The 280,231-nt window shown below is 48.0% G+C and overlaps 10 protein-coding genes, 1 long non-coding RNA gene and 1 pseudogene across 42 annotated transcripts; 6 read left to right on the top strand and 6 right to left on the bottom strand.

Annotated features, from left to right (window-relative positions):
• Positions 1-5,398: 5,398 nt before the first annotated feature.
• On the bottom strand, positions 5,399-30,582 carry DESI1 (desumoylating isopeptidase 1). Of its 9 annotated transcripts, none has more exons than XR_007413736.1 (9): positions 30,245-30,469; positions 20,068-20,185; positions 18,935-19,038; positions 17,634-17,655; positions 16,209-16,278; positions 13,629-13,738; positions 12,824-12,946; positions 7,355-7,526; positions 5,399-5,602 (listed from the first exon to the last, which is right to left on the bottom strand). XR_007413736.1 is itself a non-coding variant. In XM_049115796.1 (9 exons), the coding sequence occupies exons 1-9, from the start codon at positions 30,330-30,332 to the stop codon at positions 10,796-10,798; spliced, it is 840 nt and encodes a 279-aa protein (XP_048971753.1). In that variant the 5' UTR covers positions 30,333-30,469; the 3' UTR covers positions 8,341-10,795. The 9 variants fall into 9 exon arrangements, 8 of the variants coding, with proteins under 8 accessions (XP_048971756.1, XP_048971757.1, XP_048971753.1 ...); XM_049115796.1 differs by lacking the exons at positions 5,399-5,602; positions 7,355-7,526 and adding exons at positions 8,341-10,889; positions 11,853-11,963; XM_049115799.1 differs by lacking the exon at positions 7,355-7,526.
• A 125-nt stretch (positions 30,583-30,707) lies between these two features.
• Positions 30,708-53,451, top strand: XRCC6 (X-ray repair cross complementing 6). 2 transcript variants are annotated; one of them, XM_025458458.3, is made up of 13 exons: positions 30,708-30,847; positions 31,484-31,574; positions 33,599-33,711; positions 34,477-34,615; positions 34,878-35,132; positions 36,469-36,652; positions 41,116-41,302; positions 43,318-43,486; positions 44,399-44,560; positions 46,898-47,027; positions 47,472-47,572; positions 52,265-52,378; positions 53,025-53,451. In XM_025458458.3, the coding sequence occupies exons 2-13, from the start codon at positions 31,499-31,501 to the stop codon at positions 53,219-53,221; spliced, it is 1,827 nt and encodes a 608-aa protein (XP_025314243.1). In that variant the 5' UTR covers positions 30,708-30,847; positions 31,484-31,498; the 3' UTR covers positions 53,222-53,451. The 2 variants fall into 2 exon arrangements, with proteins under 2 accessions (XP_025314243.1, XP_025314244.1); XM_025458459.3 differs by having other exon boundaries at positions 30,843-30,972.
• Positions 53,452-60,185: 6,734 nt separating this feature from the next.
• On the bottom strand, positions 60,186-68,679 carry SNU13 (small nuclear ribonucleoprotein 13). 2 transcript variants are annotated; one of them, XM_025458456.3, is made up of 3 exons: positions 68,526-68,679; positions 62,246-62,366; positions 60,186-61,404 (listed from the first exon to the last, which is right to left on the bottom strand). In XM_025458456.3, exons 1-3 carry the CDS (start codon positions 68,526-68,528, stop codon positions 61,142-61,144), a joined length of 387 nt encoding a protein of 128 aa, XP_025314241.1. In that variant the 5' UTR covers positions 68,529-68,679; the 3' UTR covers positions 60,186-61,141. The 2 variants fall into 2 exon arrangements, with proteins under 2 accessions (XP_025314241.1, XP_025314237.1); XM_025458452.3 differs by lacking the exon at positions 68,526-68,679 and adding an exon at positions 63,832-63,988.
• A 4,708-nt stretch (positions 68,680-73,387) lies between these two features.
• On the top strand, positions 73,388-80,253 carry LOC112666969 (uncharacterized). Of its 2 annotated transcripts, XM_049115794.1 has the most exons (3): positions 73,388-73,670; positions 75,221-76,882; positions 76,997-80,253. In XM_049115794.1, exons 1-3 carry the CDS (start codon positions 73,455-73,457, stop codon positions 80,141-80,143), a joined length of 5,025 nt encoding a protein of 1,674 aa, XP_048971751.1. In that variant the 5' UTR covers positions 73,388-73,454; the 3' UTR covers positions 80,144-80,253. The 2 variants fall into 2 exon arrangements, with proteins under 2 accessions (XP_048971751.1, XP_025314222.1); XM_025458437.3 differs by having other exon boundaries at positions 75,221-80,253.
• Positions 80,254-85,109: 4,856 nt separating this feature from the next.
• Positions 85,110-158,259, top strand: MEI1 (meiotic double-stranded break formation protein 1). 14 transcript variants are annotated; one of them, XM_025458336.2, is made up of 31 exons: positions 85,111-85,345; positions 88,103-88,226; positions 89,028-89,078; positions 90,871-90,944; positions 92,811-92,916; positions 93,440-93,643; positions 94,345-94,475; positions 98,678-98,792; positions 99,579-99,695; positions 101,036-101,135; positions 101,258-101,392; positions 105,385-105,499; positions 106,354-106,445; positions 107,183-107,324; positions 109,693-109,804; positions 112,609-112,669; positions 113,892-113,989; positions 116,535-116,703; positions 122,991-123,138; positions 132,218-132,493; positions 138,159-138,324; positions 139,413-139,517; positions 141,662-141,772; positions 142,090-142,250; positions 145,398-145,479; positions 145,668-145,843; positions 154,926-155,007; positions 155,454-155,560; positions 156,883-157,014; positions 157,201-157,310; positions 158,082-158,259. In XM_025458336.2, the coding sequence occupies exons 1-31, from the start codon at positions 85,172-85,174 to the stop codon at positions 158,125-158,127; spliced, it is 3,822 nt and encodes a 1,273-aa protein (XP_025314121.1). In that variant the 5' UTR covers positions 85,111-85,171; the 3' UTR covers positions 158,128-158,259. The 14 variants fall into 14 exon arrangements, 13 of the variants coding, with proteins under 13 accessions (XP_025314139.1, XP_025314134.1, XP_025314109.1 ...); XM_025458318.2 differs by having other exon boundaries at positions 155,406-155,560; XM_025458354.2 differs by lacking the exon at positions 156,883-157,014 and having other exon boundaries at positions 85,110-85,345.
• On the top strand, positions 127,809-128,537 carry LOC112674612 (chromobox protein homolog 3-like; annotated as a pseudogene).
• Positions 154,887-159,186, bottom strand: LOC118349988 (uncharacterized). Its single transcript, XR_004802834.2, has 2 exons — positions 158,983-159,186; positions 154,887-158,440 (listed from the first exon to the last, which is right to left on the bottom strand). It is a non-coding gene; the product is annotated as an uncharacterized LOC118349988 (long non-coding RNA).
• A 45-nt stretch (positions 159,187-159,231) lies between these two features.
• CCDC134 (coiled-coil domain containing 134) lies at positions 159,232-177,374 on the top strand. Of its 2 annotated transcripts, none has more exons than XM_025458428.3 (7): positions 159,232-159,390; positions 161,149-161,267; positions 162,121-162,242; positions 162,458-162,542; positions 164,670-164,851; positions 165,145-165,216; positions 173,052-177,374. In XM_025458428.3, exons 2-7 carry the CDS (start codon positions 161,165-161,167, stop codon positions 173,175-173,177), a joined length of 690 nt encoding a protein of 229 aa, XP_025314213.1. In that variant the 5' UTR covers positions 159,232-159,390; positions 161,149-161,164; the 3' UTR covers positions 173,178-177,374. The 2 variants fall into 2 exon arrangements, with proteins under 2 accessions (XP_025314213.1, XP_048971748.1); XM_049115791.1 differs by having other exon boundaries at positions 164,598-164,851.
• Positions 177,375-178,303: 929 nt separating this feature from the next.
• SREBF2 (sterol regulatory element binding transcription factor 2) lies at positions 178,304-240,603 on the top strand. The gene is made up of 19 exons (XM_025458411.3): positions 178,304-178,562; positions 204,461-204,880; positions 205,895-206,076; positions 206,919-207,065; positions 208,524-208,745; positions 210,398-210,512; positions 210,734-210,915; positions 213,177-213,369; positions 214,007-214,188; positions 216,962-217,238; positions 219,813-219,982; positions 227,599-227,767; positions 229,251-229,368; positions 230,179-230,288; positions 231,845-231,977; positions 234,510-234,678; positions 236,817-237,002; positions 238,235-238,346; positions 238,832-240,603. Exons 1-19 carry the CDS (start codon positions 178,475-178,477, stop codon positions 239,050-239,052), a joined length of 3,396 nt encoding a protein of 1,131 aa, XP_025314196.1. The 5' UTR covers positions 178,304-178,474; the 3' UTR covers positions 239,053-240,603.
• Positions 240,604-242,793: 2,190 nt separating this feature from the next.
• SHISA8 (shisa family member 8) lies at positions 242,794-248,926 on the bottom strand. Its single transcript, XM_025471217.3, has 6 exons — positions 248,491-248,926; positions 247,926-248,258; positions 247,276-247,777; positions 244,627-244,757; positions 243,709-243,852; positions 242,794-243,443 (listed from the first exon to the last, which is right to left on the bottom strand). Exons 1-6 carry the CDS (start codon positions 248,924-248,926, stop codon positions 243,040-243,042), a joined length of 1,950 nt encoding a protein of 649 aa, XP_025327002.3. The 3' UTR covers positions 242,794-243,039.
• A 5,887-nt stretch (positions 248,927-254,813) lies between these two features.
• Positions 254,814-264,547, bottom strand: TNFRSF13C (TNF receptor superfamily member 13C). Its single transcript, XM_049115786.1, has 3 exons — positions 258,352-264,547; positions 257,765-258,007; positions 254,814-257,435 (listed from the first exon to the last, which is right to left on the bottom strand). The coding sequence occupies exons 1-3, from the start codon at positions 258,701-258,703 to the stop codon at positions 257,254-257,256; spliced, it is 777 nt and encodes a 258-aa protein (XP_048971743.1). The 5' UTR covers positions 258,704-264,547; the 3' UTR covers positions 254,814-257,253.
• A 1,669-nt stretch (positions 264,548-266,216) lies between these two features.
• On the bottom strand, positions 266,217-278,570 carry CENPM (centromere protein M). 7 transcript variants are annotated; one of them, XM_049115787.1, is made up of 6 exons: positions 278,411-278,567; positions 277,826-277,905; positions 276,027-276,134; positions 272,654-272,733; positions 271,206-271,297; positions 266,217-266,918 (listed from the first exon to the last, which is right to left on the bottom strand). In XM_049115787.1, exons 1-6 carry the CDS (start codon positions 278,465-278,467, stop codon positions 266,778-266,780), a joined length of 558 nt encoding a protein of 185 aa, XP_048971744.1. In that variant the 5' UTR covers positions 278,468-278,567; the 3' UTR covers positions 266,217-266,777. The 7 variants fall into 7 exon arrangements, with proteins under 7 accessions (XP_048971744.1, XP_025314027.1, XP_025314050.1 ...); XM_025458242.3 differs by having other exon boundaries at positions 276,027-276,119; XM_025458265.2 differs by lacking the exon at positions 278,411-278,567 and adding an exon at positions 278,063-278,133 and having other exon boundaries at positions 276,027-276,119.
• Positions 278,571-280,231: the final 1,661 nt, after the last annotated feature.

Below are 280,231 nucleotides of genomic sequence, written 5' to 3'. Positions count from 1 at the left end.
AAAAACAGGAGAGCACCAAAATAAATAGCAAAATAGGGCAGCCCGGGTAGCTCAGCGGTTTAGCGCCACCTTCAGCCCAAGGTGTGACCTTGGAGACCTGGGATCGAGTCCCACGTCAGGCTTCCTGCATGGAGCCTGTTTTTCCCTCTGCCTCTCTCTCTCTCTCTCTCTCTCTGTCTCTCATGAATAAATAAATAAAATCTTTAAAAAAATGTAAATAAAAATAAATAGCAAAATAAATGGCATTTTAATTTTTTCTTTTTTTAACTTAATATTTTTTTTAAATATATTTTTTTAAGTTTTTATTTATTTATGATAGTCACAGAGAGAGAAAGAGAGGCAGAGACACAGGCAGAGAGAAGCAGGCAGAGAGAAGCAGGCTCCATGCACCGGGAGCCCGATGTGGGAATCGATCCCGGGTCTCCAGGATCGCGCCCTGGGCCAAAGGCAGGCGCCAAACCGCTGCGCCACCCAGGGATCCCCTTAATATTTTTGAAAGTCAAAATTAATGCAAAAAAATCCACAATGAGCAAAACATCAGATAAAATTTAGAGCGCCTGGGTGGCAGTTAATTGAGCATCTGACTCTTGGTTTCCACTCAGGTTATGATCTCAGAGCTGTGAAATAGAGCCCTGTGCTGGATACCACACTCAGCACAGAGCTTGCTTGAGATTCTCTCTCTCTCTCTCTCTTTCCCTCCCACTTGCTCTCTCTCTCTCTCTCTCAAATAAATATTTTTTTTTAAGATTTTATTTATTCAGACAGAGACACAGGCAGAGGGAGAAGCAGGCTCCATGCAGGGAGCCCGACTTGGGACTCAATCTCTGGACTCCAGGATCACGCCCTGAGCCGAAGACAGAGGCTCAATCACTGAGCCACCCAGGTGTCCCATCAAATAAATAAATCTTAAAAAAAAAAAAAAAAAAAAGGATCAGTAATTGTGCCCTGCTGAGGAGCCATTGTCAAGCTGGGCAAAAGAAAAAAATCTTGGCTGCTGTGGACTGTGGGCCACCGGGGTCGGTGAAGGATCTCAAGATGGCTGGGCGAAAACTTGCTCTAAAAACCATTGACTGGGTAGCTTTTGGGGAGATCACACCCCGAAACCAGAAGGCCATTGCCAACTCCCTGAAATCCTGGAATGAGATGCTTACCTCCAGGTTGGCTACTCTTCCTGAGAAACCACCTGCTATCGACTGGGCTTACTACAAGGCCAATGTGGCAAAGGCTGGCTTGGTAGATGACTTTGAGAAGAAGTTTAATGCCCTGAAGGTTCCTGTGCCAGAGGATTAATACACTGTCCAGGTGGATGCTGAGGAAAAAGACGATGTGAAAAGCTGTGCTGAGTTTTTGTCCCTCTCAAAGGCCAGGATTGAAGAATATGAAAAAGAGCTGGAGAAGATGAAGAACATGATTCCATTTGATCAGGTGACCATTGAGGACCTGAATGAAGTCTTCCCAGAAACCAAATTAGACAAGAAGAAGTATCCCTATTGGCCTCACAAGCCAATTGAAAATTTATAAACTTGAGTTGAGGAGAAAGCAGCCCCGGCCCTCATATTATAAACATTGGACATTAAAAATAATGATACGGTAAAAACAAAAAAACAAAAAAACAAAAAAAAAAAGAAAAGAAAAAAATCTTTTTTTTCCAGGCCCTGTACCAGAGTTTGGTTCATTGATTAAACAAATGCATTGTGCTACACACTGTTCTGGGTTCCCGGAAAAAAACAAGGGCCTTGCCCTCAAGAAGCTTTTGTTTTCTGTTGGATACAGACAGCAAACAGAATCATCTCCGTGGGAAGGAAAACCCAACTTGTTCTCCTGTTCCTCCTCCTTCTGCTCCATCTGGATCTGGTCCCTGGGGCTCTGAGCACAGGCTGGACCTGAGACCCTCCCAGGACCCAGGAGTGTAGAGCCTGTGGGTGGGGGCTGGAATTGCGTAGATTAATTTCTCATATCTCATGGCCAATACCTGTTTCATTGCCCAAGAATTCCTAGGAACTGATTAATTCCAGATACCCGGGCCCCAGCCCTGCTGCTGGGATCCAGAAGCCATAGGATGGGGTTCACAGAGGCAGGACAGGTTTTTGTCTCCTGTGGATTGGGTCCACGGCAATAGCACACCCGTGCCTTAGATCTGTAGTGAACTCATTTCCTTACAAATACCTTTCAAGAGTCTCTTCCTGACTTCTTACCTCAACCATTTCGTTCATAAGGCCACAGAAACCCAGAGAGGGGGAGTGAGCTGCCCAAGGCACAGACCCAGGAGGACCTGAGGGAGGAGCCCTGGTGGCCACCAGTGTGTCCCTTTGAGAGGCTCATCCCTGGCAACTGTGCTCTGATGGGGCCCTGGGAGCCCCCAGGGAGAGGGAGGAGTAAAACTGGGGGTACTGGGGCTTGAAAGACTGGCCAGAGGGCATTACAAGAGCACCAAACAAAGCCAGGCCTGAAGACAGGGGGCCTGAGACCATCGCATGGAAGGATCCTGCTCAGGAAGGAAGGCTCTGACTCTTTGGAGCCGGGCATTTGACTGAGGCTTGGAGGTCAGTGGCTTTCATATTTGGTTTGGACACTGTGGCTCCTGCCCTGGGTGTTTCACTTACTTTTACCAAGAACCCTTTGAGGTGAGTACCCTTATAGGAATTTCTAGATGTCAGTACTGACCCCAGAGAGATGAAGTTGGCTTTCCAGGATCGCGGAATGGTCAGGTTTCACATTCACTTCTGCTCCTCTAAAGCTCATGGTTTTCCCTGCCCCCTTGGTGGAAGGCCAACTGTCATCATATGCTAAGTGAATATTGGTGGGGTGTTGACTCTCTTTTTCCCTACATGGAGTGTGACTTTTTGAGGGTGACAGGCCCAGCCTGAGGGGCAGTCATGCTGTAGTGTGTATATAGTCAAACCAACAGCTCCTGGGCTGCCTCTTCCCAGTGAGGTGACCTAGGTTAGGTCCCTCCCTTAGCCTGTTCCTCATTTATAAATGGGGTCCCCACTGCCAGCCTCTCCCGGGCTGTCAGGAAGATGTGGGGTGCAGGAGAGGAGATGTGCTAACACAGGCTTTGCAAAGAACAGTCGGGGCTGGTTTGCTGATTCTAATTCCCTCTGGGTTCAGGGGCAGTGGGAGGCTGGGGAGACTGGATGTTGGCTTTTTTTTCTCCCGGCTTCAAAATGTCTGCAGGGCTTACATTGTTTTCACAATAAACAAGTCCATGGAATTTAAACAGGTGGAAGGACGCATGCTCAGAGGTGTTTGTGGAGGGGGTGGGAACTGTTGCTGGGTTGGCACAGGCCCCCTTGGGACAGAAGCCAGTGGGGACAGGGATGACAGGGCCCCACCTGGAGGTGGGGGCAGGACCGGCCCCCCCCCCCCCACCACCAGGGGTTAGTGATCTCTGTGGATCAGAGCCCAGCCCCAGGACTGAGAACTTGGGTGATTCACTCCTCACCTCTGGAGCCAGAGGTGGGGAGAGGAGTCCAGCCAGGAGGAGTTGTAGAGATTGTCTGATCCCTAGTCTTCATTCTATAGATGAAGAAGCTGAGGCCCAGGGACACCTGGGTGGCTCAGTGGTTGAGCATCTGCCTTTGGCGCAGGTAGTGATCCTGGGGTCGTGGGATGGAGTCCCACATCTGGCTCCCCGCAGGGAGTCTGCTTCTCCCTCTGCCTGTGTCTCTGCCTCTTTCTGGATCTCTCATGAATAAATAAAATCTTAAAAAAAAAAAAAAAAAAAAAAGGAGCTGAGGCCCAAAGAGGGGGAGGCTTTGATCAGGGTTCTATGAGTCAGAGGCTCAATCCAGGTAGGTCTGCATGCAAGTCCAGGGGTTCTTGTGACCCACCCTTGCTTTCCATGTTGGCTCCACGGGAGATGCTGGCACTGGGCCAGGTCCTGTGTTGGATGCTGGGCACTCAGGTGATCACAACCAGGCCCTGCCCTGGATGGTGCCCCAGTTGGTGGGAGTGTGCCAGGAAGCACCCACAGGAGGAAGGGTGTACTGTGGTGTGGGGAGAAGTCAGGAAGGGCTTGTGGAGGAAATGCTGGAGCAGGGCCTTTAGCTCTGAGGACTCGTCCAGCAAACAGTAACAGGAGCTAGAGGTAGAAATGGCTTGCAGTGATAGGGGCCCTCACTCGCAGCAGGGTATAGGGTTGGAGACGTCCAGGGACAAGCTTAAGAAGGACTTTGATAGGGGTGCCTGGGTGGCTCAGCTGGTTAAACATCGACTCTTCATTTTGGCTCAAGTCATGATCTTAGGGTTGTGAGATCCAGCCCCGCGTGCCTGGAGCTCTGTGCTGGGCATGGAGCCTGCTTGAGATTCTCTTCCTCCTCTCCCTCCATCCCACTGTCTCTCTCCAAAAAAAAGGGGGGGGGGGTGTAAGGGAGTGGCACCTGGGTGGCTCAGTCCATTGAGTGTCTGCCTTCTGCTTGGGTCGTGATCCCGGGGTCCTGGGATGAGTCCCCAGTCAGGCTCCCTGCTCAGTGGGGAGCTTGCTTCTCCCCTCTCACTGCCCCTCTCCCTACTTATGCTCTGTCAAGTACCTAAAATCTTTAAAAAACTTTTTTTATAAAAAAGGGAGGGCTTTGATAAGTGTGAGAGCAACTGCCCTGTGGCTATGGGGGGCCGCGGAAGGGTGGAGGTGTGGGTGGGGGGAGCAAGCCCTGCTCCTGGGACCCTGGGTAGGAGACAAGTGAAGGTTGGTGGTTGTCTGGGCCGCGCGTGCGTGCACAGCGCCACCTGGTGTCCGCCTCTCTCCCTGCGGCACCACCCTGCCGGGCTGCCTCCAGCGGAGGGAATTGGAGCAGAGATCTCTGCGGGGGACTCTGAGCAATCAGGAACCCTTCAGACCAGGACCAGTCCCACAACCCCTGCCCCCTACCAAAGCAGCCAGGCTCCGTGGTCAACTGCTCACATTCAGTGATGTGCCAGGTCCCTCTTGAGTTCTTTGCTGCCCTCTCAGGCCAGAGCCCCCATGAGCTTGAGGAGACATGGGTCTCATGGTCCAGCCTGCCAGCCTGGGAGGGCCTCCTCCTCCAACCACCATCCCACTCCAGAGCAGGTCCGGCCTCCACGCATACATCTGTGATGAGCGGCCTATTCCTACCTCTTGGTTCCTTCAAGCTTTGGGGAACTTTGCTGGAATGTTCTCAGAGCTTCTTCTATCCAATACCACCAGGCACCATTGTTCCCTCTTCAGTGGTTCTCCTTCCATCTTTCTGGGCCTTACAGATCTTCACTACAGGCTGAGAGAACAAAGGCAGGTACCACACAGCATGTCTAGCAGCTGTGTCTTCAAATCCACAGAAACATTGCAGAGATGTGCACAAAACCCAGTATCTCTTAGGACGATGGAATTTCAGATGACTTTTTCTTTTTTTTTTTAATTTTTATTTATTTATGATAGTCACAGAGAGAGAGAGAGAGAGAGGCAGAGACATAGGCAGAGGGAGAAGCAGGCTCCATGCACCGGGAGCCCGACGTGGGATTCGATCCCGGGTCTCCAGGATTGTGTCCTCGGCCAAAGGCAGGTGCCAAACCGCTGCGCCACCCAGGGATCCCTCAGATGACTTTTTCCTCTCATCTTTGGACTTTCATTGATTGCTTACATTTTCTAAATATATATAATATTGTAACAAAAAAAAATCAGTTTGGAAAAAAACAAATTAAGATATTTAAGCAGGAAAAAAAAGATATATTTTTAAAAAATTTTTTTATTTATTTATGATAGTCACAGAGAGAGAGAGAGAGGCAGAGACATAGGCAGAGGGAGAAGCAGGCTCCATGCACCTGGACCCCGATGTGGGATTCGATCCCAGGTCTCCAGGATCGCGCCCTGGGCCAAAGGCAGGCGCCAAACCGCTGCGCCACCCAGGGATCCCAAAAAAAAGATATTTAAGCAGGGATGCCTGGGTGGCTCAGTGGTTTGGGCCTGCCTTTGGCCCAGGGCGTGTTCCTGGGGTCCCAGGATCAAGTCCTGCATCGGGCTCCCTGCATGGAGCCTGCTTCTCCCTCTGCCTGTGTCTCTGCTTCTCTCTTTCTGTGTCTCTCATGAATAAATAAATAAAATATTTTTAAGAATCAAGATATTTAAGCACACCCCGGATCAAAGCTGGAGTAGCTCAGTAAAAGCTCGCAGATGCAGGGCAAGAGGCAGACAGTGAGTGGCTCTGCAGTCACCACAGCTCTGGCCTTCCCTGCTTCCCAGGGGCTGTCCGTTCCTCCCTGCACCCTGAATACCTGGGCAACAGGTTGCTTCTTCCCAGCTCCGGGTACTTAGCAGGTACTCAAAACACCTTGCCTCTTAACTGACTACTCCACTCCCCCTCCACCCCACCGCCCACCCCCTGCAATCCCTGGTTTTCTGCGGCTCCTCTTGCCCCACCCCACCCCAGTCTGTTCTCAACATAGCAAACCCATGTTCTCAACATAGCAAACCCACCTACAAGGCCCTCCACCTTCCCCACTTCCATCACCCCTCGGCTCTTATGCTCGAGCCACTCTGGTGTCTGTTCAGTCCTTCTAGTGTTCTTTTCACCCGCTGCTCCCTCCGCCCGGAATGTTCTCTCAGATCTAATCTTTGTCCTTTAGGCCTCAGATTAAACTTCACTTTGCCACATGACTTCCCCAACCTCCTAACATATTCCCCATTCACACACAACGCCACCACCAGGTTTTATTTCCTCCCTAGCACTATGCCACCTGAGATTATCAAACTTCTCCACCCTCTGTTTCCTCACATCCCCAAAATAGAACCCCTGCCAGGCAGGGGCCTTGTTGGTCCTGCTCACCACTGCATCTCTAACACAGAGCCCAGGGGTACTTTCCATACAATAGGCTCCCAGGTAAACCTTTGGGGGGATGGATGAACCCTCTCAATTGACTTGCCAGGAGTCACAAAGTCTAAAGGTAAAACCACTTGCCAGTTTCTCCACAAGCAGGTAGTACACATCTGCATCATGGTGTAAACGGTCCTCAGCAGAGAGGAATGGTCAGGGCCTCTGCACGGAGTTGGCTCACAGGGACACAGGAACCAATTACCCCATTTTACAGATAAGGACACTAACAAACTGGCTCCCAAGTGGCACAGTTAGGACTTAAACCCAGGCACTGTTTTTTTTTTTTTTTTTTTTTTTTTTTTTTTTTTTTTTTTTTAAGATTTTATTTATTTAGGGGCAGCCCCGATGGTGCAGCAATTTGGCGCCGCCTGCAGCCTGGGGTGTGATCCTGGAGACCCCGGATCCTGGGCTGAAGGCAGCACTAAACCGCTGAGCCACCTGGGCTGCCCAAACCCAGGCACTCTTAAGGACTCCTGCCTCTGAACATGCCAGCTTTGAGGGGGAAAATGTCAGCCAAATCCACCTACCCTCTGTGTCCTCTGGAGAGACAGCACTGTATTCTTCAGCTAGCATGCTGGAAAGACACAGCGCCTCAACAGTGAGGTCTCACGGGTGCGGTGGTGAGAACATGGTCTAGATTCAAGGGCTCAGCCATTTGCCACCTGGACAACTTTTTTTCTCTGCGTCTGTCTTCCCCATCTGTAACATGAGACCAATATCTACATCTCAAGCCCATTGCATGTGACAGCACCTAGAATGGGCTCAGCCCGTAGAAATTGCTCACTCAAAGTAGGTCAAGTGAATCTACAGACACCTGCAGTCACGCTGCTGTCTGGTTGTACCAGGGGACACTCAGAGAGCTGCCTACCCACCCCCACATGTGTTTAAGGAGCTCATGGTAACAAGGTGGGGAGAGAGCCTTGGAGCCATGAACCCAGCCTATAGCCAAACTGAAAGCAGAAGTAAACACTTCTTGGTGTGGCCAGAGTCCTCTGGGGGAAGATCTCAGAAGTTGGGGCCAGCAGATGCAGCTCTGAGTCTTACTTTACCACCAGCCACAAGGTGACATTGGGCAAGTAATATTCTCTCTGGGCCTTTTCCCTATTTTTGTAACCCAATGGTGAAAGTCATACGTTCATCCCTGTTATTGTCACTTCTTTTTTTTTTTTAAGATTTTTATTTATTTATTTATGATACACACACACACACACACACAGAGAGAGAGAGAGAGAGAGAGAGAGAGAGGGAGGGAGAGACACAGGAGGAAGGAGAAGCAGGCTTCATGCGGAAGCCCGACGTGGGACTCGATCCCAGGTCTCCAGGATCACGCCCCAGGCTGCAGGCGGCGCTAAACCGCTGCGCCACCGGGGCTGCCCTGTTATTGTCACTTCTTAACCATAAGGCTTACAAACAAGCAAAGGCAGCATATCCAGATTCAGCAAAGTTAAGCTCAGAGGGAGACAGAAGCCTGGCTATGTTGGACGCATACCCAGACCTTCAAGCACGACGCAAATGCAGCAGGCAGAATGAGTTTATTGCATTAGAAAAAACACCAAAGAAAACCAGCAAACACATCCGTACTAGACACAGTTATTAGTTTGACTTCAAGGGTAAAAAGGAAATCTCAAAGGTATAGCTTTATTTTGGGGAGGGGGGTGATGGTCTCATCCCTCCACCTTCTCTGTCCCTTTAAACCAATGGACCTCCCTGAAGGTGTCCAGTGTAGGATATGATTACACACGGCTCATTTCTCACTCTGCTTGCCTCACACACCTGTGTGGAGCTAGCTGGTCACAATGAGCATGCTTCTGGGGTTCTGGGATTGACCGAGAAGTATGAGGACGGGGTTGGGGGTCATAGCCTCATCCCAGGCTTCCAAAATGAGTGCTGGGGGCTTGGGTGGGGAGAGTGAGCTTGCCTTCCTGGAGGCACTCTGAGTAGACAGCTGGCTGGCCCCTCCATCTCTCCCCACAATCCTTAGGGCACAGGCATTGGCACAAATGGCTGCTGGGCATGGAGTGGGGGGGCTTTCAATGTACCGAGTGACTTAGTTTCTTAGGGTAGCCAGTTTGGCTAACTTCTACTGGGTCTGGAGTGACTGCTATTAGGAATGCAGCCAGTTGAGCCTGGGTATGGGGAAGAAGGGAGAAGCAGCCTGTGATGCCCAGTGCCCTCTGGAGAGAGCTGAGTTCTGAGGAGAGAGGCCTGGAGCAGGAGCCTGGAAAAGAGGCCCGGGCAAGGCAAGCTGGAGAAGGACAGAAATTGGGTGGGAGGCAGGGAGAAGGCTGCCCAACAAGAGAAACCAATGAGCTGCCCTCCAAGAGAAACCTAGCCTGAAACCCATCCTCCTTGAGCCCAATTCTGCACATGGGTCTACATTAAAGAGTCCCTGCTGGTTTCTGGTCTCCAAAATGTCGCTTGACATCACAGCTGGTTACCGTGGAGGTGCCCCTGGTCAGGTCACAGGCAAACACTAAGGCAGAAAACCATCTTTTCCTCTAGCCAAGACCCCAATGGTGCCAACTGCTATGACTAATGGCAGAGACAGGAGGAGATGAGGCCAGAGATGAGCAGCAGCTTTTTGAAGAGCAAAGGCACCTGCTATGGGCCAGACCCCAGAAAAGAGAACATAATTCAAGTCTGAGAAGTGGCAGGAGCTGTGGCAAGGAGGGGCGCACAGATGCCAGGGCTGGGATTCAGACACCTGGCAGTTCTAAGTCCCTTCCCCAACATTCACTCCCCTAAAAACTAACTTAAGGGAGGCATGTGAAGAAAAGGAATCTGAAAGCCTCTCCAGATAAGAAATCTCCAGACTGTCCCTCCCTATAAGCTCCTGGCAGCAACTCATGAGGAAAATGGCCAGTCAGGCTCTCAACAGTGAATCCTTGAAGTCAGAATGACAATGGAAATAACATGTGACTTCAAAACACATTGAGGATAATGTAAAAAAAAAAAAAAAAAATCTATCGAAAATAACTTGAAATTTTCTTGCCACCTTGATTCTGCATTATTATTCTTTCTATGTCAGGGATATTTTTCTAGAGCAGGGAGTCCTTTCCCCTTGGTCCCTAGCCAAATATTGCATATTGGTTGGGGGGTGGGGTGGGAGGTACAGTGACTGCAAATAACCTACATTATTACTTGTAGACATGAAGCTTGGGTCTCTGCCGTTCCAGCCCAAACCTTCAGTAACTATCAGGTGAGCTATGCTGAGGAAGAGCAGCCTGTAGGCAGCAAGGCAGGTGCTCCAAAATTGATGTCAGAGGATTGGCAATCAGTAGGTGGAAGGAAGAATGGCTTTATCCTGTATTCTCTGGCCTGACACTTGCTGTCATTCTCCCTTGATCCTGAGGCTTCCGGTTGCTCCAGCCCTGGTCCCGTGGCCTTGCTTGGGGTAGGGAGGGAAGGTGAGAGAGGTTGCAGCTACAGAGTTCACTTAGGTTGGTTAGTCATCCTGAAACTGGTCCCAGGTGCACCACCAAATCCTTTGGTTCATTTAAAAACCAGACAGTAACTGCTTCCGGGATGTTGCAACTGCCACTTCACAGAGGTTGTAAAACTCACCTGGGTCCCACAGGTGGTAACAACCTGGGTAGAGCATGGGCATTCTCTGCAAAGAGGTGCTAGGTTGGGGCTCCCCCAAACTGTGCCTCTTGCCTTCTGCTTAAACAAACCCCCTCCCTTTCTCCAGTGTGGAGGACGCTCAGGAAGCAGCGTCAAAAGTGAACTCACAGACAAGACAGCCTTAATAAATTAGTATAATACTATTAGAAGGGATGGCATTTTGTTCTGTATCTTAGCAGCATTGTCCTACATGCAGCCTGATGATCTCCTTCCCTGGGAAATTTAAAAAGCCGTCCCCTGGTTGTTAGCTCTGATGTAAAATTATAAAATAGAAATCTGGTAGGGTTTGTTTTGTTTAAAAAGGAAAAGCCCCTGATGAGGCAGGGCGGTCCCATGCAGTCCTGTTAACTCTGGCCATTGGGTCGGCCTATGGGGCTCCCTCCATGAGGCTGGATCTGGATGGGGTCCAGGAAGGGCCGCAGAGCCTGTCCGAAGGGCCTGTGGAGAAAAGAGACCCAGGGCTGGGGTGGGCTGGGTGCAGACAGTCACAACTGTGCCCACAGGGGTGGTGGTGCCACACCAGGAAGGACACCATGGCCTCATTCAGTTTTCTCACCTACCCCGCACACGACGGTCATCAAGGGGCTCTCACGACAACCTGCTCTGTCCTTTTACCCCTGGGGCCCCCTCCTCGGTAGATGCTGCCATTTTACTACCTTCGCCAGATTCTGGTTAGCCATGGCTTAAACAGGCTAGCAATGCACAGGGAACTAGAGCTTTCTGGCCTTTCAGTACCTGAATCTTTAATTTTCACAGTATAAGATAAAAATAAGTTTTGAGGAAGGAAGCTGAGGCAAAGGAATGAGGATATGAAAATGGTATCTTCTAGGGAGTGCAGGGGATATTCGGGAAATCAACAATTGCAGGTTGCCAGAAGCCGTTAATGCCACTTTCTAAAGCCCCCTCTCCCCTGTTTGTGCTCAGAGTAGCTTAGCTGGAAAGAACACTGTAAATACTGGAGTCTTAGAGACTTTCCAGAATTCCTAGAACCTTAAATCAGGGTGCCCACAACACATCTCAGTTACTGGCTTTCTTTTTTTTTTTTTTTTTCAGTGGATATTGCCATTTTTGGAAATCCTGTCTAGGTTCAAAGGCAATGAAGGATTCTCAAGCATAAACAGATGAAATCAGGATACATTAGCCCTTATTCAGACAAGTCCTGGAACTCCACCCATCAAACAATAACAACCAGAACATTCTTCAACTACTTCTATTTGTTTAGGGCACCATAACCTAGATCGTTTAGTGAGGCTGTGGTGTTCAACACGCCCACCAGGAAACAGGCAGACAAGGCCAGGGCCAGGAGCTAGGGCTCTCCCCACCAGCTGGACATGGCAGTCCCATTTCCTCTGCAAGTTTTTCGCAAGTGGGGTTCCTACCCACGTGTGATAAACAGCTCACCTTGCCAAGCCTGCTAAACCTGCCAGGATCTTCGTTGGACAGGGCCCCAGTTCAGGAGAAACCGAGTCAGAGTTAGCAGACAGATACGGTCCTGGAGTGGGTAGGGGCTGCCTGAACATAATCAACAGCAAAGGAAGGGAAGGGTGTGACGGGTTTGGGTGCGTGTGTCCTTTTAGGCAACACTGCCTGGATGATGCCCCACAAAGCTCAGACTACATCAGGGTGGGAGGGGCTAGAGCATGTTCCTGAAGAAAACATCAACTGAGGGCCGACTGTGCACTACAAGATATGAAGGCCAGTAGGAAGTTGTCTTTAAGGACATGAAAGGGCCCATGGTGCAGGGGAAGAAAGACCAACAAATGACATTTACAGCATAAACCACCCTACTAAATCTCTGATCTATCCTCTGCTTGTCTATTTGCATTTTAGGGAACCTGGGTGGCTCAGTCAGTTAAGTGTCTGCCTTTGGCTCAGGTTATGATCCTGAAGCCTGGGATGGAGTCCCATATTGGGCTCCCTCCTCAGCAGGGAGCCAGCTTCTCCGTCTCCCTTTGCCCCTGTTCTCTCTCTCTAATAAAGAAAGAAAATCTTAAAAAAAAAAAAAAAAAAAAGTGGCATTTTATGCAACTGTTTCTGGGAAGCAGTGGCTTGCTTCATGAACAAGGTGAAAGGCAGATGCCAGGATCTGTACCAATGCTGGAGCCAGTGACAAGTGGGTTTCTAAGTTCTGTGGTTGCACTCAGGCTGGGGTAGAGCTGGCCTAAGTTCAAGGATGGTGAAGGCCACACAGGCAAGCACCAATGACTGGAGGGAAGGGTGGGCCCTCTATGTTGGCTGGTGCCATCCTGATAGGGCCCACTTGTAGTGGGAGGACTCTGAAGAGAGCAGGGAAGGGCAGAGGTGGGTCAGCCAAGTGGTGCTGACCATGATCAGGGATCCGAGGGGCAGGGTCAGAGGCTGACGCCACTTACGTGGATAGAATTTCAGAGGGAAGGTCAGTGATGTAAGAAGGGATCTTGCGCCCAGTCAGGAACTGTGCCACTTCGTTGGTGAAGGTGTTACAGTTGTTTTCAAAGATGTTGTAGGCCTCTCTCCTATACATTGTGGAAAAGGTATGGGGAACATGTCAGAGGGGCAGTGAACCATATGTGGGATAAGTCAAACCCAGTAATGGCGTGGTGAGCACAGCTGAGTACGAGGGCTAGCATTTTCCTTCTCTCTTACACTCCAAAAGGACTGCTGGATTTGCCACTCTGGACCGTAAGACACCGATTTTGTAAGGGAAGGATGGAATCAAAATATATGGCTCCTTTGCGGTCTCAGGAAAATCTTTACATTCACAGAAGCAGAGCTTGAGGGTTAGAGTTGAACACTACTATGACTGTCTAAAGCTTCTCAAAAAGAAGAGAAAACCCGCTCAAGTTCACATATCACCCCGACTCCTCAGCAAACCCCGTTTTTGATTTTTCAGGACAAGACATGTGCCCAGTATGGGTTTAGAGCAGCAGCTGCTGATTTTAAGCAGGAGGAATAAAGAGCCCTTCCTTCCCTCAGAGTTTCGGCAGAAGCTATGCTGGGACGGACTATCTGCCTTGGAACGATGCTGAGCTCTTTCCGTGGCAGGGCTGCCTTTTCTCCATATCTATTTAACAAATACTGGGCCAGACTTTGTGTGTGCTGAGTGCTCTAGGGGATGTGACCTGGTGGCTGCCCTCTGGGGCCAATCATCTAGTGGGGGGACAGACACAACTAACCACCACCCATGTCTCCACTCACCGGAACAGAGACTCCCCCAGGGAGGACAGGTACTCCTGAAAGAGTTCTTCTGTGACTTCTGTGCTCCCCACATCAACCACAGAGTCTGGGGGCCCAAGCAATGTCCCTCCCTAAAAGAGCCAACCCAAAGAAAATCATTAAGTCACCATCTCCACTGAATTTTTTCATGTGGCTTCCCATGGAAGACCACAAACGCTCTGCTCCAACGTTTATCTTTCAGAGCACCCAGGGGAGATGAGAGGGCTAGTTCCTATTTGTATCAAGGCTGCAATGGCTTAGAGCTTCCTGTTAACTCTCCATTGCCACATGCTGGCGGCATGGCTAAAAAAGCTGGGCTACTTGTTTCTGGTAGGGCCCTGGGAAGCTGAGTCTCTGGCTGGTCAGACCCCTGAAGCTGTTTACTCATCCGGTTGATAAAAAACATAGAAATCCAGAACCTGAAGTCTCCCTTTGTCCACAATGTGGCTGATCCCAAGGGCACAACAGGATAACCAGAAATGGTTAGTGCTCAACAGGCCAGCTTTCTATGCCTGTATTTAAGTGGATGTAGCCAGTTTTTCCTTGTGACACACTTGATGTTCCTTCTAAGACTGGGAAAATGTGAAGGACTCCGAGAAATCTGGCAGGCTGGCAAATACTTCCATAATTCAGTTCTATTTTGATCTGTGAGTCTAATCTAACAATGGTGATAGGGTTCCCCAGGCAAGGACTTAATGGCCCATGAAAGGCCTATAGAAACCCTCGAGTTAACAGACTGCCATAGCAGATCAAAGGAGAGACTGAGGCCAAGGGGGAACCAGCCAAGGGTGAAGCAACAGATCACTGGGGAGGACAGAGCTGGGAATGAGCTGGGGGATAAGGGAGAGCACTCCTTGAGCAGAGCTCCCTGAAAAGATCAATCATTCATGCAATAATTATTGAGCACCTACTGTGTGCCTAACATTGTTCTAGGCACTGGGGAAAGCATGGTGAGCAGGATAATTAAGATCGTCCAAGAATAGTGGGCTCAGAATTACAAGAGACTGGAAGGTCACTAGTCGACCCCCTATTATTCACCCACAACAAACATGCATTGAGACTATGTGCTAGGCCTTATGCTAGACACTGGGGTATGATATGGACAAAATAGATGAGATCCTTGCCCTTGTGAAGCTTATAGTCTAGCGGGGATGGCAGACAAAAAAATCTCATAAACCAATGCATAATTATGAGTTGCAATGAGGGTCTTGCTGGAAAAGTTCAGAATGACATCAGTACGTATGACAGGGGACCTTTCTGGTCTGAGGGGTCTGGGAAGACTTGCCTGAGAAATTGACACTGAGCTCAATCTGAAGGATGGAGAGGCAGAACCAGGTCAAGGATCAGGGAGGTGGACTGAAGTGAGAGGGTAGGTTTCAATGTCCACGGAATGTTCTAGGAAGGAGAAGGGGGTGGGAGTGGGGAAAGGCAAAACCTGAAAAAAGGTCAGAGAGGGAGACTGAGACCAGATCAGATGGGGCCCGGGGGCCAGGCTGAGCTTGCTGGGTTTTATTCCAAGAGCAGTGGGGAAGAGTTCTGACTGAAGCAGGGGAATGCCATGGTCAGTTTTTCATTTTGAAAAAGATCACTTCGGGGGCAGCCCGGGTGGCTTAGCGGTTTAGCACAGCCTTTAGCCCAGGACGTGATCCTGGAGACCTGGGATCGAGGCCCACGTCAGGCTCCCTGCATGGAGCCTGCTTCTCCCTCTGCCTGTGTCTCTGCCTCTCTCTATCTCTCATGAATAAATAAATAAAATCTTAAAAAAATAAAAAAAAAAAAGAAAAAGAAAAAGATCACTTCGCCTCCCTGTGCAGAGTTCTGACTAAGGAGGAATGATGTATTGCTGCAGTCCACTTGAGATGTGAGGGTGGCATGGATGGAAATATGGGAAGAGATAGAAAAAGACTGATTTAAGGTTCATTTACAAGGCAGAATTGACTGGGCTTCATGAAGGATTTACCAGAAAAGGTAGGGAACCAGTGAGAGGAAGAAACCAAGAATGACTTTCCATTTATGAGTATCAAAATGAGTGCATGGCTTGGTCTCTGGTTGAACACCTCCTGTGAAAACTCTGATAGCTCAGAGACCAATTTTTTGGAAAGGTGCATGAACTTTGGAGACAGAGTCTTGACTTTTAGCATTGGTGCCACTTACTGGCCCTATAACTTGAGGCAACTCACTTTACCTCTCAGAACGCTCCTCCTTTGGCTGAACATTGGCTGAGTTCATTCTATGAGCTAGGCTCGGAGCTGGTGATAGGGCAGAGAGCAAGACATAGTCTCAGCTCAAAAGGAGCTTCCACATGGCTCCCTACAGAGACTCAGGAACAGCTGATCTACTGTATCACAGACAGTGTGACCCAGAGGGACCCACAAATGCTGAGGGAACACAGAAGAGGCTTGGGAAGGGTGTTCTTGAGTTGAGTTTAAAGTAGTTATGAGGAACTATGCCATAGGTTGACATCCACTGGGATAGAAGCCAGACATACAGAGTGGTAGCAAAGTTCCTGGTCTATGGGAACCCCAGGAACCTTGGGGAAGGGTGTGGGGGGAAGTCACTCACTGGGGGACAGCTGGAGATACCACCACTGCCGAAGTAGAACTCATCCTTGTGCACCACTATGGAGGTGTGCCTGCAATGCAGAGAAGAGATAGGAGAAGTCAGAACTCTTAAAACTGGTCTGAGAAAAAGCAAATACCACCTTGCAAAGAGAGTAATTTCTACCCAAAGATAGGGCTTACAAGGTCAATAACTTATATAACTAACCAAAGGCATAAATATCATAGATTCAGTTTCTCAACTTTGGCACCATTAACATTTGGGGCTGGAGAATTCTTGGCTGGGGGGCTGTCCTGTGTATTCTAGGCAGTTTAGCAGGATCGTGCCCCCCTACATCCCCATACCCACCTCTTCAGTTGTGACAACCAGACACTATTGAATGTCCCTGGGGGCAGAACTGTCCTCCTTGAGCTTTAGGTCATGTCAGCAGAGAGGGGAGGCCCTAGAATCACTCTGATACTGACAAATCTATAGTAGAATAAAGCTCTGTAGACCAAGGTGTGTTCCCAGGCTTTTAAAACTAACAGGAGCAGTCAACCTGGACTATGCTGAGGGCAAGAACAGATGATAAGCAAAAGTGCTCATATTACTTGGTTTGAGTCAAACAAAGCAAAGGATCATTCTGGTCATCCCAGATGTCAGCAGGCTCTAGGAGTCCAGAAGGAATACTGACCTATGGTTTCCTCATTAATGGAACTGAGAGCTCAGCCACCATCTTGTCTGACAGGGATGGATCCAGGACAGAGAGACCAAAGTAGATGTGTGTTTGATTGATTGATTGATTGATTGATTGATTGATGTGTTTTAAGACAGTCATGTGGGACCCTTGAGACTTCTGTAGTTAGAAAGCTTGGTTAGGGGTGGGCATGACATCATTCTGCCTTTCTTTAGGGCAGGTTTTATCAACCTCAGCACTAGTGCCATTCTTTGTTATGAAGGGCTGTCCTGCGCATGGTTAGGATGCTTATAGCAGCATCTCTGGCCACCACCCACCCATCAAAAATCTCTCTAGACACTGCCAAATGTCCCTGGGGTGGGAGGTCAGGGCACAAAACTCCTGGTTGAGAACCACTGCTTTAGAACTTGTAAGTTTTGGGCAGCCCCGGTGGCGCAGTGGTTTAGCGCCGCCTGCAGCCTGGGGCGTGGTCCTGGAGACCCGGGATCGAGTCCCACGTCAGGTTCTCTGTGTGGTGCCTGCTTCTCCCTCTGCCTGTGTCTCTGCCTCTCTCTCTCATTCTCTCTCTCTCTGTCTCTATGAATAAATAAAATAAAATCTTTAAAAAAAAATAAAAAAAAAAGAACTTGTAAGTTTTATGATACAGAGAGCTGGGTTTTAAGCTGGAAGCCACAGTCTGGAACCTGAAGTGCACAGGTACAGCTTTGTTTCATAAACCAGCCAATCAACATAAGGAGTCCCACCCAACTTACCAGATGCCTTCCAGTTGTTTCCCTGTGGAGAAAAGAAGAGATTTAGCCACTTGGAACCAGACTAAATGGCCTCCCCGCATGAGTAAATTCAGAACATGGCTTAAACCCAGAGTAACCTGGGATGGGGGCACAGTTGGTTAAGCATCTGACTCTTGGTTTCAGCTCAGGTCATGATCTCAGGGTCATGGGATTGAGGTCTTCGCTCAGCTTGGGGTCTGCTTAACATTCTCTCTCCCTTTGCCCTTCCCCCCTGTTTGGACTTTCCCTGAAATAATCTTAAAAAAAAAAAAAAAAAAAAAGTAACTCATCATAAACCTCTTGGGGCACTTTCTAGGAATGCAATTCTCCTCCAATAAGGTCCTTAGATCCTGATACAGGTATGTTGTGCTGTGTTAAGAAAGTTGAAAAGTGATCAGCATCCATCAGAATGCAAGATAAAAAAACACTGGTATGGATGTACCCCAATTTTATGTCTGCTTTTCTTTCCCCTTCAGGGTCAATTTAACTTTGCCTTTTTAATTTGTCTCATATATACAGATAACAGTAGAACAATGGTATAAAAAAGCTATCATCTACTTCTTCATTGAGCATAGGTGAGATCCTTCAGGAAATGACAAAGCAAAACCTAACAACTGTCATCCACCTGAATAGTCAATGCAAATGTATTCTATACCTCCATATGGGTGGAAATGGTATTAGGTATGGAAATGAAAATAGGAAAATATGAAGAGATCACTGTCTTGCCTTTAAGAAGCCCAAAGTCAAATGGAAAGAGAGACATACATCGCTTCTTGGCCTTTTGGCTAAGATCAAGTGAAAGACACACATAGCTAAGTAAAATACAATGTTGATAGGCTCTAATCATAGAGTGGTAGAAAATTACACAGTGGTAAAAATAAGATGCTTACTATGATAAAGATAAGGAACTACCTTTACAAGCTGCAATTCAACCAGGGAACAAGTACAGGCAGGAATGGACGTTTCTGCTAGAAGGAATAGTATGTCCGAACACACAGGTGGGATAAAGAAAGGTTAGAGAAAAGAGTACAGTGATGGTGATACTCTCGGAGGAAAAGCGGCCAGCAGGTGCCCTGGCAAAAATAGGGTCAGCTTGGACAGAAGGCTGCCCTAAACTCTGGGGGCCTTCTTGGTTGCTAGATGGTAGAGTGCCTTGATCAGAGCCACGTTTTTTTTTTTATTTTTTATTTTTTTTATTTTTTTCAGAGCCACGTTTTTAAAAGACACCTATGTCTTTTAAAAGAGAACTGTAGGGATCCCTGGGTGGCTCAGTGGTTTCGCACCTGCCTTTGGCCCAGGGCGCGATCCTGGAGTCCCGGGATCGAGTCCCGCGTCGGGCTCCCGGCATGGAGCCTGTTTCTCCCTCTGCCTGTGTCTCTGCCTCTCTCTCTCTATCATAAATAAATAAAAATAAATCTTTAAAAAAAAATAAAATAAAAGAGAACTGTAGGGGAGCCTGGATGGCTCAGTTAGTTAAGTGTCTGCCTTTGGGTTCAGGTCATGATCCCAGAGTCCCAGGATCGAGCCCTGCTCCCTGTTGGGCTCCCTGTTCAGCAAGGAGTCTGCTTCTCCCTCTGCCCCTCACCCTATTCTCATGCTCTCACTCTCTCACAATAAATAAAATCTTAGAAAAGAGAGAGAGAGAGAGAGAGAGAGGGAAGAGAGGGAACTGTAGGTGAAGAGGAACGGGAGGGCGGACAATAGAGACAGCAGACTGAGTGAGGTCTGTGCAGTAGTCAATGGGAGATACTATATGCCAGTGCTAAGGATGACGAGGAAGGGCAGTGAAAGATGTGAGAACGTTATCAGACATTACTCACTTGCCTTTGCTTATAACTTCATGTTAACAATTACTAATTGCTAAACGTTGCTTTCAGTATCTGCCTGGTGACTTTCTAAAGGATGAAATTCTAAGTACCGCGTGAAAGAGAGAGGATATGCTTCCTTTGCATAAACCACTCTAGTTATTCTGTAATTTACCTAGGACATAAATGGAATGAGTATCTTGCTCCTTTAAGAAAACTTTTTAAATGAGATAACATTTAACCTAATTCTTTTTTTGGAAGAGACAAAAGAGACCATGGCCCCTCCATGACGACCCACTGATGGCTGCTTACAGTGTCATCAGAGGCAGCTAAAAATATGACAAATTCAGACCCTCATTTCTCCTCTTGCTAGCAGCAGATCCTGGGCAAGTTTACTCAACCTCTCTGAACTTCAGTTTTTTCAATAGAGACTTGTGACCACAAACAATAATGTATATAAAGCATCACAGTGTGGGGGCAACCTGGCTGGCTCAGTCAGTGGAGCTTGAGACTCTTGATCTCAGGGTTGTGAGTTTGAGCCCCCACTGGGTATAAAGCTTACTTAAAAAATAAAAATAGGGGGATCCCTGGGTGGCGCAGTGGTTTGGCACCTGCCTTTGGCCCAGGGCGCGATCCTGGAGACCCGGGATCGAGTCCCACGTCGGGCTCCCGGTGCATGGAGCCTGCTTCTCCCTCTGCCTGTGTCTCTGCCTCTCTCTCTCTGTGTGACTATCATAAATAATAAATAAAAATTTTAAAAAAATAAAAATAAAAATAAAAATAAAAATAGGGCAGCCCCGGTGGCTCAGCAGTTTAGCGCCACCTTCAGTCCCGAGCGTGATCCTGGAGTCCTGGGATCGAGTCCCATGTCGGGCTCCCTGCATGAAACCTGCTTCTCGCTGCCTGTGTCTCTGCCTCTCTCTGTGTCTCTCATGAATAAATAAATAAAATCTTAAAAAAAAATAAAGGGGCACCTGGGGGGCTCAGCCAGTTAAGTGTCCAACTTTTTTTTTAAGATTTTATTTATTTATTCATGAGAGACATAGAGAGGCAGAGACACAGGCAGAGGGAGAAGCAGGCTCCATGCAGGGAGCCTGATGTGGGACTTGATACTGGGCCTCCAGGATCACGCCGTGGGCTGAAGGTGGCACTAAACCCTGACCACCCAGGCTGCCCAAGTGTCCAACTCTTAACTTCAGCTCAGGTCATGATCTCAGGGTCTTGAGATCGAGCCCTGCATTGGGCTCTGTGCTCAGTGGGGAGTCTGCTTAAGATTCTCTCTCCCTGGGGATCTCTGGGTGGCTCAGCGGTTTAGAGCCTTCCTCTGGCCCAGGACATGATCCTGGGGTCCAGGGATCGAGTCCCACATCGGGCTCCCTGCATGGAGCCTGCTTCTTCTCCCTCTGCCTGTCTCTGCCTCTCTCTCTCTGTGTCTCTCATGAATAAATAAATAAAATATTAAAAAAAAAAGATTCTCTCTCCCTCTACTCCTCTTCCCCTCTTCCAAAAGTAAGATAAAATAAAGCATCACAGTGTGTGGTACCCAGAAGTTTGATAAATGGAAACTATATTAGGTATAATGGCCTTGGGGAAAAGGGTATAAAGACCTCCAAAAGATAAATTTTACCTCAGGATTGGTGGTAAGATCTAAGAAGAGATTTCAGTACCTAGGGAATTAATATGAAATACTGTGTCTATTTTACATATAAATGTTTCAACTCTGTGTTTGTGTTGCTAGGCTAAATGAAATAACAAGGAAAATAAAATGTAGCTGAGTTCTGTCCTCCAGTTAGGAGACAGGTGTGCTTTTCACTAAAAGACTTGCTACTTTGACTGACAAGGTCACAAATGGACAGAGGGGTTCTGGACTGGGGTTTCTGGGGTAGCCCCCAAAAGACTATGGGGCAGGCTCTGCCCTCATCCAAAATGAGTGGAAATTCCACAGAAGTAGATAAGAAGAAACACACTGGATGCTGAAGGGGAATGGTAACCCATTTAGGACAAGCATCTTCAAATGTGGATCGAGCAGACTTACATCCTTTCTTAATCTGAACTCTCCTTCACAGTTATCCTATTCTCACAACATCCTCGTGTAGTAGAGTAGGGCAAATGTTTGTATTTATTAACATCATTTTACAAACAGGTAAATAAAGATGCGTGGTTGGTCCGGCATAGAAGCAAGAAAGAAAAACACAATATGACGATGTATTTGTTGGAGCAGCTCAAGTAGAAACAGCCTGTTTTGGGGAGGAAAAGAACAAGGGCCTCCATAGGGCCGACAGGGATTGGAAAGTAGAACTAAACTGATTAAAAAAAATTTTTTTGCCATACTGAGGTAGCAGTAGGTTGAGTAGGAGGTGGTGATTTGAGATTGAATTAGGTCACAAGGCCATGTGGGAACATGAATTAGGCTTAGCACACTACAGAAGCAGATTATTTTCCCACTAGGATTTCCTCAGCAGGCCAGAGAGTGGGTGGGTCAGATGCCTGCTTGTCTCCAAGCTTGTTAGCACATCTAATGCATTGATTTCAAGGCCTCTGAAGTATGTGCATGAAAACAAATGGAAGACATGGATATCAGTCCTGTTTTCATCATGAGTAACAAAGAATGTGGAGTGAGGTCTGCACTGGTCACCATTCCACTGACTATAAGAGTTAAGTTAGTATATAAAAAAAAAAAAACCAGGAGGGCAGCCCCGGTGGCTCAGCAGTTTGGCACCGCCTTCAGCCCAGGATGTGATCCTGGAGATCCGGGATCGAGTCCCGCATCAGGCTCCCTGCATGGAGCCTGCTTCTCCCTCTGCCTGTGTCTCTGCCTCTCTTTCTGTCTCTTACGAATAAAAAAAAAAAAAAAAAAAAAGGCCAGGGATCCCTGGGTGGCTCAGCAGTTTAGAGCCTGTCTTCGGCTCAGGGCGTGATCCTGGAGACCCAGGATCGAGTCCCATGTCAGGTTCCCTGCGTGGAGCCTGCTTTCTCCCTCTGCCTGTGTCTCTGCGTCTCTCTCTCTCTCTCTCTGTGTCTCTCATGAATAAAAAAAATAAAATCTAAAAAAAAAAAAAAAAAAAAAAAGCCAAGGAGAAAAATTCACCATCCACCTCCTCATCAATTAACATGGACGGAGCACACAGACATCCACGCTGGCTGTAAGACATGCTCCAGATAAGCATCTGGAATACTGCCTGTGTTCAACAGATGTCTACTTGGTGATGGGCCAGCGGGGTCCTCTGCACAAGTAGCAGTCAAACATAACCCTAGTTCACCTCCCAAATTTCTCCAGTGATAGTGTTTTCATTTATTTTAATTCCGGTATAGTTAATATACAGTGTTATTGATAGTGTATTTATTTTTAAGATTTTATTTTATTTTTTTAAAGATTTTATTTATTTATTCATGAGAGACAGAGAGAGAGGCAGAGACACAGGCAGAGAGAGAAGCAGGCTCCATGCAGGGAGTCTGATGCAGGACTCGATCCTGGGACTCCAGGACCACCGCCTGGGCCAAAGGCATTAAACCGCTGAGCCATCCAGGGATCCCTTAAGATTTTATTTTTAAGTAATCTCTACACTGAACATGGGGTTTGAACTCACAACCCCGACATCAAGAGTCCCATGCTCCACCTACTGAGCCAGGCAGGTACTCCTTGATAGTGGTTTCAAATGGCAATGTTTCTTTTTATTAAAACATTTTTAAAGTTTATATTTTTATAATCTCTATACCCAATGTGGGGGCTCTAACTCAGAATCCTGAGAAAAAAATCCCATGCTCCCCTGACTGAGCCAGCCAGGCACTCCTAATTGGCAGTGTTTTAATCTTCTGATTGGCTCAGCATCTTCCAGATTATATGAAGGGGTTAATGTTAACTTAAAAAAATCAGCTTGCTCTTCTCTGGGCCACTGGATAAATATTGAATCTAGGTGGGAAAAAGGTAAAAGGAAACATTTGTATAACATAAGTGGGCCTCTGTGCCAATATTGTAAAGAATTAAAAAAAAATGCCTAATTGGCAGGAGGGTTTTCCCTTCCTTCAGGCAGAGAAAGGTTATCACAAAATCAAATGTAGTACATTGTGAAAAACTGAGAGGGTATTTTAATCTTCAAAAAAGGTACATTTAGGGTAGCCCCAGTGGTGCAGCGGTTTAGCGCCGCCTGCAGCCCGGGGTGTGATCCTGGAGACCCAGGATTGAGTCCCAAGTCAGGCTTTCTGCATGGAGCCTGCTTCTCCCTCTGCCTGTGTCTCTGCCTCTCTCTTCACTCTCTCTGAATGAATAAATAAATAAATCTTTTTTAAAAAAAAAAAGGTACAAAAAATGGACAAAAGGGATCCCTGGGTGGCGCAGCGGTTTGGCGCCTGCCTTTGGCCCAGGGCGCGATCCTGGAGACCTGGGATCGAGTCCCACGTCGGGCTCCCGGTGCATGGAGCCTGCTTCTCCCTCTGCCTGTGTCTCTGCGCCTCTCTCTCTCTCTCTGTGACTATCATAAATAAATAAAAATTAAAAAAAAAATGGACAAAAAAAAAAGGTACATTTAAAACTACTTGATATTCTTTTTTTTTTTTTTTTTACTACTTGATATTCTAATGCTGGAATTCCTTTGAGCCACTACAGGATTCTTTCCCAGTATAAAAATAACTGACTTGTGAGTTCTTTTCTTCAGTACTGAGAGGGTTCCCTTTTGATCACTGTTTGATGTCATTAGGCCTTGTAGCAATGCTCTGAGGTAGGTCTGCAACTCTCCACCATTCAGCCAGGCTGTATTTACTGAACGCCAATCACTGTGTTAGACTGGATAAATCTAGAGTTCTTGCTCAGTGGAGCTTCCAGTCCAGTTCTAGGGGTATGTACATTGACGAGAAAATAAGCAATTATAGGGGCGTCTGGGTGGCTCAGTTGGTTAAGCATCTAACTCTTGATTTCAGCTTAGGTCGTGATCTCGGGAACATGACCTGGAGCTCTTACGTCCAGCTCTGTGCTGAGCATGGAGCCTGCTTAAGATTCCTTCTCCCCTTCTCCCTCTGCCACTCCTGCCCTGCTTGCAGGTGTTCTCTCTTAAGAAAAGAAATGAAAAGAAGAGAAAAGAAATTATAGACCAGAATGATGAATGCTATTAAATGAAGTACAGGATGTCATGAGCACATACTAGGGACACATGACCAAGATTTGTGGGGTAAGGGTCAGGGAAGGTTTCCTGGAGGAAGTGACATGTTAGTTGAGACCTCGAGGATGAGCAGAAGTTAGCCAAGCCAAACAAAAGTATTCTGGGGAGAGGGCACAGCCTTTGAAAAGCCAAAAGTTGAAAAAGAGCTAAATGGGTTTTTACATCCTGTTGAGGAGTACAGCCCTTTTCCACCAGGATTTTGCAAAAGCATTAAGCCCTCATGCCCTAAGGTATCTATTGGCAGAATTGAGAAAACAGTTACTCAAATCATTTTCCCTAGAGCTTAATTCTCTTATGGAATCCAGTGGAGAAAGGCTCCTGCTGATTTTGTTGAGCATGTGGAGACAGGTGAGGGTGGAGAGAAAAGCAGAAGGATCACAAAAGGGCCTTGTAAATGCATCAGTTTTCATTTTGCCAGAATGAAATTTCAGGATTACTAAATTAATTCATTAGATAGATATAAAGTAGTTTACACAGTGAACAATAAATATCTAAAACAAAATAGATGGCATTAAAAGTTTAAAAACTCCTTCAGATTCAAATAAATTCTATGTAATCTTCAAGTCTGAGTTCAAGTCTCAATTGTTCCTACAATTGATATTTATTGTGGGGCTTCTGGCTGGCTCAGTTAGTAGAACATGCAACTCAATCTCAGAGTCATGAGTTCAAGCCCCACATTGGGTGTAGAACTTTTTTTTTTTTTTTTTAAGATTTTTATTTATTCATGAGAGGCACGCAGAGAGAGGTAGAGACATAGGAAAAGGGAGGAGAAGCAGGCTCTATGGAGAGAGCCCAATGTGGGACTTGATCCTGGAACTCTGGGATCACACCCTGAGCCAAAGGCAGATGTTCAACTGCTGAGACACCCTAGAACTTACTTAAAAAAAAATATTATTGAGCCTGCTTCTTCTCCCTCTGCCTGTGTCTCTGCCTTTCTCTCTCACTCTGTATCTCTCATGAGTAAATAAAACAAAATCTTAAAAAAAAAAAAATATATATATATATATATATAATTGACTACCTGTACTCTGACTGGCCACTGGGGACATACAGAGAAAGGAGACAGAGTCCCTGCCTTCCAAGCAGCTCAAGGTTCTTGAAGTCTCTCTGACACATCCAGCCCACCATGGCCTCCCTCTTCTTTCAAAATCTAAAATAACTGTTTTACCACTTGCTCATTCTGCCATCTTAGTTATAATCTCTTTTATGCTGTTCTCTAATGTTGCATGTGTATGGTTGTTATTTTTAGTCAAATAAACTGGAGGACAGAGTTCATGGTTTGTTTGTTTTTAAAGATTTTTAATGTATTCATTTGCGAGACAGAGTGTGTGTGTAAGAGAGGGCATGAGCTGGGGGGAGGGTCAAAAGGAGGGAGAAGCAGACTCCCCATTGAGCATGGAACCCAACATGGGGCTCAAACCCAAGACGCCAGGATTATGACTTGAGCAGAAGGCAAATGCTTAACCAACTGAGCCACTCAGGTGCCCCTCAGAATTCATGTTTTTTATTTCATTACTATTTGTATTATAGAATTAAGCAATGAACTGAGTATAGAGTAAAATCTCAAATATTCATTAGATTGCATTCTGCCAAAAAATAAATATCTATGTTCTATATCCTATGTCTTTATTTTTTTTTTTTTTAAGATTTTATTTATTTATTCATGATAGTCACAGAGAGAGAGAGAGAGGCAGAGACACAGGCAGAGGGAGAAGCAGGCTCCATGCACCGGGAGCCCGATGTGGGATTCGATCCCGGGTCTCCAGGATCGCGCCCTGGGCCAAAGGCAGGCGCCAAACCGCTGCGCCACCCAGGGATCCCTATCCTATGTCTTTAAACCTGAGAACAATTTTGGTAGGCTTGTTAAAAAAAAAAAAAAAAAAAAAAGTAATCCTGCAGGGGCGGGGGGGGGGGGTATGTAATCCTGGGATACATCGATGAACACAAAACTTTAGAAAACAATCAACAAGTATAAAGTAACTCTTACCACAATTTAAAAAAGAAAAAAACACCTCTGCATTTCTATTACTTTAGTACAGAAAAAGGTCATGAAACTTAGAGAACGGCCAAAATTATTAAAAGGAGGAACTTAAAGGACAATTATAATAACTAATTATCTTAGGCAAATGGTAGATTATGAAAAAGAGGTGTAATCAGCTGTCTATTAGAACGCTAAGGATAAATCTGGGACCATTTGTATGGTGATTAAAGGACACTGGACCAGAAATACCTTTATGGAAAGCAATTCTAGGAGACTGACACTGGACAGCATAAAACCGTGAGTCTACACTGTTTGGGGGAGAAGAGAATTATACTGGGCTTTTTCTAGTCCCGTCATGACTGTAATAGAGCTACATGGGGGCCTATTTTTTTCTTTTGTTAAAAGATTTTATTTATTTATTCATGTGGGGGGGGGGCAGAGACACAGGCAGAGGGAGAAGCAGGCTCCATGCAGGGAGCCCAACCTGGGACTCGATTCCGGGTCTTCAGGATCAGGCCATGGGCTGAAGGTGGTGCTAAACCGCTGAGCCACCTGGGCTGGGCTGCCCCACATGGGGTCTTAGAATGAGGAACTGTCATAACAAGAATAAGAAGATACAACTGATGAATTACCCTAGTTTGGGAAAATCAAGGCTCTAAGGAATGATCATAAATCTATGATTTATGGCACATACACATTGAACCCAGATCTTCTTCTCATCCAGATTTGAAACATTTGGCCAAAGATGCCTTTACAAACTTGAAAAATTATAAAGGGACACCTTCTACAGCAGATGTGGCATAACAAAATGATTGACAACATGAGTTCTGGGAGTCAGGCTGCCTGTGTTTTTAACCCAGCCCTGCCACTTACCAGCTGTGTGAGCTGGACAAATTTCTTAACACCTTATATCTCAGGTTCCTTAAATGAAAAATGGAATAACAGGACCTACCTCAGAAAATTGTGGTGAGGATTATAACACACATGAAGTACTCAGAAAAAAAGGGCCTGGCACATGGTAAATTCTCAATAAATGCTAGCTATTAATATGCTTCTGGAAGTTAGAGCAAAAATCAAGAATCAAATGGAGTTTTTAAAGGTTTGAATATATTTAGGAATGGGAAATCAATATAGGGCTACCCAGAACTGGGAAATACCCAACTTGAAGACTGGTAATGTCTGGACAGGATGAACCAGTAAGGCGATGTCCATTTTCCACAAGTTTTCAACTCTAGAAAGTAGTGACTATTAGCTTTGACAATCCTTGCATTACTTTTGCAAAAGGCATAAAAAGCAATATGGGAAAAAAGGGATAGAGAAGAGAGAATTAGATTTGCAGGCAAGGTGATGTTCTCAGAAATGCCGTTGTGGTCAGATGTGCCAAATTGGTGAAGTTCCCATTTTTGGCTGAGGTGCTTTTAGGATTTTACATCTTTTTTTAAAAAGAGGGAGGAGGCAGGTCCAGCCACTCCACCTTCAGTTATGGCACTGTTCCCTTCACCCATGATATTCCACAAGGGCCTTCTTTCAGTTCCAGGATAAGGCCAAGCTCTATCCTACCTCAGGGTCTTGGTAGATTGATCCCCCTTATGCTTAGAACACTATAACTTCCTTACCACCCTCCTTGTGACACCTTCTTCATCCTTAAATTCCCAACTTAAGTCACACTGCTTCTGATACCCTTATTTAAAGTTAGGTTTCTCTTATTACTTTTTATTTCAGCACCCTGATTGCTTCTTGCACAGCCTAGCACTTATCACGATTATTATTTGAAATAATTTATATAATTCTTTTCTTTGCCTATTTTTAATATTTTCCCCAGGAACCAGCTCCATGATGGTAGTGAACATCTTCGCTCAATATATTGTCCTCAGTTAAGCTTAACACATGGACTAGCACATAGTAGGCACTCAAAAAAACAACCTGTCGATTGAATCATGAAGCAGTGAGCCCTAAGGGCAATTGTGGCTATGATCAAACTAACCAAATAATGGCTCCGTTCCAAGAAGTTTAGTTAGAACTTGACTGATGTAATCTGTGTAGTGTTAGTCACCTTCCTCGGTGACTTTGTAAGTTTTACTTTCAGCTTTACCTTACTCATTTTAACAACTGGATGATCTAGGCCCAAACTTCTAGCCAACAATAGATTGGCTACATAACAATTATCTGAAGAGCTTATTAAAAATACAGATTTTTTGGATCAAAACCCCAGGAGACTCTTATTTACTACTTGTGTGATGAGGCTCTGGAATCTGTATAATTAAAATGTTCTTATTTTGAATAGATAACATATGGGTAGTACAGCATTCAAAAGGTACAAACGAGTTTATAGTGAGTCTCCCCTCTATTCCTGCCCTCTGGCATCAAGTTTTCCTTTCTGTAAGTTACCACTGTTTCAATTTCTTAACTATTCTTCTAGATAATTATCTGCCTACATGAGCATGTATACATCCTTTGCTTCAAACACACCTTAATATTTAAAGAACTGCTCCAACTTTGTTTTCTCTATTTCCATCGAACAAAACTCGTTGAAAGTTATCTATATTTTTAACAAGCATCCCAGGTGATTCTGATGTGAAGCCAATATGAGCAACCATTCACTGGCCCAGGGTTAAGAGATTTAAGTTTAATCGACTATGATACATCAGAAACTCAAAAACACTGAAAAGGTGCCTTCCAAAGTAGCCTTGCTTACTTGACTTCTGCCCTCTTGTCTTACCGAGATGAACTAAAACATTCTCTACGGCGCCCATAAAAGCCAGGAAAAACTAGCCATTCAAACGGATGTTGCCAAAGCTGTTCACTTTCTCAATTCCTGGAATCTTTTCCTGCCCAATACCACCTGAAATAAATCACAAACTCGGCAATTTCTATGTTAGGTGAGACATTTTGGTACTTGGGTTATAACGAGGTTTGATGTGCAGTGAATGAGGGCTGGTTTTCTCTCCCGGCAGTTAAGTAGTTTCACGGAGCACCACCACCGATCTACTTCCTTTACTAATCCTTACTGACACAACAGTATCCGATCCTCCTCTCAAATTGCTTTCTAACCATCTGGGCAAAAGCAATGAACTTAGAGCCCGTGGGGAAGACCGCATGGTCAGGGCAGAAGTTGATGAATCCTGGGGTTCCTGCTCCAGCGGACCTGGCTTCACCTCCACCTGGGAGCAGTGCCTGGGCCCCCGTGCGGCTCTGGCTTCCTATTCCCGTCCACCCCGGGGACTGCAAAAGAGTTTCCTTTTCGCACCGAGGGAAGGCTCTCCAAGGGCCACCCGGGGAATCTCCTCCGCAGTGTCCCTTTCACCACGCGGGGCACCGCGCGGCAGGCAACCTCCCCTCCCCTACGCTGCGCGGAGGAAGGAGTGTAAAGAGCTCCCCGCGGACGGCAGGGGAGCCTCCGGGATGCAGCGCCGGTTCACCCTACCGCGCGGAGTGGCCAGCGGGAGGGCGTGACTCCTCCATCCCTTCCTCCTGGATTCAGAACGTCAAGTCGGTAGAGTGGGGCTCCAGGCGCCCGAGCCCCCGACCTCTCCCTTCTCCCCTCGGGCTCTCCTCCATCCTCCGGGCCCCGCGTCTCTCCCGGAGCCGTGGTCCAGGCCTCCCTACCTCTGCCGGGCGTCCCGGCACCCTCTCGCCCGCCCCCAGCCCCCTCACCCAGCATGATGGGGCTGAGCCGCCGGGCCAGGCCCTTGGACAGGTCGTACACGTAGAGCTTCACCGGATAGAGATTCGGCGGCTCCATCGGGACCCGTGGCGGCGGCGGCCACGAAGTCCCTCACAGGCACCCGGCAGCGGCTTGGACCTTCCCGTACCCGACGGGGGTGGGGAGCGGAGGGAGCGGGGAGGGGGACCGAGCCCAGGCCCGGCCTGAGGGGCGGGGGAGAGGCGGCCCTGCGCTGCACGCGCCCCCGCACCCGCCACGGGCAACGACTACTGTGAGGTGACAGAGCGGGGACGGGCAGGGTCCGCGCGGAAGAGAGGGCGGGGGCGGGGACGCACTCTTGCGCATGTGCCTACCGTCCCGGCGGGCGGCGAGGGGCGGGGTTTCGCGGGAGGGGGCGGGGCTTTCGCGGACCGGGTCGGGTTAGTAAGAGACCGTGGAGGAAAGCGAGCGGCGGGAGTGGGCGTGTCAGCTTGAGGAGGAACGTGCGCACTGTGCGTGATGACGTAAAGGACGCTGATTGGGAGCGAGCGCTGGAGCCTGTGCGTGCGCGGCGCCCCGCCTCCGTCCAAATTGATCTCTTCCTTGTGCCTCAGGTAGGCAGGTTCGGGCTGTTTGGTGTGCCCCTTGCTTTCCGGTCGGGGCTGGCCTCCGCCTGCTTCGCTCACTGACTCTTGCGCGTCCCTCCAAGGCTCCCCGGGGGGCAGCGTCAGCACAAGGGGTGCGGACCCGCGGGGTAGACATAGTTTCTGGTCCCCGTTCCCTCCTCCGTGGGAGGCGGCCTTTGGCCTTGAGGCCAGCCTCTGTGTGAGACCCCGCGGGGCGTCGCTGGCGGAGGAGTGGGGGAAAGTTCTGGGGCGGGATGAGCGGTACAGTGGGTCCGCTAGAGGACTGAGTACCCTGGAGCAGGAATCCCGTGGGTTCAGAGGGTGCCGGAGGCCGGACGGGACCTCCAGGTGTGGGCTGCCTCGGAATCCCAGTCCGAGGGCCATCACCGGCCCTGAAGCGGCCCTAACTAGGGGGTAGCCGAGGGGAGGCTGCCGCTACAGTGATGCCCGTGACCGTATACTAATGCGTCGTAATTACGACGAGCTATGGAGGCAGTAAGATCCAGCATCCACATTCCTCACGAGTGACCTCCAGACTTAAGGGAGGATTTCAAAGGAGTCTAGGCGTCGATATTTTTTAGGTTTGAATTTGCTTCTCACTGATCATAACTTTCTTTCATTTAGTGAGCAATAAACAATATGTCAGGCTGGGAGTCGTATTACAAAAACGAGGGCGATGAAGAAGGAGAGCAAGAAGACGGCCTTGAAGCCGGTGGTAAGTTACATTGACGGATGCTGTTCTGTGTTAAGGACTTTCCCTCTCTCTGCTGCCCAATGGCTTACTTACTCTTCTCTCTTCAGAGAATCTCAAATGCTATTCTCCCTTTGAACTTTGCAGCGCTACCCGAGGCTCTTTTATTTAAGTCCTGGGTAAGAACATTTTAAGTGTTTTTACTAAAAGTGAGAAACATAGGAGATACGTAACATAAAAGGGAAAATTTATTGAAATCTATATAATCTACCAGCCTAGGGCAGCCCGTTTGGCGCAGCAGTTTAGCGCCGCCTGCAGCCTGGGTGTGATCCTGGAGACCCGGGGTCGAGTCCCACGTCGGGCTCCCTGCATGGAGCCTGCTTCTCCCTCTGCCTGTGTCTCTGCCTCTCTCTCTCTCTCTCTCTCTGTGTCTCTATGAATAAATAAATAAAATCCTTAAAAAAAAATAATAATCTACTAGCCTAATACAGCCATTACCATCATTTTGGCATTTTGCATTTTTCCTTTACAGATCTTTCATTCTGATATTTCTTAACTATGTATGTCTGTTTTTCTTTGGTTCTGATTTTTTTATAGTTAATCATAGTGAATATATATCTTTTCATTTTAATTTACAACAGTTTTCTTCCAAAAATATATTTTTTTAAGATTTTATTTGAGAGAGAGCATGAGCAGTGGGGAGGAGGCAGAGGGAGCAAGAGAAGTAGACTCCCCACTGAGTAGGGAGCCCAACTCGGGGTTCAATTCCAGGACCCTGAGGTCATGACTTGAGCAGAAGGCAGATGCTTAATTGAGCCACCCAGGTACCCCTCAAAAAAGAATTTTAAACATACATGCATAATTTTGTGTTCTGCCTTTTTTCCTTAATGTATTATAGATATATTTTCCCTTGTAACTACATTTATGTTGTCTTTATAACTCATTTTAAGGTAGTGTAATTTATTCAGTCTACCTGCCATTGGACATTTTAGTTATTTTCAATTTCTTACTTTAATGAACAACATTGTGGGAAATTTTGCATAAGGCGTTTCCCATATCTAATGTTCCTTTTAGATTGCTAAGAGGTAGAATTCACTGGGTCAAGATAGAATTTTTGTTTAGGGCTCTTGACCTATAATCGCTGTATTGTTTTACAGATGGGTAATTACATTTATTGTATTAGAAAGCAGTGTGAAAAAAAAGGGAGATAAACCAGACATTTTAGTGTTTTTATAAAAAACTCAGCATGACCTATGATGACAGAAAGGAAAAAAGAATACCTGAATCTGATGAAGCCTCTGTACGTCCTCAGTCGGAAAGAACAGGATTATGTCCGTCTACACCAAAAGAATGCAGTCAGTAAAATCCAGATGCTGAAAAACTGTACATAAATAACCCAACATTCTGATTCTTCAATGAATAAGATATAAGACAAAGATGGAGGGGGTATCTATAGATTAAGAGGCTTCAAACACTTTTTGTTTTTTTAGGTAGGCTCCATGACCAATGTGGAGCCCAACTTGGGGCTTGAACTCATGACCTTGAATTTCTTTTCTTTTTTTTTTTGTTTTAATTCATTTATGATAGTCACACAGAGAGAGAGAGAGAGGCAGAGACATAGGCAGAGGGAGAAGCAGGCTCCATGCACCGGGAGCCCGATGTGGGATTCGATCCCCGGTCTCCAGGATCGCGCCCTGGGCCAAAGGCAGGCGCCAAACTGCTGCGCCACCCAGGGATACCGAACTCATGACCTTGAAATCAAGACCTGAGCTGAGATCAAGAGTCAGATGCTTAACTGACTATGCCATCCAGGCGCCCCCAAAGATACATATTTTTTTAAGTCAAAACTAGTGTTTAGGAATGTTCACTTGAATGATAAAACTATAAATAAGGAAATGATTATTAAAAATCAGGATAGTGGTTATTCTTGGGAAGAGGGGTGGGCGTTATAACTGGCATGGTTTTTATCTATTTGTTTTATATGAATAATAAACATGATAAATATGAACTCAAGGGCAAACATTTTCTTCTGTTTTTTTCCCCCATAGGAGAATATACATATTCAGGAAGAGATAGTTTGATTTTTTTGGTTGATGGTTCTAGGGCCATGTTTGAATCTCAGGGTGAAGTTGAACTGACTCCTTTTGACATGAGCATCCAGGTAAGACCACCTGGATAGTAGGGTGGGAGGTATCATCATGGTTGCTTTATTTCTCAGCTTTGCAGATTCAGAAACTTGATGTTGTCAGTGGCCCCCAGAATTAAGTAGATCACAGGACTGAGCAGCTCTTCTGAGACACTGATTTACCAGATGCTGACAATACTTTAAATGGGTAGACAGGATTTTCCTGGAATACTGACATCTTTAATTGTGTAATTAAGCAAATTTTATTCCAAAACATACAGAAAAAAAAAAAAGGTGCTGTTAGCAGTTATGGACTTATTGTTGGGTCACATCTCCTTATTGTTTGCTTAAACATTTCACTTATGTAATTACATATGTTTCTTGGTATCAGGCTACTTGGGGGAAGATCAAATGGCCTGTCTGAACTCGGTCAATTAAGTACATGACATGAAGGGGACACAAATCCAGGTTTTCTGATTCTAGTACTGGGCTGTTTTTCCCTCTTATAGCAGGATGTCCTTCCTGAGTAATGTGTTTTTAATTCCCTGATTTCTTATGACAAGAACTACTTATACTTCCATTATACACTTAACTCACTCTGCCTTTTATTATATTATAGTATATATGCCCGTCCCTCTCACTGATTCCTGACTTTCCTCAAGGTAGGGGTCGTGTCTTAATCTGATGCCATGTACAAATTCAGCAAATATATTAAGGTTCTACTATGTGCCAGGCACTTACGGAATTTAAGTTTAGTGGTAAGTTAAATATTAATTGAATTTTTATTTTGATTTTTGTTAGTGTATCCAGAGTGTGTATACCAATAAGATCATAAGCAGTAATCAAGATCTCTTGGCAGTGGTGTTCTATGGTACTGAGAAGGATAAAAATTCAGTGAATTTCAAAAATATTTACGTCTTACAGGAGTTGGATAATCCAGGTCAGTAGTAGTTTAAGATCCGCTTTTCCCTTACATTGGAAGGTCACGACCCTGAACAAAGAGGGATGTGGGAAAGGAAGTAGATGACCTCTTGACTAAGTGTATGCTTTCCTGCACAAGGGGGTTCTTCCTGGGATGTGGACCTTATGGGTTAAACACCTCTGGGGTAGAACGGGACCCTAGGCTCTTCTGTTAGCCTTATAAAAGAAGCACTGATGCAGTTCTGATTTTTCTGCCCATTTGACTTCCTGTCTCTGACCAGGTGCTAAACGAGTGCTTGAGCTTGACCAGTTTAAGGGGGAGCGCGGGAAAAAACATTTCCAAGACCTAATTGGCCATGGATCTGACTACTCACTGAGTGAGGTGCTGTGGGTCTGTGCCAACCTCTTTAGCGATGTCCAGGTTAAGATGAGCCATAAGAGGATCATGCTGTTCACCAATGAAGATGACCCCCATGGCAATGACAGTGCCAAAGCTAGCAGGGCCAGGACCAAAGCTGGGGATCTCCGTGACACAGGTTGGCATTTTCCCTGTTCTTTTACATGGGCGCTGAATCTTATTGCTTCTTTCTTTTTATTTTATTTTTTAAAGATTTTATTTATTCACGAGATAATTAGAAAGGCAGGTTCCCTGCAGGGAGCCTGATGCAGGACTCAATCCCAGGACCCTGGGATCATGACCTGAGCCGAAGGCAGATGCTCAACCACTGAGCCACCCCGGTGTCCCTTATTGCTTCTTTATAGTCAAACATTTGCTTTTCTCCATTCAGAATGAAATGAAAGAATAAAATGAAGCTGGGGCAGACACCTGTGTTATATTCCTAATGAAAATGATGAGGCCATTCACTTTCTTTCTTTTTTTATATTTATTTATTTATTTTAGAGGGAGAGCAAGAGCGTGCGTGTATACTAGTAGAGGGAGGGGCAGAGGGAAAGAATCCCAAACTGACTGCGCTGAGCACAGAGCCCAACTTGGGGCTCAATCCCACGACCCTGAGATCATAATCCGAGCTGAAATCAAGAGCCCGATGCCTAACCACCTGAGCCACCCAGATGCCTCAATGCCATTCACTTTCTACAGGGCTCTACTAGAGTGAGCTTTTCTTGACTTTTTATGCTACCATGTATGGTGGTGGTTTGAATAAGTTGTCAGGGCATCTGGCTGGCTCAGGAGGTAGAGCAGCTTTTGATCTCGGGGTTGGGAGCTAGAGCCCCGCATTGGGTATGAAACCTATTTAAAAAGAAAATAAAAATATTGAATAAGTTGTCATTATAGCATCTGATTCCTTTAGTGATTCTATAAGTCCTGAAACTACATTTTATTTTATTTTTATTTTTTTAAAAGATTTTATTTATTCATGAGAGACAGAGAGAGAGAGAGAGGCAGAGATACAGGCAGAGGGAGAAGCAGGCTCCATGCAGGGACCCCGATGTGGGACTTGATCCCGGGACTCCAGGATCACGCCCTGGGCCGAAGGCGGCGCTAAACCGCTGAGCCACCCAGGGATCCCCTGAAACTACATTTTAAAAATATTTATTTATTTGAGAGAGAAGGAGAGAACAAGCAAGAGAGCACACAGGCAGGGGAAGTGGCAGAGGGAGAGGGAGAGGAGCGGAACAAGCAGACTCCCCACCAAGCAGGAAGCCCAATGGAGGGTTCAATCCCAGGACCCTGGAATCATGACCTGAGCCGAAGGCAGACAGACATTTAACCGACTGATCTACCCAGACTCCCTTATAAGTCCTGAAAATGTTAATAGTCCATCTAGTTCTTTGCATATTTGGGTTTAACCAAAAAAACCTCTTGCTTGCTGAAAATTGTTTTCCCTCAACTTTTGTCCATCCTTGCCCCAGGTATCTTCTTGGACTTGATGCACTTGAAGAAACGTGGGGGTTTTGACATATCCTTGTTCTACCGAGATATCATCAGCATAGCAGAGGATGAGGACCTAGGGGTTCACTTTGAGGAATCGAGCAAGCTAGAAGACCTGTTGAGGAAGGTTCGTGCCAAGGAGACCCGGAAGCGTGTCCTCTGCAGGTGTGCTGTGAACTTGGGCCAGCCGCCCATGATCCCCTACCTAATCATAAGCACTGCACTGCATGGACCTCCTTGGCTACTTACCTCTGGGCGGTGCCCCACTATGTGTGGCTAAAAACTTGCTTTATTTCAGGATAGCACAAACTATTTGGTTCTCTTGTATGCTAGTTCTTCAGAGTAACACGGCACTCCACTTCCTTGGGATAAACAGTTGTGGCCTGCTGCTGTCCTCAGATGCAGTCACTAGTATATCATCTGCTTGCTTCTCTGTAAATTGTGGTTAACAGTAATACCTGATAAAGTGCTAGTGATTGTCACTGTTGTTGAGTTATTGTGATTTCTTGTAAACTTGAGACCAACAGGATCCAGATTGTTAAATTGCCTTCTTTTAGAGAGCTTTGCCTTTAGAATCCTAAGAGCTCTCCCCCCAATTCCCCCTTGTTGCTTTCTAAAGATTCACATCAGACTTTCATTTTAGACTAGTTTCAGCATAAGGGAACATGACCATTGGTAGCTTTTGACCAGTTTTTAAGAGAATTACTGACAATTCTACTAGAAAATTCATGAAATGGTTTTAGGGAAACCACAAACCAGCCCATTGCTATGGCTGTAGTTTGGCTCTCCTTTCCCCCTTAGGATTGATTTCTCTTTCCTTGCACAAGCATCCTGGCATCTCTTCTCCCTTCCTGAAATAATGGAGTATTGTTATTACAATTTGGAAATCTAGCACACATTTTGGTGGGGATGACGGAAAGAGTAAAATAGTGGTTAAATGTAGGTCCTGGAGTCCGATTGACTTGGACTGTAGTCGTGGTCCTTTTGTGCAACCCTGGGCAAGTTATATAACTTCTCTAGACCTCAGTAAAGTGGGAACAAAAACTGTACCACCTCATAGGATGGCTTATTTAATCAATATTAAATAAGATAACCCAGGCATAGTGCAGGGCACATGGTAAATATTTACAAATGTTAGGTGTCAGTTTTATTCTGTGGAAGAGGTGTTTTTTTTTTTTTTTTTGGAAGAGTTGTTATAGGATAATTGATATAAATAATAAATTGGAACTGTTTGAGAATGAATAATGCCTTAGGCCTAGAAAATGATTAATGTTCTCACTATAATCAAATAATGGAATTATTTTATTGCATGGTTATTGTGTGCCAGGCACTGTCCTAAGTTCTTTGTTAACACACAAACTTATTTAATCTTTTTTATTTTTATTTATTTTTAAAGATTTTATTTATTTATTCATAGAGACACAGAGAAAGAGAGAGAGAGAGAGAGAGAGAGAGAGGCAGAGACACAGGCAGAGGGAGAAGCAGGCCCCATGCAGAGAGCCCAACGTGGGACTCGATCCAGGGTCTCCAGGATCACACCCTGGGCTGCAGGCGGTGCTAAACCGCTGAGCCATCGGGGCTGCCCTGTAACTTTATTTTAACTTAGAGTTATGATATTTTCAGGATCGAAAGATAATGTAGTTCATAAATATGAAATTTAAGATTGGTAGGGAGGCTGATGGATTTGCTATTTTTGGTTAGAAATAGAACCAAGGTCATTTGAAGCCTGAGTCCAGAGTAGACCACATTGACCAGTGCTTTTTTTTCCCAGTATACTAAAATTTAGAGGACACAACGATTTTTAAAAATTACTTTTGAAGGTTGTACATTTTTAAAAATGTGTTACATTTATCGTCAGTTCTCTTTCAGCAGCCTTTAGACAACCGAGTCTAACAAGCCAGAATAGGCTTAAACTAGGAAATCACTAAATGGTGGGTGTTCGTGGTAATGCCCGTCTGTGGGTACATACTCCATTACCAAATTGTTGTTATTATTTTTTAAGATTTTACTTATTTATTCATGAGACAGAGAGAGAGAGAGAGGCAGAGAAACAAGCAGAGGGAGAAGCAGGCTCCCCGCAAGGAGCCCGATGTGGGACTCCATCCCGGATCCCGGAACCATGCCTTCAGCTGAAGGCAGATGCTCAACTACTGAGCCACCCAGGCGTCCCTCCATTACCAAATTAATCTGAAGGTATATTAGAGACATGAGAGACATACAGAGAGAGACAGAGATGTAGGCAGAGGGAGAAGCAGGCTCCATGCAGGAAGCCCAATGTAGGACTCGATCCCAGGACTGCGGGATCATGCCCTGGGCCAAAGGCAGATGCTCAACTACTGATCCACCCAGGCATTCCTTTTTTTAAAAATATGGTAAATATATTTGCACATTTCATTATTATAGGACATGTTTTCAAGAGGTCTTATTGCTGCATATGATGTTGGTATAAATACCCCGGAACAATATGTCCTAATGGAAAAATCCATCAGCTCTGAATCAGACATATCTGACTTTGAACAATTTTTTTTTTAATGATTTTATTCATCTATCTGACAGAGGGAGCACACAAGTAGGGGGTAGTGGCAGAGGAAGAGGGAGTAGCAGACTCCCCACTGAGCAGGGAGCCTGATGTGGGGCTTGATCCCAGAACCCTGAGATCATGACCCGAGCCTAAGGCAGCAGCTTATCTGACTGAGCCACACAGCCCCCCTCCTCCCTTTTTTAAAAAAATATTTTATTTATTCATGAGAGACACAGAGAGAGGCTGAGACATAGGTAGAGGGAGAAGCAGGCTGCATGCAGGAAGCCTGATGTGGGACTTGATCCTGGGACTCTGGGATCACGTCCTGAGCTGCAGGCAGATGCTCAACTGCTGAGCCACCCAGGCATCCTGAGGCACCCCTTTTTAAAGATTGATTGATTTGGCACGAGTGAGAGGGGTTGAGGGAGAGAGAATCTCAAGCAGACTCCCTGCCGAGTTTGGAGCCCAGTGTGGGACTTGATCTCACAACCCCGAAATCACAGCATGAGCTGAAACAAAGAGTCATACGCTCAACTAATTGTACCACCCAAGTGCCCCTGAACACTGGTTGTCTGTCCTTGGGAAAGTTAGATGACTTCTCTGAGTGTTTTCATCTGTGAAAATGACAGTAATAAGGTTTTGGGGTAGTAAACAACAGAAAATGACTCTTGACTAATTTCATATATTCAAACAAAATTCTGATCAAGGTAGTTTAGGAACCAAGGTGGCACTGGGAATCCAGATAGCAAGAACTAATGACAGTGTCTTTAGAACTGCTATCAGAAAGTATCCCCCATGACAAGGTCCTTCATCACTGCTTGTGACCTAGAGTCTTCTGAGATTATGTCTGATGGCTTAAGCCTAGGCCAGATATGTCCACCACTGACCAGAGGAGGGTACAGCACCTTGATTGACATTCTCTCAAAACTGCAGTGGGGGAAGGGCTTTCATTGTTAAAAGAAGGGAGAAGGGATACTAGACAAGCAGAAGCAACAGATCGTATAGTATTACAGGGTTATTATGATTAAATGAGAAAATAGCTATAAAGTGATACAGTGCTGGGTGGGCTCAATTAAAACCATCGTTATTTATTTATTTACTTACTTATTTTTAGAGAGAACATCCAGTCATGCTCTTCAGAGCTGGGGGCAAGGGGCACAGGGAGGTGGAGAGAGAATCTTAAGCAGGATCCATGCCAGTGCAGAGCCTGACTTGGGACTTGATCTCATGACTCTGAGATCATGACCTTAGCTGAAATCAAGAGTCAGATGTTTTGGGCTTTTGTTTTGTTTTGTTTTAAAATATTTTATTTTATTTTTTATTTTTTTAAAGATTTTATTCATTCATGAGAGACACAGAGAGATAGAGAGAGAGGCAGAGACACAGGCAGAGGGAGAAGCAGGCATCTTACAGAGAGCCTGACGTGAGACTCGATCCAGGGTCTCCAGGATCACGCCCTGGGCTGCAGGCGGCGCCAAACCGCTGTGCCACCGGGGCTGCCCTAAAATATTTTATTTATTAATGAGAGACACAGGGAAAGGCAGAGACAGAGGTAGAGGGAGAAGCAGGCTCCCTGTGGGGAGTCCCATGTGGGCCTCAATCCAAGGACTCAGATCACAACCTGAGCCAAGGGCAGATGCTCAACCACTGAGCCACCCAGGTGCCCCCAAACAATCATTATTTTTATTTCAGTACACTCTTTATCATTATTTTAAGTAGTTATATATTCTGAAACTAATTTTTGTGGTATAGACTCTGAAGATAATATTGTAGCAAACTACTGTATTATTAAAACACGTTTGGGCAGCCCGGGTGGCTCGGCGGTTTAGCGCCACCTTCGGCCCAGGATGTGATCCTGGAGACCCAGGATCGAGTCCTGCGTTGGGCTACCTGCATGGAGTCTGCTTATCCCTCTGCCTGTGTCTCTGCCTCTCTCATTGTGTTTCTCACGAATAAATAAATAAAATCTTTAAAAAAAATGTTATATTTATATTCTAAGAATTTGGATTATTGGAGAGAATAAGACAAGGCTTAGATACCACAAAAGAATTTTAGCTAGGAAAGCAAAATCTTTCAGTCCATGGTTTTTTATTTTAATCCCCTCCAGGTTGAAGCTTAAGCTCAGCAAAGATACTGCGCTCACTGTCGGCATTTATAATATGGTCCAGAAGGCTGTCAGACCTGCTCCGGTGAGGCTTTATCGGGAGACCAATGAACCAGTGAAATCCAAAACCCGGACATTTAATGTAAATACGGGCAGTTTGCTTCTGCCTAGTGACACCAAGAGATCTCAGGTAAGCCTGCCTTCTTATTGAATTTTGTCTCATTGAAGAATTAACAAGGAGGGAGACACTGATCAGCCTAACCAGTTAAATATCTTTCTGTGCTCATCTTTGTAGCTAAGCTGTTAAAACACAAAGCCATTACTCTTTGGAGCTCTGGCATCTAGATCTTTTATTTTATTTATTTATTTTTAAGATTTTAATTTTAAGTAATCTCTACAGGCAACATAGGGCTTGAATTTGCAATCCCGAGATTAAGAGTTGCAAGCTCCTCCACCAGCTGAGCCAGCCAGGCACCCAAGCATCTAGATCATTGATACCTCGACAGCTAGAAAGTTAGAACCAATGTTTAAAAGAGATGTCAGTGGAAACTTTAGCTCTTGACCACTCTCTGTTCTGCTCTAACAGTTGAATTCCTTACTTGGGCACAGTAGCAGAAAAAGCTTCATAGTTAAATAGGGAGATGAGCTAGGGAAAGTATGTTAGGTGTGCAGTGCACTTTTTCTGGGGAGAGTTTCCTCCTTCCAATCAAATTTTTCCTGTGCTTTGAAATGATACACATGTGCCTTTCTTAATCTGAAGGACAGACTGAAAATGCAGAACATTGTCTTCTCTCACCTTTGTTCAATCGATGGAAGGATTAGATGTCTAAAATTAAAATCAAATGAGTCATCCTTTTTAATTATGCAAAATGTGGGAGAAAATCTGAGATTTTTTTGCATAAGTTCAGGACCCAGAAGGATCAACTAAGTGACTAAATATTATTTTGATTCAACCCATGAGAAATGTTTTGGAGCACAAATCTCGAGCCAGAGTGTTCTGTCCTACTTTCTTTCTTTTTTTTTTTTTTTTTTTTTTTTTAATTTATTCATGATAGTCACACAGAGAGAGAGAGGCAGAGACACAGGCAGAGGGAGAAGCAGGCTCCATGCACCGGGAGCCCGACGTGGGACTTGATCCCGGGTCCCCAGGATTGCGCCCTGGGCCAAAGGCAGGCGCCAAACCGCTGCACCACCCAGGGATCCCCTGTCCTACTTTCTGAAGGAGAAGACAAGAAATTTCCTCTTCCATTTTGGAAGTAACTAGTTATCCATGTTGGTTTATTCATAGGCAGTAGCTCTTCTGGTCATGGAATTTCTTTCTTGAGCCAGTGTGCCTACAAAAAAACTCGAGGGCTCTGTTTTGTTCATTAACCTCAAATTTGACTCTGTTGCTAAGTTCTGTTACTAGTCATGTATCTCTTTTTTTTTTTCAAAGGTTTTTTATTTATTCATGAGAGACAGAGACACACATACACACACACACACACACACACACACACACACACACAGAGGCAGAGATACAGGCAGAGGGAGAAGCAGGCTCCATACAGGGACCCCAATGTAGGACTCAATCCCGGGTCTCCAGGATCATGCCCTGGGCTGAAGGCGGTGCTAAACCGCTGAGCCACCTGGGCTGCCCACTAGTCGTATATCTACAGCCACAGTACAAAATTAAAGTTTGGAGGGAATACTTAATATGTGTGTTTGTGTGTGTGTCTGTCTCTCACACTCAGACCCACCGTGGTGCCTTATATAGGTCCTCTTGATAAATAGGCATGGTTTGAGCATCTTTTGTGGGTCAGAGATGACGCTGAGGGTTCAGTATTTGTTAACTGAGAGAAGGAGTCAATGCCTGAAGAGCATAACCTTCAGCACCAGAGAGATGGTCGTTTAAAGCCCAATTCGATCGTATAACCTAGGAGCAAGTTTCCAACCATGAAGCCTCAGTTACTCATCCATAAGATGGTTTTTAACACCTACCACCTAGGACTGACACAGACGATAGATTGGATAATGAATATAAGATTCCTGGCTGGCACTTAGTAAATGTTAATTCCCTATGGTAGGTAGGAGGCAGATGCCCTTGGTGAGACATCTACCTGTTCCTTAGAAGAAAGCTGATTCTAACCTGCTAGTGTCATGTGGCCATCATTTTGCATCTCCATGTTGCCTGTGTATGTGGCCCTTGTGTTCCCTTTCCTTCAGAACTATGGGAATCGTCAGATTGTACTAGAGAAAGAGGAAACAGAAGAGCTGAAACGCTTTGATGAACCAGGTTTGATTCTCATCGGTTTCAAGCCCTTGATAATGCTGAAGAAGCACCATTACCTGAGGCCCTCCCTGTTTGTGTACCCTGAAGAGTCCTTGGTGAATGGTACGTTATAGACTGAGGGTAAATAAATGAGTAACAGAAGGTAGTTCTGCTTGGAAACTGGATAGGATGTAACAAGAGAGTTTTTTTTTTTTTTTTTTTTAAGATTTAATTTATTTACCCATGAGAGACACAGGGAGAGAGAGAGAGAGACACGCAGAGACATAGGCAGAGGGAGAAGCAGGCTCCATGCAGGGAGCCCGATGCAGACTCGATCCCGGGACTCCAGGACCACACCCTGGGCTGAAGGCAGGTGCTAAACTGCTGAGCTACCCAGGGATCCCTGCAAGGGGGTATTTTGAAAGTGTTTCATGCTCAGATAAGTTTTGGAAATTTGGGACTACACAAAATTAAAAAGATTTCTTTACGACCTCTAATACACTGTTATATGTTGTGAGTATCCAGGAGGGGCTAAGGAATTAGTATTTTTAAAACTCCTATGGAGTTCTTTCTTTGAGGCATCAGATAGAGTTAAAAAGGAAAAAAAAAAAAAAAAAAAAAAAAACCCAGTTTCTTCCCTAGTGTTGGCAATTAAAGGTGGTATGAACTAGGTCATTGTGTTTGTGCTGTCCAGACCTATATTCCTCTGTGCTATAGCTCATGAACCCCTGGATTTGACCTGGTTGGCTTTTCTTAGTAACTGGGGCTTATATCATTAGTCTGAAGATAGTAAAAGGGAACTAATGTTAATAATTCACACTCTGAAATGGAGTATTTGAGGCATCTAATCTCATTGCTGTCCCTACTCTTTCTTTCTGTCTGCTGCCCCCACTTCCCTTCACACCTTACCTATTGAAGTATCATAAGCCCTTTTAAGAAAATGGAAGAGAAATTGTTGGCTTTTAACATGCGCTAAGAGGGAAAAAAGGAAGAGATACCTTTAGGATACAGATCCCTGGGACATTTGTTTTCCAGGGAGCTCAACCCTGTTTATTGCTCTGCTCACCAAGTGTCTGGAGAAGGAGGTCATGGCAGTGTGCAGATACACCCCCCGTCGGAACATCCCTCCTTATTTTGTGGCCTTGTTGCCACAAGAAGAGGAGCTAGATGACCAGAAAATTCAAGTGACACCCCCAGGTATGTGAAAGATATTTTCAGTGCTCCTGAACCTTGCTCAGACTTTGGAATCCCTTATAGGGTCCCAACTCAGAGCTGCTGAACCAGAGTCTCCAAGAATGGGGCCTGGGAAAGGTGTATTTTTAGGGGATCCCTGGGTGGCGCAGTGGTTTGGCACCTGCCTTTGACCCAGGGCGCGATCCTGGAGACCAGGGATCGAATCCCACATCGGGCTCCCGGTGCATGGAGCCCGCTTCTCCCTCTGCCTGTGTCTCTGCCTCTCTCTCTCTCTCTCTCTCTCTCTCTCTGTGACTATCATAAATAAATAAAAATTTAAAAAAAATTTAGGGATCCCTGGGTGGCGCAGTGGTTTGGCGCCTGTCTTTGGCCCAGGGCGCGATCCTAGAGACCTGGGATCGAATCCCACATCGGGCTCCCGGTGCGTGGAGCCTGCTTCTCCCTCTGCCTGTGTCTCTGCCTCTCTGTCTCTCTCTCTGTCTCTGTGACTATCATAAATAAATAAAAAAATTAAAAAAAATTTTTTTTTAAATTAAAAAAAAAAGAAAGGTGTATTTTTAGAGTTTCACAGGTGGATTTAATGCAGAGCCAGGTAAAGCTGCCAAATATGGTTGTGCAGTGCATAGTGTGCACAACTGTACGAGGCATCTCTGCATCCACAGTTGAGAACTGGCTGCATAGAGACTGTTTGCAGTCTTTGTTATTGACAAAGTTTCTTTCTTTCTTTATTATTATTTTTTTAAAGATTTTATTTATTTATGCATGAGAGACACACAGAGGCAGAGATACAGGCAGAGGGAGAAACAGGCTCCATGCAGGGAGTCTGATGCAGGACTTGATTCTGGGACTCCAGGATTACGCCCTCAGCCAAAGGCAGGAGCTAAACTGCTGAGCCACCCAAGAATCCCATGACAAAGTCTTTGGCTCAACTGCTGACACCTTTTTACTAAAAGCCATTGTTTGCCACCTTTGCAATGTTTAATGTTTGGTTTGTCCTCTGCATACACCAAGGCAATGAGGTTTAGTGGAAAGACCATAGCTTTTGAGGTCAGACTTGATTTATTCTTATGTGTGGGAAAGTGTACTTTCTTTAGTCTCAGGCCCATCTCTGCCACTTGTTACCTGGCTGACTTGGGCAAATAATTTAATCTTTCTGTTTCTATTCCTTATCTGCAAAGATGAGAATTCTGGAACACTTTTCAGGTTGTTTCCCATATGAAATAAGTTAATAAATGTATAAGTGCCTAGTACAAAGTAGCCAAAAGATGGTAGGTAGTCTTCTTCTTGAGCCATGCTAATAAACAACTATAAAGTAACTCTGTGGAAAAAAAGCTTTTTTTTTTTTTTTTTTAAAGATTTTATTTATTCATGAGAGACACACAGAGAGAGGCAGAGACACAGGCAGAGGGAGAAGCAGGCTCCCTACTGGGAGCCCGATGTGGGACTTGATCCCAAGACCCTAGGATCACAACCTGAGCCGAAGGCAGATGCTCAACCACTGAGCCACCCAGGAATCCCAACTCTTTGAAAATGTTATTTTTGTAACCCTGGTCATTAGAATGCTGAGGAATAGCTTTATATGTCGGTTAGTGAGTTCTTGTCTCTCAGCTCCAAGCTCCTCCTGTTCTGCTCTGTTCTGCTGAGGTGGACACTCTCCAAACCCAGTGTCCTCCTTCGCCATCTGACTCTGTCAGGCTCTGTCAGTGATGGGTGCTAGAGGTAAAGCATAAGGCAGAGGCCAGCAAAGGGACCTGCTCCTTCCTTTTGCTCAGTGCCGTTGGCATTGCCAGCAACAGCCTTTCACCTGGCAGCGACAGTTGGTTCCAGTCTAGATTTTTAAGACTCTTTGAGCCTGACAGAAACTGGAACACAGATCAGCCTGATGACCCTTCCACTTTCCTTTTAGCATGTGTGTGTGTGTGTGGTGGTCGGGTGACGAGGGGAGAGACTGAAGCTCAAAGGGCCAGATGGAGCTGGGACTCAGCCCTCCCGGGAGGGGGCACTACCCAACTGGCTCTGGGCATGTAAGAAGGCCGGAGCCTGGAACCGACTGCCACTGGCAGGTGAAGAGCCCTAGTGAATGCCAGCAGGGGCAGGGACAGGAGGGCATGGCAAGGAGTAGCCTGCCTCCCTCTCCACTCTGCAGGCTCCAGAGGGAGTCAGTTAGGCTGACAGTAACAGGAATCAGCTGATAAAGGAGAAGTTGGGTTGTCAGCCCCACAGTCCCAGCCCCAGCTTCACAGGACACAGAAGGCGAATCTGGAGTTGAGACAAATGACAATTCTATAACTGAAACCTTTTGTGAAGTCAAATCTCAGAAAACTCATCTCCCTTCTTCAGGCTTTCAGCTTGTCTTCTTACCCTATGCTGATGATAAACGCAAGGTGCCCTTTACTGAAAAAGTCATGGCAAACCCAGAGCAGATAGACAAGATGAAGGCTATTGTTCAGAAGCTCCGATTCAATTACAGGTGAGTAGTGGGTCCATCTCAGGCTTTCTTTTGGAACCGTCTCCTGAAGTGAGAGGATTGTCTTACTCCCAGGCCGCTGCTATGTAGGGGAAGAAAGTGTTCAGGTTCTTTCTCTCCCCATGTCCCACCTCCTCTGTCTTGTTTTTGTACTTCCATGGCCCCTCTTCCTCTGTGTCTCTCTATGCCCACTGTTGCTCATAACAGACAGATGGGCAGGTGTTGTTTGCCTTTTAAACTAGTCCTTGGATTCCCAATAAATTGAAAATTGGAGAGAGGAAAGTTGATTAAAGAGGGAAGATTCCCTGCTGTTTGATTTGGGCTGTTTTCTCAGCTGACCCTGGGCCTGTGCTGCCTCCGTCGGGTTTATTTAATAATTTTATTCATTTGTTTTTTTTTTTTTTTCAATGTTTCAGTGTACTTATGCTATTATTCTTGTTTTACTAGAAGTGACAGCTTTGAGAACCCAGTGCTACAGCAACACTTCAGGAACCTGGAGGTGCTGGCTTTGGATTTGATGGAACCCGAGCAGGCGGAGGATCTGACACGTAAGACAGCTATGGTGGGGCTCAGTGGTTCTTTCCACGGAGCTTTTCCTAATGGTTTCCCTCTGGACTGAGAGGTGGATGCATTTTCTAGCACCCTCTAAAGACTCAGCCTTGTCCTTCCAGCCGTATCTGAGAGATTTTCTAGACCAGCATAGGCTGCCTCTGAACAGATTTGGCTGGTTCTTTTTGTTTATGAGATTTTATTTATTATTTGAGAGAGAGAGAATGAGTGAGCAAGAGAGAGAGCTTGAGCTGGGGAAGAGGGAGAAGGAGAGGGAGAAGCAGGCTCCATGCTGAGCATGGCTTGATCCCGGGACCCCAGAATCATGGCCTGAGCCAAAAGCAGATGCTTAACTGACTAAGCCACCCAGGTTCCCCAAGATTTGGCTGGTTCTGTAATGAGAAGAGAGGAAAGTGCCAGACTTCTGAGACCTGCCTTTGAACGAGGCCACTTTGTGACTAGATATCGGTAAAAGTAAAAAACAAAAACAAAAACGGAAACAAATCTGTAATGTTTATTGAGCACTCACTTTATGCCAGGCACTGTTGTCCTGTGTATTGTTGACTCCGTTAATTCTGGTAACTATGAGAGAGGTGCTGCTGTTGTCCTTATTTTCTAGAGAAGGGAGGGACTTGCTGAGGCACGAAGTAGTGAGCGACGAATCTAGGTTTAGAATCCACGGAGTCTGGCCTGGAGCCCTTGCTCTGTGCCACTGTGCTTACTGTCTCTCCATCAGACTTTATGTGCTCTGCCTGAGAAGATCCTCCTTGTTACCCAGCGTCAGGAAGATTGGCCTGGCCTCCTCGGTTGAGCTCTGAGCTCGCTGCCAGTCCCTTTCTTGATTGTAATTCTCTTACATATTTCACAAGAGGACATGCAGAGTTTACTGATGTCAGTAAATGGCCAGTGGGAAACAGATGGGGTTTGATGAAGGCTCTTGACAGACATTGAAAGAATCCAAACAATTAATGTAACCTGCTTAGCTTCCCAGGTATTAATGATCTCTTTTATGCTAAACCAAATAGCCCCAGCACGAGAGCTATGAGAGCCAGTGCACCCGTGCTGTGGCATAACCATTAGCCAGATCTGTCAGGAGGGCATTGCTGGGGTTAAGTGGCCCATCTCTCCGGATGGCCTTTTTTTTTTTTTTTTTTTAAGATTTTTATTTATTTATTCATGAGAGACACAGAGAAAGAGAGAGGCAGAGACACAGGCAGAGGGAGGAGCAGGCTCCATGCAGCCCAATGTGGGACTCAATCCCAGATCTCCAGGATCATGCCCTGGGCTGAAGGCGGTGCTAAACTGTTGAGCCATCCAGGGAACCCCGAGCACTACCATTTTTAGAGGAGAAAAAGGGAAGCAGTCCCAGCAAAGGAGTCCCCTGTAGGGTCAATGGAGGCCCAGGAGAAAAATCAAAATTGCATGGCGTCATGAAGCCAAACGGAGAAAGTGAGAAAACAGTCGCTTCAGTGAGTTATTAAGAGAAAACCATTATCATTGTGTCAGAGGGAAGCAGATACACATCGGATTAGAAGTGAATGAAATGGGCAGCCCGGTGGTTTATCACCTGCCTTTGACCCAGGGTGTGCCTGGAGTCCCGGGATCGAGTCCCACATGGGGCTTCCTGCATGGAGCCTGTTTCTCCCTCTGCCTGTGTCTCTGCCTCTCTCTCTCTCTCTCTCTCAAGAATAAATAAATAAAATCTTAAAAAAAAAAAAAAAAGAAGTGAATGAAGAATATAAAAGAGCAAAGAGTCAAAGCTGTGTGATGTCTGAGTGGTAGGAGACCCGGGTCCTAGAGCAGATGTCCACCAATCACGGCAGCTGCAGTTCCGACCAGAGCCTAGCAGAAAGGACAGAGCTGGGGACACAGGCTCGGGAGTCACGGACATGAGGGGACGCTGAAGGCGGTGGCAGCAGACAGAAAGAAGGGGCTGAGGAGATACAGGAAAAACCAGAGTAGCCAGAAGTTTTTTGAAAATAGGCAGGAAGAGAAAACACAGCTTGCAGTAAAATTACAGGACAGGAGCCAGGATGCAAGAGGCTGAGGCCCTGGTAAGGAACAGAGAGGATGCCATAGAACAAAAGGGAACAACTGTGTCCAGGCAATTCCTGAGTATCAGGGCCGAGATGTGGTTAGTATCTCCTAAGAACGTATCACAGTCCCCATCTTACCTATAAAGAAACTGAGTTTCAGGCAGATCCACGAGATCCCAAGGATACTCAAGTTAGTACTCGGCAGAGCTGGGAATCAAATCTGTATCAGCTGTTCCAAAGCCTGTGTCCATCGCTGCAGTGCTGGAGACCAGGCAACTGACTTCCTGATAAAGGCCATTGGGGGTTGTGGCGTGGAGGGGGGTGCAGCCCGGGTGGCTCAGCCGTTTAGCGCCACCTTCAGCCCAGGGCGTGATCCTGGAGATCTGGGATCAAGTCCCACATTGGGCTCCCTGAACGGAGCCTGCTTTTCCCTTTGCCTGTGTCTCTGCCTCTCTCTCTCTCTGTGTCTCTCATGAATAAATAAATTAATTAAATATTTTAAAAAATGGGAGCACTCTAGGTGACCTTGGGCCCCAGCTTTCTGTCACTTTACTTCTTACTAGGTGGCCTCCTCAGGCTACACCAGTGGTTCTGAGTGCCTGGACCAGCAGCACTGGCATCACCTGGAGACTTGTCAGAAATGCCAACTTTGAGCTCTTTCCCAAGCAGACTAAACCTGAAACTCAGGTTGGGACCCAGCAATCTGTGCTTTATAAGAGGCCTTCCAGGTGATTTTGAGACATGCTACTACCTCTAGCACACTGGTCCTCAACTTTGGCCGTATGACAGAATCATCTGGGGGACTTAAAAAAATCTGGCTGTTTAGGCCTCATGCACAGACCAATTAAATCAGAATCTCTAGGGTAGGGTTTGGACATCAGTATTTTTTTAAAAGTCCTAGCTGAAAAACAAAAACAAAAACAAAAACAAAAAAAAAATAATAAAAAATTAAAAAAAAAAAAAAAGAATGAATGAATGAATGAATGTCCTAGCTGGTTCCCAGGTTGAAAACCAGAGTTCTTGCAGACACTCGTGTAGACTAGGACATGGGGCTTCTGACTAAGCAGGAGCCCAGTTGGGCTGTAACTTTGTGCCAGGAGCTCCCATCAGTACTCTGCAAACATGGCAACTTGAGGAGGCGATGAGACCCCTCTCATCATGCCTGCCCTGACACAGCTCACATCAGAAGCTCTACAAACCATACATTGGTAAGGTAACAATAAAGAAAACAAAAATACTGTTTTTCCTGCAGAGATCTCTTTTTTTCCCATTGTATTGGTCTTGGGGAATGCTCTTGCCATCCCAACTGGACCCCAATGCCCCTGGCCTCCCCTGCACCTCACATTCCATCTATCAGTTCTGCTGCTTCTCAGGTTTGTGGTCTCTTCTCCCCACCCAACTTTGGCCATCTGTCTCCCCTTCCTTCAGTTCATACTCTACACACAGCTCGGGGTGATCTTTCTAAAATGTAAATGGGATCATGTTGTTCCCCTGCTCATAGCCCTTCAGAGTTTCTCCACTGTTCTCAGGATGTCTAAAGTCCTGGGTGCGCATTCGAGGCTTCCCTGACCTTACCATGACTGCCTTTCCAGCCTCCTTGCTGGTCCTGCCCTCCTGATACTGCTTTGAAGCTGTATGTCACCTGCTATTTCTTACCTCTACCTTCTCCTGCTTGGACCAGCATTTGCCTGAAGAAGAACACTCAGCTTTCCAGATTCGGCTGTGGAAAGTCTTTCCTGACTCCTACATTCCAATGTGCCTTGTTCAGTCCTTTCCTTTATGGCATTGCCTCCTACTGCATTTATGGTTTTTTTTATTTATTTATTTATTTATTTATTTATGAATGATAGTCACAGAGAGAGAGAGAGAGAGAGGCAGAGACACAGGCAGAGGGAGAAACAGGCTCCATGCACCGGGAGCCCGATGTGGGATTCGATCCTGGGTCTCCAGGATCGCGCCCTGGGCCAAAGGCAGGCGCTAAACCACTGCGCCACCCAGGGATCCCTGCATTTATGCTTTTACTCCCTCTTTACCCTGACCAGACTATAAGCCCACTGGGGGCATGGACTCTTGTTTGGAACCCCAGGCTCTAGCCTAGTTCTTTTTTTTTTTTTTTTTTAAGATTTATTCATGAGAGACATAGAGAGGCAGAGACACAGGCAGAGCGAGAAGCAGGCTCCATGCAGGGAGCCCAACGTGGGACTCAATCCTGGGTCTCCAGGATCCTGCCCTGGGCTGAAGGCGTCGCTAAACCGCACTGGGGCCGCGCTCTAGCCCTGTTCTTGAACTCTATCACTCCTAGCTATTTGACCTTGGGCAAGTCATGTAACCTCTTGGCTTTCTTCTGTAAAACAGGGAGAAGAATTTACCTACCCTCTAGAGGATTAGATTTTAAAAAATAAAGTTTAAAGCCTTTAGAAAGGTGCCTGGCTGTAGTAAGTGCTCATCAAATGCAATTGTTCGAAGGTACTTGATCAATATTAGAGAGGCTTCATTGAATGCTTTCACCGGGTCAGCTGCCTCCTCCTAGACCCTCCCCTGGCTTCCCTAACTGTAGCAGTTAGGAGCTTTCTCCTCTTGTCCACATAGACTTGGAACTGGGCAGGAAGTCAGGACTTGTGGCTCACCTGGCCACTCTTGTGTTTTGTTTTCTAGTGCCTAAGATTGAAGCAATAGATAAAAGACTGGGCTCCTTGGTGAATGAGTTTAAGGAGCTTGTCTACCCACCAGATTACAGTCCTGAAGGAAAAGCTCCCAAGCGGAGACAAGGTAAGGAGCTGGGTTATTTTTTATATTGTTTATCTGACTCAGTCTGTACTTTGATCACGTGGCATGGTGCCTTAGTACCTTACCCAGTGCTCTGTAAATGCTATTGGGAGGGAGGGAGGAAGGACGGACGGATGGACTGTCGGACCTAACCAGAGTGAGCACCACTTTTGGGTAAACTGATGGCACTTACACTACTTTGAACTCTCTTCTAGGTGTGGCGCAGTTTTGACTTTATGCTTCAGTGAAGCTGCCTTATTAAAACACCTTCCAGGGGCATCTGAGTGGCATAGTCAGTCAACTGTCCAACTTTTGGTTTCAGCTCAGGTCTGATCTCAGGGTCATGGGATCAAGCCCCATGTTGGGCTCAGTGCAGAGTTTGCTTTGCTTAGGACTCTCTCTTCCTCTCCCTCTGCCCCACCCCATGTGCGTGCTCACTCACTCAAATAAGTAAATCTTAAAAAACAACAAAAAAAAAACAGAACAAACAAAAAAGCAAAAACCCCCCTCCCATGGTGTTCTAGGTAGGCATCATAGCTTTATGGAACATGGTTAACTGGAGCTCAGATCACAGGAGGGCGCCTGTGTAGTGTAACCGGGATGCCACTGTTAGTATTTCCAATCGCTCCCTCTTGATCTTCCCCCCCAGATGATGAAGGTCTTGGAAGCAAAAGGCCCAAGATGGAGTTATCTGAAGAGGAGCTGAGGGCCCATGTCAACAAGGGCACGCTGGGTAAGCTCACTGTGCCCATGCTGAAGGAAGCCTGCAGGGTGTGTGGGCTGAAAGGTGGGTTGAAGAAGCAGGAGCTGCTGGACATACTCACTAAGCACTTCCAGAAGAACTGACCAGCCAGCCAGCCACCCTTCTGCACTACAGCCAGGCTGCCTAGTTTTGTTCTCATCAAGTTAAAATATGTTTCTCCTGAACCAGGAAGAGTCTGCCTGATAAAAGCCAAGGACCTTACACTTATGGACCTTACATGTAGTGGAGACTTTCTGTTGCCATGGAGACCGCATAGTCCTCCCACTTTGCTGTGCTTTACTGTCTGAATAAAGATCCCTAACTTTGTACTATACACTGTTCTTTAGTGTGAAAGAGAAAGATGTGTCTGCCTCACATCCAGAGATCACTTGCCACTGGCTATCAGCTTAATTTTCTCTCCCATTAGGAGCACATCATCATCATAATGGAAACATATCCGTGGAGGCAGCAGAGTGTAACAATTAAGGACAGGTGAACATACTTCAGAAATGACAAGCTCTAGCAATAGTCTTCCCATCTTCTGGCCTCCTACCTATTGGAGGCAGATCTTTAAGATCTCTTTCACTGCATCTTTAAGGCAGATCTAAAGATCAGATTTCAGAGACCATAAGAAGGTAACATTTCTAAAAAAAAAAAAAAAAAAGAATGTAACATTTCTAATCCTGGTACCATTTGCTTCATAAGTAAATAGCCCCCTTCATGCTGCATTTGTCTTAATGTGACATTCAGGTATATGAAGATACGTACATTTTCTGTTGCCCTGAGAATTTGGGTTCCAGCATAAGTGAAATGAGTTGTTCCTCCTATTTTTCAGGGGAGCTATATATAGTAAGATGAGGAGAGCTCCTAGTATTAGGAAAGGGGGAAGAGGAGCAGGGTGTCTTTCTCTTTGTGTGTGTCCCTCCCCCTACAACGCCATCCATCTTCTATCCTCTCTGTACCTTTCCTGCTCTTTCTGTTGCTACTGCTTTTGAAGAATTATCCTGAGAGAAGGAAGGAAAACATCTGGAAGAGTTTTGCATCCACCAAGGATGGCTAGAGATTCAGAATTTGTAGGGTGTGTGTCTTTTAGGATGAGAATAAGCATCTCATGAGACATAGGAAGACTCAAATTATTCTTGTAAGATTTTCAGTTTTGGGGATCCCTGGGTGGCGCAGCGGTTTGACGCCTGCCTTTGGCCCAGGGCGCGATCCTGGAGACCCGGGATCGAATCCCACGTCGGGCTCCCGGTGCATGGAGCCTGCTTCTCCCTCTGCCTGTGTCTGCCTCTCTCTCACTGTGTGCCTATCATAAAAAAAAAAAAAAAAGATTTTCAGTTTTGGATTCTTTGTACTCTGAGCATTACAAGGTTTTTTTTGTTTTGTTTTTACTTGGAAAGTAGATGCTATGTTCTTGTTTGACTTTCTTTCCTTCTCTGGGGGAGAGGGAAATTAATTCTCCACTTAGATGCTTTTGAGGCTACAGGAAGATAATGCAAAGCCATTTAATACAGTAAGTGCTCATTCTTGTTGAGAAATTAGACCATGCCTCTTAAATGCAGCATGCTTGGAAACCCTAGGCTCTAGAGAATATTACTAATACTACAAAGATAGATGCAAATCAGGCTAGTCACAAGTAGGAGAGTAAGAATGAGTACCACTACTAGGCCTTTGTTTTAAACCCTGGATTTCCTGGCGAGTGAGTTCCAGGCTTTTCTATGCACTCCTGAGGGACTTTACCCAAGTCCAGGCTCCTTTTCCTGGGTTATCTTTACAAAGTGAAGAGAATGAAAGAGCTCAAGGTAGTGTGAATGATGTTAGAAAAATAACCATTAAAAAAAAAAAAGGGATCCCTGGGTGGCACAGCGGTTTGGCGCCTGCCTTTGGCCCAGGGCGCAATCCTGGAGACCCGGGATCGAATCCCACATCGGGCTCCCAGTGCATGGAGCCTGCTTCTCCCTCTGCCTGTGTCTCTGCCTCTCTCTCTCTCTCTCTGTGTGTGACTATCATAAATAAATAAAAAAATTAAAAAAAAAAAACCATCTGAGGTCTGTGATACGTAGCAGTTGTACGATCTCTGTGAATTAATGACACTTGTCTTCTCTGCTTGTTGATCCTCCAGGAGGGAAGAAATGTCCAAACGTAATTTGGTTGGGCTTTTGTAAACTCTTAAGTCAAATTTAGTAAATGTGCATCTTGAGCAATTTACCTAGCCTTTCAAGCCACAGTTTTCTCATATTTATAACAAGAGTGATAACGTGGAATAGTGAAAATGAGAAAATATGTAACACGGTGCTGAGGAGGTAAGTAGTAGCTCTGAGCCGGTTAACCCCTCTGGCTGCAAACAGGTTTCAGTCTGCTGGGGGAGTGGCAGGGGGTGGCTTGGGAGGGGGCAGTGAACTGGCATATGCGTGCCACCAGCAGGAAGGAGGGGGCGAGTCCTTGCTGAGCGGCCCCCTGGGCAGGTGGAGCAGCAGCTGGCTGCAGCTGGGGAGCACCAAGCAAACACATTCGCATATGGATGTATACCTCCAGACCAGATGCAGAGGAAACACCTGGTTATGTCTTGTTTTATTTTTTTATTTTTAAAAATTATTTATTTATTCATAAAGACAGAGAGAGAGAGGGAGAGAGGCAGAGACACAGGCAGAGGGAGAAGCAGGCACCATACAGAGAGCCTGACGTGGGACTCTATCCGGGGTCTCCAGGATCACGCCCTGGTATGTCTGGTTTTAAAGTCTTATTAAAATATTAGAAGAAGGGGCGCCTGGGTGGCTCAGTGGTTGAGCCTCTGCCTTTGGCTCAGGTCCTGGGATCAAGTCCCACATAGGGCTCCCTGTGTGGAGCCTGCTTCTCCCTCTGCCTATGTCTCTGCCTATTTCTGTGTCTCTCATGAATAAATAAAATCTTTATATATATATATATATATATATATATATATATATATATATATATATATATATATAAAGAAAAGCAAAAAAATAAAAAAATAAAAAAAATAAAAATAAATTTAAAAAAGGGGATCCCTGGGTGGCGCAGTGGTTTAGCGCCTGCCTTTGGCCCAGGGCGCGATCCTGGAGACCTGGGATTGAGTCCCACGTCGGGCTCCCAGTGCATGGAGCCTGCTTCTCCCTCTGCCTATGTCTCTGCCTCTCTCTCTCTCTCACTGTGTGCCTATCATAAATAAATTTTAAAAAAAAATTAAAAAAAAAAAAAACAGAAAGCAAAGTAGGATGACCACGACCTCTGAGAGAGATTAATCATCCACTTCCTCTCCCTCATCTAGAAATTCCAACCTCAAATCCATATGGGGGAAAACACACACCTGCTATACTTAGCTGGATGACTATCCAGCCTTTCTGGGTTTGTGCCCGAACTGTCCCTGAATGTGTAATAATCCTTATTGTAACTGACTGCATCAGTATGAAGGTCAGTCCTACGTGGGATACACTTCTGGCCACTCGGAAACAGCTGGGAACATTTCCCTTTTGGGCCCTGCCAGCACCTCCAGTGTTGTCATGACCCTAGTTTTGACATGTCCATATTTATTGCTGTGTTGACCTGAGAGCCTCACGCCCTCGATGTCACCACCAATCCCCACAACCTTATTGTCTGTTGCTATGTAACAAATCAGCCCAAAACTGTCGGCTTAAAAACAACGAACGCTTATTGTCTCTCACAGTTTCTGTGTAGGGAGCTTGGGAGTGGATAAGCTGGCTTGAAGTCAGTCATGAAGTTGTATTCAAGATGTTGGCCAGGCCTGCAGTCATCTGAAAGCTTGACTGAGGCTGGAGGATCCACTTACAAGAAGGCTGATTAATTTTAATTTTCTCTATCTTGTTTTGACATTTGGGATGAGGGGTGCTTATAGGCCTGGGGAGAGACTGCCCCTCGCAGGGCTAGCTAGTTCCTGAACATAGTTAACCTACTTGCCAGCATGCCTCTCTCATGTGAGCCAAACAGCTTACCAACCTTGCTGCTGCCCTAAATCATCCCAAGGCCAGCAACACAGCAACTGGAAACCACTCATAGCCCAAAGCCCACTGGAATTGTTGACTGGCCACCTCTGCCCTGCCTTGCCTTTGCCACAGAAACCCCGATACCAGCTGTGCCCTAAACTTTCCCCTTGCTCTTGCTCTACCTCCTGGCCAAATCCTGGGTGCTTCCCCTGTGGCCCTGTGTGGTGACGCATGCCTCCTTCTCTTGGAAAATGTGAGTAGTAAATTCTTCCAATGGCATCAACCTCTCCTCTCCTTGAATTTATTACAGTCCTCTCTGTATATTAAGATCCTGTGAGTATAGATGAGACAGAGGCTCATTGCCATGGCTGGCAGTTAGCGCTAGCTGTTGGGTAGACACCTTCGGACCTCTTCACAGGTTGCCTAAAGGACTTCATAACACAGCTGTGACTTCCCTCATATCCAGTGATCCAAAGACATGAAGGTAGAAGATATAATGTCTTACGGAGCCTTGGAAGTCACACATCTTTGCGCCGTGTTGGTCATGCAGTCTGGTTCCGAGTTGGTGAGGGCTGTGACTGCACAGGGCATGAATTCCAGGTCAGGTTCCCTGGGGGCCATCTTGGAGGCTGGCTGCTGTAGCACATCATGGAAAATACTGACTTGCTTTCTTTTTCTTCCTTCAGAAGAGAACAAGCAATACTACCCACCCACCCCTGGCTTCCTCCTATAAGCAGAAATGTCTGCCAAAGCCAGAGACACATGCCTGATTTTTCAACATGTAACTTAGCTGACATTGAGAGGGAAGTGGGGTGATACTAAGTGTCTAGAACAAGCTCCTCTTCCTTCCCTATCACAGTTTGGAAAATGCATTGTTCAGTACTTAACATACTACAAATGACCTTTAGCAAGATCATTATTGTTAAGTGTAAAAACATCCCCTAATCATGGGTCCTTTCAGCAAACTTTAGATTCTAAAACAGAAGTTCTGGGCAGCCCGGGTGGCTCAGCGGTTTAGTGTCACCTTCGGCCCAGGGAGTGATCCTGGAGACCCAGGATCGAGTCCCACATCGGCACCCTGCATGGACCCTGCTTCTCCCTCTGTGTCTCTGCTTCTCTCTCTCTGTCTCTCATGAATAAATAAATAAAATCTTAAAAAAATAAAACAAGTTCTTAACCAGTGTTTGAGATCAGAGGACCCTTTCAAACCCGATGAAAGCTATTGGATTCTCTCCAGAATGTTTATATGCAAAATTCGGTAACCACCTTCATAAATGGCTAGTTGGAAATTACTAAATGTCCCTCTTGCCTACATGTTTCTAGGCTTTAGGAATTACTCATTCCACACTTCTGCAGCATCTGTTAGGGCACTGCCACAGGTGCTAGGGCATCACATAAATTCCTGCTCTCTAATGAGGGCAATAATTGGAAAATCACCTCTGATATTAGTTAAGGACAAGTTAAAAATCAAGCGTCACAGCACTAGGGGAAAGAGGCGAGATGAGGTGGTTTGTACCTCAGGCCCTATAGAGGGATGCTTGAATTAAGACGAACATGAAGAGAAAGCCACCAGAGCAATAAAGGAACACCAGATACCAGAAGAAAGTAGGTTCACAATGTCCGAGAAACCAAATGTGAAACACTGAGCCAAGTCAGGACATAGTGGAAAGGCAGAAGGCCACTAGGAGTAGGGGCAAAAGGCAAGGGTCAGTTTTTTCAGAGGATGATAGATGGACACCCAGCTCTTCGAATGCTCAGTGTACCTGTGGCAACTGGACTAACACTCCAGAGTAAACTGGGCCTTAGGGATGAAGATCCCAGGAGTCCCTGCCCCAACCCACTCCTTAGGGCTCTAGTGGAGATGGCCATTTCCAACAAGGTGGAGGTCGGAATTCTTGATCTTCGTGCACCTCCCAAATTATTTGTCTTTTAAAAGTATTATTATAGGGACACCTGGGGGGCTCAGTGTTTGAGCGTCTGCCTTTGCCTCAGGTCGTGATCCTGGGGTCCTGAGATCGAGTCCCACATGGGGCTCTGTGCATGGAGCCTGCTTTTCCCTCTGCCTGGGTCTCTGCCTCTCTCATGAATAAACAAAATCTTAAAAAAAAGTATGATTATAAATGTACATACACAACAAAAGACAATAAGCATCTCAAACTCTACCACCCACAAATATAAGTGATTTTCTGTTTTCTCTCTGTGTGACTATCATAAATAAATAAAAATTAAAAAAAAAAAATACCCCAAGCGGGAGAGAGAGAGGGAGAGAGAGGCAGAGACATAGGCAGAGGGAGAAGCAGGCTCCATGCACCGGGAGCCCGACATGGGATTCGATCCCGGGTCTCCAGGATCGCGCCCTGGGCCAAAGGCAGGCGCTAAACCACTGCGCCACCCAGGGATCCCCCCGCTTGGGGTATTTATAAACACTGGCATGACCTGGGGCAATGACTAGCCCAGGAGGCACAGAACAGGCCTTAGCAAGACAGGGTGGTTTCCTGCATATGCTCCCAAGCTGGCAAAAGGACTAAGTAAAATCCTCACTCATCTGCCTATTATGGTATCCAGTTCTCCTTACTTCACAAGAAAACCTCCCTTGCTGAGGTACAAGTATCTCGCAGTGCTTACCCTAACAGAAGAGGCAGGTGAGGTGGCAGTGGCTTCAGTCATCACTTCCCCTCACCCCCAACTCTCTAGCACATGCCAAAGGCTACTGGGAGCCCTAGTTCTGTAAGTTCTCAACTAGGGGTGACTTCACCACCAGGAACATCTGGCAATGTCAGGGGTAAGAGATTGCTACCAACATCTAATGGGTAAAGGCCAGAGAGGCTGCTAAACATTCTACAGCGTGCAGGGCAGCCCCCTATGGTAAAGGATTATCCAGCCCAAAACCACATCTGTAGTGCTATGGCTGAGGAACCCTTTGTAGCACGAGAGCATCTAAATGATCGTGTCTGTATAAGACACTCTGAGCAACTAGAAATCACCTGAGGTAATGGCTTTTCCACACCTGGGTAAAAAGATTGAGAAGCTACAGCCATTCTAATAATGCTAAGCAATTCTTCATTCAGTTTTTAGCTGGATATGTATCAAGAATCACATTTTCTTTAAATTGGAATATGAATATATTTCTTTATTAGAATGCTCACAAGAATGACACACTAGCACTGTCCTTCTGATATGATAAAGAATACATACATCTGACCCACATTCTGGCAGGAAACAGGCATAAGGGCTCTCAGAGCTGGTACCAAGTGTCCATTGAAGACAACTCCATTCACCAGAGAGGATGTTTCCTTGATTCCAATGTCTCTGCTGTAGCTTCCAGTCAGGGTTCTGTGACTTGCTCAGACTTCATTCCAGCGTCAGTGGACCCTCTTTTTTTTCGTAGCCACTTCTCAACTCCTTACATCAGCTGCCCCATGTCTAACTCACCCAGGCAGCCTCTGGAATTTTGCAGCACATCTCTTTGGTATGCTGCTGCCCTGCCACCCTCAGGGGCATGGTTGGGATTTGGGGGAAAGGGGAACATCACATTACCAAAGCAAACAGCAGGAGCATATTGGCAAATGACACTTGGACACACATCTAACAACCTCAAAGAATACATGCTTTCTCCCCTAATGATCCATAATCCCCTAGAGACCAAACACATATGGAATGATTCTGTACTCCAGGCACAAAGGATACAAAGTGAATGGTGTTTACATCCACCATGTCCTACATGCAACAGGAAGTGAGCTCAAACCAGATCTCTAACGAGGCTCTTCCCTGCATCTGAATGGTGTCACCACTCTGTTTCTGCCTGTTCTCAGCATTAGTTCATTTTTCAAAAGGGAGGATAGGATGGTAGAGAGAGAATAGAATGGGAGACAGAGGTGGGGTGGGGGATTAATATACAGAGAACCACCTGTAAAACAAAAATAATACAAAAATGCAAAACCCGGATTTAGTACTAGAATATAACAAGAGAAGGTAGCTGGAGAAACTACATGCGAACAGACGATATGATACACAACCCCAGGGGGAGGACTGGACTCAGTGAGGAGTGGGACAGAGGCCAGTGGTTTACACTAAGAGCCTTTCAATGGACTGCTGAATGGACTGGATCTGCTGCTTCAGCTGCGAGCCTTCTTTGATGGTGACAGAACAGGCAATGACAGGCCTGGACACCCCACAGGCCCGCCCGAGGGCCTGCTTGGAGCGCACAAACACGTAGGGCACGTTCTTATCTTCACACAGCAGCGGAAGGTGCAGGATGATTTCCAGAGGCTCAGCGTCTGCAGCCATCACGATGAACTCAGAGATGCCTCTGTTGAGGGTTTTGGTGGCTGAGGAGAGAAGCACAGGAAGCCAGTAAGTGATGGGGCGGTTTGGGCATGGAAGCTACAACAAAGCAATTTCCAAGGGAAAGAAACACAGGTGCAAGAAAACTGGGCAAAACTCCTCAGATACAAGCATTTTCTGTGTCCTACAGTGGCCTTGGGAAGTGACAACGGATTCAATCGTCGGCCCTCCTCCATGCCTTTCTCAAACCCTACATCAAACCCACCAGTTCCGTCAAAACACATCCTGAAACAGACCACTTCTTTCCTCTCCTCTGCTACCACTTGTCCAAGTCACCACTACCTCTTGCCCAATCGACAGGAACAGCTTTCACACATGCTCTGCCAGCACGAAGCTCTGCAGTAGAGCACTTCTCAAACTCTGTGATCATGGAAGGATCAGGGTTCGACCCACCCCAATTTGTCATGAGCAACACTTCTGGAAAGCTCACATCCTACCCAACTCACCAAGGAAAATCAGCACCCCACAGCACTGCTGAAACACTTACTCCTGACTGCTCACCTCTGTGGCCCAGTGCTAGTCCACTGACCACATTCATGTTAACACTGGAGTAAGGATGACAGCACAGACTCTGCAGCCACAGTGCCCAAGTTCAAATCCTGACTCTTATTCTCATTAGAAGGTAAATGCTGCAAAATGTTATCAACTGGTGGATCTAAACTAATTCTTAGTCCATTAACCTGTTAGCATCTGCTGCCAAAATGCTGCTCCTACATCCTTCCACAGGTTCCAATCCAGAGTATCCAGCCCGCTTTCCAAATGGGAAGTTGAAGCCAGAGACCGTGCCTTTATCACTCTACCTGACGCACTCTCCGGCTGCCTTACCTTCGTTGGCTCCTTTCCGAAGCTGCTTGTAGTTACATGACTGCTGAACAAGGTCCAGTAGTTTCTTGGTGAGGTGGGCATCTGCAAGGGGGTAGGCCTTTGGATTTACATCAGCCTCAGTCTGTGAGGTGGGAAGTGGGGCAGGGGTGGGAGAGTCATTAAAGCATCAGTAAAACTGAACCCAAACATGTTTCAGATCAGTCACTTCAATCAAATAACTAATTAATTAATTAATTAAAACACTTCAATTAACAACTGAGACAGAGACAATGATCAGCTTAAACATTTTTTAGCAATTACCTAGTTCAGTGATGGACACTAAAGCTTACATACTTTTATTTGCCTCTCCTTTGCTTGGTAATATTATAGCAAATGGATTATAAAAGTAAGCTCTCATGGCTTGGTATCCACTTGAGTCATACAGATTTGCTCAATCAAAATTAAGGTATAATTTTTAGAAATGTAGCACATTTTCTCTCTCTATTCCCCATTCAATATTCAAATCTTCCACTCTCCTCAGTAAGAATCCTGGTTTCCAAACTTCATTTTCTCATTTATCTGACCCGAAAATACATACAAAATGGCTGGTACCAACAAAATGGTTGGTACCTCTACCAACAGGCTCACCAAGGTCAACATTTTTTTGTTCTTAGAATATATCTAAGGCCATCTAGTCAGAGTATTATATTCAAGTTATTAAAGTCAATTTCCCCCCTGTGGTTATCAATTTGATATACAATTAAGGTTCCTTTGTATTCAGCTTGCTTAAAAAAACTAAGATTTTACTTTTCAAATATATAAAACACCTACATGTTTCCAAAGTCAAAGCTATGTTAGTCAACTAAGTATTCTGAAAACTGGTAAACAGTAAAACATTTGTCCCGCCTTTCCTACACAGATGTATCACTAGGTAACAAAGAGATGACAACTTTCTCTTGCATCATTATTCTATCTAATGGAATGATTCAATCAAATCTCACCATCCCAGCAGCCCACATTAATTAATTAATCCAGACATCAGCTACCAATATCACAAGATGCCATGTGATCCTCACCCCTCTTTAAGAACAAAACATCTATGTTCAAGTAGTCTTGGGGGTAAAACAAAAGGATAGAAATCTGATCAAGCCTTTGATTCTAATATTAGATATTTAATGTTATGGGGAATTATTAAATTTGGGGGTATTATAATGGCATTGCAGTTGCTAAAAACCCTAAATTTCACAGATACTTTAATACCTATAAATAAAATGCTACATCACTGGCTTTGCTTCAAAATCACCCATGTACGGAATGAACTGGATAGGCGCTGCTTTATACCACCACCCTTCCTCCTCATCCCGACCTCTCGAGTTCAACCATTTTCATTAATTTCTCATTTGTTTTCCCTATGATTCTTTTTATAAATAAACTTGTTTGTCTATAAAATTCGGGCGCACCCCACGTTCTCATCGTGAGCACTGAGCGGTCCGCTGCGGCGGCCCGATGTAACCCTGGTTTTGGAGGCTGGACCGCGCGGCACGCGGCACGCGGCACCGCAGTCCTAGGCGGAGACCCGAGGGTGACGGCCTGGTGGGAACACTCACCATCACGCCTGCCTCGGTGGTCTCCTGCCCGGTACCGCAAGGACACAGAAATGACCCACCGGCAGGGAAGCAGGAAGTGACCCGGGGTGACGTCAGCGGAAATGACATCAAGAGAGACTGCACCAAAACGCCTGGTCCTTAAAACACTGCGGCGGTCCCAGTGAGGGCTAGAGTTCCCCCAAGTGGGGAAAAGGTCTCTTCATTATTGGTCCGCTGTTCTCCATACATTCTAGAATCAACTTCTCAGGGACCACAAAAATCGGCTGGGATAATCTGATTTGTAGATTGATATAATCTCAATTCCAGTAAAAGACCTTTAGGGGGCGCCCAGGTGGCTCAGCGGTTTAGCACCGCCTTCTGCCCAGGGAGTGATCCTGGGGTCCTTGGATCGAGTCCCATGTCGGGCTCCCTGCATGGAGCCTGCTTCTCCCTCTGCCTCTCTCTCTCTCATGAATAATTAAAAAAAAAAAAAAAAAAAGACCCTCAGGATGCAGAATCTGTCAATCACTGAAATATATATACGTAGCTTAGACTTTCAATACGGCTTTACAATTTTTCCAAAAGGCTTAATATCTTTTAGATTTGCTCCTAGATGGGATCCCTGGGTGGCGCAGCGGGTTGGCGCCTGCCTTTGGCCCAGGGCGCGATCCTGGAGACCCGGGATCGAATCCCACATCGGGCTCCCGGTGCATGGAGCCTGCTTCTCCCTCTGCCTATGTCTCTGCCTCTCTCTCTCTGTGTGACTATCATAAATAAATAAGAAAATTAAAAAAAAAAAAAAAAAAGATTTGCTCCTAGATTTCAGGCTAAGAAAATTCAGTATTTCCTACTGTATTAAGAACTTCTTCTTTGTTAAACAAATTGGTGTGGAATTTTATCAGTTTTTTTTGTGCTGACTCAGATGAAAAAAACTTTTTTCCTTTAATTTTTCTGATGTTAAACCACTTTTGCATTCCTGAGATAAAAATCAACTTAAATAGGTTTTATTTTTATATCTATTAGCAAATGGACATAAGGTTTTTTGTGTGTGTAGGGGGGATGTTAAAAATGTTCTAAATTCCATAGCAGTGATTGCAAAACTGTAAATATATGAAAAACCACTGAACTATATATACTTCAAACAGGTGATGAACTTTTTATAGTACATAAGTGATCTCAAAGGTATTTTCAAAACCAGATATGTTTTTTTTCATGAAAAAACTTTCTTTGCTCTTCAGTTTTATTTCTACTTAAATTGATTTTGATACTTTTTTTTCAGGCATTTTAACATTTTATAGAAACTGTTCATCTCAGTTTCTATATTTATAGTGATCAAACTTCGTAATACCCTTAATATCTGCAGATTATGCCTCCATGTTTGTTACTCCTATTTATACCTCTTCTGCTTATTTTCTTGATTAATCTCACTGGAGGGGACTTCACAAAGAAAATCTTCTGTCTACCCTACAACAGTTGCATCTGTTTGCTATTTCATTAATTTCTGCTTTTGTTTGGTGTTTTGTCCTTTTATTCTTTTCCTTTTTATAGTTCCTTTCCCTCCAACATAAGCATTTTAAGGTCCAGGTAATACTTTATAGCTGTATCCTACGTACTCTGGAGTATGGTACTCTCATTATTGATTAGTTCTGTTTTCAGATTTACAACATAATTTTTTTTCTTTAAGATTTTATTTACTTATTCATGATAGACACACACAGAGAGAGGCAGAGACACAGACAGAGGGAGAAGCAGGCTCCGTGCCATGAGCCTGACGTGGGACTCGATTGTGCCCTGGGCCAAAGGCAGGTGCTAAACCATTGCGCCACCCAGGAATCCCAGATTTCCAACATAATTTTATTCACTAGATTCACTATGACCACCAGGTCAAGTTTATTGATGGTAGTGTTCAAATCCTCTATTTCCAAACTGATGTTCGGGCTTCATTGTCTACCATTTATATATTTAAATGCTATATAATTGCATATTTGTCTATTTCTTCTTGTAATTATGTCACTTTTATTTTATTCATGCCTTATTTTTTTAGCACTGTTTATCTTCATGGATGCCGTTCACCTTAAAACCTATTTTTTTGATGTTTAGAGAGGCTACACACCTTTTAACTTGGTGTACATTTACCATTCTTCTTAATGTCTTAACTGGAGCACTTTCCATATTTATAAAGTACTGATATGTTAGATTCGAATCCTTCTTTTGTGCCCTCTGTTTGTTTAAAGATTCTATTTATTCATGAGAGACACAGAGAGGCAGAGACCTAGGCAGAAGGAGAACAGGCAGGCTCCATGCAGGAGCCGGATGTGGGACTTCATCTCAGACACTGGGATCAAGTCCTGAGCCAAAGGCAGACGCTCAACCACTGAGCCACCTGGGCGTTCCTATGCCTTCTATTTGTTCCAACTGATGTTTCTTTTTCTTTCTTTACTTCCTTTGGGTTTATTATTTTTTCATTCTACTATCCCCTTTACCAGCTTGGGGTTATAAGTCTTTATTCTTTTGGTGGCCACCAGAGAGATTTCAAGACATGTCCTTGACTTATCAAAATCTTATGTACATCAACAATAAAGGACCTAACAACACTTTATTTCCAATCACTCCTAAAAATATGCTTTTGGGGGATCCCTGGGTGGCGCAGCGGTTTGGCGCCTGCCTTTGGCCCAGGGCGCGATCCTGGAGACCCAGGATCGAATCCCACGTCGGGCTCCCGGTGCATGGAGCCTGCTTCTCCCTCTGCCTGTGTCTCTGCCTCTCTCTCTCTCTGTAACTATCATAAATAAATTAAAAAAAATTAAAAAAAAATATGCTTTTGGTCAGGTATTTCCAATGCAGTTCCAACAACCCATCTCTGGAATTTAGGATTCTCAACTCTCAACAAAATATCAAAAAGGGAAGACTTCAGGAGCCGGAAAAGTTATCAGAGGCCTCACCTTATGTTTTAATTACAATCAATAATAAAAGGTCTGCTCATGAATAGTAACTGAAATTTGCTTAGTGCATATTTATCCACCTTTAATTTTTTCAAGGGTTATTTAAATGAGTGAATGAATGAAATCATATTCCTAGCTAATTTTTTTTAAAGATTTTATTTATTTATTTATGAGAGACACACAGAGAGAGAGAAAGAGAGGCAGACACATAGGCAGTGGGAGAAGCAGGCTCCATGCAGGGACCCCGATGCAGGACTCGATCTCGGTCTCCAGGATCATGCCCTGGGCCGAAGGCAGCGCTCAATCGCTGAGCCACCCAGGGATCCCACTAGCTAATTTTCATCCCTAGCTTGATCTATTTGGTCTCCCTGTACACCAGAAAGCTAAAAAAACAAATAAACAAACAAACAAACAAACAAAACAAAAAAACACCCCACAAGGTTTTGATTTAACAATAAATACTGTGTGCTCATTAACACCATACCAAGTATTAGGTGTTTAACATGCATTATCTCATTTAATCAAAACAAAAATTTTAAAAATTATTAGAGGGAGAGAGAGAGAGAGAGAGAGAGCTCACGCAGGGGGAGGGGCAGGTAGAGAAAGAACGAGAATCCCAAGCGGACACTACCCTGAGCGTGGAGCCAGATGCCATGCCCAACCCAGGGCCCTGAGATCATACCCAAGAGAAAAATTAAGAGTCGGATGCTCAAACCACTGAGCAACCCAAGCACCCCTGTATTATCTCATTTAATTCAACTCTCACAACATCCTCATGCATCTTATCCCCACTTTAACAGTTGAGAGAAATTTAAGTTCAACTTGAGACCACCTTCCTCCAAAACTTTTCGTGGAATTGTGTAAGATGAGCTGGTTTAGAAGCTTCAAGTTCTAGGCTCAGCCATACACTAGCTTCAAAATAGGAAGGAAATCCTTCTTCCGCTGGAAGGATTAAACCTCACTATGTTAAGTGGAAGCTCTTTGCAAACTCTTCCTTCTTACCAAGTACTAAACAAAACTAGGTACCAAGCTACAGGAGTTGATTAAAGGCTGGAAACCACCGACAGCTTAGAGAAGTTGCACGTGGTGCTACCGATTTTCAGGACCTCTGATTTCTCAGACCACCGCCTCGCAGAAGCCTTTCGTCAACCCTAGGCCGGGGTCTGGAGTCACTCCACATTTCCCACAGCCCACAAACGCCAAAGGCTCCTTTAAGTCCCTGGCACGTGTAACTCGCGGCGGGCACTACAGGCGCAGACCCACGGAGATCCAAATCTCCCTCTCCCAAACATCAACAAAAGGGGGAAGTTAGGGTAGATTGACTGAACCCAGGGTTCCACACCATCCTCTAGCGATCTCCCCCCCACCCCCCAAAAAAATAAAAGAAGATGGAACCAAGTTTTCTCATCCAACTTTCTCCTCTCTCCCACGTGGGTTGGTCTCCTTCTCCCACGCTAGGCCAGGACTCCTCCACCCCACCCCCTGACACTTTCGGCCATGTGCACAGAGTGCCGTAAAGTACCCCCGACCACGGCAGTTGGGGCCCTAAGGCTTCCCAAGTTAGAACCTCGAGCGGGGCTCCTGGGGTGCCGCGGCTGCCCGAGCTCTCACTCGGGGCGCGGCAGCTGGGAGTTCTCGGCCGCCGGAGGTCTAACCCCAGGGGGCGGGGGGCATAGACAGCGTACGTTCCGTTCTAAGCCCCGGCAGGCTAGTGCATGGCCTGAACCCGGAGGCTCCCGCTTCCCAGCCCCGGCGCCAGGCGCAGGGACTCACCATCTCTGCGATTCCGCGGTCCCGCCACCCTTCAGGGAGCGCCGGCAACGTCAGAACGGGAGCGCGCGCGCCGCGGCCGGGAAGTCGCGCCGGACGAGTGGAAATGGCCGCGTGCGGCAGGAAGCGGAAGTAACGTCACGAGAAGCCGGCGGATCTCGAGCTCTAAAGGCGCCTGCGAGATCGCGTAGGTTTTGGGAGAGGAATCGCAATTTGCTATTTTTGTTGTCATTATATTATAAATCTTTGGCGGTATCATCATTCCATTGCCTGTTTATCTTTGAGCACGTTATTGTGCTTTCAGAAATCGTCTTTTTGACCCTGCACTGGCGAGGGAATGGCATGGAGATAATGATGGGTAATCCTAAATGTTTTTCTTCATATTTAGATATCCTTTTCGGGATCCCTGGGTGGCGCAGCGATTTGGCGCCTGTCTTTGGCCCGGGGCGCGATCCTGGAGACCCGGGATCGAGTCCCACGTCGGGCTCCCTGCATGGAGCCTGCTTCTCCCTCTGCCTGTGTCTCTGCCTCTCTCTCTCTCTCCCCCACCCCCGTGTGTGACTATCATTAAAAAAAAAAGATATCCTTTTCTTTTTTTTTTTTAAGATTTTATTTACCTGTTTATTTATTTGAGAGAGATAGCTCTAGCAGGAGCGAGAGGACGGAGCAGACTCCCTGCTGAGCCAGAGCCCAGGAGCCCCTTGGGCTCTCTCCCAAGATGCGGGGGATCATGATCTGAACAGAAGGCAGATGCTTAAACCAACTGAGCCATCCAGGCGCCCTCTTATTTATCTATCCTTGCTACAATACTGGTGGGAAACGTAGAGTCCACCGGAAACAATCCATTGAGTAGGGAATTCAGGAAGAAGAGCAGGTTTGCGGGTGAGGGTTGAGTTTCTGTCAGCTTGAGTTTGGATATGTCGAAGAACACATTTTCTTCTGCCCAGCATACTGCTCTTTTCTTTATGCTGCTCCAAATCTCCATTATTTAAAGGCAGACTCATGCCTCACCACCTTCAAGAAGTCCTTCCTGATCCTTAGGGCCCTTACTCATTTCTCTCCAACATGATGCACATCTTGGGACCATTTGAATCTAACCCAAACTAGATCATTACAGGCTAGTTCTAGTTAATTATTTTGGAAACCTAGAGGTAGAGACCTAGCAGGACCCTTAGGAATCATGCAGCAATTTCTTCATGTTACAGATACTAAGGACCAGAGAAGGGAAGCTGCTTGCCCACAGTCATACAGTGAGGCAGTGGCTGAACCAGAACTAGACCTTGGGTTCTTGTCCAATCCCACGACTGGGATTTTGGCTATTGGCTTGGGTTACTTCGGCCAAATCTGGCTGCTATGCCTAGACCAGTTGCAGTATGGGGCAACAGGATGGGTTTGAACTGGCTCCAGGATGGAACATATATTACATAAAAAATTGCTCCACCAAACTTCACCTCATGCGAATCTTATACAATTTGTCAAAGAACAAAATTTGTCTCCAAGTTAAGAAATGCCCATAGATGGTTCTTGTGTAAGAGTAGAACCTGTAGTTTGGATTCTGTTGCTCACTTTTCAGATTCTGTTTATGTTTCCATATTAATGGGACATGTCAGCCACCATTGTTGGGGGAATTAAAAAAAATTATTTATTCATGAGAGACACACACAGCGAGGCAGAGACACAGGCAGAGGGAGAAGCAGGCTCCACGCAGGGAGCCCGACGTGGAACTCAGTCCTGGGTCTCCAGGATAATGCCCTGGGCTGAAGGCGGCGCTAAACCACTGAGCCACAGGGGCTGCCCCCATTGTTGGGGAATTAAACATAATTCCAATTTATAGTCCTAGATGTGACCTTATTTGCTTTTTAAATATCCTTTATAACAATTTCCATTTGTTAATCTGGCCTACCTGGCACCTAGGACCATCATATCTCAGGTCTCCTCAGTAAAGACTGATCAGGACTTGATTTTTTAAAAAGGTTTTATTTATTTATTTGAGAGAGAGTGTGTGAGAGAGAGCATGAGGAGAAAGAGAGGGAGAAGCGGACTCCGTGCTTAGCATGGAGCCAGACACGGGGCTCGATTCCAGGACCCTGGGATCATGACCTGAGCGAAAGGCAGACTTAACCAACTGAGCCACCCAGGCATCCCTGATGTTTTTATTACTGTAATGAGACAGTACATCATTACTGTAATGGCTCAATTTCCAAATTCCCTTAAAGCTAGGTCACCCTTTGTGTTTTGTTGTTTCCCTTGCTATAAGTTGTGTTGACATATGCTCAAGATCAGTCTGTCTTAGAAATTTGTCTTTTACCACACTTTTGTGCTTAAAATCCTAAATCCTTGCCATAGCTTACCAGTTCCCTCTCCACCAGTCCCCACCTGCATCCCCATGAAAACAGCTTTGCCTACCTTCTTTTTCTACCCTGATTTCTCCAACCCCATCCATCACCCTTCGTTGAGAGTAATGTGCTCCACTGTTTTGCTTAGCTAACTCCTGTTCATCATGTCTTCAGTGAAGCCTCCCTGATCACCTAGACCAGGTAACTGTCCCCACTGGATAGACCCACAGCTCTGTGCACTTGCCTGTATACCACTTGCCAACCTTGCCCTTATTTGGTATCCACCTTTTCAACCACACTTAGAGCTCTATGAGAGCAGGTCTTGTAGATTCCTTGGGTACTCTGGATACCTATCTTCTGGCACTATGACTGGCCCAAGGGTAGTGGGCATGCAGCCAAAAAGGAATTTGGGAAAAACTCTGTCATGAAGCCCATAGATTCCAGGGGAGTTGGTTGTGAGAGCAGAACCAGCCCTACAGTCTCACTCCACTGTCAATGCCCTCCAGCCAAGGATTAGCAGGAACACATCTTATAGTCTTATTACTTACTGCACCAAGGGAGAATGTACATGAGGAATGATAAGCCTTCTCAATAAGAGGATGTTAGAAAGTATTTACTGTAGGATTTGGGTTGTATTAGGTGATTTTAGGGAGTGTCTAAGGGATTGTGAGATTTGCTCTGGATTAGATGCCACCAGAGAGTGCGAATAATTCTGTGATGGTCACCATTTTTTAAAAAAAGATTTATTTATTTTAGAGAGAGCGAGCACACAAGCAGGGGTGGGGCAGAGGGAGAAGAAGAGAATATCAAACAGACTCCTTACTTAATGTGGAGCCCAATGCAGGGCTTGATCTCTTGACCCTGAGATCATGACCTGACTCAAAATCAAGAGTTGGCCACTTAACTGACTAAGACACCCAGGAACCCCTAAGATGATTAGGCGTCTTAATAATCTTATCTATAAGGTAGAAGGAATGAAGTGGGGCTAGGGCAGCCCGGGTGGCTCAGTGGTTTAGCGCTGCCTTCAGCCCAGGACGTGATCCTGGAGACCTGGGATCGAGTCCCACATTGGGCTCCCTGCATGGAGCCTGCTTCTCCTTCTGCCCATGTCTCTGCCTCTCTCTCTCTGTGTGTCTCTCATGAATAAATAAATAAAATCTTTTTTTTCTTAAAGTGGGGCTAAAGCTGTAATTGGTAAAGAAATATTGTCACTCATATTAGCCAGGATAAGAGGAATTTGGTGATTTTTGTGGTTTCAATAATGTTTGTGTTTTTGTCTGTGTTCAAATGTGATTAAAGAATGATCTTGTTTTTGTCTTGATTATCACAGAGTGGTTTTGTCTGATGTTGATAACCCATGAAATCATTTATGTTGAACAGGTGAATACCAAGGGTCAGCTCCTAGGAACACCAAATCTTGACTGATAGAAATGGGCCAGTTCCTAGCTGTCATGGGCTGCTTTTCTTTTTCTTTTTCTCACCATCTTTCTATTCCCACCTTGGATCTCTGTTATTGACATTAAGAGCCCTGGTAGAGAAAGCCCAATTGGCCAAGCTTAGGTCACACACCTGCATTCCTTGATTGTCCTGGATCTATGGGAGAGTATCAGGTATAAGCTGGGGTGACATTCAGCCAGGATACATCATGTGACATATTAAGTTCTTAAAATAGAGAAATACATCCCAGCTGGTTGGTAAGTAGGTGATGCCCCTCTCCTGGAATGCTCAGGAATACATACAATGCAGTTATTAAAGGGTTAAGGCCTGGGCACCTGGGTAACTCAGTGGTTGAGTGTCTGCCTTCAGTTAAGGGTGTGATCCAGTCCCGCATCAGGCTCCCTTTGAGAGGCCTGCTTCTCCTTTTGCCTGTGTCTCTGCCTCTTTCTCTCATGAATAAATAAATAAAATCTTAAAAAATATAAAAGGTTAAGGCCTGGCCCTTCTAATTAGGCTGATGTTCCTTCCTGCTCCACTGTTCAATATTTTGAATATAAACTTTGGGTGAAAGACAATCTTCAGGGTAGCATTTATTCCTCTACTATCACTGATCCTGAGATGGGAAAGGTAATCCCCAATAGAAAACCAGAATAAAAAAAAAAACAAAAAACAAAAAACAAAAAACCCAGAATACTTTGAGCAAAGAGGAAGGAATGCTGGGTGGTCAAATGAGAATACACATGTCCAATACAGTGTTCATTATTAAATGTTTGGTATTGGATGGACAGATGGACACATGGATGAAAATACCTAATAGGAAGAAAGAAATCATGCAGATGACAAGTTACATCACCCCATCACACATGGGGGGAATGTAATCTCTTCACTCTGGAGGACAGGATATCTAAAACAAATTCTTCTTCCTCTTAATTTCTTTTTGGCAGTTCCCCAATGCGGTTCTTGCCTGCACTGAGGGCATGTTAACCAGCTCTGGTGCTGGGTTCAGGAGCTGGACCTGAGGCTGTGGCTCCTTTGTGAGGTAGCCTCAGTGACAGGGGTACTATGAGGCAGGGGCTACCTCACCCCAAACGGGCTGAGTCAGGCATACCAGTCCTGCCCTCCAACTCAACTAACACCACCTGCTCACCTAAGCTTCGTCATGTTGCTGCCACTGCTGGGAGCCTGTGTTGTGGTGGGGCCATTCCAGGGCCCTGAGTGGGAGCCTGTGCTGGGCCTGCTCTCTGAGGATCACAGCTGTAGGGACCCTCGGTGTTGTGGCAACCTGCTGGTGCTCTGCCTCTTTCTGATCTGGCAGGTCCAGCATTATTGGCAGCAGATCACCAGGACCCATCCCAGCATGAAGAAGGTCATCAAGGTGAGGGGATCCCACACACCTCCTTCCCTCAGCACCATGATGGTCTCATTCACTTATTACAAGGACCCTGTTCTAAGCCCTATGTACCAGAGATGAATCACATGGGGGAACTTAAGACTGGTCAGGGAAAGCATCACCAGGCCCCAGATCCATCTGTCACCCTGGTCTCTCTCCCTCACTCCACACATTCAATCCATCTACAAGTACTATGGGCTCTATTTGCAAACCATATCTCATCTGATCACTTCTCAAAACTTCATCACAGCCACCTCGGCAAAGCCTTGCTCATATCTCACCTACACTGTAGCACTGCTTTCTGCCTGGTTCCTGTGGCCTCTCTCATCCAAGCACAGACAATATTCCACTTGGCTAACAGAATGACCTTCTTTCTTTCTCTTTCTTCTTTAAAATTTTAATCCAAGGATGATACACATACACAGATTATATGTGTATAGATCAATGAATTTTTACAAACTTAATACATCCATGTGCAGCACCCAGATTAAGAAATACCACTACTGCAGGCCAGAAGCTTGCAGTCAGAACTATGCTGATTCCTAATAACCTAGGCTAATTTTGCCTGTATGAAATCATATGGTAGGTATTCTTTTGCACCTGGCTTAACATTATACTTGTGAGCAAGAACTAACATTTAAAAATAGATCATAGCCCTTTGCCCTTCAAAATCCTGCAATGGCTCTTACCAATATATATTCCCTGTCAAACTCAGAATAAAATTCAAACTCCTAAGCATAAATCCAAGGCCCAGCATGATCTGTCCTACATTCCTCTCTGACCTCATCTCCTAGCACTCTTCATCACCTGTTCCATTCTTGGCATAGGGACTCCCTTTTTTTTTTTTTTTTAAAGATTTTATTTGTTTGTGAGATACACACAGAGAGAGGCAGAGACATAGGCAGAAGGAGCAGCAGGCTCCCTGACAGGAGCCCAATGTGGGTGGGACTTGATCCCAGGATCCCAAGATCATGACCTGAGCTGAAGGCAGATGCTCAACCACTGAGCCACCCAGATGCCCTGGCATAGGGACTCCTTAATGTTCTTATGCATGACCTTGTTCTGACCTCTGGGCCTTTGCACTAACATTTCCTCTGCCTTCAGTGCTCTTTCTTCAGATGTCACTTGGTTGCCTATTGTTTCATTCAGGTCTCCAGTCAAATGTCACCTCCTCTGAGAGGCTTCTGTGACCAGCCTGTCTAAAGGAGTTAACTAACTTCATACCCACTCTATTTTTATTTCCATCAGAATAATACCTAACATGTTGTATACTTGATTATTGTATCTTCCATGTCTGGAAGATAGCTCCTGACAAGGACTTTGTCTTGGTTCATGCTGGTAACCCCAGCATCAAGAATAGTGCCTGGCCTGGAGTAAACTCTTTGTCTTTCTTGATTGAATGCCCTAAGGGAAGTGATTCCCTCTTTTCTGAGCCCTAGCATCCTCATCTGGATATTGGATTATAATTCTAATCTGTGAGCATTAGATGAGACAATGTGTGACCAAGGATTTTGCTTCTCCATTCTTAACAACAGGTGCCACTGCAGAAGTGGGCAGTGCCCTCCACGAGACATGACACTTGTTTCAGGATGACCCGTGAATTCTTCAGCCTTAGTGATTTCAGTGGCCTGGATGCTCATGTCCAACAATGGGCACAAAAGAAGAGACATGAATACAGGAGGAGCCTCCAGGAATCATGGAACCAATACCTGCTCTCTTGGCAGCACCCACGTCAGGGTTCATCTTGGGATTTCTGCACCCCCTTTGAGCCTTTCTTTTGCACCACATCCTTTTCAAGCACCTGTATGCTCTCTCAGGACAGTTCTTGGGAAGCATGGCAGGTACCCTGGTGTCTCAGTGATGAGCAGACTCACCTGATTTGCAAGCCACTATCCTCACCCTTGGACAGGTACCAAAGGATGGAGCAGCTGCTGGTCCACTCCCAGGAAGAATTGATGCCACTGGAATCTGTTGTCAGCATGAGGTCTCACCTCAAACCTATGATTTTAGCCACCTCTCTCTCAAGCCTCCCTTCGTCTCAGAGGCTGCAGTTCTCCTCCAGAGACTTCTTGCCTGATCCTTCCAACCAACAAGTGGGAATGTCCACCTGGAAGTCCTGGGGCTGCTCACAAAAAACCTGGGTACCAGAGAGGGAGAACCACATGCTAGTCAGAGAGGCTCTAGAGTGGGGAAGCCAGACAGAGAGTAGTGGGGAAGATACTTGGGAGATTCAAGCAACTGTGGGGCAACTCCCAATGAACTTTGAGATGGAGGATGATGCAGAAACTAAGGTCCTGGAGTGGAGAAGCCAGAGACTAGTAATAAGTAAAACTGATGGAGATATCCTGACACTAGGGTCAAAGAACCAGGACCAGATGGGAATTGAGAATAGAGCCAAAATTCAGGAACTAGGAAATAGAAATGAGAGGGAGGCTGAAGGTGAGAATCCTGAAACCCAGGCACATATAGTAGAAAAACAGAAACAGTTAAGATGTAAAACTGATGCAGAGACTCAAACGCTAGAGTGGAGGAACCAGGATAAGAGTAGAAATGATGATGCTGTAGAGATCCAGGCATTTGAGAACAAGAAAGAGGCCAGAGAAGAGAATGAAGGAGAGACCCAGGCCCAAGGATTGGGGAAGCAGGACCAGACTGGAAGTGAGGATGGTGAGGAAAACCAGGTGCCCGGCTGGGGAAAACAAGACAAGATTAGAGATGATACTGGTATAGGAATTCAGGCACAGGAGTGGACAAACAAGGTCCATGTTGGAGGTGAGAATGATATGCAAACCCAGGTATCTAGGAGGGAGAACCTGGCAGAAGTAAAACAAGAAGAAGGTGTGGAGACCCAGGCCCTGGGGTGGGAAAAACAGGAATCCATTGGAAGTGAGAATGTTATAGGGATCCTGACCCCAGGGTGGGGAAAGCAGGATCAGGGTGGAAGTGAGAAAGCTGGGAGGATCCAAGCATCTAGGGAAGAGATCTGGAAACAACTAAGACATGAACTTTTAGTGGGTTGGAGAAACCAAGGCCTGAGAAAGGGGGAGGTTACTGGGGAAACCCAGTTATCTAGAGGGAAGAACCTCAGGGAGATAAGACAGGAGGACTGGGTAGTGATCCATACAGCATGGTGGGGAGACGAGAGACCGGTAGCAAGTGAAATTGACAGATGCAAGATATCATATTGGGGGAATCAGGTTCAGATTGGAGGCAAAATGGACAGAGAATGTGAGATATCACGTTGGGGGAATCAAGATCAGATTGGAGGCGAAATGGACCGGGAACGCAAGATACCATGTTGGGAGAATCAGGATCAGATTGGAGGCAAAATGGACAGAGAATGTGAGATATCACGTTGGGGGAATCAAGATCAGATTGGAGGCGAAATGGACCGGGAACGCGAGATACCATGTTGGGAGAATCAGGATCAGATTGGAGGCAAAATGGACAGAGAATGTGAGATATCACGTTGGGGGAATCAAGATCAGATTGGAGGCAAAATGGACCGGGAATGCGAGATATCATGTTGGGAGAATCAGGATCAGATTGGAGGCAAAATGGACAGAGAATGTGAGATACTATGTTGGGGGAATCAGGATCAGATTGGAGGCGAACTTAGAGCAGAAACTCAGGCACCTGAGAAAAGAGACCAGAGAAAAGGTGGAGATGAGGACGATACCAATACACTAGCTCCTGAGGAAGAGAGTCAGGGACAATTAAGATGTGAAACTCACATAGACACCCATCCACCAGAGAGGAGGAACCAGGAACAGTTTGAAGATGAGAATAGTATAGACATTCAGGCACTAGAAAAGAGAAATAGAAGGGTTAAAGATGAAGACGGTAAAGAGATCCAGGAACTTGGAGAAGAAAACCAGGGGCAGTTAAGCAGTAAACATAATGCCAAGATTCACACACCCATGTGGGAAAATCAGGAATACATTAGAGGCAAGGATGGTGCAAACACCCAGGCATCTGAGGCGGAAAACGGGGGAGAATTGACAAGTAAAATTGATGGACAAACTTATTCAGCAGAATGGAAGAAAGAGGGGCAGGTTGGAGATGAAAATGGTGCAGAAATTCAGGTTCCAGAGAAGACAAGTCAGAGAGAAGCTGGAGGTGAGGATTATACAGACGCCTGGGAACCTAGAGAAGAAAACCAGAGCCAGTTAAAAGGTGTTATTGATAGAAAGACCCATTTATCAGAGTGGAAGAACCAGGAGCAGCCAGGAGGTGAGAATAGAACAGAAATTCAGGCTGGAAGTGAGGATGCTGTAGAGAACCAGAGGTCTGAGAGAGATAACCAAGGACGGTTAGCTAGGGAAACTAGAGAGAGCCACTCATCAGGAAGGAGCAATGGGGAGCAGACTGGAGGAAAGAAGGAGGAAAATCAGACATTGGGGAAAAGAAGCCAGAGAGAGGCTGGAAGTGAGGATAATGGAAAGGTCCAGGGACTTAGGGGAGGGCCCCAGAGACTAATAACAACCAAAATTGATGAAACGAGCTGTTCATCAGAGTGGAAGAACCTGGAGCAGGTGGGAAGTGAGCATGGTGCAGAGACTGAAATACAAGGGAAGAGAAACCCAAGAGGGACCACAGGTGGTGATGGTACAGAGACCCAGGCTCCGGGGGGAGATTACCAGGGACAGGTAAGAAGTAAAGTTGATGGAGAGATCCGGATACAAGGGCCAGGGAACCAGAACAAGGATGGAGATGAGGATGCTGCAGAAATCCAGGGTGTACGGAGCCAGAGAAAGTGCAGAGCTGAGGCGGCGGCGGGAGGTCCTCATATTCCAAGGGGAGGAAACGAAGAGCAGGTCAGAGAAAAAGATGCTGCTAAAGGTAGTCTCCTAGTTGACTCTTTGGAGGGTGAGGGGTCTCCAGCCATCACTGGCTCCGGGCATGAGGCCATGGCACAAGAACCACCAGACACCTCTGCTCTCTGTCCTGAGATGAAGCCTCTCCCCAGTTGGAGTCAACTCTCCCTGCAAGCCAGTGGGGAGGGAAAGCATTTGGTCAGCCAGAGCATGGCCTCTGCCAAGAAGCATAGAGCGGGGGTCAGTCTAGCCTTCCAGCAGGCCTCACCTGAACCCTGGAGAAGCCAAAAACAGGATAAAAGGGTGGTGGATCCAGGGAAGACTGCTGGCCTGACTCAGCAACTCCAGAACTTACAATCTGGAGAATTTCTGGCTGCACCCCTGGGCCTGCCCTCCGCCTGCTCCTCTGTCTTATGTGGCCGAGCCCCTCAAGCTGCCACAGCTCTAGCGGGTGCTCCCACTGTCCTCACTGTCCCGCCCAAGGGGCCAATCCTCAAAAAGAGTCAACAGCTCCTCCTGGAGTCCCTCATGCGATGGAAGATAGTACACCTGAAGTGGGGCTTCCCCCAGAGGATCCTGGAGTCCCATTTGCTCTTTAACTTGTTAGAACCGTGCCCACTACCCCTTGCTGGCGTGAGGCTCCCTGGATTATACACAGCCCGTGAGCTCCAACAGCAGCAGGAAAGACATTTTGAGGCCCAGGGCTTCAGGCCAGGTCTTAAGTCAACTGAGAGATCCCAGAGAGTTCAGCTCCCAGAAAGAAAAAGCCCAAAACTTCCCACCCAGGACACAGCTCTGGAGAAATGTGGGTCACACCAGTGTAAGTCCATGGGCATTTCCATCCATTCTGAAAAGCCTGGGAGAGTCAGGCCACCAGGAGGCACTAGAGAACCACTAGATGTCCAGGAAGAGGTTCCTCCTAGAGCCAAGGCTGCTGCCGCTCCCAGGAGGAGCTCTAGGCCTGCAGCACAGTCTAGGAGCTGGTGTGGCCCAGAGCTGCCCAGTGAGAACAGCAGAGACAGGAAAATGGTCGGGCCAGGAGCCTCCCAGATGGTAGAGATGGCTCCCTGCAGAGGGAGGACCTCATACCCCAGGACGGGCCATGACCACTGGAGGAAGGAGCGCATATCCCAGGAGGCCCCTAAGCCCCCCAGTCTCAAATGTCAGTGGCCTACACATGGGAGAAGAGGAAGCCTGGAGGCTGCCAGGAGCAGCCAGGCTGGGCAACAGCCTTCCTCCTGTTTCACAAACACCTCCAGCTTCAAAGATAGTCTCCACTCTGCTGCAGCAAGGTTGAGTATGACCCTTCTAAACAAGGTATCCTGCTCCTCACACCTGGCCAAGCCTCGGCACTCAGCTCCCAACTTGAGCCTGAGGGATCCTGATCCTACCCTGCTTCCCAAATTGGGTGACCAACATACACGGGATGGCAGCAGTGGAGTCCATATTTCTCTGAAGAGAGACCTTCAGCCACCAGGTCACTACTGTGCCGAGGCCACTCTTCCTAAGACAGAGAGTTTCCGGGGTCAAGGGGAACCTGAGAACCTAAATGGAGCTCCACAGAATGCATCGATCCCCCAGAAGTTTGGTTTTGTGAAGCACTGGAGATGTTTTCTGCTCCAGCATGGCTTTAGAAAGTAGGCCACAGGCCCAAGGTCCTCAGAACACATAAGAGAAGGCACAAGAATGGTCTGCTCACCCTAAAAGCTTCTAATAAAATAGATTATTTGGGCCCAGTTGGGGTTCTCATATTTCTGGCATATATTTTCTGAGTGTCCCCTTTTGGAGGTTGAGATATTTTGTGGGTGGGGTAGAAGCTATTCTACGGTATTGAAGGTTTTGGGAATGTGGGTCAACCCAATGTCATCATCTCCTTAACATGTTCCTTTCCCTAGCCCCCCACAGTAGGTTTACTGAGGTTTCTATCATGGATCTGTCTTGCCCTGGTCCAAGATAATTCTGATTGAAGTAGGGATACTCAAATTGAGCCTCAGCTGCTTGTGAGGAGGGGTGGCGATCTGCACTTAGACACTGTCTTTTAGTCACAAGGAAAGGAACTGATCACGGGGCATCTTCCCACCTGGAACTCTGCTGCCCATGAACATACTTCATGGAAAAAGCATCCCTCCTACCACTTCTCAAGCACTGTCAACCATTATTACTTGTTGTCTTGCCTGTCCCACCAGGGAGACATCCTGGACCCAATTATTTGTTTTAATCAAGCCTGAAACTTTTGAGCCAAAAGACATTATGTCTTATGACATTCCCATAGGCAGCTTCAGCATGTGGAGGTAGATTCACAGAGTCCAGATCAGTGAGTGCTGGAATTGGGAATTTTTTTTTTTTTTTTTTTTTTTTTTTTTTTTTTTATTGGTGTTCAATTTACTAACATACAGAATAATACCCAGTGCCCGTCACCCATTCACTCCCACCCCCCGCCCTCCTCCCCTTCTACCACCCCTAGTTCGTTTCCCAGAGTTAGCAGTCTTTACGTTCTGTCTCCCTTTCTGATATTTCCCACACATTTCTTCTCCCTTCCCTTATATTCCCTTTCACTATTATTTATATTCCCCAAATGAATGAGAACATATAATGTTTGTCCTTCTCCGACTGACTTACTTCACTCAGCTGGAATTGGGAATTTAATTCAGGTTTTCTCCCTCCCTCTCCTCCATCCTCCCTTCCTCCTTTCCTTTCTCCTTTCTTTTCTTCCCTTTTATTTAACTTTCCTATTAACTCATTGTAAAACCCATACATGCTCATCATAGAGAGTTTAGAAAATTCAGAAAAGGAAAAGTAATCCATAATCCTATTACCTAGTTACTGCTTTGATGTTTTTCTTGCTATGCATTGCTGCCTGCAAAGGTGTTTCCATAGCAATTAATGCCTACGTCTACTACAGCATTTATACTGTGATAGGTAGGCTCTAAGAAGACTTCCTTTTTTTTTTAAATTTTTATTTATTTATTCATGAGAGACACAGAGGCAGAGACACAGGCAGAGGGAGAAGCAGGCCTCCATGTAGGGAGCTAGATGCGGGACTCGATCACGGGTCTCCAGGATCACGCCCTGGGCTGAAGGCGGTGCTAAACTGCTGGGCCACCAGGGCTGCCCTCTAAGAAGACTTCCAATGCTCCCTACCTCCCAGCATTCATGCCCTTGTATATTCTCTCCTTGCCTGTAGATTGGATCTAGTGCCTGGTTTCTGACAGCTAGGATACAGCAGACATGATGGAATGTCACTTCTGAGAATAGGTTAGAAAGTCTGTAACTCCATCTTGGTCATTTCTCTAGTTCCTTTGCTTGCTTCCTGAGGGAAGCCATCCTCCATGTTGTTAACTGCCCCAATGGAAAAGCATATATGGCAAGGAATTGAGGCCACCGGAAAATAGTTGTCAAGAAAGTGAGGTCCTGGGATCCCTGGGTGGCGCAGCGGTTTGGCGCCTGCCTTTGGCCCAGGGCGCGACCCTGGAGACCCGGGATCAAATCCCACGTCGGGCTCCCGGTGCATGGAGCCTGCTTCTCCCTCTGCCTGTGTCTCTGCCTCTCTCTCTCTCTCTCTCTGTGTGACTATCATAAATAAATAAAAATTTTAAAAAAAAGAAAGTGAGGTCCTCACTTAGCCTTTGAAGAGATGAATCCTGCCACCAATTACATGAGTGAGCTTGGAAGCAGATCCTTCAGCCTTAGTGAGTCTCGAGATAACCAAAACCTTGTGAGAGACTTTGAACCAGGGTCACTTAGATAAGCTGTGTCCAGATTCCTGGTGCACAGAAACTATGAGATAATCAATGTTTGTTGTTTTAAGCTGCTAAGTTTGGGGGGCATATTAGTTTTCTATGGCTACTATAACAAGTTACCATAAACCTGATGGCCTAAAACAACTTCTGGAGGCCAGAAGTATGAAATCAAGATGTCAGAAGGCCCTCCAAAGGTTCTAGAGGACAATTCATTACTGGTTCTTTTCAGCTTCTGGGAATTGCAGGTGTTTGTTGGCTTGTGGCACCATCACTCCACTCGCCTCCGTGGTCACGTTGCTTCTTTCTTTTAATCTGTGTGTCTCTTCTTAAGACACTTGTCATTGGATTTAGGGTCCCCTGTATACTCCAGGATGATTTCCCCTCAAGATTCTGAATCACAGCTGCAAAGATCCTTTTCAAAATAAGGTAACATGGACAAATCCTGGGGATTGGGATATTTTATACGTCTGCTTTGGCTGCTACAACAAAATACTATGGACTGGGTGGTTTAAATAACAGAAATTTATTTTCTCACAGTTATGGAGACTAGAAGCCCAAGATCAAGGTTCTGGTTGATTCAGTTTCTGGTAAGAACTTTCTTCCTGGCTTGCAGATGGTTGCCTTCACACTGTCTTCACATGGCTTTTCCTTGGTGCATGTATATGGAAATTGAAGTGAGAGATCTTTCTTTCTCTCTCTCTCTTTAAAAAATTTTATTTGACACAGAGAGAACACAAGCAGGGGTAGTATCAGGCAGAGGGAGAGGGAGAAGCAGACTCCCCACTGAACAAGGATCCCGACGTGGGGTTCAATCCCAGGACCCTAGGATCATGACCTGAGCTAAAGGCAGAAGCTTAAATGAATAAGTGCCCCCCTTTTAAAAAATATTTTTAAAGTAATCTCTACACCCAATATGGGGGTCAAGCTCATAACCCTGAGATCAAAAGTCACATGCTCTACTGACTTAGCTAGCTGGGTGCCCCTCTCCCTCTTCTTATAAGACCACCAGTCATATGGGACTAGAACTCCACCCTTATGACCTCTTAACTTTAAATATCTTTTAAAGGCCCTCTCTCCAAATATAGTCACATTAGACGTTAGGGTTTCAACATTTGAATTTTGGAGGGCACAATCCATAGCAGACATGGAGACATATTTTTGAAGGTCACCATTCAACTTATCTCATGGGGTCATTTGTTACCCAGCAATAGATAACTAATACAAACATACTCTATTGCAATAATTTGCTCATCTGTCTCCTCGACTGAACTTGAGGACAAGAATGGTCTCTTGCTCATTTTTAAAAATTTATTTATTCATGAGAGACACACAGGGAGAGATAAAGACACAGGCAGAGGGAGACGCAGGCTTCTCTCAGGGAGCCTGATGTGGGACTCAATCCTAGCCTCCGGGATTACACCCTGAGTCTAAGGCAGATGCCCAACCACTGAGCCACCCAGGAGTCCCTCCTGCTCACTTTTGAATCCTCTAACTCCTAGCACAGTTCCTGGCTCAAAACTTTGTCAAAAAGGATACGTACTTTTTAAGAATATACAGGATAGGGGGATCCCTGGGTGGCTCAGCAGTTTGGCGCCTGCCTTTGGCCCAGGGCGTGATCCTGGAGTCCCGGGATTGAGTCCCGCGTTGGGCTCCTGGCATGGAGCCTGCTTCTCCCTCTGCCTGTGTCTCTGCCTCTCTCTCTTTCTCTGTGTCTATCATAAATAAATAAATAAATAAATAAATAAATAAATAAATAAATCTTAAAAAAAAGAATATACAGAATAATATTTAATGATATGGAAGATGTACATATGTTTTTCTTTTGGGAGAAGCAGTTTACAAACTTTTGTATGTTACTGTTGTAAAAATCTATAGACTAAAAGAAAATATATCAAAATATAATTTTTTCTCATTGCCTTCGTTGACTATGTATTACTGCTATAATGTACTTAAGATGTGTTGAATAAATGTTTTTTGCTTGTTTATTTCACATACTTGTATACATAATTCCGCATCTTTTGTGCACAGTTTTAATAAGAACTTGTCCGTGTTAGTACCTATTTATCTCAAACATTACTTCATAATGCTACACTGCGCAATAAACCATTGTTTTCTGAACTATTTTGCCATGGAAATAATTTTTTGTACTGTCATACTGCTTCTGAATGTAGAAAACACCTCCTGAACTTACCCCCATCACCATTAGCCATTTGCTGGACACTCTGGTGCTAAATAAGTCCTTGTAGATTGATAGACTTTTACAGCTAATATGTCTAACAGTGGACAATCTTTTCTTCTGCAGTGTTCCTTGCTGCTCACAAAGCTTCAAGTGCCCTGCAGCCCTCTGTGAGAGGATATCTAATGGGAAACGTCTTAGACTCTTCGAGGAAGGGGTCACGTAAATTTAAAATAATACTAACAGCTTTTAGATCCTTGAGATCGTTTAATTTTTTGATAGTCGAGTTCCTTCCTTTCTTTCCTTTCTCAAGCTTAATGATAGCTCCTTTATAAATATTTTTCAACCTACAGAATGGTGAAGGCGAACTCCTGCGGACTCAACTGACTGAGCCACCCAGGCGCCCCCCCTAAAGATTTTATTTATTTATTTGAGATAGATCAAGTGCGAGAACGCATGAGGGGGAAGGGGCAGAAGAAGAGGGAGCAGCAAGCTCCCCACGGGGCAGGGAGCACCCCTGAGGACTCCTTCAGCAAACTGCCTTGTCCTGAGCAGACACCCGCCAGTCCTCGCCGGCGCCCTTCAGACGCCCTCGTGGGCGGCTGCTTGCAGGACCTTGTAGCACTCGGGTTGCGCAGGCGCATTACCTCGCTTTTCCGGCGCGCGGCGGAGGGCGGTCTCTCCAGTGCGCTTGCGCACACGCTGCGCGGGAAACGGTGCTGGTGCCGTGGCTGTGGAGTTCCCGGGGAAGACATGGCTGTGAGGGACGCGGCCCGAGGCCCTCCCGGGCCCGGGAGGGACGAGGAGACGGCGGCGCTGCTCTTCGAAAGGGCTCATTACCGGCATGACCCGTGCTGGCTGCTGCCCGTGCCCCCGCGCCTCTGTCTGGCCTGCATGCTGGAGCTGCTGCCGGAGCCCTGCGTATCGGTGCGAATGGGGCCCCGGTATTTCCCCCCACCAAACTGGGCCTTCCCTCCCCAGACCAACTCCCTCGAACCAGACGCACCTTTTCTAAACCGGGCCCACTCGCTTCGTTAAATCTACCCCTTGAACGGGCCTGCTCCCTCGCCAGGACACAGCTGCCGCCTTTGCGACTCCACCTCAGCCTCGGTTTACCCCGCAGGCCGCCCCGCCCTGAGCAGAGTAGCCCTTTGCAGACTGGCCTCTGCGCCTGGCTCTGTGCCTCAGCTAGGCCTATTCGTGCCCACCCCAAGCCCCCACCCCTCCGGGACTCGCTGGCACGCATGCCCTCCTCCCCTTCCCTTCTCTATGGCTGCCCTGCCATTTCTCCAGGATTTAGCCTTGGCTCGGCCCATGGCCGGGTACTCGCGCGGCGGGGGAGGCCCCTCATTCCCTTCAGACTTCTGAGGGTATAAGTGTGGGGGAGGGGTCTCTGCCTTGGACTCTGCGATGGCAGAGATGACACGTGAAGTTAAAGCCAGGCAGTGTGGGGTGAAGAGGGACAGACCTTTCTGATAAGCAGAGCTGGCTGGAAAATGGGATGCCTTTTTTCCTCACTGCCTACCCACCTTTGTAATGAACTTCGTGTCCGTGGAGGCATCCAAGAAAAGTGCGGGAGATCTCTTTCCTCTCAGATTCGTGGGAAGGGAATTCCCGCCTTGGAGGGAGAGGGAATGGGCTAGATCAATGGTTCTCAAGTTTTTTTATTCTCAGGGTGCCTTTACACTTGTAAAATGTGTTGAGGATCCCAAAGAGCTTCTTTTATGTGGGTCGTATCCACTGATGTTTACTGTATTAGAAGTGAAAACAATTTCAAAATACTACTTTAAGAATAGTAGTAAGTCGATTACATATTAGCATAATTGGTTTTATTGTGGCGAAATACTCATGATGTAAAATCTACCATTATAAGCGTACAGTTCTGTGGCAGAAGTAATTTAAATAAGAATAATGATATTTTCCAAAACCAAAAAGATGGGGAAAGGAATGGCTTTGTTTTACATTTTTGGCAAGTCTCTTTAATGTCTAACTTAAGATAGCTGGTCTGCATTTCATCGGTTGTATACTGCTTGTGTAATCTTTGGAAAATTTCACTGTACACTTGTGAAAGAAAAAGAGTGAAAATAACAAACCGCATCTTTAGTATTATATGAAAGTGATTTTGATCTTTTGTATTCTCTGTAAGGATTTTGGGCACCGTCAGGGGTTCCCAGGCTATGCTCTGAGAACTGCCGGCTAGCTGACTATACTTGAGATTTCACTCAGGCCAGAAGTTCTGAGGCTGCCCTTCTTGGATAGTGAGTCAGAGATAAAGAAAGAAGATTGATGTGGGGGAGAAAATGAGAAGGCTAAAAATTACTGGGAATTTAGTAAATAGACATATTTGTGGTCAACTGCTGCTGGGATAGGGAGGGAAATTGGGAAAAGGTTTTTTAGAGGAGGAAGCATGTGAATTAGGCTTGAGAAAATGAGTGATATTTAATATTTAGACCAGAGGAGATGGGGGAGCTTATGCCAGGAAGTAAGTATTAGCAAGGATGGGTTTGGGGAAGTAATCAGAGTGTTAGAATGGAAGTTGAGGGAAGTGAGATTGAAAAACCAGGTTAAGATGAGTTCCTCCAAGAGTTTGAATCCAAGCTAAAGAGCTTGGACTTAATCTGATGGGTGACAGTGAGTCATCGAAATTTTTTGAGTAACTCATTTAGATCACTAGCTTAATGTATTATGTGTGGGAGGAACTGGTGAAGGAATACATGAGATTTGCAATCACACAGGTTACAGGCAACAGGAGATGTACCTTCATCTTTTATTGAATGCACTTTTTTTTTTAGCTTCAGCTCTCCCCAGTTGAAAGGGTGATGTAGTTAGTTGTACCCATGTTCCTGCTCTATCCTTGGTGCATTCCCCCTCCCCTGCCCTTTTTTAAATCAAACTTTTGCTACTGTCTTGAGCACTTTACACAGCTACTACCCAGTTCCCTGTACTGGGAAGTAAATTGACTGTGAAGACTTATGTCCATATTGAATGGAAGGACGCACTTCTCTACTGACCTCTTTTTTTTTTTTTTTAAAGATTTATTTATTTATTCATGATAGACATAGAGAGAGAGAGAGAGAGGCAGAGTCACAGGCAGAGGGAGAGGCAGGCTCCATGCCGGGAGCCCAACGCGGACCGGATCCCGATCCCGGGACTCCAGGATTGCGCCCCGGGCCAAAGGCAGGCGCCAAACTGCTGAGCCACCCAGGGATCCCCTCTACTGACCTCTTTGAGGCTCATGCAGGGTTTCCAGAATTACTCTCCTGGACTGTTGAAGTGGAAAGGGTACTAACCTTGGACAAGAGCTGGTTGGAGACAGATTTGAGTCCTTAGGAATGTCTCTGGGCCTCTGTTTTCTCATCTGTAAAGTAGTGACAATAATACCTATTTTTGCCAACTTGTTAGGTTTAAATGAGCTAGCAGACAAAAGAGTGATTTGTGAATAGTAAAGTGCTCTGTAAATATAGGGTAGTAGAAATCTTAGCTCATGTATAATCCTCTGTATAAATACATGGATTCCTGAGTGTAAATGATGCCCTTTCCTATACTCTCTTCAGGGATTATGACCTTACCATAGTTTAGATGAACCTTCCAAAATCATCTTGTAATTATGTTTAGAGATTATTTGTTTGGGTTCAGAATGGCTGAGACTTGCTTGCTACTGAATATTTTTTCATCTGCCTCAAGTTGGTGCGTAAGAAGCATGTGCTGTCCTGCTTCCAAGATGCTCTCTTGAGGCATGCCTCCCTGGTCATGCCGCTGGTGGCTCGGGACCAGAGAATCTGTATCCACTTCATAAGCATGCTTTTTGGTAAGATTAAAGGGGAAACTTGTCATTAATTTTGCATGGATAGCATGTACATTTGGGTTTGGAGAAATGGTCTTGGTCTTTAGGTTTTTTGCCATGCAGCAGTTTAACTTATTAGTAAATTGTTTTGTCATAATGATGAAGAAATGATCCCATTTCTAAGACACATGATGCATTGTATGGTAACTGGCTTTACTACACCCAAGAGGTTAGTAAAAGTGTGAATATGAATATGGGAAATGTGCTATCTTTCAAAGAGTCCACTCTGGTCTTTGAACAGGATCAGAAGATCCAGACTAGACTCCCTTGTCCTGGTGTGACCCTGATTGAATTACTTCCCCTTTCCTGTGCCTGAGATGGATTAAAAGGTCCCTTCTTTTAATACAATTATAATGTCCTGTGGAAAGAGCCCTTTCAGGGAGGAAGAGGAGCTAACTCATATTAGGTACTTTACTGTGCTAGAGGCTTTTCAGGCTTTTATCTGCCAAGACAGTCCTTTAAGGGGGAGAGGATGATCCCCAAGGCTAAGAGAAGTCATAGCTAACAACTGGCAGAACTGGAATTTTACCCCAGGTCTATTAGAGACTCCAGAGCACTCAGTTTTTATGCTGCGCCACATTGACTGTTTTTATCCTTTTAAAGCCAGAGTGCTCTGGTCACTGAAAGTCTAGGTGTTTGGTGTTGAGGATAGCATTTATCTGGGACATTGCTTAAAGCTGCTATTAGTCTAGAATTTACAGCGTGCCTTTGTGGATTTCTCTTTTAACTATGAACCATCCCCCTCTCTCTTGTCTTGGCTCCAAGAGCTATTATGCAATGTGGAAGATGGGAGTGTTACAGACCTCTGTATTGAAGGTAAGGTGAAACTCTGTTTACCTAGCATTTGAAGCTGGGGATGTTAGCCTGAATTGCAGCTCTAGTTGTTTGAGACCTTGATGAAATAAATGTCTCATTTTAGAAACAGATCAAGAAGACTCACTTGTCAATTACTAAGTATGCACTTCTTTCTCAGGCACCTATTCTGTACCATGTACGGTATCAGACACTAGGAATGCATAGATAGGTAAGACATGGTTCCTGCCCTCTAAGAGTTTACAGTCCGGGGGAGAGATTGGGTGGCAAATAATGAGAACTGATAAACACTGTTAGAAAGGCATGTATAAACTCTGTTTTCATTCCATCTACATTGGTTGGTTGGAAGTTGTCTGCACATAGGTGATGGTAAAAAAGCTGTGGAACTGTGTCAGTTTACTTATAAAGGGCCCAAGGAGTGGAGTGCCTGATCTTGGGGTTGTGAATTCTAGCATCATGTTGGGTATAGAGATTACTAAAATAAATCAATAAACTTTAAAGGGCTCAAGGAGAAAGAAGACAAGAGCATTGGGATAGGAGGATTCTTGCAGAAAGAGCAAGAATTGTGTCAGAGTCTATTCAGGAATCAGAAACCACACAAGTTATTTCAATGGGAAAAAACTTTAAAGAATAGTTAACTGGCTAACTGGAGGCAAAAAGAGAACACCAAGTTTTCACAGAGGTAGCAATTTCAGAAAGCAGCTCCCACCCTTAGACCTGGGGAAACAAAAGGAGGTTGGAATTATTAAAACATAAATTTTCTCTGAGGAGAAGTTGCTGCTTGGCTGCCTCTCCATCCATGACCATCCAACCACACAGCAGCTGTAACAGATCATAAACAGGTCATAAACTGTATATACTTCTGACCGTCTCTCAGTCTAAATAATGTGGACAAACAAATGTACCGCTTGAAGTTCTGACTACTGGCAGGAATGGGGAGATTTCCCTTCGCCATTTAGCCACTTTTGAGTGGGGCTATAATCCTAAAGCCATCCACCTCTGGATGGTGCCAGTGTAACTTGGACACCTTCATCAGACCCCAATAACTTTACTGAGGTGGTAGGTACTTGGTAGAGACTGCAAAGCCAGAGAGAAAGCAGGACTTGCTTCTTTCCCACTGTTTCCTGCTTGCCTTCTTCATGTTTCTATCATTTTAGAGTACTTCTTTACCTGGGAAGTGGCAGTCTTCCTGCAGCAACAGCTGAATCTAATTTGTAGCTTTTCCCAGACTTGCAGAGCCAGCCTCTTTACCGCTCCTCAAACATACCAGCAGAAGCATCACAAATGATTGTATACAAGGATGAGTTTGGGGTTGAGAGATAATATAGGCAATTATTGGCATGGGAACTCACCCATAATTCTGTTTTCTAGTATATGAAGGAGCAAATTGTGAGGAGGAAAAAAAAGTAGAGATAATATAAAATTTTCAACCTTAGTTTCCCAGTAGACTTACCCAAGTAGCTTTATTTTTTTTCCTTTTTCTTTTTCCAAGTAGCTTTAAAAATGTCTAAATGCTTAGGCTTTTTCTCTAGAGATTCTGATTTGATTGGTCTAGAGTGGGAGTTGAGCATTAGTATTTTTTTTTAACTTCCTAGGTGATTCTGATGTGCAGCCTAATTGTGAACCACTGATATAAAACAATGAAGAAGCCAGAAATCCTTTGGTTTGGATATGTACACAATTGAGATAGAAAAGACTACACCACAAGAAAATGGCTTTGAGTAGAAGGGCTATGAAAGGTGAAATATGGGCCAGGGGTTGTCTTCTGATTAGTAATGCTACTGTGTCTGCTCAGTTCTTATCCAGCTTACAACTCAGCTGAAGTTAGAACAGACCATCTGTTGCCTGCTGGATGAGTGCCACAAAGAGGTCAGTAAATAGTTGTGGGTTCTTGAGTACCCCTCAGAATCTTCAGATATCAGAGCTGGGCCCACCCCTCTTTGGATGGATAGGTGGGGAGATTGAAATACAGAGAGAGAAAGGGACCTGCCTGAGTGAGGTCACTGAGTCAGTGGCAGAGCCAGAGGTAGGGCCTGGGTTTTCTGATGCTACTCCATTACTTTTATAGCTTCCCTCCTTCCTCCTTCAACCTTCCAAATGCTACCTCTGTGTGCTGACATAAACATAATCATCCCATGGCTATTTTATTTTTTTTATTTAAAATTTTTAAATTTTATTTATTCATGAGAGACACAGAGAGAGGCAGAGACACAGGCAGAGGGAGAAGCAGGCTCTATGCAGGGAGACTGACATGGGACTCGATCCCAGGTCTCCAGGATCATGCCCTGGGCTGAAGGTGGCACTAAACCGCTGAGCCACCCAGGCTGCCCCTCCATGGCTATTTTCTATACTCTTGTAAGTACAACACAGATTTCCCTGATCAGTTTATCAAGGAAATCTGTTTACTATGTCTTGGCTTGGTATTTTTTTTTGGCTGGAGTTGTATACAATATTTTATACTGAATTCATTTGCTTTTATCAGCATCTAAGGTGAGCACTGAGTAGTTAACCTGCCTTCTTCAAGATAGTCAAAAACACAAATTCAACAAGCAACTTGCATTGTGTTTAAGATTTAGGAATAAGGGATCCCTGGGTGGCGCAGCGGTTTGGGCCTGCCTTTGGCCCACGTTGGGCTCCCGGTGCATGGAGCCTGCTTCTCCCTCTGCCTGTGTCTCTGCCTCTCTCTCTCTCTCTCTCTCTCTCTCTCTGTGACTATCATAAATAAATAAAAATTTATTAAAAAAAAAGATTTAGGAATAATATCAGAATCACTTTTTATTTTTTATTTTTTTGCAAAAGGAAGACAGATGCTCATCTAACCCCAAGAACAACATGTAATTATAAATTATACTGGGATCTCTGGGTGGCTCAGCAGTTTGGTGCCTGCCTTTGGCCCAGGGCATGATCCTGGAGTCCCGGGATCAAGTCCTGAGTCGGGCTCCCGGCATGGAGCCTGCTTCTCCCTCCTCCTGTGTCTCTGCCTTTCTCTCTCTGTGTCTATCATGAATAAATTTAAAAAAATTATACTAAATTATAATTTCATTATTATTACTCTCCATATGATTATACACCAGATTGAATTCATAATTATATACAATTATATGTATATCCATACTTGTCATTATGATGATACCACTTAACCCTTTAGAGCACTTTCTATATGCAAGGCATTGTTAGGTGGTTTACTTGCAGTATCTCATTTAGTCCTAACAACCCTATGAAGTTGATACTATTATTATTTCCCACCAGGGGAGTTAAGAGTCTTACTTAAGATGCTATAGCTAGTCACTAGAACAGGAGAAAAACATACTATCAACTCTCCCTGTAAACCATCAAGCATAGGGCCTGGCAAATAGAGTGTTCAATAATAGCTATGATAATGATAATACTTTTTTTTTCTGTACTGAGCCAGAATTTTGTCTTTATGATGTTCCCAACTTTCACCCTGCAATTTCAGGCTCTGTAGAAGACAAAATATGCTAATTTTAGTTCAGTTTAACAGTCATGTACTGAGCGAGGTACTGAGCACTCTGAGGGGAATTGGACTCAGCCCCTTTCCTGGAGGTCTTCCCAGTCCAATAGGGGAGATAGACACTTAGTTAAAGGGGCTGATTACTGATTGCGTTGAGAGACGTATACAGTATAGGCTTTGGTGTGGATAGAGGAAGATGCATTTCGGTGGGGGAATCTGTCCTGATCCTAATTTATAGAATGGAGTGTGTTCACTTTCTATAGCTGTGTAACATGCCCTCCATGCGAGGCAGCCTGGCCACCCTGACCCTTCTCGGCAAGTTGGTGGATGCCGTCCCTCTCCTGGCAGACAAGCTTGTAATGGAGCACAGTGAGTGACCTCTGGGGAAAAGCTGCCACTACCCTTTACCTGCTTTGATCACACTTGTATCTGGGTGATCCATTCACTATACACACCTGGGAAGTCATTACTTTCCTTTTTTAGGCTTTAGTTTTCCTGTCTGCAAGATGTGCTCTATGTTGGCCAACTTGAAAAAAGTATTTCTTGACTCTGATCTTGAGCTATTTTTGTTCATTATGTTAACTCAAACTAATTAAGTACCTACTTCTGAACTCTCCTTTGGGTGAAAGAAGGAATTAATTCTGGAATATAAAAGTACTTTTTTTCTATCAGTAAAATGCAAATGAATATCTCACAGAGTATTTACCCAAGGGTAAATCACTTAACTTCTCTAAGTCTTGGTTTTCCCTTTTGATTAAGTGCCCAGAAATCATTTATTATGGGGGATTATAAGGGATTATCATTACTACCCCACTGGGTACAATGGTTTGGAGTTTTATATAGCGGTTGACATTGTGAGGTTTCCATGGCCCCTTGGTTGTTTTCTGGACAGGTGATCTGATGGAGCATCTGTTGAGAGGTTTAGTGTATCCCAATGAAGGGGTGCAAGCTTCTGTCTGTTACCTCTATGGGAAGCTATACTCCTCACCAGTGGCAGCTGAGATGCTTTTGGGCCATTTCCGGGAGAAGCTGTGTCCTCTCTTCCTTTCCACCCTGGATGGTGCCCAGACAAAGGAGCTACAGATCAACTGTTTGGGTAAGACATAGGACCAGAGAGAAAAGAGAGAAAGCTTTTGAGATTTTGCTTCAAGACTTGTTAGCTCTCGGGGATCCCTGGGTGGCGCAGCGGTTTGGCGCCTGCCTTTGGCCCAGGGCGCGATCCTGGAGACCCGGGATCGAATCCCACATCAGGCTCCCGGTGCATGGAGCCTGCTTCTCCCTCTGCCTGTGTCTCTGCCTCTCTCTCTCTCTGTGACTATCATAAATAAATTAAAAAATTAAAAAAAAAAAGACTTGTTAGCTCTCTAGTGGTGGAGAAATTTGCTGCTTTGTAAGGTAGAAGTCATGGGTTTGGGAGATAAGATGCACAAACTGTGACAGATGCCTAGAGTTGGTGTGACATCTTAAGAATGTTGCCTTTGGGTGTGTGGGTGGCTCAGTTGGTTAACCATCTGCTTTCTGCTCAGTTCATGATCTCAGGATCCTAGATTGGGCCTCATTGGCTTCCTGCTCAGCAGGGAGTCAGCTTCTTCCTCTCCCTCTGCCCCTGCTTTGTGCTCTCTCAAATAAGTAAGTAAGTAAAATCTTACACACACACACACACACACACACACACACACTCAGGGATGTTTAAGGAGACATGAAGAAGTTTCCAGGGAATGTATTAGGGGCAACCTTGGGTATACTCTTGTGCCTATACTCCTTTTGCCTCACCTCCTGACCCTTTTGTTTTCCTAGGTTTGCTGAGGCAGTTGCTGAAGTATGATCTCTTTGTGTCTCTAATCATGAACAAGTCTGCACTGGCAGAAAGTACGGAGGGTGTTGAGGGGACACCAGGAAAGACCTCATTGCCTTTGGTGCTCAAAAAGGTGATTGTCTTGTGATTCCTGGTCTCTAGATTCAATAACAAGGGAGCCCAAATGGTTCCTGGACCTTGTATCACTCCTACCTAAGATTTCCAAGGTATTTTCTTACTGGTCCAAACAATGTGCTATTAGAGTACTGAAAATAGAGTTGACCCAAGGGGTCAATGCAGGGCTTGGGGCACTGACCCTGGTGCAGTTGAAAATCTGCATATAATTTTAAACTCCTCCAAAATGTAACTACTAATAGCACCCTGTTGACCAGAATCCTTACTGATAACATAAGCGGTCAGTTAACACAAATTTTGTATATTATATGTATTATATACTGTATTCTTTTTTTTTTTTTTAAGATTTTATTTATTTGGGACGCCTGGGTGGCTCAGCAGTTGGGCGCCTGCCTTCGGCTCAGATCCTGATCCCAGGCTGTTGGATCGAGTCCCATATCAGGCTCCATGCAGGGAGCCGGATGTGGGACTCCATCCCTGGTCTCCAGGATCATGCCCTGGACTGAAGGTGGCGCTAAACTGTTAAGGCACCCGGGCTGCCCTATATAGTGTATTCTTAAAGTAAGCTAGAGGAAAGTGTTATTAAGATAGTCATAAGGAGTAGAAAATATTTATAGTTCTGTACTATATTTATTGAAAAAAAATCCATGTGTAAGTGGACTTATGCAGTTCAGACCCATACTGCTCAGGGGTCAACTGTAGGTTTTATTTCAGTTGTGAATCCTCAGATACACATCTTAATGTCTAGGCTGGCTAATAATGCAGAATACAGGCAGTGACAGAAACAATGCTGTCTCAGTTGTTTTAGGGATAAAACTCAAGCTTCTTAGCTTGGTACCTAGAGCCCTCTTTCTCTGGATCCTGCTTACCCCTTCAGCCTTATTAGCCTATCTCTTCCACCCCACAACACAGTGCTCCAGCCATATGTAACTTCTCACTGGCCTTGCGTGTACTAGGACAGCCTGTTTCTGTGCCTGTGTGGGTGTTCTTCCCCTTTGCCTTTAAAGCCTTTTCTCCTCTCCTTTGTCTCTTGATCCTTCAAGGTCTATAGGGTTCCCTGTCCTCTTGGTTCCTTTAGGTAGAAAGTGCCTTATGTCACAGTGCTTACTTCACCATATTATGGTTGATCTATTTAGAGTTTCTTTAGGACAAGACCTGAGTCTGGCTGGATCTCTCTGCAGTGTTCAGCACAGGGCTTGGCAGAACTATTTATCCTCATCTGATATTGGGGATATCATTGATTGACCAGATTGTGGCACTTCTTCTGTAGGAAAGAGGAGGAACCCTGATCAGAAGTGGGAAAGGGAGAGTTGGGGATATGATAAGGTAGGTATTAAAAAGCCAGTGTAAACCGCTCCTCCTTGTTTCCTTGGGATGCCTCTAGAAATACCCATGCAGGGCCTGTGAACTCTGAAGAGCAAGTCCTGTGTATCTGAGCCAGAAAACCTCATATGGGTTCTTTTCTGTGCTCATTTTGTTGCTGCCATCCTGGAGTCCATGGTAACATCTAATTAGAACATTTGATCCCAGGCTCAGCAGGGCACAAGGTCTTGTGTCCTCACAGTGCACCAAGGCAGCATAATGGTGGCAGGGACAGAGATTAGAGAGCACTTTCCTAGGGGGACATGACTTTATAGAGATAGGAGTCTTGGTTTAGGGGTCCTAGCCTCCATTCATATATGGAGACTGTTCTCTTGACAATTTTGGATGGTCAATGTATTATTTTACAACAGCAACCAGCAAGATTGGGGCTAGGGTTAGATGAGGGAGGCACTTGCCTTTGGTGCAAAATATAAGGGAATGCTAAAAAACTCAGCAATCAAGATAGCTAGTATTTTAATACAATTTTTTGAAAAAAATCAAAGTTAATGCAAAAAATTCAGAATGAACAAAATACCAAAATATGTATCCCTTTACCTCTATTCTGGCATTTTTGTCAGAGTCTAATGTTATTCCTTCCTGCCTTTGGCTGATAATCAACTTATTCTTCCAAAATTCAGGTCCCTGGGAATATAATGTCAATGTTTGTGGCTCTGCTATTGCAGTGTTGATTCATTCATTTAGTCAGATATACACTGAGCACTAATGTTATATGTCAGTCACTATGTTAAGCACTGGGAATATCATGGTATGTAAACAGATGAGTTCCATGTCTTTGCACAGTCTAGTGGGAAAGGCAGGTAATGAACGAGTAAGTGAGCAAGCAAAGTAATTCTTGTTTTGCTACAAAGGAAATAGGAGATGAGATAGTGAGGAAGGCCAGCTACAGGTTGGGTGGTCAGGCAGAGCCTCTCTGAAGGGTTGATGCTTGAGCTGACACTTGAAGAATTAAAGTAAGCCAGTGGTTAGTTATACCTCAGAGGGATAGTTGATACGTTCTAAAAGCAGATGGAGACCAATGGGATGGATGGTGGGTATGATGTGAAGGGGCAGGAGATGAGTCTAGAGGGAATATCATGCAGGTCCTGATGGGTCATGGTAAATAATTAGGACTTTTTTAAAGATAAGTTTTCATAATTTTGTTTTTAATGGAAAAGTAGAATTGGAGTGTTTCTTTCTCAACACAATGAGGAGTATGTACTTTTAACCAGAATCATTGTTTTGCTTAAGGATTGAATATCATTTTTGTAAGAGACATTTTTTTCACATTTTAGCAGCTCTGAAATTGAGAGACATTTTATCATCAACGGTGTGTCATAGTTTAATTATAGCTCTTTTTCCCTAGTGGCATATAAAATAATGGTTTGCCTTACATCAATAGCATCTTGAAATACATGTCATTTTCTATATAAAAGAGAACACATTAAAGATTAAGATTATCTAGAAACTCCTTTACATATTAACAGAAGACTAGTCAATTATGTGTCCATTTTTAAGTCTAAGATGACTGAGATGGTTTAAGTTTGCAGTGCTCAGATGCATTTCTATCAGATATGATTGGGACTTAGTCCTTTTCCTCTGAAACTTTAAAACCAGGAACACACTCTTTTGTCTCATGATATATATTTACTCGCCGTTTTCCCACAGGAGGCTAGTTTCTCCTACACTTAAAGTCTTCGGTTGCAGTTAACCCTTTCCTTGATTTCTGAGAGTGTTATGGGACTCCTAATAGGTAAGGTGTCCAGTAGGAGTTTAGATGTTATCCAGGGTACAATGGAAATTCATTGAAATATTTTGAGTAGAGGAGTAACCTGATCTAAAACCCCACTGTAAGAAGACTCCTAGATTTGGACGTGGCTGACCTGGGTTTCTGCCTTAGCTTTGCCACTCATTAGCTGTGTGGCCTGCAGTAAGTGACTTAACCTCCTTGAGCTTTAATTCCTTCCTCTGTGTGTTGAGTCTCCAAGACCACCCCTTGGTTCAGTGATTCTTTAGGAGGACTCACAGGTTTAGTAGATAGTTATATTCATGGCTAGTATTTATTACAGTGAAAGATACAGAACAAAATCGGCAGAGGGAAAGTTCAAGGGAAAACAAGGCACAAGATTCTGAATCCTCTCTTAGTGGAGTCAAACAAGGATGCACTTTATTCCTCCAGCAATGAATTGTGGCAACATATGAAATGGTGCCTGGCAGGGAAGCCCATTAGAGTCTCAGTGCCCCAGATTTTTATTGGGGGCTGACTGGTCATGTCAGAACCTTCTGGCTAACACATTCCAAAGTTCCAGACTCCCAGAAAGATGACAGGTATTCAGCATAGACACCATTGTTTGTGCAAATAGTTTAGTCACAGAGAGTCACTCCCATTGGTTCTAGTAGTGGCAGGAGCCCTCCTGAAACCCAACATCTGAAACCCAGTCAGTGGCCAACTTTATAGACGGGGCTTTCTAAGGATAACAGCCTCATGCCTGCATTTTTAGTTATTTTTAGCACAGTCTGTAAAGGGGACTCATAGTAGAACCTTCCCTTCTTATCAGGTTTGTTGCAAGCATCAAAACCAGATGAGGGCTGTGAAAGTACTTTTGTCAATGAAAGCCCAAACCCTTCTTGGTGATGGTTTTAGTGTTCTTTGATGTCGTTGTGTTCTTTTGTTGTTTCCCACCTGCTGTTCTTTATAGAGACCCCTTTCCATGATCCATAAGTGCTCTCCCTGAGCACCAGCCTTGTGCCTTATGCTGGATAGTGCAGGAGGCACTCAGACTGCCGCCTTCTACCCATCAGTGCTGTGACTGTGGCACTTTTTGTTGCCTGTTTCTCCAGCTTCTCCTCTCTAGAGATGAGACTCTGCAGGTGGCCAGTGCCCACTGTATAACTGCGGTGCTTGTCCACTCCCCAGTGAAGCATGCCCCGGCCTTCATCCATGCTGACATTCCAGGTAGGGAGCTCCTTTTAATCTTTTCCTCTGAGGACCCCAGAGTTCTGACTGGAGACCCTGGAGTCACAGCAGCAACAATCATATTGGGGTCCTTTGATAATGTGTACTGGAGAGATGGGTTGATGGCAGGCTCAGTTGTATAGGACAGAGTCTGGGACTTCCAGACTCATAGGCCTCATCAAGTGAATCTTTTTGCTACAGCTCTCTTAGATGACCATGAGCAATCTGTTACTGATAGGGATAACACCTAGTATGGAGTGATAGAAAGACCTGTGGACCAGGAAGACAAAGGGAACTAATGTTTCTCATGACTTGTTATGACCAGGAAATATACCCTAAGGTGCCCTGTCAGCATTGCCACATTTAGGTCCTCAACTTGGCTGTTTTATGGATAAGGAAATTGAGGATCAGAGAAGGAAAATAACTGGTGTAAATTTACAAGGCTAGTCACTGGCAGAGAAGGGATATGCAGTCAGCCTCTCTGGCTCTAAAAACCTCTCTCTGCATCCTGGAATTAAGAGACCTGGGTTCCAGTCTCACCTCTACCACTAGCAATACCTTTTTCTGGGTCTCAATTTCTTCAACTGTTAAAAAGATGAGGTTAGACCATACCCCGAGGTTATTTTCCAGGTTTATCTGTGAATTCATGATCACATCTCATGGAGAGGGTGCGTAAAGAGATGAAGTAAAGGTGTGAGATGCTGAATAAATCCAAGACTCTAGCTTTAGTGAAGAGATCATAGTCATACAACTGTAATTTATTGTTTTCTCCCCTCTCCTGGCCAGAGTTCCTCTTTGAGCACCTGTCCTCTTCCAGTGAAGTGCTTGTCTGGTCTAGCTACAACTGCCTGATACTCCTGGCAGAAGAGCCACTCTTCTTTTCCAAGTGCCACACAGTGTATGGTTGGTAGTGGGAATCCTACACTAGCTCTGGGTAGGGTGGTGGTCAACCTTTTATTTATTTTTTTTCTTTTTAAGTAGGCCACATGCCCAACATGGAGCTCAATGTGGGACTTGAACTCATGACCCTGAGATCAAGACCTGAGCTGAGATCAAGAGTCAGATACTTAATTGACCAAGCCACCCACACACCCCTAGGATGGTCAGTACTTTGAAGCTGGGCATCAGTAGGAATGATGGGGAACTAGCCTGCACCTTGGAGAGGAGTACTGGGTCTGGTCATTTCCATCAGCCCAAACTCATCAGTTTCCATATGCAAGCAGTGATATCCAGACAGCTCCCTTCACTGATTAGCAGACATATGTATGTTTGGCAAGAGAAAGGTATACCTATTAGCCCCTGAATGAATTCCTGCTGTACCTTAAGAACAATTTTACTGGCCTTGGACTCGGGCTTTTCCTGTCCCCCAGATATGTGTCTGTCTAGTTAGTCCCTAAGTTTAGCTGATTCATTCTTTCATAGTTTCTTTTTTTTTAAGATTTTATTTATTTATGACACACACATGAAGAAAGAGAGAGGCAGAGACACAGGTAGGGAGGAGCAGGCTCCATGCAGGGAGCCTGACGCTGGACTCGATCCTGGATCTCCAAGATCACGCCCTGGGCTGAAGGCGACGCTAAACCGCTGAGCCCCCTGGGGCTGCCCTCTTTCATGGTTTCTTGAAACTGTCCCATCCTCTTCATTCCTGGTGATACTTTTTTGGTTTGGGACTTTTTATATCATGTCTGGATTTTTAGACTGGGCACATTCAATCATTCATTTTATATTCTGTGTTCCTGTTCTGTGTCAGGCACCAGGATGGGACCACATTTATAAGTAGTCCCTGTCCTCTAGAAGGGGAGAGAGATACAAATGAACCAACTGGAGCTCTGCTAGATTGAGGTATAGGAGGTGTGGGAGCTCAGCGGAGGTCCATAGCTCTACGTGAGTGGATTAGGAAAGGCTTCCTAGGAGTGGAGCTCTGACCTGATTCTTTGAGAAGAAATAGGAGTGTGACTAATGGGAAAGGCACAACTCTGTCAGTAGGCATTTACTAAATACCTTGAGTTCAAGGGCCTGTGCTATGGCTTATGCTGGGTTTCAGGGAGACAGAGATGAATCAGATAAGTGCCTGCCCTCAAAGATCTCACAGTCCTATCCCATCAGTTTGATCTTGTCAGGGCTCCTCCATGAGGGGCCACCAGCAAATGTACGCTGTCCAGAGCCTCTCACTTTTCCTGGGCAGGCAGTGAAGGAACTACCAAGCACTGATCCCTGGCCTCTGCCATGTCATTTTGAGATAGGGATCGAGTCAGTGGTGAGGAGTCTACAGGGAAGCCTGAAGATGAACAACACAGAGCTACATAAGCAGGGCCTGCTGCTTTTTGCTGAAATCCTGACTCGGTGAGCAAAGTGATGGGGTGTCAGGCCTGTAGGGGCCAGACTGGAGATGGAAAGAAGTATTTATTCCTGGTGGCATCAGTGATAGATATTCACTTATTTGTTATTAATTTATCATTTCTCAGGCAGCCAGAGGAGATCAAGCTGTTCACAAGCTCAGCCATATGTAGAGATGCTGGCCGTGCTCTCCAAGAAGCAGTAAGAAGCCCTGTGTTGGAGGTGGCTGCTGAGGCATTGAAGGCCATTTCTGCCTTTCTAAGGTGAGAGATCTAGGCAGGCTGAACTTTCTACCTTTGTATGCCCCATGGGTTAGGCCAAGCCAGGGGATACTTGTCCTTTAGGTCAGGGAAATTTTCTTGAATTTCTTCTTTCCAGTATGCTATTTACTCTGTTTTCTCTTTCTGGAACTGCCATTCAAATGTTGAACCTGGATTGGTCCTCTAATTGTCTTTCTTTTCTGACAGCTCTTCATCTTTTTGTCATTATACACTAGTTTCTGGGAAATTTTCTTGACTTTATCTTTCAACCCTCTTATTGTATGTTTTATTTTTGATTTCATATATTTTTAAAAGATTTTATTTATTTATTTGACAGAGAGATAGAGAGCACAAGCAGGGGGAGTGGGAGAGGGAGGAGTAGTCTCCTGGCTGATCACAGAGCCCAATGCAGGGCTCAGTCCCAGGACACGGGGATCATGACCTGAGCCAAAGGCAGACACTCAACCAACTGAGCCACCCAGGCACTCCTGCTTTTATATTTTTAGTTTGGAAGAGTTCTTTCCAATTCTCTGCATGATTTAAAAAAAAAATTTTAAATATTATATATATATTTTAAAGTAAGCTTTACGCTCAATGTGGGGCTGGAACTCATGACCCTGAGATCAAGAATTGCTTGTTCCACTCACCAGCCATGTGCTCCATCTGCATATTTTTTTTAAGATTTATTTATTTATTTATTCATGATAGACACAGAGATTGAGAGAGAGGCAGAGACACAGGAGGAGGGAGAAGCGGGCTCCATGCGAGGAGCCCGACGTGGGACTTGATCCTGGGACCCCAGGATCGCACCCTGGGCCAAAGGCAGGTGCCAAACCGCTGAGCCACCCAGGGATCCCCCCATCTGCATATTTTTAAATAGCATTTTACTCTATTCATTTCATGGATATAATTAAAAAAAAATCTCAGTCTTTTGTTTTAGTTCAGACTTTCCCATTTTCTTCCTACAAATTGTTCTTTCTGCCCAAAATGCTCTTCCCTAAAATCTTTGCATGACTGACTTCTTCCCATCATTCAGGTTGCATTCAGAGCATGATTCCCTAACCTACCCATTAGGTTGTTATAACACCTACCAGACACTTGATAGTTCTTGCTAATTCATTTGTTTTGTGTCTCTTTCCACTTTAATATAATCTCCAAGAGGTCAGGGACCCTGTCAGTTTGTTCACTACTATATACCTTACTCCTGAAAGCATTTGAATGAAGGATATCAAAATGAATGGTAAGACTAAGAGATCCTAAGGTCTTTACTCATTTTGATTTTAGTTTGGGTAATTATCCCCCTACATCTAGATAATATGTTTATATAATGCTGTTTCTTCATTTGTCAATTTAGGACATTATTAATTGAGTCACCAGTAAGAAAGGCCAAGACTGAGATCATATTATTTTGTCTTCTCTACATTTCCTTGGCATTTTTGCTAGTTAATATTTTGTCTTGAAATCTTTAGATCGTATACTTAAATCTTGTTTTTCTTGTTCCCTCAACTCGAAGCAGTATCTTTTGACTCTCTGCTTGGTTAGCTGAGTTTATGAGCATCCAAGCTTTTCCTTTTTCCTCTCTACCTTCTGCTTTTCAGGGTCAGTCAGCTGTACTTTTCAATTTTACATGGTAAACGTTATTAATATTTATAGTCTCTTCTGTAACCATATTTAAATCTTCTTGATTTGACACTAGGTTGGTTCTAAAAATGGAAACAAAAAATGACATTTACATTACAATGACTTCAGTCTATTTCTTTTCCACCTCTGTCCTTTCCTGGATTTGAGTCTCTAAATCTGGGGCATGAATCCAAGTGAGGGTGAGGTGAGTAAACTAACAGTAACAAAGGCACAGAGTAAGAGCAGTTCAATTAGAGGTGCCCATGTAGAACTGGAAGTCTCCCAGGAGATCAGTGTTATGGGGGGACTGGTGGCACCTTTCAGGCAGGAGGTGAGTGGTGTTTGAGCTGTGCTAAGAGGGATGAGCGAGATTTAGGTTTGTGGAAGGACAATATGCATGGGAAAGGTTAGGGGATTACTTAGGGTATAGTAACCAGTCTGGCCAGAAGGTTATGTGAAGGTGAGTAATACATGAAGAAGCTGGGAAAGCTGGTTGGGTCAGAATTGTAGAGAGTGCTGAATAGGGGGCTAGTTCTTAATCCTTGGATGATTTTACTTTTCATGTCAATTTCCCAGAATGTGTATTGAGATGGTCCTTCTGAGGTGGAGTGGTTCACTGAGTCTCTGGGAAGCACCACTGGAAGAGGGAATGAGGAATGAGAACTGCTGAAAAGAATTTAAAGATAGTGGAATCAGGGCTTGGCAATCAATATGGATAGAAACTTAGAGCTTCTAGAAATGAAGAAGGAAAGGAAAATCAAGCCTTAACTATCAGGATGCCTGCTGGCTCAGTGGTTGAGCATCTGTGTTCAGCTCAGGTTCTGATCCCAGGGTCCTGGGATCGAGTCCCACATTGGGCTCCCCACAGGGAGTCTGCTTCTCCCTCTGCCTCTGTCTCTGCCTCTCTCTCTGTGTCTCTCACAAACAAGTAAATAAATTATTTTTTAGAAAAGCCTTAACTATCAACAGTAAACTGAAGGCCTGTTAGAAGGCCCAACAAATTACTCTTAGTGTTCAAAAAAGGCGTGGTGATGAGAGTTGACATAGATTTCTCCTTTGTTACTGCACTGGGTTGAATAGCGTCCCTCTAAAATTCAGGCCCACCCATAACCTGTGAATGTGACCTTATTTGGAAATAGGGTGTTTGTAGATATAATTGAATTAAAATGAAGTCATATAATCTGGGCTCCTAAATCCAAAGACTGGTGCCCTTATAAGGAGAGGGGGATTTGGACATATAGTAACACACACACACACACACACACACACACACACACACACAGGGAAAGGTTGCCATGTGAAGAAGAGGCAGAAAGTGGAATGATGCAGCTATGAGGCAAGGAATGACAGGGATTGCTGGCAGCCACCAGTAGCTAAGGGGCAAGGCAGGATTCTTCCCTAGAGTCATTAGAGGGAGCCAACCTTGATTTTAGATTTCTAGCCCCCAGAAATATGTGAGGAAATTTTTCTGTTGTTTTAAGCCATGCAGTTTTGATGATTTGTTACAGTACCCCTAGGAAACAAATACAGCTACTTTATACCCTGTCAAGTAGTCATTCATTCATTTAACATCTTTTACAATTTATCATTAGTTTATAATGCATCTAGCTCTGTTTAAGTAAAATGAAAAGACAGAGTTGGTCTCTGGCCTCTTGGAGCTCACAATTAGACTAGTCTATGACTCTTGCCTCCCTGAATCAATGGAATATAAAAGTTCAAATGGACCCTATGTCTTACTTTCCATATTTACCCCACACTCACAATGATTGAATCTCCAAAGCTAGTTTCTAGTCTTTGCTTATAATTTCTAAGAATGGGGAGCTCACCCTGCCTAGATTTTTTTTTTTTTTACCTTTATAGAGTTTGACTCTTAGAAAGTAGATTGTGGTTTTCCTTACCACGGTAACAGAGAGCAAATTTGGTCTCTCTTCCCCATGAGAGCGTATTACTAATTTGAGGACAGTGGCCATATATATCTCTTGAGGCACCTTCAGTTCTAGATAGTACTTCGTTTTGAGAAAGCCCTCTGTCTCCTTAATAACAGCAATAATAGTCAACACTGTCATTTAAAAGGGCTATCTATTAAGCATCATGCTAAGTGGTTGGCATACATTATCAAATTTAATCCTTAAAAGAACTTAATGAAGAAAGTACTATTACCTCTCATTTAGTAGGTGAAGAAACTGAGGATTAGGGAGGATGAGGAATGTGCACAAAGTCATGCAGCTAGACAAGTGTTGGAGCAAGGATTTTTATCAGATCAGATCCTGAACCTGTATTTTGATCCATCACATTGTCCCTCATTGCTTAAGAACCTGAGGGTGTCTTGGAATACCCTTATCTTACCCTAAGCTTGCTGGTCTCTCTGGCTGCAGGAAGGACCATCAGAGTACTCCACCTGTGCAATACAGGGAACTGCGAGCCTTGCTTGAAGCCATGCTGAGTCGCTGTGCAGATTTTTCCCAGACCCCGCTGAGCAGGAGGCCCCTGGTCAGTACACTGTATGCAGCCTGTCTCTTCTGGAGATCATGTTAAGAAGATAATTGCTTTACCTTTATATGCTTCTTTATAGCTCTTTCTCATGCACACATATCTATAATGAGATGTTATTTTTTCCCCCTTAATGGCAGAGCTGTGAAGCTTAATAATTGCTGTCTTTGTCTTTGCAGATTTGGAAACTGAAGCCACAGGGTTAACTAATTTTTCTCTAAGGTCCAAAACTAGCAAGTATCTGATTTGGATAGTAAATCCCAAATAGTACAACCCAGTAAGTTGTACCCAAACCTACTATATTATACCATTTTGTCTTTTATATCATCCAAGCAGTTAATGGTAAACATGCTCACAAAATTATTTAAGGCTGGAGTCACTAGGAGCTTAGAAAGAATCTGACCAATGTGCAATGTGTTGGCTTTTAATGGTCCATGGATTTAAAATATCAGAAAGATATGGGTAATATGGATGTTTGTTATGTCTTTCAGAATTAACTTTGGAAACGAAGTTTATCACACCTGATAGGGTGGGATTTTCATGTGTTTTGGAAGCAACTAACATGGGCATTAGAGCCAGTTAGGCTAATGTCCACCAGCCTGTGACAGCTTTCTGCATATAATAGAACAAGAGCAGTCCTGTGGTTCACCGGGAGACAGATGATTAATGTTCCCCCAGAGCTGTTAGATGACTAAATCTGCAAGGATATATATAACCAGGATCCCCTGGAAAGTGTTATGTGTGTGGGAATGCCAGGCTCCAGTGAGAGGAAGAAGCCTGTGGTCCTCCAAGCACAAATTGGGACACAGAGTAGGTACTTGGCTAATAGGTGCCCTGTCTCCTTCTCACTTCAGGGCCATGTCTCCAGTAGAGATTCTGGGAAGGCCATTCTTCGAAGGGGAAAATTCCTCCTGAGCACCCTGGAGGGGTTTAGAAATGCCTGCAGGTGAGGGGCCCTCTGTGTTCTGAGGCAGTATTATGGAGGGTGAAGGTGGAAGAGAATCAGACTAAGGATGAAGTTTGCTTGATTTTTGGTGCTTTGTTGCATAGTGAGAATGCTTTGGCTGGGACAGAGGTTGGGGATGTGTGTGTGTAAGGGTATGGAGAGGAGGTTTGAGGAGGAGGAGATAGAGTAGGAGGTTTCTAAAGATTCCCTCCTGGTGAAGTTTTTGTTACTCTACATTGAGGATGTGTCTCATTCAGCTTTGTTCCTCTTTCCAAATAATGTGTCAAGCCTGTGGCTAGACAGTGGGAGTAGAAAGATAAGGTCAGATTGACTCCTGCCCACAAGGAGCTCACAGTCTCTTGGGAAAGAGGCAGTTTTGTGGATATATATGGAGAATTCATTAGGTTTTCACAGATCTGGGGAGGACATTCCTGGGAGAGGGAGCAGCATCTGTAAAGGTAAAGAGATGTGAAATAGCAAGTAGCATGGTATGTTCAGGGAAGTACATGTAGTAGAGTAGAAGAGTCATGTATTATGGGAGAGGAGGTGGGGAGCACGAAGCTGGAGCAGTAGCTAAGGACCAAGTCCTCCATGATTGAGGCCTCTCGAGTTGTCTCCAGATCTGCTGATGGGGATATTTTCCCTGAACCCTGAGCTCAGGTGTCCCTCTGGGAGGATGCTTCTAACCTTTATGTTGTATAGGTAGTAGTGGATATACTCACATATTGATTTCTTAGGTTGGCTGTGGAATTCCAGAGTGAGCCTTCAGCCCAGGAGAATCCATTCACAGCTCCCAGTGCCGAGAAGGAAGACACTTTGGAGGCCTTCTCAGAATTTCTTCTTAGTGCCTGTGACTCCCTTTGTATCCCCATGGTGATGGTGAGTTCCCTTGAGCCACAGATAGCATGAATTTTGAGGAGGAGAAGAGTATGATACTGAGCCAGGCTGAGACAGACAGCAAGTACTCATCTAGATCTTCTGAAGGTCTCAGAACAACAATACTGTTGTTTAGGCATTTTTCCTTTGGTTTTGGAAACAAAGTGTAGCAGCACCTGGCGGGCTCAGTCAGTGGAGTGTGTGACTCTTGGCTTTGGGATGTGGGTTTTTTTTTTTTTTTTTTTAAAGATTTATTTATTTATTCATGATAGACATAGAGAGAGAGAAAGAGGCAGAGACACAGGAGGAGGGAGAAGCAGGCTCCATGCACCGGGAGCCTGACGTGGGACTCGATCCCGGGTCTCCAGGATCGCGCCCTGGGCCAAAGGCAGGCGCCAAACCGCTGCGCCACCCAGGGATCCCCGGGATGTGGGTTTGAGCCCCATGTTGGGTGTAGAAATTACTTAAAATTTTTTTAAATTAAAAAAAAATTTGTTTTAATCTTAAAAAAACCCTCAAAACCCAAAAAACTCCAAAGTGTGTTCTTCTTTTACATTAATACATGCCTCTTAATAAAAAATAGAAAGCAGTAATAGTAAAATAATAAATAGTGTTTATGGGGTGATAAGTGCTTCGTATTCATTACCTAATTTGATCATCCTAGTGATTATATGAGATGGGTACTATAATTATCCCAATTTAAAGATGAGCTTGTCATGTTCCAATAGTTGTAAAGCAAGTGGACAACAATACTGAAATTTGAACCAGTGTGTCCTTATGATTAGTAAAGAACAGTGGTGATTCAAGTTTCACTAAGGAACACATGTATTCTGTAAAATGAGATTGGCCACTCTAAAGAGAGACCTGATCCAAAAGCGCTTTGTTTGGAGCTGACTTGAGATGGAGGTGGTAGGAAAAGCTGGGTCCAGAGCAGCTGACTGCTTGGTTGACTTTAGGTAATAAGTCTTGTCCTCTTTGAGGTTTGGACATCCTGTGATTCTGCAGTGCCTTTTAGTCAGGGTACCTCCAAACACCTACCGGAAATAGTAGGTAGCAGCAGGGAGTTTCAGTAGCGGAACTCTGGTTCTGGGGGCAGAGACCTCTTGGAAGAAGCCTTTAAGCCAGCCTACCAGAGTCTTCAGGTGGGTAACCATCAGGAGCTATAGGCTAGATGCATGCTCTGATTGGCACTCACTAAGCAGTAACACTTAAGTGTTTCACGATGGTTTCCTCATCTGTTCTGCCTTCTTTCTATGAAGTGTTAGTCAGACCTAGAACTAGATGATAGAATTATTTTATTATTCTTTCTACTTTTCTGTATTTTATACATTTTCTTTCTTTCTTTCTTTCTTTCTTTCTTTCTTTCTTTCTTTCTTTCTTTCTCTCTCTCTCTCTCTCTCTCTTTCTTTCTTTCTTTCTCTCTCTCTCTCTCTCTCTCTCTCTCTCTCTCTCTCTCTCAGATTTCATCTACTTATTCATGAGAAACACAGAGAGAGAAAGGGGGTGGGCAATGACACAGGCAGAGAGAGAAGCAGGCCCCATGCAGGGAGCCTGATGTGGGACTTGAACCTGGGACCCCAGGACCATGCCCTAGGCCGAAGGCATGTGCCAAACCACTTAGCCACCCAGGTGTCCCTTTATTACCTTTCTAAATAAAAACCTTTTTGTTGTTGTTTAAAAACCAAAGGAAAGGTATCTTTAAGAACCACATCCTTGAGACTCTAGCTTTTACATGTAGGGAACTGAGACACTGAGAGGGGAGGGTAACTGACCCATGGGAACAGTGACTTTGCAGAGCTTGACTGGAACCCAAGTTTGTTTACTCTTAATCAATCCAGAGCTCTGTCTGCTACATCAAGCTGCCTAATGACTAGTGTTTAGAGATCATATGAAAAAAAAGTGAAGATAGTTTGTAAACCATATGACTATTACTAATGGCAATGGTCTTAGAAACTTGAGTGTCAGGGAGGGGTGCCTGGCTGGCTCAGTCGGTAGAGCATGACTCTTGATCATGAGCCTACTTTAAAAAAAAAAAAAAAAAGAAAGAAACTTGAGTGTTACTCTGCATTATAGTTTAGAAGGTACTTTTTACAATCAGATATCATTTGTTTCTGGGATATAGGTCTTGTTATTCCTGTTTTATTCTTTTTGGTGCAGAAGCCCAGAGGTAATGCGTCTTATACAACTTATTAAATGGTGGATATAAGCCTTGGATGCAGGCTTGTGACTTCAGGTTCCCTAGCTTTTCTTGTGCCCTTCAAGTGAAAGGGGTTAGTCTACTATTGCTAGATTTCATGCCAGTTTTGCTGATACTTTCTTCTTCAGAGACTCAGTCCTGGTGTGCTGTGTTCTTCCTTCTGGTTCTTTGCAGAGACACTCAGAACAGGCCACCCATCCAAACCTGATGGAAGTTTTCCTCTCGATTCTACACAGCCTCTTTATCATCGTCCCTCACATGAAGGAGAAGTTCTCCAAGAAGCTCGGTAGGCAGCAGGCAAGTGTGAAAGTCAGGAGGGAGGCAGGTGCTCAGAATATTCAAAGAAAGCCCACTTCCTGTGGGCAGGAGGTTTATGTAATCACTCAGAGTCCATATCCATATTCTGCTTAGTGTTGGGTGGAAGGGAATACCATCCAACAATCAAAGGTACTTAAAGTAACTTCTCAAATTTACTGATACTTCTCTGAGAATGTCAAGGAGTTCTACCTCAAAGCCCACAGCACACGTCTTTCCATATTGCTCTCCATACTTCATACTCAGACCTCACAAGATGTTTAGCATCTCTGACTTCTGACTGCTGAATGTCAGAAGTACCCCCAGTCATCTTGACACCTGAAAATTTTCCCCACATACTTCCAGATGCCTTGGTAAGGGGTGGCACTCCATGTGAAAGCTGCTGTCTATCTGTATGCTGAACTGCCTTCTTAAAATTGAACCCCTGTGGCTCTCAACTACCTTAGCCATCTCCAGGCCTTCTTGCATCTATTTATTTTCTTCTCTTACTAGTCCTTTTTTCCTCCGAAGCATAAACCTTCCTTTCTCACTTTTCCCGTAGTCACCTTGTAAATACTTCAATCTGCAGAATAAGCCCAGGAGTGAGAGTCAGAGTCTGCTTTATTTTCCTTAGAAAGTAGTAGTGATGGTGAGAATGGGAAGGGGAAAAGAGCCAAAAACAGTAAGGGAGGAGAGAGAAAGGTAATAATAATTAATAACTAATAACTAACATTTATTATACTCTTACTATTGTCAGATACTGTCTTCTTTGTTTCTTTTTTTTAAGAAACAGACTTTTTTATTTTTTATTTTTTTTTAAAGATTTTATTTATTCATGACAGAGAGAAAGGCAGAGACACAGGCAGAGGGAGAAACAGGCTCCATGCAGGGAGTCCGATGTGGGACTCGATCCTGAGACTCCAGGATCACACCCAGGCCTAGGCAGCGCTAAACCGCTGAGCCACCGGGGCTGCCCAGAAACAGACTTTTTTAGAAAGATTTTATTTATTTATTCATGAGAGACACACAGAGAGAAGGAGGCAGAGACACAGGCAGAGGGAGAAGCAGGCCCCATGCAGGGAGCCCAATGTAGGACTCAGTCCTGGGACTCCAGGATCACACTCTGGCCCGAAGGCAGACACTCAACTGCTGAGCCACCCAGGCACCCCAAGATATTGTTTTCTTAAAAAAAAGATTTATTTATTTTAGAGAAAGAGCACATGGGAGCAGGGGGAGGGAGAGGGAGACAAGCAGACTTCTGACTGAGCAGGGTGGCCTACACAGGGCTTGATCCCAGGACCCTGAGATAATGACCTGAGCTAAAATCAAGAGTCAGATGCTCTGGGGATCCCTGGGTAGCTCAGCGGTTTAGCACCTGCCTTTGGCCCAGGGCGTGATCCTGGAGTCCCAGGATCGAGTCCCACATTGGGCTCCCTGCATAGAGCCTGCTTCTCCCTCTGCCTGTGTCTCTGCCTCTCTCTCTCTCTCTCATGAATAAATAAATAAAAATTAAAAAAAAAAGTCAGATGCTCAACCGACTGAGCCACCCAGGCACCCCAGGTAGATACTGCTTTAAGTGCTTTACATGTATGAACTCATTTATAAAACCCTTAGAAGTATGTACTATGATTATTTTCTTAGAAGGAGAGACATAGAGGGAGAGGCAGATATATAAGCAGAGGGAGAAGCAGGCTCCCTGCAGGGAGCCTGATGCAGGACCCAATCCCAGGACCCTGAGATCATGACCTGAGCTGAAGGCAGATGCTCAACCACTGAGCCACCCATGTGCTCCAGAGCTTTGAGTCTTAGATAAGATTGGTAGAGTCAGATTTCTGTTTTAGAAAGATCATTTGTGGATCAGTGTGGACCATGAGTTAGAGGGAGGCAAGATTGGAGAAAACAGTTCAATCTCTTGCATTAACTCAGTCTGGTGATAGGAACTAAGGCAGTGTTAGGGGATGTGCACCAGTTGACTGTGGGGTAGGAGGGAGAGGGAACAGCTCAGGGTAATGCCTTGGGTTATAACTGCCATCTAGGTGGGTCATGGTGATTTTTATTGAGAGGAAGATCGCTAGAAGAGAATTTGATTTGGGAAGGTAGTAGAGGATGTGATCAGTATGAGCCAGGATGAGCGTGTCCTAAGTCTGGTTTAAACTGCTCTCAGTGATTGAATGTCTGCCTTTGACTCAGGTCATGATCCTGGGGCCCTGGGATTGAGTCCTGCATCAGGCTCCCTGCATGGAGCCTGCTTTTCCTTCTGCCTATGTCTCTGCCTCTCTCTGTGTATCTCTCATGAATAAAGATATAAAATCTTAAAAAATAAATCTATCGGGGATCCCTGGGTGGCGCTGCGGTTTGGCGCCTGCCTTTGGCCCAGGGCACGATCCTGGAGACCCGGTATCGAATCCCACATCGGACTCCTGGTGCATGGAGCCTACTTCTCCCTCTGCCTATGTCTCTGCCTCTCTCTCTCTCTCTCTCTCTCTCTCTCTGTGACTATCATAAATAAATAAAAATTTAAAAAAATAAATCTATCAAAAAACAACAACAGCTGGGCAGCCCTGGTGGCCCAGCAGTTTAGCACCGCCTTCGACCCAGGGTGTGATCTTGGAGACCAGGAATCGAGTCCCGCGTCGGGCTCCCTGCATGGATCCTGCTTCTCCCTCTGCCTGTGTCTCTGCCTCTCTCTGTGTGTCTCTCATTGATAAATAAAATCTAAAAAACAAAAACAAAACAAAACAAAAAACAACAAACAAGCAAACAGTTACTCTCTGCTTTCTTCCCACTTCTCCCAAGCTTCCTCATCGTTCATACGACTAACCCTGGAACTGAAGGCCAGGTTCTGCAGCAGTCTGAGGTATGTATGGTCTCAGGCAAAATTAGTGCCAACCAGCCAGTGTCCTTGATTGGACAAGTAGAAATTTCTGACTGGTGTGGTTTTTTCATGGGGGGATTGACACAGTGTCAGAATTGCTCAGCAGCTGGTGGTATGAGCTAGACGGGCTTCTACAACTTTTATTTAATCTGGTTCTGTTGAGACACTCATTCCATGTGATATTTGGATGGGCATCTGTTACATCAAAGCTGGAAAGCCTCTTAGAGATCATTTGTCTAACCCCAGTCGTTGTACAAATGGGGAAATGGAAGCCCTCAGAAGGTAATGAAAGAAGAGACCAGAGAGAGAGAGAGAGAGTCATGTTCTAGATACTGTTAGCTGAGCATTTCCAGAGGAGAAGCTCTCTTGTTCAAGGTAGAGACTTCTGGAATGCCTGGGTGGCTCAGTGGCTGAGTATCTGCCTTTGGCTCAGGGCATCGTCCCAGGATTGAGTCCTGCATCAGGCTTCCCTCAGAGAGCCTGCTTCTCCCTCTGCCTGTGCTCTATCTCTGTGTCTCTCATGAATAAATAAATAAAATCTTAAAAAAGTGAAAACAAAACAAAACAAACAAACAAACAAAAAAAAACCCCAGAGACTTCAGTCTCTGTCTTGTTACATTTTCTAGAGTAACCTTTTCTTCCTTCCCATTTATGGTTTTCTACCTGTCTCTGCGTTTACTTGACAGAGTCCATTTGTTACTGCCTACAGCCTGCAAGGTGACCATAATGCACTAAGTCTCCTTGCATATCTCTGAATAAAACACCAACCTTCAGGAGGGAATACAAACACAGGGATCTGTCTGGATTCAAAGAACTACCTGTTTGGACAGGTAGTTCTTGACTACTTGTCTTGATTCAATAGCTTCGTTTTAAACTAGTATTCCCAAGCCCTTTCCTGGCTTAGCAGCACTCATTTTTTGTTAGTATGGTTTGTTAAGTTGGAGTTCAGTAGCCCTCCTTGATTTATTTTTTCAGTTAAATTTTAGTGAATGCTTGTGTGTCTAAGTTACAGCTGTGGCAGCAGGTTCCATATTTATTATTCACAGCTACCTCCAGAACTCTTCTTCTAGGGCCACAGATGGCTAGAATTTCACTGGGCTCTGGCACAAGGCAGTGGTGCCCCGGTATATGGCAGGGATAATGCTGTCCCAGCCAAAGTTGCAACATCCTCTCTCCTGTTCTCTCTTCCCCTCCACCCTCTAAGGCACTCAGCCCTAAATCAAGTATGTTCCAGCTTCCTCTATTACATGATCCTCAACCTCCTCTCAGCTCCAGAGAAGACAGAACCACTTTCCAAAGAAGGTAAGACGCTGCAGCCTGACCATTCATCAGGTCAGTGGTGATCTTTTACAGTCTGGATGCCTTTGTTGATTAGCTGGGTAGTGAGTCAATATCACAATAATTATGTCCTCTTTGCTAGAAGCTGCCCAGAGGAACCATGAAGTCATGGAATGGTGGGACTGTAGGTTAACACCTAGGGAGATGAGATAATAGAGTCAGAAAACAATAAGAACCTGAGGTTGCTGGATCCTTAGACTCAAAAGGTTGAGAAAGACCCCAAAGCTTATCAAGCCTAGTTCCTCATCCTGGCCATCTCCTCTGTAACTTCCCTTACACCAGACTTTTCGCTCTCTGCTTGTTACCTCCAGAGACTTCTCAAAATACTTTGAATGGCCTGTTCCACTTCTTTGTTTCTTCATTCAAAAAGTATTTCTTGAGCATCTTCTGTGTGCCAGGTGCTGGTTAAAGAATTTCAAAGTTCTGACCTTATGGGATGACAGAGGTAGACAGTAAACACACAGATACAATGCTATGAAAAAAATAAAACTGGACAAAGGGATAGAGGGTGATGGAGGGAGAAGATGCAGGTTAGATAGGTGGTTAGGGAAGGCCTCTGTGAGTACGTAACATGTTAGCAGAGGTCTGAGTAAGTTAAAAGAGGTATCTTCAGAGTCTAGAGGGGGAACAGCAGATGTAGGGCTGAGAGCTGAAGTTTTTCCCTCTATCGAATATTCACTGAACTTCTGCTATGCCAGGAAGGCCTCAGGGCTGCTGTGGACACAGTGATAATTATGACGTGTTCTCTGCCCTAAAGAGTTCGTCTATCCTAGACCTCTTTTGGTATAACATAAAATAATTTAATCATTGTTCTGTTCATTCATTCATTCATTCATTCATTCAGCAAAGATGATACCTTCTTTGTAGTGCTGACCATGTTTCCTCTTTTTTACATTTATGAAGATGTGTCATGTCTCCCTACTTCCTAAACCTCTCTTCCTCTTTCTTTTTTTCCTGACGCTGTGTAGAGAGAGACAGAAGCCTAGGTGAATATTTTCATTCCTTCCAACATGGCTTGGCTCCTAGTTCCCACACTATAGCATCCACTCCTCTCTGCGTGGTGTCCTGCTCTCTGCCTGTTCAGGTGTGGTCTGGCCTGCAGAGAGGCGAGCACAACTACTTCTGCCATGGTTGCTGCCTAAGATATCGTTGGCAGCCACTGCATAGCACCTCTTGTGCTCACCTTGCTAGCCTCACTGCTGCTGACAGCGCCCTCTCTTTTGGAAACAGGACACATATTTGCCACATATCTGCCTTGTCAGATCTGAGTGCCAGGAAGAACAGCAGACCTTACTTACATTGCAGCCTGCTTCTTTCTTTTATATATCAGGAGAACGGGTGTGTGGATATATGAAACTCAAGAATATTAGTTTCATTTTGACGATAATGATCATAGTGTGCTTTGGTGGAGAAATCACCTAAACTTAGAATTAGGAGATCTGACCTGGCTCTGCTATTAGATTGCTGTGTGACATTCTCCATCCTCACCCTCCAGTTGGCCGTAAGTCCACTGTACTGGTAGGACAGATTTCACTTGACCTCTCACTTGGCTTCCTGCTTTTGGTCTTTCATCCTCCAACCGATCTCCATCCACTGGTGGAAAGATCTATCCAAAAACCAAGTCTTATCATCCTAACACCCTGGACTTCAGCTGTGGTCCCCAAACATCAGTCTGTGGGGCACTGTGATGAAGTGATGAAGTGATGATCATTGCTTCACAGTGATGAAGATTCCTCTGATCTGTGGTGAAATGTGGAAAATAAGGGTAATATAGTGAATTTTCTATAAAGTTGACTTTATTGAAAGTTTAAACTCTGAAGTCTTTTCCTTTCTTCTGAAACAGAGGTTTCATAGGAAATGTATTCTTAGGATAAAATCTAAATTCTTCACTCAGCATTCAAGCTACAAATAATATCACATAGTTCTGCAACTCCTGAGACTCCATATCTATTCATCACTGGTTCCGTCAGCCTGAACTCCTTGCTGCGTCCTAAATATGTCCTCTTATGCCTCTGGGCCTTTCAGCACCTTGCTTCCTGTGCCCAGGATTCTCTGTTCTCACTTTTTTTTGCCTGTTTTCTGCTTACCGTTCACAGTCCCCTCCTTTTGGAGCTTGTCCTCCAAACCCCAGGTGATACAAGTCACACCCTCCTCCATGCTTGAACAGGGTACTTGCTCACATGTCCTATAACCGTCTCATTATGTCTTTTCTCAGCCACCAGCTCCTGGAGATAGGGCCTATGTGTCACAGCCTGGCCTAGAGGAGCCACTCAGGGAACATTTGTCAGTGAATGAATGAAGGATTGTATCCATGTTCTTTCACATGTTACCTTTCATCCCTCCTGGCAGACTGAAGGCTGCATAAAGGAAGCAGAAACTCTGATTTCCCTTTATCTTGCATGTACCCTGCTACCCTTTGCAGTACTCTTCATATAGTAGATACTTATATGCTGATTATCTGCTTTCCTGTGTTGTCTGTGTGGCTTTCTCTTGCTTCTTTCTTCCCCAGAACTCTCTGTGGTATCCACGTTCCTACAACATGGGCTGCCCCACATAAGCAGCAGGAACCCTGAAAGCCTTGCCTTCTTATCAGATCGCCAGTATATGGAGAAAACTGCTCGCCAGAGACAGTACTGCATCTTGCTCCTCTTCTACTTGGCCTACATCCACGAGGATAGGTCAGTGTTCCATGCCAGTGGCTGGCAATGCATCCTAGGACTCTCATCTGTAGCCCAATTTAGTTCAATAAATATTCACAGAGACATCTGCTCCAAACCTGGTGCTGAGCACTGGGGACACGGATAAGTGAGAAATGGGTTGTATTCCTGAGCGGCTCACATGTTGGAGGAGGGTTAAGGCAGCTGGGTAATCAGGGTGTTGAAAGCAGAGGCCTAGAATGGTAATGAAGTTTTTTTAGTATGCTTAAAAGGTATTGTTTGTGCATAGAAAAAAAATTAGTGGTTTACTTTGGTTTTAAGAATTACTAAATAGGGCAGCTGGGTGACTCAGTTGGTTAAGAGTCTGCCTTCAGCTCTGGTCATGATCCCAGAGTCCTGGGATCAAGCCCCGTGGGCTCCCTGCTCAGTGGGGAACCTGCTTCTCCTACTTGTGTCCCTCCCCTCCCTGGTGCTTGTGCACATGCTTTCTCTGTCTCTCAATTAAAATATTTAAAAAGAATTACTACACAGGGGTGGCTTAATCAGTTGTCTGCCTTCGACTCAGGTCCTGATTCTGGGGTCCTGGGATCAGGCCCCATGTTGAGCTCCCTGCTCAGCGGGGAGTCTGTTTCTCCCCCATACTCCTAGCTCATGCACTCTCTCTCTCTTTCTCCAATAAATAAATAAAATCTTAAAAAAAAAAAGAATTACTATACAGTTTAAGGGGCTCCTGGGTGGTACATTCTGACTCTTGGTTTTGGCTCAGGTCATGATCTCAGGGTCCTGAAATTGAGCCCCACCTCGGTCCCTGCTCTGGGCATTAAGCCTGCTTAAGATTTTCTTTCTCCCTCTCCCTTTGCTCCTCCCCCTCCTTAAAAAAAAATTACTGTACAATTTATCAAAATTTTAAAATCAAAGCTTAAAAAATTTTTTTGAGCTAGAATTCCTATAACATAAAATTAATATTAAAGTTAACAGTTCAGTGGCATTTAGTATATTCACAGCATTATGCAACCACCACCTCTCTCTAGTTCCAAAACATTTCCATCACTCCAGAGTAAAATCTCATACCTATTAAGCATTCACTCCTTGTTCCTCCTTCTGCTTAGCTTCTAGGAACAACAATCTATGATCTATCTCTATGGATTTACCTATTCTGAATATTTCTTATAGATGGATTATACATAGATGGATGACTTTTTGTGTCTGGCTTTTTCCACTTAGCATAATATATTTGAGACTCATTCAGTTAGCATAATATTTGTAGCACATATCAGTACTTCATTCTTTTGCATGTAGCTTATGTAGATTTGCAGCATCATATGTTACAAAGGCTATTCTTTCCTGCACTGAATTGTCTTGGCACCCTCATTGAAAATCACTTGACCCATGTGATTCTTTTTTTTAATTGAGATATAATTGACATATAACATTAATTTCAAGTGTACAACATAATGATTTCGATATTTGTATATATTGCAAAATGATCACAGTAAGTTCAGTTAGCATCCATCACCATGTGTAGTTGCAAATTTTTTTTCTGGTGTTGAGAAGTTTTAAGATTTGTTATCTTAGCAACTTATTTATTTATTTATTTATTTATTTATTTATTTATTTATTTATAGATTTTATTTATTTGAGAAAGAGAGAGAAAGCACAAGCAGGGGGTAGGAAGGAGGGGAAAGGAAGGGCAGGGAGGAGCCAAGGGAGAGAGAGGTGAGGGAGGAGGAGGGGGAGAGGGAGAGGGAGAGGCAGACTCCCTGCTGAGCAGGGAGCTTTGTGCAGGCTTGATCCCAGATGACCCAAGCCAAAGGCAGATGGTTAACCGCCTGAGCCACCCAGGTGCCCAGCAACTTTCAAATATACAGTGCAGTATTATCAACTGTAGTCACCATGCTGTGCATTACATCCCCAAGGTCTCTTTATTTTATAACAGGAAGTTTGTACCCTTCACCCATTTTGCCTACTCTCAACTCTCATCACTAACAGCCACAACAGCCACCAATCTGTTCTTTGTATCTATGAGTTCAGTTTTTTTTTTAAGATACCAAATATAAGTAAGATCATACAGTTATTTTTTTCTCCCTTTCACTTATTTCACTTAGCCTAATGTCCCAAGGTCAATCCATGTTGTTTTAAATGGCAGGATTCCCTTTTTTTAATGGTTGAATAGTATTCCATTTTGAGTGTGTATGTAGGACATTTTCTTAATCTACTCATCCACCAGTGGACACTTAGGTTTTTTTCCATGGCCCGTAGTAAATGGTGCTGCAGTGAAAATGGGGGTGTAGATATCTTCCTGAGTTCAGATAAATACCCAAAAGTAAAATTGCTGGATCATATGATAGACTATTTTTAATTTTTTGAGGTGACTCCATTCTCTTTTCCATAGTGACTCCACCAATTTTACGTTCCCACCAGCAGTGCTCACGTATTCCCTTTTCTCCACATCCTTGCTAACACTTGTTTTTTGTTTCTTTGATAATTGCCATTTAACAGATATTAAGTGATACCTCATTGCGGTTTTGATTTACGTTTCCTTGCTGATTAGTGATGTTGAGCATCTTTTCATGTACCTGTTTGTCACCTGCATGTCTTCTTTGGAAAAATGTCTATTTAGATCCTCTGCCCATTTTTACATTGGACTTATTTTTAATTTTTTTTACTATTAAGTTGTATGAGTCCTTTATGTGTTTGAATATTATATTTTATCAGATATTATGATTTGCAGAGATTTTTCTCCCATTGAATAGATTGCCTTTTCATTTTGTTGTTCCTTTGCTTTGCAGAAGCTTTTTAGCTTGAAATTGTCCTATTTGGGGCACCTGGGTGGCTCAGCTTGGGTCATTATCCCAGGGTCTTGGGGTCGAGCCCTATGTCAGGCTCCCTGCTCAGTGGGGAGTCTGCTTCTCCCTCTCCCTCTGCCCCTTACCCCCACTCATGTTCTCTCTCACTCACTCTGCTCTCTCTCTCTCAAATAAATGAATAAATAAATCTTAAAAAAATGCAATAGTCCCATTTATTTTTGCTTTCAGTATAGGATCCAAAAAAAATCATCCCAAAGACTGATGTCAAGCAGCTTACTGTCTGTGTTTTCTTTTAGAAGTTTTATGGTTGCAGGTCTTACATTCATGTCTTTAATTCACATTGAGTCAATTTTTGTGTATGGTATAAGAGATTGGACCACTTTTTTTTTTTCCATGTGGCGTGCAATTTTCTTAATACCATTTATTGAAGAGACTGTGCTTTCCCCATTGTATATTCTTGGCTCCTTTGTTGTAAATTAATTGACTGTATATGCATGGGATTATTTCTGGGCTGTATGTTTATCCCATTGGTCTATGTGTCTGTTTTATGCCAATAACATACTCTTTTGATTACTGACCATGTGATTCTTAGAATGTTTTTCTTAAAAATCATGTAAATATTCTAGTAAAATAGTTGGGTATAAAGTTAAAATAAAGCACATTTCTTTTTTAAAAAATATTTTATTTATTTATTCATGAGAGACACAGAGAGAGAGAGGCAGAGACACAGGCAGAGGGAGAAGCAGACTCTATGCAGGGAGCCTGACATGGGACTCCATCCTGGGTCTCCACAATCAGGCCCTGGGCTGAAGGTGGCGCTAAACTGCTGAGCCACCTGGGCTGTCCATAATGTACGTTTCCATACACCTGCTAGAGTTAACTACTGTTATGTACCCTGTGTGAACTTGTCTGTGTATCAGCAAACAAACATATGCTTCTTTTTTTCCAATATACAGAATGGGATATTATATAAGGTCTTCAACTTGTCTTTTAATCTAGCAATTTATCTTGGAGATCTTTTCATATTAGTGTTTGTATTAATAGATCTACCTCATACTTTTAGTAGCTGTATAATATTTATATTATACCTATCATTTATTTTATTTTTATTTCTTAAATAAGCATTTTATTTTGGAGTAATTATAGATTTATAGGAAAGTTGCAAAGAATAGAGAATTCTTCACTAATTTTCTCCTAATGTTAACACGACTATGGTACTAAGACATCAACTTTGGTACACTGGCATTTTCCCCATTTTTTTTATTGTGGTAAAATACACAAACATAAAATTTATATCTTAACCATTATTAGTGTACTGTTCAGGAGTACTAAGTACATTAATATTGTTGTGCTACCATCACCACTATTCATCTCCAGAATTCTTTTCATCTTGCAAAACTAAAATTCTGTACCGGTTAGATAACTCTACATTTCTCCTTCCCAGCCAACAGCAACCACTATTCTACTTTCTGTTCCAATGATTTTCACTATTCTAAGCGCTTCATATAAGTAGAATCATGCCATATATATATCTTTTTGTGACTGGCTTATTTCATTTAACATAGTGTCCTCAAGATTCATCCATGCTATAACATGTTAGAATTTCCTTCCTTTTTATGCTAAATAATGCTCCACTGTATGTATATACCACATTTTGCTTATAGATTTGTCCGACAGACACGTGGACAGCTTCCACCTTTTGGCTATTGTAAATAATACTGCTGTGAACATGGGTATACAAATACCTCTTTGAGACCCTGTTTTCAATTCTGGGTATATATGCAGATTGTTGGATCATCTGGTAGTTCTATTTTTAATTTTTTGAGGAAACGGCATGCTCTTTTTCACAGCAGCTGTACTGTTTTACATTCCTGCTAATGCTGTACAAGGGTTCCAATTTCTTTTCTTTTTTAAAAAAAAGATTTTATTTATTTATTCATAGGCACAGAGAGAGGGGCAGAGACACAGACAGAGGGAGAAGCAGGCTCTATGCAGGGAGCCCGATGTGGGACTCGATCCCGGGTCTCCAGGATCACACCCCAGGCTGCAGGCAGTGCCAAACTGTTGCGCCACCAGGGCTGCCTGGGTTCCAATTTCTCTACATACTCACCAATGCTTGTTATCTTCTGCTTTTTAACAGTGGCCATCCTAATGGGTGTGAGGTTATTATCTCATATTTTGATTTGTATTTCTCTAGTGATTAGTGATGTTAAATACCTTTCCCTATACTTATTGGACATTTATATGTCTTCTTTGGAGAAATATCTGTTCAAGTCCTTTGCCCATTTTTGAATCACCAAGTTTTGTTGTTACTGAGTTTTAGGAGTCCTCTATTATTCTGAATATTAATCCCTTATTAGATACATGATTTGCAAATATTTTCTCCCATTCTCTGAGCTGCCTTTTCACTCTGTTGATGGCATTTTTTGATACCCAGAGGTTGAAAACTATCAATTTGTCTATTTTTTTGTGGTTGTTGTCTATGCCTTTCGTGTCATATCCAAGAAAATCATTGCCAAATCTGGTGTTGCAAAGCTCTTGCTTTATGTTTTCTTCTAAGAGTTGTATAGTTTTAGGCCTGGACCCATTTGGGGAATATTTTTCTTTAAATATTTTATTTATTTATTCATGAAAGACACACAGAGAGGCAGAGACAGGCAGAGGAAGAAGCAGGCTAACCATGGGGAGCCTGATGCAGGATTCGATCCCAGGACCCTGGTATCATGCCCTGAACTGAAGGCAGACACTCAACCACTGAGCAACCCAGGCATCCCGGGGAATATTTTTTATATCATGTTAGGTGAGGGTACAGTGTCTTTCTTTTGCATGTCCAGTTTTGCCAGGACCATTTGTTGAAAAGCTTGTCTTTTCCCCCATTGAGTGGTTTTGGCATTCTTGTTGAATTTCGCTAGTTTTTCCTCTACTGTTCCTTTTCTGTTCCAGGACATTATGGTTATTTCGTATTACCCATTTTAAAATGTTTAATTTTTTTAGAACTTAATTCAATAGGTAGTGAAGTGATGGTGGAAAATTCAAAAGGTATAATAGGGTATATGCCTCTTATATTTCACCAAAAAAAGTCAGTCTCCTTCTCACCCCCATTTCCCTTGCACATACAAGCATAGATGTATCCCTTTCCCAGAAAGTAGCCCATTGAACACATCAATGTTTAATGATAAAGAGTAATGGATTGGTGGCCAAAAAGGACTCCTAAACCCCAGAAGTAGCATTCTTCTCTTTAACAGTGCTAGGCCAGTCAGCAGACCCTTCACCTCCTAGTTACTAGTGTGGAGTCTCTGGCCCCTAACAAGGCCTTGTGCAAAGCATAGAACCATGTGCTGTGTGTGTATGACAATGTTTTGTAAGTATATGTAGCATGCTCTGTGCAAAGGTGTCATTGGGTTGTGGACATGCTGGGGCAGAGGACAGAAGGCAGCAGGAAGATGTGGCAAGGCAGGACAGCCATTTCTGTCTTTTTCACTCACTCTCCTTGGTTGACAGGTTTGTCTCAGAGGCAGAATTATTTGTGGCTGTGCAAAGCTTCCTCCTGTCTCTGCAGGACCAGGGTGAGCGCCCTCCACTGGTGGTCTTCAGAGCCTCCATCTATCTGGTTTCACTCTGTCAGGACAAAGACAGAGCACTAGATGAGGTATGCACCAAAATGGTTGGGACTCTTCCTCCTCCCCCTATATCCTTTATATCATGGGTCCTTGAGAGACCATGGTGGCACATATATAGAGAGAGATAGGAAGAGAGGGAGAAGGAGTCTTGGTGGAATGGGGAGGGAGTGGGGGCTGACCTGTTCAGAGCCTATGTAATTTAGCTAATTCTCTCAATAGTCCTGAGAGGAAGATTATTATTTCCATTTTTTACAGGTAAGAAAATCAAGACTTGGGTTAAAGTAACTTTCTCTAGATCACACAATTAATTGATGGGGGAGCCAGGACTCCAATTCAGACTTGACCAACTCCCAAGGTTCTTTTCTTAGAAGCACCACCTCTGGTTTGAAAAGGAAGAGAAAAGTGTGAGGTATATATTTCTATAAACAGTTTATCAAAGTGGGTGATCAGGTGATCTTGGAGCACTTTGTTAGTGGTTGTTTTCTCTTTCCAGATTCTTTATAAATTCTTATGGATCAAGGACTATATCTGATTCATCACTAAGTCTTTTGCCTCTTTCATTGAATATTGCTTCTACTCCTCAGATATGGAACTTCAGCCTCAACCTAAAGATACTCTTTCTTCACTGACTGAATTTTTCCTCTTTTTAAAAGGTTTTCAAAAATTTTATTTAACCTCTACACCCATCCTGGGGCTCAAACATGACCCTGAGGTCAAGAGTCACACACTCCTCCATCTGAGCCAACCAGGCATCCCATAATTCTGCCTCTTTTTGATTACTGTTGAGGCAAAAATGATGTAACTAGACCTGGTTTAATTTGAATGGAAGCAGAAAGTTGTAGTTGAAGTGCATGAGTTTTCAATAAAGTAGACCTAGATATAAATATCCGATTATATCTTTTTTTGTGACATTTAAAGCCATTGGTGATCATTGCCTACTATTAATTCATTAGGGGTTGCAAAATAATACTATCTTAATTCTGTAATTTAGTCTTTGTTTATTAACTGGGATAGTTGCATAAAAAGAAGCTTCCTTTATCAACTATTCAGTTACTCAGAATGGTAGATTGTATAGGAAGCATAGGTTGAATATTTGAGTCTTTCCTTTTAATTACAGTGTTTTACAAAAAAGGAATTGGTTGTCTAGAATTCCCTAAGGGGAGCAAAGAGATTTATTTTTAGTGTCATTATGAACTCATGGATTTAAAAATATTTGGCATGTTTCAATCTACTGTAGTTATTATCCTTTTGTTATCCTATCTTCAGTCAGTGGGAGCCATTCAGGGTAGCTCCTGAGTCCTTGACATAACCCTCATAGTCTTTGGCAGAATTTGGGTTTTCTACTCTGATAAGATGCCCTAAGCTTATATATGCTTTCTGCTCTCCCATTTGCTTTTGAACCTACCCGTTAGGCTTTCACCCCTACCACATCTGTCACCAGTAACAGATACTTGACTAAAGCCAGTAACCAATATTTAGTCATTACCTTACTTGACTTGTCAACAATGTTTCTTTCTTTTCTTTTCTTTTCTTTTCTTTTCTTTTCTTTTCTTTTCTTTTCTTTTCTTTTCTTTTCTTTTCTTTTCTTTCTTTTCTTTTCTTTTCTTTTTTCTTTTCTTTTCTTTCTTTTCTTTTCTTTTTTCTTTTTTGAAACATTGCCTTTATTTGGCATCTAGAATGCTGTGTACTCCTGATTTTCCTCCGACCTCTCTGGCAGTTATATCTTAGTGTTTTTTGCTGATTTTCTCTTATCATCGGGACCTCTAAGTGTTGTAGTGCCCCAGGGCTCAGTCTTTGATGCTCTGCTTTTCTCTCTAAATTTATTTCTTTGCTAATCTCATATAGTCCCATGGTTTGATTCATGGCTGAATTAAAAAAGATGACTCTGACTGCTAGGACAATAGACCAAAAGGGTACAAGGTGGAAGTGTAGAAACCAGTTAGGAGGCTACAGCAATAATCTGGACAAGAGATAGTAGAGGAGGTGATGAAGAGCATTATCTTCTGGATAGATTTTAAAACTAGAGCCAAGAGAATCTCTTTTTTTTTTTTAATTTTTATTTATTTATGATAGTCACAGAGAGAGAGAGAGAGAGAGAGAGAGGCAGAGACATAGGCAGAGGGAGAAGCAGGCTCCATGCACCGGGAGCCCGACATGGGATTCGATCCCGGGTCTCCAGGATCACGCCCCGGGCCAAAGGCAGGCGCTAAACCACTGCGCCACCCAGGGATCCCCAAGAGAATCTCTTGATGGATCAGTGTGAACTATAAGAATAAGAGAATAAAAGGACATATATTTTAAAGATTTTATTTATTCTTGAGAGACACCGGGAGGGAGAGAGAGAGAGGCAGAGACACAGGCAGAGGGAGAAGCAGGCTTCATGCAGGGAGCCTGACCTGGGATTCAATACCAGGTCTCCAGGATCAGGCCCTGGGCTGAAGGCGGCGCTAAACCGCTGAGCCACCCAAGCTCGCCTAAAAGGATATTTCCAAAGATTTTTTGGTTCTGATGGAGGCTGAAGAATTGTATTGAAATAGTAGAGAGAATGAGCTGGAAAGATAGCGGAGTGGTGGTAAAGTGGGATACTTGAGTTAGGATTATTGAGGAACATCAGTTCTTGGTAATGGTAGGACCTAGGGGCATGACTGCCTGAGGCAAATAGAAGTGATTAGAAAGGAGAAGAGAATTTAGAGGCCATGTTTCAAGAACTAGGGAGATGGGAGCAAAAATAGCCTCAGCTTGAGAGATTGTAGGCAAAACAGGTTTCTGGAAGAGGATCAAAGCAACAGGGTGAAGGTTCGGAACATTCAAAGAAGAGGCAGAGAACAAGGAATTTGCTGATAACTGTGAGTGACTTCTAGAGGGCACTGTGAAAGGGTTTTGGGAGCTAGGAATGAGTGGGAGATGGGAACAGAAGAGGGCATGTTTTGAGCCATATGGGATCATCTAGAAGTTCCGGACTTTCTGAGGTGATTAATGTAAATGGGAGAAAAGGATAGGATTGGAATAGTCCTGACCGTTTCAAGACTAATAATAATGGTAAGATTGGATTTGGGAGGCTTCTCTACATATCTACAAGTGGTGGTGTGGAAACTAAAGAAGCCCATGGAGCTCCAGGCTTTCCCTCTAGGGTTGAATCCATAAATGATATATAACATTATTTTGCATGCTTAAAAATTATATATAAATATATAAATGATAATACATCATCACAGCTTGATTTTTTAACCAATTTTACTTTTTTGTCTTTATGTATTATTCATTCAGGATTTTTTATTGTAGTAAAACACACAAACAAGATTTATCATCTTATCGATTTTTAGCGTATAGTTCAGTGGCATTAAGAACATTAATATTGGGTAACTACTACCACCATTCATGTCCAGAACTCTTTTCATCCTGCAAAACTGAAACTCTATACCCATTAAATAATAACTCCCCAATGTGGATTGACCACTTGACAGGTGCCATGTGGGCTCTTGTCAGGATTAGGGTGAATCAAACATGTTCCCTACCCTCAAGGAGCATCAATTTGGCAGGAGAGACCAAAAGATTCTCTATAGGAAGGCAGTAACAGCAATGAGTGCTTTCCTGGAGCTGGAGGACTGGTCAAGAGGTATGAAAACACACAGAGAAAGATATTGTATCTGATTACGGCATCAGGAGAGGCTTCATTGAGGAGAGAATTAAGATACAGAAGTAGGAAGTTTTCTATTCTATCCCTTCAAGGGAGAAAGTCTAGTCTAGTCTAATCTAGTATGCCTTAGATAAGTCATATAAGAGACAGAGTGGAGAGAAGCTGGAAAGGTAGATTTAAGTCTTTAACATGCTCAAAAATAAATTTAAGAAAACAATTCCAAGGTGCTTGGGTGGTTCAGATGGTTAGGCATCTGCCTTAGCTCTGATCCTAGGGTTCTAGGATCAAGCTCCACATCAGGCTCCCTGCTCTCTGGGGAGTCTGCTTCTCCCTTTCCTTCTGCCCACTCCAGTTCCCCCTCGTGCTCTCTCTCTCTGTTACTCTCTCGGTCTCCCCTCTCCTTTCAAATAAATAAAACCTTAAAAAAAGAAAACAATTCCATTTGTAATAGCATCAAGAAATAAAATACATTAGAATAAATTTAACAGAAGAAGTACATTTCTGATCATTGAACATTATAAAACATCATTAAAAGAAATTAAAGAAGACCTAAACAAATAGAAAGACATCCTATGTTCATGAGTCAGAAGACCATAACCAGTTAAAAGATAAAAAAAAAAAATCCTAGGATATAATGTACAACATACTGACTATAGTTAACAATTCTATTTTACATATTTGGGAATCACTGGGAGAGTAGAGCTTAAATGTTTTAATCACAAGGAAAAATATTTTGTAACTGTGTGAGGTGATGGATGTTAGCCATACGTGTGATCATTTCACAATATATATATTTATCAAATCATTACATCATATATGTTAAACTTACAGAATGTTATATAGCAGCTATATCTCAATAAAACTGGGGAAAAAAGAAGACTTAATAGTGTTCAAATGGCAATAATCCTCAAATTGGTCTGTAGATTGAACATAATCCCAATCAAAATCCCAGTTGCCCCTCCCTCCCTCCCCTCCCTCGCTTCCTCCCTCCCTCCCTCCCTCCTTCCCTCTCTCCTTCCCTCTCTCCTTCCCTCTCTCCCTTCTTGAAATGGACAAGCTGATCCTAAAATTCATATGGAAATGCAAGGAACCCAAAGTAACCAAACAGTCTTGAAAAAGAATAAAGTTGGAGGACTCACACTTTTTTATTTCAAACTTACTACAAAACTGGAGTAATCAAGGGAGATTCTGTAGATGTAAGAAGAGCTGCTTGGAGGTGGTAAATAATAGCTCTTCAAGTCTGCAATAAAAAATGGCCTCCAGTAAGAGTACATTGCAAAAAATGGAAAAGAAACAGAATGAAAGAGTAACAAAGTAGAAGAAGCAGAGCCTGAAGAGTTTGTGGTGGAAACAGTACTGGACAATAATGCAATGAATGAGAAGGTAGAGTATTTCCTCATGTGGAAGGGATTTACAGATGCTGACAGTACCTGGAAATTAGAAGAAAATTTAAATTGTCCAGAATTAATTGAAACATTTCTCAATTCTCAAAAAGCTGGTAAAGAAAAAGATGGTACAGAAAGAAAATCTGAGAGTGAATCTGATGATAGCAAATCAGAGAAGAAAAGATGCTGCTGATAAACTAAGAGGCTTTGCCGGAGGTCTTGATCTGAATGAATAATCTGCTAGACAGCAGGGGGAGAATTCATGGTTCTCATGAAATGGAAAGATTCAGATGAGGCAGACATGGTGCTGGCAAAAGAGGCAAATATGAAGTATTCTTAAATTGTAATTGCTTTTTTTGAAGAGAGACTAACTTGGCATTCTTGGCCGGAAAGTGAAGTTCCATAATTGTTATATTGCCTTTTATATATATATATATATATATATATATATATATATATATATATATATATATATATATAATTTATATGTACATGTATATATATGTGTATATATATGTGGGTCTTGTTTTTTTATTAGTGTGAAGAAATAACATTCTAATGAAAAACCAGTTAGATAGGTTGGTTTTGAAGTAGTATTGGGGGAGTTGTTAGGGTTCTTTTGCATCTATAGCACTAGTTACACTGAACAAATAAGTTTCCTGTAGTTGCTTCCTTTATCAGAAAAGAATATTTGCGAGGCACCTGGGTGGCTCAGTGGTTGAGCGTCTGCCTTTGGCTCAGGGCATGAGTCCTGGGATCGAGTCTTACATCGGGCTCCCTGCAGGGAGCCTGCTTCTCCCTCTGCCTGTGTCTCTGCCTCTCTCTCTGTCTTTCATGAATAAATAGATAAAATTAAAAAAAAAAAAAGAATATTTGAGACTATGGTATATTATTTCCCTGCATTCAAGAACACCTTTTCTAAGTGTTGGGGGAAATCTTCATAGTTGTTACTGAATCAGAATTTGTGTTTACTTCCCATATGCCTAAGGACAGTTCTGGGCTTTTTGTTTACTTGGGTTTTTTTGTGTGTGTATACATTAAATTACATGCTTAAATAGTTTCCTTCTCTCTCTCTCTCTCTCTCTCTCTCTCTCTCCCTCCCCTTCCTTTCTTCCTTCCAGTCTCTTTCTCTGGCTTTCTTTCATTCTTTCACATTTACCAAAACAAAAAGAACATTTCATAAACATGGATAAGCCCATGTTTCTGGAATGCCATCATTTTCAGCAAACTAAGAAATAAATCACTTAAAGTTAAATTGAAATTTTTCCTGAAACCTTAACCTTTCAAATTTTGTAGTTAATTGGGCAATTTAAATATAATGTAAACAATTTAAATTGGACAATTTAAAAGCAGCCGTATCAGAATCCATATCTGTATCTATAGTTATGTGAATGCAACTTTATTTGTAAAACCCCTGGGAGGAAAATTTTATCACAACCTCCCCACTCAGATAAGAAAACTAGACAAGTCCTGGTGTGTTTTAATTAGGTGAGCAAAACTTAGTTAAATGGACATTTAACGGTTCCTTTTAGTAAAGCATTCCTTTTCAAGAAGTTGAAATCCCTGTGCTGTTTTGTCTAAAAGGTCATGATTCATGGAATATCTAAGACTTCTTTTTTTTTTTTTTTTAAAGATTTTATTTATTTATTCATGAGAGACACAGAGAGAGACAGGCGAGACACAGGCAGAGGGAGAAGTAGGCTCCATGCAGGAAGCCCAATGTAGGACCCTCCAGGATCACGCCCTGAGTCAAAGGCAGGTGCTCAACCGCTGAGCCACCCAGACATCCCAATATCTAAGATTTCATTCATGGAAACATAATCATAATTAGATTGTTAGAGATATTGGCAGTTTAGGATCTGCTGGAATAAATGAGTGAACAAACTGCTGTAATCTAAATTCCTGACCTGTATGTTTTTTCTTTACCCCAGCTCATTCATTGCCTGTAGGCTCAATTTTCTCAGTATTTCGGTTACTGGTTCAGCAGAAGCTAGGAAAAACAATAACTTTGTAGTAATCAGAATGTTTTCCAACTATATATATATATATTTAACATTTTTAACATTTATTGAGAATTCTTGCCCAAATCTGTCCATATCCTAATGGTTACAAACTTTCTAACTCTACTACTCCTTCCAGTACATTAGAGGGGGAAAAATTTTTCATAATCTCCGAATCCACAACAATAAAACAATGTTGGAAACTGCCATAAGAACACAAGTGAAAAAAAAGTCTTTTCTAAGAACCACAGGACTATAAATTTAAGAAGGACACAAAAAATTCTAAGTGAATCAAACTTATCAAATTATATATATTAAATGTATGGCTTTTTTAAAAAAAATGTTACTCATACTTCATTTGAGTGGTTTTAAAAAAGAATCCCCAACTATATATTGTTTATTGTGAATCCTGGTAAATAGTGATCAGTAGTTTTCCCTTAAAAAATACTAGAATAATCAAGACTGGGTTTCTGACATAAGGATAGTCATCTAGATCAATGGAATAGAATTGGCATTCCAAAAATAAACCCACATATTTTTTTTATAAGGATGCCAAGACAATTCAGTGGGAGAACAGTCTTTGTAACAAATAGTGCTAGGACAACTGGATGTCCACATGCAAAAGAATGAAGTTGGACCTTTATCTCCTAGTATACCTAAAAATTATTATTATTTTAAAATATTTTTATTTATTCATGAGAGACAGAGAGAGGCAGAGACAGGCAGAGAGAGAAGCAGGCTCCCTATGGAGAGCCCGATGCAGGACTCAATCTCAGGACCCCAGGATCATGGCCCAAGCCAGTCAGACTGTCAATCACTGGGCCACCCAGGCGTCCCAGCGTACACAAAAATTAATTCAAAATGGATCAGACCTGGGCAGCCTGGGTGGCTCAGTGGTTTAGCGCCGCCTTCAGCCCAGGGCCTGATCCTGGAGACCCAGAATCGAGTCCCACGTCGGGCTCCCTGCATGGAGCCTACTTCTCCCTCTGCCTGTGTCTCTGCCTCTCTTTCTGTCTGTGTCTCTCATGAATAAATAAATAAAAACAAAAATCTAAAAAAAAAAATGGATCAGACCTAAATGAAACAGCCCGAACTATAAAACTCTTAGAATAGCATATTAAGGACTAAGCTTTGCTATATGTGCAATGGGAAGAGATGGGTTTTTGAGGGTTAATAAATGATTCAACACATATGCCCTTACCGCCTCTGTGCCAGGTCCTATGCCCGGTGCACAGATTAATCTGCATCAGTCTGTTCCCTCAAGCAGCTCAAGTCTAGTATGGGAGGTAGACACCTACACTGATAATTACAGCACACCGTGGTAAGTATCATTATAGAGCTGGGTTTCTCAGCCTTGGTGCTATTAACATTTTGCACAACATAATTCTTTTCTGTGGGAGGCTGTCCTGTGCATTGTGGGATATTCAGCGGCATCCCTGCTCTCTCCCACTAGATGCCAGTAGCACTCCCTAAATCAAGAAAATAAAAAATGTCTGTAGACATTTCTAAAAATCTCCTGTGGAACAAAATCACTCTAATTTGAGAACCACTGTTACAAGGTAAGCACAATGAGTTTTCTTCTCACCAGAGGGCACTGGATGAGCCACTGAAGAGGTCCTAGAGTACTGAGATGCCAAATACATTTTTCCCACTTACATCTTGGCTATGTTTGTTGGGCTCTTTGGGTCCTCTGCAAGATTTATTTAATTTCTTTCTCTCTCTCTTTCTTTCTTGCTTTCTTTCTTTCTTCGTTCTTTCTTTCTTTCGTGTCTTTCTTTCTTTCTCTCTTCTCGCTCTCTCTCTCCTCTCTCTCTCTCTTTCTTTCTTTCCTTCCTTCCTTCCTTCCTTCCTTTCCTTCCTTCCTTCCTTCCTTCCTTCCTTCCTTCCTTCTTTCCTTTCCTTTCATTTCCTTTCCTTTCCTTTCCTTTCCTTTCCTTTCCTTTCCTTTCCTTTCCTTTCCTTTCCTTTCCTTTCCTTTTCTTTCTTTTTTCTTTTCTTTTCTTTTCTTTTTTTCTTTTCTTTTCTTTTCTTTTCTTTCTTTTCTTTTCTTCTTTCTTTTCTTTCTGCTCTCTCTCTCTCTCTCTAGGCTGTGGTCAGTGCCATCAGAAAATTTTTAGAGGACATCCCAGACCTACACCTGGTTTACACTCACCATCCCCTCCTGCTCAAGTTCTTCCTGTCGTATCCTGCGCTGATGAGTAGGTTTGGGCACCGTGTCCTGGAACTTTGGTTCTCCTGGGAAGAGAGCAGCTATGAGGAGCTGGATGATGTCCCCTCTGCTGGGCAGTCACCACTTCCTGCCAGCTTAGCAGCCCTATTCCACATGCTCAGAAGCAGCCCCAGCATCCTGCTCATTTTGCTAGTAGGTGACCTCTTCCTCCTTTCTGCATTCACAGGTGGTGGGGCCCTCTCTGGGAGTTGGTTTACTGAGGTCAGAGGCAACTACAGTTGCTTCTGCCTGCTTCCAGATTTATTGCTGTTTCCATGTGAATGGGAGGTCCTTTTGGCTGGCAGGTGCCTGGTTTCTATAAATCCATACTCAGAATTTTCTAAGTCTGATGGAGGGCTGCTTACTGAGAGATCTGTCCCTCTGTATTTCTCAGGAGATAGAACTATGAAATGCTGACCTCAGTCACCATTCCCTCTCACCTCCCTGTCTTTTTTCAAGCAGATTCTACTAACAAGGATTAAATATCAGAGGAGATCCTTGGGGCATGGAGATGGCTGATTGTAGAGGATCCAGGCCTCTTTTTTTGCTATAACTCACAGGATAATGTTATGTATGCAGTGCACTCCCTTGGGCAAATCCAGAATTGTCAGAAATTCTAGCACTTTTTTTTATGAATTAAGACATTCCTATAATTTCTATCAGGTATATCAGATAAATCAGCTGCCTGTTGTCTGGAGTTTCTAATATGCTAGCTTTAGTGGTATCTTTTCTTCATCCACTCAAGAAACTGAATTAATGAAAGTGACATTATTTTATTACAGAAGTAACTGCTGTAATTTATTTATTTTAAAAAGAAAATCATTTGCACCATTTGACACTTTGTATTTAGTGAGTGACTACTAGTGGCAGGTGTCAGACTGACCACAGAACAGCAGCATAGGAGACACTTGGTTTAAAACCACTGCTTTCGGGCAGCCCCTGTGGCGCAGCGGTTTAGCGCTGCCTGCAGCCTGGGGTGTGATCCTGGAGACCTGTTATCGAGTCCCACGTGGGGCTCCCTGCGTGGAGCCTGCTTCTCCCTCTGCCTGTGTCTCTGCCTCTCTGTCTCTATGAATAAATAAAATCTTAAAAAAAAACAAAACAAAAAACCACTGCTTTCAATGCCAGCTCACCAACTTTGCCCTTTCCTGGACGATGTTCTTAATCATCAACAAACATGGTTTCTTAGAGTGTTTTCTTTCTTTCTTTCTTTCTTTCTTTCTTTCTTTCTTTCTTTCTTTCTTTCTTTCTTTCTTTCTTTCTTTCTTTCCTTTTCTTTTCTTTTCTTTCTTTCTTTCTTTCTTTTCTTTCTTTCGTGATAGACATAGAGAGAGAGGCAGAGACACAGGAGGAGGGAGAAGCAGGCTCCATGTCGAGAGCCCGACGTGGGACTCAATCCTGGAACTCCAGGATGGCGCCCTGGGCCAAAGGCAGGTGCCAAACCGCTGAGCCACCCAGGGATCCCCCCCCACTTTTTAAAAAGATTTATTTATTTATTTATTTATTTATTTATTTATGATAAACAGAGAGTCTTAGAGTGTTTTCTATTGGACTATTAGAGTGACTGTGGTAGAAATAACACCTTCATGTTGTATACCTCACTTCCTTAGGTACGTACTAATGTCCATATTCACAAATGCATGCATACACATCCCCCTCAAACTTAAATCTTCACCTTCCACCCTGGATACCTGTCATCTTGTGAGGTCATGTGTGTTGGCTTGATAGGGGCTGCATTCAGGCTTTGACTCAAATTCTTTCTCGGAGGAGCAAGGAAGGAGAAACAATGGGTTAAAAATAAATAATCAGTTTATAGAGGAGGAAGGCAAGATGGGTGCCAGGGAAAGTAGCAATGGACAAAGTGAGATACTGGATTTTCTTTGCCAGATGAAGCATTCATGGTTGGTTTCTCATACACAGTAGGTACTTATAAATATTTGCTGACCCTTTGAATTAGGGTTCTAGACAAAGTCTCAAAAAAAAGCAGATCTTCTGAAATATTTTTTTTCTTTTTAAACAAATGAAGAAATAGGTTTAGGAAAATTTTCCATAGGTCACAAAAGTTGAGATTAAAACCCAGATTTTGACTCCCTGTCTAATGTTCTTCCCAGTAAATTGAGCTAATTCTGAGAACAAGAGAGAAATAAACCCTGATCCAGTGTCCTATATAACAGGAGAGCTGTCTATTTGAGCAGGGAGGGTATAGGGAGGAACTGGAACTACAACCTACCTTATGGGCCAGGGAGGGAATCAGACACAACAAACCAAACATACCTGTCATAACAGTGTGGCAATAAAAGTAAGGCAGAGTGCTTGGGTGGCAGGGAGGTTAGAAGGGTGTAATTTCTGTCATATATTGCAAAAGATTTGATAAGTGAAAGTGTTGGGGGAGAATCCTGCTAGGCCAGCACGGCAAGCATCCAAGTGCTTACTGCGATTCAGGGACAGTGAATGAGTGGTCTGGTGTGATTTTGGAGCATGGAGGGTATGTCACCATGAGTTGAGATTGGAGAAAGATAGGAATGAGCAGGTTTTTAGAAGCCCTGAGTTTAGTTGTTCACTTTTTCTCTTATCATGTATTTATTTGGTTTTTATTATTAGGCCCTAGATATTGAGATACAAAGATAATTCAGATATGGTTGGTCCTTGCCGTTGAGGAAATCACAGATGCTTGTTTCATCTGTAACCTTGTAGAGACTTCTAAAGCATCACTGGAAGGAGAAAATCAAAGAATGGTGAGACTAGAAAAAAAAATCTCAGATCATGACCGTGGACTGTGGGAGTGGTAGGCAAGTCTAAGTCCCTATAGACTTACTCCTGGTTATTCTGGTTATCTTCTACTCGGACCCAGACTCTCACTGGTCCTTGCCCTCCTAACCCTTTCCATGTTTTTGTCCTTCTCTTTACAGTCAAATTCCTAGAAGTAGTTTTCTAGCTCTCAAAATTGTCATTTTTTTTATTCCCTCACTTATTGGCATTTGCCTCCATTGACACTTGAACCATTCTTACCAAGATCAACAGCAATGTTCTTGTGACTACTTACAGTGGACTTTTTCTCATCTTAACATGACCTGTTATTTTTTTTACAATTGTCCACTTTTTATTGGCACATTCTTGGTTTTGGCAATACAAACTCCCTTAATTTTTCTTTTACCTTTCTTGGTGCTTCTCTCAGTCTCTTACGGTTTTCTTTCTGGCTAGTGCTTGAAAGTTGATTGTTCCTCAAAGTTTTTTTCCTAGGCTCTCTTTTTATTCAGTTTCTTCTTTCTAGGCTGTGTCAATAATTCTCATGGATTTGGTTGCCTCCTGCTATATGCTGATGACTTAAATCTCTTTCTCCGTGACTTTTCTCCTTAGCTCCAGCTCCATAAAGCTAACTATTAGACATTTCTGTCTAAAACGGAGCTCATTATCTTCCTCCCCTAAGTTTTCTTTTTCAATCTGGGTTTTTCTAGGGTTAAGATCCCTCTCTGGTTGAAGACTTATCTTAGGTTACTAGCTTTAAGGAACATAAGTACTTAAAAAGGCCAAATAGAAAATGAATCTCGAGAGACCAAATCCTCAGATAGACCCTGTGTCAGGGAAGCTGAGCAGGTGCCCCACCCTTTGTTGTGGTGACTCAGTTTTTGTCCTTGAATGTGAACCACACACCACCCCTCCTTCGTGGGCAGAGAAGGAGCCTTGTACTTTGCTGGCCTAGAGTTCAACAGGAAGGATCTATCCTTAGGGCTGGATCCGATGTAGAGACCCAGGAAGATGAAGACTTTTCTGAGCTTTGGTTTCCTTGTGTATAAAGTAGAGATAACATGTGGATAAATATATGGGAATAATATGTGGAAAGATTACGTAGGGACACTCTTTCTATTCTATACACCATAGGATATCATTCGCTGATCATTGACTAACTCTGAATCAGAGAATGTTGATCTCAGAGCAGCTTATTGAATTGTTCAAGGTCATGTAACTTACAAGGGTCATGACTGTGATTGGAGCCTAAAGTTAATGAGATTTTCACTAAATTGGATCCTGGAAACATCAGTGGTGAAAAAGAATAGCAAGGAACAACTTTGCTGTCTGTTTATATATATAATTCTTACCATTTCTCTCCAGCTTCTAGCCACAGGAGGGGAAGAGTCTAAAAATATATGTTGGTACCAATTTCTGTTTTTGACATGGGTAATTAACAGCTGAAAACAAAGGTGTTAATTGCCACTCTTATCAATGGGTGGTCTTTCATGTAGGTTGTTTAAATATGAAAAACGGTAATGTCACAGAAGCTGTTTGTTCCCTCCTTGGCCACATCACCCTAGTTGATCCAACCCCAGAAAATTCTGGACAGCTCTGAACAGGAGCTGGGCCATGTTCCACCCAGAGCTTTCCCCACTGACCCACACAGTGGGGTGCAACTCATCCCCCCCCCCCCCCGCCCCTGCATTTACCATAGCCACCAAAGGCTGAGTAGCTGTCTTTCTTTTGGACTATTAAAATTTAACTCAGGATTCTGCGGGACCAGGTCTCTGGTTAGAAAGCCAAGTGCTGGTGATGAAGCAGGATCAGGAAATTGGTTTGACCTTGGGCAAATCATGCTTCCTCTGGGCTTCAGCCTCATACCCTGTAAAGTAAAAGGGTTGATGTAAATGAACCAGTAGTCTCTCTAGCCCTCCTGTTCTGTGATCCTTTCCTTCCAGAGATGCTTTCTGAGTCCCTGCAAGGTGACAAAGATGAAGCCAATCTTATCAGTATTTTTCATTAACTCATAGTGTAGTAGAATTTACAGTGCCACTGCTGTCTTAATAGGCAGACCATTTAATTTGCCTTTTTACTCATTTGAAAAATTAGGGTGACATCTACCTGGAAGAGTTATTAGGAAGATACAGATAATGTATCAGCAAACATACAGCTACAATTTGAATACATTACAGTGCCTGATTGAGCAGTTGCTGTTGATTTATAGTTGTTACTCTGGCAGCTATGGACATTTGTGAAGAGCCAAGCCCTGATGCCCATGTGTCACTCAGTGATCAGCACATCTGGAGTTGTCTAGCTGGGTGCCCTGTAGCCATGTCTCTATGTGTCAGCTGTCCTCCCTGGAAAGGGAGTCTGTGTGTGACCTTGGATTCATAGCACTCAGCATGTTAACCTGTCCAAAGGAATTGGCTTGTTTGAGCTGGTAGGTGCCGGAGCTATCAGTAGGATAGTCTCTGGTGTGACTTCTGACTGGCTTTGCCTTTAACATATACTCATTAAAATAACTCTGAGAGCAAATAAAAAATGATGTCCTTTCCTACTTTCTGAACCCAAGGCCTTTACAGCTTGGGGCAGAAATAGCCAGATGCCATGGAAGAGAAGGGGCCTGACCTGGTCTTCGCTTCCCTTCCTGTGCCCTGAATCTGTCCTAACCTATCCTTTTCCTGCCTTGTGACATCACCACCTCCCTCTCTTTTCCTCCCTTAAGGCACATTCAGGTCCTCTGTCCTGAAAAAACCTCTTCTTGACCCTAAAACTTATATTTGTCAGAGAAAGGCATCCTGGAAAGTAGAAAGATATTTGGACTTGGAGGTAGGAGATTCAAATCTTAGCTGTGCCACTTACTGGGTTATGTGACCTTTGGCACACCACATAATCTCTCTGAGGCTGTTTCTTCCTATTTAGGATGGACCTGTTCAGCAGATTAATACATAACAGGTGTCAAGTAAGGGAGCACTCCCTTCCCCATGTTTTATGACACCATCATCCTGGGTCCTTCCCCAGTCTCTGTCTTCTTCACTGTCCCAACTATGATATTCTCTGAGGTCTGGCTTCCTTTTCTCCTGCTCAGGATCTCATCTATTCCAGCTCAGTGGACACAGCCCACAAGGTACTAATTGTCCTAAGAATGTTTTTGAGGAGGAATGAGGATGTTGAAGTGGGTGGTCTCATCCGAGGCCACTTCCTGCTGATCCTACAGCATCTTTTGGTGGAACATGGGGCCTCTCCCTCAGAAGGTCAGTCTGCAGCTATGGGGGGCATGTTTTGACCTGAAACTCAGGAGTGGGCATCTCTGCCCTGATGAAGTCTGCTCTAGGAGAAAGAATCAGAGTTTTCTTTGCAAAATAAAAGGCCAGTGTGGCATCAAGCTAAACTTTACCTCCTTCCTCTCATCAAAGAGTGAGCACTCAGCATATTTGGTGTGTGTGTGTATGTGTGTGTGTGTTACATATGTTTATGTTTAATGTCTCTGTTTAGCATAGGTGGGTGTGTTCAGTGTATGCATGCATGTCCCCACCCTGCATGGCATGTGCTTACAGCTGTTTGTCACAAGAATGGTAACCTTCAGTTGAGAAGAAGAAAGAGGGAAATAAGGGGGAGGCCAGGAAGGCAGCAGCAGCGCACAGGAGTGGATCTGAAATGTGTTAGAAGCTGCCAGTGAGATACAGAAGGATAGTTTCTAAATCTGGAATGGGACTCCTTAGAGTCAAAGAAGTTTGATGTTTGGTACAGTAAAAAGACACTGAAAAGGTTGGCATTGGGTTCTCTTTTCCTATTTTTAAAAAGTTGAATTTTAAAATTTCCAAGCAATTAAGAGGAAGTGGGAGGAGAACTGTGGTTCACTTGATCTAGTCCTGACTGAGGATGGAAGTTTGGAGGTAGATTTAAGGGTGTCTGGAGGAGGTGAGTCCTTCCATTTCAGGAAAGGATAATTCCTGTCTAACCGATAATAATGTATAAAAGCCATGAGATTTCGTGGAAACAAAATTGAAAAAATGTGGACGTTGAACTCAGATTTAGGTTCAAGTCCTGGCCCTGCTACTAACTGGCTGTGGGAGCTTGGAGAAGTAACTCAGCCTTTCAGCCTGTTTTCTTAACTACAAAATAGAAATAATCCCTATTTCACAAGGGGGATTGAGATATCAAATTTCTGGTACCCAACCCAGAGTTGCCACTCAATATGTCAGTTGCCCCTGTGCCCTAAGAAGAAGGCAGGAAGTAGGAGTGAATCCCGACAAATATTTACAAAGGGGTAGGGTATCTGTCCAACCTTGGGGTGATCTGAGTATCAGGTGTCCTGATCAGCCCTCCTTGTTCCTCACAGCCTCAGGGAACCTGCCATTGCTACTGAGCCTCCTTTCTTTAGTGCAGCTGAAGAACATGTCAGAGCAAGAACTGGACAGCATGGCCATGAAGCTTCTTCACCAAGGTGCTTGGGCTTGGGACAGGGCTTAAGGGCCCAGGGCTGGGCATGCTCCTTTATTCCATCATTCAGCCCTTTGGAAGAAGCTAGTGGGTCACTGTTCCTGTGGGTTTCTTGCTATGGGACATTTTAGATCTTTCTCTAGTTGTACTATGGGACTATTTGGGAAATGAAACAAAAACAAAAACAGAACATTGTGTGACAGATACACCTCTAGAGTCAGAAATGCGTGGGTTTATTCTCAGTCACTAGCTATGCAATCTTGGGCAATCACCTAGCTTTAGGTTCCTTACAAGTTAAATAGTAGTAATTAGCTGATTTAGGGTTGAAATAAGGGGTAACTAGATGTGGAATGCTCACAATGCTTGGCATGCAAGAGACCTCCAGTGGAACTCTTTGTGTAGACTCACTTTTCCTGGCACAAGGTCAGTTCTCCACCTCACTCCACAACTGACTCAGAATCTAATGATCTACTTTACAGTTCTCTAGACCTCTTCCACCCATACCAAACCACATTGGGACCTTTCACTACTGATTAGTGTAGTTGCCCTTCATAGGCAGCATTTTTTTAAAGATTTTACTTACTTATTCATAAGAGACAGAGAGAGAGAGGCAGAGACACAGGCAGAGGGAGAAGCAGGCTCCATGCAGGGAGCCTGATGTGGGACTCGATCCTGGGTCTCCAGGATCACCCTGGAGCTGAAGGCAGCGCTAAACCACTGAGCCACCCGGGTTGCCCCAATAGGCAGCATTCTTAGGAAGATTTATTGAGGAAATACTGAAATCAATAGGAAAAATGGTGTGTGTTCAGTACTGCGGACTGTCAGGTGTCGTGGCCACAGATGAGGATGGTTTCTCCTCACTTGGAGCCCAGGCCTCCTCATGAGATCAGTGTCAAGCTTAAAAAGGGCCTTCAGGCCTGGCCTGGTGTTGGACCCAGCCTATCTGTCAGATAAAGGATAACACTCAGCTGGGAAGGAAGATTGCCTGTGACAAAAATCAAACTGCTGTCAAAAGGGCCTCTGGAGGGGGAAATGATGATCTGAAATATACATGTGAAATGTAATATACATTTACTTATAATCCTTGAGTCTTTTATTTGAGAGCATTGTAGGTGGAGGACAGGGGTAGGAGGGGGGCTGCTTGTCTAGTTGACCACAAGCCAGTTAGGAGTCAAGTATGATTTGGCTGCCAACACAGTGAGTGGAGACTTGGATAGATTTCGTATTGGGGATGGTGGGCAGGGGAGCAGAGAGTATTGAATCTTAGGAGGAAAGGCATGTGTTCTATAGATATCTACAGTGTAGAAACTACTCTGAGGAGGGCTAGGGGAGCCTGAAGAGGCATCTAGTCTTGCCTTGAGAGGTTACAGAGGGCTTATGGAAGAGATAAACTTTGAGTTGAATCTCAATTGCTGAATAGGAGTTAAAGATTTGGTCAGATGAGGGTGATGTGAGAGAGAGAATATGGCACGTTAAGGGAACTGCACACTGACGGTGATGGAGTCCCCTGGGAGGGTGGTGAGTACCCATTGCTGGAAGATTTCAGAGGCTGGATCTTCTCTTGCTCAAGTGGCAGGTTAGCCTGGATAACCTCTGCAGACTCTCCAACCTGGAGTCTTTGCCAGCAGGAATGCTGTTACAGGATGCCTGTAGGTCACCTCAACTTGAGTAGTCTGTTTTTTTTTTTTTTTTAAAGATTTTATTTATTCATGAGAGACAGAGAGAGAGAGAGAGAGAGAGGCAGACAGAGACACAGGGAGAAGGAGAAGCAGGCTCCCTTCAGGGATCTTGATGTGGGATCCCATCCCAGGTCTCCAGGATCATGCCCTGGGCCTAAGGCAGGCACTCAACCGCTGAGCCACCCAGGGATCCCCTGTGTAGTCTGTTCTAAGTACAGCTGAGGGCTGCTTGCCTGAAGTTTTTTTAGATGAGAGTGTGAACATACCTTCAGGTTTGTCTGTGTTTGTTTCTTTCCATTGGCTGTATTACCAGGGACACTTAGTTTGTGCTTGGTCCCCAAGACTGACAGATTGACATCTGACATTAGCCAGCAGAAGGATAGGTTAAAGATAACCTATGAGAATTGTGAGTGCTGGTAAGCATTTAAAACATAGAGTGCTACATGAGGGGTGCCTGGGGCTCTTGCAGTGAGCAAGCTGTGTGGGAAATGCAGCCCTGCTGATGTGGATATCCTGCAGCCCTCCTTCAACTTCCTGTATTGGAGCCTTCATCAGACTACACCGAGCAGTCAGAAAAGAGGTGCTGGGGCCCCAGCTGAGACAACGAAGAGAAAAGGGTGTTGGGTAGTGTCTGTAGCCATTGCTGCCCTTAGTTTCTTCCTCTTATAAAAATATATAAGGGGAGGATATAGCTGGGCCAGATGGTCATAAGGTCCCTCTGGTTCTGATAACCTGTGGTTTGAGAATGAAGTTGGAACCCTTAAAGCCTCAAACTGATCTGTTTGTTTATTCACTATGTGTGCATGAAGTTCCCCTCAGGTGCTAATCATGAGGCTGGCACTGAGCCGGGGCTCCTGCATAACCTCTGTGGCCCTTGCTTCACCAAACCATCTACAGCTGCTGCAGTACTCCTTAGCAGTACCGCCCTGATTGAACTTCTGGAGAAGACTCTGGCACTCACCTGGACCAAGGTAGACTCTCCCAGGACTGAACTCCTTTGCTCCGCCTGGCTGCTCACTGCCTCTTTCTCTGCTCAGCAGCACTATGCCAGTCTGCAGGTTAGTCACTAACTCCTGTGGCTTTGGGGCATGGGGTAGCATACAAGGGAGTGACAAAGTTCCTGAGTTCTGGTTCTAGCTCTGTGGCTTATTAGCTGAGTAACCTTCATAAGGTATTTGATCTCTGAACTTCAGTTTCCTTGCCTATGGAATGGGGAAGAAAACATCCAGGGTTGTTGTCAGGTTGGTTTACATTAATTTACCATATATGGATAACCTACATGCCAGTCTGTGTTCTAAGCACAGAGAAATAAGAAATACACCATGTACCCCACACTTGGGAAACTTGTAGTCTCTAAGCAAAGCCTTGAAAGGTAAGTAAGACTGTACCAGGCAAAGATAGTGGGGAAAAGATGTTCCAAGTAAAGAGGAATATTTGAGCAATGACATGAAACTACAAAAATTTAGGACATAGTGTACATACTTGGAGACTGGTGAGGTGCTGTGTGATTAGAATGTACAGAGTGGATGGTCAGATTGGACAGGAAGACAGAAGCCAGCCTATGATCTTGTGCTGGGTGGTAAGCTGTTTAATGCCACATATGTAAGCTGTCGTTTTGATTGTTGGGGAAGGGAACAGTGGACATAGCCACAGAGCACCTCCTTTCTTCTCAGTCCCTCCCCACCCCCTTGTGTAGGACCTTGTCATCATAGAGCCCTGCAGGAGGTCGTCTGTGGGCTGCTCCACATTCAGGTGTCTCCTTCCTCAGCCTGACTGCACCTTGTGGATAGAAACCATCTTCTAGCCTTTGAGGTATCTTTGCCCTGTGCCCAACTCTGTGCCATTCTAGGGCCAGGCACATGCTTCTTTGTGTAGAAGTGAAGTCATTTTTAAAGTTTGGCCTCTAAAAAAAACCAACCAACCAACAAAAAGTTTGGCCTCTAAGATGGCATCAGGCTGTGGCAAATCTAAACTATAGTAAGTCTTCTGGTCGTTGACCATGCATCAGTTTGGGATAGGAACCTTTTCTGCTTTTCTGTATGAGGCTGTTGGGCCCACCTGTACCGCTGTAGTTACCTGTCTGGATGGAAGCCTGCACTGTGTCCCTGGCTCTGCCCTGGTCCTCAGCTTACACCCAGCCAATTACCTACTAACCACCTCCACTCTAAGTCCTCCCCACTCCCTTAGCTCAGGCCTGATAGTTCATCCTCACCACTAATGTGGCCTATTCAGTCTCCTGGCTCCTCCCCTTTCCCTAGCTCCACATCTCTTGTCCCTGTAGCCAGTCTCTGCATTCTCCACATGGCCGCTGAGACCCTGCTTACCTGGCCCTTCTGCAGCCTTACTTTCTGCCATTCTATCCTCCTTCTCTGTCCTCTGACCAACTGTTAGCTCTTATCCAGATCAGCACTACTCTTTCACAGCTCCATACTGTTGATGGTTTGGTTTTGATCAATTGATTTTTAAGATTTTTTAAAGATTTTATTTAATTTATTTTATTTTTTTTAAAGATTTATTTATTTATTTATTTATTTATTTATTTATTTATTTATTTATTTATGATAGACACACTGAGAGAGAGAGAGAGAGAGAGGCAGAGACACAGGCAGAGAGAGAAGCAGGCTCCATGCCGGGAGCCCGACAAAGATTTTATTTATTTACTCATGAGAGAGACAAAGAGAGAGGAGCAGAGACACAGGCAGAGGGAGAAGCAGGCTCCACACAGGGAGCCCAATGTGGGACTCAGTCCCAGTTCTCCAGGATCACGCCCTGGACTGAAGGCAGCACTAAACTGCTGAGCCACCTGGGCTGCCCTGATTTTTAATTTAATTGTCCTCTTAAAAGTTGTTTTATTTATGAGATTGAGAAAGAGGGGAGGGAAGGGGAGGGGGAAGAGGAGGGGGATAAGTAGCCTGGCTGAGTGTGGAGCCTGACTTGGGGCTCAATCTCAGGACCCTGAGATCATGACCTGAAGCCAATAGTCAGACGCTTAACCATTTGAGCCTCCCAGGCACCTCTAATGGCCTTTTTTTTTTTTTTTTAAGATTTTATTTATTTATTCATGAGACACAGAGAGAAAGGCAGAGACATAGGCAGAGGGAGAAGCATGCTCCCTGCGGGGAGGGAGCCCAATGTGGGACTTGATCCTGGGACTCTGGGACCACACCCTGAGCTGAAGGCAGACACTCAACCACTGAGCCACTCATGCATCCCTATTTTTTTTTAAAGATTTATTTATTTATTCATTCAGAGAGAGCGAGAGAGAGGCAGAGACACAGGCAGAGGGAGAAGTAGGCTCCATGCAGGAAGCCCGACGTGGGACTCGATCCCGGGTCTCCAGGATCACACCCTGGGCTGCAGACGGTGCTAAACTGCTGCGCCACCGGGGCTGCCCGATGCATCCCTATTTTTAAGACAGTTTTAGGTGTGCTGAAAAGTTGAGCAGATAGCACAGAGAGTTAGTTCCCAAATAACTCCCACACAGTTTCCTCTATTAACATCTTATATTAGTATGTTATCTCAATACCTTTGTACAAGTTGGTTCTTCCGCCTAGAACCTGCTGATTTCACTAGCCAACAAGCATTATTGAGGAACTGCTTTGTGTCAGACTGTGATAGATCCAGTAGAGAAGTAATTCCTGCCTTGAAGCAGCATGTGTTCTCTGGGTAAGGAGAGCAGAGCAGACTTGGCTTTGAACGTATCCCCTCAGTTTGGACATTGCTTTGGCTTTAAAGAGCACATTCACTAATGCTGATCCTCAGCTCTTCTTCACAGTAGTTCTGGAGGGAGTGAAAGCAGGTGGCCTTGTTCCCATTTCATACAGAAAGGCTGGGAGACGGGCAGTGATTTCCCCTTGACCACATGGCTAGCTAGTGGCAGAGCCAGGGTTTTGATTCTGTCTGACTCTAGATCTAAATTAGTTGGATGCTGGGCTGAGGTGGAGACTCAACCACAGATGAGGCCAGTGAGGCTCCCTAGTGAGACAGTGGGGGATATTTGGGAAAAGAAAGGTTTTCTATGTACAGGTTAATTTGCCTCCTCACACTCCTGAATCTAGGACTGGTGGGCTCACAAGACTGTGTTGTCCTCTCTGTCCCTCTGAATGTAGTGGGTATGTATGGGTACCTGGGAGATACTGGGACAGCTTATTTTCTGCTCAAGCTGCCAGACTGTGGGAGCTATCCCCTTACCCCCGTCCTACCAGGTTCACCAGACACTGTCCGTGGATCTGGACCAAGTATTGAAGGTCCTCAGCTTCCCAAAGAAAAAGGCTGCGCTGCTCTCAGGTATGGCCTCAGGGGCCGCTAGCAGGAAAAGAAGAGCTTTTCCCTTTGGCTGTGAGATGGGGCTATCCCCCACCAGACCAGCCTATGGTCACCCCATTGTTATCTCCACTTTCTTCCCCCTGTGATAAAGCTAGGTGGGACGTGGGGAAGGGGGCAGAGACTGGGTGTAAGGGATTTCTTGCTTTCAGCTGCCATCTTATGCTTCCTGCGGACAGCCCTGCAACAAAGCTTTTCCTCTGCCTTTGTGACCCTGGTGCCCTCAGAGGCCCAGCCACCACTGGCCCCTGAGAACACTGTCTTAGCTCCACTGGGAACATCACAAGTATTGTCCCTGGTCATTGGACTGCAGAACCTCTTGGTGCAGGTAAGGTGCTTGCTGAGTGGGAGCCTGTTGGTGGAGCCTGCTTTATCCAGAACAATAGGAAGAGATGGCTACCTGTCAAGAACCTGGTATTTCCTCCAGGATTGGAGGGTGGATTAATTGGGACCTTTAAAGTTACAGTGATAGAAATGAAACTCAAAATGGCTCATAACTGAGAAGGTCAGGGGTTAGCACTGGCTTCAGGCCCAGCTAGATCCCAGAGGCTCAGACAGTGTTATCAGAACTCTGTCTCCAGTCTTGGTTCTGCATTCATCTCAGCTTTGTTCTCATGGGATGGTAGGATAACCAACAAAAGCACCTGGCTTATATCTTTCCAGGAGCAAGAGACTTTCTCTTGCCCAACAGTACCTAGAACTGAGTCTCATTAGCCTGGCTCGGGTAATGTGCTGTTCGCTGTGGCTGGGCCATGGGATGCTTTGGTTGACCTGGCTTGGACAGCGCCCTCTCCCAGAGGATGGGACATATGGTGAGCTTTCCATAACTCAGTGTAGACTGAACATGAAAGAAGGATGGTTCTCCAAAAGAAAACTGTTCACAGAAAAAGGAAGGGTGAATTTCATGTAAGCCAAGACAGTAGATGTTTACCCCAAAGGGTTTTATGTTTCACAGCTTAGAGGACTTTTGGAGTTCATTGTTTATCCAGCCATCAAATACTGTGAAGAGTGGTGAGGGCATGGAAATATGTCAGGTGCCTGCCTTTGACGAGTGAACATTTGGGGAGGGGCTGCCAGAGAAATAAAAGGTGATAACACTGTGATCAGTTTTGGGGTAAAGGGACACACTGCACTGTGGGAGTTCAGAGTAACTAATGGGCTAGTGTAGGGTTAGTGCAGAGCTGTCAGAGGTTTCCTGGAGGAGGTGCTTGAGCTGGGCTAGAAAGACCAAGTGACTTGTCTTACCTCCCCAAGGGCAGAGGGGGCATCAGAAATGGGATTGATCTTGATGGCAACACTATTTTGTTCTCTGGTATGGACTTATTTGCTGTCCCTGGTCTCATAACCTGTCTCTCATCCTTGATTCTCCAGGACTTTCTTCTTTTTTTAAAGAGCTTATTGTGTATTATTTTCAAATATGAGCTGGTTGCTATGGGGTGACTGAAGCCCTAGATGTTATTCTGTTATACTTGGACTCTCTTTTCTTGCCCTTTGGAGCTTGTCCAAGGAGACAGATCTGGTATGATTTGATAGCAAGTCATTCATCGGCCAAGAGGAGGGAGGTGAGAGGAGCCAGCAAATGAATGAGAGGAGTTATAGAAACTTCCTGGGGGTGAGGTGAAGGCCTTGATTTGAGTATAATCTATTTGGTGTCAAGATAATTACTGTGCATATAGAATATGGCTGTTGATTGTGGGAGATTATGTTTAAGTATTGATCCCTACTGGGCCTGTGCACAGTATGGAAAAAGTTGGAGATGTAAAGGAGATAGAGGACGCTCCAGGAGTGGCTCTGTGCTGACTCTGTGGTTGCTGAGACTTGTCCTGCCAGCACATCTATGCACAAGGCTCTATACCTTTAGCTCTCTCTGTTGTACGTTTCCATTTTCATACCAGTCTTCACTGGTATGAAAGAAGTTCCTTCTTAAAGGAAGGAACTGTGTTTGACTAATCTTTGCGTTTTATTCCCCTTGTGGGTTCAAAACCAGATGAGAAATCAGGAATCAGATGAGAACCAAAACATTGGCTTTATTTCTCGTAAACACTGTAGTAGAATGTAGCTGGGACTTCAGGTCATATGGGCTTTTTAGGCCTGGAATTTTTCATATAGAGCAAAGGTAAAAGAATTTTATAGTGGAACATTCACACACCCACCACCTAGATTCCACTATTAACATTGTAGTATCTTTATATCTCTCCAAAAAGAGAGAGAGAGAGAGAGAGAGAGAGAGAGAGAGAGAGTGTGTGTGTGTATATATATATATATATATATATAATTTTTTCCCCCAAAGAGAGCTTTTATAAGTGTTAAAGGGGGCACCCCGGGTGGCTCAGTGGTTTAGCGCTGCCTTCAGCCCAGGGCCTGATCCTGGAGACCTGAGATCGAGTCCCACGTCAGGCTCCCTGCATGGAGCCTGCTTCTCCCTCTGCGTGTGTCTCTGCCTTTCTCTCTGTCTCTCTGTCTCTCTCTCTCTCTCATAAATAAATAAAAAAATCTTAAAAAAAAGAGTGTTAAAAGGTTTAAACCACTCTCTTTTCTCCCAGGCCAGATCAGAAGCCCATAGGCAAGGATATTATGTTTACTTTATGGACACTTTGCCACCTAGCCGTGATCTTAAGAGTTTAAGTTTAGGGACGCCTGGGTGGCTTAGCAGTTGAGTGCCTGCCTGTCTTTGGCTCTGGGTATGATCCCAGAGTCCCGGGAGCCTGCTTCTCCCTCTGCCTCTGTCTCTGCTTCTCTCTCTCTTTGTGTCTTTCACGAATAAATAAATAAAATCTTAAAAAAAAAAAGTTTAAGTTTATGGGAGCATGACCTTTAATACCTTGATCCTGTTCTGATGGCACAGTAAATGTTAAGCTAGCATTTTACCTGTTAGATAAATCTCTCCTTGGGTGAAGAGGAGCCAGTTAAATGTGGGAGCAAGGAGAAATGCTTTTTCTCCAATGTTTTTAACAGGCTGAGGTTACTATTTTAACATTCAGAAGTAAGAGAAAAATGACTCTCTTATACTCAATATCCAGCATAAACCCTGGCACCAAATTAGCATTCAGTGTTTGTTGAATGAATGAATGAATGAATGAAGACACAGAAATGAATATAATATGGTTCTAGCTGAAGTACACAGATTATAGGAAGCACTAATGATTACAATTAATGCCAAAATGACCTATTATTTGAATCAAGAAAGTCTATAGGAGAGGTTGCATTTGAACCAATCCTTGAATGATTGAAGCACTTTCCTTAAACCAGTAGCCTAAACACTAAAGGGTCAGTGACTTCCTGTACCACCATTACTATTACCTCCCCTGCCCGAGCCTAGGGGTCACCAGGCCTGGGACACTCTTCTGTGCCCCTGGCAGTTTTTTTTAATCATGCTAAAATATTACATAACAAAATTAACCATTTTAAAAATCATTTTAAGGTATAGTTCTGTGGTAGTAAATATATTTATGTTGTTATACAAACACTACCACCTTCTATCTCCAAAACCTTTTCATCTTGTCATACTAAAACTCTGTCCATATCAAACCATAACTTCCTATTGCCCCCTCTCCCCATCACTTGATAACCACTGTTCTGCTTTCTCTGTTTGGCTCTTTTGACTATTCTAGGTAGCTCATTTAAGTAGAATAATATACTATTTATCTCTAGAAGTTTTTTGCTATCTTCACCAGTCCTTGGAAAGAGGAATCAACTTGAATAACTCATGAATTCCTCATGAAGAGGCTCCTGGGTCTTTGCCTGAGTTTCTCAGCCTCACAGTCACTGTCCCTGATGAACAGGACCAAGTAGCCCCTTCCTCCCTTCTCTCAATGACACACTCCTGAGAAATTCCCTGGCCTTCTGCTTTCAGCCATAATGACCTTTCTATCACTGCCCTTAACCCAAGGAAGTATATGGAAGAGCCATTTTGTTTCTCTGTCCTTCCCCCAGGACTGGAGCTAAGCCTCCTTCAGACCCTTCCATAGGTTTGCTGTTTAAAAATAGTTCTGTATTTGTTCAGTCATTTATACATTCAGCAAACATTATTCCATAGTAATCCAAGAATAGAGGAGGTCTGTCTGTCCTCCCCTCTTTCTCTCCCCCACCCCCACTTCTGAGCTCCAGAATGGTTTATTCAACCCTGTAATGAGGATCGCATTTATCATATTTTATTATATGATCAGTGATTTGCATTTCTGTCTTCTTCCATAAAACTGTAAATTTTTTTTAGGCAAAAACTTCTGCTTGCAGGGGTCAGAGGAGGCCTCACAGAGAAGGTGACATTTGAATTCAGCCTAAAACAATGTCTAGGAAGAGGTAGAGGGAAGGGCATTCTGGGCGGGGAAGACAGAATGAGTAAAAGTACATGATATAGAAGTGTGCAGTGGGGAATGGGGGCAACGAGAAGTAGATGACAGTGAAGAGCTGGGCAGGGGCCATGCTAGTCAGTAACTTATATACCAGGCCAAGAAGTGCTGAGAGAAGCCACCAAGGGCTTCTATCAGACTGATCATTGGCAACCTCAGTAGGGAAGAGGGAGGAAAAAGCCTGAGGCAGGGGGGACTGTGGAGCAAGAGGTTGTTGCAGTGACCCAAGTAAATGAGTGAGGCCCATTTCACACCCACTGGGATGGATAGCTAATCAAATAATATCAAATTTTGGTGAGAATGTAGAGTAAGTGAAACTCTCATACATTGTTGGTGGGAATACAAAATGATGCAGCTACTTTGGCAAACAACCAGGAAGTACTTCAAAAAACTAAACACGGAGTTTCCATATGACCCAACAATTCTACTCCCAGGTATATGCCCAAGAAAATGGAAAGCATTTGTCTACACAAAAGCTTGTGTAGACAAACAGATGTTCATAGTAGTACTATTCATAATAGTTCCAAAGTACAAACAACCCTAATGTTCACCAGCTGATGAATGAATAAATTGTATGTACACACACTTGAATACTGTGTGGCCATAAAATGTAATGAAGCAGTCACATGCTACAACATGGATGAATCTTGAGCCTCCATTTCTCTATCTAAAATAAAAGGAGTCTTTCAGTGTTAAATGATTTGGGCCTATGAGAACTGCTTTAATTCCCCCAGGAATGGAGCATAGCAGGGAAGTGTTGGTTGCAGTGAGGATGGAGACGGTGTCCAGAGTTCATTATGCTGGGTCACAGAGGGGAAAGAAGGGAGGTTAGTAGCAGCAGTGGAAAGGTCTGAAGAAGGGCTGTGGTCACTGGCATGATTTACATTGGAGTAGGGCGAAGCCAGGGCAAACTTCCCTTCTGCTTAGTTCTTAGAGGAGCCACCAGGATTGTAAATCTCTGAATGTCTCCAGAATAGAAATATAGTAGGCTTGTTTTGGGTTTTTTGGAGATGGAGACCATGGCCAGGAGGTGGAGCTTGCCTTTTCTCGTGGGGCAGGACTGTGTAACTGGATTCCAGTCCAGTTGCTACATTCCTGTGGAAACCTGGGGAAGGGTAAGTGTGGGCCTGGGCAGGGAAGAGGCAGTTTTTCCTTGTGCTCAGACTTGGCTTTGTGATCGGGGTGGGAGTGGAATGTTGTTACTAATTTGGAAATCAGTGAGCTAATTAGTTTTACAAGACGTGAGGTTTTGATCTCAAGGATCATTCTTATAAGAGCAGAGGTTCATGTCAGGTTAAGGTTCTAGGAGAGTAGGAGGTGGGGAGGGGACATCTACTGAGTGCCTACTCTGTGTAAGCACTTGGCACATGTCATTTATTCACCACAACTCCTCTGTAAGGTAGAAATTACATCTTAGTTTTTTTTTTAAAAGATTTTATTTATTCATGACAGAGAGAGAGAGAGAGAGAGAGAGAGGCAGAGACACAGGCAGAGGGAGAAGCAGGCTCCATGCAGGGAGCCTGATGTGGGACTCGATCCTGGGTCTCCAGGATCACACCCTGGGCTGAAGGTGGTGCTAAACTGTTGGGCCACCGGGGATGCCCTTTTTCTTTCTTTCTTTTTTTTTTTTAAAGTAGGCTCCAGTGCAGAGTCCAATGCAGGGCTCGAACTCACAGCCCTGAGATCAAGACCTTGCATGCTAACCGACTGAGCCAACCAGGTGCCCCTGATCTCAGTTTTATAGACAAGGAAACAGAGTCCCAGAGATAGTAAGTAACATGTCAAAGGTCACACACTTTTAGGTCAGAATTCAAACCTAAGTCTCTTTGGCTACAAAATCCATGTTCTTTCAGTGTTCCAAGATGCGCATCTTGTGAACAGGTGCCATTGTTACCTGAGTGGTAGTACCTAGCTTTCCTAATGCCCAATGGCCTTGGCTCTTCATCCACCTTTCAGCTGGCCCTCGTTGGGTATATAAGGTAATATGGACACTGGGTCAGAGAGTGACACTCAGGCCACAGCTCTTCACCAGATGGGGAAGCCAAAGGCAGTGGCTGGGTATTATACCAAGTGGTCTTGGGTATTTGGGAAGAGGCTGGAAATTCCCACTGGTTAAGAGTTAATTTTAGATTGGAGAAGGAGAAAGGGCACAAAGCCTAGGGTTTTCTAGACCTGCCACCTATTGATATGTACAGGTGTCCTCAGATCAAGTATTTTTTTTTCCCTCTGGCTCTCATTTTCTCAGCTATAAAATGAGGTGAGTAGATTAGCTCAAACATTTGAATATGTGCCTTGGAGGCCTTAGGGGTTCTGTGGAGAAAACCCAGGGGTTGTTAAAGAGGGGAGTGTTCTGTTGTGCATTTTATGAGGCTGCTCTCACCCTTTATTGTTTACTCTGTGTCAAGCACTGGCTGAATAGTCTATACCCATTCTCATCCAACCCTGTCAGCAACTCAGTAATTTTTTCTTATCCCCAGTCAGCAAGGATAAGTGACCTTAGCCAGAGTCACCTAGAGTAAGTGATTAATAAGCAAGGATGCAAGCCCAAGTCTGTCCCATATTCTTTTTTCTTTCTTTCTTTTTAAAAGATTTTCTTTGAGAGAGAGAATGAGAGCATGGGCAGGGCATGTGGCAGAGAGAGAGAGGGACAAACAGATTCCCTGCTACTGCTGAGCAGGAAGCCCAACTCAGGGGCTCAATCCCAGGACCCTGAGATCATGACCCAAGCCAAAGTCAGATGCCTAACCAACTGAGCCACCCACATGCTCCTGTCCCCTATTCTTAACCACCACATTGCTGCCTTCCAAAGAACAGTGTGAAGACAGCATAGCCTCTTTGGGGGTTAGTTTTTGCATTTTAAAAAATGCAAATGTTTTTGAGATGTAACTTACATGCAACAAAATTTACTGGTTTTAAGTGTACAATTAAATGAGCTTTTACAGTTTTGTAAACACTACCACAATCATGGTATTGAACATTTCCATCACTCCAGAAAGTTCCCTTGTGCTCCTTTTAGTCCATCTCTTCTCCCTATCCCTGTCCCTCATAAACACTGATCAGCTTTCTGTCACTATAGTTTTGCCGTTTCTAGAATTTATATAAATAAAATACAAAATGTGGTCTTGTGTGTCTAGCTTCTGTCACTTAGCTTAATGCTTTTGAGGCTCATTCACATTGTCATGTGTGTCAGTACTTCATTTCTTTTCATTGGTGAGTAGTCATCCATTATATGGCTATACCACAACTGTTTATCCATTCACCTATTGATTTGGGACTTCTAAATTTTTGGCTATTATGCATAAAGTTCTTAAACTGAATTATAAGTCTTTGTGTGGACATATGGCTTCATTTCTCGTGGGTACATATCTAGGAGTGAAATTGCTGGGTCAAATGACATACTCACTTTCTAATGTGTGTAACAAGTTACCACAAATGTAATGGCTTAGCCCCACACTGTGTATTATCCCACAGTTCTCTACTCAGACTCAGAAGTCTGGGTGGGTTTGACCAAATTCTTTATTCAGGGTTTCACAAGGCTGAAATCAAGGTGGTGGCCAGGCTGGGTGCTTATCTGGAGGAAAGATCCACTTCTTGGGACGCCGGGGTGGCTCAGTGGTTGAGCATCTGCAATCGGCTCAGGGCATGATCCTGGAGTCCTGCACTGGGCTCTCTGCATGGAGCTTGCTTCTCCCTCTGCCTGTGTCTCTGCCTTTCATTGTGTCTCTCATGAATAAATAAATAAAATCTTAAAAAATCCACTTCTTCCTCAGCGGCCTCTTCCAGGTTCTTGAGGTTGCCCACATTCTTCCTTACCCAGCCCCTCTATCTTCAAACCACCAATGATGCATGCTGAGTCCTTCTCACACCTTCAGGTTCTCTGGTTCTGTCACCAGACAGACAAAACTGTTTTTCAAGGGTTGGTGTAACTAGATTGAGCCCAAACAATCTTCCTTTTGCCATATTCCGTAGCATAATCACAGGAGTAAAATCTGGGGGCAAAGGTCAGGAGACTGACTTGTCTTAAAATTCTGCCTACCACATAAGGTAAGTATATGTTTACTTTATAAGAAACCATCCAACTGTTTTTCCAAAATGACTGCACCATTCTACTTTCCCACCAGAAGTTGAGAGTTCCAGTTGCTTCAGATTCTGGCCAACATGGTATTGTCAGTCTTTTTAACTATTTGTGGGTTTTTGTGGTGTCTCATGGTAGTTTTCATTTGGATTTCCCTAATGCCTGATGATAATGAGATCTTTTGGTATCCTTATTAGAGCATAAAATTTTGTTTGATGTAAGGTTCTGCTTGAAAAAAAGGTTGAAAGAGGGGTGCCTGGGTGGCTCAGTCTGTCATTTGCCTTCAGCTCAGGTCATGATCCCAAGGTCCTGGGATGGAGCTCTGTGTCAGGCTCTCTGCTCAGTGGGGAGCCTGTTTCTTCCTCTTCCTCTGCTTGTGTTCTCTGTGTCAAATAAATAAAATCTTAAAAAAAAAAAAAGGTTGAAACCTACTGGCTTAGATAAACTGAGGTTCTTACAGAGTGTAATCTGTGAATCTCTTAGTGGGGCTCAGGGCTTAACCACTTTTCTGAAACCGTGAAACAGTCTCTCTTTTCTTTTTTTAAAGATTTTATTTATTTATTTGAGAAAGAGAGCAGGAGTGGGGGCGTGTACAGAGGGAGAGGGAGAAGCAGACTCCTCGCTGATCAGGGAGCCCAAAGTGGGGCTCGACATGGGGCTCTATCCCAGAACCCTGAGATCATGACCTGAGCCAACAGCAGCAGCTTAAGCAACTGAGCCACCCAGGTGCCTCTCCTTTTCTGAAACAGTCTCTTGAATGTAGATAAATGTAGGTAAATCGTCAGTATAAGCACTATGCTCCATGTGTGGTTTAGAGATGAAAGCAACAAACATTTCTTGATTATCTACAGGGTTACAATCCCAAATCTGAAATTCTGAAATCCAAATTATTCTGAAAACCAAATGATTTTTTCTTGGTTGGTATCAAAACTCATTGGTAGCAAAACTTAACACGAATGGGTTTTATTTGTTTATTTTTTTTACAGAAGGACCCTCTTTTGTCTTATGCCTGTGTTGGCTGCCTGGAAGCCTTGCTTGACTACCTGCATGCCCGGAGCCCAGACATTGGTAGAAGCCCTCCCCATTCTCTGATGTTCCCATAGGGCTGGCCAGCCCCTGCCACCTTTCTGTCTCAGACTCCCAACCTCTGGTTTTTGATTTACATTCATTTTGTTTAATTCTTTTCACAACATGCAAGGGCATTGCAATGCCCATTATATGGATGAGGACACTATGGTCCAAAGAGGTCAAGTAACCTGCCCAACCAAAATCACAAAAGCTCCAAAGTTGCAGAACCCTTCCCACAATAGTGGGATATGTGGTCTCCCTAAGCCATGCAGCATAGGTGGATAGAAGCCCAGGGAAAAAAGAAACTTCCAGTGGCCAGTTTGTCCAATGCCCTGCCTCTAGCTGAGCAGCCCCTTTTTAAGCCAATAAAAGAAATTCCTCTTCATCAATGTTCCAAGGCCTATGGAAAAGCAGTAACAACCCAGGGCGACTGATGTTTCCTATAGCATTTCATGTGGTCTCCCAGCCCTGGAATCGGTTTTTGCTGTTTACCCTCCTGGATGCTGGAGAGAGTTCCTTCCTCAGACCTGAAATCTTGAGGCTCATGACCCTGGTAAGTACAGAATGGATAGTCCTGTGGGGTGAAGAATGTCATTAGCTGGGTGTTTTTGAAGAGTCCAGGTAGAAGGGTAGAAAGTAGAGGGGCTGGGTGGGCCTTTACCTTACAAGAGGCCTGCTCAGAGAATTTCCTGTAAACACCCACATCTTTTCACCCCAAAAGACCCAAATACTCTAATTCATTCACACATGAAACATTGGCCAGGGCCTGCTGCCACATCTAGATCCTATGTTAGGGACCAAAGAGGTCACTGAGCCAAATGCTCTGGCTTTTAAGGGTCCCTCAGTCTAGAGAAGGATATAGATAAGGAAACTAATAGTTAAAACAAGACAGTATTAGTGGCACAGAAGATATGCTAAGTGCTTGGAATGCAGTAAGTGCCTATTGAATAAACAACAAAGTGAGCCTGTGAATGATAGTGAAGTGGATCAATGAATAAATCAGTATTTGGTATGGGAACACAGAGAAGAGTACAGTTGACCATTGAATACTATGGGGGTTAGGGGTGCTGACCCCCTCACAGTTGGAAATCTGCATGTTAGCTTTTGACTCCCCCTCCCCATACTAACTACTAATAGCCCACTGTTGACTGGAAGCCTTACCGATAACATAAACACGTATTTCACATGTTCTATGTACTAAATACTGTATTCTTACAATAAAGGAAGCTAGAAAAAATGTTAAAATCATAAAGGGAAACTACTTTTACAGTACTGTACTATATTTACCCCAAATAAATATACAGGTCTGTGTATAAGCAGACCTGTGCAGTTCACTCCTGTGTTGTTCAAAGGTCAACTGTAATAGCTTCTGCCAGAGCCAGAAGGGAGAGGTGAATAAGGATGTAGTAAGCACTAAGTTAATGCCTGTATTTCTTTAATGAAATGAAAGAACATTCAACAGGAAGGTAACATTTTAGCTGAGACTTGAAGGATTAATAGGCCAAGAAGAAAAATATTCCAGATAGTGGAAGTGAAAGCAGGGACACGAGCACATGGTGGTATATTTGGGTAACCACATGTATTCTATTTTGGCCATGAGTGTGAGGTGACAGGCCAGGGAGTGAGGGGAAGAGTACTGAAGGGGTCAGCAGGACCAACTCTCAGGGTTTCACAGTCTGCCTCATTTACCCCACTCTTCTATGATACAACCCCACCACCTCTGCCCACTGACCCTGAGCTCCTGAAGGCAGGGTTCTCTGGGCTTCAGATCTATGCCCTCAGCCCAGTGCCAAACACAGCAGAGGCACAGGAAATGTCAGTGAATGAAGGAGATACCAAATCTCTGTGTGTTTGGGGCTTTTCTCCCTGGCCTAGTTTGTGCGGTTCCAGAGCAGCAGTGTCCTCTCTCACGAGGAGGTGGATCATGTTCTGCAAGGCGCAGCTTTGACTGACCTCTCCACCCTGTCGAACACCACACTTCAGGCTCTGCATAGCTTCTTCCTGCAGGTGGGTGGGAAGGGAATGCTGTATAGCCACCATAAGGCTAGATCCACTCACCACCATCTTCACTATGGAGAATGGGCGCTCTAGCCACAGCGGCCAATGGGAAGCCAGGAATGCAGAGGGTAGAGGGTAGAGAGGGTCTGTATGGAGTGGCCACTGAGGCCTGTATTCCCTGCCACCTTCTCTCAGGTCCAGAGCATGGGCCTCCTGGCTGATCACAGCATGGCTCAGACCTTGCAGACCTCGTTGGAGGGCCTTACCCCCAGCACCTCCTCCGCCCAGCCGCCCCTGGACATGCTGTATCCTTTCTTGCATCTGGGAGCCTTGGTCTGGGCAAGGTCACCCAGGCTATGGGAGGCTGTGGCATCATGCTTCAGAGGGGTGACACTCTCTGTAGCCTTGTCCTTTAAAGTATATGTGTTAATGAGGATAATTAATAGTGATAGCAAGGACAATGACTTACTGTTTTAAATTCCCACCAAGGACCAGACACATTACATGCACTGTGTCTAATCCTCACAGAAGGTAGAGGTGTTAGCATAGCTGTAACTTAGACCAGAGAGGTTAAATGACATGCCCAGAATCACACAGTGATAGCATTAAGATGTGACCCCTGTTTGTCTCCAAAGCCACATCACCAAACTCAGGAAGGAGCCAGTCTTTCCCCAAGAGTTTTAGAGAAAGTAGTCCAAACCCAGTTCATACTGGTGCTTCCCTCAGCCTAATGGTGCATGTATGCACGCGCTTGATGACTGACCTGTCCCCGAGAAAGACTGGGGCTGTGGGCAGTGGCTAGAGGCCCTCTGGGGTGGTTGTGGTGCTCCAGACACCAGTGGAGCTGGTGGGTGTTGTGTGGTCGTGCTTCCTCCGCACCCCCACTGGCTACCTCCTTGTCCCTCCTCCTTCCCCTGTGCCTGAAACGGTTCTGTTAAATAGCAACTACCTACCCAGGTGTTGAGGTCCCAGTGTTAGAATCCAGCCCACAATTCTGAAGAATTCTGGGCTCTGGAAGTGTGGTTCTCCCATGGTTGGCTCTACCTTTCTGCTGTTCTCCTCTCATGTTCTGCCAGTTACCTGGGAGGAGTGGCTGTATCCCTGTCCCACATCAGAGACTGACCCTCATGACTCGAAGGCCCAGAAACAGAGAGAAGAGAAAATCAGAGCAGAATTATTGGGCAAATGGATGACAATTGTAGCCATTTACTCCATTGTTGACATGGAATAAGGAAATAAAATGATACACTCGCATGTCTCTGTTGGCTCTGTAAAAACATTTCAGTCTCAACTTCTCTGGACTCCCTGGAGCTGGTAACTCTGCCAGTCAGATAGTGGATTGCTTCAGAAAGGAATGTGTCCTGGTAACATGTAAGAAGCACCAGCCGGTTGCCTCAGCTGTACTCAGAAAATACCCGGCCGGCCATCCACGGGGCTAGAAGTGCGAGAAAGGCTAAGTGTTCGCTACCTGCTACTGCTACCCGTGCGATCCAAGTGCCCTAGAGGCACTCTACCTGCTGCCTCACCTCATGTGAAGGTGGAGAGAGGTGCAATGCCCAGGTAAGGAGGCTGAGCAGGGCAAATCTGCCTCGCTAGCCGAGCCCCCACTGTTCCCTGGCTGAAGCAGGCCCCTCGTGTTTCCCTGGGCTCTCCCCAGCACTTGTATTTCTATGTCCACGTGTGCGGTTCTTTTACTGTCGGCTCTCCACACCTGTGCCTGCTTCCTGCTCCCAGCTCAGCCCACCGCGCCTCTGCCTCCCGGTCCCCCACCCCCACCCCCTCTGGGTGCCGGGAACTGGGCAGCCCACCCTTACTCCTGGGGTCTGGCTGTACCGACCCTGCACAAAACTGAACTCCGGCCTAATGAACGGATAGGGAGGCCCCCGAGACTGGGTTTAGAAGCTGGTGGGACTGGAGCAGAGGCGCCAACTTCGCACTGCAGGGTTCTTAGAAAAACAACAGCGAGTCGTGACCCACCGAACCGATCCGGTCAATTTCGGCTTAACACTGTCAGCTGATGGAAAGTTTCGGTCAGGGCCCCAGTCCGCTGACGCGCCCTTTGAGTCGGGCCCAGACCCCACGCAGACTTCACTTCCTCCAACCTGAAGGAGACGCGGCGGCCAGCCCGAGCGCCCGGCACGGGGTGGGCGGGACACGACTCCCCTTCGCTGCGCTCGGCCCGCGGGGGGCGGGGCCGGAAGTGAGGTCAGCGGGGCGGCGGTCGCGGCCCGCGCTCATTGGCCGGCAGCGGCGCTCGGAGGTTCCTGCGCTACCGCTGGCGCCTAGTGTGAGGTCCCGCGCCTTTGCTACTCGCCCCGCGGGTCGTGGAGCGGGGCTGCTCGCCGAAGTCCTGCCCGCGCGCCCCTTCCCGCAGCGCCCGGCCAGGTAGGTGGGGGCAGGGGTCGGGGGAGGGCGGGCTCCCGGTGGGGGGTGGGGAGGCAGGAACCAGGGGCCCTGAACCTGCTGCTGGGTTAGGGGGATGAGACTCGGGGCTCCGAACACTTCTTGTTGGAAGGACTCGTTCTCTCCCCTGGGGAGACCCAAAGGGCTCGGGGCAGCAAGCCGGGTCCGCGAGCCCGCGTGGCCGGCTCAGATCCCACCGTCGCCATATCCACCCTCACAGAATGGGTTCGGAGTAGGTACCCAGCACCCAACCAGGAGGAGCGCTGGGAGCGCACGGGGCGGGATTGAGAGGCAGGGCGAGCGGGAGTAACTAGAAAAAGCAGAATCCGCCTCCACGAAGTCCGCTTTTTCGGTTTTCCTTCCCAACTTCTTTTCCCTTTCAGTCATTACCGGCTGTCTAATACCCCCAGGCTTCAAGTTCTGCCCTAGCCCAGGTCTGGTTCCCTGAGTTTAGAGCTTCACGTGGAAGGCAGGTGGTCCTGGGTGCACTTGGGCTACTCCTTCCCATTTTTAAGGCTTCAGTTGTCTCCTCTTCGTAGGATGGCTCCGAGGCGGTTCTCTGAATGATCTCTGCAGGCTCTGTCAATAACAGCATCTTTCCCCTGGAGCAGGTGTCCTGATAGAACAGTGGCAGCTTTGAGGTAGCCTGTGTACATTTAGAATCTTGGTTTAGCCTGCGGATAGCTGAGTTCTTTGGGCAGTCACCTCACTTTTTTTGTGCCTTGGTTTCCACATTGGTAAAATTGTGCCGCTCTCATCTCAGTGGGAGGCCTCCTCTGACCACGGTTTCATATTGCATCCCACCAACTCCTTCATCCTTCTCTGCTTATTTTACAAGTTTATTGATTGTTTCCCCTACTACAGACAAAAGTACCACGAATGCAGTGATTTTGTTTGTATTAGACACTGCTGTATTCCCAGCTCTAAATGAGTGTGGTACTCAGAAAATAATTAGGGAATGGTGCTCCAGTAGGAACAGGTGTTGTGGTGCCCGTGGTTCCATAGTGAATGAGTGGCAGCCTTCTTACCCAAGCCTGTGCTGCCTCCTTTCCTGCCCTACATCCCTTCTTCTGTTCTTTTTTTCTTAAAGATTTTATTTTTAAATAACCTCTACACCCAGTGTGGGGCTCGAACTTACAACCTCAAGATCAAGAGTTGCATGCTCCACTGAGTGAGCCAAGCAGGTGCCTCATTTCTTTTGTTCTGATGATAAAAGTCAGAGAGGGAGGGAAACTGCAAGTTTCATATGTCCCCTGACTGCCTGGGCTTCCTTAACCAGATAATTTCTTGGGATCCAGCATGGGATGTGTTGAAAGGAAATAATGACCAGCCCCTCTTTCCCCAGGCTAATACTCACCCAGTCCTTTCTCCCTACAGCAAGGAGATGACTTTCTTATCTCTGTTTTACAGGTGGAAAAGCTGAGGCTCAGAGGCTGAGCAATTTGCCTGAGGGCCCACAGTCAGAGGCAGAGCTCCAGCCCACAGTTCTAGACACTGACTCCTGTGCCTTAAGCATCCCTAAATTACCAATATTACCTGTTTCATCCTTTCTACCATCCCACAGTGTTTGTGTGTCTGTTGGTCACAGGCCCTGGGCCGAGACTGGTACTCCAGGGCTTCCCAAAACTGAATTTGTGGTATTTGGAGGCCATGTTATGTCAGGAAGTTGCCATTCACTTGCATTCTGTGTTTTATATAACCAAGCTCTGGATCTCACCTCTCTCTGGGTTACTTTCCTAGCTCTAGGATCTTACCTATGGATCTTCTTCAGTTCCTGGCCTTCTTCTTCATCCTGCTATTGTCTGGGACAGGAGTCACAGGCGCCCTGAAAACCTCCCTGGACCCTAGTCTGGAAATCTGTATCCTTTGGGATGGCAAGGGGGTTAATGAGCTGTTTCTAAGGAGATCTATAAACAGTCTTTCTGTACCCACAACCCCTTGGATTCCAGGGTTGGAGCAGACGCAGCCTAAGGGGACAGGGGAGAAAAAGTGAGGTTCTCTAACCAAACTTTGATCAAGTCAATTCTCTTCTGATCCTCAGGTTCCGCATATGTTAAATGGAGAAGGCAAGGCAACCCCCACAGGGGCTCTGAGGATTGTGCATGTGTTTTGCATGTTGTGGGTAAGACTCAGGCCCTGGTATACTAGGCTCCCTACTTTGGCCAGGCTTTGGGGACACAGAGAAGAGTCAGGACCAGTCAGTCCCTGTCTTTGAGGAATTCACAGGCCTTACGCTGGACTCTGTAATCAGCACTAATGAACCATGGACAGGAAGGAGAGGCATGTAGATACACGGTGCTTTGGCTTTGGAACTGGGTCTTAAAAGAACAGAAACTCATGGAGAAAGGGGTGGTGGCATTCCAGGCAAAGTGTACATTATAAGCAGAGGAGTGGAGGTTCTGGGAATAGTGAATGGTTGTAAAAGGTGGCAGGAAGACCATGGGAGGGGAGGACAGGAGCCAGTTCCTAAGGGATGTGTTCAGGGTGTTGGATATAGAATCTTGTGTGAAATGGACAAACGATACATTGCAGGATATCTGTGCCTCTCAGTTTGTTTCTTCCCTGGAGGTGGGAGGAGGGGGAGTGTCTCAGCTATGGGCATCTATGGCCCTTGCAGATACTTGCTGGTTGGGAATGGGCCCTCTGGACTGGGACCAGTGGATTATCCAGGCAGGAGTATGGGTGTAAGCCCCTTAACTTAATGCTATTCAGACAAGAAGATGTTTGAGGTGAAACGACGAGAACAGCTGTTGGCACTGAAAAACCTGGCACAGCTAAACGATGTTCACCAGCAGTACAAGATTCTTGATGTCATGCTCAAGGGGCTCTTTAAGGTGCGTAGGGGCTCTTTAAGGTGCGTGTGGGCACGGGGTAGCTCATGGCAGGCCTAGTCTTTGTTCTGGGCACTGATGATGGGTAGGAGTTCCCTAAGGGGATGGTGTTCAATGAGGGGGAACTATATGCACAAGATTTGAAATAGGGTTTAAATAAATAGGGCCATCTGTGAAGCGTTCTGCAAAGCCGCTCAGCCTAGGTGGGGTTCCCTCAGGTGCTGGAGGACTCACGGACAGTGCTCATTGCTGCAGATGTGCTCCCAGATGGGCCCTTCCCCCAGGACGAGAAACTGAAGGATGGTATGGTCTTCCCAATCCTACCCTTTCCTCCTCCCCACTACCTTAATCTTCTACAGCTGCTTCTTCCCTCCTATTCTTCTCACTTTTTTTCTCTGGAAGTATCCTCTTACAACACCTTGTCCCATATTTCTCCAGGCATTTCTAGGCTTCAGAGCCAGTTTTCTGGGCCCCTGATGTGGGTATATTCCTTTGTCCTGTACTGTGCTTGGGGCATGAGAAACAGAGAAGCCTCTGCCCATGACCCCACCTCAGGGATTCTTGCCTTTTCTACCATCCTGACCCTTGTAGAGAAGGCAAGGGTTGTTCCTATTTATAGGAGAAAAAGCAGTTCTGTTGAAGAGACTGGCCAGTGTGGGCAGTTAAGAGTGCTCTTTACTACTGTTTTAAAGCCCCAATTCCCTTAAATCCTTTTTGAGACACTGGGAAGAACAGATAAGATAATGTTCTGTGTCCTCTTATCTCCTCTTCCAAGAATTGTTCTCCTGTGGTAATTCCCCCCCCCCCCCCATTAAGTGGTTATATTCTAACAATAAAACTGGTTAGATTATACTGTCTGGGAAAAGATGGAAATAGCACTTAAATGTCAAATGGTGGGGACTTTACAAACATCACCTCAAATCTCTGCTCTCAGAGGAAGGCACCATTGCCTCCATTTTCTAGATAAAAGAGGACAAGTAGTTTGCTCTTGCAAACCTGTAAACCAAGCTAACTCCTGAGCTCTTTGAGGTTCAAGATTGTTCTGAAGCCCAGAGGTTCCCACTCCACTTGTCTTGGACCCAACCTGGCATCTACTTATCTCTCTGTGTGGCCTGGCCAGTGCTGGTGAGGGCTGCCTGGGCTTTATCTGCAGTGGTGGCTCAAACAGGGACTTATAGCAGGGCTGGGTATGTAGTTATAGCCTAGGTTGTGGGGGGACCTGCTGCCATGATGGACATACTAACTTAGTCTGAACTGATCTGTTGATGAGAAGAAGGACATTAATGGGAAAATTGGTGAAATTCAGATAAGGTCTAATAATTAATATCGATGTTAATTTCTTTGTTTGGATAGTTGTACAATAGTTATATTAGATGAAGACATTAGGGGAAGCCAAGTGAAGGAATTTTATAATATATGATGGAAGCCTAAAATTATTTTAATATAAGTTTGTTTTTTTTTTTAAGGTTTTATTTATTTATTCATGATAGAGAGGGAGAGGCAGAGACACAGGCAGAGGGAGAAGTAGGCTCCATGCCCGGAGCCCTTCACGGAACTCAATCCCGGGACTCCAGGATCATGCCCTGGGCCAAAGGCAGGTGCTGAACCGCCTAGCCACCCAGGGATCCCCTAATATAAGAACTTAAGTAGTTAAAACATAATAAAATTGGGAGGTGCCTGGGTGGCTCAGTTTGGTTAAGCATTTGCCTTTGGCTCAGGTTATGATACTAGGTCCTGAAATCTAGCCCCACATTGGGCTCCCTTCTCAGTGGGAAGTCTGCTTCTCCTTTCTCTCTGACACTGCCCTGCTTGCGTGCCCACGTGCTCTCTCTCTTTCTCTCTCAAATAAATAAATAAAATCTTTAAAATAAAATAAAACTGGAAAGCGATTTAAAAAACCGCCAAAACCCTAATGTGTTCCCTGGTTGTCCTAATAGTCATGACCCCTCACACATACTACAGTTGTGTTAACTGTGGGGCCTGGCTCTGGATATTTAAAGGCCAAGTTGGGGAAATAAGATCCAGCCAAGCCTCATGTGACGCATGTGTCTTCATGTGCAGAATGGCACCCGTCTCTCTGGTCCCCACAACAAATGAGATACAGGGGGAAGAGCATGGCCTTTGGAGTCAGACCTGGGTTTGCAGCCCAGATTTGCCACTCACCAGCCATCTGAGCCTCATTTTCTGTCTGTAAAATGGGAACAGCAGCCTTATCTCCCTCAAGGTGGCTTTGAGGATTCATTGATCTGGTGGACCTACAGCCATTAGCACACACTATACACGTGGTCAGCACCTGTGGATAGTGGGCACAGTTCCCTTGTCTGATTAGTAGGCTTAGTGGGCTTCTACTCTCTGTAGGGTGGCTGGGGCTGGCCAGATGGGCAACAGAAGGGCATCTGCCCAGGCCACTCATCAGGATCCTCTTGCCAGCTTTCTCCCAAGTAGTGGAGAACACAGCCTTCTTCGGTGATGTGGTGCTGCGCTTCCCGAGGATTGTGCACCACTACTTTGACCACAATTCCAACTGGAACCTCCTTATCCGCTGGGGCATCAGCTTCTGCAACCAGTCGGGCGTGTTTGACCAGGGGCCCCACTCGCCCATCCTTAGCCTGGTAAGGACTAGGGCAGAGGAGGTTCAGGAGCCCTCTGCCTGGTGGTGTACTGTGAACCTTGAATCTGCCTTCATTTGGGCCTGAATGTCAGCCCTTGGTTGTGCTTTCTGTGATAAGCCTCAGGGCGCCTTGAGATGCTATCTCAGGGAGTTCTGTGGTGACCTGGGTCCCTAGGGGTCATCACCTTTTTCACATCTGCCTAAGCGTTGGGCCTGGGTCCCACCATGGAGGGAGTGGCTGTGGGTAAGGAGTCAGGAGAAGGCAGAGGATGACTAATTTTTCTTCATCCATAGATGGCCCAGGAGCTGGGGATCAGTGAGAAAGACTCTGACTTCCAGAACCCATTTAAAGTAGACCGCCCAGAGGTAAGCTCTTGGGGCCTATGGCCATGTGTGGTCTGCCTCTGCCAGGTCATGGGAAGCCAGGTCATATAGGGGCTGGAGCATGAGGGCTTTCAACTTGGAGCCAGACATACTTGGGGTTGAATCCATATTCCATCACTTGCTCATTGGTGTCTTTGAGTAAGCCCTGTCTTCGTTTCAGGCTCTCTGTCTTTTCATGGTATATGGACCCCAGCTGTAGGGGAGGCAGTCAGAGGCTGCAAACACACCCATCCCGATGTATAATAGGCATCCAACATCAAGTGGATGCTGGGGAGATCAGGCCATGCTTCTCTGCCCTTGAGCTTCTGAGCACTCAGCCAGGCTTCTGTCTCACATTCCTGCATATGCTTTCATCCAGAGGTGGGCTCTGAGGGCTGAAGCTGCAGGGTAGGATGACAGATGGGGACACATACAGTAGAGGGGAGAAGGGAATCAGGTAGAGGGGCAGGAAAGGCTGGAGGACTGGACTTGTCAAATCACAGGCTCTCAACTCTGGTGTAGGGAGATGTGTCAGGGTCTTCGAGGGACCTAGGATTTTAGCCTGCTACTGTTCCATGGATGCTGAGAGGTCAGAGACATCAGAGTTTATTATAGCAAAAACAGTATCCAGACTGTTGGCCTGGTCATATGGGTTCCCCTTGTTCCCCAAGTCACCCGTGCAGATGCTATGCATGCAGTGGGTTTGTGTGAATCTGAAAAATACCAAGCTTGAAATATTTATAGCCTTTATAGTGAATAGAAGCAAACTTACTCTTAGAGGGGCAGTTGTCATGTCATCCTTCCCAGTTTTCTGCAAGCTTTCCTGACAAATGGCCCAGATACAGAGTGATCGGGGCTTTTCTTTCTTGGTGTACCCAGTGAGAACATGGAGGGATATTCAGGGCTCTTGTTGATTGCCTCCCCCACAGTGTCCCCCATCCCTCCCCACACCCTCTCCCCAGCCCTCTTAGCTTAACTTAAATTTCCACATGAATGTGCTATTCAGTCTCATTGATCTGATAGGTAGAGGCTAGGACCAAATATGTTCAGTTTGTTTCATACTGCCATTAGATTAAAGCTTCCATAATAGGACTCTGAGCAACAGAATGAAGCCAGCCTGCAGTGTTGAGCTCAACCCTCTAGTGTTGCAGATTCAGCTAGCTGTGATAAGTCGTGGGTGGGCCAGTAGGTCTTAAGTTAGACAACCAGAATGTGCTCTAAGGCCAGTCAGTTACTCGTTACCGTCCACACATCCTTGATGTCATTGTCAGTAGTTACAGGGAGCAATAAATGGACCCAAAGCAGCCCTTATCCCCAGCAAAAGGACATTTCTTTTTTTTTTTTTTTCTATTTAGAGAGAGAGTATGCACATTCATGTGTTAGTGGACAGGGTGGGAGGGCAGAGGAGGAGAGAGAGCAAGAGAATCTTAAGCCGGCTCCATGCCCAGCATGGAGCCTGACATTGGGGCTCAGGGCTCCATTTCATACCCCTGGGTTTGAGAGATCATGACCTGAGCCGAAATCAAGAGTCTGATGCTTAATCAACTGAGCCACCAGGCACCCCAGTAAAGAGACATTTCATGGCCCACTGCTTCCCACATACTACTACTTGATTTGAATCATCGTTATATTATTGACCTGAGCCCTGAGGGCAATATCACTATGGAGTTGCAGCCTCAGTTGCCCTACTTGGCATAATGGAAGGGCACTCAGGCATCAGGAGAAGCAGATGGATTTTTATCTATCAGATTAAAACAGGTTGTACTGCCATCTATGTCTGCACAGGGTCATTTTGGGAACTGCTTTTGATGGCATTGGGCACATTAAAATAGTTCACTACTGACCATATCCATAAGAGTTTTCCTATCACAAGGTTGAGAGTAACATACCCAACAGCTGATCAGATTGTCAGCTGCAGCTGCCACTTGGCTTGGGCAGACTCTAGAATTATTTGCCAAATGGCAGGGCTAGATCTAAGAGACCAAGAGGATTAATTGTTCCTTCCCCAGATGCTAAGATTATTGCTACAGAATCAGTGTGCCACATCCCAGTACCCACAATTCCACTTTTTCTCTAATTGTCCCCTACTCTCACCTGGACTTTCTTTCCTCCAGAAGGGTCAGATATGAATGGGACAAGAGCATTTTTACAAAACATTCAAAGACACATATTTTCCTGGGGAGATCAGGCCATGCTTCTCTGCATGGGCCTGATCCATCATGGGCCACATGGGCCACTGTAGGGGTACTAGAGGGAGCATACCCAACCAAGTGGTTATTATCCTAACGATCTCAGGTCATACCATTCCAACCAGGGACTCTAGGTGGTCAAGTCAGAAATACAGAGTCCTCTGCTTTGCTCCTGTCCCTGGTGGAAGGTATGTCGCCAGTCTAGTACAATGATGCATTTAGGTGGCAATGCTAGTTAACTGGGCATTATAGTCTTGATCAGTGTTTTGATTCTGGTTGGTCTCATCAGGGAATGGGCCTTATGACAGGCATCTAAACAAGTGATCTGGATTATTAAATTATCAACCACTATTTGTTTTCATAGTTTGTGGCCTCAAAGAGGAATGGTTGTCTTTGATCTGCCCATCCATAGTCTTCTGAGTGGCAGGCCATTAGCATAATGACAGTCAGTAGAAATATGATGTGCATGATATTAGGAATATTATCTAGGCAAGGCTGGTGGCTTCTAATTCTGATCATTATCTGACTGGCCTTGTTGCAGTCAGTCTTCCAGCATTGTCACTGGGGCTGCTGCTGCCAATAGACAAGAGTGTCTAGGGTTCCCAAGAGCACCCCCAGGTTTGATGAGGAATGAGTGTATAGTTCTGCTCATGGCTGTAATTTAGGATACAATGCAAAATCAGGAGAGGGAAAAAGGCTCATAGGGTGAATTTTGAGGGAAACCAGGCATAAGCCTCCAAGAGTCCTCTCCCAATAGAGTTCTTCAGGACATACTTCATTCCCTCAGCAACAAGATGTGACATGTGAGAAGCTGTCTGTCAGGGAGGTTCATTAAAGACTCGGTTCCTAGGGTTTTTATCAGGAGCTGGTCACTTAAGCGCCTACAGCCCAGTGCATACCAGAATTCCAGACAACCAGGGGAAAAGCACGTGTTCAGCATAAACCACATTGTTGGCAAAGTTTAGGCTCAGTGAGTCACTCATCACTTAAGGTGGTGAGAGTGAGAGCCCTCCCAAAATCCAAGTTTCCAGATACCAGCCAAGATCCAACTTTAGAAGCAGGCCTTTCAAAGGATAGCAGTCAGACTGGCTATTTAACTCTTCTGGACAGTGCCATTAGCTCTTAATTTAGGTGAACAATTAGTGGATCAGGCATCAGTATTTAGTGGAACCTCTGAATCAAGGCCCCCTTTGAACCAGAGGCTTTGCTTCAGGCAGTAGAATGGGAGATGTGGGTTTTCCTACTAGGGTTGCTGTCACCCTGTCATGTAACATCCCTCGAGGTTGCTTGCTTCCATTGCAACCCTGATAAATGGCCAGTGTAAGAGCAGTCAGAGCATATCCAGCAAGAATATGCAGGGACACTCAAGGCCGTGGCCAATTGCCTTTTTCAGTGAGGGGCACCCACAGGGATGCTTTATTGCTGCGACACTGGCTCTCCTTGCCTTGTAGATCAGGAATGCCTCTGACACAGGAGGAGGGTGAGAGCATGCACCAGAGAGAATGGATATAGGATAGATTTAGTTTGGCTCTGTCCCAGTGTGCTCTGCTTGGAAATTACCATAGCAGTAACATGCTTGCCTTACTTCTTGTTGGCTGGGGACATTCTCAAGATTTTACCCACTGTTTGGCATTCAGTAGGGACCTGTCCTACCAGCAGCAGTTCAGGTTTACTCAGCTCCCCTCATGTACTCTCCATGCCAGGGAGTGTTCTGGGATGTCCTCTCCTCCTTCTTAGGTACCCATCACTAGAATGAACTCCCACCTCTATCTGCAGGCACGTCCCAGACGTCAGCCCTCTGGAGGCTGGGGAGGAACCAGCAAAGAAGTCCTAGAATGACAGTGTGAGAGTAGAAACCCAGGAGGTGATTGTTTCCCAGAGTCCCTGTGAGGAGAGTGTAGCAAAGAGAGAGTGAATGGCTTGTAGCAAGCATCTGCTGGAAGGCCGAGGAGCATGAGGCCTGAGAACTGGCCCCTGGCTTTAGGAATATGGACACTGGCTATCAGAGATCCTAATATAAGCTGTTTTGGTGGAGCAGTGGGGACAGAGATTAGATTTCAAGAGAATGAGAGTCAAGGAAGTGAGCACAGCAGATGCAGACTACCTTTGAAGAGCTTTCTTTTCAAGGGGAACAGACCAATGGGAGAATAGCTGGAAGGAGTGTGGATTCCAGGGGAAATTTTAGGTAGGAGAGACTAGGCATTTTGGCATGTTGATGGAAATAGCACATTAAGGAAGAAGAATGGATGGTGCAGGAGCGGGAGAGTTGCTGGAGCTTCATCCCTGAGCAAGTAAGGCAGGGGAGATTTGGTGCCTGGAAGAGCAGTGTGGGCACAGAAGCAGCTGGGTTGATGGATGTGGAGGTAGGAGCTTGTGGAAGTTGTCTTGTGAGTGTTTCTGTCCTCTACAATGGTGTGTGGGGGAGGAGTGGAGTAGGGTTGGGGGCTCAAAGTGTGTCTAGGAGAATGGCTGAGTGAGCAGACCAAGGAGACATCCCAGATTGCCAGGCAGCACAAAGGGCCCACTTGAGGTTAACCTCAGGAATTCTTTTTAAACGTTTTTATTTATTTATTTATTTATTTATGAGAGACACACAGAGAGAGGGAGAGACATAGGCAGAGGGAGAAGCAGGCTCCCTTGGGGGAGCCCAATGTGGGACTTGATTCCCAGGCCCAGAGATCATGACCTGAGCCAAAGGCAGATGGTCAACCACTGAGCCACCCAGGCACCCCTAACATCAGGAATTTAAAATAGGCATTAGGGCAGGCCCAGTGGTGCAGCGGTTTAGTGCCGCCTACAGCGCTGGGTGTGATCCTGGAGACCCTGAGTCGAGTCCCGCGTTGGGCTCCCTGCATGGAGCCTGCTTCTCCCTCTGCCTGTGTCTCTGCCTCTCTCTCTCTCTCTGTATCTCTATGAATAAATAAATAAAATCTTTAAAAAATTTAAAATAAAATAGGCATTAGGCCTAGTGGGAAGGGGGTCTGGGAAAAGGAGAGGCAGTGTTTCTCTTCTGACCAAGTCAGGTTTGGGCTCCCCTGGTGAGGCTGAGCCTTCTGGGGTTGCCGGGCCCAGATCTTTTGACTTCCTCTACCCCAGCCAGAAGCCACACCTCTGTGACTTGGGGAGTCTCCCAGCTCCTCACCCATCTCAAGAAGATCAGAATTAATTAATAGGGATAAGAGGCAGAGTGTGGTAGGGGGGAACACTGTCCAGAGAGGTGGGAGGCCCTGGGGACTAGTTCCAGTTGTGCCTCCCACTTGCTATATGACTTAAGCATATCACTTACCCTTTCTGGGCCACAGTTCTCTGATTTCACCCCATCTTCCAGATATTCAATCTAATGTGGCAGGTACTTTGCTCTGCAGGTAGACCTTCGTTTGTTTTTAATTTCTACCTTGATCAACATTTGTCACATTTGCCCTAAATAAATGGGGATATTTCACAGCAGAGTTAACATGAGTTTGGGGTACTATTGCTGCATTTCATATTCTAACATGGTTCATTCATTTATTTAAAAAATACATACTGGGATGCCCGGGTGGCTCAGTGGTTGAGCATCTGGTTCGCCAGGGCATGATCCCAGGGTGCTGGTATCCAGCCCCACATTAGGGTCCCTGCTCAGCGGGGAGTCTGCTTCTCTCTCTGCCTCTGCCTCTCTCCCTGCTTGTGTGCTCTCTCTCTCTCTCTCTCTCTCTCTCTCTCTCTCAAATAAACAAATAAAATCTTAAAAAACAACAACAACGTACTGAGTGCCATCTATATGCCAGGCAGGGGATGCCTAGGTGGCTCAGTGGTTGAGCATCTGCCTTCAGCTCAGGACGTGATCCCAGAGTTCTGGGATCAAGTCCCACATCAGGCTCCTGCATGGAGCCCGTTTCTCCTCCCTCTGCCTGTGTCTCTGCCTCTCTCTGTGTGTCTCTCAAGAAATAAATACACAAGACCTTTAAAAAAAAAAAAAAAATATATATATATATATATAAGCCAGGCAGGTCCTGTGCTAGGGGGTGGTATAGCAGTGAGCAACACCTGACAGGATCCTCTTGTCCTTGTCCTGCGGGGTGGGGGTGGGGGGGGGTGGGGGGGGGTGGTGGCAGGCACGAAGCATGTGATCATGAGGGAGGAGCCAGCCCCAGCCCCAGCCAGGAGTCAGGGCAGGTCCCTGAGAGTGGTGACTGCTGAGCAGGAGCTAATGTAGCAAAGGGGGCAGGAACAGGACCACAGCATGTACAGAGGCTTGAAGTGGGAGCGACCAGGGCATCCAAGAACCCAAGGCAGGGAGTGTGAGGGAGGAACACGGGTAGGCAGCATGGGCCTGCAGATGCAGCATTTGGAACTTGATCCTGAGAGTAATGCAGAGTAGAGTCACAGAAGGGTTTAAGCAGGAGTGTGACATGGTCAGATTTGCATTTTGCTTTTTTTAAAAGATTTTATTTATTCATGATAGAGAGAGAGAGAGAGAGAGAGAGAGGCAGAGACACAGGCAGAAGGAGAAGCAGGCTCCATGCCGGGAGCCCGACGCAGGACTCGATCCCGGGACTCCAGGATCTCGCCCTGGGCCAAAGGCAGGTGCTGAACTGCTGAGCCACCCAGGGATCCCCGCAGATTTGCATTTCGAAAAGAACTAACTGCAGTGAGGAGAATGACTAGAGAATGACCAGAGTGGGTGGAGAGAGCCTTAGGAAGCCCGGAGAGTCATTGGGAGGGAAGTGGAGATGGTGATGGGGTTAGTGATAGGAGAGACGGAGAGAAATAGATGAGTTTGGGAGAGACTTAGAGTTATAATGAGCCATGCCTTGGCCAAGGACTCCACGTGGAGGGAGAAGGGGGGCAGCATGGAGCCCTGCTGTTCTTGAGGACAGGGACACTGGAAGAAGATTGGGTTTTGGGGAGATGGAGGCATACCAAGTGTGGGGCATATTTGGGATATCCTAGTGGCGTTTAGATATGGAGATGTAGATTTGAGCAGCAACTGACATATACACGTAACAAAAGCCGTGGGTTTAGATGAGCTAGTCTGCAGAGAGCAGACGCCCTGGGGATTGCAGTTGAGGAATGCCTCCACTGAAATCCTCTTCTTCCCACCCTGGCTTGCCCTGTGTTCCTGTCTCTTCACCAGGACCACCATCCACGTACCATGGAAGCCGAGAGCCTGGGCACTACCATCTTCTTTTCCACCTCCTTTTCAGGGTTGTCAGTTTGACCTCTGACCCACTGCTTTCTGTGTACTCCAATGCTTGGGCTTCTCTGCAGCTTGTTTGAAAGCAGCGGGATGCCCACAGTCCCTGCTCTCACTGGTGCCCTCCCCTCCTCAGGGTGTGGGGGAGAGGGGTGGGTCTATGGTCATCTTGGGCACTCAGCCGCCTCACCTTGAGGAGTCTGCTTATGGTTTCGCAGATGTCCCATGCAGGTTCACACCTCAGCACCTGCCCCTCTCTCATCCTGTTTGCCTGGTGAGCTCCTGGATATCTTTCAAAATGCTCTAAGCAGCTTTTCCCAAGCTTATTGAACTATCTCCTTGTCTGTAGGCTCCATGAGGACAGGGCCTGAGTCTAAGCAATCTTCCCACCACCACAAGCCTACAGCAGCCTAGCTCAGAGCAAACTCTTTGCTGCCTGCAGACTAAACCAGACTGCTCTGCTCTTCTCTCAGTTCATTTCCAGCACCGACCCTTTCCAGAAAGCCCTGAGGGAGGAGGAGAAACGCAGGAAGAAAGAGGAGAAGCGGAAAGAGATCCGAAAAGGCCCACGGATCTCAAGATCCCAGTCTGAGTTATAGCCATGAGCAGCCCAGGGCTCAAGGGGCCAGGAGGAGACCAGTCCAGAGGAAGAGGTGGAGGTATCGACTGGTGGTGAGAGCTGGCCCTTGTGAAAGAGGAGGTGGCATTCCCTCAGCCCTCTGGAGCCGGCTCTGCGCCCTAACAGAAGTGACTGGGCCACAGAGGGCTGGATTTCCTCCCAGGGGCCTCCCTGGAGGGAGTTCCAAGGGGGCCTTCAGAGGATGCCATGCTGCAAATCAAACCACATCAAGATGCTGGGGGATGCTGAAGGGATCCCAGCTGGACTCTCCCTTTGGGTTAGGACTGCTGGCCAGCTGGCTGCCACCTTTCTGGAGGAGGCAGCAAAAACCAGGCTCTGAGCCACTTGTGGAAGTGCCATGCCTGCTGCTGGCCCCACTGTGGCACTAAGCTGCCCAGCACAGGTCCCAGCTCCCTGCAGTGATATAATAAAAGCCAGCAAACCCTCCGAGCTAACCAAGGCTGGTTTGGGTCCCAGGGAGCTGTGAACCCTTTCGTGGGGCAGGGGCCTGGGTAGGGGGACCAGGCATCCTCCAAGATGTAGAGACTACCTTAAAGGATATTCCCACCTCATTACAAGGAGCCCTAGGCCCTGGCAAGGCAGTGAAGCAGGGGCTTGGCTTAGCTCTCCTATTCCCTTCTCAGCACTGTCCTTCATGAAGGAGTGAGCAACACGATCTCTGTCCTCAGATCTCTGGAGACCGTTCATGAGCAGGTGCAGGGTAGAGTCAACATGTAGTGTCTGGCAACCCTAGAAGTCCCTTGGCCTGTGGGTAGAGGATGTCAGGGGACAGGCTGTAGCTCTGCAGAAGGCTGTGCTTTGCAATGGCAGTGCTGCCCCAAACTGGATTGGTCAGATGGAGAGTTCCCCATAGCAGAGACCAGGGGCCATAGAGCAGGGAATCTGCAGAGGGAATTAGGCCCTGAATGGGCAGCTACCCTTGAATCATGCTTCTCCCAGGCAGAGGAAGGAGGGACTCCGATGGGAATTCCAGTTGTTTCTCTGACCTTGCCAAGTCATATCTGTCTCTTAAAAGAGGAGAAACACATGACTATCCCAGAACCCTCCACCACCACCCCCACCTCTGATAAGAGTCCAAGAGAGATGGGAGTTTTGTCTCCGCCCCTCAGACTTGCTGAGTGACCTGACCCAGCCCTTCCCTGTGCTGTGGCTTCATTGGCAAAATGAATTTTAGTCTGAATCCTCTGCCCAGCCCTAAACTGCTTCTTTGAGTCTGGGGCCTGGCTTCTCAGTGACAGATGCTCTTTTCTGATGGGTCTTATGTCACCCTGTATGTATAGTTAAAGAGGGGTCAGTCTTACCTATCTTCACCTCTGTCCTGTCTGGCTCCCCTCTCCTTCTAGGCTCTACCTTCTACACCTTCAGCCTCTCCATCCTCAAATGGGCCCAAGTTTCCCCATCTGACACCTTCAAAGAAAGAAACAGAACCACTCAGCTCTCCCCCTCTCTCCTTCCCTTTGATGCCACTGGTGAATTGTTCCTGGAACTCCACCTCAAGTCTTAACTGTAGGCAGAGCCTTCCGATTTCCTTGTCAGGAAGTATAGAGGCCGTGGTTCCTTGCAGCTAGTATTCAGTCCTCTGAGCAAAGTGCCATTAACCAGATGTACCAACCATAATAGGAGTTGTGCTGGTGGAGGTAGTGGCTGCTGGGACTAGAGTTACCAGTGGGGCAGGGGATGAGGGCGGTTCTAGTAGCCACACTGTCTTCACTGGTGTTTTCAGCATGGTCTTAGATATTGTTCCTGTCTGCTGAGCTTCAGAGTCCAATCTGAGGCACCCCTGGAGAATCTCAGAGCTCCCCTATATCCTCAGAGGCAGGGTTTTTCAACAGTGGCATTTATTTACCTTTAGGGCCAGATAATTCTTTGTTGTGTATATAAGGATGGCTGTTCTGAGTGTTGTAGGATATTAGCATTCTTAGCTTCTGCCTACCAGATGCTAGTAGCAGTCTCTGGACATTACTAGATGACCCCTGGGGGCAAAATCTCCCTGGTCCACAGCCCTTGTTCCTCCTCATCCCAGTCCCACATCTTTGTCTGCTGTCCCTGGTTCCTCAGTCAGTGCCCCCAGGGAGATGCTGTTGGAAGCTCTCTGAGATGATCCTTCCAGGCTTCTGGGCTAGTATGTTGTCCTGGTTCTCTACCCTCAGTCTGAGTCTGCTCTGTCTCTTCCTGATTCCTCTTTCCTCACCTGCCCCTTAAACAAAACATTTTAAGCTAAATCTCTCCTCTCTGCTCTTTTTTTCTTAGTAGCTGCATCCTCTGAGACTCCAAAGCTGATGGCACCTGCCCTCTTGCCCCTTATAACCCTAAGTCCTTATGTTTCAGTTTTTCCAAAACCAAACTTACTAGTTCCCATCCCCAAGCCTAATCTCTGTGTCAATCCGTAGGGTACATGTTCTTGCCTAATCCTGGAGGAGGTGACAACTAAATCTGGGGGAGGAGGAAGGGCACGGGGCACGGTGAGCAAAGCCCTAAAAAGGGAGGTGTCAAAGGTAGTAAATGAAAAAGGATATGCAAAGTTCACTTCCTCTGGCCTGTAGTAATTGCCCAGTATGTGGTATATCTCTGGATATATGGTTGTCTGCTCCCTCCCTTTTCAAGTGGAGAACCTAGGTCCCTTTTTTTTTTTTTTAAGATTTATTTATTTATGATAGAGAGAGAGAGAGAGAGAGAGAGGCAGAGACACAGGAGGAGGGAGAAGCAGGAGCCCGACGCAGGACTCGATCCTGGGACTCCAGGATCGCGCCCCAGGCCAAAGGCAGGCGCCAAACCGCCGAGCCACCCAGGGATCCCTGAGAACCTAGGTCCTAAGGAGTGACGTGTCTAAGGCTGCTCCAGCCCCGAGAGCCAGTCTCTGTATTCCCAGTCAGGACAAAGTGCCAACTGGAAGAGATGTTCAGTTAGGTGGGATCCAGGGCCACAGGGAGAATGCCAGTGTTCTGCTGAGGCTGGGTGCAGCAAAGCCACCTTTCTTTGGCAGTTTCTACTGAGCCTTCATGTGTGCCTCTGTAGGCCACTTTGTTAGGCACTGCAGCCTCTGGACAGGTCCAGTTGGGAGTTGGGACAGCACAGAGTGAGAGTAGGGTGTGCCTACTTCCCTGTTCATGCAGCCCTCTTCTCTGGGTTGGGAGACCACTAGACCAAAGTGACTTATGGTAGGCCAGCAGACAGTCACCCTTCAGTGTGGGGAGCCCTGCAAGAGGCTTAGTCAAAGGTGGCACTGCCCAAGTCAATGCCTGGTCCTGAGCAGAGCAGCAGGGTTTGGTTTTCTGTCTCAGGGTAAGACTAGTAGGTGTAGTCTGCATGTGAGCTCTTCTACATGTGAACAATGAAGAAACATTCTTGTCCTTTTTTCCCCCCAAAATAGGCAACCTTTTTCTTGTTATACATGTTCATTATAAGAAGTAATTTAAACAATGCTGAAATACCAAGGAGGAAATAAAATTAACCCTAAATCCAACCACCCTGTAATCAATGACTGACAGTCAGCTGTTGGACCTTCCAGCCTTTTAACTTTTTTTTTTTCCAGCCTTTTAACTCTTAATGTGAACACATCTCTATTTTGTTGGTTACAATAGCTGCTGTGTATGGGCACATACAGTATGTCAGGCCTTATGCCAAGAGTGCACTGGCAGCAGCAGCTCCTGCCTTAGGGTCTTTGTCCATATCTGTTCCCATGGCTACGTGAGACACGATTCCTCAAAATTTTAGGTTTCTTCTGAATTGTCAGAGTCCTTTGTTAGTTGCATCACACCCACTACTTTCCCTTGATGATTTGTGCCATTGTCTGCTTTTTACTGTTTAATGTCTGTTCTTTCACTACCGGAAGCTCTCAGAGGGTCAGGAACTGCCACTTTTTGCCTGTCAGAGACATTCAATAAATATTGTCGAATGAATGTGCAAATGATCTCGTTTAATCTTCAAAACTGAGAGAGCACTGTTTCCCCTGCATTTGAGATGACAAAACTGAGGCTTAGAGCAGTTATTTAGCCAGCCCAAGGCCACACTGGATCCACCTGTCTGCCTCCACGTGGCCTATGTGCTCTCCCCTCTTGACCACAAGAAACCTACTTTTCCTTTTTAACAATATATTGTGAGAGTCTTGGTCAATAAATAGACATTTATGTACCTCATCTTTGATGATGCCATGGTATCCCATCGTGTGGCTGTAATTTGTTCATCCACTGCTTTATTGGGCTTCCCAATTTGTCCCAGTTACAGAGGGTCTGTGATGAACGTCTTTGAACTAACCTGTTTGGGCACTTCTTTGAGCACTCATGCTTTTATTCTATAGGGTAAATTCCTATTAGTTTGCACATTTGTTTATACCGTGATCAACTGCAGGATGGGGCCACAGGGCGCGTGAAGGAGTGGGACTCTGTGCGGCTGCGGCACCGTGACAACGCTCGTGCCTGGGCCGCGCCTCAGGAGGCTTTTGGTGGTCTCGGGCGCCCCAGGGCCGCCTTCTGAGGCGCCCGGGGTGAGGACTGTCGGAGTGGGCGCGTGGTTGCGACAGGTGCTGAGGCTTAGAGGTTGTATGATGCACTCCGCACTCGGGACAGCTCGCGGCCCGCGCCGAGCCTCCGTTTCCACCTTTTTAAGAAGCTTGCAAGGAATAGCGACTTGAAAGATCCAGACTCTTCGGGGCCCCAGTGTTGGGGGGCCAGGTTTGATTCTACCCGCTCTCCCGGGCAGGCTGGGCGGGGGAGCAGCTGGGAAGATGACGTAATGTGCTCCCAGCTCCGGGGGCGGCCAGCGGGCGGGGGCGAAGAGTGTTAACCCTTCAACCCCCAGCCCGTGGGTGCGAGAGCTTGCCGAGGCAAACCCAACGGAAAAGGGAGCGGCGCCTTTAACCGTGGGGAGGAAGGCTGGGCCGAGGACCTGGGGCCTACTCTCTGTATTTGCTACGGGCCCGCGAGGGGTGGGGCCTCGCTATGCAAATCTAAGCTGCTGATCGATGACGCGCCATCACCCCACGCGCCGCTTCGCTCGCCGATTGGCCGCGATGGGCCTGGTCCCATTGACAACAAACAAGGGGGCGCGCGGCCTGGGGGCGGGGCCGCGGAGGGCGCGGGTTGGGGCGGGGGAATCCCGCCCCGCCCCTCCCGCGCGGCGCAAACATGGCGGCGGCTGGCACCGGCCGGTGAGGCGGTACCGGGAGGGGACTGTCGGGTGTCATGGGCGGTGGCGGCTGCACCGCCCCCGCGTCTCCCTGAGCGGGACGGCAGGGGGGCCTCCGCGCCGAGCCGGGCGATGGACGAGAGCGGCGAGCTGGGCGATCTGGAGACCATGGAGACGCTCACGGAGCTGGGCGATGAGCTGACCCTGGGGGACATCGACGGTGAGTGCTGGTGGGTGGGTGGGAGTGCGGGGGCGCGCGGGGAGGAAGGGGTTACGGCGGCGCGCGGGTGCGCGTGCGCCCACCCCCCGCAAGCCCTGGCGCGCGGGAAGGCTCGGCACGCGCGGTCGGCCCGGCGGAACCCAGCCCTGCCGAGCGCTGCGAGTTTGGGCCCCCGCGCGGCCGCCGGGTTCTGCGGCGCCGCGTGTCCGGAAGCGGAGCTAGGGTCGTGGGACCGGGGGCGCGGAGCCGGGGGCGTCCCGAGCCCCGGGGGAGCAGCCTGAGGAGAGCCGCGGCCGCCGCCTCCCTTGCGCGCCTACACGCGCCGCCCGGGGTCCCGCTCTCCCGCCGCCCGCAGCTCCGCGGCGCACCTGTCACTCCCCGCCCGGCTGCGGGGGCGGCTTGGGGATCACCGAAACCGGGTCCCCAGGCTCCGCGCGCTGCTCTCTGGGCTTCCCGGGGCTGACCCGCCGCCGGGTCCCCTGGCGCTCAGGGAAACTTTGGGCAGGGAGCGGCTGCAGAAGCAAGTTGCTGATGAAGCGAGCGGTGGCGGCGGAGTGTGGACACTTCTCTCCGGGGTGGAGACCCGGGCGCTCCTGCTGCCGCGCTGCAAAGGGAATTGAGCAGCGAGAATTTTGAGTTGTGGCCCTTCGGGGACAGGCTGGGGAGCGGGTAGCCTTTGTTCCGGAGACCTTAACAGCGGAGTGGAAGAGCTGGTAGGAGCCCAGGGATTCTCTCTTGCAATGCTCTCATTTTGTGACCATGGGAACCCAGTGTTTGGAGAGGGTCAGCTACTTGCCCAAGGTCAACCAGCTGGTTAGAGAGCCCATCTCCTGGGCTAGTGTTGGGGTCACTGTATCAGGCTTTCATCTGACTCTTGGTAGTGAGGAGTCCAGTGAATAGGTTAATAATCATAATAGTAACTCAATAGTTGGGTTCTTCTGGTGTTGTAGTCCCCAAATTCTTTTTATTGTTTCACTTCTCACTAGGGCCCCATGGGAGACTGAGGCCAGATGTTTGCTTGTCTAAGGTCACTCACCTGAGATTGTCCAGAACCCATGCTTTTAAGCAGTGACTCAAGTGCATTGCGCTCTTAGTTTATAAAGTGCTGTCGTGTCCAGGATTTCACTACAGTCTTGCAGGCAGAAACAGTGGCTACATCCCCATTGTACAGATGAAGACACTGAGGCAGCAGAAGATTCTCTTCTAGAGGGAGAGATAAGTGGCAGCAGCTAATTGAAAAGGATCTGTTTCTCATTTTGCTTCTGTGACGATTAACCCCTTGGCTTGTCCTTGCCTTCTGTTTTTGGCCCTCTTGGCGGTGAGCTAATAAGACCCTTAATTGAAACCCCAAATCTAACCACAGATTTTTCCATGAAGTGCTCCTAAATAGAGATGTATTAACAAATGGAGAAGAGAGGTTCTTGGAACTTAACAAGGACAGCTAACATATTTTAAGCATTTATGTGCCAGGCACGGTGTTAAGCACTCCATACATGTTAATAGTCTCAATCCTTGACAACACTTTCGCCAGGTAGAATAACATCTGTTATACTACTCTCATCTCCTTTCATAAATCCTGAAACAGAGGCTCAACGTGGTTCATTAACTTATTAGCCAAGGTTACCTAGCCAGTAAGAAGTATGTCCAAGGCTGCCCACCAGCAAGCTCACACGAAGGAACTCATGTGCATTTTGCCTTCTCATTCCATAACTGATTCCTATTTATATTAATTTCTAATGTGTTGAATTCCCAAGTGGTTAAATATTAACCTTTCCCCTATAGTCTTCTGAGTAAAATATACCTTATGGAAACTACCACCGTGGTTCCGTGGCTTCACAGGTCCCCATACCAGATTTGGGAAAAAATGACTCCCTGTCCAAACTGGTCAACAAGTATTCAAGTGCCAGCTGTGGTTTCTCAGCTGTAGGGAACATGAGAGACAGGAAAGAGAATTTTATGGCCTCATGGAGCTTAAGATGAACAACAATAAAACTAGTAATGCCAGGATAGAATAGCTTATATTTGCTCAGAGCAGTAAGTGAAAGTCATCACTGAAGGAGTTTGGTAGACTCATACCAGGAAGACCACACCAAGGAGGTGGCCTTTGACCGGGGTCTTGGAGCACAAGAAGGGTTGGGCAGGGGTGAAGGCCAGTGGTCTGCAATTACAGATATCCCTGAATTCTACATCCATTCCTCCTCCAGAATGTCAGCTTCATGAGGGCCAGATCTTTCTGTTTCCTTCATGCTGTATTTCTTGCACTTAGAACTAAATACTTGCCGAATGCCTGAATAAGTCCAGCAACCTTGGGCAGAACTATCTAAGTTATACTAGATAGACACAGCCCCTGGGGTTGGGTTAGATCAGTTGCTTCTAGGAGCTAGTCAGGTAAGGAAGAAAAGACTATGAATATGAGTACGCATACTTTGTGTGTGATGGGGGTTGGGGGGTGGTACTTGGAACCTCAAGCTCTCATGCCTACCTCCAGGAACCAGGTGGGCAAGGATGCTTCACTGGGCAACATCATTCCAGCGGTAATCCATGAGGGTCCTTTGAGGATGTGAGTCCAAGGAGGCCGCATCCATTCATTTGTCCAGCACATCTCTTAGGTGGCTTCTAAGGACCCATTTGATGGACAGAGTGCCGAGGAGAGATTTGAACAAGACATACACATTCTCTTCTCCCTCAGGGAACATAAATTCTTGAGGGAATAAACACAAGCTGAATAAATAACTGAAATGAACACTCTGGCAGGATACATGAAGAAAATAAAATGGACCCGTATTCTAGAGAATGACTAGGGCAGACTAGACTAGGTAGGTAAGGGAAGCCTCTTGGAAAAGGGATCTGTCATCTGTGAAATATCCACATTTTAAAATGTTGGCTCAAAGTAGTTTTTGTTTGTTTTAAAGAAGCATACTGTAGGCCCAACAAAGAAACATGTTGGTCTCCAGGACCTTGTTCCACTGCAGGATGCTCTGTTGTCCCAGGCTATCAGCACCACCCCTCCCATGATGGGATATCTAGAGTACTTTCTTTTGTGGCAGATAGCTGTATTATGAGAAAGTGCCTCATGGATTGTGATAAACCAAGTCTTCTGGTTTCTCATTTTGGGATCAGGAAAAGCACAGTGACAGAGGTGTCCTTCTTATGAGACCCAAAAGGGTGGGTAGCAGAATCAGTGTGACAAGCACATGGCAGAGGAGGATCAAGCTGCCTTAGAGATAAAGGATTGCTTGCAAGTTCTTGGACTCTTATGATGTGTGTAAGGAAACGGTAGAAGATAAGGTCTGAGAGGTGAGTTGGAGCTAAACTGGAGAGTCTTCATACCTGATGCACATGTTTTGTGGAATGTACAGAGGGAACTGCTGAGGATTTTTAAGTAGGGTGATGACACACCAACCACTTATTTTAAGAAAATTTGACTGTGGCGATGGGCAAGGAAGATTAGAATCAGGGAGACCAGGTCAGTGGGAGGGAACTGCAGCCATTTCCAGGTGTGAGATGATGATACTAAGGGTGATGGGGTTGGGATAGGAAGTGGCCATCATGCAAGATGGTGGACCTAACACAATGGGGCCTCAGCGAAGGCCTCACCCTGAAGGCAAAGTAGAGGTGGAATTCTAAGATTCCATCACAGCTTTGATCCTGGGGCATTGGGAAAGTTCAGGAGCCAGCAGGAAGAACTGGTCTAGGGAGATGATAAACATTTGTCTTAAGTGGGCAGAAATTGAGGTGCTGGGGGTGGGGTGGTCATCCACAAGGTAATCCGAGGCCAGTGCTCAGGAGGAGGTCAAAACTGAGGATGGAGATTGAGGAGTCATCACTGGAGTTGAGGCTAGAGGTGAGAGAGAAGATAGAACGGAGAGGTCAGATCAGGTGAGGAAAGTGTAATGAAAACTAAGGGAAGGAGAGCTTCTCAAGGAGTGGCTGGGTAGTGGATGATGACTGGGATAGTGCTGCAGAGACAGCAAGGAGGACAAAGCCATGAAAGGAGTTGCGGGATTTGGCAGTTTGGAGGCTGACATGGGACAGAGCAGTTGGATGAAGGGGTCAAGTCTACGTAAGCCAGAAGGAAGTCAGGAATGAGTGGGTGACAGCAAGTTGAGGCAGCTGTTTTCTTTGGAAAAGATTGAAGATCACTCTCAGTGAGCTCATTTACCTTCGTCTTTGTGGATTTGCCCTATTCTGAACATTTTACCTACGTGGACTCGTACAAGATGTGGCTTCCTTCACTTAGCATAATGTTGAGGTTCATCTGTGTTGCAGCATAGTGTTCCCTTGTGTGGATACGTCATGCCTTATTTACCCATTCATCAGTCAGTGGACACCTAGGTTGTTTCCACTTTTTGGCTGTTATAAATGAAGCAGCTAGGGACATTTGTATACAAGCTTTGTTTGGGCAGACGTTTTTATTTCTCTTGTGTAGATCCTCTACATTTTTTTTGTTGCTGTTTGTGTTTTTCCTCGGACTTACAATAGCATCAGTTATTCACTTGCTTACTTTCCATGTTCCTGCAATGAATTCAGCCCTAATTCTTGTGACAGAGATTCTCAATAGGGGGTTAGTTGCTTTTATCCCCCTATTGGGATAAAAAGGGAAGCTCTCCTTCCCTTAGTTTTTATTACACTTTCCTCACCTGATCTGATTTTATCCCCCTTGTCACTGTCTCTTCTGAAGCCCTCCGTCCTTTTGCCCCATGTCATATTTGTCTAGCTCTGCTGTCCCACACTTTTTTTTTTTTTAATTTTTTTATTTATTTATGATAGTCACAGAGAGAGAGAGAGAGAGAGAGAGAGAGGCAGAGACACAGGCAGAGGGAGAAGCAGGCTCCATGCACCGGGAGCCTGACGTGGGATTCGATCCCGAGTCTCCAAGATCGCGCCCTGGGCCAAAGGCAGGCGCCAAACCGCTGCGCCACCCAGGGATCCCCTGCTGTCCCACACTTATCCTGGGATTGCTTTAGCCATCAGTAGGGAGCGGTGACCTTGAGGCCCCCATTCCCTGGTTCTTGTTTTTTTTATTCCCTAGTTTTGTTGGAGTAGCTTCCTGAGAAAAGGTTACATTAGAGGGAAATTGGGGGGTGGGATGGAGCCTTGTCTATCTTAAAACATCTTTATTCTGATTTCATGCCAGTTTGCTAGTTTAGAATTTTAGGTTGGGATCCCTGGGTGGCGCAGCGGTTTGGCGCCTGCCTTTGGCCCAGGGCGCGATCCTGGAGACCCGGGATCCAATCCAACATCAGGCTCCCGGTGCATGGAGCCTGCTTCTCCCTCTGCCTATGTCTCTGCCTCTCTCTCTCTCTCTCTGTGACTATCATAAATAAATAAAAAATAAAAAAAAAAATAGAATTTTAGGTTGGACGTAATTTTATATCAGATGTTGGAAGGCATTTCCTGATTGTCTTCTAGCTTTTGGTAGTTGAGAAATATGATACCATTTGATTCCTGATCTTTTGTGTGCCACCTGTTTTCTCCTCTGGAAGTTTATAGGCTCTTTATCCTTGGTATTCTGAATTCCATGGTAACATACACTGATGTGAGTGATTGTCAGCCACTGTACCTACATGGTGGGCTCTGGGGGGCTCACTCTGTCAGGCACTTACATTCATGTAGTCCTCCTATGGCTAGTCCATGCTGAGCCCCAGCCTGCGAAGGAACTTCCAGTTCCTGAGCCTTTGGGTAGCACTGCCTTGTCCTCTGCTGTCTTCATTCTTGCAGTCAGCCCCGTCTTTGGCAGAGACCCTGACACTACCTAGTACTGGAGAGGCGCTCTGGAAAGGTGTGTCTGATAAAGGATAGCACCTCAAGCCCAGGGTGTTGTGTGGGCCCCCAGCCAGGTGTCCACATCCATGGGGAGTTTGGTGTGACCAGCATACCATTGGGAGGCCCAGGTCAGGAGAGGGATGGAAACCTACTACAGGCTTCTCTAGGGAGTGTATTTGGGGAAATTGCTCAGTAAGGTGAAGCACAGATCTACTTTTTACCCTTGGGTGTATCATTTTCAAGACCTAAACTTTGTTTTGACTCTTGAACATAGATCCCTGTAGCTAATGTTTGGGTGGGAAGAGCTGCTGTTGCTCACAGCTTGTTTATTTCCTACCTCATTTTAGCTCCTGATCTCTAGTTCAGTTTCCTAGGACATAAAGTTTTCTGAGGTTGCTCAGATCACTGACTCCTCCCGGGGTCTGTCTGGCTATGTATGCCCTTGACAAACACTGTTCTGCATTCACACCCAGGCCTTTGGCCTAATGTTTACTGAACAGTTTTTTGTTTTTTTTTTTTAAGATTTTATTTATTTGTTCATGAAAGACACAGAGAGGCAGAGACATAGGCAGAGGGAGAAGCAAACTCCTAGTGGGGAGCCTGATGTGGGACTCGACCCCAGAACCCCACAACCTGAGCCAGAGGCAGATGCTCAACCACTGAATGACCCAGGTACCCCCTGAACAATCTTTTCTGTCGTTCTCCTACTCAGCTCATGTATTGGCATAAAATATATATATATTTCTCTTCTCCATTTCATAATTTAAAAAGTTCTTTAACAGCTTGATTCAGAAAGCGCTTTCTGACTATCAGATTGTCAGTATCCTCTGGATTCTGTGTGAGTTCTATTAATGTGTGCACAAATTGTTACATTTTTACGTAGGGGTTGCTAGGTGTTGAAATAGTTGAGGTGGAATAGCCATATAATCCAGTGTAATCCACCCAAATAGGCAGGCCCTTGCATATCCACATCCCGTGGAACGTTTGCGTCATTTGCAGCTTTTCATAACATAAGTACTATTGTCCTGAATGCGTAGGAGCAAGTCACTTTGGAGTCAGTTCATTGGTGTGTGTTTCCCAAAGAGGACTCCATCACGAGGTGGGTTACAGCTCCTTCACAAGACCAGCTGTGGCCCTTCCAGTTTGGAAACTCTCCAGGGCTTTACATTTGCTGAGATTGCTGTGCTGATTGGGACTTACTACTCGGAAAATATTTTTATTTATTCAAAAAGGCAAGATGTTCATATGGTGAAATAAAAAAATGTGAGAGGGTACTGTGAAAAGTCATGCTCCCAGCCCTTCCCCCTGGTGCTTAGCATCTACCAACTCTGCCTCCTCATAAGTAATTCATTTTTCAGTTTCTTTTACCTTTTTCAAAACTTGCTTAATGCAAATATAAGCAGATAAGTGTGGATTTTAATATTCGCTCCCCTTTTTATTTCTGCACAAATGGGTAGCATGTGACAGGCTTTGTTCTTCTGCATCTTACCTTTGTTTTTTTTCACTTAACCGTATATATTAGAGATCTTTCCAGTCTTCATTGCTGCATGGTTTTCCATTGCATGGATGCCTGTAACACATTCATCCAGTCCCTTTATGGTGGATATTTGAGGGTGTTTCTAGTTCTGCTATTACAAACAATGCTGGGGCGGCTGGGTGGCTCAGTAAGTTAAGCATCCAACTCTTGATCTAAGCTCAGGTGTTGTTCCTTAGGGTTGTGGGTTCAAGCCCTGTGTTGGGCTGGTCCACACTGGATGTGGAGCCTACTTAAAAAAACTTAAAAAAAAAAAAAAAACACAATGCTGTGGTAACTAGCTTTGTAAATTCAGAATTTCATACACATGCAGATCTAAGTGTGGGATAAATGACAAAAAATGGGATTGCTGGGTCAAAGTGGGGGTGGTGATACCTACATCACAGATGCTGCAAGAATCAGATGATATAAGACGTATAAAAGGAAGAGACAGGAACTAACATTCTGTTCTGGCCCCATGGGTTTGCAGTTTTAAGATATCCTAGGAGGGATCCCTGGGTGGCGCAGCGGTTTGGCGCCTGCCTTTGGCCCAGGGCGCGATCCTAGAGACCCGGGATCGAATCCCACATCGGGCTCCCGGTGCATGGAGCCTGCTTCTCCCTCTGCCTATGTCTCTGCCTCTCTCTCTCTCTCTCTCTGTGACTATCATAAATAAATAAAAATTTAAAAAAAAATTTTTTTAAGATATCCTAGGAAACTTCTGTCCACAGTGGATGTACCAATTCACATCACCATCAGCGTGTAGAAGAGGGCCTGTTTCCCCTCAGTTTCCTGATAGAGTCCAGAACTCTGTCCCTTTAGTCTGCCTGTCTTTGCCACCTGTGTGCCATTCTAGAGCTCACAGCGCTCCCTCAGCCCCCGACGACACACATATACAAACCCCTCTGTCCTGGCCTCCAGAGCCTCACTTGACATTTCTGTATTTGAGGCTCCTGGATAGTCAATGAGTAGCAACCAGCTTTCTGAATGATCCCGTCCTGTGCCTCAGATGTTCTCTTTGCTTGCCCAGGACCCTGGTGCTTGTGACCTCTGCCACTTTTGGTTTCTTGGAGCGATCGTTCATCTGGTTTGCTCACTCTCTTTACTTTTCAAATTGATCCTTGGGGCGCAGGGTGGCTTGGTCTGTTGAGCCTCCCACTCTTGGTCTCGGCTTGGGTCTGTATCTCAGGCTTGTGGGTTTGGGCCCCAGGCCCAGCGTGGATTCTACTTAAAAAACAAAACAAAACAAAACTCCTGAATGTACAGCAGTTCCTCATTTTCAGCTCTCTACTTTGGGGGACTTGAAAAATGATTTGTTTTACCTTGTTTCGTTGGGACTCTCTTCTCTGTCTGTGCTCTTTCATATAGCTTCATGGTGGCAACCCTTGCTGCCCTGCAATTTCAGTGCATCCTCTCAGAAAAAATTTTGGGGGCTTTCCATCACTATAAATGGTGTCCTGGAAGTTGTTTCCTTTCACCCGAATTCTCTTATGATGACTTTTCACCAAAATTGGCAGACATTTTAGGAAGTATCATTTGTTATGAATAGCCCCGTTCTCATCATACCTTCCTTTGAACTTTAAAAGTCATTGGTGTTCTCTCAGAGAATGTGACTCGTCTTTTTCTTTGTTGTTATTGACTGCCTCTGCAGTTGCCCCTACTTTTCCATCCTTCAGCAGGTTTTGAAATCACTGTGTCTGCAGCACCAGCCGTGAGCCTCGCAGTGTCTAAGCAGCCCTGCAGCTGAGACCTTTACCCAGGGCATGTGTTGTGCTGGGCTTTGTGTGCAGCGCTGGCAGGGGAAGCAAGGACCCTGTCCTTCACACAGCACATATGGCCTTTTGTCTACGTTGTCTCCTAATATGTTTTTGCTTTTAATCCTTTCTCCCAATTCTGTGGTACGCTACAGATGAGAAACTGAGGCCCAGACCACACAACTAGTAAACGGTAGAGTGGTGACCTCAATCCAGACCTGCCTCACTCCAACAACACCTGTGTCCTTTTCCTACACCTTGTGCTGTCTGATGTAAGTGAGCTTCCGAGTTGCAAACACAAGATGGTGTGGTGGGCTAAGGCCAGGGGGACTGAGGAGCCTCTGCTCACTTCTCACTTGTGTTTATCTAGAAGGGTCTGCTCTGTGCTGCCCTTCAGGTGACTTCCCTGGGTCCTACAGTACTTCTCTGAGTCTTAGTTTCTGCTGTGAGGTGGAGGCTGGAGATAGCTACGTCACATGTGCCGCAAGAAGTAATCGAGCCAAAGCCTATAAAAGGAAGAAGGCAGGAACTGACGTTCTCTTTTGACCATATCTGAGAATGAATGAGGAACTTCACATCTCAAGTTGACTCTTAGGACCAAAGGGCCTTTTTTAGGATATGGTTTTGAAATGTTTATTTCTCCCTTTTGAAAGGGCTTTTGTAGTTGTGGTGGGCAGGACACAAAGGAGTAGTCACAGAGTGCAGGGGAAAGTGTTCCATTCTTGGACCACAGGATTCAAGGGTTAAACTTGTTGACATGATGGAATTTTTTAAAGAGTAGCAGGATCTCAGAGGCTGGGCCTCCAGGTAAGACTCCCTGGGGAACCTCTGTTTAGAAACTAATCCTAAACCATTGACAGGCTTGGAAACTGGAAAAGCAGAGCTCTTTCTGCATTACTTAGGCCCTTTGGAATTGCTAATGAATATGTATCTAAATGGCCCTTATAATCTGGCTTTATCATCTGGCCTGTGGAACTTGTCTGTTTGGTTCAGAGTCTGGTTTGGACCAGTGATGAAATTCCGTCTGCCAAACCAGATGTAGAGCTGCCTTGTTAAACTGGTGTCTGCCCAGCTCAGGCCTTCACCATCCCACAGCAACAGGGGAAGATAATGCTTCTTGCTAAGTATGAAATTTATGGTGAAGCCTTGGACTTTACAAAAGTCCTTCAGATACATTCATCTTCCTGACAGTGCCGTGAGGTAGACGCTTGATTTTTATTCCTGTTTTGCAGATGAGACACTGAGACGGAGAAATAGAATGAACTGCCCAAGGTTTCCCATGCTGACAGAGTCAGGAGTTGTATTTGGGCCTTCTAACGTGGGTTCCCATACTCTTTCCTGCCCTGTGGGAATGAGGTGGGAGGTGTCCTGACTCAGGAAGCCTGTCTAGGAGCCCCTGCTCTGGTCAGAAGTTATTTAAAAATTTTTAAATATAATTTTTAAAATTTGTTCAAACCAGTTCAGCATGAATGAGTACCAGCATATTCCCAGCACGGTGTTAGACTCTTTGGGGGTATTGGAGGTGAGTGTGAAACAGTCCCAACTTTCAAGGAGCTGAGCTCCAAACAACCTGACCAAATACAAAGCGAAATGCAACAGAGGTCTTAACAGAAGGACAAACCTTCCCAAGTTTTTTGAGCACTAAGGAACAGAATTAGCAAAATTTTCACAGAGACTTTGGCATCTGAGCCGAGATGTGAAGGATGAGGGGATAGAACTTTAGGGTCAGGGTGTTCATTGAGAATAATTTGGCACACTCTGAGAACATGATTCAGGGTGGCCAGAATACAGTGTAGGACTGAGGTTCTTGAACTGCCAAGTGTCTAAGAACCCACAGGTCTGGGATGACATCCAGGAGGGGCACTGAATGAGTGGAGAGGTGGGATCAGAGAAGGTTCTTATGGAGGTACTTTGTAAGCTGAGGCCTCAAGGCTAAAGGGGCAGGAGAGAGGAGTCATGCTCTAGGCTGAGGGACTAGCCCTTCTGAAAGGCATCGGCCTGGCCACAGTCCTGATAACTGTTATCTTTCTCAAACACGATTTTGATCAGCTCCCTCCCTCTGCTGCTTCAGTGTGCTCTCAAGAGTCTGGGTGATAAGCAGCAAAAACTGCCTCTGGGTAGCCTAAACAGAAAAGGAATTTATTGGAAGGACACTGGTGCACGAACTGGCCAGAGAAGCTGCAGAGCCAAACTTGGAAAATGGGCCAGAACCAAGGGAGGCTCAGCTAAGGATAGCCCAGGGGCAACTGGGTTAGGACCCCACTGCTTTCCTGGGTCACTCCCAGTTGGGGGTATGCACGAATCCAGGCTGGGTGACAGAAAGCCTTACCTCCTACCAAGACCACTTGATGGGGGTTCTCCACTAGGAATATCAGGGTGCTGATGCGTTGAATGATGGACAACCCACAAATGTCCACTAGCAAATGTCCACTACATTCCCTATGTCTCTCCTTACCTCCAAAATAATAGCCAAATGCCTAAGGGTGCCATTAAGGCCTTTCACAAGTTAATTAGAAGCAGCTCCTTCTATCTCTCCACTTCAGCTGCTTGCAGGGCATTTCCTGGTGCTGTGGTTTTGCTCAGCCTGTTTCCTTTGCCTACAATACTTCCTTCTAACTCCTAAACCTCTTCATCCACTGCCTTCCAGCATGGATCCATGCTGTCTCTACTCTCTGACAGCCCTTTCTTTGTGAGGCACTTGTCTGTTCTCACCCTTGTCACGGTGCATGGGAGTTGGTTGGCTTTTTCTTCCCTGTGAGATGGGGAGGTGGGAAGGGAACCAGCCCGTTGGAGTCCTTGCTCTGAGCTGGAGCCATGGTAGGTGCTTAGCATCCTCCAGCTCTCAACACCATAACACACAGGATATGCAGGTGCTGGTTGGGTATTTGTAGCACAACTTAATAACCTACTTTGCAAGTATTTGTTTTGTCCTTAGTCTTAGGGAGGTTTGGAGGTGGTAGTGAGTGGAAGGATGGGGTGGTGGGTTATAGAGGTCTTTCACCTTTTCCTGGCTGGTTTCAGGACCGAACACGGTTGAGAATCCCCTCAATGGAGACTCTGCCCCCAAAAGAGTCAGGAGGGTGGTTTCAGCTCGCTATTGATTTCATGGACCCTTGGTTACCTGCCACTGTGAAGTGTGATGCCCTTGTCTTCTAGAACAGGACCATACAGTATCGGTCGGTTCCTTGGAGTTGTACTCTTTGCAATTTGTTTACTTTTCACTCTTTCCAGGAGAGTGAAAGCAATATGATGCAGGGCAGAGCAGGTGAAGAGCCAGGAAATAAGGGAAGACCAGAGATGACAGTCCTTCCCTTTCTCAGTGGGGGATGTTGGCTCTCATTTGTGAGTGAGGCACTAAATGACCATCTGCCCGGTGCCAGGTTCTGTTTGGTGACGTCCATTCAATAATAGAACCGAAGCATCTGTACGGTGTGGCAACTAAGAGCTTGACCTCAAATTCCAGCACCATCACCTGCAGACTGGGTGATGTTGGACAAGTTACTTAACCTCCCTGTGCCTCATTTTCCTTGTCTGCGAAATGGAGGTGATACTGGTGTGTGTCTACCTCAGAATGTTGTGGAGATTAAATGAGGAAATCTAGGCAAAGCGCTTAACACAATTGCTGACACATAGTGAGAGCTTGGTAAATATTAACAGTTATGTACTATATTATTGCTACCACTAATTGGCTCAGATTTTTTCATCTTAGTTGTCGTTCTTAGAGTCTCTTCTTAACCTCTTCCTAAGAGTAGGCATTTCAAAGTAATGAGTGGAATAAGAGGGACAGCCTTTCAAACGTGGGGTGCCAATAAACTGACGCCTCTCATTTGACCTTAGGTAAGGATTGGAGGCCTGGGTTTGCTGGCTGGGACCTAGGGTGGGGCTCTTGCATGGGTGGTACGGCCTTTGGTTATTGACTGCAGCATTCATTCTGAGCCCAGGCCATGAGGCGGGGCATCCGGAAAGGAAGCTTCATGGTGTGATGGTTGGGGCAACTTCTGGTGCAGGGTGCTTGCAAAACGATCACAGGCTTTGGAAGAGAAGACTGACACTCTTACCCACCTGCCTACGACCATGTGCAGGTCACTGCCTCTTTGGACTTGGACTTGTTTCTTCTGTGTAACCACCGCCACCACCACCTTTCAAGAACTTTTGTGTCAGGCACTGTTCTCTGGGCTTTATATATACTAACTCTTTTTAAAAAGAGTACTTGAGGGATCCCTGGGTGGCGCAGCGGTTTGGCGCCTGCCTTTGGCTCAGGGCACGATCCTGGAGACCCGGGATCGAATCCCACGTCGGGCTCCCGGTGTATGGAGCCTGCTTCTCTCTCTGCCTGTGTCTCTGCTTCTCTCTCTCTCTCTCTGTGACTATCGTAAATAAATAAATAAAATTTAAAAAAAAAAAAAAAGAGTACTTGAAACAGTTACGTCACAGGGTGATTTGAAGATTATATACCACCATATGTGTGAAAGTGCCAGCAAGGTGTTAAAAGCAAAAACAACTGAGTGACAGTGCTAATGAGGTTCTTTTCCAGTTAAGAAAAAAAAAAGTCACGTTTAAATTTTGCATATAAATGTATACTTACACACAAACACCAGATAAATAGCAGTAAAAATCAACAACAACAAAAGCTTTTTAAGCAACATAAGCTACAGGTACTTTTCACATTGTGCACCTTCTTTTTATCCTAACATTTGGCACCTGGCCATGGCAGATGTTTTATACAGGGTTTTGCCATCAGAACACATGCCTCTTGAAGGCATTTAATTTTGTGTCTGGCACATAGCAAACTCTGTTAATGTTTGTTGACTGCATATCTTAAAGGATGTGTCTTTATTGATTTGCTTTGTATTTTAAAGGAGAGAGACTTGAAAAAGCATCTTGTCGAGGCAGAAAGTCTCATTTGGAGAATAATGTAATCATTTGAGTAGGAGGGTATGTTCACAAAACACAAATAGCCAGGCAAAAATATCTCTCCCCTCTTCCCCCGGTGAGTCAGTTACATGCATGCTTACCTTGAGATTAATCTTCCATTCACATTGAACTTAATATTGGAAATAATGAGATGGATTACATAAGCACTCCCCCCCACACACACACACCTCTAAATTCTCCTTATTTTATTGTCACTTCAAGTCTCTCTTGCGTCTCTCTTCCAGGTTGTGATGAGCATAAATGTAAAATCCAAGAAATGTTTGTTTTATAGGGGAAAATTGTGTGCATAGAGGGGAGATTCAGATAAACCTAAATCGATCTCAATTCAAATCTTGGTTCAGCCACTTTGTATCTTAAGAGGGGGGCTCCAGCAAGTAATTTAATTTATTTGAACCTTATTTTCCCCACTTGAAAAGCAAAAGAATAATACTGGTCTTAGGATTTATATAAAGTACTAAGTAGGTGTCAGTGATAGCTATTATTATGTTGTTCACCTAGAATCAATAAGAAATTAATTTTAGTCATAGCCACCTCTATACTTTTAAATAAAATATAAGTGTGATATCTAATTAGAAAATAAGTTTATTAGCTTCATCACTGAGTTACTTTTGCTTTTAAACATCAATAATGTGGAGCGCCTGGTTGGCACAGTTGGTTAAGCATCTGACTCTTGGTTTCAGCTCAGGTTGTGATCTCAGGGTTGTGGTATCGAGCCTCATATAGGGCTCTGTGCTGAGCACAGAGACTGCTTAAATTTCTCCCCACTCTGCCCCTCCTGCTCATGCTGTCTCTTTCTCAAATAAATAGATCTTTTTTAAAAAAATCCATAGCGTGACCATTGGCTTTTATTCAAGGGTTAAATTAGAATCTAACCTGGAGATGATGCCCTTTCATATTTGTTATGTTTAAAAATAAAACAACACTATGAAAGAATCAAATACTTTTTTATGTTCTGGGTATATTCATATATATGTTTATAAAATATATATATGTGTGTGCATTTATGTATACACATACACATGTGTGTATGTGATATATATACCTGTATCAGAGTTTGGTTAATTCCCGTATCTAAAGGAAATGGACGCTCAGGGAGATTTCTTTTCCAAAGGCAGCTTGACAGTTGCACTGCTAGATTCATGGCCCAGTGTTGCTAATCCAATAGCCAGGTCTTCTTCAGCCAGTTCTATGTGAATTTATACTTGGGAATCCCTTTTCTGTTTGGCCTTCCAGTTCGTTCTTGGTTTTTAGCTTTTTGACCTCCTGCTTTTCTCCCTTACTATGATTCTTTGCCATACTTCCCTTCACAAAGTCCCTAGGAGGTGGCCTGTTTCCTGGTGTGGGCCATTTTCTAGAATCTCGCATATAACTAGAACTTTTCTTGAATCAGTTTTCAGAAGATTCTCTTCATCAGTTGAAGTTACCCAAGTTTTTGTTCCAGCTATTCTGATATTATCTTCTCAAGTCAGAATTCAGTCCTAAGTTTGTGCTTAGGATGATACTTAATGTGTTCATGATGTGTTCTAGGGAAGCCAGCACCCTCCCTGTACAAACCAGCCATGAGCAACCACTGAGCTAGAGAGGCCTCCCCTTCCTAAAGCATTGTTGGATGACTTGATGTGGCATTTCCTGTTTTAATGAGGAGAAAGACCAAGTTCATCACCATGAGCTATAGAACCTGTCATGATTTGACCTTGACCTACCTGGCCAGCCTGGTGCCCTACCAGTTGCCCATTCTCTTCCACAGCCCACCATGCTAGCTTTGTGCCTTCAAGCCTTGGCTTGTGAGATTCCCTGGGCCTAGAATTCATTTTGGGTGCCTACCAGCCTTCAGTCTAGTTCCCTCAGGAAGCTGTTCCATTGTCCCTTCCCAGTGTCTTCCTTGCTGCTGTGATTATGTCACTTGCACTAACTCATTGAGGTTAAGGAGTTTTTTTTATCATCTCTCTAGGCCAGCACACAGTGGGTGCTCAACATGTTTAAATCCTTTTGCATTTACGTACCCACTCCACCAAAAGTAGAAGCTTTGCAGAAATTGCAGATTTGTCCAGATTTTCCAGGATAACCTGGATTTCAAAAATATCTTGTCCCATTGTGAGGTGATATGTCCCTTCCAGTTTTGGTTCATAAAGCATAATTGCCATTTTTACAGATTGCCTGAAAGTTGCTTTGGGGAGCATTTCAGTGAATTGATTCCAGTTTTATTTTAACTGCCAGAGTGGTTAGTGCTTGGAAAGGTACAGGGGAACAGAGTTTGTCTGTGCACTTGTGAAGCATAAAATATAAGAAAAGCATTTAAAAATATAACTTATTACATGCAATGTGGCAAAATAAAAATTGTTTAATGTTATAAACCTACTCTTAGACTGATATCAGCACATATCAGAGATTTATTAACATTATTATTTTTTTTTATTAACATTATTAATGAGAAAACCGTCAGGATGACAAAACTGGATCCAAAGAGAATGTAAGAAACTGATATTTATGTAGTTTAAAAGAGGATGCAGTAATAAGATTGCAAATATAGATGCAAAACTGGTCAGTGTCCTACAGGGCAATAAAAAAACAAAGCCTTTGAATTCATCTTTTTTTAAATCATTTGCAGCTTATCGATTTTCTATAAGTGAACATCTAACTTCACAGAATGTGGGCCTAATCCATAGTAAATAAAAAGTCAAACAAGTTTATGTTTACACAGCATATCAGATGACCTTTGTGTAGACAGGGTAGACATGACTACCTCTAGTATGACTCTAAAGGAACAGTTTTTTTTTTTTTTTTTTTTTTTTGGCCTTATTTTCAAGTTTCGGTAATTTTTTCTTTTTCCCTTTCCTTTTCTTTTTCTTTCTTTCTTTCTTTCTTTCTTTCTTTCTTTCTTTCTTCTTTCTTTCTTTCTTTCTTTCTTTCTTTTTTTTTTTTTTTTTTTTAGAGCATGTGGGATCCCTGGGTGGCTCAGTGGTTTAGCGCCTGCCTTTGGCCCAGGGCGCAATCCTGGAGTCCTGGGATCGAGTCCCACGTAGGGCTCCTGGCATGGAGCCTGCTTCTCCCTCTGCCTGTGTCTCTGCCTCTCTCTCTCTCTCTCTCTTTCTGTCTTTCATGAATAAATAAAATCTTAGAGAGAGAGAGAGCACGCGCGCGTGTGCAAGCAGGAGTTAGGCGGGCGGCAGAGGGAGAGAGAATCATAAGCTGGCTTCATATCTAGCAAGGAGCCAGGGCATGATCTCACCACCCTGAGGCCTGAGCCGAAATCAAGGGTATGCTTAACCAACTGAGCCACCCCCTCAGATAATTTTTCTTAACAAATAAATCACAGATGGGTCCAAGAGCACAAAGATGGCTGGATCTGAGATAGAGAAGAGTGTCCTGGTTGAGAGTAATTTTAAGTGATTTTGAAATAGAATTGTGAAATTCAGAAAGGAAGAGGGTGGTAACGAGCAGAAAAGGTGAGGCATGGCAGTCACAGAGAAGGATCCCCTCCCTAATCCCGCCAAAGGTATGTGCAGAAAAGGGTGTGGGTATTTTCCCCAGGTGGATGATGAGCTAAGGAGAGTGGGAAGTGAAATCCTTTGGAGTAGGAGGGAGCAATCGGTAGGAAGCTTTGAAGCTTGTGTTTGAGAGATTTGAGAGATTTGATTTGAGAGACTGTTGGACCAACAAGATACTCAAAGAAGACAGTTGTCACTAGGGAGGAGGTTGCAGTTAAAATCAAGGTAGAGTATACAAGTTAAGCAAAGAGAACTCTGATACCATGAAAGGAGACCTGCCAGAAGTTCATAGTAAACTTCTGGCAAAAAAAAAAAAAAAACTTCTGGCAGAGGAAAGAAAGACCAATTGAAGGTGATGCTGAAGATCATTCTCCTGGTTGAAACTGAGAGCTGCTTGGGGGCCCTGCTGTGTTGGACAGAGAAGTTAGGACTGGCCGGCCCAGCTGGGACTCTCTGAACCTGCCCCTGACACCCAGCCTGGCAGATAGGGAGAGAGAGTCAGACAGAGCAGACCAGAAGACCATTGGAGAATGACTTTCGCTTCCCTTTATGCTTTCTTTTACTCTTAATTTTCAAATGTTTTATTTCATTATGTAATATTTGATATATGCAGTGATACATTTGTGTTATGTAACACGAGCATTTGAGAATCCCACCTCCCTGCCCGATTTTCCTTTGTGGTTTCTTTGCCAGTAAAAAGAGTGTACTCATCCCTTGCCTAAAATATAGGATGCCTGAGTCACTAGTTTGCCATCCGGTGTCATTCAGCCCTCCTCCAGACTCCCTGTCTCCCAGGAAGGTGACCCAGAATTCCCTTGATGTACATGATGCTGTCCCTGTGCTATGAGCTTCTTAGCAAATGTGCTCCCTGGTGTTTCGAGTGATTTTAGGCACGAATTTGCTTGAATTTGTTATAATTGTCCCTGCGTTCCTTATATTATTGCATTCCAAGGTTTCTACAGCAAAGGGTGTAGGTGTCAGCCCAGCTCCTGAACTGCCCTTCTGGGTGACTTGAATGGGGGTAACTCATGTTTGAGGTCCTGAGAAAGCAGTGGTGATTACAGATAGCAAAATGGTAGAGAAAGGAAAAGCTATCTCACTATTGATCTTCAGGTCAATACTATTGATACTAGTCTACATTTGATTTCTTTTTTAATTATTAGAAAAAAAAATCCTAGGAGGGAAGATAGGATCATCAGCTTGAGTGCAGGATACTTGTTTCTTTTTTTTTTTTTTAATTTTTTTTTTTTTTTTAATTTTTATTTATTTATGATAGTCACAGAGAGAGAGAGAGAGAGAGGCAGAGACACAGGCAGAGGGAGAAGCAGGCTCCATGCACCGGGAGCCCGATGTGGGATTCGATCCCGGGTCTCCAGGATTGCGCCCTGGGCCGAAGGCAGGCGCCAAACCGCTGCGCCACCCAGGGATCCCAGGATACTTGTTTCTTAAAGAAGCATACTTGTTGGGATTAACTTTTGTGTTTACCTCTTGCTCACTGGTTGTGGTCCATCTGATTCCCAGTAGCCTACAAACATTACATACCACACTTACTCTGTCTTTTATGTTGGTTGGGCAGATCTAATGTGAAAGATTAAATGAACGACACTAAATTAAGAAAGTTTAGATGAATGTCCTTATAATCTTGGGGATGAGGAACTTTTTCAGTGTAACACAAAAACCAGGTAATTTCATTACACTACACAGTATTAGCATTTGCATATAGTCAGTTCTGCTATAATACAACATATACATTCCTAAAAATCACTGCACTGAGCAAAATCATGTGATGCAAACCAAAAGGCTTATGAGGGAAATGGACTCTTTTTTTTTTTTAAGATTTTTTATTCATTTATTCATGAGAGACAGAGAGAGGCGGAGAGAGAAGCAGGCTCCATGCAGTGAGCCCAATCTGGGACTTGATCCCAGGACTCCAGGATCACGCCCCTGGGCCGAAGGCAGGCTCTAAACCGCTGAGCCACCCAGGCGTCCCGGGAAATGGGATTCAGGTCACAACACTCAAAATCTTTAGAAGTGATTGAAAAAAAAACTGAAAAAACTAAGAGCTAAAAACCTAAAAAAACAGCTTACTTTTATAGATTATTAAGTCAGTAAGAAATATGAAATACCACAAGAAATGGGGCCCCTTACCCTAAAAAAGACCTGAGGTTTGCTTGTGGAAGTGAGTGTTAGAAGTTGTAGCTTCTGAGTTATTGTGAGGTGATGGACGAAGGGATGTCTGCAGTCCGATGGAAAGTTCTGATCCAGATGTGGATGGTTATGATTCATAATACATGCTGTGACCTGACAAAGCTGGTAGATGTTTGAGGTGTGCACCTGTGCTCATTTTGTGTACCCCTATGTGGCTCATTTCAGCTGGGTGTGTTTTGCATTTCCTAGTGTTTCTCTCATGCATAAGTAAACACAAAATTCGTGACATGCCCAAATTGTTCCCTAATATAGCCAAATGCATTGGAACAAATTCACATTTGCAAAACTGACTGTCAAAAAAACCTGCCACAAATAACATGCACTAGATACTACTGAGTGCCAGGCACTGTGCTTTAGATTCCATGCAACCTCTCTCTTAGCAGCCCCATGAGGTAAGTATAATTTCAACCCCATTTTATAGATGAGAAAACTGACCCAAAAAAGTAAAACTTACCCCAAGTTATAGGGCTAGGGCATGATAACGTAATCACTGTGGCATTACATTTTCTCAACAAAAAAAATTTTTTTGAAGATCTTACTTGAGAGTGAGAGAGCAGTGAGCAGGGGGGAGAAAATGGGGGTGGGGGGAGAGAAACAGATTCCCCACAGAGTAAAGAGCCTGAGGCTGGGCTGGATCCCAGGACCCTGAGATCTTGAGCTGAGCCGAAGGCAGATGCTTAACCAATTGAGCCACCCAGCCCACCCCTGTTTTTTCTCAACAAATTAAAAGAAAAATAAAGTGGATTGTATGTCAACCATACTTCAATAAAAATAACAGTGTGGCAGATATATGCACATATATAAGGAGGAAATACTCATAGTATGTGAAATTTTTTTGAATCAGTAAAAAGAGACAACCCAATAGAAGAATGCATAAAGATCAAGAGCAGGCAATTTAGAAAGAAAGAAATACAAATAGTCAATAAAATTGGCAGGAGACATCCAACCTCATTAGCGCTCATTCATCCAAGCCGAAACAGTTTGATGTTCTTTCCCCACTGTCTGGATGACAGAAGCAGATGTGGGGAAATGCTGGCAGAAGCATAGGTTGTTACATCCTCCCCAAAGCACACATACCTGTCTTTTGACCCAGCCAGTCAATTTCTAGAAATTTATCCCAATCATCAAATCAGTGGGAAAAGATTTTTGTAAGAGTTGGTAATGCTGGGGCCACCTGGGTGGTGCAGTTGGTTAAGCATCTGACTCTTGCTTTCAGCTGAGGTCAGGATCTCAGGGTTGTGAGATCAAGCCCCACGTCAGGCTCTGTGCTCAGCTCAGAGTCTGCTTGAGCTGTCCCTCTCCCTCTGCTCCTTCCACTCATGTTCTCTCTCTCCTAAATAAATCCTTTAAAAAAAAAAAGTTTCTAACGCTAAAAAATTGAAAACAGCCATTTGTCATCACTAAGTGGTTAAATTCTAGTGTGTTGGGCAGCCCTGGTGGCCCGGTGGTTTAGCGTCACCTTCAGCCCAGGGCATGACCCTGGGGTCCCAGGATCAAGTCCCACATCAGGCTCCCTGAATGAAGCCTGCCTCTCCCTCTGCCTGTGTCTCTGCCTCTCTCTCTCTCTCTCTCTCTCTCTCTCTCTCTCTCTCTCTCCCTGTGTCTCTCATGAATAAATAAATAAAATCTTAAAAAATAAATAAATAAATTCTAGTGTGTTGATACAATATGCTACAATACAGTACTGAGGGACTCAAACAAAGGATGCTGCTAAATCCACAGTGGTTGACACTGAATACTTTCTGTGTTTTATTAAATAAAGGGGGCAGGGTACAAAATAGCATCTTCAGTGTGATCCCACTTTTTTAAAACTGTTCTCACACGTGTGCTTGTGTGCACAAGCAAGCCATGCCTATGTATAGGAAGGACATATCAAAACATTGACAAGTAGATGCCCCAGGGAGGTGGAATTGCTGGACTTTTTTTTCATTTAACTTTTTTCTAAATTTTTTAATAGTTTACTTTTATGATTTTTAAAAAAAAGGTAGTTATTTAAAACATTATCTGGGGTGCCTGGGTGGCTCAGTTGGTTAAGCATCTGCCTTCGGCTCAGGTCATGATCTCAGGGTCCTGGGATGGAGTCCCACATGGGGGCTCCCTGCTCAGTGGGGAGCCTGCCTCTCCCTCTGCCCTTCCCATCCTTCTCTCCCTCGCCAATAAATAATCTTTTTTAAAAAAATTATCTGGGCAGGGGCAGTCCGGGTGGCTCAGCAGTTTAGTGCCACCTTCAGCCCAGGGCCTGATCCTGGAGACCCGGGATCAAGTCCCACATCAGGCTCCTTGCATGGAGCCTGCTTCACTCTACCTGTGTCTCTGCCTCTGTCTCTCTGTGTGTGTCTCTCATAAATAAATAAATAAAATCTTTTAAAAAAATTATCTAACACAAGGGGGTAATAAATACGAAATATAAGAGCATCAGTGACCTTTTTAAAATCATTCTCTCAGCACATACCTGGGCTAGGTAGCAAATTCCTGCTAAAGGATGTTGGCTGACATGACTATGCAGTTTGGAGACTATGTTACCTCATTTGGGGGCTTTAGATTCTATACTCCTGACCAAAATTAATCTGCCCAGATTTCAGATCACCTCCCTCTCAGGAAGATGTTGCTAGCTGGGCAGGGCAAAGTGCTTGATGTTACCTCCATGTTGCAAGCTCCATAAAGTGCACATGAACTTGGGGTTTCTTCGGATGAGGCTCATGACTGGTTGCAATGCACAGGTGACAGCTGCAGTCTCGGATTTTGATCACAAGCTTTAAAGAGACCAAAACTCAGGAGTAATTTCTTGGGGCCCCGCTTCCTTGATGCAACAAAATTATTCCTTCAAGAAGCAACTAAAAAGGGCAGCCTGGGTGGTTTAGCAGTTTAGCACGGCCTTCAGCCAAGGGTGATCCTGGAGACCCGGGATCGAGTCCCATGTTGGGCTCCCTGCATGGGGCCTGCTTCTCCCTCTGCCTGTGTCTCTGCCTCTCCATCTCTGTGTGTCTATCATGAATAAATAAATAAATAAAATCTTTAAGAAAAAAAAAAAAAAACAGCTAAAAAATAGTTCTGTAGCTTGTTTGAGGAGGGTAACTACCAGGAGCACCCCTGCTGGGTAAGCTAGGATTTGCAGGCCAGAGGGTGGCCTGCCTAGCTCCCAGGAGGCCCACCCAAGTTTGGCCTTCCGCTCTAGTGACCACAGCTCATCGTGCAGGATCTGGAACTTCATTTTCAAAGCCCCATAAAGCTTGTGCCTTCTTCCAGGCCTCTCTTTTCTGGGTTTCACTGCTCTCAGAGGAAATGAGAACCTCTATAATTGCGGCACTCCAGTGATTGGAGCAGGGAACACGAGACATTAGGATACTCCCACGGGTACAGCTTGGAGCTTTAGAGCAAAACTGTACCTGAGGTGGGCCTTTGGCATCTTGGTTCTCCAGGCCTCGTTCTGGCTGGTGGGGCCTCCTCTCCTCTGTCACTGCAGACCAGATGGGGTCCTGGGAAGGCCCCACCTGCCTTGCTGGAGCTGGGGCTCAAAGAGCCTCTTCCCATCACTTCTTCCTTCAAATGCTTGGTCTTAAGGGGCCCCTCTGTGCGTCTCAGCCCAGTGCCTATCTGCCTTGCTGCAGATAACACCACCGGAGCTTGTCATGTGTGGGTTGAAAAGGATTTATTTTTTTTAAGTCGTTGCATCCCATTTGCCTCCATTCTCTTAACCTGCTTTGTGAACAAGCTTTAGGACCTCTGCAGGTTATTTCACCATGCCAGCCCAAGTCTTTCTCCGCAAAAGGTTTTAGAGAACACTCAACTAGATGAGATCAGTGGAGCCAAGTGCCCAGGCGGTAGGTGCTCTGGAATTACCACTGACAGGGACCCTTATAAGGGTCTGCCTCTCACCAGACACTTTGCACAAATTATTTATCAATCCTCACAACAAAGAAGCCAAGTATTCTTAAGGCAGCCTTTTGTGGTGAGGAAACCCGCGTGTAGAGAGGTGACTTGCCCTCTTGAGACCCTACCTAGTACCGAAGTCTGTGCCCATCTGCCAGGCCTCTGGCCTCTCTTGCCTTGTGCCCTCCTTAGCTTTCCATGGATGAAAACAGTCAATCAGGGATTGACGTTCTTTTGGCTCACAAAACACCTCTGGGCTGATTCCACAGGGTAAGAACTTTATGGGCATTCTGGAAAGTTCAACAGGTTATTAGGTTTCTCTTAAGCATTTTCTTTTTTCTTTTTTTTTTTTTTAAGCATTTTCTTAAAACTTTTTATAAATCTTGTGTTGTGCTTGGATTGTTTAGCACTAAAGTGTGTTTTGTTTAAATTCTGTGCTGAGTTTAAGGACATTTCTTAGTTTAATCATTTACAAGGAACTGGAATTGGTTGGTACCAATTACAATATCTGTGGCAATGTGCCCATTTCTCCTTCCCACACACAGCAGGCTGAGTGTCGAGGGGACACAGCAGTGTTGAGGTGTTGGTAAATAATACTACTACATAGTCATTTAATCTTATAAGATGCTGTTTTGTCAGCAGGCTGAACTGATGAAACGCTGGAAGTAATGAACTGCTAAACTTCAGTCGTCCTGTATGGTCATCCTAGAAACCCCCAGTAGCTTTCTGCTTGCATAACACAGGACTCTTCATAGCCCCAACCCGCTACCACCACACAGGAGCATGTGCATGCATATGCACGTCCACACACTGTTAGAGACCTGGGAAGGTGGGATGGACTTGGCTGGTAAAGGTTTGGGAGAATGAAAAGAGTTGGTGTGTTTTTTGTTTGTTTTTGGTTTGGGGTGTTTTGGTGGCTAAGTCAGAGCATCGAGCGACCTTGAATGTTTAGAGAGGAGGGTGTACAGTTCAGAAACAAGCAGCAGCTCCTTGGGAATGTCTTAGAGAGGAAAGGGGAGGGAATGGAAGCAGTGTGAAGAACCTTGGGTCTGAAAATACCCATGAGAAAGCCAAGGTTCCAGACTTCTAATGGGGACCAGCCCTGTGGGGAGGCAAGAGTCACAAGAGATGAATTTTAGTTGTGGATTAAGTTGGGTTTTGGTAAATTTAAGGGTGAACTAGGGGAAGAGATTTGGGGCCCTTTGGGCTGGGAACTTTAGGGATCCCAGGTACTTGGAACACATATCCCAGTGGTCCCACAACTCTTTGCCCCGAGAAAAGGCGCATGGCCAGGGTGGGCCCTCTAGAACACAGAATCCAGGGCCGGGGTTGCTCTGCCCCAACCTTCTGGCAGTGAGTGTGCTTGGTGCAGTAGAAGAGCCTGAAGCTGGGAGGCAAGGAACTGGTCCTAGTCCTTGCTGTGCCCTGATGAGCTGTAGGACCTTGGCCAAGTTATTTCCCTGTTCTGGACTTCCATTATGATCTTTCCATCCACTCCACCCCCTGAAGTTCCAGGACTTGGAGGCTATTGATTTCATCATCCCTGAGTGTTTCTGAGGGTACCAACAGTGCCAAGTGCCCAGGGCTATGCGCTTTCTGGGGAGAAGCCCCAGAGGCTACCTGTGGTGAGGAAGGAAGGCTGCCTGAGGTGAGAGCAGTTTAGGGTCTGGCCAGACCTCCTGACCTCCTGATTCCATGCGTTGTCATGGGGAGCAGTCCTGGGTTGGCGGTGGCCTCACACCTGAGGCTACTGAGCTTGAAATCCTTAGGACAGAGACTACCCACTTTCCTCCCCCAGTGTCCCCAACTGTAAAACGAGACCAGCAATAACCTCCAAAAGCAATACTTACCTAGCCCAGGGGTGGCTCTTGTTTGGCCTGATATAATCAGGAAAGTTAGTGGAAAGGGCCTGGAGGTGGGGTGGGGAGAAAGAACATCAGACAGATGAATCCTGACCTGTTGTTCTTCGGTTGGCCACCTTAGCTCAGGAGGCTCTCCTCCTGAGAGGGAGGTGAGGGTCTCCTGACCCATTTCTGCTGTGCTCGTGGGAAAGCCTTTAGCTTTGCATGCCTCGGTTTCTTTTCTTTTCTTTTTCTAAGATTTTTTATTTGTTTGAGAGAGAGCCTGAAAGCAGGAGTGGGGGGAGGAGCGGAGGGAGAAGCAGACTCCCCACCGAGCAGGGAGCCCGACTATGGGCTCCACCCCAGGACCAGCCCCCGCCCCCACATCATGACCTGAGCCCAAGGCAGACGCTTAAGCATCTGAGCCACCCAGGCGCCCCCATGCCTCAGTTTCTTAAGCAAATTTGGAAGTTAATAGATATTTTGGATGGCAATAAAATTACTCCTTTTCGTTTCTTTCCAGAGATGCTGCAGTTTGTCAGCAATCAAGTTGGAGAGTTCCCTGACTTGTTCTCCGAGCAGCTGTGTAGCTCCTTCCCCAGCGGCGGCGGCGGCGGCGGCGGCAATGGCAGCGGCAGTGCTGGGGGCGGAGTGGGGGACCCCGCAATGTCGCGGTCCTTCAGCCAGGTCCCGCTACCTGCCTTCTCTCCCGCCGCCGCCTCCCCGCAGGCTCCCGCCCTGCAGGTCAAGGCTCCCCCCACCACGGTCCCTACCCCGCCGCGGGCCACGCCTGTTCTTCAGCCCCGCCCCCAGCCCCCGGCCCCGCCCCCGGCCCAGCTGCCGCAGCAGACGGTGATGATCACCCCCACGTTCAGCACCGCTCCGCAGACGAGGATCATCCAGCAGCCTTTGATATACCAGAATGCAGCCACCAGCTTTCAAGGTGATTCAGAAGTCAGAGATGATGGTGGTTGGTTGGTTCAAAAGTTTATGTGCCACGTTGCAACCACATCCCTCTCTGGGGATGATGGAATCGGCAATTTGGTCCTCTTCTGATTGAGTTTTGGGTAATCGCAACAAGGACCGTGGTGTGGGGATAGTCCACACTCTGCCTCTTCAGATACCCTAATATCTGTTGTGCCTGCTTCAAGGATATTGGGTCAAAGAATGGAACAAGCAGAGCAGGTGCAGGGCCGTGCTGGTAACTGGAGCTAGAGGCTTGAATAAAGTGAGTCTAGAGACTTACCTGAACAACAGCCAGATCTTGGCACCTCGAAGTTGAGAACTATTCATTCAGCAAACATCTCCTGAGCAGCCACTACAGAGACTATGAATTAGAGCAGGTGCTATATCTCCGTTCAGCAGGCCCTCAGTGTGTGGTGAGCTAGTGAGTGACTTTCTTTGGGCTGTGCCCAGTGCCTTTGCGGCAGACCTCCCTCCAGACCTCCATCCGTTTTCGGACCCTTTGGGGGAGCCCCAGGTGGGATTAGTATTACTCTGAATTTCAAAGGATCTTAAAGTTCTTCAGTGGGCTTCTGAGGGTTTAGGGCCTACAGAGAGGCAGCAAAGCAAAAAGCTGAGACTGTCATCCCAAAATGCACTGTCATCCCAAAGTGCACTTTCTCTTCCTTCCACGAGGAGCAATGGAGCCGTATGGAATTGTTGGTTCTCTGTATCAATTCTACTGGGTGCAGTCTTTTGCTGATTAAGCTCCCCTCACGTCCACCCCTCACCCAGAGTAATAAAATAATCTGTTCTCATTCCCTCAGAAATTGATGCAGCTCCCATGGAATGTTCTTGTTATCTAGACCAGCCTGTAAATGGCTGTGTACATCTTCTTCAGCAGCAGGTGGGGAGTCGGGCTCGTTCTAAGGCACCCCATCCGAGGTGGCTACTGCAGCTACAGTGACATAATGCATTCCTCGTCTGTGTGACTTTTCCCTCCTCTTCTCCCAAGTCCTTCAGCCTCAAGTCCAAAGCCTAGTGACATCCTCCCAGGTGCAGCCAGTCACCATCCAGCAGCAGGTGCAGACGGTACAGGCCCAAAGGGTGCTGACACAGACAGCCAACGGCACGCTGCAGACCCTCGCCCCGGCCACGGTACAGACAGTTGCTGCACCCCAGGTGCAACAGGTCCCGGTAGGTAGCCGATGAGGATTCAGGAGGGTGCTGGGTGGGGCTGGGGGCTGGTCTTGAAGATGTGGTATACATACTAAGAAGGACCAACAGAGTGTAAGGGAGCAGCGTTTAGGCCGTGGTGAGCTGGGCATGGAGACCTAGCTGGGATGGCATCTGGGGAGGTACACTGGCCCTCGCACAGTCCCAGTGGAGGTGGATTATTATTTTTTAATCTTTTTTTTTTAAGATTTTTATTTATTTATTCATGAGAGACAGACAGAGAGAGAGAGGCAGAGACACAGGCAGAGAGAGAAGCAGGCTCCATGCAGGGAGCCTGACGTGGGACTGGATCCCGGGTCTCCAGGATCACGCCCTGGACTGAAGGCGGTGCTAAACTGCTGAGCCACCCGGGCTGCCCTGGAGGTGGATTATTTACCCCGGTCATGGGTAACTGGAAAGGGATGTGCCAAAATGTCTTGAATTTATGTATTACGGTGGATTGTAGTTTCTCACTAACAAGGTAATTTATCTATAAAAAAAAAAAAAAAAACCGCAGGTTTTTTTCCCCTATCTGCTTCTCAGCCCTGTTCCTGGTTTTGCTGGGTTTGTCGAAAATCAGCCCTCTGTCCCATCCTCCATCCCCAGACTCTGCCCCTGCCAGGCCCTGGCGTTACTCTCCTTGAAGCCTTCCAGCCTTCCAATCCAAGACCCTCTTTAGCTATACTCTTTCTCCTTGTCATCAAGTTGTGTTCTTGGTTTTAGGGAAATGTTATTTTTTCTTCTTTCCTGGAGGGAAAGAACCTAAAGCAAAAGAAAAAAAATAACACTGCCTTCCTTTTTCCTTTTCTTCATTCTCTGTCCAGGTCCTGGTACAGCCTCAGATCATCAAGACAGATTCCCTTGTTTTGACCACCTTAAAGACAGATGGCAGCCCTGTCATGGCCGCAGTCCAGAACCCAGCCCTCACCGCCCTCACCACCCCCATCCAGACAGCTGCCCTTCAAGTACCAGTAAGAGCTGCCTTCCTCCCTCCACCCCCTCCTTTCCTAGAGGTGTTAGGCCCCAGAGATGTTAACAAAACCTCTACAGAGTGGGTAGGTGCAGAAGCTCTATGGAATGTGTCAGATTGCAAATATCACCCCCTTTTAGGTTCCCTCCCCACTGCCTTGAGAAGTACCATCAATGCATGTTATATGGGAGTACTAGGGACTGAGGGAGGAGAGAGGACTAGCAGAGGGTCCCCGGTTCCCATGTAGCAGCTCCACACAGGAATGTCTGCCTCTTAGGTCCTGCTGATGGAGGTTTGACTTCTGAGGGACCCTACACCCATCAGGCAGGGAGGGGCTATAAGTTGAGGGACACGGAAGGCCCCCATCCTTGGGTTGCAGGGTCACAGCCACTTTGGTATGTTATGGCAAGAGAGTCTGATAGAGTAATAGGTGATCAAAATTTGAAAGTAAGCTTTATTCATAAGAGCCAAGAACTGGAAATAACACATGTACAAAAAGAACTATTGATACATATGACTGCTGAACCTCAAAAATAGTATGTTGGGCAAAAGATGCCTATCACAAAAGAGTTCATGCTGATGATTGCATTTATATGAAGTTTTAAAAGAGGCCAAACTAAGCTGTGGTGATAGAGGTCAGAGCAGTGATCACAGAGGGGGAAGGGGCAGACAGAACTGGAAAGAGGCACAAGAGAACTTTCTAAGGGGATAGGAATCGTCTGTGTCTTGGTCTGGGTTATCTTGGTTACATACATTATATCCCTATGTAAAAATGTATCAAGCTATATACTTAAAATGTGTATTTTTTTATTATGTGAGAATTATTTCTTAGTGATTAATGAAGTTGGGTGGTTTTTTATTTGTTCGTTAGCCATTTGGATATTGAAGCCATTTTTTGAAAATAAAGCTAAAATGAGTAAAAAATAGAAACAGAGAGGGGAAAGCAGAGTTGAGGAAAGAGGAGCCTCTACAGTTGGCCTGTTTACTCAGTAGAATGGCTCTATCGGTTCTGCTCTTGTGCTTGTTGATGGCCAAATTATATAAGGAAAGGCAGCAAGTGGTTTTACCGTCATGTGAGAGGAAGAGATGTATCCTACACCAGGAGAAACTGCCTTGGAGCCAGAATGATATGGTACATTTTATGCGAGCTCAGAGGTGGCTAAATGGTTTGACACCAAAGCAGAAATCATAATCTTTCAAGTACCCTGAGACCAAAGGTTAAAATATATTTACCCACATTAATCCTATTGTGGTGTGATTTGTTGACAGCGGTTCTGAATGGGGCTTAGTAACTCAGATACTGTGGCTCCTGAGGTTTCTTGGGGCCTGAGTTAATCCAGCCAAGAAGGGCATCAGACCGGGCAAGGCCACATGGCCAAGGCTGCAGGTTTGTGTTCTGGGATTGCTTCATTCAGACTAACCATGGGCTAATTCTGCTCTGTGTCTGTGCCTGTTCTAGACTCTTGTGGGCAGCAATGGAACCATTTTGACCACAATGCCTGTGATGATGGGGCAAGAGAAAGTGCCCATCAAGCAGGTGCCTGGGGGAGTCAAGCAGCTGGAGCCCCCCAAAGAAGGAGAGAGGCGGACGACACACAACATCATTGAGAAGCGGTATCGTTCCTCTATTAATGACAAAATCATTGAGTTGAAGGACCTGGTCATGGGGACAGATGCCAAGGTGGGTGCCAAGCATTACGGTATTTCATGGGCCATCATCTCCCCATCTACCTATCTTTGCCTTAGGAATTTAGGAAAACCCAGGTCCAAGTGAGTGAATGTAAGGATGGTTAGAGGTGCTTTCTTTCTGTAGCATCTTGGGGTTTTTTCAAGATTATACAATATTAACCAACATAAGGGAACTGTTGGGTTTGGGAAGGTAGCAACCTGGCTGGACCTTTGACTCTGCTCTGTGGTGATGATGGATCCCAGGACCCCAGGTGGAGGGCTGCCTACTGCTCACTGGCAGTCAGGTGCAGATTGTATGTACCTTGGAATCAGCTGGTGGTGTTGCTGGCATATGTTTAATTGTGTTCATGGGTGGTTAGCAATATTTTTACCTTGCAGGGAAGAAAGAAAATGGAGATCAGGTCTTTAACCAACAGCAAATAGAGGGAATAGATTGTTCATTATTTTGAGTTTTTCAGTGAATGTGTCTTCTGTCACATAGTTTATTTGTTTTTGTGTTTTACCTATTTATCTTCATCATCTCTTATTTTATTTTATTTTATTTATAAATTTTATTAAAGATTTTATTTATTTATTCATGGCAGAGAGAGAGAGAGAAGTAGGCTCCATGCAGGGAACCCAACGTGGGACTCGATCCCAGGTCTCCAAGATCACACCCCAAGCGCTAAACCGCTGAGCCACCGGGGCTGCCCTATCATCTCTATTTTAAAAGAAAATTTGATTTTCCTCATAGCCTATAGATCTGAAATGTGCTAACATAACTTAAGATGGCTATCCAACAGTGCTCCGGTTTTTTGTCAGTTGTTTTCTTTAAAGTTTGTTTTGGTTCTAGGATTATTATAAGAAAGAGGAGTACTAGGGACTCCTGGGTGGCTCAGCGGTTGGGCATCTGTCTTCAGCTCAGGCCGTGATCCTGGGGTCCTAGGATTGAGTCCCACATCGGGCTCCCTGCATGGAGCCTGCTTCTCCCTCTGCCTGTGTCTCTGCCTCTGTGTGTGTCTGTGTGTGTCTGTGTGTGTGTGTGTGTGTGTGTGTCTCTTGAATAAATAAATAAATCTTAAAAAAAAAAAAAAAAAAAAAAGAGGGATCCCTGGGTGGTGCAGCGGTTTGGCGCCTGCCTTTGGCCCAGGGCGCAATCCTGGAGATCCGGGATTGAATCCCACGTCGGGCTCCACCGGGAGCCTGCTTCTCCCTCTACCTATGTCTCTGCCTCTCTCTCTCTCTCTCTCTCTCTGTGTGACTATCATAAATTAAAAAAAAAAAAAATAATAATAATAATAGAAAGAAAGAAAGAAAGAAAGAAAGAAAGAAAGAAAGAAAGAAAGAAAAGAAAAAAGAAAAAAGAAAAGAGGAGTGACAATATTTATTTATTGTCACTATGTACCAGATCGGGGGCTACTCTCTGTACATGTATTATCTCATTTTACCCTCACTACAAGTTCATGATTCATGTATCATCATTATCCTCATTTTAAGGAGGTTCAGAGATGCTGAGTAACTTGTCCTGGGTAGCACAGCTAACCAGTGATTGAGCCCAGCATCTCAGTCCGGAGCCATGCTTTCACCCCATGAGCTCTGGCCTCCCCACTCTCATTGTGCCACCTGCAGTGATGCCACTGTGTTTTTACCTGGCTTCCTTCCCAGATGCACAAGTCTGGTGTTCTGAGGAAGGCCATTGACTACATCAAGTACTTGCAGCAAGTCAATCATAAACTACGCCAGGAGAACATGGTGCTGAAGCTGGCAAATCAGAAAAACAGTGAGTGTGTGCTCATTGAGAGAAGGGTTATCAGGCCTTCTGGTTGTAGAAGTTCTATGCTAGGCACTGGGGAGAGCCCACGGATGCTGTGTACAAGGTACCTTTGGGGGTGAAGCAGAAGCAAGGACCATGTGCCCCTTACCCAGCTCAGCCCTGGTCCAGGCACCCAGGCGGGGGCTCTTTACAAACAGACTGTTTGCCAGATGTGGTTTTCTTTGCAGAGCTCCTGAAGGGCATCGACCTAGGCAGCCTGGTGGACAATGATGTGGAGCTAAAGATTGAAGACTTCAATCAGAATATCCTTCTGATGTCCCCTCCGGCCTCTGACTCAGGGTCCCAGGCTGGTTTCTCCCCCTACTCCATCGACTCCGAGCCAGGAAGCCCTCTGTTGGATGATGCAAAGGTATGAGCTTTTGAAATCCTCTGATCCCTGGAATCTCTCCCATATCTCCTAAGTTAACTGTGGAGAAGCTGCCGATAGGGAGGCAGGCCAGGTGTTGAGAGGACTGGGGCAGGAGAATAGGAATTCTGTGAAATTAGGTCCTACTGTGTCCCCCACAAAATCCACTTAACTGGTTCAGTGTAGTCCAGTTTAACTGGTCCTTGCTGAAAGAGCCCATCTGAGAGGAATAAGGGCCAGATCCAGAATGGGAACACACAGCAGCTGTCATGCGGGTGCTAGGAGTTGCCGGAGGCGCCTCATTACATCCCTCACTCATAATGGGCCTGGCAAGACCATTTTTTGATGTTGCTCGGTTGGTTTAGGGCAAGGCTGCCTCTGGGCCCTCTTCTGGAAATGATTACAGTTTCCAGTCTAACAAATAACATTCCAGCCAAGGGCCTTTCATCGTCAAAGAAAGCCCCTGGCAATTGTGGTTTAATGGAATTAGCCAATAGAGGCTCAAGCCTAATGATCTAGTAGTCCTGGGAACCCGTGGAGGCCACTGGCAATTTCTAACTTCAAAAGCACAAACTTCCCTTCTAGCCTGAGTTTTTGATCAAACTGTTTATAGTATCATGTTCTTAATCTTAGTGACGAAGCTCTGTTTGTGAAATACTTTGTAAATGTGATTCTGTTTGGTAACAGAAGGCCATATGATGTATACATTGAATTAGCTAGGCATCTGTCATCAGAAGAAATTTTCAGATGGCTTTAAAATACTGAAAAGGAGTGGTGTAGTATGTGCACACTGGAAGTTGGGAGAGATCTGGCTCCAGCCTTCCTCCCTGCCTCTCTCTCTGGGCACCCTGGGCAGACAGGGCTCCTTTCTCCAGTCCTCCCTCTGTAGGACGGGGATGGGAAGAAAAGCAGCCTCCTGGTTTTACCACAGGCAAACTCCTGTAAATAGATCCATACTGAAGTTGTATGGTTTTTTGTTTTGTTTTGTTTTGTTTCTTTTTTGGTAAAAATTTTGTTTATTTGAGAGAGAGAGAAGAGACCATGAGAGAGAGTAGAGTACACGCAAGTTGCAGGGAGAGGCAGAAGCCGACTCCCCACTGCGCAGGGAGCCTGACATAGGGCTCAGTCCCAGGACCCTGAGATCATGATCTGAGCTGAAGGCAGACGCTCAACTGACTGAGCCACTCAGGCACCCCAGTTGTATGGTCTTTAATCAGGTCTGTTGGTGTTTAATTTACATGAGATAAAACCCCTATTTTACAGTAGCATGAAGTAGTGGCATACAGTATGAGGAGTTTTGAAAAGCAAGGGTATACACATATATAACTATCACTATAATCAAGATATAGAACACTTCCATCACCCACAGAGCTCCTTCATACACCATGGCAGTTAGTTCCCACACCCCTCTCCAGCCTCAGACAGCTATTGCTCTGATTGCCGTCACTTTAGATTAGATTAGCTTGCCTGTTATGGAATTAAACAGAAACAGAAGAGCAGCCCCGGTGGCTCAGCAGTTTAGCACTACCTTCAGTCCAGGGCATGATCCTGGAGACCCAGGATCGAGTCCCATGTCGGGCTCCCTGCATGAAGCCTGCTTCTCCCTCTGCCTGTGTCTCTGCCTGTGTGTGTGTGTGTGTGTGTGTGTGTGTGTGTGTGTGTGTGTGTGTGTGACTATCATAAATACATAAAAATTTTTTTAAAAACTTAAAAAAAAAAAGATATTGAACATTTATTAAAAAAAAAAACAAACAGAAACAGAATCCTGCAGAACGTTCTCTTTTGTGCTCTCCTTTATAAACAGGACTCCTCTCCCTCTGGTCTTCGGAACATATTCTTTTCCCAGGTGGCAAGAGGATGAGCGTTCCAGTGTCTGAGAAGCAGTCGGAGGGAGAGCTATGGGCTTCTTACCTGTGTCCCATGCTTTTCCTGTCTGACTTTGGTTTTTTTGTTTGTTTGTTTGTTTTTAAGATTTATTTATTCATGAGAGAGAGAGAGAGAGAGAGAACGAGGCACAGACACAGGGAGAGGGAGAAGCAGGCTCCATGAAGGGAGCCTGATGTGGGACTCGATCCCCGGTCTCCAGGATCACACCCTGGGCTAAGGCAGTGAGTGCTAAACCGCTGAGCCACCCAGGCTGCCCTCCCGTCTGACTTTGTAGTCTCAAGTTTAAATCTCATGGTCTGCCTCCAGTTCATATAAAAGCAAAATGCTATAAAAACCCATGCAGTATTTAATTCCAACCTCTTGGCCCTGTTTTGAAGGTCAAAGATGAGCCAGACTCTCCTCCCGTGGCGCTGGGCATGGTGGACCGCTCTCGGATTCTGCTCTGTGTGCTCACCTTCCTCTGCCTCTCCTTTAACCCCCTGACTGCCCTGTTGCAGTGGGGAGGGGCCCACAGCTCTGACCAGCACCCATATTCCGGCTCTGGCCGCAGCATCCTGTCACTTGAGTCAGGTAGGCAGAGGACCCCTTGTACCACCCAAGCGTGGGTGGGCAGCTGTGACAGGAGATGGGCCCTATGTGTACAAACTGCTCAGCTTATCCACCAGGTTCCAAAGGGCTTTTGTAGCAGGCCTGATAGGGACTGGCATAAGTCCCTATTTGGAAGTAACAGGGCACACCCAAGCTCCGTCAGTAAGAACAGAAGAAATCAGGAACCTACACTTCTATTATTATAGGGGTTGGGGATAAGGGAAGGGAGGGTACCTATTTGAAGGAGATGTGATATTTTTGTCCGAGTCATGAAATCAGTGGTCTAATCAAACCCACCTTGATTGACGGTGATTTTTGCTATCTTTGTTATCTAGCTATGGTACCTAGTTCCATAGTGATAGGGGCTACGGGGCTCCTATTTAGGCTACAGAACTGTTCCAGATTTGCCTATTGTGTGGATTAAGGTTATGTCTTATTCTTATGGAAAGCATTTAGACATTGTTACTAAATGAAGCAATCTTGTTACACACACTTCTGAAAATGAGGTAGAAGGCTTCTAACCTGTTAAATGCTGGGGGTTAGTCAGATGCCCTGCAGTCCCCTAGGGCTGCTCTAGGAGGCCGTTCCTCATGGGCTCAGTGGAGACCTTACTTTTTAGGTTCTGGGGGCTGGTTTGATTGGATGATGCCAACGCTTCTCTTATGGCTGATAAATGGTGTGATTGTCCTGAGCGTCTTTGTGAAGCTGCTGGTCCATGGAGAGCCAGTGATCCGGCCACATTCACGCTCCTCAGTCACCTTCTGGAGACACCGGAAGCAGGCCGACCTGGACCTCGCCAGGGTAAGTTCTGCAGCTGATAACTCAGCAACTTATATCGAATACCCTGGTATATAAATATGCCCTGTGGTAGGTGCTTGTGGGTGATAAGAGTAGGAAGGGACCTGGCCCCTGATGGTCATAGGCAGCAGAGGAGAGGACTTCTATGTGTAAATTATTGCATGAACACGAGATAATCAATTTATAGTCTGGGTTATGACAGAGGAAAAGTAAAGTTCTACGGGAGTTCAGACAGAAGGGACGAGTTCTGGTCAAGAGGATCTGGGGCTTGAGCCACACGGTCAGAAGCAGGAAGGACCTTCTAGGTGGAGAAGTCATGAATAGATGGGGTACTTGGAGACCAGCAGGTAGACAGGTATGTCCAGAGTGCAGGATATATCTGGGACAAATGAGGTCTCAGGCTGATATTGTATCTCTGGCCCAAATTGGAGTTAGTAGTCGAAGTAACTGGGCTTTTTTCCCAGTTCTCTGGAGAAATCCAGGAAGGTTTTTGAGCAGAAAAATTAGCTGAAAGTTTTCTGTTGAAATCAACAAAGAATTTATAGGAAGGATTCTGGGGCAACTCACAGCATCGAAAGAAGAGTTCAACGTCACATCTCAGAGAAACAAGAGCCAGAACAGTCCTCAGTTTCAGTAAACCACAGGCCGGCTCTCCCCTCCTACAGGATGCCATGGCCACCAGAGAGAACCAGACTGACCAGCCTGGAACTGTAAGCCATGCCTAGGGCTGTGGCACCTGGAATACAGATGTCATTGTTAGGGGCCTACCCCTTGAAGTGAGACTATTCCTAGAAAAAAAGCATTCCAAGCTGTATATCCTAGAGGCAGATTCAGGTCCATGTTTCAGGATTGTTACTCTGGCAGCTGCGTGAAGGATGGGGTGCATGAGGGGGCACAGAAGTAAGTTGGGGACTCCTGGAATAGACCAGAGGAGAGGTGGCAAGAGCCCAGAATTGAAAGGAAAAACTGATTCCAGAAATATTTGAGATGTAAAGTGGAGAGGAGGTGATGGGACACTGACACCAGGGTGGGGGAGTCTGGAGCTGTGGTGGCCTCTGTCTGAGCCATGTTGCTCACAAGTGGGGTGAGAAGGGACCAGGAGGCAAGGCTGAGGTGGGTCGGGACCAGAGTGTGCTGGAAGCTGCTCATCAGCCAGGAGAGAGGTGCTGCCCCTGCACTGACCACTTCCTGTAGTGATGCCAGAAGGAAGTACAGGTGTGCCCACTGCAGGACAGGGGAAGGGAGAGGACAGTCTCCTTGTTTGCCAGTGATGAAACAGGTGTTCAGTACAGGGCCATAGACTCTCCACTAGACCCTCTCAGGCTGGCCAAGAGTAGTTTATCTAGATCCTTGGTTATAGTAGTCTAGCCAGGTATTTGTGTAAAACAGTGGTTCTCAGACTTTAGCAGGCAACAGAATCTCCTGGAGGGCCCCAACCCCAGAGGTTCTGATTCAGCAGGTGGCGCAGGGTCGGGCTAGAGCACCAGGAATTTGCATTACTTTTTTGTTTTTTTTTTAAGATTTCATTTATTTATTCATGAGAGACACAGAGAGAGAGAGAAGGGGGGCGGGAGGGAGAGGGAGAGAGAGACACACACAGGCAGAGGGAGGAAGCAGGCTCCATGCAGGGAGCCCTAGGTGGGACTTGAAGTGGGACTCAAAGTAGGACTCGATCCCAGGTCTCCAGGATCACACCCTGGGCTGAAGGTGGCGCTAAACCACTGAGCCACCCGGGCTGCCCAGGAATTTGCATTTCTGACAAGATCCCAGGGGCTGATGCTACTGGTTCCGGGAACCACACTTTGAGAACCGAAAAGCCTAAAAGATAACATTAGCCTGAAAAATGATCATTTATATCCACTTTATCATCTTATGTGTAAAGCTACTGTGGGAAATTGTGAGTAGTATTTGTTCCAACGTAGACCAGAGTACAATCCCAATTTAGTAAAAGGCGAGAAGAAAATACGTGTAAATGTCAGCTATCATTCTTCCTGGGGTGTAAGGTCACAGGTGATTTCTTTTTACTGTTTTAGCTTTTTTTTTTTTTTTTTTTTTTTTAATTTTTATTTGTTTATGATAGTCACAGAGAGAGAGAGAGAGGCAGAGACACAGGCAGAGGGAGAAGCAGGCTCCATGCACCGGGAACCCGACATGGGATTTGATCCTGGGTCTCCAGGACCGCGCCCTGGGCCAAAGGCAGGCGCCAAACCGCTGCGCCACCCAAGGATCCCTTTTTTAGCTTTTTTAGCTTTATGAATTTTCCTGGACTCTTCAATGAGCATGTATTACTCTGGTAAACTAGGGAGTGAAGGGAAAGTAAAAGTTTTTGCTAAAATAAAAAGAGGTGGGTGCTTGAGTGGTACAGTCTGTCTGACTTCAGCTCAAGTCATGATCCCAGGCTCCTGAGATTGATCCCACAGCAGACTCTCTGCTGAGCGGGGAGTCTGCTTCTCCCTCTGCCCTTTCACCCTGCTCGTGATCTCTCAAATAAATAAATAAAATCTTTTTAAAAATTAAAAATGAAAATAAAATAAAAAGGGGCACCTGAGTGATGCAGTCAATTAGGCGTCCGACTCTTGATTTCAGCTCAGGTCATGATCTCAGGGTCGTGAGATTGAGCTCCGCATCAGGCTCTGAGTTCAGCAGAGAGAGTCTGCTTAAGATTCTGACTCCCTCTGCCCTTCTCTCTCTAAAATAAATAAATATTTAAAAAATAAAGCAAAATAAAAAGGCCACAGCAAGGCCAGTGAATGTCACGCCTCTCGCTGCTTTCTAGGGGGATTTTGCAGCTGCTGCAGCCAACCTGCAAACCTGCCTGTCGGTGTTGGGCCGCACACTGCCCACCTCCCGCCTGGACCTGGCCTGCAGCCTCTCCTGGAACGTGATCCGCTACAGCCTGCAGAAGCTGCGCCTGGTGCGCTGGCTGCTCAAGAAGGTCTTCCAGCACCGGCGGGCTGCCCCGGCCACCACCGCAGGCTTTGAGGACGAGGCGAAGGCCAGCGCCCGGGACGCGGCCCTGGCCTATCACAGGCTGCACCAGCTGCACATCACTGGTGAGGGGTGGCCACTGCTTCCTGGCTGGCCTCAGGGTGCCCGATGCCGTCTCTCCACCTTGGCTGGGTTTGCTAGTTCTCTGGCCCATCAGAGCCCTCTTCCCACTGCTGCCCTAGAACAGTGGGACGGACCTTCCACCCACAACCATGGCCACAAAGGTGGCTCATTACTGTAGCCCATCAGTTTAAGATGCACATCTTTTCACATTAATGTCTCTACGTTTAGGCTATGTTCTTTATATGGTGGCATGGTATGGTTGAGTTGGCACTGTTTTTTCCTTAGTGGTTCTTAATAGTAGACTTAAAATTGATGTCATCTTAGATTCAGTGAAATATTTCATTCAACTGCTGCTCTGCTAATAGGCAGGCAGGTCAGCAAGTGAATTATGATTTAGTGTGGTAGAGGTAGGAGAAGAATCGGGCTTCAGTTGCAGGGCAGGGGTGTACTGCTGAGGAGGGTTTCAGGAAAGGCTTTCTGGAAAGTCTTGGCTTTGTATAACAGGATGGGTTGAGTTTGCCAGCCGTGTGGAAGGGGGTGTGCCTTCCAGGCAGAGGGATGTTCCCAGGGAGGAACCCCATCTGGGGTGGCTCTTGAGAAGAATATTTCAGTTGTCCTGGAGCCAGCTGCCAGGCAAGGGGAGGGTGATGGGAGCCAGGCAGTGAGGGGCATTCGGACAGTGATGACACCATCAGATTCTGACGAGAGTGGATTCACTCTGCTGGCAAGTAGGAGGTGGGTGGAGAGGATTAAGGATTGCGTCGAGGAGTCCAGGTAGGAGCAAATACAGCTGGAGACGAGAGGTGACAGGAGGAGAGAGAGCAGAAGCTGATAGGACTTGGGGAGCCATGGGATGAGAGGGGCAGGAAAGGAGTGGCAAGGTTGGTTCCCTGGTTTCTTGCTTGAGAGTTTGGGGAAATGGTGTTGCTGCCAATAAAGGTGAGGGAAACAGGCCAAAGAGCAGTTTTCCAGGGAGAAGGTGAGCAGTTTAGTGGAGAATGATGAGCGGCGGTGGATGTGCTGGCTCCGCAGCCTAAGAATAGGGCTTGGTCTCTGGCCTACAGTGAGAAAACGGAGTTTGCTGATGAGAGGCTTTTGGTGAAGGGGACCTTCAGGGGACCCAGAAAACACCACATACTACATGCAGGCCAAGGGCAAGTCAGGTAGAGGCTGCCCGAGAGGTTTGGTGTTGGGGAAGCAAAGTCAGAGGGTTTGAGAAGGGAGGTTGCCATGGGGATATCCAGTGAAGGTCAGAAAGCAGCAGTGGGATGTGGTCCTAGGAAGGTGATGGAAGTGCCCTGGTGATGAGGGAGCTGCAGCCCAGAAATGGGGCCTTAGCAGGCCCCAGGTGACATGAATGGGAGATGGGACCTGTGGGGCCAGCCGTGGGGTTTTCACACCTGGGGTCATGGTGATTTCCAACAGAGGGCCCTTGTCTGCAGACCGTGCATCACTCTTCTCTGACCTCTCAGTGTGCCCTTGGGGGATGGAACCAGCTCCCTCCCTGTGTTCTCCCAGCTGTCATGTTCTGGAGAGTTCCAGCTGGAGTAGTTCACATCACTCATTCCCTCCACGTTTGCTGAGCACTCTGTGGGCCTGGCTTTATTCAAGGCACTGAGAGGACAGGTGACTAAAACGTGATCCCCTTGTTGCCGCCCAGCCTCCCTCTCCTGAAGAGAGAAAGCCAGCTGGTGTCTCCTGGGGAGAGAGATACCTGATGTCTGTGCAGAACAAAATGTAGGGGCTGATAGAAAGATGAGGGAGACAGGGTGGCCCCAGGGGGGAAGAACGTGGGGCTGATGAGGTCAGGAGGCCTGACGTGGCCACTGTCTGGACCTTTGACAAGGGGCCGCCCCCGAAGTGCAGCCTCCCTCAGTAAAGCTCGTGTGCCCTGGTGCCTTCCCAGCCCCGTAGCAAGGACCAAAGCGAGCTCAACAGTGTGGAAGCCTCATGGCTTCGATGGGCCCTCATACCCGTGCAGGGGCACTTTGGCCCCTGCCTTCAGGGTCACACCACATGACTGCAGCCCTCACGCGGGAGCATGTAGGAAGCCTTTTCTAGCCATCCACCTGCTCACCCAAGACGTGTCCACCATCAGCGCCGATTTGTGTTATTTCCCCCGTGGAAAGGGATGTGCTTATTACATACCGTGCATTCTTTTACAGTGAAAAGAAATTCATGTCGGTTTCTCTTGTTTTGTTTTTTAATTTATATTACCTCTCTCCATGTTTGGAGACGCAAGATGTTTCAGCAGAATGTGGAAAGTGTGGAAGTGCCTACCTGAGTCCCATTCAACGACCTGCAGTCATAATTGCTCTCATTTCCACAGCCCATGTGCCACGTGGCAGGCACTTGACATACATTTTCACTTGTCCCAACAACCTGTGAGGTGGAAAGGAGCACACAGCTATTTGGTCTCAGAGCCTCGCATCCCATCCAGGACCATCTGATGACAGAGTTCAAGCACTTTCTTCCGTCCTTGTGCTCTTGCTGCAATGGCACTACAGAAAACAGGAAAAAAAAAGCTTGGTTTGGAGGAATCCAGCCACATCAGTGTCTGTTTCTGCCTGCCACAGGGAAGCTTCCTGCGGGATCCGCCTGTTCAGATGTACACATGGCTTTGTGCGCCGTGAACCTGGCGGAATGTGCAGAGGAGAAAATCCCACCGAGCACGTTGGTTGAGATCCATCTGACTGCCGCCATGGGGCTCAAGACCCAGTGTGGAGGCAAGCTTGGCTTCCTGGCGGTGAGTACCCTGCAGCTCCCTTCTGGGGACTTGCATGAAGCCCCCTTCCCTGCCCAGGAGCTAAGATACAAAAATGGGTGTGGGCTCTGCCTTTGGGGGCCGACTACCTAGAGGGTTAGATAGCCAGTCAGTGGGTCGTTTCACAAATATTTAGGCACTGAACAAAAGAGACAAAAAAACAAACAAACAAGCAAAAAACCAACAGAACCCCTCCTGGCCCTTAGAAGCATAAGCAGACATTTCAGTGCCTGAAGAAAGAAGATTGATTTCAGTGATACAGTGACCCATATTCAGGGGGTTAAATATATGACTCTCCTGCTCTTCCAAGTGGTCATAAAAATTTTTGACATTTTCTGGTTGTGTCTCTTGGTGTTTTTACTCATACCAAAGGTAGCAGTTGCATTCCTTATAGTAATCCCAGCACTCTGAGTCCTGAAATGAAAAATGGTGCCTGTCTTGGAGGAGCCCAGGTCAGCCCCAGGGCAGGAACAGCTGTTTTCAGGCGCCTCCATTGTGCCTGGCATAGGGCCAGCCTTGGGAATTCACTGTTGGCGAATCCACAGTCCTTGTTATCAGCTAGCTCACAGCATCTGCTGACCTCAGGCTTTCTCTTACTTCAGCGGAAAGAGGCACATTCTGTTCGGTGCCTGCTTCGAGGAGGCTGCTGAATGCATCAGCCATGTTCAGCACAGAAAGATGACATCTCCATTTGTTGCCTTATCTCCAGAATGGCACCGATGAGCTGATGAATAGGAACGTGGCCTGTGGTGACACTGATGTTTCCTGAAGTGTGTCACCCTCATCTAGGTGACAGAGGGCATGAGGAAGCCCAGTGTACTCTCTGTGTCTCAGTCCTGTTTCAGGGACCTTAGATACTGATGTTCATTCAGCAAATGTCAGAGTCCCTGCTCCGTACCAGGCATTCCCTAGAGTGGAAATGCAGTGGAGAGCAGAACATTCACCCTGTCCTCAGGGAGCGCACAGTCTGGCAGGGAATCCAGACTAGGAATGAGGCTTCTTGTTCTGCCCAGAGAACACCCTGTTCTTGACCCAGGCTTAGGGAAGTGAGGGTGACTTTTCTGGGCAAGGTTAGTCTAGGCTGAGAGCAGGAGGTGTGGGCTAGGCTGCTTCCCTATCCTGTTTGTCTGTCCTAGTGCTCTGGGTCAATGTCATCCCACTTGTAACTTTTCTGCCCCCAGAAAGCATTTCGAACACATTAGTTGTATCAAAATACAATGCACATATAGAAAAATGTGAGCATTTTAATTTACAGTTTGTTGAATTTTCGCAAAGTGAACTCCCCCATGTAACAGCAGTTGTCCAGATCAAGAAGTAGGACTTCTGGGGCGCCTGGCCGGTTCAGTGAGTGGAACACGTGACTCTTGATCTCATGTTGTGAGTTCGAGCCCCACATTAGGTATGGAGATTACTTAAAAATAAAATCTTTGAAAGAAGAAGTAGAACTTCCCATCACCCCCAGAAGCTTTTACGGGCTTTTGTTCACACTGCCCCCTACAAAGATAACTGTTATTCTGAATTCTGGCACCATAATTTAATCTGCCTCTTATTTGTTATTTCTGTAAACGTTTTACTGAAGTATAATATCCATGTAGAAAAGTACACAAATCCTAAGTACACAGTTCAGTGACTTCACAAAGTGAATATACTCATACAGCCAGCAGACAGATCAAGAACAGAACAGAACCAGGACCCCAGAAGCATCCCTTGGGCCCCCTGCAGTCAGCACTACTCCCCCTACTGCCAAGGCCTCCCACCAGGGTAACCACCATCCGGATCACTTAGGTATTTTGCCTGTGTTGGAACGTTATAGGAGAGTCACACAGCATGTAGTATATGTGTCCAGCTGCTTTCACGCAGTGTCGTGTGTAAGATTCATTGCTCTACGGTATTCCATTCTGTGCCTAGACTTAGAGATGGACTTTTTGAGTTGTTTCCTATTCTTGGTTACTATGAACAGCACTGCTGTGAACATCCCTGTTCGTTCTTTGGTGAGCAGGTGATTGCACTTCTAGAGATGGTATTGCTAGGTCAGTGGTTACACGTATGTTCAGCTTCAGTAGACAACGCCTAACAGTTTTGTTTTTTTTTTTTTAAGATTTTATTTATTAATGAGAGACGGGGGGTGGGAGGCAGAGACACAGGCAGAGGGAGAAGCAAGCTGCATGCAAGGAGCCCGACGTGGGACTTGATCCTGGGTCTCCAGGATCAGGCCCTGGGCTGAAGTTGGTGCTAAACCGCCAAGCCACCTGGGCTGCCCCCTAACAGTTTTCCAGAGCAGGTATACCAGTTTCCACTCCTCCCGCAGTGTATGAAAGAAAGTTCCAGTTCTACATCCTCTCCAAACACATGATAGTATCATTTCTGGCCTTTCTGGTTTTCATTGGTAATTTCCAGGGCATTAATGATGTTGAGCACCGTTTCATTGGCCATTTGGATAATTTCTTTTGTGAAAATCATGTTCAAGTGTATTACCTGTTTATTTTACATGTCTGTCTATTGATTCAAGGTTATTTATTTTGGCTTTGATCCTTTGTTGGATATGTGCTTTGTGTGTATCTCCCTCTTGTGCTTGCCTAGTTTCTCTTTTTTTTTTAAGATTTTTTTTTTTTTAAGATTGATTTATTTGAGAGAGAGCACGAGCAGGGAGAGGAAAGAGGGAGAGAGAATCTCAAGCAGACTCCTCACTGAGATAATGACCTGAGCCAAAACCAAGAGTCAAATGCTTAGCCAGCTGAGCCACCCAGGTGCCCCTATTTATATTAGAGAGAGAGAGCGGGGGTGGGGGAAAGGGGGGAGGAGCAGAGAATCTCAAGCAGACTCCACCCTGAGCACAGAGCCTGACTTGGGGCTCTATCTCACGACCCTGAGATCATGAGCAGAGACGAAAACAAGAGTCAGACCTTCAAGGAACTAAGCCACCCAGGGGTCCCGCCTAATCTCTCTCTTAATGATGTCCGTTGATGAGCACAAGTTGTTAATGTTCGTGAAATCAGACGTTTAGTCTTTCCTATCACAGACACTTTCTGTCCTGTTCAGTGCATTTTTGTCCTGTCTCAGTTACAGACACTCTACTGGGTTTTTTGCCAGTCGCTGTACTTTCTGTTTCCACACCCAAACCCATATCCACCTGGAATTGACTTTTGTGTGAGGTGAAGGTAGAGATGCAAGATCTACTTTTTTTCCTATATGGATATCTCCCTGCCCCAGGCTCTATTATTAAAATGTTTGTCATTGCCCCACTGGACCAACTGGCACTTTTGTCATAAATCAAGTGCCCATGTGTAACGAGTCTGCTTCTGGATGTACCACCACCACACACCCTAATGGTTGAGTCTTCTAATGTGTCTGATATCTGGAAGTGTCAGCCCTCTAGCTTTAGTGACTAGTTTATGCCCTTTACCTTCCCCTATAAATGTTGAGATCATCCTATCATACTGAAAGCCCCCCCCCCTGGGGTTTTGACTGTCCTTACTGCCAAGACGCAGCTACGCTTCAGAGGGACTCAGCCTGCTTGAGGAGGGTATATGTGTGGCAGCCGAGGATCAGGAAGATGGTGCTCTTGAAACTGTCCCTGCCCATGAGCCCCTCTCCCCAAAAACATCTGATGTGTCTAACAAAGGGTAAGCAGTCACTGTGTATTTCCTCGGAGTTTCCTCCTTGCATGTACTAACATACACGCATTATCTATTTAATGTGATCCTACCAGGGGACCCCTGGGTGGCCTAACGGTTTGGTGCCTGCCTTTGGCCCAGGGCGCAATCCTGGGTCCCGGGATCGAGTTCCATGTCGGGCTCCCGGCATGGAGCCTGCTTCTCCCTCTGCCTGTGTCTCTGCCTCTCTCTCTCTATGTCTATCATAAATAAACAAATAAATCTTTAAAAAAATATGTGATCCTACCAGAAACCCTGTTCTGCCACTTGCTTTGTCAACCAAACAATGAGCCGTGGGCCTCTTTCTTTGCTACCTCCTTACTCCACAGAGAGGTACCTGGTACTCTAGCACGTTTGCCGGGGCATGTTCAGTTGCCTCTAATAGATGCAGTTACGGTGCTGCCGGCAGTGTCACCACACACTCTCCTCACCCACTTGTATGAGTCTCCCCTGAGGTGAAATCTCTCAAAGTGGCAAGCTCGCTCAGAGGGCATAAATATCTGGAACACCGATGGTATTGCCAGATTTGCATTTCAGTAAGGTGGACAAAGAAGAGGAACTGATTTCTAGGAAAGTAACCACCCCTTTCATCTGTTGGCTTCTCTTGAGAGGTGCCAGACTAGCAGACCCAGACAGTACTTAAAGAGGAAGAAACTTTGAATTCAGTCAAATGCAGCTGAATTCAGTCAGCTAGCAGATGAGTCGGGCTTTGAGGGCAAGCAGAAGGCTGGCCTCTATGAAGATGGTTTAAACCAGAGGTTCCCAGTCTTTCTCCGTTCATGGCACCCTTTGTGTCCTCAGTAATTTTTACATGGTTGCCCTGGGCTAAAAGAAATACCTAACTGTTCTGTTTATTAATTAGTTATGTACAGGCATCTTAATACACATTTAGATCTTAACAATTTAGTAGCCAATAAAGAAATAGACACAAAGTTGAAAGAAGAAATAGTATTTTTATTTTTTTAAAGATTTTTATTTATTTATTCATGAGAAACACAGAGAGAGGCAGAGACATAGACAGAGGGAGAAGCAGGCTCTCTGTGGAAAGTCTGATGTGGGACTCGATCCCAGGACCCTGGGATCACGACCTGAGCCAAAGGTAGACGCTGAACCACTGAGCCACCCAGGCATCCTGTATTTTTATTCTTGATAACTGTAAATAATTGCTGGGGTATATACATGTGCCTGTTGGGTGTTGCAAACCTTCTCAAGCCTTGAAATCAGAGTAGCACCACCAACTTCTGGTAACACCACCAAAGCTTGCTTTTTACTACAACAGCCTCTAAAAACTCAGCTTCGTGAAGCTATGACATCATCCAAAGGAAGGTTGTGCAGTCTCACATCGAGACTTCAAACTACCACCACTTAGTAGTTTAAGTGGTGTCTGACTCATGTGGAGCACGGCTATATTTACCTCAGAAATGTGAAATATCCAGTGGTGCACCTGCAGGCTCCCTGTGGTGCTTGGGGGTACCTTGGCACACAGTTTGAGAACCATAGGGTAAGCCTGGTGTGGGAAGACAATGTGGAATTGGGACTTCGGGGTGGCTCTCAGGATCTAAGCAGTTCTGAGTCTCCTGACATGGCTGCTCAGTTTGGCAGTTAGCAGATGAGTTAGAGGAAGGGGGGCTCATAGGCCTAGCTTGGGTGGATTCTGGTGTCTGTAGAATTTAGAGAAATTAGGGCAGCCCAGGTGGCTCAGCAGTTACGTGCTGCCTTCAGCCCAAGGCGTGATCCTGGAGACCCAGGATTGAGTCCCACGTCAGGCTCCCTGCATGAAGCCTGCTTCTCCCTCTGCCTGTGTCTGTGCCTCTGTGTGTGTGTGTGTGTGTGTGTGTCATGAATAAATAAATAAAATCTTAAAAAAAAAAGAATTTAGGGAAATTATCATAGAGTGATAATGCCAAGAAAATTAAAAGAGCAACAGAAGTTATTCTTTCAGTTTGCCTTCTAGAAATTATACTGTAGATGATTATATCCCAGGATTTATATGTCTTATTAATTCAAACCACTAAACTCCAGCTCTCACACACACACACGCACGGGCGCTGAGACAGATGTCTTAAAACTAAGGTTTTTCTTAAGAATTAAGCTTTAAAATGTACTCTAACTTAATGATTTCCTTAATCATTCCTTGGGTTCCTCTTGTAAAACCACCTACCAGGCTTTATTGCTGCTTCATTTGGTGACGTTTGGGCCCTTCTGAGGAACCAGTGGTTTTCAGTTTACCCTGAAGCAGCGCCCTGCTCCCTTGCTTATCAGGCAAGTGGTAGAAGGTTCTCTGACTTCAGAGGCCCCGGGATTGCCACCACCCCACCCCTAACCTCTGTTCAGTTCAGGCTCCTCCACTGCAGTTACCGGCTCAGATTCAGAAAGCACTCTGTTGACAGTCAGGAGGTGGTCATGGATTTCCTCCGCACTTGTTCTCCAGTGTCCCATCTCAAATACAGCGGTCTGCAAAGAGTAGGGGAGGCCATTAGTGCTGCTGGCCCCATGATGAGAGACTTCGGGGAAGATTTGTGATTGTACTAGAGTTTCTCCATAGAGCAGTTTGGCCAGGGTCATTTTCTCTCAGATTCAGGCAGCACTCTCCAGATCTCCCGCCCCCACCCCAGGAGAGTCCATCATCTCTGTCTGTTCCCTGAGTGGCACTCTGGCTGGCGGTGCTATTTCTGACCCTGGCATTCAAGTCTTCTGAAGCCGTTATATTAGCTGATGGCTACTTAGAGCCCAGTAAAGGTCAGACCCATCACGCTGAACCAGACACAGAGGCGCTGCCCTCATCATGGGCGCCAGGGAGGAAGTGCGAAGGCCGAAGGCCGAGAGCATGTCCCAGTGGCCCCTCTGGGCTTCCTGAGCCCTGGGGGTTGTACTTCTGCCTCCCTCCCTCCCATCCTTCTCTGCTCAGCTCCTCATTCAGATGAGCCTGCATTGAGCAGTTTTATGGGTTGGAAATCATGGGTTTTAGAGTAACAATATCCTCACTCAGTAATTGACAGGATTTCTGAAAACATGGAGAGACAGCGTGTCTGCAGTTCTTCCTGGGAGCCTCTTACCTGCAGGTAGAGGAGGATCCTGGAAGATGAGGGCACTGGCTTCGAGCTGCCCAGCGAAGAGGCTCTCAAAGTCTTTCCTGGCCTTCCCTCTCATGCTGGTGTTCACATCCAGGAATCGTCTAGGGACGATGTGGTGGTCCCTTTAGGGGGTTAAATAAAGCCCTTCAGGGGCAGTTCTGGGGGTGGGGGGGAGACATCATCATATGCATACATGCCTGCTTGGGTCCTTAGACAAGCCTCGGGGCTGCTACCCTTCACTTTGGTGCCTTCCAGTGTAACTGTGACATAAATAACACTAGCCACTTGCTGTGTGCCTTTTCTATACTCTTCATACTCAGAACTAAAAGAGATGAAAAATCAGTCAAAGCAGAACACAGTTTTGCCTAAAAATATCCTAAGAGATAAGTAATAGAAAGGACAGAGAAGGAAAAGCCCCAGGATCCAAGGGGCCACCTGGCTGGGACACAGGCCCTCACAGGGCTGCAGGTGGAAATGCAGCTGGGGGGCCCCTGTGACCTCTCCCCCACGATCCACCCCCTCCCGATCCCTGCAGGTTGAATGCCAGCAGGGCCAGAGGGAGATTCCAGGAGGGGTGAGGCAGACGGAGCAGGGCAGGGTGCCACAGGTCCCCACAGGTACCCTGAAACCCTGTCCATCCCTCCTGCTGCAGGCTGTGCCTGGTCACCGTGCCCGGCAGGCTCTACTAGAGCCACTTGCTCTAGTTTCACTGGTGGCGTTTACTCCCGGGGATGGGGGTGGGGTTCCCGCCCCTCCCGCTGCTCTTTCCCCAGCCTATTTCCACCATCGTCATGCTTTCTGATGACCCCAGGGTGGCTGCAGCCAGCATTCTGCCACCCTGAAATCACCCCTGGTCCTTGTCTGTCCACAGAGCTACTTCCTCAGTAGAGCCCAGAGCCTGTGTGGCCCGGAGCGCAGCGCCGTCCCTGACTCACTGCGCTGGCTGTGCCACCCCCTGGGCCAGAAGTTTTTCATGGAGCGGAGCTGGTCGGTGAAGTCAGCTGCCAAGGAGAGTCTCTACTGTGCTCAGAGGAACCCAGGTGAGAATTCTGCAGCCACTGGGGATTGGCAGCAGCCACGAGAGCCACCAGTACTTCAGGGGGACTGTGCTCCAAACACATGGGGACACAGGTGGTCTCAGTCTTGTTTTCCCCAAAGCTCGGGGACGCCACAAGCCTGGTTAGCTAGGCTCGGTATGCAGCTTGCCTGTCTCTGACATTCAAAGCCTGTGGTCCATACCTCCCCACCCTGTTCTTGCCCTCGTTCTGGCTGCTTTGGAGACACACAGGAAGGATGTGTGGAGTTACTATTCGCTGGCTCCCGCCTTCTGGGCCCCCTGGAAAGCAGATGTGTATAAGGAGCAGTTAGAGAGCAGTAGATGACAAGCGGTCATCAAGTGCTCAGTGGTGGTGGCGACAGGGCTCCAGGCAGCAGAGGAGACACTGGCTTGCAGTCCCTGGCGTTTGACAGTGATTGGAGGCGACTTGTCCCACTCTCAGACTTGAGCAGCCAGTGGCTTTCTGCTCCCCGCGTGCTCTAAAGTGGGAGCCTGGGGAGAGTGAGGCATGTTCTGCAGGTATGGTCTGTGTGTGAGCCTCTGCTACCCCCCCCCCCTTTTTTTTTTAAATTTCTTTTTTTTTATATATATTTTTAATTTTTTTTTTCAACTTATTTATTTATGATAGTCACAGAGAGAGAGAGAGAGAGAGAAAGGCAGAGACACAGGCAGAGGGAGAAGCAGGCTCCATGCACCAGGAGCCCGATGTGGGATTCGATCCCAGGTCTCCAGGATCGTGCCCTGGGCCAAAGGCAGGCGCCAAACCGCTGCGCCACCCAGGGATCCCTACCCCCTTTTTTTAATGATAACTTTTTGCTCAATATAAGAATGGTGCATGACATAAAAAGAAAGGATAAAAGTGAAAGCAATACTTAGTCTCAACTCCATCCCCACAGTCTGCTTTGTCTACACTTCAGACTTCACAGGCCTTCTCGCCTCGCACAGGCTCTTTCTAGGCCTCATTGCCCAGAATGTGCCCTGCCTCCCCATCCTTGTCAGATGGAGGCCCCCACATCTACACGTGTGAGGGGAAGGAAGGGGCTGCTGCCACCCTGCTTCAGGCCTGCCATTGGGGACTTGGTAATGACAGCTGTTGCAAGCACTGCAGACCATCGCTGGCCACAGAGGTCTGGAAAACAGGTCTTCTGTGTCATGTCAAGGCAGTGGCCACATCCTTGTTCTCCTTGGCTGACTGTCCCTCCCATTTTCTGTTTACTGATGAGGCTTGCAGCCCCAACCTTGAAGTACTAAGTACTATGCCAGGAGACAGCACCACACACCTCTCCACCACCTTCCGGCCACCTAACAGGGTGGTTCCAGACTTTGGTTGAGAAGGGGCTTTGATCCTCATTCAGAGAGGAGAGCTGTTCCTCAGGTCCCTCTCCCCACCCTTTATTTCTCTGCAAAGACAAAATGGGCTCACGATAAGACCAGCTGACCCTTTTGGCTTTTCCCCTCTTCTTCAGCTGACCCCATCGCACAGGTCCACCAGGCCTTCTGCAAGAACCTACTGGAGCGAGCAGTTGAATCACTGGTGAAGCCTCAGGCCAAGAAGAAGGCTGGAGACCAGGAAGAAGAGAGCTGGTAACGTTCCCCGGATGCGCCCCTGCCTTGGTCATCTGCCAGGCTCACACACCTGGCAGGAAACAAGCCTTTGTGCAGGGTCTGCAGGGAAATGGAATGATTCCTTGGTCTTTTTTTCTCAAACCTGGGAGCCCTGTGAGAGTCCCAAGTGAGCTCTGACCTGACCTCTTTGCTCTCTCACGCCAAGTGTGCTGCTTTTCCCCTCCTCCTTTCCCCATACCTCCACCAAGCAGAGGCAGTTCTTGGAGCAGATCAGAGATGTGGCTAGGTTGCTCTGCTTTTTGGGGTGGGGAGGGGTGGCCTGTAGGGGGCATAGGAGTAGAATGTGGAAGGCTGAGCAAAAGGCAGCCGTCTGGGGGACGCAGTGTGCCAAGCAGTTTCTTTCTCTTACACAGCAATTGAGCATGGTCTTTCCTCCTCAGAGTAACAAGACCTTTAGGGCAGACAGGTGCCAGGGTCACTGCCCTACAAAGCCCAGGTCCTGCCCAGAGTGCACGTGAGCAGGGCAGGGAGGGCAGTTCTGTCCTGTGACATCAGCAGCTTTGTGGGAGGAGATGATGTTTGAATTAGGCCTTGAGGGGAGGAGTCAGAAAGAGAAAGGCTGGAGCATCAGGAGCGACCCAGGGACAGGCAAAGAAGGCCTGTGGAGACTGACTGGCATTGGGGGCAGGGCTCAGGGTGTGCTTGGTGTGGGCTGGGTAAGGGGCCACAATGGCCACTGGCTTTCAGAACTGGGGCACAGGTGCCAGCCACAAGGGTGGGCCTTCTGTACATCCCAATATACAGTAAAGCCATTTCTTTTCTCTCTAGCGAATTCTCTAATGCTCTGGAGTACCTGAAATTACTGAATTCTTTTGTGGACTCTGTGGGGATTGTGACCCCGCCCTTCTCCAGCAGCTCCGTGCTCAAGTCGGCCCTTGGTAAGCACCCTACAGGGTGGCTCTGCGGGCCTCATGTTGCTTAATTCACTCCTCACAGCCCCTTTGTCCCAGGGGCTCCAGGGCAGTGATGAGTATGCACCGGAGACTCTTCCCTGGTCTGTGGCCCACACGTAGCCCCCACCCATAGTTACCCTGCTAGGTGGGATTCTGGAGATAGGAAATAATGATTCTCCTCAAAGTATGACGGTGAACAGTGAATATATTTCCCGGGCCCTAGCCGAGTGGGGCAGACATCTTCCCAAACACCCAGACTGGGCAGCAAGTGGTCCAAGTAGTGGCGGCTCACTCTCTGATGCACAGTGGTCCCAGGGCTGCTTTTGGGTCTGACGCTGTCTGCTGAAGAGACTTTTTGATCCAGGTATCTGTACTGCTCTGCAGCTACCCATTGGTTGAGCTGGTGCAAGCCACTGACTGAATTGGCACCAGGACATTCTTTGTTTCCATCTCTCGACTGCCATCAGGATGATGGCCTAGCAGCTGTTTCGAGGCTGCTGGGAGACAGAGGCTGTCAAGCTCTCTCCTGGCCATTCTCCCCAGGGAGGAAAGGATTTCAGAAAAAAGGAGCTGCCCCATCATGATCCCTAACCGGATGGCCTAGCTTTAAAGAAGCAAGGCTCTTCCACCTTTTATCTTACTTAACACTTCCGCCCCCCACCCACCACCCACCCCTGGCTTTGTGAGACCACTAGCACCGTCGTCCTGCAGCTGAGAAAACTGAGCCTCTGATAGGGAAACACTAAAGATTCTAACAAGAGCTTCTTACTGCAAACACTTGAGAAGCCCCGTTTTTCATGACTCTTAGAGATTCAGGTTTCCAGCATTTTACTGAAAAAGTACACTACAGGGGCACCTGGGTGGCTCAGTTGGTTGAGCATCTGACTCTTGATTTTGGCTCAGGTCATGATCTCAGGGTGGTGAGATTGCTGGGAGAGGAATCTGCTTGATTCTCTCTCTCCCTCTGCCCCTCCTCCCTGTTCGTGTGCATATGTGCTTTCTCTCTCTCTCTCTCTCTCTCTCAAATCTTTTTTAAAAATTATACTACAGGGATGCCTGGGTGGCTCGGTAGTTGGGCGTCATCTGCCTTTGGCTCAGGGCATGGTCGCATGGTCCCGTGGTCGAGTCGCACATCGGGCTCCCTGCATGGAGCCTGCTTCTCCCTCTGTGTCTGTCTATGCCCCTCTCTCTCTGTGTCTCTCATGAAGAAATAAAATCTTTTTTAAAAAATTATACTATAGTAAACATCTTTATTCTACTTTTTTTCTCTATTTAGGCCAATTTTTTGTGATAGCTTGCCCAAAATGGGATTACTAGATTAATAGGAGTGAGCATCTTTAAGGCTCTCCATACAGATTGCCAAACACTTTCCAAAAGATGGTACTGACTCGTGTCCCACCAGAATTGCATGAGAGGGCAACCCAAAGGTCCCCAGCCCATTACCAGATGGTAGTGATGGCTCGTGCACACGGCGCAGGCAGCCAGGCTGAGTGCCGGAGGTCTATGGTGCTAGAGTAATGTTTGGTACTATTCCCTCCTAGGTCCAGATGTCATCTGTCGGTGGTGGACATCCGCCATCACTGTGGCCATCAGCTGGCTCCAGGGAGACGACGCAGCTGTACGCACTCATTTTACCGAAGTAGAGCGTGTCCCCAAAGCCCTGGAAGTAACAGAGTACGTAAGCCTTCTTGACGACTTACTTGCTTCTTTCCAGGGGATTCCCTAAAGCCAGGGGTGCCAGGCCCACTGTTCTGTGTTAGCAGGAACAGGCAAGTCTGAGTGGTCGTTGGAGTGAAAGGTCAGGCAGCCCAGGGACTACATGATAGATGGAAGGAGAGAGCCAGCGGAAGAGGGCGGCATGGAGACACCAAGCTTGGCAAGCACCCCGTCCGTGCCTGTGCTGTCCTTGCAGCTATCTACTGATTCCAGGGCCACCTCCCCCATTGTCTGTGGAGCCACAAGCTAGAGGGAGGGCAGTGTGGCTCCTGGCATCCTTGGAAGCTCATGGAAGGTGGCTCCCAGCCAGCACGGGCTGTGAGGGGCCCCGAGGATCCCTCTCTTGTGGCCAGCACTGGACCCATTTTCCTTCTACCCACCTTAGCCATCACTCAAAGGGCCTTGGGCCTGTAGCACAAGGCATGACTGGAGAGCTTTTGACCTTCCTCCTGGGAGACTCACGCCTGCCTCTTGGATGCCTTTGGCACCGCCTGCTGACACTGGCTGTTTCTGACTGAGTGTCCCTAACATCTTCTGCAACCCCAGAGAAATAGTAAAATGCTCCAGCAGGTCCTGTCCTCTGAGCCAAGGCTGGAACATTTCCTGTCAAGCAGACTATTAACCAGGAGAGCAGGAAAGAGCTGAGAAAAGAATGTCTAGGCAGATTCTCTAAGGTAGGGCAGCCCTGGTGGCACAGCGGTTTAGCGCCACCTGCAGCCCGGGGTGTGATCCTGGAGACCTGTTACTGAGTCCCACGTCGGGCTCCCTGCATGGAGCCTGCTTCTCTCTCTGCCTGTGTCTCTATGAATAAATAAATAAAATCTTAAAAAAAAAAAAAAAAAGATTCTCTAAGATAGGTCTGACACCCCCATTTCACTTAAGTAACCTGTTGTCGGCACCCCGATCTGTCAGCACCTACCTTGCACCCTACCCTGTGTGTGTTGTCTCCCAGCCAGTGTGTCTGAGGACATGGCAGGAAATTGTCCAAAATCCCCTCATGTGAGCAGCAGAGCCCTGGCATCAAGCTAAGACCCTCAGCAGACATGCCTCACCCAGAATTCAGTCACCCTGGGGTCCTTAGGGATAATGATGCTGTGGGACCCCACCCCCACCCTCCCCAGCCTCTCCCCAGTCTGCTCTATGAAAAGACACTAGTTTCTCTAGAGAGTTGAACACCCAGCTTCTGAGGGGATGGCCCCTCAGCAGGTGCAAATCATGGAGTCAATACTTTATGCCCCCAGAGGTGGCAGCAAGTGGGACTCTGGCCACTTTATAGATTGTTTGACGGTTAGATGGCTCCTTAGTGACAGTCCTGGTGGTTGAGCCCAAGTCTCTGATCCTTTCCTCTTGGCCACATGCCCTGTTTCCGGGCCTCCTGGACCTCTTCCATGATTCCATCATTTATTTGGTGGATGCTTAACTGAGGGCCCCCTCAGTGCCAGCTGGGTTCTAGGCTCTGAGAGGCAGCAGGGAACACGAGCAAATTACAGCCAGGAGCGGGTAGATAGTGGCCAGACCTGCACAGGCTCTTCTCCTGTGGGCACCTGGTGCGATTGCCTTTGCCAGGCCAGCCGTGACTTCCGTGAGGCAGCCGGCGCCTCTCTTCCCCGGGAGGTGTCTGGGCCAGAGGGAGGGAGGCCCATCAACCACAAGTTGGTGTCAGGGGAACCGGAGGTGGGTACGAAGGGCCTGACTCAGTGGGCACCCAGAGGAGGCTAATAGGGGGCAGGACAGGAGAAGGCAGCCCAGGGGCACAGCAGGAGGACTAAGTTTCAGGAGACAGGCTGGTGAGAACGGGCACGCCCCTGCATCCACGCCAACAGAGGCACAGGAATGTGAAAGGGAAGGAGGTGAGCTCCGCATGCCCACATCCTGTAGCAGGCAGAGGTGGGGGTGGGAGTGGGGAACAGGGCCACGGCTGGGCTGAGAAGGGCCTGCCCTCCTTCTGCTCTCCTTGTTTCCTCCCCTCCAGCCACGCTGGCCCCCGGATATTCTCCGGTGTGTCAGAGACTCGGGGCTTTTGCACCTGTTGCTCCTCTGCCCGGAATCCTCCCTAGAAAGCCACACAGCTCACTCCTCTGTTTGTTAAGGTCTCCGCTAAAATCACTTTTCCAGAGAGGACATCCTTGACCACCATCCTTTATAAGATGCCTCTTCCTTCCTCTGCCTGACTTTCCTTCCTGGCGCTTACACCACCTGGCGTCCCATCTTCAGTGTCCAGTGCATTTATTACCTGACTCCTGTGCTAGAGTGCGTGCCCGCAGGCAGGGACTTGGGTTGTTCACCGCTGCATCGCCAGGCCTGGGCTCTGCCAGCATTCCTTGGATGAAGGAGGTGCCCGTCCTCATCCAGGGCTGGTATTTCGGATCTGGGGTCATCATGGCAGCATTGGAGTGGACAGGCCCACGTGTCACCAGCTCAGGCTCCTCCTCGTGCTACCCCGGTGATGCTCACTGACCTCTTGCCTCTTGCCTCCCTCTCACTGGCCAGGAGCCCCCTGGTGAAGGCCGTCTTCCACACCTGCAGAGCCATGCACACCTCACTCTTGGGGAAGGCGGATGGGCAGCAGAGTTCCTTCTGCCACTGTGAGAGGGCCAGCGGCCACCTGTGGAGCAGCCTCAACGTTAGCGGGGCCACCTGCGACCTCACCCTCAACCACGTGAGTGGGGCTTGTCTGGTGCCTCGGGGAGGTGCTTAGCTGTGGTGGGTAAGAGCACTCGGACCCAGTGTGTGGGGCTACGTAGGAGACAAACCAGCCACCTGTCCCTTTCCCCCAAACATAGCCTCTTGGCTCAGTCGGGGCCCCTTTGAGTCCTTCAGGCAAGCATGTTTTCACCTGCACTTTTGCTGAGTTTGCTGGGTCCCAGATCTTGCTGGCCAGGGCTCTGCGTTTACTCCAGGCCACTTGCACAACTCCCCCAGGCTGCTGAGGGCCAGCCTGCGAATGGGCGCCTACCTGCCACACACGCAGCCTGAGCTGACTGACCACCCCGGACACTCCGTGGCCAGACGGGCACCTCCTAGCGGGCAGCTGTGGTGCATTGTAGTTGCATTGCATGTTCTGGCGGTACCCGTGCAATGTTTCCACAGTGCATCATGGAGGCCTGCCTGGCCCTCGAGAGACTTCTCCCTATGCCTTGTTAGAGGGCACTGCTGTCAGTGTTGGACCCCGAGGCATGGCCATCCTGGGAGAGGGGAGGGAAGGAATGCACACAACTAAAAGCAAAACGTCACCTGCTCCCTCAGGAGGGGCATGGTTTTACTCCATAGAGGGAGGGGCGAGCTATGGTCAGACTCTGAGACTCACCGAGGTTTGGTCCCGAGTGGCCAGCCTGGCATTTATGGCTAGAGGTGGTCAGTGGTCTCAGATACTGGGGTGAACCCAGGAAGCAGGCCCGCCCTGCAGGACAGGCAACGTGCAGAGAGGGCCCAAGAGCACAGGCCCGTGGAAGAGCCACATCTCACATTGCACCTGTCCTCTGCTGGTCTCCTGTAGAGTTTGTCTTCGTGAGGGAACCGGGTAGTCTCAGCTGAGTTTGGGGAACATGAGAGAGGCCGTAGCACCCTCGGGTGGTGGTTCTTTATGGGAGAATGGGCCGGGAAGAAAGAGACCCCCTGGATCATGGCATCTCTCAAAGGACAGAATCCAACCCAGGCTGCCACCCCTGCCCAGAAGTGCTCCCCCAACACTCACCTCTTAGAAATGTCAGGTTTTGTTTGAAGAGGAAAGCCTTACCTGTGTCCCCTTGAGGCTGTCATCAGCCAGAAAACAGTGTGGCAAAGGGTCAGGGGCACTGAGCGGACATGAAGCAGGGTCCAGGGTGGGTCCAGTGCCCTGGTGAAGGGGCAAGAAGAGGAAGGTCCTTAAAAAAAAAAAAAAAAAAGAAGAAGAGGAAGGTCCTGGGGGAGTCCACATGTGACCCCTCTCCAAAAGGACTGGGCTGTCTCCTCACCCTGGTGCTGGTGGGAGCCAGGCAGGCAGGCAGCCCAGCCTCGTGGGTGTCGTGCAGACAAGAGGATCTCTCTACCGTGCCCCACACCTGTGGCATCCGTGCCCAATAGCAGCTGGCATTTACAGTACTTCCCAAGGCTGGGCATGGTACCCACAACAGTGCTCTCTTGTAACACAACAGCCTGTGGTGCCATGTTGTGGATGAGGAGACTGAGAGCTTCAGTCGTGTGCTGGTCAGTGGCAAAACCACAATTGGTTTAGGTCAGTGGGTCCAAACCCAAGCATTCCATGGCTCCGTGGTTCCGCCTTCTTGGGCTCCTGTTTCCCCAGCTGCAGGGACCACCTGGGCTAAGCCTTGCTGCCTTCTGTTGGAGTGAGCCGCTCCTCCTTCCCCTCCTCCATCCCCTGGCTATGCTGCCATTTCAGGCCCTTTGATCCTACTTGTTGTACTGGCAGGGCCGTGGCACCTTTTGTGTATCTCAGCCTCCAGGCCAGCCATGGGATGCTCCTGCGAGGTGGGAGGAACCCCAGCCTTCCTGTCAGATCCTGTCAGATTTATTTCCTGGCCCTGCCCCGTGTGTATCCCACACACAAGCTACTGCCCCTCTCTGGGCCTCACTTCCTCATCCACAGAATGGGAAGAACAGATCTCCCACCCGGGGCCACGAGAAGGACTAGGTGCCGTGACTCGAGTTCGCCCATCAGCTGTTCTCTGCAGAGTGTCTTCCAGGCTGCTACTCCTCGGGGACACTCCACTTCCTCCCGGAGCTGCTGAGTGGCGGGCTGGGCGGGGCCTGTCCCAGCAACGGGCCGGTCACCCTTCTCCCTTGTGGCTCATCACACAGGTGGTCCAGCTCCTGACCTGTGACCTGCTACTGTCACTGAGGACAGCACTTTGGCAAAAGCAGGCAGGCGCCAGCCAGGCTCTGGGCGAGACGTACCACGCATCAGGTGCTGAACTGGCTGGCTTCCAGCGGGACCTGGGCAGCCTACGCAGGCTGGCTCACGGCTTCCGCCCAGCATACCGCAAGGTGAGGCGCACCGGCCGCCAGGGGAAGGCAGGCAGAGGCCCTGGAACCCGGGGGGCCCAGTGTGGGGCCGCAGCCTTGGCCCTCCGAGGTCAAACACTGGCATGGGTGGGAAGGGCACGGACGAGGCTCTACTCTGGTTTTTCTAACTGGTATCAGAGTGAGAAAATCACCCTACAACTTCATCTAATTCTTTTCTGAGCCACTGGGGGCTTTGGTTCTGCCTCCTGGCTGCACGCAGCACCCCCTTGGTGGTGGCCACGGGATCTGAGAAGTCTCCGAGGGTAGCTGTATAATTGGGCTTATTGGACCCAAATACTTTTTTTGTGTGTTTTATTTTTATTGCTAATTAGAGTAATGTACTCAACATATTCTTGCCTGAATTATTTTCTAAAAATTCAAGTGAAAACGCCAAAAGCATCAGTGAGATAGGAAGGGCCTGAGAAAGCAAGGCTGCTCATCAGGCCCACTCAGGGTTGCACTGGCCACTGTGTGGGGTGAGCCAGGGCAGACAGTGGGCAGACATCCATAGTCAGCACTGACCCAACCCTCGCTGGGGAGAAGAGGAAGTGCGCCCCAAGTTTCAGGGGCCTCTGATCTGCTCAGGGGCCATCAAAGGCCTCCTCCTCGTGAAGCACCATTGCCGTCCTACCTCCCCCACTGCTGATCTCTTTAGCGGCTCCCCCCTCCACCCCCCCTCCATGGCCTTCCTGGGTAGCACCCCAGACCCTCCCCACAGATGGAGACATGAAGGTAGGGAGGAGCCTTGAGATGTTAGAGAATTACAGATCTAGGCCTTGCCTCCCGTTCCCCAATGACTTGTGTTCACAGAAGAGCGGCACTTTCACCTGGAAACCTTCTTCAGGCCTCGCTTTCTGAAGGAAACTCCCTGGTGCCAGCCCAGCTCTCCCTCTCCTCCAGCCGACCCCCCCCCACCCCCTCCAGGACTTGAGGCTGCACCCAGGCCTCTGGTCCTCTGACCCCGGGGGGCATGTCAGTGCTCTTTGTCTCCAGGAGAGGGGAGCAGTTCCTTTGCTTCTTTTTTGACTCAGTCTCCCTGCTGCTCCTCCAGGGGTCTGGCTTGGATCGGAGGGCAGAGTGAGGACAGTGGTTACTTCCCAGGGGAGAGCCGGGCAGGGGGTGTGGAGGGAAGGGCCATGGGGGGTGGCAGACAAGATGCCGAGAGAGAGGCACCTAAGGGGGAACAAACAGGCGGCCCCCTCTGCACCCCCCAGGTGTTCCTGCATGAAGCCACTGTGCGCCTGATGGCAGGAGCCAGCCCCACCCGCACCCACCAGCTACTGGAGCATAGTCTGCGCCGGCGGACTGCTCAGAGCACCAAGCACGGTGAGTGTGCCTTCGGTGAGTGTGCCTGTGCCCCAGCTCTAGGCCTGGTGGGGGAGGGAGGAAGGGGAGGGAGGAAGTGGGGCCCCAGCCCAGCACTTACCTTGGCAGAGCCCCAGGGAACGTCCTCACCTACAGAGTCTCAGAGGTGGTGTGAGAATGGAAGCAGCTGAGGCCTGGTTCCGTGGGCTGCTGGGAAGGATCCCGAACCTGTGGGGCCGGAGTTTGGTCGGGTTGTGGCTCCAGCCTCAAGAGTGGGGACAGGAGGGCTGGAGACACTGTCCCAGTGCGGGGCCCTGGAGCCACACCATGTGGGGTGCTAGCCACGCACACATCCTGTCTTCCGGGAGCCAGGGGAGCACCAGAGCCTACCGTCCTGAGTGGGCCGAGGTTAAATAAGCGAGCCCACAGCAAGCCCTTGCAGCAGCGCCTGCATCACGGAGGGCTCTGGGTGAGTGGTTCCTGTCCGTCTCTGCTCACTCCCACAGGAGAGGTGGACACCTGGCCCGGACAGCGAGAGCGGGCCACCGCCATCCTGCTGGCCTGCCGCCACCTTCCCCTGTCCTTCCTGTCCTCCCCCGGCCAGCGGGCGGTGCTGCTGGCTGAGGCGGCCCGCACCCTGGAGAAGGCGGGTGACCGACGCTCCTGCAACGACTGCCAGCAGATGATTGTCAAGTTGGGGGGCGGCACGGCCATCGCCGCCTCCTGACCCCCCGGGCGCTGTCCCCTCAGCGCCCCGCCTCCCTCTCCCTCCTCCTTCTGAGTCTCTCCCTCCTCCCTGTCCAGCGGTCTCTCTCTCCCTGCTCGCTCTGGGAGGGGTGGGCTGAGCCTTGTCTTCGGAGCTGTCACCTGCCGAGGCCCTTGGACCACCGGAGCCTGGCAGGCCCCTGGGCAGAGCCCCAAAGCTGCTGCGGGAAGGTGCCTGTGGTCCAGGGCCCCGTGGGTCTGGGAGAAGAGAGCCAGGGTGGAGGCAGGAGCTGAGTTCCCTGACGGGAGAGCAGGCGGGCTCCCAAGCTGCTTGGCCCCCTGCCCCCAGCCCGCCACCCTCCCCAGCTTCTCTCTCTCTGAACACCTCTCTCCTGCTTCCTTGTTTTTTATCAGGCTTTCCCTGTGGGGGACGGAGGCCCCTGGGCACTAGAGTGCTTCACCCACGGCTCGGTGCCCCCTCGCCCCTTCCCCCTTTTTATACAGATGTTTTTATATCCATGTGCTTGGGTTTGCCGTGATGCAGGGCTGAGCTGCTGTGGCATCTTTATTTCTCTCCTTGGGTCTGTGTCCCCTCCCCTGTGCCTGACAAAGCCAGTTCATTGTTTTCTCCTCATTACACAGGACAGCGGGGGAAGGAGGGGAGCCCAGCCCTGGGGAGGCAAGTGAGCGGCGGGAGGGGGCAGGCCTGGGCTTGGATGAAATAATGTTGGCATTATTTTTTAATTTTTTTAAAAAATAAATGGTATCGTATTTAATTGTCCTGTTCCTTCCCACTGCCCGCCCCCTGGGATGGCAGCCCAAGCTCAGGGTAGGCCCCGGGGGGCTGGGAGAGACGGAGCCACCCATCAGGACTGAGGACCAGAGGCCCTCCCACCCCAATTCCTACCTCCACGGCCGATTTTTATCCCTAATTCATGACCTGAAAATAAGCGGGGGTGGCCGGGACCAACCCCCAGTCCCTCCCCAGGGACAGGGCCCTCCGCGAGGTGGACGCTAGTGATGAGGCTCTCTACCTTCCTAGGGGTCCTGGGAGGAAGAGTGCATCCCCTTTTTTGGATCCCTGGCTTGGTGCCTCCCCCGAGGCTGTTTCTACCAGGACCCAAGGACTGCCTGAGACCCCAGAGCCTGCTGGGAGGCGGAGAGGGGCCGCCTGTGCGCCTCCCACCTCAGGCTGGGTGGGGGTAGAGAGAGGGCAGGGCCTCTCCTCCCGCCCCCCCCCCGCCCCCCCCCCCCCCCCCCGCCCCGCATGGACTGGGGGTTGCACATGGCAGGGGCTGCCCTGACGCCAAGTGTGGGCTGAGGTGGCTCAGCTTGGACTGAACCCGTCTTTCCCTGCTCCCCATCCCCCCACACACTAATTTGTGGCCTGTGCCCGCCGGGTGAGCCAGCCCTTGTGTCATGTGTATATACCGTGCCTTTTCTCATTAGTGTTTAGGGGCGGGAGGGGGTGGTTTTTCACTGACGGGGATACACCTATGGCTTCCTTGATATGGAATCATTCACTGTGTCCTGGATGTAGGTGATTCAATAAACACAGATTGGTACCACCCAGCATGAGGCGTGTGAGGGTCTGTAGCGTGACTGCTGTCATGACCAGCCAGGTGGCTGCGTGGCTGGGCTTCTGGTGGGTCCGGGACGGAGGATGCCCTCCCTCTGCTGAGAGGCCCCTGGAAGGCTTCACGCGGCCCTTTCCCAACAGTGCAGGGCTGGGACGGGGTCTGGGATAAAAGTGCAGCCGGAGGAGCTGCTGGGGTCAGAGGTCACTGTCCAGGACACAGCCGGCTGCTCATGGCTGCGGTGGTTTCGGACTCTGGGTGCTAAGCCCGGGCGTGTTTTCCGCCTCCAGGATAAATCCCTCCCCTCCTGGGTGGGCTGCCCCCTAGTGTCCCCTCCCGGGCCTGCAAGTCACATCCTAGCTGGGTCACCCAGAGAGACATCACCTCAGCCTCTTGCCATGTGTGCACAACAGGGATGACAGTCTCTGCCTTTGAGTCCCCACATGCCTGTTGGCCAGGGTCAGTGGTACGACACACAAAGTACCGGTTTACAGCTCCGTACCTTGTGAGTGACGAGGGGTAAGACCTCGAGGAGCAGCGGGCTGGAAGAGGAGACAAGTGACTGGGGATGGGCCAGGGTCAAGGAGGGCAAAGTCTGCGACCGGACCTGGCTGAGAAATGAGCCGCCCCCGTCACAGGAGGGCGGTCCCAGCAGCTCCACTGCCCCAAGGGCCAGAGCAGCCAGGAGGCCCAGCTACAGCAGGTCCAGCCCAGGCCCTACCCATAGCCTCAGCTTCGTGCCCCTTGGGATGGAGACCTAGGGTCCTTGGGACTGAAAATGAGCAGGGGTTGCACCCACCTCCCAGCAAAGCCCAGTTCGGGCCTTTGTCACCAGGGTGGGTAGCTGTGGGTGGCCCATGTGCCCAGGAATCTGATCCTTTTAGGAGTCTGCAGGCTCGGTGACTCAGCGCCCACCCTCCTCCCCTGGCTCTCTACACAGCTGCAGGATAGGCCCCGGGGGCACCTCACCCCCAGTTGAGGGTGCGAGGACTGTCTCCCCTACAAGCCCTAGGAGCCCTCGCTGCAGGTGGGACTGTGGACTCTTGGCTCTTTCCTGTCCTGAGGTTTCTGAGCCTTGGATTCCTCAAAAGCCAGAAGAGATAGTGAGGCGGGCCCTCCTCCAGGTGAAGAGCTGGGGGTGGGGGGGCCTCAGGGCAGCCCTGCGGGCAGGAGGAGGGTCTGAGACTGCATGTGCCTCAGGAGCACCACCACCACCCCACCCCCCGGCACATGCCTTCATACTACCTTTCCTGTCCCCAGACCGCCCTGCCTGCCATGCATCGATTCAGTCACAGAAGACAGAAGAGTCCTAAGTTAATCACCTGGGTGACCTTGGTAAGTTACTTAGGTCTCTAAACCTCAATTTCCTCATCTGTAAAGGAACACACCCACCGGGCTTTTGTAAGAATTAAATGAAAGCAGCAACAGATGGTGGCTGCGGTTAGTAAAACAGTATATACCATGCCCAGGGCACACGGGAGGGAAACTGAGGGCCAACTGGGCGGCTTCGTTGATGCCACACAGTGAAGGGCATAACCCAGACCTCAACCTCCCCAACTGTCCCTGGCATAAAGAAACTCAATACACCCAGGCTGCTGGCAATGCCCTGAGACACAGCTAGGTACCCGGAGCCGGCCTGGCGGGGAGGGGGAGCACTGGCAGTGCCGAGCATGTGCGAGCACCCCCAGTGGGGCACTGCCAAGGCTCCGTGTCCAGCATCCCCATTCTCTTTGCTCCCAGAGCAGCTACTGGGAGGAGGCTCCCCCATCCTGAGCACCAGCTGTCCACTTGGCCCACCGCCCACACCCATTAGGGGGGCGGCCCTGGACCAAGCTGGCCAAGTGGCCTGCAAGCCAGGTGCCGGCTCAGGGCCAGATTATGTCAATGAGGATGAGCCGGGCTCAACCAACTCAAGATGTAGAGTGACTGGCTGGAGGGGGCTCATCTCCGGTAAGGGGCACAGACCCTCCCAGGGGGCCTCCCAACTGCCCCCTCTCCCATGGCTCCCACTGGTGTGGGACATTAAGCTTGGCAATCGACCCTGACTGCCCTCTCCAGCCACTTCTCCCCGGCTCCCAGGACACCTGCCTGGCAGCTCTCAGGAGCAGTCCTTTGCTCTTGCACATGCTGTGCCCTCTGCCCGTACTGCCGTCTGTCCAGTCAATGACCAACGCCTCCACCATCAGTGCCTCTCAGGGCCAAGCCAGGGCTCCTTTATTCTCAGGGATGGGAGCCCCACAAAAGGCTTTATTTACATGAGGAACCCGGGCGAGGGCCGGAGATCGGAACCCCTGGCCTTCCCCAGTGGGCCCCTTAGCTCTGCAGGCTCCCAGGCCCCAGTACACTGGGGCAGGCATAAGGGCAGGCTGGCCTTCCACGGCCCGCGCCCCCCCAGGCAGGCGAGGGCCCCCAGAAGCACCGGCGCCCCGTCTTCACACGGTGACCTCGGCTTTGCTGTTAGTGCTCAGGTGCCGGGGCCCGCGGCCGGCGCTGCCATAAAGGGCAGGGGGCTGCGGGCTGAAGGCTTCAGGCAGCTTCTCCACGCTGAACTGGCGCCGGGGCGCGTGGCCGGGCCTCTGGGGCCCCGGGGAGGCCTGGGAGGCCTGAGCCGCCGGGTGGCCACGGGGGGTGGGCCGGGGCTGGCGGCCGACGACCCAGGCCTTGTAGTGGCCCGACGGGGCAAGGCCGGCGGGGGGCGCGTAGCCCGGCGGGGCCCAGGGGCAGGCGTCGAGCAGCGCAGGCAAGTCCTCGCGGGGCCGCGGGGCCCGCGCCGGGAGGGTCAGCGGGGCAGCTTCCGCCGTGGGGAAACGCTGGTAGAAGTCCTGTGGGGTGGCTTCTGCGGGGACAGTGAGGGCGCGGGGAGCGAGGTCAGGCCCGGGGGCGGGGGGCGGGGGCAGGGCCTGGGCTCTGACAGCCAGGCTGGGACCGGTGTGCCACTGGCTGCATAGGCACGACACAGAAGTTGGCCGGAGCGCTGGCCCACAAGGGTGGGAGCTGTGGAACTGGAATCGGGACCCCGAGCCCTGTAACCTAGGAGCTTGGATATTCTGGGTGCGGCGCTCCCCACTCCCCTCGGGGCACGGGGCTCTCTGGCCACTCACCTGCGACCTTGAGCGCTGCGGCCTTGAGGGTGGCATACTTGGCATAGGGCTGCAGCGTCATGCTGCCCCCGCCCTGCAGCCTGGGGCCACGCTGGGGGCCGGGGGTCGCTGACCCCAGGGGCATGTTGTTGGGGCGCTTCCTGTCTGGAGCAGGGGAAGGGGAAATGAGACCCGGCCTGCAGACCCGCGGACACTCTCCACCTGCACCACCACCTCTTCACTGTCCTCTCCCCACCGGCACTTCAAGGAGAGCCTGTGGGAGGGCTGCTTGGAGGAGAGGGAGCCCAAACCACCTTCTTGACAGACTCTCCAGGGCCTGGGGCAGGGCCTGCCTGGCTCAGAATAACCTGAATAATAGCAGCCAGCCCTGAGTGGCTGCTAGCCTAAGGGATGGCTCCCAGCCTGTCCAGCTTGGGCCAGGCACGGAGTCCCAGGACCTGCTTCTCAGGAGACAGTTAAGGTTTGAGAATTCCAACCCGCAGAGGGGAGAGGAGGGGAAGTTGCTGTGAAGCCTGCCTCACCAGCAAGAGGCCAAGAGGGAGACTCCAGCCTGGAGTTTAAAAAGACCCCATGGAATCCACAGGCTGGTGCCAGGCAGCCCCCAGGGCACTGCTGAGCCAAGGCCTAGAACCACAGCCTGAGCCAAGGATCCCTGAACCTGGAACCTTCCTTCCTCACCGCATCCCTGTGCCTGGAAGTTGCAGGACACCTTGGAGGGTCCCTCTTTACCACGGGGAGCTGACCAGCTTGCCCCACCCACACTCACACACCTGCAGAGGCAGGCAGCTCCTTAAAATTTCGAAACAGCCAAGAGCCTCTTGCCCCTCAGCGCCCCACTTCCCCTGGTCTCGGGCCCACAGCAAGACAAGGGAGGCCCGTGACATAGGCCGACATAGGCCGCTGTGCCCGCTTACACACCTGTGTGGTTGGGGGAGCCCCGGGGGGGGCCATCACTCATCTGCACCTGGACACAGCTACCCAGAGGTGGGCCCAGAGGTGGAGGCAGTGGCTCCTGGGAGTCCGGCTGCTTTAGAAGTTCTGTGAGTGTCCTGTGGGGAAAGAGTGATGAGAGGCAGTCCTCCCAACCTCCTGCTTCCCCACTGGCCCGCCCTCGGCCTAGCTAATGCCGGCCACCACCGCTCCGTCACTCTTTCAACCTCCCTGGGCCTCCTCTCTGCCCTGCAGTTGATCTTACACATCAGGTTTCCACATCTCCTTTCCCCAACATGGCCACTTCCAGAGCAGGTCAGGAAATGCTATGGGTCCCCTGTCACCTGGGCTACCTTGTTTTTCAAAGACTCTTCAGAATCCCTAAGACCTTCTGAGTTGAGCCTCCTCTCCCAGTGAGAGCTCTGCAAGCGTCTCAGGCTCCTTGCTTCTGCTGTTTTCTGTGCCGACGACCTTCCTCCATCTCCTTCCACAAAACTCCTACTCATTCACACCCCACCAGAGTCCCTCCTCTTCCAGGAAGCCTTCTTTACCTGCCTACCTAACTCCCTTCCTGCAGCAGAGGCTTCCGCTGGCACAAAGCTGCCACATGGTCGCAGAGGGGAGGACAGACAGACGAGAAAGGAGGGAGGAGCCAGGAGATCCCGCCTTGGCAGCCCAGCACCAAAGACTACGTGACCTTGGGCAGCCGCCTCCTGGGTAGCCTCCTGGGTACCGGGACACCCAGCCCCACCCAGGTGTGACAGCGTCTGACTGAGCCTTCCCTGCTGACAGCCAGTCCCAGCCTTTCCGCCCAGCTGCCTTTGGTGCCCAGAATCTCTGATTTTCTTCTGGGGCAGTTTGATCCTCCCTCCTTCAGGGGGCTGGGGCCTCAGTGGCTGAAGCAGGAGGAAGCACGGGGACCCTCTGGGGTAGGTGCAGTTTGGCTGCAATGTGGCAGGGTCGGGAAGTCGTGTGTCCCCCCCCCCCCACACACACACACCTGCCCGAGCTGCACCTCTGGTCCCCAGCCCTCCGCTGCCCGCCCCTGTGTTCTCAGCTCTGCGCTCCTCTGCCATCGATCCCGAACACCTGAGTAATTTTCATGCCTCTGCACAAACTTCTCAAGGGACAGATCCAGCTCCCCTCCAAGCCCTGTGAGCTTGGGGAGCTGACCATCATCTCAACAGAGTGAGAACAGGGGTTCAGCACACACCCACACATGAGCCTAAGTGGGGCTTCAGATCTCCCCAGAGGAGAAAAAAAAGAGGGCATGTGGGAGCTGAAGCCCAGACAGAGGAAGGGACTGGCCTAGGCCACACAGCACATCATGGGTGGGCCAGCTCTTCCAGAAGCATCACCAGACCTGCTTCCCCGTCCCTTGCAGATGAAGAGGGCCCTAGGTGAATGTATCAGCTAGGCTGCCCCGGCCGCCCCCTCTACACCATCACGGCTCTCAGCTCCTGCTGCCCTCACTCTAGTCAAGGACATGTCCTGTCTTCTCTTTGCCGGACATGAAGGACTCAAGCTCAGGACCTGCCCCCACAGCACCCAGGGCTCAGGACCAGAGCCTCCACATCGCCAAGGCAGCAGCACAGTGGCTGAGGTCAGGGGTCCAATCCCAGTTCCACCTTGTGGCTGCCGGGACACAGTAAGTTAAGTGGTCTGGGAGACGGGGGTGCTGCGCGGAGCCAAGGAAACCCTCATCCTGTGCCCCTGAAGACTAGGAGGCGGAAGCATCCATACCTGGCCTACGCAGGCCCACCCAGGCATGGGGGCTTCTCTCTATCATTGTCACCTCTAAAAACCAGCCTGTCCCACACCCCAGGGAGCACAGACCTGGGTAAGTGAGGAAGGCACAGGCCCCAAAGCATGTGGGCATGAGTGTGGGGGTGTGGGTGAGAGTTCCAGGGTGAGGACACAGGATCCCAGAGTCGTCATTCTAGCTAAGACCCCACTTAACACAAAGCTCAGGCTCAGCTAGCACCTGGCCTCGGCAACAATGAATCTGTGTCCCCCACATTTCCAGTGCCTTCCTACACAGGGAGAGACCCTGTCCCTTGCCTGGAATGGGGGGGTGTATTGAATGGGGCGTGTGGGGGAGGCCTTATCCCCAGGGAAAGAAGGTCAGGCCTGAGTCACAGCTATGGGGATGGGGTGGAAGGGAAGTGGGGAAAGAAGCAGGAGGGGAGCTACAGAAAAAGCCCCTTCCCTCCTCTACCCTACTCTGGGGCCCAAGACGCCCAACACTACATCAGCGCACGCCCCCACCCCCCGCTAGTGGGCTCCGACCTTTCCTGGGTGCGGCCTCTGTGCCCTCCCGCCCACTCCGGAGGAGGAGGGAGCCGCGGGGGAGGGCGGCTCAGCACCCAGCTCCCTCCGGAAGGTCAAGGGGAGACGGTATCAGCTGTCTCCCTCCACGAAGTGGGGGTGGGGGGAGTAACGGGCCTGGAGACAGAGATGGGAAGGAAAAACCAGGAGGGGGCTGCGGACAGGACCAGAGTTCGCGGACGGGGCGGGGCGGGGCGGGGGAGGATGAAGGATGGCGAGGGGGGCGCCCACGGGCCGGGGAGGGCTGTCCAGGCGGCGGGGTGGGGGGGATCCCGGCCCGGCCCGGCCCGGCCCGGCCGGCGCGCTCACCTGGTCACCGTGCGCCGCGCGCGCGGGCTGTGCGCCCTCTCCAGGCCCAGGCGCGCCCCGATGCCGGCCAGCACGAGCAGCGCAGCGACGCCGCACACCGCGTAGACGGCCGTGTGGCTGCGCTCGCGGCCCGGGTCCCGGGGCGCGGTGGCGTCGCGGGCGCGCGCGGGTGGCCGGCCCGTCTGCACCCAGGCCGGCGTGTCGTAGTTGGAGCAGCGGCTCTGGTCGAGGCGCCGCGGCCCGTCGTGGCAGCAGAAGCGGTAGCCGCACGTGCCGCAGCAGAAGCTGTAGGCGCCCGAGCTGCAGTTGAAGGGCGGGTCCCACTGGCCCATCACGTCGTAGTAGCCGCGGCAGCGGTCGCCCCCGGCCGGGGCCGCCGTGGCGGGCGCCGCGGGCTCCTGCGCCTCGGGGGCCCCCGCGCGGCCCGACGGCGGCCGCGCCAGCAGCAGCGCCAGCCCGAGCGCGAGCCGGAGCCCCGGCGGGCCGCCCCCGCCCCCGCCCCCGCCCCCCCCGCCGCCGCCGCCGCCGCGCAGCCCCGGCGCCCCGGCCCGCTCCATCGGGCCCGCGCCTTCGGCTACAGCGCCCCGCGCATGGCTGCGCGCCGCGGCTCCCCGCCGCACGGCCTCCGCGCCGGCCCCGCCAGCCCCCACCGACCGCGCCGGCCCCGCGCACGCCTCCTCGGCCGTCGCCCTCCTCCCGGGCCGCAGGGCGGGCGGTGGGGAGCCCGGCCCGAGGCTCGCGGGGCCGCACCTCCGGGGGGCGCGTCCTCCGCCGGCGCTGCCTCGGACCCCAGCCGGCCGTCCTCACCCCGGGACGCCCCGGGCCGGGCGGCCAGTCCTCGCCCGCGCGCCCCCCGGCCTCTCCCCGGCCGGCGGGTGTGCGTGGCCCGGGCCTAGCGGGGGCGGCGGGCCGCCCGACACCGCTGCCTTCCCGCGCCCGCTCGGCGCTGCCCGCGCTCTGGCTGCGGCTGGGGCTCGGCGCGGCTCGGGCGGGCGGGGGAGGGAGGGAGCGGGGGGAGGAGGGCGGGCGGGCGGGAGGCAGGGCCGGGGGAGGAGCGCGGCCGCCGCCAGGGGAGGGAGGGGGCGCCCCGCCGGGGACCCTCTCCGAAGGCCTCCCCAAGCCACCCCTCAAACGGGGAGCCCCAGGGCCTTCGGGCCCCGGCTCTCAGGGCTGTGACTTCGGACACAGGCGGGCGCGAGTGCGCCTCTGCCTTACAGGTGCGGGGACTCCGGGCACCGCGAGGCCCCGGAGGGTCGCTGCCGCCCCCCGCCCTGCCCCCTCCCGTCCTCTCCGTCAGTTCTGGCCGACACAGAAGCGGGACAGGTGGCAGGCCCTTCGGCCTCTCTGCGCCTCGATTTTCCCGCCTCTCAAATGGGAAGGAGACCCGCGCGCGGAGCCGCTGCCGGAGGCCAAGCGCCGGCCGTCTCCGCGCCGCCCCGAGCGCTGCGTTAGCCCCGAGGCGCGCGCCCGGGTCCCAGAAGCCCGTGGACCCCGGCCTGGGGCCCTGAGGTGTCCCCACTTCTGCGGCGATGGGCATGGCCTGGGCCGCGTCCTCCCGGGGGGTCCTCGCTACCCCAGGCGTAGGGGGAGGAGATCCGGCTGGACCCGGACTGGGGCGAGGGGGCGGGGCCGGGCCAGGGGGCGGGGCCATCCGCCGACCCTCGCCCCGCCCCCCAGGACGCTCGGGTCCCCTCTCGGCCCCGGGAGGAGGGGCGGAAGGTGGAACGGTCCGTGCACCCAGTGCGGAGCTGTTCTCTGGGGTTTCGAAGCTAGATTTAACTGGAAGATGTGGCCGAACCGGGCACCTTGCTTCCCTCTGCCTGTTTCTCTTCTTAACATCAAAAACTCTTGAGGGGGAGGGGCGGGCAGATTCATAATCCCTTTCAGGAGGCAGAGGCCAGTATGATGCCCCCCACCGTCCGGATGGGAGCTCCAGGGGAGCCAGGGGAGTGTCCACTTCTCCCCAGTGCTCCCACACGGCGTCCTATCTGCTGAATGAACAAATGAAGTGACTTTAGTCTCTAGTTTTTGTAAAATAAAGAATTTGGGCTCCTTCCTGCTCCCCTTTGCGTCGGGTCTTCCCTCGGAGACTGGGATCAGCTTATTAAAATGGAGGAAGTGGAGGGAGCAAGAGGGAGGATTTACATGTAAAGGAGGATCAAGTCCCTGTGTTGCCGAGATGAGGGGCTGACGGGCACCTTTCAGGTCTCAGTGCTGAGAGGCCCTCCCCCTCAGGGTCATTCCTCCGGAGGTAGCCTCCCCCTCCTCCTCCACCGGCAACTCTTCGGATCCAGTCCCAAGACCCTACCCCATTAGAAGCCTTTACTGCAATTTTAGAGACAAAGAAAATAGATGAGCAAAGCAATGAGATGAAATTGCCTTAATCCCATCACCAGGGACAACAGGCTAAAATATGCCCCACTTTACATACTGTTTCTTAGTGCCTGGTTTACTTTTTGCCATCAGACTTTCCATTTATTATTCGGTTTAGAATTTAGTCGCTCTATTTTCTGGAGCACTCATTCCTGCTTCCTCGGGGTGGGGTGGGGTGGGGTAGTCCCAGAAAGGACTCCATGGCACCAACTGTCTGATTTGTATCAGCGCCCCCACCGTGCCCTGCTAAACTGCCCTCCTGGTTACTGGGACCCTGAGGGTGACTGCTTCTTCCGCCTTCCTCCCCTATTGCTGCGCACTAGGTTTAAGCAGGCTTGTTTCTGCCCCACATCCTCCCAGGACTGTGGCCCCTTCTCAGGTAGGGTGACCCTACCGGGCCCTGAGCTCCCAATGTTCTTCCCTGAGTTATGTCCCTTCCCTGGACCCTTCTCTCACCCCACTGTCCTGGCGTCATTGGGTGCTCCACTGAGCTTCCACCCCCTGTCGCTGCCATCGGGGCCCATATATATTTGCCCAGTGCAGGAGCTGGGGGCTGGATTCCAGCCCCCCACCCCCAGGACTGATGTCCAGCCTCCAGCTCCTCCACACACCAATGGCTTCCTCTCTATCTCAGTCTGGTTCGGTGGTCAGCCAGCAACCACAGATGCCCACATCTGGCAGGCCTATCCCAGGCACTTACCGCCCTCTCAATATTAACACACAGCCTGGGGCTGGGGAGGGGGGTTCAAATGCAGAGACAGGCCTCTGCTGGCTGACTCAGCCCTGGGATTTGGCTATTCATTCAGCTGGCACTGCCCTTCAGGTGTCTGGCCATTTGCTGGGCAAGGTGATCTAGAAATGGAGCAGTGCAGCTGAGGAGTGACCCCTTTGCCCAACTGCCCTCCTCGGACCCTGGGGTCTCTCTCCACAGCAAGGCACCAGAGCACCTGCCTCTTGTCTCCTCTGCCTGCCACCCCCCCACACACCCTGTGTCACCAAAAATCGCCCATTGATCCAAGCTTAAAATAACCCCTGGCATCTGCAGCAAGCCCCACGGGGAGGGCAGAGGAGCCGCATTTATGTGCCTGAAGGGCACCCGCCCCGCCCCCAGCTCTGAGCGCTGGCAGCTTGAGTGCGAGGCTGTCTAAGTGTGCTCACGACTGTGAGCTCGAGTGCATGTCTGGGGCTTGCATGATCATGAGAGTCTTCCTTCCACCATGGACATGTGTGCGCACATCACATGTGTGTCGGTGTGGATGCGCCTGTGCACACATGTTCTCCCCTCACAGCTGAGCCCTCGCCTGGTGCCCAGCTCTGGCTGTGCAAGGCTCCGGGTCCTGAGAGGTCATGGACATTCAGGAAAGCTCGAGGCAGGCCTCAATGTTCCCATTTTAGACTGTGGGCCAGTGACCAGTCTGTCCAGCCCTGGGCCAGGGAACTTGGGATTTCCTAGAGACAAACCCAGGCCCCAGTGAGCAGAAATGACTTGCTGTAACTGGCACACACCCAGGAAGGACCAAGGTCTGGCTTGGAACCTGTGCGGAGTCCCAAACCTCCTTCCGGCCAGTTTAGTATAAAGAGAGAGAGCAGCTGGAGGATCCCAGCCCAGGGCCCAGGGAAGTGTTCCTAGGCTCCGATAGACGATAGAGGAGGCCTAATGCGTCCCGCCTCCTCCCTGAGCTCCCAGGCCTTGCGCAGGCTCTCCGCTCCTGGAACGCCCTTCCAGCCCCTCACACTGACGGCACCTACTTATCCTTCCCTTTGGAGCCAGACTAAGGTGGGTTGGAATTCCTGCTCTAATAGGACCCACAACCTTTCTTGGCCTCTTTTCTCATTTGCAAGATGAGCTGCTTGCACCTTTTTGACCCGGCTGCTGAGATGGTGATTGCCACCATGGGTACCATCCGCACGCCTCCAAGGTCACATTCCCAGGCCCATTTTGCTTCCATTTCTTCCATGATGGAGGGTTACCCAAAAAGCAGAGATTCTAGAGAGCTCTGGACTCCCTGCTAGCACAGATAGCACAGATGCCTATGCCTGTACCGGGAGGGAGGGGGTCGGGAGGGGAGGGCCCATGGCTCCTTTGTCTTCCTGAGAGCAGCTTGTGACTCAGGCTCCAGCTGCCTGTGGGAGGGAGGGGGCGCCCAGGCTGAGGTCGAGGGGGAGCAGGATGGGGGGAAAGAGGTGCAGGGGAGCTGGGGCTCAGCCTCCAGTCCGAGGTCCTTGCTCACCCTCTCCCCTGCGAGCCCTTCCCCGGCCTCAAGGAGTCGCCCAGCCAACATCACCCCTGGAAATCGCTGGTTACCCCCCAGAGTCTCTCCCTTCTGGACCCTGCAGAGGCCCCAGTGAACATGCAAATCTGGAGCTGGCCACTGAGTCCCAACGACAGGAATAGATTCAGAGAGGACAGGGCTCAGCAGAGGCCACACAGCGCGGTCCACCCACCGGAACAAGTCCTCCCTGTCCCGCAGCCTGCCCGCCCCTGGACACAATTCTGAGATCGGCTCCGAGCCCGCAGCCAGGAGAGGGGCCGGCAGTGTTGCACCCCTCGACACAGACACTTCGATCCAAAGCCGGGGCCATGCCCTGCATCCAGGGTTTGGAGAGGGTCCTGGTGATCTTGGCCCCGCCGCTCGCCAGGTGCAGCCCTTTCTCCTCGCCCCTCGGCCTTGAACCCGCGCTTCTGCTCGCCGCGGCCCCGCTCCTCTCCCCTCCCCCGAGGCTAGGGGCCCTCCGGCGCCCCAGTCCCTGGCCCCGCCCCCCGCCCCGCCCCCTCCGTCCCGCAGCCCCTGTCCCCGGCGCTCGGCGGCCGCAGGTCTAGGTGCCACCAGCTGGGCTGACCGCAGAAGCTGCGGAGATAAGACTTTCGCCTGCCCCGGAGTCATCTTCTGGGTCCCAGATTCTCTGCAGCCCAGGGGAGGGAGGAGAGGTTCAGAGGCCCTCTGGCCCCGGGACCCCTGCAGCGTTGCCTGCGCTCTACAGACCCCGGGGACAGGGGCACCCGCGTCTTCCCGGCTCCTCCCCAACCCGCCCTCTGCGGGACCCTGGGCAGTCGTTCCTCCCCCACCCCCACCTCCACCCTCGGGGTCACCCCAGGCATCTGGGGGGCAGGCACAAATTGGAGAGAGGTCAGATTTCTTTTTTTCTTTTTTTTTAAGATTTTATTTATTTATTCATGATAGAGAGAGGCAGAGACACAGGCAGAAGGAGAAGCAGGCTCCATACAGGGAGCCTGACGCGGGACTCGATCGGGACTCCAGGATCACACCCTGGGCCAAAGGCAGGCGCCAAACCACTGAGCCACCCAGGGAACCCGAGAGGTCAGATTTCAGCTCTGAGTGAGGAGGAATGTGGCCTGAGCCACCCAGAAGAGAGCAAATGGACTGAATTCCCACCCTGCGACCAGAGGGTAGTCAGAGGGGCTGGAGAAGCACCCGGGGTTCCCTGAGGACAGTGCCCCCATGTGCCAAGGGGCAGGCATGAGCACAGGCCAAGTTCTGATGCAGCCTCACCTGGCACTCCCAGGCCAAGGTATCTGACTCTCCAGCTCCCCACCTGAGCTCTGCTTCTTGACCCTTCTGCAGCCTCTTCTCTGCACCTTTACACACAGTGCCCTGGACCAGGAATTCTCTGCTCCATTCCAGTAGGGAAACTGGGCAAGACTCAGGGCATATACTTCCTACTATCCAAAGCACTCCCTAGATGCTGGATCAGTCAACCTGCTTGGAGCATCCCCTGGCCCTGGCAGGGATCATCACCCTGTCCTGTCATCGTGTCCTGCTCCATCTCTCCCACCGGACTAGACCTAATGGCAGGGCCTGAGACTGACCTCCAAGCATTGCCCAGAATGGCCCTGGCACAGAGCAGGTGTGTTCGACTCTGGTGTGATCAATGGGGCAGCACATGGATGAGTGGTAGGAATGGGAAGTGCTGAGTCCAGAGCCTCAGACCAGCTCTGGGAAACTCACTTTCCAGAGGAATTTCTCATGGTTGGTGACTCCAGGCAGGAAGTGTCTGCATCCCAGGGAAAGGAGATGGGGGCCCTCCAGGGTGAAGACCCTACTTGCCACATGACCTCTTTAGTCTCAGAAAGCTCGTTGGCCCTTGGGCTCCATTTTGAAGATGAGGAGACAGGCTCACGGAGAGATGCCATCAGCTCCTGAAGGGAAGGGCTGAGACAGCCAGAGGTGAGAGGTCAGGTCTTTCCTCCCTGGCCTCCCCAGCTGGGCCTCCCCACCCCCACCCTGAGCCTGGAGCCAAGGGCTGCTGGGCAGGAAGTGAAAGGTGCCTGCAGGAAGCCCCAGGAGGAACTGAGACTTGAGCCAGCTCCGCCTCCACCTGCCCGGGCCCTGGGGACCTCAGGGAAACCAGACCCTCCTTCAGGAAAAAAACGGGCCAGAAACACAGATGTGGGTGAGGGGGAGCTGCTTCTCTTAGCTCCCACCCCAACAGGCAGCTCTTCCAAAGTCTATCTTGGGTCCTTTTTACAGCAAAAGGAGACCGGTTGGGCAGAGAAATCTTTGAGTAGTGATGAAAGCAAGGAGTAAAGCCTGGAGTCAATCCCTGGAGTCGCTTGCTCCCAAGGAGGGCACCAGGGCCACTGGCCTTCTGCACAGGCACTCAGGGCAGGGGCACGAGCCTCTGTTTGGCTCAGCTCCGCCGCGGCATATCATAGTTTGGGCCAGATTCTTTCACCTTCTAGGCCTCTGTGTTCCTATCTGCAAAATGGGACATCTAATCCCTGTTCATGGACTTGAACTAGTCTAGATTTTCAGGACATCAATTCAACTGACGGGGGCCATAAAAAAAAAAAGTCCCAGGCAAAGATTTATGTCAACGAGATGCTGCTGCCTCAACTACAACAGCAAACACCAAAACAACCAAATGCTCAAGGGGAAAGCTTTGCAAATGTTGAAAACCTTGTTGGCAAAGGGTTTATAGACAAGAGAGGGGACGCCCGGGTGGCTCAGCGGTTGAGCGGCTGCCTTTCACTCAGGGGGTGATCCCCATCCAGGGGTTGAGTCCCACATCGGACTCCCCGCAGGGAGCCTGTTTCTCCCTCTGCCTGTGTCTCTGCCTCTCTTTCTGTGTCTCTTATGAATAAATAAATAAGATCTAAAAAAAAAAATTAATAAATAAATAAAGACAAGAGAAAACTCACCAGATATGATAGCCAAGATACGAATTTATATGTGTGGGATAGATACGATTACATGGAACCCATGTCTCAGGGGCCTGATGTCACTGCGTCATGGGTCATTTCTCCATGGGCTCTACCCTAGGTTACTGCCCTGAACTTTCCAAAGTGCCTATAAAATATATGTCTCGATTTTTTTGTAATAAAAGAAAACTTTTTTAAAAGCAAACAAGGGACGCCTGGGTGGCTCTGGCGGTGAAGCGTCTGACTTGGGCTCAGGTCAGGATCTCGGGCTCCACCCCACCCAGTGGTGGTCCTCAGGCTCCCTGCTCAGCAGAATGGGCTTCCCCTCACCTCTTCCTCTGCCCCTCCCCCTGCTCGTCCTCTCTGTCTCTGTCTCTGTCTGAAATGGGTAAATAAAATCTTAAAAAAAAAAAAAAAAAAAAACCCAAAAACAAAAACAAATGCCCATGCCCCTCCTCCAGGTGCTGTCACTAAGATCAAATGCAGTAACCTCATGAAGTCTCCTTAGAAAGCTAATTAGGACAGAGAACCAGGGACTGGAGGCCCCTGAGTGGTAGGGTCCTTTCCCGGGGACCCTCTTCTTGCCCACATCTTCCCCCACTCTGCTCCTGGTTCTTCCCCAAGGGAGAACCCTTCTGTTATTTGCTGGACAGCAATGATGCCGAGCCTTCTCCCTCCCTGGGGCTCAGTCTCCTCGTCTGTAAAATGGGGGAGTGGAGACAAGGCTTCTTCAAGGTTCTTTCAAGTCCTTCTCCTCTGAGGGCCACAGGCCTGGAGGAGCGCTTTGCATCCAACCTCTCCCCCCCACAACAACTTTTCAAAAATGGAAACCGAGACTAGAGGGGAAGCTGGGGTTTGGCTGGGACATAGTGGGGCCAGAGGTTTGCATGTCTGGACCCCAGAGGGGTTTTACCCATTTGTACCTCCAGGGCCCAGCCTGCGGCTGTGGTGGAAAAGGTGAGTTGGAGATGGAGGGGCCAGGAACAGCCCAGACTCCCCAGTCCTGAGACAAAGGGGAGTGGATGTCTGGCCCATCCTGGGCCTGCTTCCCACCCTCCTGCCTACAGGCCTGGCCACCTGACCTTGCCCCAGCCACCTGGCAGCTCGGGGGGAGGGGCACCTGGGATGCATTCAGGGACAGGGTGGCTGGGGAGACTTAAATGTGGGTGTCAGGATTTGGGGGCTCCAGACCATCTTCTAGGCTGAGAAGGGGGGGCGGGAAGGGCAGGTCAGGGACAGGTGGGCAGAAGGCAGCTGACGCATGGAACAGCACAGGGCCAAGGCCCTAATGGTACCCCAAACTCCATCTTCTGACTCCTAGTCCGTGCTTCTCCTGAGAGTGCTAAACTACAACACGTTCCAAGGAGTGTCCGGGTCAGGAGGTTCTAACTCCGTGTAGGAGGGCCAGCAGGAGAGGCAGCGCCTGACCGAGTACGGCGTGGCCCACTGGAGGAGATGGTCTCGCCCGAATTCTGAGAGCAAGGGGTGCTGTTGTCAGAGGACCAAATCCACCAGGATGATGGGTGACCCCAGGGGCTGGCAGAGAATGGCCAAGTGACCACGGCACTTGGGACCTAGTGCTTGAGGAGTGCAGGCCATACAGAGAGGGAGCTCAAAGGATGTCAGGTCAGGCTGGTTCAAGGCCACAGGCCTGCTCTGGCCTCTGAACAAAGGAGCCTCTGGAGGATCCTGGGCCTTTCCCTGAGTACAGCTGAGTGTGCCTTGAAGGCAGCTGGGACTCCAGGTGGCCTCTGACAGAGATGCCTGGCAGTGTGCCTCCAGCGTGAGTGCGCAGTTCAGCCCCAGAGGAGCTCCAGACTTCCTCCCAAGCGCAAGCCTGGGGCTCTGGGAGCTGCTACGAGGGTGAAAATGGCATCGCAGGTCCTAGAAGATTGGGCCAAGCTCAGGGTTGACCCTCGGGTACAGATACCTGAGAATTAGCACAACCCAGGCTACTTGTTAAAATCAAATCATCTTGTATTAGATCCTGAAGCAAACCAGTCAGTTGGTTACTTGTGGTTGCCATTCGCCTCAGTTAAAAGCGGGACAACTCTGAGAGCAAGTATTAAAGAAATACAACACCCAGCTATAAATTAAGCATCCTCCCACTTGATCCTCTTCCTAGATTCATTCTGGTTTACGGTGGCTTTCTGGCACTGAAAGAGAAACCTCCTACGCGACGCGCCCCCACCACTCAAAAGCACAGGAGCTCAGCCACAACCTTCCAGGGCTGCCAGAGATGGTCTGGTTTGAAGCCAAAGGCTCTGTGCCGCCGAGCCCTGTGGCCGGCCTGTAGTCTGTGGTTCTGCAGGGTTAGCTGAGGAGCAGCCTGGTTCCCAGAAGAGGGGCAGGTGGCCCCTGTGATGAAGACCTGAGTCCACCCTCCAGGCCGCTGGCTGACAGCCCACAGGGAGGACAGGGGCCACCTCCTGGCCCCTCCGGCGCTACTGTTGCTCAGGCCCGGCTGTCTTGGTGGTCACCAGCTCGGTGGAGCCCAGCTCTGTGGCTGGCACAGGGACGCTGTGGGCAGGCGGGGTGTTGGCTGGGTCTTCTCCGGCCGGAGGCCACACGGGAGCTGTCGCATCAAGGGGCCCCGGGGGGACGATGATGACATTGTCCAGGGTCTCTAGTTGGGGGAGGGGGGGTAGGGAAGGCAAGGTCAGGAAGGCTGACAGCTTTTCCCCACCCCTGTTCTGGAAGCCTCAGTGGAGGGACCGCCCCGACTGAGAAAAACCCCAAGCCCCGGCAGGGATGGGGAAGGGCGGCCTGTGCTGGGCCCTCGGGACAGGAAGTGCAGATGGGAAGCGCCGGCGGAAGGGAGAAGCGGCCTCCTGTGTGGGGCTCCGGCGGCTCCGGGGCCAGGGCTGCGTCCCTCCCGGGGAACCGGCCCGAGCCGCTGCACCCCTCCCGAGCGCCCCGGCCCCGCCTCCCTGCCCCCCGCCCCGCAGAACTTACCGCGCGGGTGCGGGCGCGGGCGCGGGTCCGGGGCCCCCGGGGGAGCCGCCGCGCGCAGCCGCCGCCGCCACCTCCAGCCCAGCAGCCCCAGCAGCACGAGGGCCAGCGCCAGGCCCAGCAGCGCGGGGGCGCCGAAGAGCAGCGCGGGCAGCGGCAGCGCGGCCTCGGCCTCCGCGGCGGCCCCCGGGCCCACCGACTCCTGCGGCTGCAGCGCCGTCCCGGGCGCCAGGCTGCTGGGCCCGGCTGCTGGCGGGGCGGACGGGGAGGGGGCGCAGGGGGCGGAGGGGAGGGGCGGCCGGGGAGGGGGAGGGGCGGAGGGAGGCGAGGCTGGGCCCGGGGAGGGGGGCGGGGGAGGGGAGGGAGGGCCGGCGGGGGGCGGGGGAAGGGCAAGAGAGGGAGAGGTGAGGGCCACATGGTGACCGCCGGTCCCCACGAGGCCCCGCTTGCAGCCCCCCATCAAACCAGTCACCGCCCCCCGCCCCCGTCCCGGGTGGCCTGCGGCTCCCGCAGGTTGCGCGGTGGGGGCCCCCCCTCCTTCCCAGGGCTGCACCCCTGCTGACCAGCTGGCTGAGTGGGTCGGCTCTTACCCGGTCTGGGTTCTGGCGTCCGGAGCAGCTTGCAGGCCACGCAGTTTCGGACCAGAGGGTCAAAGCACTCGGCCTGGACGCAGCGCGTGGGGACCGGCCCGTCCCTGCCCCGCGCGCCCCTGCCCCGCGGGCCCCGCGCGCCTCTCCTGTCGCTGCCCATGCTGCCGTGCCCAGCGCTCGCTCGCGGGGGACTGAGCCTGGCTTCGGCTCCCAGAGGAGGAAACCGGGAGGGGCCGCCACCCACTGGGCCCCGCCCCACCCTCCTGCCTGCTGGGGTGGGACCACTCGCAAGGCCCCGCACCCCACACCTTCTCTTTCTACCTGTGGTTCCTCCATTCAACCACTCAACCATCACCTCCAGACGACTGCTGGGCGGGCCCTGTGCTGGGGCGCAGACCCCGCGCTCCTGGGCAGTAGAGGTTGGGCCCCTGCAGTCAGGACCTCTGGGTGGCCTCCTCTGTCCTGCTCCCCAAGGCCAGCCCACAGCCCCAGACAACCCCCACCAGCCGTGTCCTCCTCACCCCACCTGGTCCCCCTCTGGGGCTCCTTCCAGCCCTTCCCAGGCAGAGCAGGTTCGGTTCACAAGGCTTCCCGAGTGCCCAGGGTGCTGGGGAGACAGCGCCTCACGGCAGCAGTCATGGAGGGGGCTGGAAGGCTTCGGAAAGGACGGGATGGTGGGAAGGTGTCTGCCCAGCGAGATCTAGGGGAGCATGACTGACGGAAGAGGACAGAGATGGGGCCCAGAGACTGCTGGGCCCGGGGGCTGGGCTGGACTCGTGGCTGAGGGTTAAGGAGCCAGGGAACCACGCAGAGCTTTCAGCAGACGGCACCATAGTCAGACTTGGGTGACAGTGGGGAAGCTCTGGCTGGAGTAGAGGACACAGCGGGGGGAGGGAGACGGTGGCCGAGGGCCCGAGGACAGACAGCTCAGTTCCCAGATCCGAGGCAGGAGGGAGAGACTCCGATCAATAGATGAACAGACAGACCAAGACCCATGGGTCCCAGGGCTGTGTGTGTCCTGGCCTGCCTACCTCTGAGTCTCACTGGGGTCCCTTCTGTCTCTACTCTCTGGTGTTTGGCCTGTCACCCGTGTCTCTCAGATTGAGCCTCAGACACACACACAGGCCCCTCCTGCCTCCCTTGCCGTCTGCAGGGGCTGGCAGAGAGCTTCGGCGGGGATGGGGTCGGCCATCCCAGCTCAGGGCTGGGGAGCGCAGAGGCAGGGGCTGCCTGGATGGGGCAGGAGCAGATTCAGCAGCTTCGAGGGGGGAGAGAACGCTTCCAGCAGAGAAGCTGGCGCTGGCGAGGGCAAAGGCAAAGAGGGGGAAGAGGGGGAAGCTGAGTCTGGAGACAGGCAAGGGGATGCTGCAGAGGAGGGGAGGCAGGGATGCTCTGGGCCTCCGCGTCAGGCTCCTGGGCCCTGGGGAGCCCCTACCAGAGCGCAGGGAGAGATGCTCTGAGCTGTGCTGCAGAAGCGACCCTGTCTCTGGCTGCTGTGGAGTTGGAGACAGGACTCCACGGTCCAGAGCAGGGGAACCATCTAGAAGCTGTTTAGGAGCAAAGAGTGATGCTGTGGTGCAAGGGGAGCAAGGCTGGCCCCGGGTTTCTGGCTCGAGGGACTCCAGCAGCCCCCTGGGTGGGCCGGCATCCAGGAGCCCTGGCCCACTGCCTCTCTGTCCTCTGCCCACGGCCCAACAACTCCAGGGCAGGAAGGTGTAGGCGTCAGGGCAGCTGCAAAGGAGAAGTGGGTCTGGGGTGGTGGGTGTGGGTGTGAGTGTGGGTGTGTGGTGAGGGGGTGGGGGGGCCGGGAGCCCAGAGAGGAGGGGGGGCCAAATCGCCACCCCCATCACTGGTGGTGCCAGTATTGCCTGGGAGCCCTTACACGGGGCCAGGCACCTCGTTAACCCTCACGCCGCCGTTGGGCCGAGCAGACTGAGTCTTGTGGGAATCTGGAGTGAGGATGGTGTCCCTGGGAGAGGGTGGCCCATGGGGCTGGTCTGGGGTCACTTACAGGAGCCACTTCTATGTGGCAGCTGCACCTGCTCCAGCACAAAGCGGGGGAGGCGGCCTTCAGGGGCCCAAGCCAGAGGGGCAGAGTGGTGATCTACCCGCGGCCTCCTAGGGCCCAGGAAGGCACGCGTCAGGGACAGGCCATGGCGAAAGGCGTGTGCGATTAGCGTCGGTGGTGTGTGCAGGTGCCTGACCCCGGACAAACCTTGTCACTTGTGACTCCTGAATGAGAAGCAGAGGGAGGCCTTGAATCCCGACTTCACAGTTAAAAAAAATTTCCCCAACAGACCAAGGTGATAAATGTTAGGTTAAATCCTCAGCAGATTCCTTATTTGGGGTTACATCTCTGAAGTCAAGATTATTATTTCTTTTTTTAAGATTTTATTTTAATATATATTTTGTTTATTTATTCATGAGAGACACACACAGAGAGAGGCAGAGACACAGGCAGAGGGAAAAGCAGGCTCCATGCAGGGAGCCCGATGTGGGACTCGATCCCAGGTCTCTAGGATCAGGCCCTGGGCTGAAGGCGGCGCTAAACTGCTGAGCCACCCGGGCTGCCCAGATTTTATTTATTTATTCATGAGAGTCACAGAGAGAGGCAGAGACACGGGCAGAGGGGGAGAAGCAGGTTCCCTGTGGGGACCCCGATGTGAGACTCGATCCCAGGACTCCGGGATCACGAGTCTCATGCTCGCTCACTCAGGCACCCTATGATGTTACTTTTTTAAATAATCCCTACACCCTACGTGGGGCTTGAACTCACAACCTCGAGATCAAGAGTCTCACGCTCCACCGACTGAGCCAGGCCGGAACCTGATAGTTTTAAACACTTTGGTATCATCACCTCAAAGGTACTGAGTAGGAAAGAAGGGACTTTGCTGCTGAAACCCCATCTCACGGAGTGTCACTCGGTGTTCTCATGTTCTCGTTCACTGATGAAGTGTTTTACAAAGATAACTAATTTGGGGTCTTTCGGGGGAAAAGGAGTCTCTGATGATCTTTGTCCCTCAAATTCCCCCCAAAACACCCTCCCAATGGTCCGGACACGGGCGGTGCTATGATGTCGGGTTTCCAGATGGTGAGGCAGGGGCTCTGAGGGGCCAGGGATGACCCAGCTTCGGGGGAGCCAGGATAGGGCCTGTGCCCTTCATGCCTGGGGCTGGGGCTGGCGCCGGGGGCAAGGAGGAAGCTGCCGGTGGGATACGCTGGGTGCTAAGCGGGGGTGGGAAGGGTGGGGGGCATTCCCGGGGGAGACCGAGGCCCCGCTCCCCAGACCTAGATGTGAAAGTGCTCGGAGCGCCAGGACGCACTCCTTACGTGAACATCATTTTTAATTTTAATTCTGTAATACCTGCACACACTCTCATGAAAAAACCCTCAAACAATACAGAAGTCTATGAGTAAGGAGGGGCATTTCCCTGCTGTCCCCAGAGGGAGCCTGTTCTGGTTTTTTACTTTTTCATCCCATCCTGTTTCATGCCTTTAAATTGTCAGGCAAGTGCCTGGGGGGGAAACAGGTTCTGTGATTCATCAAAGGGGCCACACAGTGGGAGCTGCTCTGGGGACTTCCCTGCCCTCCTCTGCCCCGTAGCTCTCTCCTTCTATTTGGTTGTATTTTGTCTCAGGAGTGGTCAGGGGCCCCAGGGCAGGGACCCCTTTTTCATGTACTTGGCACTGGCAAATAGGACACTGCGAGGAAGCCCCTCTCACTGGGGGACAGCGGGAAGAATGTGGGGACAGGACCAGGGGCAGGAGAGGCAGAGGATCCACACGAAGTCCTGGTGAGGCTGGAGCGCCCCCAGACCCTCTCCCCTTGACCCCCTTCCATGAAGCGGTTATAAAACCCCTGTCCAGGTTTTCACAGGCCCAAGCTCCCTCATCGCCCCCACCATGTGCCCATACACACACACGTACACACATGCACGTGTGCACAGTTCAGCACGCCTCAGGGCAGGGCTCCCCAGCAGGTCTGAACACGGCCCCGGGATGGGGGACACAGGCCGTCTATGTGAGATCAGAATGGAGACCCCAGACCCCAGACCCTCAGCGTCTCAGCCACAGGGAACAGTCTGCGCCTCCTGGGGGCTAGGCCGAAGGCTGGGGTGGGGGGCGGAAGAGCAGGGAGCCTCCCCAGGGGCTGCACCTCCCTCAGGCCCCGTTCAAGGCACCCCACAGCAGTGGGGACAAGGGCTGGGCTCTGGTCTCCCTGCAGGCTGCTGACGCACAGGCGGACCCAGAGCAGACTCCTCCATTCAGTCACCACTCACTCACGGAGACTTGCTGTGCACCAGGCACTGTTCTAGATTCCGGGGAGACGGCAGGGAAGGACAGAGACAAAATCCAAATGGGGAAACCATATAGTAGGTGAGGGTCTGAGAAGTGCTGGGGAGAAAAATTCAGGAGGGAAGGGTGTCAGGGAGGGCCCGAGGGTCAGGGAAGGCCTGGTGAGATCTTGGCACAGAGGGATGGAGGCGAGAGTGACCCCCCCCAGGACCAAGGCCCAGGGAATGGCACAGTCACCCAGGAAACGGCAGTGCCCAGCACGGGCCGACCGCCTGCCTGGCCCTGTGCCCTGCAGGAGCCCACACCCCTCGCCTCAACCTGTGGGGAAATGGCACCGTGATTGCCTCTTCACAGAGAGGAAAGCAGGCTCAGAAGGATCGGGGACGAGCCAGGCGGCCCCTCAGTCCCTGAGCTCTTCCCCCACTGCTACCACCACACACACATCTCTGGAGTAACCCCCCTGGTCAGCAGGCGGGGAGGCAGATCCAGGCCTCAAGGAGCCTGCGGCCTAACACAGCAGAGGATGACCAGGTGCCAGGAGCCCTGGGCCTGGCCTTGCAGGGCTATTATATAGCCAAGCAGTAGCCCCCGGGACCCCCGAATGCCCTTGGCATTCCTCCTGATGGAAGAGGGTGGCCCCAAGGGAGGCTACCTCCTGCCCAGGTCAGGGGCGCTGGGACTCCGTGCCCTCTCTCCCTCCCAGAGTTGGGCCCCAGGGTCTGTCCACAGGGTCACACTCAGGTGGGACTCCGATTTGGGCAGGTCCTGACAACCCACTACATCGTCCCCGCCCTCCACCCCTCGAGCCTCCAGGTGTGCACGAGAAGCCTTTCCACCCGGATTCTCTGCTGCTCGACTGTGGTCCAGGGGAGGCCCAGGGAAAGAGGTTAAGCCAGCAGGTGCCTGGTGGGAAGGGGACCTTTCTGCTGGAGTCCGTCAGGCAGGCCTGGCCCAGCACCAGGTGTGGGAGGTGAGGGCCAGGCTGGGGCAGGGCCTTTATCTCAGGAGCTCCCCAGCACTCACCCTGCCCGCCACGCCCCTGCGCAGCGGCAGCCAACCCCAGGACGGTCTGTGCGGGGCACACACGGGCGGGCACAACAGGCACGTCAGGCTCTTTGGTTTCTCTGAGCCTTACGAGAACCTCAAGAGACTGTGGGGACAGGAAGACAGGAAGTGAGCTGCCCAGGGTCACACTGCAAGTTGGCCACAGACCCCAAGTCAGTGAGACTCACAGGCTGGGTCCTTTCCCACTGCATCACTTCCCCTCCGGGACCAGGCTGCCCTGTCGGAGCCGCAGCCCGAGGCCGCCCCAGCCTCTGCTCAGCGAGGGGTGAAGGAGACACAGGTGCCAGGCTGCAGAGCCCCCTCCTCACTGGCGCGGGAAACAGCGTTAGACCGGGGCCAGGACACACAGGCCCGGCCATCTCCTACGAAGTGAGTTCCCTGGGGTCGCCCAAGGAACAAAACAGGCTGTGACCTTGAGCGAGCCCGGCCCCTCCCCACAGGCAGGGCCCACCCCAGTACCCAGCCAGCAGGGGCCCAGCAGCTCCCAGATCCAGCAGAAAGGCATCTTCTCCTGGAGCCTCAGGCTGCCCACCCATCCACACAGCTAGCCCACCCCCAAAACTGCCCCCAATGTGACCATCTTGTGACCAAGGCCAGCCTGAGAGTCTGACATCTGTTTAAACTAATGGCTTATGCTTGGACCTGAGACCAGCTGAGGAGAAAAGCATTAAAAACTAGCCCGGGGGATCCCTGGGTGGCGCAGCGGTTTGGCGCCTGCCTTTGGCCCAGGGCGCGATCCTGGAGACCCAGGATCGAATCCCACATCAGGCTCCCGGTGCATGGAGCCTGCTTCTCCCTCTGCCTATGTCTCTGCCTCTCTCTCTCTCTCTCTGTGACTATCATACATAAAAATTAAAAAAAAAAAAAAAAAACTAGCCCGACCTCCTCCTACAGACAAGGAAACTGAGGCTGGTGGAGGACAGCTAATGTGCCTAAGGTCACGAGGCCAAGTGCAGCGTCTCCCAGCTCCCTCCCCGCCACCACAGCACCAGGCACCAACCAGGCAGCACTGGGCATAAAGGCGGTCCCGGTCACCGGCCCCGCAGGTGCAGAGTGGCCACGCTCCCTGGCAGGGGTGGCGGGCCTGGAGACCTGCTCACTGCCGGGCAGGGGCTGCTCAGCTCTGCGCGGGGCCGAGGCGGCCTCTGGGTTCCTGGGCCCCGGCCAAGCTCCCTGCGGCTGGCACAGGAGCAGCATCACGTTCCCCTGGCACTTGGAAGGCTCTCAGATCCTCAGCTGGAGTGTGATGCCACTTCTCTTGTTAAATGGCACCAGGTGGCACAGAAAACATAGCACAGGGACCAGAGAGACATGCGCCCCATGCTGGCTGGGGGGAGGCTCAGGGTTATGGGGAGGACCTTCCCCTGTCAACGTGACGTGCCTGGCAGAGGCAGGCAGGCTGCGGTCCACACCCCACCTCTCCGCCTGGATCCTGTGCTCCATCAGCTCCCCAGAACCACCCTATTTCCGCTTGCCCCCCACTCTGCCCTGCAAAGCCCCATCCTTTATGGCCCAGGCCACTGAGGGGCTGAAGACAAGGCTGTTCCCAGGAGGCACCTCTGCCGATCCGATCCTGCCCATCCTCTCAGAGACCAACACGCACTTCTACTTCTCACCTCGGCCTCTTCCTTCGGCCCTGGATGCGGCAGCCTCACCACAGAAGCTGGCCTCCCTTCCTCAGCGCCGAGGAGCCCCAGGCTTACAGTCGTGCTCTTCCTGGCTCGGGCAGTGTTCCTATCCTGCTCCTCGCCCGCTCCTCCACCAGGCCTGCCCCTGTGCTAACAGGCACCTTGCAGGCCCGTCCTGAAGTGTGGACTCCAGCATGTGGGAGTGGCTCCTTGAGACTGCCCTTCCTGACAGCTGCTTTCTCAGGCACAAGGCTTGCGTGTCTACCCTCGTGACGCCTGCCATAAGTTCCAAGCCGGCCCCCCTTCTCATAGAGCATGGGCTCTGGCCGTGATCCGTGACAGCATGTCAGAGCAGAGGTGCTCCAGGGCTGGCCCCACCCAGGGCACCAGGCAGGGCTCCTGAGGCCCGAAGATGCAGGCAAGTCCTGGCCCAAGCCAGGTGTGGGTAGAGGGCACATCATGGTCCAAGGGAGCCCCAACCTGGCTCTCCTCCCATTGTCTCATCCCCCAGACCCCATGTACCCAGCGCTGGCCACAGGGGAGTGGCAGTGGCCTCAACCTGGCTGACCCGATTTCTGGATTCCAACCCTGGCACTTGTGCAAATTCTCATTAGACCCAAAGGGGAAGGGGAGCCATAGTCATGGCACAACCTCTGGCCACCAAGGAGGGAGCCAGCCCTCTAGACAGCCTTTCTCACGATTCCCACAACCTTACCAATTCATAAAGAGTGTAATTTCTGGGTTTGCACCAGCTTTTGAACCTAGCTCTGTGATTTCAAACAATAGTTACTGTTCACTGAGTGCTTAGCTGGGACGGTGCAAGGCCCTAATACAACGGATTATGGGCTACAAGCAGACAGAGAAATACAACAGCAGGCTTGTCACCTGTCATTTCATTCAGGTCTCACACCGCAACAAGGTCAACAGAACGATCTCCATTACACGCCTGGGGAAACCGAGGCTCTATGAGGTCACAGCAGGCTCTGTAGGAATGGCAAGGCTAGGATGTGGGGTCAGATTGGGTCACAGAGTCCAAGCTCCCGCTGCCCGACCCTCCTAACTGTCCAGAGTCGGTGTCCTCATCTGCAAAATCAAGGTGGTGGAGACCAGGGGTTTTCAAACTTTTTTTGAGCCATGGACACTTTGTTCAAATGAAGCCTGAAGTGGAGATGCAGCCCGGCAGATGGATGAAGACACGGGGCTCTGCTGCGGTGAGCATGGGGGGGTGGAGGGGGCTGCAGCCCACCCGCTGGGCTCCCTGCTGCAGCGCAGAGGAGTCTGGGCCGTGCAGGGAATGGGCCGTGCAGGGAACGGGCCGTGCAAGAACGACTGCTGACCCTGAGCCTGTCAGGCCCTGACCCGGTCTTTGACAACAGTGGAAGTTGACTGCACAGGGCACCAGGCCGCAGGGAGGGCCAGCTTGGGGGCCAGCGGCTCTCACAGGTCCTCCGGGGCGGGGTTCTCAGAGCTCCTCAACAGGGACAGCAAGTTCAGGGCTGAGACGCCGGGCACGTGGCCAGCGCAGATCTGCAGCATGCGTACCAGGCGCTGCGCCACGGTGGCTCGAAAGCCTTCCCTCTGCAGGGGGAGATTAGAGGACAGTGGTGAGGCTGATCCGGGGCAGCGTGCCCCACTCCCCTTACTCAGAGTAGCCGCACAGGCTGCCAGAGGTGAGCGGAAGCTGAGCTGTGGGGCCAGCTTTGGGCACCACTGCCCGTCACGGCCATGCCCCTGTCCACAGCATGCCTCACCAAGCAGCTTCCAACTGCTCCCTCCAGACACCCTCCAGGATGCCTCAGACGATGACCCCTCCTCCAGAGGAAACAAAGCTTAGCAAGCAGGGCTGGCGAAGGAGGGTCTAGTGGCCGCTGAGCTGGGATGTGAAGCAGAGCTAGTTCCAACCACCGCCCAGGAGGCAGAGGCCCCGAAGGCTCCTTACCTGGGAGCTGAGAAAGACAGTCCCAGGCATGGAAAAGAGGGGAGAGAGAGGCCCTCATGGGGATGGGGGGTGCGCCAACATAGAGTTCCCTCATCAGGGCTTTGGAAGGCAGGGGCCCAGAGGCACCGGTGGGGTCAGGTCAGGTAGGGTGAGCAACTCTGTCCCCGGGCCTGGTGCCAGCAAGCGCAGCAAAGGAGGCGCCATGTCAGTGCCTGGTGAAGGACAAACCATGCTCAGCCGTCCTCCCTTGTCAACGGGCGCAGCGGGAGCATCTCGTCCTCCCCCTGCGCCCCCTTTCCCTGGGGAAGTGGGCATCACCGTCCGACCAGTCGCCCTAACTAGAGACCAGGCACCCTCAGTCCCCCGGCTCTTGCTCCCTGCCATGGTCACTTGTGACTTCTCGGTCCAAATCCAGAGGCAGCTGTCATTTCCACTGAGTCTCTTTTCCCTGGAATGCTTTCTACCTGCCCCCAGGATGCCACACTCACCTGGTCCCTCCTCCTGCCTCATGGGCTGCTCCTTCCTGTCACACATCTAAGTGCTGCCCCGGCCTTGGCCTTGCCTGTGCAAGGCTTCTCCCCACCACACTCCCTGGTGACCTCATCCAGTTCCGGGATCTAAAACCATCTCACTGCCCACGATACCCAAATTATATCTCCAGACCCTTCCTCTGAACATCAGACACACATATGTGGTTGCCTACTCGATTTCTGGGTAGACATCTGACAGACACCCTGATCTTATTAGCATGTCCCCAGGGAAGTCCCTGAGGGTTCTCCCAACCTGTCCCCGCCATAGTCGCCCCATCTCAGCCAAAAGCACCTCTATCCTACATTCTAACAGTTGCTCAACTGAAAACTCCAGGGCCATCCTGAGTCTCCTTTATCCCATGTCTTACCCCCAGGTCACGGGCACATCTGTTAGTTCCACCCTGGAAATACCCAGTATTGCAGACTGTCCTGTCTTCCTCTTCCCCAGACACCACTGAGCCCAGGCCACTCCTAACTCTTCCAGAAACAGCCTCCGGGACATTTCCTCATTTCTGCCCTTGCTTCTCTTCCACACACTCTTCTCCCAACAGCTGGAGGGATCCACGTAGACCCGCATCACATAAACAGAAAAATAAAAATAAGGCCCATGTCAGGCCACATCCCTCCCTGCCCCCGCACCCTCCCTGCAGCTCCAGGTTTACTCAGTGAAAGCCACCACCCTTACTAAGACCAACCAGGCCCTCCTGCTCGGCGAAGTCACTCTGATGCACCAACTACTACTGTGCCCTCTCTTTGCTGTGCTACTGCCCTAAGCCTCCTTGGGGGGTGGGGGGAACCCTGGACACACCAGGCAAGTCCCACACTCTAGGCCTATGCACTTGCTGTCCCTCTGTGCTCCTCCACCAAGAGTCTCCACAGCCTGCCTATCTTCCTACCTTCTTCAGGCCCATAAAGGCCTTTTTAACAGTCATTCCTGTCAATCCCACTAAACCTGACTGCTTTTACCACCTGATGCACCACATCCCCATTTTCTAACACTTTACGGCCTCCACCCCAAGCCTCGTCTCCGGCCAGGCCTCCTCCACATGTCACACTCCAGAGATGTGGCCCCCAAACCCAAGTCTGACCACATCAGACTGCTCCCATCACCTGCAGGAAGGACCTCATCCTACTGCTAGGCTCCCAGGTCTGTACACGTCCGACTGCTGCTGCACACCATGCCTGGCGGTCTAGCTTACCCGATTCTGCGGGGGCAGGCGTGATGCCTGGCTCATCTGTGTGCATCAGGGAACAGCACAGGCCCCATCAGCGGTGCTCGGAAATACATTCACTGGGCAAATCCCCCAACTTCTCAAATGTGTTTCTTCATGTGTTAAACCAGGCAAGGCCTTGAAATATGGTGAGGCCCAAATTTAAATATGCAGAGTGTGCCCTGCAAAGGCCTGCACAGACACGAGGAGTGACGACTGTCCAAACACGCAGTGCTTGGTCTGAGTGAGTGCCAGGTTTGGTTGTGGGCAGGCCAGCTGCTGTTGGAAACCGATCGCAGCTGCGGGCCTTTTCCTGGAGGGCTCGGGCTCCCGGAGCCCCCAGGAGCTGGTGTGGCCTGCCACCTCCTGGCCACAAGGAGAACTGCACCTACTGCACAAGGAGAAGCGCCAGGTAGGGGGCACCACAGCCGGGGCTGCCTAAGGTTCCCGAGCTGTGGAGCAAAGATTAAGATTCCCCTTTAGCCATAAGGAGATGAGGGCTGCATGTGGGTGAAGTGACTTGTTCAAAGCCACTGAGAGCAGGCTAAGAAGGGAAGGAGACAGCAGCCTGCAAACCCGCCGGCTCTACCACTAACATACAAACTAGATGACTGAGCAAGTTGCCTCTCTTCTCTGGGTCTTGGGTTTCTGGGCTATGCTGTGAGGAAAGCCTAGAAGGGCAGGCACTTTGGGTGTATCCCAGGCCTCAGCGTCCTATCCGTGGCATCAGAGTGCTGACTAAAATAGTCCTCAAATATGAAAAATGAATTAGGGTGACAGAGTGGTACGTGCATCTTTATCGATGCACTGAATAAGGGGATCTGTCCATCTGCATATGAGATGGAAACATCTGTCATTTCTGTTGGTGACAGCCCCAGCCCCTGCTATACTACTGACATCTCTTGCCTATATTCATAATGCTAAATTTCACATAGAGTTTAGTGGGAGAGAAAGAAGTATTTTTTTTCTCATACAAGTTCACAGATCCCCTGAATTCTACCCACAGGTTCCCTGAATTCTACCCTCAGAGGGGTCCACAAACCTGTGAATAAGAACCCCAGGTCTGGGTGGTGGTAAGGGACAGGATGCTGACTCAGTTCTCTCTGCATTACATCACTTTGCCTTGGGAACAGGTGCAAGACCCAGGACAGAGCAGAAATGAACCTCAAAATCAATAAACAGACCCCAAAATTAACCAAGCAGGTTGGGTACACAGGTGGAGCAGCCCAGGCCCCGGGAGCCCTCTGTAGACCTCCTAGAAAGAGCAGCTGCTGAGCACTTTTAGCAAAAAGTCTGGATTCATACTGCAGAAAGAGAAGCTGAAGAGCAAAATTTATCAGCAAAATAGAAATCTGCTCTGCTATGCTCATAATTAGGATCACCTATGAGAAACCTATGACAAACACCAACGGAAGTGAGTTGGGGTAGGGGCCTCTGGGTGGCTCAGTGGTTGAGCATCTGCCCTTGGCTCAGGGCATGATCCCAGGGTTCTGGGATTGAGTCCTACATCAGGGTCCCTCAGGGAGCCTGCTTCTCCCTCTTCCTGTGTCTCCCATGAATAAATACATAGAATCTTAAAAAAAAAAAAAAAAAAAAAAGTGGGTTGGGGTAGAACCGGCACCATAGATATCCCTCCAACCCTCTACCCACCCACCCACTCCCCCACCATTCCGGCTGCCTGCTGGATGCCCTGCCCCAGGCTGGGACTGGACCAGTTCTGCAGTCCACGGGCATAAGGGGGACAGTGGACACTCTGACTGTGGGAGGACATGAGGCAGCACTGGTTAATATAACAGACAAGATGCCTGCCGTCACAGCACTTACAGCCAGCAGGAGAGTGAGAGATTAATGAGGATCCACATATATATACACAAGACTGAGTTATGAGCGAAAACAAAGCAAACGAAAAAGCAAGGTAACAAGCCATAGCACCTGGCATCTGAGAGGCACTCAGGCTGAAAGCATATCATCGCCCTACTTTACTTATGTGTACCCCAACTCTTTGGGTGACTGATCCACCCAAGATACAGCCAATGAGCAGAGAAGCCAGGATTCAAATCAGGATCTTGTGGTCTTCACGTCAGGACCCCCTCGCTTGGGCACACCCTACCGCTTCTCGCTTCTCGACACACCCTACCGTGTGCTGACCACCCTTTCCCTGCACCCATGCGATCAGCGTCCTCACCTCCAGGTCACAGAAGAACAGAGGGCTTCTGTAGGTGTTGGCCAGCTTCGTGACAGTGTTCCGATGGATGCTACAGTGGCTCTCCTGCCCAGCTGCAAAGAAGCCGTGAGTGCTGCAGGCTGAAATGTCTACCCCCGTGGCTGCGAGCCAGGAAGCACTGGGCAAACTCACTCGCTACCCTTCTTTGGGCCTCAGGTGCTTACTGGTCAGTGGGGTGACCATCCTGTTTGAATTTTTCATCAAATTAGAAAATAAAGCTGGAAGGCCTTGGAGAGAGTGCTCTGTAAACACATGAGTTTCCTCATCTATAAGATGAGGATGGGAACAGCCCCCAACCCACTGAGGTACTATGGAGATTCAATGAATTAATATGTAGGAATGCCCTGGCATTCCTTTACTCATCAATGTTTATTTTTATTTATTTATTTATTATTATTATTTTTTAAAAGATTTTATTTATTTATTCATCAGGAACAGAGAGAGAGAGAGAGAGAGGCAGAGACACAGGCAGAAGGAGAAGCAGGCTCCATGCAGGGAGCCCGAAGTGGGACTCGATCCCAGGTCTCCAGGATCATGCCCTGGGCCAAAGGCAGGCGCTAAACTGCTGAGCCACCCAGGAATCCCACTTATCAATGCTTATTGAGAAGAATCTGTGCCAGGCCCTCCTTGTCAGTTTAGCTGGGTGGAAGTGGACAGCTCAGATACCCCACTGGTATAGGAGGAAAAGTGGCAGGTCTACGGGATGGACACCCCGGGGCCCAGAGTGCAGGGCCAGTTAGGGAGGTGTCCCCCAGGAGATGGGATTTAGGGGTTAGCTAAACAAATAGCAAAAGAGCATTCAAGAGAAGCTGTGTGATATATAATCATTAAGGGTGTGGGCTCCGGGACAGGACTCTCTAGGTACGAACATTGGCTCTACCACTTTTTAGCAATGGGCCTTGTAAGGTTACTTAACCAGGTGAAGAGTTTCCTCAGCTATAGAACAACAATATGTGCCTCAAAGGGTTGTGTGTAATAAAGATTAAGTGATACAGAAACGAAGCACTTTTAGAACAACATCTGGTAACAGTGAGTGCTCCGGAAAGGTTAGCGGCTGCTATTTCTGCTGTTAATATTACAAAGTCTCTGGAACAGCAGGACTTGTTCAGAGAACAATAAGCTGAACCAAAGAACAGGAGGGTGACAGGAGACGAGACCAGACAGGAAAGTGGAAGGCCAAACCTGGGGCTTTATGGGAGATGGGGATTTTACTCTGAAAGCCACAGGGAGCCACCAGGTGACTCTCAGCAATTATCTCAGCAGAATGCTCTGCTCAGATTTGCTTTCAGAGAGACCACCAACAGGTCATTTTCTGAAGCTCATGTTCTTTTAGGCCTCCGGGGCGGCCTCGTTGAGGAGTCTACCATGGTGCTAGCCACACGGCGGGGGCACGGGCAGGACACACTTACCACCCATGGCAAGGAAGCCCACCTTCCCCAGGAAGAAGGTGGCGTCCACGTGGCGCAGGGACTCCTCCACGTTCTGGAGGCTGGCGTGAGAAGACAAATCAGAGGACAGACCTTACCTCAGAGAAGGCAGAAGGCTGTGCTCCTCATCCCTCAGAGACCGGAGAAGGTACATGAGGGTAAGAGAAAACACCCCTAGAGTAATATTTTGTCTTTTGTTTTGTTTAAGTACTTTTAAAATTACAAAGTGACTCATGCCTGTATAACAATCCAATATGGATGTATTCAGTAAACAGCGTAAGTCTCCCTCTCCAGCACCACCCTTCTGTCTCAACATCCCAGAGGTTACTGCTGCTCACAGTTTGGGATATAATTCCATTTGCAGGGACGCCTGGGTGGCTCAGTGGCTGAGGGTCTGCCTTCAGCTCAGGTGGTGACCCCAGGGTCCTGGGATCGAGTCCCACATCAGGTTCCCTGCAGGGACCCAGCTTCTCCCGCTGGCTAGGTCTCTGCCTCTCTGTGTGTCTCTCATGAATAAATAAATTTTTTTAAAAATTCCATTTGCATATGAATTTCTCATATGTAAATAGAAGCAGTGATATGTATAAGCACGTAGTTGGATTTAACCTGTTACATTCTTTGGAATGGGGACGCCCAGCTGTTAAATGTCTGCCTTCGGCTTAGGGTGTGATCCTGGAATCCTGGGATCAAGTCCCACATCAAGCTCCTGGCATGGAGCCTGCTTCTCCCTCTGCCTCTCCCTCTGTGTCTCTCATAAATAAATAAATAAAATCTTTAAAAGAAAAATTATTTGAAATCACCACCCAGTATCACAATCTATTTTCTAGGTGATGGACACTTGTGTGGTCTCCAATTTTTCACCATTACAAAAAATGCTGCATGGGGGCACCTGGGTGACTCAGTGGTTGAGTGTCTGCCTTTGGCTCAGGGCGTGATCCTGGGATCTGGAATCGAGTCCCTCATCTGGTTTCCTGCTTGGAGCCTGCTTCTCCCTCTGCCTCTGTCTCTGCCTCTCTCTGTGTGTCTCTCATGAATGAGTAAATAAAATCTTTAAAAAAAAAAAAAAAAAGAATGCCACACGAGCATTCTTTTACACATATTCTCACACATGCAGACAAATGTTTTTGTAGGAACGATGCTAGATGTAGAACAGAGCTGGGCCACATTATGTGTCTTTAAAATGTACCTAGACAGGGATGCCTGGGTGGCTCAGACGGTTAAGTGTCTGACTCTCCACCTCAGCTCAGCTCATGATCTCAGGGTCCTGAGATAGAGCCCCATGTTGTGTTCCGCATTGAGCTAGGAGCCTGCTTGAGATTTACACTCTCCTTCTCCCTCTGCCCAACCTGCCCCCCCCGCTTGCTGACCCCACTTGTGCAAATATACCCACGCTCTCTCTTTAAAAAAAAAAAACAAAAAACCTAGGTATTGCCAAATTGCTTTCCAATAAGGTGACAATATTTATAGTTATATCACATGTATGAAAACACTCTTTTCCTCTAGGACCTTTGGGCCTTTGACCTTCTGGTCCAAGGGTTTCATTCATTGGTGTCCAAGGAGTGATGAAGAAATGTTGTGTCCTGGCCAAAAAGCCATCTTGGTCAGGTGAACCAAGCCAAGGTTTCAGCCTGAATGAGCAAGGTCTGAGGCAAACAGTAAGAATGGCTCTCTGCGCCTAAGTGTGACTATAGAGCAGAATCTCCACAAAGTGTCCCTTTTGGTGAACAGGGTGGTCATACCCAAAGAACAACAGATCTGCTGAGTTAGGACCTCTGGCAATCATGGCAGATCTCAGCCCTTTCTCTGTCCCACCATAAGCTCAAGTCACTGCTCACTTGTTCCAGCTGGCCAGGCAGTATGTCTGGACTTGATCCTGCTGCTGGGTGTGTCTAGTAACTCTATGTCCCTAGTTCCAGGTGTTTCCACCACAGCCTTCCCTTAACCCCCACCACTTGACTTGGTTTCTATGCTGGATGCTGCACCAAACCCCTCAGTCAGCCATCCCCCAACAGGGAGAGAACAGATCTTTTTCTGTACTCCCCAGGGTGGCTGCTGTCCTGTCTCCAGGGTTGCCAGTGCTAAGGGAAGCCAGGCTGGGCCCCAAGCATCATCACCAATCATGTTCCCCTAGCTATGGCCCCACACCACTCTGGGCTCCTGACCCTGGACTGGCCTTAATAGTCCTGCACACGTTATGCTCTTCTTTCCCTTCACATTAACCTTTCTTCACGTGGAACTTTCTGCTTACTCCCATCTTTACCTGGCTACCTCACCTCCAGTAGAAAGCCTACCCTGCCCTAAGTCCTGAGAGTCAGAGGTCTTACTGGGGCTCTCATAGCCCAATACATTCTTCTTCTTCTTCTTTTTTTAAGATTTATTTATTTATTCATGAGAGACACAGAGACAGAGAGGCAGAGACACAGGCAGAGGGAGAAGCAGGCGCCCTGTGGGGAGCCCGATGTGGGACTCAATCCCGGACCCTGGGATCATGCCCTGAGCAAAAGGCAGACACTCAACCACTGAGCCACCCAGGCATTCCCCCAATGCATTCTTCTTTTACGGTAACCTATGCCAGATACTATAATCACCTCTTCGGAAGTCTAGCTTCCTCTCCCAAGTGGGCTAGGAACACCTTGGGGACAGGGGTCTGCTTCATCCATGTCTGTGCCTGCCCTCAGGGATACAGAGAAGGCTGCAGAAAGCATTAGCTAAATGGCCAATGACACTGTTGGGGTTTATCAGTGTCTTTTTTACTTTAAAATTAAAATTTAGGGGATCCCTGGGTGGCGCAGTGGTTTGGCGCCTGCCTTTGGCCGGGGGAGCGATCCTGGAGACCCGGGATCGAATCCCACGTCGGGCTCCCGGTGCATGGAGCCTGCTTCTCCCTCTGCCTGTGTCTCTGCCTCTCTCTCTCTCTGTGTGACTATCATAAATAAATAAAAAAATATTTAAAAAAAAATAAAATTAAAATTTATTTATTCATTTGAGAGAGAGAATGTGCCCAAGTACATGGGGCGGGGCAGGGGAGGTGCAGAGGGAGAGAGAGAGAATCTCAAGCAGACTCCCTGATGAATATGGAGTGCACATGGGGCTCAATTCCAGGACCCTGAGATCATGATCTGAGCCAAAATCAAGAGTCAGATGCTCAACTGATTGAGCCATCCAGGTGCCCCTTTAGCAGTGTCTTTAAAATATCATTCACTTGCCACTGGCTCCCCATCCTCACCTTCTGGGCTAACCCCAGGCAGCCTCTCCCTGTGTCCCCTCTTTCCCATCACAAGTGAGGTCATCATCCCAGCACACCCCTATGCCAAGTCTACCTGAGCCCCGTCAGCCCCTATTCTCTGGCTCTCACCTGTATTTGCTGTGAAGGTTGACCACAAACATGATCAGGTCAATTCGAGGCCGATTCACATCGGAGGGCAGAGGGAGGGATCTGGCCAGGTGGCTGAAAAATGAGAAACTGCAGGATAAAGATATATATACCCACATCACAGGGACTATTCACATGCTGCCCTCCATGGGGTAAGAGGCTGTCAAGGGCTCCTCACCTATTCCCCAGATGCCCTTGTGGGCTAGACTCCTCAGGTGAGCACAGGGGCAGAGTAGAGCTGGTCCTATCTAGACTTAATCCTTCTGCCAGAAAGGAGCTCCATTTGGTAACCACCTCAGAAAGAGGGAGTTTGGGATATAAGATGGCAATGGGGCTAGCCAGTCACACTGCATGCTGGGAGGGAGATCAGACTCAGAAGTGGGGTGTTAGACTATGAAGATTAGGGGTTAAAGGCTGAACCCCTGGAGCACCTGGGTGGCTCAGTCAGTAAGCATCTCCCTTCAGCTCAGGTCATGATCTCAGGGTCCTGGGACAGAGCTCTGCATGGGGTTCCCTGCTCAGTGGGGAGCCTGCTTCTCCCTCTCCCTCTTCCCTCTGCTTGTGCTCTCTATCAAATAAATAAATAAAATCTTTTTTTTGTAATATTTATTTATTTGTTCATGATGAGAGAGAGAGAAAGAGAGAGAGAGAGAGAGAGAGAGAGGCAGAGACACAGGTAGAGGGAGAAGCAGATTCCATGCAGGGAGCCTGATGTGGGACTTGATCCCGGGACTCCAGGATCGTGCCCTGGGCCAAAGGCAGGCGCTAAACTGCTGAGCCACCCAGGGATCCCCCAAAAAAGATTTTTTAAAGTTTATTATTTTTTAAAGATTTTATTTATTTATTCATGAGAGACGAGAGAGAGAGAGAGAGGCAGAGACACAGGCAGAGGGAGAAGCAGGCTCCATGCAGGGAGCCTGCCCAATGTGGGACTCGATTCCAGGACCCCAGGATCACACCCCGAGCCCAAGCAGACGGGCTCAACCGCTGAGCCACCCAGGTGTCCCCAAATAAATAAAATCTTAAAAAAAAAAAAAAGCCTGAACCCCTTTGGAGGGTGATGGAAGTGGGCTCAAATCTCGGGTATGCCAATTATGAGCTATGTGACCTCAGGTATGTCACCCTCATCATCACTGTGGTCTAAACTTGTCCCCTCGTAGGATTCTTTAAATGCTATAATGGGGTTTATTCTCCTAGTAATGGGTGTTTCTGATTCCCATGAAGGTACACCCTCTAGATTGGGATCCTTCCCCTTCAACACGAGCCCCTGGAGCTTATCTATCAGGGAGAATGACACCCACATATATCCAGTCACTTGATTCCCACCAGCAGCTGTTTCTTCTCTCCATCAGTTAGAAAAAGAAAAACAAAATTACTACTTTAGTCAACTTTTCTCCAAATCTGGGGGCAGCGCGGGGCGGGGGGGCAGGATCTGAACACTACTCTGTGCCAAGTACTGTTCAAAGCACTGGGCATTCAGTAGTGAACAAAAGTCAAAGTCCCTGACCTGGGGGTGGGGGGCTGACCTCAGGGTTCATGGAGGTGGCCGACTGAAAACAAGCAAACTAACACGTGAACAAGGGCATTTCCTGCGGTAACAAGCGCTGGAGGAAAACTGAAGTATGTGACCGAGCGAGGGAGGATCCGTCAGCTGGGGTCAGTTCACGCCCGGGCTGGGGGGTGGGGGGGGGTGCCGGCCCCACCTGCCCCCGCCTTCCTGGCAGCGGGGCACAGTCAGGCCGTGGCGGAGCCATCGGACGCCCCCGCCCTCAGCTACGTACATCTTCAGCTCCGAGGCGCAGTCCTCCTTGAGCATCGCGTCGGCTAGCTGCTGCAGAAGTGCATCTTCCGTGCCCACCAGCTGCCCAGGGAGAGAAGGCGGCCTACTGACGCCTGGAGCTCGGGCCACCGACCCGGCACCGCGCGACTCCCGGGTTCCCGCTCCCGCGCGCACAGCGCGGTTTACCCAGCCAGGGCCCCGCCAGGCGCTCGGGTCGTGTCCGCACAGCACTTCTCACCTGGGCCCTCCCTCCGGCGGCCAGACCACCGCCTCCGACTGCCGCCCCCGCAGCCGCCCCCCGCAGCCGCCCAGCCTGCAACGCAGGCTCCCGGACTCGGCCAGGCTCCGCGCCCGGCCACTCCACCAATCAGAAACCGGGAAAGAGCCCGCCGCGCGCCTATTGGTGGATACGTCCTCCAGCCTCAGAAGGCGGCTGTTCCGATTGGTTCAGAGTGTGGCTCTCCCGCCCACCACGCCCCAGGCCGAAAAGCGCGCGCCAGACCCTCAGAGAGCCCAGAGGAGCGAGCAGCGGAGGCGCCGCCGACAGGGAAAGGCAGGCGGGGGAAGCGGAACGGCTGACGCCTACCAGGATGGTGGCCGTGTTCAGGCCAGGCTGCTTGTCCAGCGGCCGCAACACCGACATCCCAGGCCCGGGAAGAAGCGCGGCTGTGGGGCGCGCGCAGATACTTCAAACCACTCGGCGGCACGCCCAGAAGTGTGCGGCCGATAGGCACGTGACTCCCGCTTGGGCGGGGCTTTGGGGAACGGGGCGGGGTCCTCTTAAAGGAACCCTGACCTCCCTTTTTAAGCCTGTGGGACAGGCCCTTTATTTCACGCCTCAGAGAAAGAAGGTAATTCAGTGATTCAGTCGTTCACTTTCGTTCATTCATGCATATTCATCATACTCTTGATTCCTTCCAAACTCGCCCCTCCCTTGTCATCCCCAGCTCAGTCGACTCCACCCTTGCAACTGCTCAGAACAAAACATTGAGGTCATTCTTGGCCCCTCTTCTTCACACCCTCATCCAATCCATAAGCAAGCCTGTGGGTTCTAGTGTTAAAATGCATCCAGAAGCTGACTACTTCTTGCCGCGTCCGCTACCACCACCAGGACAAGCCACTGTCATCTTGTCACTGGCTCCCTGCTTCCAGCGTGGTCCCCAGGGTGGCTGTTCCCCACTCAGCAATCAGAGTTATCCTTTTTTAAAACAGAATCTGATCAAAATCCACCCAAAGTTCCCATTTCATTCAGAGTACATTGCAAATGCCTTCCGTGGACTTTGAGGCTCCGTGTGTTGTGATCCCTGACAGTCTCCCTGACCTCATCTGCTCTTCTCTCTCTTACACTCTCCTTGTCACAAGGGCCACTAGGGTGTTCTTCAAATATTCCAAGTATCCTTCTACCTCCTGCCTTGTCCTTGTTGGTACCCTGTGGCTGAAAAGAAAGCTCTTCTCCCAAATACTCACTTGGCTTGTTTTCTCATTTTGTCCATGTTTCTGCTCCAGTGCCACTTTATCAGAGGAGCCTTTCTTTTTCATTAAAATGTTTTCTTAAAGTTTAAATATTTTATTTATGTATTTATTTATTTATTTAAAATTTTTAAATTTTTTATTAATTTCTATTTTTTTAATTAAAAAATTTGGAGAGGCCTTTAACAACCTACCTAAACAACCCTACTTAAAATAGCAAGTCTTGGGGAGCCTGGTTGGCTCAGTTGGTAAAGTGTGCCACTCTTGGGATGCCTTTGGCCTAGGGCCTGATCCTGGAGACCCGGAATAGAGTCCTGTGTCGGGCTCCTTGCATGGAGCCTGCTTCTCCCTCTGCCTGTGTCTCTGACTCTCTCTCTTTCTCTCTCTCTCTGTGTCTCTCATGAATAAATAAATAAAATCTTTAAAAAGAGAAAAAAAAAGTGTGCCACTCTTGATCTTGGGGTTGTGAGTTCAAGCCGCATCCTGGGGGTAGAGTGTATTTAAAAATAATAAAAAAATATTTACAAATTTTTAAAGATTTTATTTATCCTTTTGACAGAGAGAGAGAGCACAACAGGGGGAGCAGCAGGCAAAGGGAAAGGGAGAAGCCGGCTCCCTGCTGAACAGGGTGGAGCCCCATCCTGGGCTCGATCCCAAGACCCCAAGATCAGGACCTGAGCAGAAAGCTGATGCTTATCTGACTGAGCCACCCAGGTGCCCTAATAAAAAGTTATTTTTAAAAACCCCATTATCAAAAAAAAAAAAAAACCCATTATCTTGGGGCACCTGGGTGAATCAGTGGTTGAGCATCTGCTCCCTCTGCCTGTGTCTGTGCCTCTCTCTGTGCGTCTCTCATGAATACATAAAATCTTAAAAAAAATTATCTTTTAAAAAATAGCAAGTTGTCCATACTCCTTGTTTTTCTTTTTCTGCTCTA

This window comes from Canis lupus, chromosome 10 (genome assembly GCF_003254725.2).
Source record: "Canis lupus dingo isolate Sandy chromosome 10, ASM325472v2, whole genome shotgun sequence".
NCBI classification, from domain to species: Eukaryota; Metazoa; Chordata; class Mammalia; order Carnivora; family Canidae; genus Canis; species Canis lupus.
Note: the sequence above shows the minus strand (reverse complement) of the source record. Positions and strands in the feature narration are given on the sequence as shown.

What these genes read in the sequence shown, in the direction of transcription:
- DESI1 (XM_049115796.1), bottom strand. Translation starts at nt 30,332, where the DNA reads ATGGAGCCGCCGAATCTCTATCCGGTGAAGCTCTACGTGTACGACCTG. An exon ending in GTATCTCCAGCTGTCCCCCA is followed by an intron (nt 13,739 to 16,208) that starts GTGAGTGACTTC and finishes TGGCTCTTTTAG; the next exon opens with GGAGGGACATTGCTTGGGCC. An exon ending in GGTTTAGCAGGCTTGGCAAG is followed by an intron (nt 10,890 to 11,852) that starts GTGAGCTGTTTA and finishes TTTTCTCCACAG; the next exon opens with GCCCTTCGGACAGGCTCTGC.
- XRCC6 (XM_025458458.3), top strand. Translation starts at nt 31,499, where the DNA reads ATGTCAGGCTGGGAGTCGTATTACAAAAACGAGGGCGATGAAGAAGGA. An exon ending in CTTTTGACATGAGCATCCAG is followed by an intron (nt 33,712 to 34,476) that starts GTAAGACCACCT and finishes GATTTTTGTTAG; the next exon opens with TGTATCCAGAGTGTGTATAC. An exon ending in AATTCAAGTGACACCCCCAG is followed by an intron (nt 44,561 to 46,897) that starts GTATGTGAAAGA and finishes TCCCTTCTTCAG; the next exon opens with GCTTTCAGCTTGTCTTCTTA.
- SNU13 (XM_025458452.3), bottom strand. Translation starts at nt 63,939, where the DNA reads ATGTCATTTCCGCTGACGTCACCCCGGGTCACTTCCTGCTTCCCTGCC. An exon ending in CCACCGAGGCAGGCGTGATG is followed by an intron (nt 62,367 to 63,831) that starts GTGAGTGTTCCC and finishes CCCACCTCACAG; the next exon opens with ACTGAGGCTGATGTAAATCC. An exon ending in TCGGAAAGGAGCCAACGAAG is followed by an intron (nt 61,405 to 62,245) that starts GTAAGGCAGCCG and finishes TTCTCTCCTCAG; the next exon opens with CCACCAAAACCCTCAACAGA.
- LOC112666969 (XM_025458437.3), top strand. Translation starts at nt 73,455, where the DNA reads ATGTTGCTGCCACTGCTGGGAGCCTGTGTTGTGGTGGGGCCATTCCAG. An exon ending in GCATGAAGAAGGTCATCAAG is followed by an intron (nt 73,671 to 75,220) that starts GTGAGGGGATCC and finishes TCTTAACAACAG; the next exon opens with GTGCCACTGCAGAAGTGGGC.
- MEI1 (XM_025458318.2), top strand. Translation starts at nt 85,172, where the DNA reads ATGGCTGTGAGGGACGCGGCCCGAGGCCCTCCCGGGCCCGGGAGGGAC. An exon ending in CAAGCTTGTAATGGAGCACA is followed by an intron (nt 92,917 to 93,439) that starts GTGAGTGACCTC and finishes TTTTCTGGACAG; the next exon opens with GTGATCTGATGGAGCATCTG. An exon ending in ACCGAGCAGTCAGAAAAGAG is followed by an intron (nt 141,773 to 142,089) that starts GTGCTGGGGCCC and finishes AACCATCTACAG; the next exon opens with CTGCTGCAGTACTCCTTAGC.
- CCDC134 (XM_049115791.1), top strand. Translation starts at nt 161,165, where the DNA reads ATGGATCTTCTTCAGTTCCTGGCCTTCTTCTTCATCCTGCTATTGTCT. An exon ending in TGCTCAAGGGGCTCTTTAAG is followed by an intron (nt 162,243 to 162,457) that starts GTGCGTAGGGGC and finishes GGGTTCCCTCAG; the next exon opens with GTGCTGGAGGACTCACGGAC. An exon ending in GGACGAGAAACTGAAGGATG is followed by an intron (nt 162,543 to 164,597) that starts GTATGGTCTTCC and finishes TACTCTCTGTAG; the next exon opens with GGTGGCTGGGGCTGGCCAGA.
- SREBF2 (XM_025458411.3), top strand. Translation starts at nt 178,475, where the DNA reads ATGGACGAGAGCGGCGAGCTGGGCGATCTGGAGACCATGGAGACGCTC. An exon ending in AAAGCCCTGGAAGTAACAGA is followed by an intron (nt 231,978 to 234,509) that starts GTACGTAAGCCT and finishes CTCACTGGCCAG; the next exon opens with GAGCCCCCTGGTGAAGGCCG. An exon ending in TCCGCCCAGCATACCGCAAG is followed by an intron (nt 237,003 to 238,234) that starts GTGAGGCGCACC and finishes TGCACCCCCCAG; the next exon opens with GTGTTCCTGCATGAAGCCAC.
- SHISA8 (XM_025471217.3), bottom strand. Translation starts at nt 248,926, where the DNA reads ATGGCCCCGCCCCCTGGCCCGGCCCCGCCCCCTCGCCCCAGTCCGGGT. An exon ending in GCGCGGCGCACGGTGACCAG is followed by an intron (nt 244,758 to 247,275) that starts GTGAGCGCGCCG and finishes CTTTCCCCACAG; the next exon opens with GACACTCACAGAACTTCTAA. An exon ending in CGCAGCGCTCAAGGTCGCAG is followed by an intron (nt 243,444 to 243,708) that starts GTGAGTGGCCAG and finishes CTGTCCCCGCAG; the next exon opens with AAGCCACCCCACAGGACTTC.
- TNFRSF13C (XM_049115786.1), bottom strand. Translation starts at nt 258,703, where the DNA reads ATGGTTGAGTGGTTGAATGGAGGAACCACAGGTAGAAAGAGAAGGTGT. An exon ending in GACGCCAGAACCCAGACCGG is followed by an intron (nt 258,008 to 258,351) that starts GTAAGAGCCGAC and finishes CCCCGCCAGCAG; the next exon opens with CCGGGCCCAGCAGCCTGGCG. An exon ending in CCCGCGCCCGCACCCGCGCG is followed by an intron (nt 257,436 to 257,764) that starts GTAAGTTCTGCG and finishes TCCCCCAACTAG; the next exon opens with AGACCCTGGACAATGTCATC.
- CENPM (XM_049115787.1), bottom strand. Translation starts at nt 278,467, where the DNA reads ATGTCGGTGTTGCGGCCGCTGGACAAGCAGCCTGGCCTGAACACGGCC. An exon ending in TGCGCCTCGGAGCTGAAGAT is followed by an intron (nt 276,135 to 277,825) that starts GTACGTAGCTGA and finishes TTTATCCTGCAG; the next exon opens with TTTCTCATTTTTCAGCCACC. An exon ending in AACCTTCACAGCAAATACAG is followed by an intron (nt 272,734 to 276,026) that starts GTGAGAGCCAGA and finishes TTCTCACGCCAG; the next exon opens with CCTCCAGAACGTGGAGGAGT.